The sequence below is a fragment of the Macaca fascicularis genome, chromosome 6 (assembly GCF_037993035.2).
Source record: "Macaca fascicularis isolate 582-1 chromosome 6, T2T-MFA8v1.1".
NCBI classification, from domain to species: domain Eukaryota; kingdom Metazoa; phylum Chordata; class Mammalia; order Primates; family Cercopithecidae; genus Macaca; species Macaca fascicularis.
Genome location: NC_088380.1, coordinates 156,519,164 through 156,739,119, shown reverse-complemented (window position 1 = coordinate 156,739,119; position 219,956 = coordinate 156,519,164). Strand labels below are relative to the sequence as shown.

General features: G+C 47.5%; 1 protein-coding gene and 1 non-coding gene across 16 annotated transcripts; one reads left to right on the top strand and one right to left on the bottom strand.

The window, feature by feature from the left end:
• Positions 1-4,865: 4,865 nt before the first annotated feature.
• Positions 4,866-129,307, bottom strand: PPARGC1B (PPARG coactivator 1 beta). 15 transcript variants are annotated; one of them, XM_005558229.4, is made up of 12 exons: positions 129,197-129,307; positions 39,160-39,333; positions 32,913-33,125; positions 28,951-29,067; positions 26,088-27,210; positions 25,155-25,191; positions 24,501-24,565; positions 22,719-23,529; positions 19,670-19,745; positions 17,441-17,562; positions 13,956-14,110; positions 4,866-12,483 (listed from the first exon to the last, which is right to left on the bottom strand). In XM_005558229.4, exons 1-12 carry the CDS (start codon positions 129,272-129,274, stop codon positions 12,383-12,385), a joined length of 3,072 nt encoding a protein of 1,023 aa, XP_005558286.3. In that variant the 5' UTR covers positions 129,275-129,307; the 3' UTR covers positions 4,866-12,382. The 15 variants fall into 15 exon arrangements, 9 of the variants coding, with proteins under 9 accessions (XP_005558286.3, XP_005558287.3, XP_015307607.3 ...); XM_015452121.4 differs by having other exon boundaries at positions 8,008-12,483; positions 26,283-27,210; XM_073994570.1 differs by having other exon boundaries at positions 8,008-12,483; positions 27,042-27,210.
• A 35,418-nt stretch (positions 129,308-164,725) lies between these two features.
• LOC123574329 (small nucleolar RNA U3) lies at positions 164,726-164,940 on the top strand. Its single transcript, XR_006699202.1, has one exon. It is a non-coding gene; the product is annotated as a small nucleolar RNA U3 (small nucleolar RNA).
• The last annotated feature ends 55,016 nt before the right edge of the window (positions 164,941-219,956 follow it).

Below are 219,956 nucleotides of genomic sequence, written 5' to 3'. Positions count from 1 at the left end.
CTGCACAGACCCCAAGCTTCAGCAAAGGACTTGGGACCCCACCAGCTTTGAGTGCTGTTGACAGACCACCCTCAGTATCAGCCCCATCAGGGGTTACTGCAGCCTTTGCCAGGGTGGCCTACACCCAATGACTGACCCATGCCAAGTGGAGAGGCCTGGCCATCTTGGCTGAGCACAGGATAATTGTGCAGGGCTGTTCCAGCTCCAGGACTCCTCGTGGGGTCCACTAAGGCTGTCGCTGGGCTCACATCACAACTCGACTTCTTCTTCTGCCCACTCCTATCTCCTTCCCTTCCCCAAGCATCGGCTCCCAGGGCACTGCTTAATAAGCATCCTGCAGACTAAGTCCATTTTAGAGTCTGTTTTCTGGGACACCCAACTTGTGATGCCAGCCCTTAATCAACCTTCCTTCATTCTCATGAATGTTTTTAGTGGCTGGCTTGCCTGAATCTGATCCAAACAATTTCACACATTGAATTTAGTTTTCTTTTTGTTGGTTTTTAGAAAAAAGATGTACTTTTTATTCTTGGATTTTTCATTGATTTCACAGAGTATAAATTAAGACAAATTATTCTCAATTTCAGAACTTCTATTTCTTAAGTTAACAGGCATTCTGTTGGTTTAAAAAGATATATGTGGGCCGGGTGCGGTGGCTCACACCTGTAATTCTAGCACTTTGGGAGGCCAAGGCGGGTGGATCACCTGAAGTCAGGAGTTCAAGACCAGCCTGGCCAACATGGTGAAACCCCATCTCTGCTAAAAATACAAAAATTAGCTAGGTGTGGTGATGCGAGCCTGTAATCCCAGCTACTCAGGAGGCTGAGGCAGGAGAATCGCTTGCACCGGGGAGGCAGAGGCTGCAGTGAGCTGAGATCACGCCATTGCACTCCAGCCTGGGTGACAAGAGCAAGACTCTGTCTCAAACTAAACAAAACAAAACAAAACTAAACTAAACTAAATTTCTCTCTCTCTCTGTCTTTCATGACGAGGTCTCACTCTATCGCCCAGGCTGGAGTGCAGTGGTATGATCATAGCTCACTGGAGCCCCAACCGCCTGGGCTCAAGCAATCCTCCCATCTTAGCTTACCAAGCAGTGGCGACCACAGGCATGTACCACCATGCCCTGCTAATTTTTTTTTTTTTTTTTTTTGAGACAGAGTCTTGCTCTGTCGCCCAGGCTGGAGTGCAGTGGCCGAATCTCAGCTCACTGCAAGCTTCGCCTCCCGGGTTTACGCCACCCTGCTAATTTTTTAAAACCTATTTTTGTCGACATGGGGTCTCATTCTGTTGCCCAGGCTGGCCTCAAACTCCTGACCTCAAGCAATCCTCTTGCCTCAGCCTCCCAAAGTGTTGGGATTATAGGCGTGAGCCACTGCACCTGGTCAGGACTTATTTCTTTTAAACCAAATCTAAGTATGTTCTGGCAAGTCTGCAATACCTAGCAGAATGCCACTGGCCTGATCAGCATTCGCACCATAGTAGCTGATGTTGAAAACAGCACAAATAAACCAGAATTTGAAAATGACAATAACATGCTAAAAATTTGCAAGTCAGTTTCTGTTATGCTTGTCCAAATCCTCATTTTTTAAATTCTCTGTTGTTCTCCCCCATCAGCTTTATGGAGATACAGTTAGCAAATAAAACTTATACATATTTAAGGTACACACTGCGATGTTTTGATATACATTGTGAAATGATTGCCATAATTAAGCTAATTAATAGATCCATCACCTCACATAGCTATGGTTAAGTTTCTGAAGTCTCTTTTAATCTATGAAGTGCTCCTTCCTTTTTTCCATTGCCACCAACTTGCAGAAATTGAGTCAGTTTCCCCACATCCTGTATTTATCTGTTTGTTTCTTTGTGGCCACATGTAACACATTCCTGTCTCATTCTAATAAATGGACATTAGCTCTAGAACTTTTCTTCCTTCCACACTGAATGTTATGCAGAAACTAATATATTAAAACAGTTGCTTTGAGGAGAGGGAGGCACATGGTTTTCCCAAACTGTAAACCACTGATCTACTGTAATCTCTCTTTTTAGACACACAAGGAAATTGAAGGCCAGTGAGAGATGGGGCTGGGCCAAGTTCCTAGTACAGTTCCCTGGCTTCCCTCCAGGAGATGCCCAAGGTCACAGAGAACACAGTGTACAGGGCATCCACATCCTGGTGGCCTCCAGAGCAGATCAATCTGGGCCCCTGACGCATGAGCCCTGCTCCTATTTGCAGGTCATGATGTCAATAGAGAGCTGGGTCTGGAACTTGCATCTTTAAACTCCCAAACTAGATGTTCTGCTCTGCTGCAATGCACACTCTGAGAGCAGTGGTCTTTAAGCAGAGGCCTGTCCTAAGAATGTCACATGTGGTGGTTACATGGCAGAGTAGCAAGGAGAAATAAGTGTCACTCAGGAACACGTAGGCATTGATGTTGCTGGTCCTGACTCTGCTGCCATGTTTCTGAGTCCCTTCGGCAGGTTCCTTCTGCTCCACTTCCAGCCTTCCCAATCTGTCAAAAAAAGGTCAAGATCCTTGCGGTGCCTCTCTCAGAGGACTATGGTTAGCACCAAATGAGACTGAGCGCAATAAGGATCACAGTTGACGTTGATTAAGTACTTACCATGTCCTAGGTACTGTGCACGATCTAATTTCATCCTAATAACAATACTCCAAGGGAGAAACTGTTACTAGCTCCATTTATCACATGGTGAGGAGCAGACAGAGAGATTAGAAAACCTACCCAAGGACACCCAGCTGGTAAATGGTGGAGCCAAGATTCAAAGCTAAGCAGCTTAGGCCAGGCGTGGTGGCTCACGCCTGTAATACCAGCACTTTGGGAGGCCGAGGTGGATGGATCACCTAAGGTCAGGAGTTCAAGACCAGTCTGGCCAATATGGTGAAACCATCTCTACTCAAAATACAAAAATTAGCTGAGTGTGGTGGCAGGTGCCTAATCCCAGCTACTTGGGAGGCTGAGGCAGGAGAATCACTTGAATCCAGGAGGCAGAGGTTCCAGTGAGCCGAGATTTCACCATTGCACTCCAGCTGGGCAACAAGAGCAAGACTCCATCTCAAAAAACAAACAAACAAACAAACAAAAAGTGCCATGCAGATTGACACCAGAACCCCAGCTTATAAGCATTTTCCTTGCACCATACTACTTCTGCAAATCAGGTTTTCTTGTTGTTGTTGTTTTTAAAGAACGTTAAGAAAATAAAGGACCTTTGAGTTCAGCTAAGCAAATTGTTTCATATTTGGGAAAGCCAGGGACCAAAGAGGTGGTTTACCCAATTCACACAATACAGAAGTGGCAGAGATGGGTCCCAAAGGCAGGTCTTGAGGCTCTGCATCTGCCATCCTATTCCTTGTACTATGGGTAGGATCCACTCAGGAATTCCTGATTGATGGGGCCACTGCCCTGCAGTGCATGGAACAGCAGGCCTGTTCTCCTGAAGCTTACCATCTACAACAGATGGGCAACAGGTACTGAGCCCTCAATCACACACATACTCTCATCACACCAGAGAGCTCTGCCCCTAAGTAGAAACATTCCTATTAATTTTAATGGGAAAAAAATCATGATGTGTTCCCTTGCAATCAAAGAAATCCAAACAATTTCCATGGCATGGGAAAATAAATCACCTGAACAAGGAGAATATATGTATGAGTTTGTATGAGTTTATGTAATAAATAGCAACCGGAAAATAGTTTGCACATAACATAAAATGTAATCATGCATTGCACCTGTTCTTGTTTATTGTATTTATTTATTTTGAAACGGAGTCTTGCTCTGTTGCCCAGGCTGGAATGCAGTGGCACAACCTTGGCTTACTGCACCCTCTGCCTCCCAGGTTCAAGCAATTCTCCTGCTTCAGCCTCCTAAGCAACTGGGATTACAGGCGATCGCCACCACGCCCCGCTAATTTTTGTATTTTTAGTAGATACGGGGTTTCACCATGTTGGCCAGGCTGGTCTCGAACTCCTGACCTCAGGTGATCCACCCGCCTTGGCCTCCCAAAGTGCTGGGATTACAGATGGGAGCCACCGCGCCCAGACTGTTCTTATTTATGTATAATTCTCTTGCCAATGTTTCAACCCTTTGGGGCTCATGGGTATCTTGCATTTAAAAATAAGTTAAAGCACAAAAAACAGCTTTAGGGCAAAATACAGGCTAACCCCTTTGAGACGTGAGGAAATAACACACAGGCACGCGACCGAGAGTCTTGGAAGATGCCACTTCCTCATCCTACTTGCTGGAAGTACACAAAGGAAAATGTTCTGAGTTCACTCAATTACCGCACACAATGCAGGCCTGCTCTCTATGAGATCCTCTGACCAGAAACCATTTTGTAATTACAAACTGATGAGTGTTTTGCCTGGAACCATAATGCCAAAATATCTCCTACAGTGCATTTATTCAATGTGCTTATGTGAAAAAGTTGATATACCAAAACAAGGAAGTCTTTGTTCAGAAAGTGGTATAGCTTTATAAAAGTCAGGGCAAAAAGTCATTCATGGAACAGCTGTTATGTGAGATGAGTCTGAATGGTTATTTTATTTATTTATTATATTTTATTTACTTTACTTTTTCAGAGATGGGGGTCTCACTATGTTGCCTGGGCTGGCCTTGAACTCCTGGGCTCAAGTGATCCCCTACCTCAGCCCCTGTGCCCAGCACGAATGGATATTATGAATCGTGAAAAATGCCGTGAAGGAAAAGTGTGGTGAAGTGGGGGACAGACATCATCCGGGGTCTTATCTGAGAAGGTGACGCTGAAAACTGAAATCTCTTCCCCATTTAGTGGTCAGAGTGTCCCTCAATGAGCTCCCAGGACCAATAAGGAAAGACACACATGGGCAAAGCTGTGGGTGGTATTTTGTTTTTAATCTCCATAGTGTATTTGTTAAGTTTATTTATAAGCAGATCACTTCACTATTTACAGTACATGAGCATAGAGATTCTACAGTTTCTGTGATGTAAACAATAACCCCACAGTGGGAGTTTGAGAAAAGAAGCCAGTTCTGAAGTATTTACAGACATTAAAATAGAACTTTATACTCACAGAATAATAATACATAGAGCAATTTGGTTAAATTATCTAGGAAACTATAGAATCTGACAATGTACAAATACAGGAAAACATTTTCTCATTTAGAAGGTAAGACAGAGAAATCACACCAGAAAGAAAGTAGGGACGATGACAACCACAGTAATTAAAAGCCAAGAAGGTTTCCTCCTTGCCTCTCACAGACAAAGGATTTCTATAAATAAGGACACAACCCAACAAAATGGAAAAAATATATAAAAATCCTCTACCAATTAAAAAAAATAGCAAAACTAAAAACTTGATTCTCAATCATTAGCAGTGTCCTTTAAAAAATTAAAATTTAGCTTTCTATTATAAATAACAAAGCAGATGTGTCCCTCTGTGTAGGTGAAATTCTTGCACCTTTCTCAATAAATGCATCAATGTAATTCCACACACACACACACACACACACACACACAAACACACACAGGCACAGACGTGTGTATGTGTGCAGATACACACACATACCCACCACAAACACAGCCTCACACTCACGCACTCAGGCTGTAGTTACCTTGTTAAGCTTCCTAATAAATAATGCCCCCTACAGTAGTACCCCTGGGGATGACAAAACCTCACAGGTTTAGCCATTCCTTGGTTTGACCCTGTCGCAGAGTCAGGGAAAGCCCTGGCTCCTATTGCTTAGAATTCTCTAGGCTGCGTGGTCACACCAAGAGAAAAGAATTTGAGTCCAAGATTTGGAAATGCTGGAAAGGACCATAGGGACCACCTTACCCAGTTGATTAAGGCTGGCTAAAGACACCTTCTTTAGAAACCTGGGGTTGGGGAGAGGGCTCATGTTGGTTTCAACATTAGCAGCTGCCTCTGGAAGAGGCAGATGCTCCAAGCCAATGCTAACAACATGGCACAAGGAGGTGAGGGGGTGGGTGTGAATTCCAGAGCAGACTGCACTAAGCTGGACTTCTGGATGGTCATCTTCCCCAGAAACCATTTGGAAATCCAAGCAGTCTACTCCCCTGCTGCATATACCACCTTGTCCAAGCTCCCCTCGAGATTTCCAACCTGTTTCCGTCAGAATCAGAACATCCCTCAAGAAACAAAGTTGGGAATAGTTTATGACTTTTTATTCCTAACACAAAAAACATTTGACAAGATTTTAAAAATACAAAATACAAAAACAAAAAATTGAACAAAAAAACCTATTTGGCTATTCGGTGGACCATATCAAAGGTCATGGCCAGGCCCCCCAAAGAATCCTTACACCCAACTTCTTATCTTGCCTTGAGGGCATAATTCAGACCACCCAGCAAAGGTTTACTTAACAAGGTCGGCAGCTGGGCTGCCAGTATTGCAGTTACAGTAAACCCCTCCCGGGCACCTGGACCTCTCCTGGTCCACTCCTGTCTCTTCTGCCCACAGGACAGCTAGTGCATTTCTCAGTTCTGCGTGACAGTCTGCTAAGTGGCTGCTTCTGCTTCTGGAGTCTTCTGACCCTAGTGTTGCACTGATCTCTGAACACAAAGGTGGTTCGTTCATGCCATTATATTTCATTCCCAAAGTTCACGATGGACAGCAGGGTGGCTGAAAGGATTTGCCTTCTATCTGGGTAGCTGGTGGAGACAACCTTTGGCCACTAGATGGCGACCACATGTAGATAAGGCAAAGTGCTGAGGTGGAAACTGACCAATCCCCTTCACAAGGAACCAATGAGCAAGGGTGGTCAAGTGAAAAAGGAAGCTTTTATAAGCCGCCTTGGAGACTCCTTTGACCAAAAAAACAGCACAGGGGGGTTCCAGCTATATAAACCCCTCTTTGAGGAGTTGTTGCACAGCCCAGGGACCGACCACCTATAAAACCTATTTTCCAAGCCCCAAATTCGGGCAGTTGGATTTTTGTCCTCCTTTCGGATGTGCAAAGCATACTGATGAAATGCAGTATCTGAAAAGCTGTCCCCACGAATCACGAAGCCTCAGTCACTGCTGCTATACCATTACAGAAACAAAAAACAAAAGCTGTCCTAAACATATGCAGCGTGATCAATGCCTCCTGTTGCCCCATATGTTTTACAATCATTTGAAAGAAATGTGTGAAAAGTGCCTAAGCTGTTTTTCTTTAAAAAAAAAAACAAAAAAAAAAACAAAAAAAACAAGTGTATTGCTAGTATTGTCTGCGAACAAGACAGAAACAGCCGAGTGGTCACAACATTCGGATTAACAGCTGTCCAGTGGGGACAAAGACAAGGTTAATATGAGATTTGACATCATTACCTAGCCAAGTTGGGGGTTTAATTCCTTACTGTCCCCACTAGAAATTATGGCTTAGATCTGTCCTGGGGAGCTGGTCTCCTTGGATAAGGCAACTCAGCCAGGACACAGTGGGACTGAACCTACCGCTGGTTGGTTCTTGTAGAGAACCTCACCCTGAACAGGAGCTGGGTCAAGTCAGAGAATGGAATCAGTTTCAAGGAGGAGTGATGGATTCCCAATGCTCCTGGCTGGGGATCTGAGCCTCTCAGAGGTGAAAGGGACTTTAATGCTCATATTCAACATTCTCGTTTGGTAGATGAGGACACAGGGGCCCAAGGTCACACAGCAAGTAAGAAACACTGGGGTTTCTGATTCTGAGATGGCTTATAGTTAAGTAACTTACTCTAAAACCCATTTCACTCAGCTGCACTGTTTTCATCTTTCTGTAAAGGTAGGTACCAAGATCTAAATCCATGGCTCCCTGTTTCGAGGGCTTCCAACAAAAGGCCAGCAAAGGGTTGGCCCCAGCACTGGCTCTCCTGCTGCTGGCAGCTCCTGCTGCTGACAGCACTGGCTCTCCTGCTGCTCTCTCCTACCTGACAGCAGCCCCATTCCTGAATTCCCTGTCCCAGTCTCTAGAAGAGCACCTCATACAGCCAAAGGAGACTCATATTTTCCAGGTAGAAACACGGAGCCAGGCCGAAGTGTTGGGGTTTTCTCAAAGTGCTTTTATTTGGTTAATGCAAAGTCAGCATTTGCCTACTTCCTGGGCATCCTGTAGCCGGCTCCCAGGGCTTCACCCATCCCATGGTGGTTCTGGGCCAAGGACACATCCATGCATGTGGGTTTCCAATTCTGAAGCTCTTCCTTCATTTACCCTGTACCTCCAAACTTGACAAGCAGACCTGGAGCCCATCTGTATGTAAAAACACCTCAGGGACTGGGGGACTAGCTTTGACATATTGCACATGCACTAGTTTTCTTCTGCCCCACCGGTAAGCGATGACAGGGTCCCTCTTCTTTGGCCAGTGAAGCCATTACATTCACTTTCTTTACTATTGTACATCCAATTTCTTTCCTTAATCATATCTGATGCTGGGATATGGGTAACCCCAAACTGAAGGCAGCTGCTAAATCTCAAATGCTAAAAAAATACTGCAGTTTTGACATCAGTGAGTCAGATCAATACATCCTGTGGGGCTGGTGCTTCACAGTTGGGATGAGCCATCTCTCAAGCTGCAGGCTCAACTGGGATTAACTGAACTCTATACCTAGGATGGGCCATGGACTGAGCTGTCCATGCAGAAGGCCCAGGCTGTCCATGCCTTCCCTGCCCTTCTACTCACCACCGCACAGCAGCCCCAGTGGGCCTACTGCACATGTCTAGGAGAAATCACTCTCAAAAACCAACAGGAACAGGCTTTAGGCAACAAAAGACGTCTCACGGCATCTCTTCCCATGTCAGAACTTGAGTACTGGGTCTTTGCAGCTCAGAGCATTCCTCCCTTCCTTCTCCTGCCCGCAAAGCCCTGCCTCTCTCCTGAGTATATATGACACTCCATGCTGCAAGATTTCAAGGCAGATGCAGATACCTTATGGGTGCTTTTTGAGTCAAAGCAGCTTTTTGGTTGAGGGGGCAAGTTGTGACGGAGCAGGGGGTGAGGGCCTTAGCTGCACTCCATCCACTCATATTCTTTACCTCTTTGATGCATTTTCCTTCGGTAACCAGAGCCCCCGAGAATGGGGATTCTGATTCAGCCTTGTACAGACTGAGGAAGGAGATGGAAGAATTCCACTTAGTGGTTGGATCAGACATTTTTGGAAAACACCAGCACGGCACAGAAACAGACAGTACGATCTGCCCTGTGCGGGCGGCTATCGACACAGTCTACAGCAAGCTTTATGGCGATTACATGTAAACATCATCAAGAGCAAACACTAGGACAGAGCTACAACGAGATGGTTGCCAATGGCAGCTGCTCCCTCTGGGTTACTCCTCAGTTTGGTGGGAAAGAGACCAAGGTTCACTCGTTTTTCTGAATAGACCTTGGAGTTGCCCTAAATAATACACAGCACCGAATGAGTCCTTCGGGATAGAGGTTGTCTGCAGGGTTGGTAAATTTTAGAATTTGTAGCGTTTTATGTACAGGATGGCAAGTAGAGACTACTTGATGCCCTTGGCAGTTGGCGTTCCCTAGCCCTGACTTTACGCATGTCATGTCCCAATGCCACGCTCAGGTCTCTGCTCAAGCGCCAACGTCTAAGCTAACTTCAAGTGTCCTAGATTAACCTGACATGAAAGGACAGCTTCAGCTGACCCCAAAGCAGGGAGGGACACGCTCGTCCTTTGCTAAAACTCTCCATTTCTTTACTCTAAAGTATCACCAGCCCAAGGCCCACCCTTTGACCAAATGCAATCAAGGAAGAAGCAAATAGGAGGGGCTTAGAGATCATCCACAGCCCAACCCCTTTCAGCACACTGGGGTGCCAGGGAGTAGAAGGGACTTATCAAAGTTACAAAGGAAATTCTCGGTAGAATCTGCACTTCCCCAACTCTCCAGATTTGGAATCTAGTGTTCTTTCCTATCTCAGTTCTCTCCTTGATGCAAATCAGGACTTACTTAGTGGAGGCAGCAGAAAGATCTAAATTCTATCCCATTCCATAATCATTTATTGTGTGTCTACTATGTGCTAGGCAGTGAATAGCTAAAAAGGAAATCAGAATGATCAGGTCTGTGCTGTGGGAAGTCCCTTTTTTGGTCCATCTTCCTAAGCCCTGCCTTCCCCAAATATGTTCCTGTCTGTTATTCGTCTACTGCCCCCTGCACCTTCCGCAAGGGGATGTGTGTGTCAAAATAGTATTGGGAGTTTTGTGCCGCGGAATAGCATTAGGGGAGTTTTCTCTCATGGAACGGAACATCACAGACAGGGTAGAAACCCTACAGACAGGCATGAAACCCAGCCAGCATATGGTTCTGTGTGATCGTTGAAAACCTTCCAAAGATTAGCCCAAGATGTCAAATAGACTGAACCCTAATCAATTAGTAATGACTTACCAGAGCACTGATTTCAGGATTCTTACAGCGCATCCAGGCTCAAGGAACCTGAGTGGTGCAATTGATTAGTTATGTCTGTATCAGTCAAGGAGGTGGGAGTAGAGGCACATGAGCTATGTATTTGCCATCTTGGGCTAGACACTGCCTCAGCAGAAGCTAATAATGTTGAAACGTGTCTAATCAGTTCATTTCACAGGAAAGGAAATTGGAGTCCAGAGGGGTCAACTGCTGCGACACGCAACAGTTCAAATTCCCTATCCCTACTAAAGCCTGTCTCTTCCAGCCTTATCCATGGGCTGGGAGTATGCTCACCACCCAGTGGAAGATCATGGGCTCATTTTACCTACTGAGGTATTTGATAATCTTTAAAAAAGTAAATTCTCAACAGACTAGGCTTTGCATAAGCAACAAATTACATTAGCCTGTTTAGTTTAATGAGCCACTTTCAAACTTTTAAAGCAGCAGGACTTTAAAAAAAAATTATAAAGATTTCCCAAGGAACCCTGATGTATGAAAGAAATCAGAAACAATATACTCACACCCTGCCTGGCCATGCTCCCTGCATGAATGGCCCCCAAGGTACCCACAGAACATTAAGCTGGAAATGGCTTTGACATCACTTAAGAACACAAAGTTTAAAGCAAAGCCCAATTGGAGTGTTTTCTCAGTTGGAGGGAAGCTAGGAGATTGTCCTATCTATTTCCAACCTTCACTCCCTCCTCCTGGCTCCCCTGCCCCAGCCACCAAAACAACTTTACAGACAAGGACAAGGTAAAGACGAAGGGCTACCTGAGGGAGTAGGATGGGCTGGTGGCTGGCCCAAAAAAGATGACTGCTCCCAGACCACCTGTCTGTACCGCTGCCAGGGGTGTCACCAAAGTTCTGACACTGTGTCCACAGACGCAGGCAAACCGCAGGACCACTCAGGATCAAAGCTGATGGTGCACCCAAGACACATGCCGGGGCTTGAATTCACCTGATGCTGGTGAATCAACAGTTAACGTAACCCCTAAAATGAGCCCTTAGGCTTCCAGCCTGGTGCCCAATTTAGCCAAACTCACCTCTACCAGTCCCTGAAACTGTGTCTTTACCCCAGCTACTACGGACGCATGGGACCAAGAATCAGAAAGTCTGGTCTGGGTCACCGCTCTGCCTCCTCACTGGCAACCAGAACTCCCACAGTCATTTCGCCTCTTGGGGAGCTGCCAGCCTCCCCTGGAAAACAGGAATGATGCAGCTCACCCTGCCTTCCTTACAAGATACTCAAGGGTCTGAGTACAAATGGATGGACACACACTTGAAGCGTGAGCTGGGCACAAGATGGGGGCTCTTATAATTTGAGCCAAACTTGCTCAGTAAGAGACAAGGCAGGGCTTGGCAGATACGGCCTGGAAACGGCAGGCCGCACTTTCCTGCAGACCAGCCTAGCGGCCACCCAGCACCTCCAGGGCAATCTGGCAAGGGGAGCAGAGCAGCTCAGTGGCAAACACCTCATGACAGTGCATAGTTAAAAAATCAAGGAAGCAATACAATAATCCCAGGCACAGTACATCTGAGCCATAAATACATTATTTTAAGGATATACTTTTTTTTTTCAATTAAAAATGAAGTTTATAATCCTGATTCTATTCACAAGTAACAATTTCATCATCACACACTACAGACAAGAAATGTTATGGTGAACACAGCTGCAAGTCTACGAGAGGAAGTCAGTCGGGAAGGAAGGGGCGATGGGTGACTGACCCGCATTTCGAGGTGCACCCAGGACAACCCGTTGGAAGCGAGGACACTAATGTGGCAGTGGAACGTCAACACCATGGAAACTCACGGACAGAAGCAGCTTTGTTCAATGTAAACATTGATTTTTTTTTTTTTTTTTTAAAGGACAGCAGTTTCAAGTCTCTCTCACGGGTGTTCTCTCACGCTCGCTCGCTCTCTCCTCATATACTTGATTTCTTTGAAAACGTAAACATATTGGAAGGGCCTTGTCTGAGGTATTGAGGTATTCCTCGAGGGTTAAGGCTGTTATCAATGCAGGCTCTGCTGGGCCTCTTTCAGTAAGCTGTCAAAATCCATGGCTTCGTACTTGCTTTTCCCTGACGGAGGAAGGGCCTCTTCTGAATTGGAATCTGGGCATGGGGGTGAGGAGGCAGGGAAGAGGGGAAGGCAGTGAGCAACTTACAAAGACTGGATGGTTGAAAAATCTGCCACTTTGAGTGGGCACCGTGGAGTGGCTGCAGCCCAAGGCCTTGGCTGTCCTATCTAGAGACCTGGAGGTCCAAACTAGAGCACTCCGGAGCCTTTCTAGCTCCAACACCCTACAACTCTACTTCCCCCAACAGCTTCTCGTCCATTAGTAACCTGCTACAGTGCCACATAAGGGAGAGCTGACAACACTATAATACTTTTTTTTTTTTTTTGGAGACGCGGTCTTGCTCTGTTGCTGAGGCTGGAGTGCAGGGGTGTGATCTCAGCTCACTGCAACCTCTGCCTCTCAGGTTCAAGCAATTCTCCTGCCTCGGCCTCCCAAGTCACTGGGACTACAGACGGCGCGTCACCACACCCAGCTACTTTTTGTATTTTTAGTAGAGACGGGGTTTCACCATGTTGGCCATGATGGTCTCCATCTCTTGACCTCATGATCTGCCTGCCTCAGCCTCCCAAAGTGCTGGGATTACAGGCGTGAGCCACCACGCCCGGCCAACACTAGAATTTTTTAATAGATTGGGAAAGTAATTCCCATAAATGGATATGTAGCCAATTGCAGTGCCGCCTGGCCCGGCACCCAGCCAGGCCACTGACACTCAGTCCTGTACCATCAAGGCTGCATTGGGTTCTCTCCAATAAGTGTTTTTTTTTTTTTTTTTTTTTTCTTTCCTTTTGAGATAGGGTCTTGCTCTGTCACCCAGGCTGGAATGCAGTAGTGCCATCATGGCTCACTACAGCCTCGACCTCTTGGGTTCAGGTGATCCTCCCACCTCTGCCTCCTGAGTAGCTGGGACTATAGGCACAAGTCACCATGCCTGGCTAATTTTTGTATTTTTTGTAGAGACGGGATTTCACTATATTGCCCAAGCTGGTCTCGAACTCCTGGGCTCAAGTGATCCTTTTGCCTCAGCCTCCCAAGGTGCTGGGATTACAGGCATGAGCCACTGAGCCTGGCCAAGTAATTCTTTCATACATTGTACTTCCTTGTCCTTCTTCATCATCTTGTCCCCAGGTGGCTGCTGCCTTGTCTGGGGTCACCACGGAATGCCCCTGAAGGGGACAGGGTAGCAGCTGGCCCTGTGAAGTCAAGGAGACCGCAGCCACGGTTCTGCCAGCTGGCTGTGCACACGACTGAATCTTCTTAGAGGCCATGGGAGGTTGGATTCTCTTTGGTAGCAGTCACAGGACAAGACAAGGTGGACCAGAGGCCAGAAGAAAAACAAGATGGTAGCCTTCAGGCAAAGGGGCTGCAGTGTTACACCAAGCAGCACACTGGGGTGTGGGGATGGAAGCTATGTCCACAGGGGGCTTTAGCTCTGGCTTTTGTTCAAGAAAGGCACTTCCTCTCAAGCTTTGAGTCTTACTAGACTATGGCTGGGTCTCGGGGGCTTACCGTAGTCAGTGTATCTGGGCCAGCAGAAGTGCCGGAGCCCACCGTAGCTCAGGTGGAAGGAGGGCTCGTTGCGCTTCCTCAGGGCAGCGCCGTTCCTCAGAGAGAGGGCCGCGTGCTCAGAACACCGGTAGGTAATGAAGCCATACTTCTTGCCTCTGTGGGGAGAGGAGAAGGAGAGTATGTTATTCGGCTGGCTGGGTGGACACTGTGAGACCAGTCATTACTAGATGAGGAACAGACTGCCACAGTGATTCGATACTCGCATCATGGCCCCCCTAGATAGAGACGACGTGACCACCAGGCTGACTTCTGCAATGTGGTAATAATGAAAGTAGCTAATACACTGAATGTCTGCCAGATGTTGGCCACCACACCTTGCCTTGGACGCTCCTCAGATGAGCCTGTGAGGTGGGTACTGTTGTTATCTCCACCTTGCAGATGAGGAAACAGCTTCTGTGGAGTTCAGTAATGTACCCAAAAGCAAGTGGCAGAGCAGGGATTCAAACCCAGGCCTCTGACATTAAAGCTGATGCTCGTAACAGCCCTGTATGTTTCTCCTGTTATTCCCATCTCCCTATACTACTGCACCTCTTTCTGCCTCCTTCAAATCCAGCCTCAGTCACCAATTCCTTGGCTGCCATCTTGGCCTTCACCTCCCCTTCTGCACACATCTTGCCCTTCATGGTAGACATCTATGATGCCTGCCTGTTCAGCTTCCACTCCCCTTCCTCAGACAACAGCATGTGTGGTCAACCAGGCTCAGGGTGCCAGGGCAAACCACATGACAATGGCCCTTCCTGGATACCATGGTTTGTTCAAGGATAAGCCTGTTTACTCAAGGCTGCACCCCAAAGAACCCATCTCAGGTCTTTGCTGGAGTCATGTAGTGACTCCTACCTCCCCAGGGGTCTCTAAGTTGCTGGGGGGTAGCTTAAAGCTACAGGCAGCCACTTTGCAACCAGGAGAAAAGTCTGCCTGAGAAGGACCAAAAGTCAGTTCTATTCCAACTTTTCACTTCCATGAACAACAGAGAGTCCCGACTGACATATCATCTGCTACGTAAACTCTTCAAGGCAGAGGCAAAGTGGCATTCACCAACTATTAGCACAGGCTTACAAATAGTGGGTGCCTAATAAACATTTACGTGAATCATGTTTCCTGACACCTCTCTGAACCAGCGCCAAGTTTGAACCCTTCTGCCTCTTTCTCTATTTATTTTTTGAGACAGTCTCACTCTGTCGCCCAGGCTGGAATGCAGTGGTCGCAATCCCAGCTCACTGTAACCTCTGCCTCCCGGGTTCAAGCGATTCTCATGCCTCAGCCGCCCGAGTAGCTGAGATTACAGGCATGTACCACCAAGCCCGGGTAATTGTTTTGTAGTTTTAGTAGAGACAGGGTTTCACCATGTTGGCCAGGTTGGTCTCAAACTCCTGTCCTCAAGTAATCTGTCTGCCTCGGCCTCCCAAAGTGTTGGGATTACAGGCATGAGCCACCATGCCCGGACCCTTTTTCCTCTTTAAATGTCTAATATTGGTAGTACGTCCAAGACTCTTTTTTAAAGATTCTGTGTGTTTTTAAAATCTTAACAGATTGATCTTTCTCTTTAGAGATTAATGTGCCTGCTTTATTTTTGCATGTTGTCTTCATTTGATAGCCTGAAAACTGCACAGAACTTAAAATGGTTCTATTTGTATAATGGTTCTTTTAAAAAAAATTTGGTAAAAACACTTAACAGGACATTTACCATCTTTGCCATTTTTAAGCATACAGTTTGGCAGTATTAAGTATACTCATACTGCTGTGTAACGAAGCTCCAGAAATTTTCCACCTTGCCAAACTGAAACTCTATGCCCATTAAACAACACCTCCCTTATTCTCCCTCTCTGCAGCCCCTGGCAACCACCACTCTTTCTGTTTCGATGAATTTGACTACTTTAGACATAGCATATAAGTGAAATCATATAGTATTTGTCTTTCTGTGCCTGGCTTATTTCACTCAGCACAATGCGGTCAGGTTCATCCATGTGGCGGCATGAGTCAGAATTTCCTTCCTTTTTAAGGCTTCATAATATTCACTGTATGTATAGAAACCATATTTTGTTTATCTGTTCATCTGTTGGTGGACATTTGGATTGTTTACTCCTCTTGGCTATTGTAAATAATGTCGCTATGAGCTTGGGTGAACAAATATCTCTTGGAGATCCTGTTTTCAATTCTTTTGGATATATACCCGTAAGTGGAATTGCTGGATCAGATGGTGGTTCTAGGTTTAATTTTTTGACGAATTGCCATACTGTTTTCCACATCAGCTGCATCATTTAAAATTCCCACCAACACTATGCAAGAGTTCCATTTTGTCCACATCCTTGCCAGTATTTATTTTCTGGTTTTTTCATCGTAGCCATCCTAATGGGCAAGAAGTATATGATAACTCTTACACCAGAAACTATTTTCTTGCTGAAGCTTTCTATTATTATTATTGTATGAGAATGTAAAAACCCTAATAACTTAGTTTGCCTTAGTGTTTGCCAATATAATAGAAGATAATTTAGAAATATTTCAAAACTGAGTTTTGACATCTAAATTGTGTATTCATATAAAACCTGTTCTTTTTGCAGATCCCCTGACAGGTAAAACACTGCTTCTCCAGGTGAGTGACGAAAACCCAGGGCTGCCTAGTAGAACAGAAGGCCTGGGACCTTGTCTTATTTTTTGCTCTATCACCCAGGCTGGAGTGCAGTGGCGCGATCTCGGCCCACTGCAACCTCTGCCTTCTGGGTTCAAGGGATTCTCCTGCCTCCGTCTCCTGAGTAGCTGGGAATACAGGAGTGCACCACCAGATCCAGCTAATTTTTAAATTTTCAGTAGAGACGGGGTTTCACCATTTTGGCCAGGCTGGTCTCGAACTCTTGACCTCAAGTGATCTGCCCGCCTTGGCCTCCCCAAATGCTGGGATTGCAGGTGTGAGCCGCCATACCCAACCAAGGCCTGGGACTTGCTGCTGCAGAGGAAGGGAGGGGTGAGCAGCACAGGGTTGAGGTAGAGTGGGGTCCCAGTGCCAGTCTTCAAGCTGCCAGGGGCTGCTGCCCCGCACTATCTCCAGGCCAAACGCCCTGAAGCAGACACATGGGCTCCGGCTCTGGCTTTGCCACCAACTAGCTGCCCAGTTAACTTGTCTGAACTCCTGCAGAAAGGAGAGCGATTGAAAGACTAGGAGTGCTTATGTCCCTGGCATGCTGGCAAGTTAAGATAGAAGAATGAACGGAGACTGCCTGGCACTTAGTAAAGCATCAGCACGTGTTTGCTGCTGTTACTGACTGCATTACCATTTCTGGTCCTTCTCCTGGGCCTGGCTTTCTACATCTAGGCTATGGATTTCATCAGATTCATTCCACAAGCCTTGGACATCTTCTTGTACCCAGCTCTGGATCAGGACCGGTGCCCCTCTCTGCTCCCTTCATCTGCCATGGCTTGGCTCAACTCACCTCTTACTTCGCGTCAGCACCTCACACTCCACAATCTCACCAAACACTTCAAAACGCCTCTTCAGCTCTCGGGAGCTCATGTCGCTGGAGAGATTTCGAATGTACACCACACGGCCTTCACCCTGCCCAAGAAGGAGGATACAGACTCGGTCATTGCCTGGCTTCCTGGGGCCCCTCTGGGGGTGTGCTCCCGTGGAGTTCTTGTCCTAGTCCATGATGCCTGGCTGAGTGAGCAATACCAGCTGGAGTCAGAGAGAGGTCAATGCCAATCTCTACCCCAGAGGACCTGCCCTTGTTGGGGGAGGTTGTTGGAAGGGAAGGGGCCTCCAAGGAAGCCACTGCTTACATGAAGGAAATGAGCAGAGACTGGGGCTGTGAAAGGGGAGGGATTTATCACCATTTATATGCCTGCATATTCAGTAGCTTTTGGACTTACCTTTCAAGTCTGAGCAGGGGAGGTGCTGGGGTAGGGCAAGCACAGGAGGCAGGTTGATTGTGAGTGTGACAGTGGGCTGGAAGGAAGGGGAATGAGGTGGGGGCATCAGGGCTATTGGTTTTGCCTGGGCAAAGTGGCTGAAGCCACAGTATAGACACTGTCACCAAGGCGTCACTCAGGAGAGTTCTGTGCTATGCCAGTGGGTGCCTAGAACAGCCTAGCAGAGGGAGCAGGTGGGAGAAAGTCCAGACTGGAACTCCCCTTCCCCTCCTCTCAGATCTGTGACTTGATCTGGCTGAAGCCACTGCTATTGGAAAAGTCACTGTGACCTGCTAGAGAAACTTCAGCCTTGTTCCTGGACACCTGTGTTCCCATAGGAAAAACACAGTTTCTTGTCCTGGACAGGCTTGCTCTGGAAACACGTTACAGCCAGTGATTCTCCAGCCATCCCACCCCCGTACTACACGTGCCAAGGAAGAAAACCCAGGCGGCGGGTCCACAAACAGGACTCCGTCGTCAACAGTCAGGGGAACTGTGCATCCCACAACATACGATGTCCAAGCTCAGCTCAACAGAGAAATCCCCTCCTCCCACTCTCCTTGCAGCTTCTTGAATTCATAAAGCTCTTTCCTGCCACCGCTCCAGACACTTGTCCCCCTGAGTCTTTGCTTGGTCGCTCCTTTTCATCAATCAGGGCCCAGCTCCCTGAAGGTGCCCCTCCCTGGCCACCCCGTAAACACATCCTCCTCAACAGTCCTGTTTATTCCAGATGGTTACTAATGGCACATTACTAATTTCACAGTGCTTATCCCAATCTGCAATTACATTGCTTATTCCTTTGTTACGAGTCTGTTATCTCTCCCTTCTGTTCAGTCAGGAGGGGGGCCTCATCTCTCTTGTTCATTGCTGTCCTCCAACGCCCAGAACTGTGATAGGCCTGTAACTGCTGAATGACCAGACACAGACTCCAAGAAGATTCTCCATGCACAGTCCATGGTTTTAAGGACCTGCATGCAGACAGCTGTGCACCTCTAGGGTATGAACACCTCCTGTGTGCCCCTCCTCCCTGAAGTGCCACATCACATGGGAGACCCAGCGGGAGTCTGCCTTGTGTTTTCATCCTATTTTCCTCCTTCCTTTCTAGTGACATGGCCTAGCTGGCCAGCTCCAGCTCCCCACTCCAGGCCCCTGGTGTGTTTTCTCTGTGGGGAGCTTTGCAATAGGGTCACCAGGCAAACGCAGAAGGCCAGGGCCTGTGGACTAACTCTGGGAGGGGATTAGGGAAGTGGGTGGGGAGGAAGGGGCAGGCTCTCTTGGTCCCTTGGCACTGATCAAGTTGGGGGAACCCTTGGGAAGCACAGGCCCTTACGTACAAATGAGGAAAGTGAGGCTTGGGGAAGCTGGGGGACCTGCCCACAGTCACACAGAAGGTGGTGGCAGGGCTGGCTTGTGACCTGGCCAGCCTGGGTCTGCTCCCCACTACCACAGCTTGCCCACTTGGCTCTCTCAAGGCCCCTGACACTGAGCCCTAAATCACCACCAACAGCACACTCACGGTCAGTCTCTTGGCTGAACTTTGCATGGTGCCACCTTTGATGCCCTTTAGTGACCTGCATGCTCTTCAAATGAGAGAAATATCATTGCCTTCTGCTGCCATAGTCCCTTCTTCCCCAGGCAGAGGCCGAAGACTGAGGGGCTCACCAGCCAGCCTCAAAGGCTTTGGTTCATGAAGCCCCCACACACTTCCTGCTCCTTCCCATTCACTCCAGGCTCTGGGCCCCCAGATCACTTACAATGGCCTTTTCCCGCCGCTTCCTGGCGTGCCGGATGCTTGGCGTTCTGTCTGAACACGGCCCTCTGCTCTCACATCTGTCAGTGAACAAGCAAAGCAGAGGCACTCACTCTCAGGAGAGACCATGGGGGTGGGGGCGGATCTGCTCCAGGAGGCAAAGGATGCTTCCTTAGGACTCGTTCACAAGGGCACACGAGCTGCAACTGCCTCCTGCAGAAACCCAGCTTCCCCTTCCGTAACGACAGCCCAGGGCTGTGTGTGGGCCTGAACATCTGGACACATGCCTACTGCCAGCTTCCGGACTGGATCACTGGGAACCACTGTGTTGCTCATTATAACCCTACCCCCTTCTGAGCCTTGCCTCTCTATGCCATTAGGGGTAGAAAAGTCCTTTTGCTTTATTATCTTGTTTGGTCTGATTTTTTTTTTTTTTTAACCCGATGAGGTTTTATGTTTCTCCATTTTCCAGACGAAAAAGCTGAGGCTCAGGTTTGAGATGGGATTTACTTAAAGTCAGAAAGCAGAGAAGTCAGAAGCAGGTCCTTCTGAGTCCAGAACCACTGCTCCCTATGGGTTCATGCCTCAGCTAAGCAGCAGCCCCTGGCCAGCGCAGCTCCATGCTTCCAGGCTAGCTATCAGGCTCATTAGTCCCATAGCCCGAGCAGGCTCCCGGGTGCCACCCACCTGCAGCCTTCCTTGCCTGCCTGCACACTGCCCTCACTCCTCCAGCCTGAGTCACTGAGAAATACAGCACAGAGGACAAGAACACAGGCTTGTGAGTCAGACAGCTTGAGTTTGAATCTTAGCCCCACCGCCTCCCTGTTGGGTGACCTTGGGCCAGTTACAGAAGCCCTCTCAACTTCAGTTCTTCATCTATAAAATAAGGATAACCAATTGTGTCCATCCCTTGGCCATTTGTGAGGATTAAATTTAAAAATGCATGTCAATGCTTAGCCCAGGAACTGCTCCGTAAATATTTGCTCTATTTTTCTATGTAACTTCTTTGAGCCTCAGCTTCCTCATCTATAAAATGGGATAAGCAGCAGATACCTCCAGGTGCACCTGTGAAGCTCAAATAGGATAATGGGAGGGGAAATGACTTGCAACTTTAAAGGGTTACCTAATTATAGTATTATCGTCCCTTTTGCAACAGAATTGGTAGACTTTCCCCACCTGAGGAGCTGAGCATGCCTGGAAGGTATTGTGAAGTTCAAGATTTGTGTTGTTAACCCAGCTTAACGTGCTTTCTGTTGCTGTGTGTTTGGTACAGGTCTAGAGAAGGCTGATCAGTATCTTACCAGGTTTACCAGGTACTGAGCTCAGCCAGGTAGCTGAGCAGGAGCCAGGTTACCCAATTTAAGTTTCTGCGGTGAGCAGACAAAGTCAGCCCTGAACCTGGCCCAAAAGTGAGAAAAGAAAAAGGAAAATCCATGGGGGTTTCTGAGAAGTTCTCGACTCTTCCCAGGCAATTCTATGAATGCAGGCCCAGTCCAAACACCTCTGAGCCGGGCAGGAGAGAAAGGAGGCCAGGGAAGCTCCAGCTTGGGGGATGTATTTCAACATGAAGAGAACCTGGGACACTGCCTAATGTGGAGATGGAGTGCTTTAGCTCACAGCAAAGCAAGGTTGAAGCCAAACCTTTGACATTGGAACACTGTAGGGCAGAAGCTACCCCCTGGGGAAAGAACGGAGCCAGAAAGAGAGGCTCAGCACAGTCGGCAGAAGGCAGCTGTGACTGACTAATCTTGGCTTCTACAGTAAGGGCTCACTGGAGAAATTGCTGCAGACCTCCCTTTGAGGAACAAAAAATTTAGGGCTTCTTAATAATAGTTTGTGGAGAGCCCACAAACCCCCTAAAATTGAATGCCCAGTTAGATGTGTATGCACATTTTAATGGGAAGATGGGCCTTTGCTTTAATCAGGTTTTCAAACAGTTAAAAGCCCTTGTTGTCGATGTGTATAAAGCTGTAGTCTTTTTACATTTTTATTTAACAAAAAAAATTTTTTTTTTTTTTTGCTAGTCCCTTTAGAAGGGAAGAAGTATCTTCACAAGACCTAAATTCTGGTCTCAGAGTATGATATTCTAGCAATGTCATCAGCATCACCTGGGGACTTGTTGGAAACGCCAATCCCTGCCCCTGCCCCACCCCAGACCTACAGATCAGATACCCGGGTGTGGGCCGTGTGGGCCGGCCAGTGGAGGCCCAACAAATCCTGCAGCGGGTTCTGCAGCTGGGCTCTAGCCCAAGAGCAGCATCTAGTGGCCACTTGGCCTCACCTCAACACAGGGCTGGGGATGACGACACTGACCCTCCTCAAGCCTTCCCCAGGGAGAATCAGGACCCACTGTGATCATAGAGAAGCGACCAGTACCCTCCGACTCTGCCAAACCTCCATTTTTTTTCTGGCCAGCTCCCCAGCTGACTTTTGGACTGGCTTCTTCTCCAGTCTGGTTGAGCGAGCGAGGATGATACGAGCAAGCGGGCTCATGAGGCATCATCCCTCCACTGAGGTCAAAGCCCTTCAAGGGGCAGCCGACTGGTGAAAGCCACGGCGCACCTCAGCAGGACCCAGAAACCTTATCAATGCTTTATTGTCCAGGCATTTTCCGGAGCACAGATTAGAATTACACTCATCTTTCTTTTACATGTAAACATCTCCAGAATTCAAATGTTGGGGCATGTATGTTTGCACAAAAACCTATCCATTTTACAAATATAAAAGCAAAAAACACAGATGGGTAAGGGACAAGTTCCTTTAGACATAAGCCCACAAACAGCCAGGAAGTGGGTTTTCTTTCTTTCTAGAGGCCAGGATATTTGGGACACTCCCGATTTCACACACCAGGCTTTGCCTGCCTCCAGGACTCACCCACAACTGCCCCAGAAGACCACCTTCAAGGCCTCTGACCAGGACATGGGCCACACAGGGAAATGCAGCCTCAGTTTCAGAGCAAGTTTCCCGGGGATCCTCCCGCCTGGGGCTCCTGGTTCCCTGGGAACTGGGGTCCTCCACTGCCCGCTGCCTCTCCTGCGGCCCCCTGTTCATACCTGAAGTTCCTCCGAGTGGCTGGTGACCAGGAGTGGCAGGATGAGGAGCCAGAGCTTGAGCGGCTGCGGGAACAGAGCTGCCGGCTGGCCTTGCTTGGTGGGCTCTGGTAGGGGCAGTGGTCAGAGCAAGTGGGGCTAACCCCTGAGTCCTCTTCTTCATTGTCCTCCTCCTCCTCCTCCCCTTCTTCCTCTTCCTCCTCTGGGAGGAAGCTGCTCTCGCCACTGCTGCTGCTGCTGTCTTCAAAGACAGTGTCATACTCTGGGCTCTTGCAGGAGGCCAGTTCTTCCTCCTCCAGGGCGGTCTCCAGCAGCCCAAAGTGTTTGGTGAGGCTGGCTCGGATCTCATGGTCTCTCAGCAGCATGCTGTCCTTGGGTGGGGCGCCAGCACCACAGCTTCTGTCTTCCTCCCTGCCAGGGGACTGCGCCTCAGCCCGAGGGGCACCCTGCTGGGGCCAGTCCTCAAGGTGAACCCCAGACGGCTCCCAGGACCTCAGCACCTTCCTTTGCAGGATGCCCTCTGGTCGGAGCACCTGGCAGTAGTCATGGTCTCCAAAGGAACAGGAGAAGGGACGCTTCTGGCCAGCCTGGGAGGCTGGCTGGGCCGTGGCATGTCGCAGGTGGGACAGGAGCTCACTCCGCTCCGGGTGCTTCTTTGGCAGCTTATGGGCAGCCCCTGGGGTGGCCTTGAGTGACAGGCCCTCAGGGGAGGGGAGGTTGAGAGCTATTTCTTTGCCCAGGCTGTGCTTGATGTCCGGCTTGAAGGGATCCTCCTCTGTGGGCTTGTACGGTGGTGTGGTGGGTGGGGTGAGTCCTGCCCAAGCAAGAGGAGAAAGGTAAGATAAAGACAGATCACTTCTCCAAGGGACACTGAGACCCTAAGTTTGGGGCCAAGCATGGTAGCTCACACCTATAATCCCAACATTTTGGGAGGGCGAGGTGAGTGGATCACTTGAATCCAGGAGCTCAAGACCAGCCTGGCCAACATGGCGAAATCATGTCTCTACTAAAAATACAAAAAAATTAACCAGGCTTGTTGGTACATGCCTATAATCCCAGCTACTTTGGAGGCTGAGACATGAGAATTGCTTGAACCCAGGAGCAGGAAGTTGCAGTGAGTCAAGACTGTGCCACTGCACTCCAGCCTGGGCAACATAGTGAGACTATGTCTCGAAAAAATAAAATAAAATAAAATTTTAAAAAGACCCTAGTTTGGGATGGCAATAAAATGGCCAAGTGCCCTTACTCCCCCAACCCAGTGGATGGCAGGCATCACTAACTGATCACTGCACTGCTGGCTGAGCCTGGAGGTAGCCTGGGAATCCTTCAATTCTTTGGAGTTGGCATGTGATGAAATCCATTTGCCATCCCTTCTGTGACCTACTAATGGCAGCTGGAACCTCCCAATCTTCCAAATACCTCTTCCTGATCTACATCCAATCATTCAACAAACCCTCCCAACTATACCTCTCATATGCCTCTGGTGTTTCCCATGACGGACAGGGGGCAGGCACCGCAGGTAAAACTGCCCACCGGGGCTGGGCGCGGTGGCTCATGCCTGTAATCCTGGTTCATTCCCAGTGAGTCTTCTTTATGGTATCTATTGCAATTTGTAACGATCTTCCTTTTTTGTTTGTTTTTTGACTGCCTATAACATAAGCCCCATGAAGGCAGGCATCTTGTGCATTGTTCATTACGTGGCACCTTGCCCATGCATGATGAAAAACTCAGAGATGTACGGGTGTTTTCCTGAAGGCACCTGCCAGTGGAAGCCCCCTGGCTCACCTGCCGTGCCACAGAGCTCCACTGTCAAGGTCTGCTCAAAGCTCTTCTTGCCAAAAGTTGGGTCGCTGGTGGAGGCAGGGAGGACAGAAAGGAAAGAAGCAAGTCAGCATCAGGCATCCACCTCCCCACCCACGAAAGGGTCACATCGTGCTGTGACAGGCCCTGGCTCTGCTGCCCATGGAAATGGAGCCTGAGGTGCATTTGCTCTGGGGGAACCCCCATCCCGGCTGTTAGAGGAATTCAAGCTGCACAGCTCTTTTAGGAGACACAGGCAAGGTTCACTGGAGGGTAAATAGAGAACAAGTGTTGTCAGCCTCCTTATTTTATAGAGGGAGCAACTGAGGCCCAGAAGGAGGAAGGGACTTGCTGAAAGTCACAGGGCACTGTCAGAAAAGAACTCTTTTCAGGGTCCCCAAGAGGACAGGTTATGAAATGGCCTGAGGACTTTCCTCTGGCCTGCAAAAGTTAGTTTCTAAAAACCAACTCCCTTCTAAAGGAGCCCAGCTCCTGAGGGTCCCAGATGACAATCAGGGCACAGGGTGTGGGACCAGGACCAGGCATGGGGGCTGATGAACGCCCCCATCACCACCAACACAAATATCCAACAAGACAAAATCTCATGGAATAATACACCAATAATTTTTAAAAATCTACCTTTGTGACAAGGTCAGCATGAGGCACCTGGGAGAGTCTGAAAAGAAGACAAAGAAAAATAAGATTCCCCAACATGGTATTGCTAGCAGATGTTCCCCCTCTGGAGGAGACCCCAGGCCTCCACTGGTGCCAAGCAGAGCTGCCCTTTGGGCAGGTGACCAAATACCTCTGTCACTTTTAGAGAAGGGCAGAACAACTCAAATCCACCTTTCATCCCAGGTCTCAGCTGGGGGATCTACTTGGATTTTGCAGAAAGTACAAACAGGTGCAAGGGTGACCCCTTCTGGCTAAACATGTAGCACAGTGAGGAAGAACTTGACTCCAAGCCTCACTGCTGTGGGCTCTGGACAGACAGCCCTGCACAGGGCTCATCATTAAGTAGCTCTGTGCCTGAGTTTCTGTATCATAAAATGGAGACAATGACAGTCCCTATCAGAGAGGCTTCTTGTGAGGACTCAATAGGGACAATCTGTTAGTCCGAGGCCAGTGCCAGCACGGTAAGTACACAGTGGCTAACTGTTGTTATCATTACAGTTATTAGCAGCATTTAAGACTCTAGCTGCATTGTGGAGCTGAATGTATATAGCCTTATGCTTCTGTCACATCATCCCCAGTGAATCTTCTTTACAGTACCTATTGCAATTTGTAATTATCCTCCTTTTCTGTTTACTTTTTGACTGCCTGCTTAATTCGTTAAGTGGCACCTTGCCCATGCAAGATGAAAAACTCAGATGCATGGGTGTTCTTCTGAAGATCTGCTCCAACTAGCCCAAAGAAAAGCTGAAAGCCAGGGACGGGAAGGGACTTGTCCAACCCCACATAACACTTTGTTGGGGGACAGGGACTTGAACACAGGGCTCCTGGCTCCCAGTGCAGAGGGGCATGCTGCACCCCATCCCTGCCCCCTCTTCGCAGACCACCAACTCAGACTACCTCTGGGAGGGAGCTGCGGGCAGCTGGGGTCCTCATCCGTGTCCCCACACCCACTCTCACAGGGGCTCTCCAGGGCAGGGATCTGGGGTCCCCGTAGGAGCTGCTGGTCTTGGCCACTGTCCTCGTCCGTGGGGCTGCCCAGCTCCCGCTCTATGTCATAGGCCTTGGGAGCCAGGCACAGTGAGGGCAGAGCACCTTGGGGCTCCGAGGGGACCAGCGGCTCATCTGCAAATGTCAGCCAGGGGCCCAGCTCAGGGTTCAGTCTCCGAGAACGCCGCACAGGGCACACAGAGCTCTCCAGCTTCCTCCCCAGCTTCGTCCATGGCAGGCCTCGGCCTGGCCTTTTCCTGCCCCACTCCTCCTCCTCCTCTTTTTCTTCTTCCTCTTCCTCCTCCTCTTCTTCCTCGTCTTCCTCCTCCTCCTGCTGCAGCCTGGCAGGCTGGTGGACCTCCCCTTTCACCTCTAGCCGCAGTGGGCGCAGGCTTGGTCTGGGCCCGGTACTCTTGGGTGAAGCTGCGATCCTCACCTCCTCCACCGAGGATGGGTGACCAGGGGAGGCCTGGCTGTCTTTCGGGGGCCTGGGCCTTGACCGAGGTGTGAGGGAGGCATAGACAGGCGTGGCCAGACGGTAGGGTTTGCTGACATCACAGAGCACGTCTTGAGCCAGAAGTTCCCTCAAAATGGAGAACTCAGCCCAGGAGGCTTTGGAGGGGTGCCGGGACCAGGGCCGGGATCTGACCTGCTGGGAGGGGTTGCTGCAGGCCTTGGGGAGTGGCTCAGGGGCCTGTGGGGGCAGCTTCCTCTGGGGGAGGCAGTAGGTGTGCATGTAGCGAATGAGTTGCACCATCGCCTGCATGTCTTCCTGGGAAACCGGGGCACCGGGGTCTGCCCTGCCCAGAGCTAGGGAGTCCTGGGGAGAGGCTGGAGCTGGCTGGGGGCTCGGGCAGTCCTCACCCGGCTCCTCGTCCTCCTTGGCAGGGAGCCGGGGGCTCTGGAGGCGTGGTGACTGCAGACCCCTATCCTGCAGGCAGGACTGTGCTGAGGTGAGGTGCTTATGTAGTTCTGTACAACTCCGGCTCTGAGACTGCGTCATGGGAGCCTTCTTGTCTTGGGTGCTGTCCACCTAGAGAGGGAGAGAGGCCAGAGTGAGGAAGGAGGCCCAAACACTCCTCCAGTGTGTCTCATCCACATGGCCACTGGCCAGCCCACTGTGTCTCACCTGGATCATAGGAACAGCCAGGTTTCCTTCATTCCGTCCCCAGCCTCCCACACAGACTCGGGCACCTGGCCATGCTCAGTGGATGAGGAATGAAGGAATGACCAGCTTCCTAACAGCTCTCCCAGCCATGGAATTTCGCCCCTGCAGACCCTTCCAGATTCACTGGCAAAGCTCCACTCTGACCACTCCACCCCCCTGCTCCGAACCCTTCGGCCAAGAGCCGGGCAGTAGATTCATGGTAGCCTGGGGCTGGGTATAGGAAGCACTCACTGCAAATTAGCACTGGGGGATTCATCTATCTCGGCTCACTGCAACCTCTGCTTCCCAGGTTCAAGCCATTCTCTTGCCTCAGCCTCCCAAGTAGCTGGGATTACAGGCATGAACCACCACACCCGGGTAATTTTTTGTATTTTTTAGTAGAGACAAGGTTTCACCATGTTGGCCAGGCTGGTCTCAAACTCCTGAGCTCAAGTGATCCGCCCGCCTCAGCCTCCCAAAGTGCTGGGATTACAGGAGTGAGCCACCGCGCCCAGCCTGAATGATGGATATGTTCTAAAACTGGATAATGGTCATAACTGCATGGGTGTAAGTTTACTAAAAGTCATAGAATTGTACTTTTACAATAGGTGGCTTTTATGTATGTAAATTACACCTCAATAAAGTTTAAAAAAAAACAAAAAATTCGGTAGCTCCTAGTGCCCACAGGATAAAGGGGAGGCTCCATGGCTGGATGTTTGAGGTCCTCTGCACTCGCACCAGTCAACCTCTCTCCAGTCTTAATTCCCCCCAGTGTGACTCATTGTTGTGCTGGAACTTTCTAGCAATGGCTGTCAGATGCATCTCACTTCTCTGGGGAAGTTCCTAGGCTCCCAGAGAGCAAAGAGCTGGCTCACAGTGGGGTGTGGCTACTGCTCCTTCAACAGAATGAGGCATGAGAGGGTAGACCTTCGTTTCAGGAGGGCCAGCCAGGACAAGTAGGGAGGGAGCAAAGGGACTCATTTCCCAGCGAAGCCCCAGCAAGGGAGAGGCTCCTACACTGAGCTGCTGTCTGAGAGGGACCTGATTCTGCCTCTGAGGATCAAGGATTGTATGCAACAGTTCCCAGAAAGAGGGTCCAGGACCAGGAAGAGGAGGGGTTGTGTGTAGCCTTTGAGGACAGGACCGCTTGAAAGCCACCTGTTACACCTCTCCTTGTTAGGCTTGGAAGATGGGGCTCAAGGAGGAAAAGGGATGTTCTTTGACCCTGGATATCTATGAGAGAGCTTTAAACTCTCCAATGGCTCCCTGAGGGGGGTTAAAAAAATCCAAACTATTTACTGTGGCCTCCACAACCAGCGCAATCTTGTGTTTTGGTCTGTCACTTAGTCCTCTGAAGGCTGGCCACACTTTCCTCATCCTTTCTCTAACCTGAGTTAACATCTACCAGTGTCTGGAACACTGAAGTGTGAGAACGTCCAGGGCTCCTTCTAGAACCCTAACCTAGCTGGATCTCCAGAGGCAGTGCCCAGGACACCAGCTACAAAGGCTGTGGGAGGAGCGGGAAGAGATACTGGAAGTTGATTGAACTCACTATCCTCCACCACAGCTGAAGGCTGCAGCCCCAACAGACGCCTGGGGCAGATTTGGGGGCATGTGAAGAAATACCTTGACACAAGGCCGTTGACTTTTAGATCTGAGGCCTGCCTGGCGCCAGGCGCTCCCTTCCTTCTGGGTGTCAGAGCTTGACGTTGGGTAGGATGTGGCCAGGAGGAGCTTCTGCAGCTGAGGGAAAAGCAGAGAGGACAGGAGCCGGGGCTGAGCCAGAGGACATGGACTGCATGGCCAGCCCCTCAGGACTGACCTTGGGCATCACAGGACCACAGGGAGAACATGGGGTGGGCATTCCATGACCTGAGATGATGATCCCAAGATACTAGGTGCAGATGGCAGATTGTCTAACAATCCCGAACACACATAAGTATCCTAATAACATACAATTCCTTTTCAGAGTTAATAACCCCAGGGAAGAGCTATGACTTTGAAAAACTCAAGCAGGTCTTGGGTAATGTCTGTCTATTCTACTGTTAAAATATTATGATACAGTTTTATTGGGACATTCTAAGTGCACACACGCACACATACAATCTGGAAGGTTAGGTACCAAAATGATTCTCTGGTGTGGGATTCTAGCTGATTTCCCTTTTGTTATTTTTGTTTATTCGTATACCTGTAAAAATTAATTTCTTAAGTAAGGTAATACTTGTAAATGGTAAAAAAAAAAAAAAAAAGACACATTGCAAATACTAAAGGGCAGACAATTAAAAGCAAGTCTCTCTCTTGCCCAAAGTCCCTTTCTCCCTCCTAGAGGCAACTCCACTAACTACTTTCCGGTGAACCTATCATGAGGCGGGCTTTCATTATACAAGAATATATATGTAGTCATTACCTCCAACCCACCCTGTTGTTTTGTTTGTTTTTTTTTGAGATGCAGCCTCTGTCACCCAGGCTGGAGTGCAGTGGCAGGATCTCGGCTCACTGCAACCTCCACCTCCCGGGTTCAAGCGATTCTCCTGCCTCAGCCTCCCAAGTAGCTGGGATTACAGGTGCCTGCCACCACACCCAGCTAATTTTTGTATTTTCAGTAGAGATGGGGTTTTACCATGTTGGCCAGGCTGGTCTCAAACTAGTGACTTTAAGCGATCGCCTCGGCCCCCCAAAGTGCTGGGATTACAGGAGTGAGCCATTGTGCCTGGCCCTACCCTGTTGTTTTTACACAAGTGGAAGACTACACTTAAGCTTGTTCGGCTTTTTTTTTTCTATAAAAATTGTAAAAGCTCTTGTGCTTCTGCACCCTGAGGGCAGGTACACAGTGTACCTGAGCTGAGAGAGCAGAAAGTTGAATACATTTGGATTTTCCACCGGAGATCCTAGCCAAGCTTGAGAGCAAACTGAGAAAGATCATGAGATTTTAGTACCGCACGGAGAGGTTTCCTGAGGGACATTCCACCCCAAGTCACTCCAACAAGGAATGCCAAAGGCCCAGGAGCCAGAGAAAAGGCCACTCCACACTCTTGAGGAGCCACAGGATCCTGGCCACCTCAGCTACACCCCGAACCAGCACCCACACGTTTGTGACTTTTCGATGGGAAAGGATCCTGGGACTGGGGGAAAGAGACCTCATTCTAGCCTGGCTCAGGCCCCGTGCACTGTGAGAGCCTTGATTCCTCCATTGGTATAATGAGCAGGGGCAGGGAGACTACATGGCTGGATTAAAACCTCTTTTTTTGACTCTAAGAATATGACAGAAGTTGCTGACCTCAGAAAATCACACAGACACACAGAGGTCCACGGGTCCTTACAAGTCTATTGGTGGACTCTCTGGGATCCATGGCCCGACCTAAGGTCCAGATGACTTCTCAGGGCCTTTTTGTTTTGTTTGCTTTTTGTCTTTGAAAGAGATGGGGTCTTGCTCTGTCACCCAGGCTCGAATGCAGTATCATGATCCTAGCTCACTGCGGCCTCACACTCCTGGGTTTAGGCAATCCTCCTACCGCAGCCTCCAGAGTAGCTGGGACTACAGGCACATGCCACCATACTGGACTAATTAAATAAAAAAAACCCAAAAATCATAGAGCTGGATCTTCCTATGTTGCCAAGGCTGGTCTCAAACTCCTGGCTTCAAGGGATCCTCCCACTCAGCCTCCCAAAGTGTTGGGATTACAGGTATGAGCCACTGTGCCCGACCCCTCAGGGCCTTTCAGGTCTCTGTCGGTACGCAGGGAGTCTAGACAGCAAGTCTGTTTCCTGTGTGCTTCGCACGATGGCTGAAACAGAGGCACTCAATAAGCGTGTAGGGAATGAAGGTAATCTAAGGCATGGGTGGGAAACAACCTTTGACCAGCAGGGGTCGCACTTTGCCTCTTTAAGGTTTGGTCCCTCTCCAAAGGCCCCATGCAGAAATGGCACTAGAATGCTTGTTAACACTCATGGTTGCACCAGAAGTATTAGTTCATATTTACTGAGCAATTCTATGTGCCAGGTACTGTTCTAAGTGCTTCATGTGTATTATCTGCTGTAATCCTCCTAATAGCCTTTGACATAGGCACTATTATTAACCCCACTTTATAGATCAGGCAGCTGAGGCTTAGAGAGGTTCAGGATAAGTGCCTAAGGAACATACAAGTACTAAATGGCAGGGCTGGGATTCAAACCTAGGCGCTTTGATTCCAGTCTGAGAGGAAGCAGAACCCCCTCTCGGCAGGAGCCATAATGTGGGACTGAACATATTCTGTGCCTGGCATGGTGGGCGCTTCACACTGCTTTGGGGAACTTGAAGGCAGTGGGAAGGAACGGAAAGGGTCCTAGACTAGGAGTGAATACCTGAGTTCTAGTCTTTCCTGGCACACTGACTTGCTGTGTGACCAGTGGAGATACCTTCCCCACTCTGGGCCACAATTTTCCCAGAATTGGGCTTGAGGGTCACCAAGGGCCTTTCTAGCTCAAACTCTCCATAACCTAAGAACTCTCCCGGCTCAAACAGGCTCTGATTTTCTAGCTGAGTCCTGCCAGCCTCCGAGAGCTACAGCACCAAGGGAGGGGACCAAGACAGGCTGAGCAAAGCTGGACTTCACACTCTAGGACAGCTCAGCTTTGGGCGCTCTCAGCCTGGATTAAGAGCAACTGCTTCCAGTAACTTCTGAGTTCCAGACTCCTTTGAAAATCTGATAAAATCTGATCTTCTCCCTAGAAAGCTGCTATTCCATGTGCACCTTTCCACATTCCATACACATAGTCACACAGCATTTAACTTCTGCTAGTGGAAGTGTAAACCAGTCCAACCTCTTTGGAGGGCAATCTGGAAGTATCTGCTTAAACTGGAAAATCACAGATCCATAGACCCAGGAATTTCATTTCTAAGAATCTGTCCACTTACATGTCACAAAGGCCTGTGTAGGAACAGTTACTGCGCCACTGCTTGTAATGAGGAAGAAGTTGAAACAACACAAATACCCAACAGGGGAACCAGCCCATCCCTACCAAGGAACATAACACAGCCAACACAAAGAATGCAACAGAGCTCTACATGCTCATCTGGAAGAGCTTCCAAGACACACAGTTAACCGTGAAAGCAAGGTGCAGAGCCCTGTCTAATGTAGACTCCCTTTTGTAGTAAAATCTTTTAAAAGGTAGAAGAGGAAAGTCACATAACAGATCAGTAACCATGGTTACCTCTGGGACAGGAACAAGCAACAGAGAGAGGCCTAAGGAGGTTTTGCTTTTAACTGTCCACTTCTACTATCTGGATTTTTACCATGTGTGTGCAATCTGCAGGAAAATGTTTTGCAGCAATTTCAAGGATTTAACACATAACTAGGTCAATCCCTAAAGTACCAAAGAGCGTAGAGAATACAGGTGACGCCTCTGTCGTTAGTTCCTCTGTCTAGGTGGGAAAGGTTAAGCCCAGGGGGCCTCACACCTTCAGCCCAGGCTCTCTGCGGTGATCAATATTGCCAGTGATGCATAGAGTCCCCTGCAGGGCTGGAGTGGATTGCTCTGCAACCCATGCCCTGAACCAGAAACCTAATCCCAGGCTGCAACCATCACTTCTGCTATAAGTAGGTTCTCACCAGTGAGAGCTCATCCACCTCAGGGGCTGGGGCCGAGGGCTTCTCTGGGACAGGGCTAGGGGGCGCAGATGAGGGGGCAGGCGAAGCTGAGGTGCATGATAGAGCGTCTCCACCATCCAGGGCTGGGAAGGCAGCCAGACCCACGTCATCTTCAGGGATGTCATCCAGGGTCTTGGTGAGCTCTGCCAGGAGGGCCTCGTTCTCACTGTCAATCTGGAGTGAGGAGGGCGGGAGGACCAGAAAGGCAGATGGGGAGATGGTTAGTCACCACCTTAGACTCATTCTCCATGGTGGACACCAGCTCTGCCCAGCCGGTTGGCCCACCATCACCCTCCTGCCATACCTTCCCCTCAGCCGCCCCCCACCCCCAGCAGAGCTGCTCAGTATTCCTGGCATAGCAGATGCCCAATAAATGTGTTATTGACTCCAAGAATCCCAGAATTTTATGAACAGACAGCAGGTGATAATGGAAAGGGCCCTGCCTGGGAGTCCCACTTTTGGCTCTGCTGCTTATCAGTATGTGAGCTGGGCACAAAGTTGTCCACCTGAGCGACACCTGCCTCCCCGACCAAGGACAGAGGCTGGCCTACCACACTGGTAGCAGCAACCTGTTGCAGCCCCTCAGACCCTGGGGTCCAGGCAGTGTGAAGGCCAGAAGCTTCAGGGTTCAACTATGACAATAATAACCACAGCAGTGACGAGGCAGCTATCATTTCTCTGCAGGTTCCCAGAGCTTACTCTCCTCATTCACTCCTGAGGAAGTAGTAAGTATGGTGATTAGACACTCAGGCTCTGGAGCTGGGACTGGACCCCAGGTCCCATACTTAGCAACTCTGGGCCCTTAGGCAAGTTAGTTTTCTGATCTATCAAGTGGGATAACACACAGCACACATTTCCTAAGGTTACATCTGAGGACTAGATGAGTAAACTTAGGTAAGATGCTTAGAAAATGGTGCCTGGCACAAAATAAGCACTTGCTACTGTGATGACTGTAACTGCTACCACTACCACTGCTAGTGCTGCTACTGTTACACGATTTCTGCCAGGACGATGATGATGATGGTGGTGGTGATGGTAGTAACTGCCCCCTGCACTCTTTTCTCCCTTCCCTCCCTTTCCCGGTGGCTACTCTGTGCCTGGCTTCATGCTGGACGATGGTGATAAACAGCACGCAGAGACTGACATGCCCGGCTCCCATGGAGCTTACCCTACAGTAGAGGACGGGGTGAAACTAACAAACAAGATCATTCCAGAGCGTGAGAAAGGCTAGAAGAAAATAAAAGGAAGCCATGATGGAGAAAAAGAATGTGGCGAGGACTTACAGGCTCTTCAGGGTGGTCCCAGATGCCTTCTCTGAGCAGCTGATACTTAAAAGTAGGCTTGAAAGACACGAGCCAGGTAAAGTGTTAAGGAGGGGAGACCCAGGAAAAGGGAAACCCCAATCAAAGGCCAGGGGCACAGCACTTGGCTGAAGAGAGTAGAAAGGCTCTGTCAAGCTCAGGGAGGCCTCACAGCAACCTCGCCCAGGGGCGCACGATTCTGATCTCCTTTTTGCAGTTGAAGACACAGAGGCTCCTGGAGGCTCAGCAACTTGTCAGGGCTCACGTAGCAAATAACATCCAGAGCCAGGACTTGGACAGCAAGAGTGCCCCACGCACAGATGAACCATAAGGAGGGTCAGCGTGCACACCCCCAGCCCACAGGCCCCCATGCCCAGAGGCCTGGTGCCGAGAGCATGTGGTTTCTAGGTGAGACACCGAGTGCCTCATTTAGTAAGGCCTGGTCCCTGGGCTGTTCTGGCAGCAGGCACATTCTGTCACATGACGCCTCCTCCAGCACTCTTTCCCATCCCAGGTCAGGCTGTTTATCCTTTCTGCAGGAAGTTCATCTGAAATACACATCTCGTGACGGCCTTTTGGCTGCACTAAATCTGTTCCAGGCCTTACAGCCGGAGCAGCAGCTGAGAAGTTCGAAGGGGGAACACGGGGAGAGAACAAACACGTTTGTAATTTTTAGAACAGAGCTAAGAATAAAAGAAAGGTCAAAAGAAGATTTTGGTTGGGCCTGACCCAAGCCCTGGGGACGGAGGCCCGAGGGTAGATCAGGGCCTGAGGACTCTGGCTTTAGAACGCAGGGGGGCTCACTGGCTGCTCCCCACCCTATCCACAAGTCTCCTTCAACCCTCAGGCCAGACTCCCAACCCTGTCCAGCTCAGAACCATCTGTCCAGCTTGATGGGGAGTTAAGATCCTAGAACCTGGAGCTCAGTGACCACTCTTGGGGTTCTGCCATCAAACGGTGATCTTAGGCAAGTCGTTTCCCTCCTCTATGCCTTGCTCCTTTCCCTGTGAAATGGGAAGACATGATCCCTGGCCAGCCTCCCTCCCTGGGCTCCCAGAAGGCCAAGTCTGGAAGCAGTAATGAGAGTGCTTTGTAGAGTGCTTAGGCCCCTAAGCTCAATGCCTGGGACATGGGAGGCACCACGGCAGATTTACTGAATGAAAGAATGAATGAACCAAACAATGAACAATGGTGGGAGGCTAAGTTCAGTGTCTCAAAGACCAGATTCTAGAGGGAAGTCATTCAGAGATGACATCATCAGCACTGCGTGAACTGAGAATTCTCACTCTTTCCCAGGGATAGTACCAACGGCCAGAGATATTGTGAATTATTACAAATGTCAGAGCTGGAAGGGCTCTCAGGCACCATGTAGAGAAGAGAGATTTCAAACGCATGGCACACACGCTACTGCTGCCCTGTATTGCTAACGGCCTCTTCCTTCCATGCCAGCATTTTTCCTGATGCAGGGCTTCAGGTGACAACTGCCAATCAATCACAGTTGGCACTCACAAGGAAACCTATCTGCCATTATTTTTTGGGGGGCGTGGTGGCAGGGGAGGAAGAAAGCCCCAGGAAAGAGATCTTTCAAGGTCACACAGTGAGTCGGGGTAGGACTAAGGACTAGAACCCAGGACTTAGAAAGCCAACACTGACTTAGTGAGTGCCGGTCATGGTGCTGAAATGAGTCCAAAATGGCAAAGACCTCAAGAAGTACCCATCAAGTTGGGTAAAAGCAAAAGTCCTCCCCTTCTCCCCACCTCTCCCCACCCCACTCCACTGAAACAGCCAGGTGGGGCTGGAGGCCCTGAGCCCGACTAGGAGGAGCAGCCAACCCTGCCCACGCTGGTCACTGCTTTCTCCAGCCATCCATCCCAGGGAGCTGCGCCACCCCTCTCCTCTTCCCCAGGCCCATTAGCTCGGCTCTCCCTGCTCAGCATAGAAACAGAGTGCAAATTAATGGAGAGTTAATCAGCTGAGGAAGGGATATTAATAGACTCAGCCCCACCCCCAGTCTTCCTGAGCTGATCTCAAGCAGGAGGAGAAGGAGCCTTCAAGAAATCTGAGGGAAAAGGCTTCATTTTGAGGACCTAGAGTGGCTTGAAGAAACGTCATGGAACAGAATGTAGGCCACCAGGGCAGAAAGAAGACTCAGAGATCGCTACTATCCAGGGGGCTTAAATTGAGGTTCAAGAAACCCAGGAAATTGGCTACCTCCCTCCCATTTTTCTGGGAGTAGGTCCAGACCCAGTGACTCTTTTCCTGTAGCCTCAACAGATTGATTTGTCCGTGTTCCTTCCTCATTCCTCACATGGGGAAACGGAGGCCCAAACAAAGGGAGCTACTCATCCACGGACACACAGCAAATTGTTGCACAACAACCAAACACCTGCCTTACTCTAGAAATATTTACTAAGGGCCTGTCATGTCCCATCCCTAAGGACTCTGGGACATGCAGAGAAATGGAAGCAACGTTCCCATCCCGGAGGAGGTGTCAACCCTTGCAACTGTAGCTTGTTCTCCACTCTCCCAGTTTGTTTCCGTAATAATGGTGCCATTTAATTGTTAACAGAGCTTGGCACGGGCAGCAAGGCTCCATGATTCCCATTGTTCCCATAAAGAAACTGTCCAAGTTAGTGCCAGAAAGGGGACTAGAACCTATGGCTCCTAGATCCCAGCTCAAGGTTTTTGGAATGGGTCAGTTTAATCAGTTCCTTCATTCAACACCTATGAATTGAGTCCTTACAATGTGCAAGGGCCCCAGAGATGAATAAAGTGTTGTTTGTCCCCGAGGATCTTGCAGTCTGAAGGACACACATGCGTGCAAGAGATGGGAGCCCATGAGCGGGACTAAGTGACCAACTGCCTTAGGAAGAGGCATCATGAGAGCTGGGTGTCGAAGGATTCATTCAGTGCATGACTGTTAAGCCCTGACAAAGTGCCCGGCACTGTGCAGAGCCCTGGGAATACAACAAAGAACAATGCAGACACAGCCCACATTCAGAGTTTCCGATGGGCAGGGAGCAGAGGGTGGGGACAGGCCCCAGTCACATGCACAGAGGGTGCATCGGTGAGCAATGGATAGAGCTAGCCTAATCTCAGGAGAGCTGGTGGAGTGTGCAGCCCATGAAAGGGAGAGGGGCTGGAAGGGCAGAGCTCAGCCAGCTGTGAGGACTGTTTTCCTTGCAGGGCTGGGGCCGCACCAAGCTTACTTGTGCCTGAAAGCACTAGTAGGACCTCATCAGAGGCTTGCCGGTGGGTCTGGCCATTATCTGAGTAGGTGGGGGGCCCATATAGTCTTGGTGGGGATGGTCTTCAGGGAGCATCCAAACCCCTTTCACTCATGAGTTCTCTGCAACCTAAAAGCATTTTCTGGAGTTGGCCCCCTAAGAGGAAAGGTGCAATATGGCAAAGGAGCTGTCCCCATTGTTCAAGCAAGAAAATGGAGGTCTCTGGTTGGAGCCAAAACTGCAGTTTGGTTCTGGTAATTCCTCACTGGGTTGGCAAAGGGGTTCAGTGTAGCGGTGAGGGGTGTGGGTTCCTAGATTACAATCTTTGCCTGGATCCTTACTAGCTGTTTGACCTTGGGCGAGTTACTCAACCTTCCTGAGCTTCCCTTTCCTTGTCTGTAAAACCAATTATTAGGAGTACACAACTGATAGCTCCCCTTCCTCAGAGAGGCCTTTCCCGACCAATCAGTCCACAGTCCCTTCTCTATTTCCTTTTTGCCCTTATCACAAGTGACTACTGTTTGTTCACATGTTTACAGACTGTAAAGTCCTCTGATGCACACAGTGCCTGACACATAGGGGGCTCGGTAAACATTTCTAGAAGGATGATAAAATCCATCAGGAGGACGCTTGGAAAGGACGCTTGCAGCACACTACCTTGGTGTTCAGCATGCGCGATGTTATTGTTGTTATTGTTATTATATTGCCAGATAGGCACAGAGAGCTATGGCTTCTGCCCCTGATCTTTACGAGGGAGAAAATTCCAAGAAAAGAATCATGAATCTGAATGTGTCCATCACCCAGCTAAATACGGCCAATCTAATTTCATCTATTACCTTCTAGGCCGCACACTCCCACCCACACATGCAAATCCATGCAGAGCTTGCTTTCTTCTGAAGCAAACCCCAGACATCATATTATTCCGTAAGAGGCCTTCTTACAGGAAATGCTAGCCATTACATGCCCCTGAGGCTCGGCGCTGGAGCACCAGGGCTGGAGAGGCACATGCATAGTGGTTCTTGGCACTGCCTCTTATTAAAGAACCTCTAGGCTTCAGCTGAAAAAGGGAGATAATTGTATTTACAACTGAGAGTTGTTAAGAAATTTAAATGAATTAATATACACAAACAGGGACAGCCCCCCACAGAACAGCTGCTCAATAAATGCCAGTCATCTCATTATGGTATCATCATGGTCATAAAGTCCTGGCTCTGGAGGCAAGAAGACTAGGTTTGAGTCCAGTTCAGCTACTGACTAGGTTAATTGCCCTAGGCACAGGACTTAACTTTTCCAAGCCTCATTTTCCTTATCTGTAAAATGGGAAAATACTGGAGCCTGTCTTGCAGGGTGGGGACGAGGATTGGATGAGATAATGTAGGGAACAGAGGACCTGGACCTCTGTGGCACACAAAGGGGCTTAGTTCTGCTCGGGAGGCCTAGAGAGCAGTTTATCTCACCCTTACTTCCCGGAGGTGATACAGCAAGGGCCAAGTGAGGCGTGTGAGCTGCGCCAGATCAGGGGCCGATCCAGTACAAGAAACCGGGGCCCAACAGCTCTGGTGGGTCAGGGGACTTCCCGGCATGAGCAAGTGCAGGAGAGGGCAGAGCAAGGCAGAGCCGGGATTTTGAGGACAGAGAGGCCTGACAGGGTGGGAGGAGGGGAGACTGGAGAGGGCATACCTGGAAGAGCTCGGAGTCATCGGGGCTGTACTGGTTGGGTTCAGTCTCTGAGTTCTCTGGGCACCACTGCAGCTCCCCAAAGCAGGTGGCCGAGTCAAAGTCGCTGGCATCCAGCTGGGAGAGGTCGAGTTCTGGAAAGTCAGCATAGAGTTGCTCCTCCCCGGACCCTCCACCCTGAGGAGACAGGAAGGAAAGAGGTGGATCAGAGCTGAGGCTGGCTAGACCCAAGCAGGGGCCCTCTCAATAATGATGCAGCCAATCTGGATCCGTGGCCAAGGCCGGATTTTGCCAAATGACCAAGAAATGAGAAGATCAGCTCCACCCCTTGGTAGAATCTTCTGGTAGCTAAGCTAGGCCCCAACAGTATAAACCCCCCTGCTGCTCTCCCCTCTGCACTCCTCTACATCCCTCAAGGCCCTACCCACATACATCTCTGTCCTCTTACCAGAACTGTTTTGTTGAAAACTTTATTAGAGACTGTAAATGAGGAGCTAATCCTTTACACATATGTCCCCACTTATAAGTGGACTTCTTGAAGCTAACAATGCCTCTATATTAATAATGAAACAAAAACAGCAATGATAATGACTGACACTAATGTGTGACTACTAGGTTCTGAAGAAACACTCATCCATGTTCCCAGGGATTTTATAGGAATATATGTAATGTCTAAAATTACATATATGATGGAATATATGATGGAACATATATGATGAACATAAAATTACATATATGATATAATATGATGGAACACCAATCAGTAGACAATATGTAAATAAAGTCATAAAACACCCGTATCATGGGCCGAGCATGGTGGCTCATGCCTGTAATCCCAACACTTTGAGAGACCAAGCTGGGCAGATCATTCGAGGCCAGGGGTTCAAGACCAGCCTGGCCAACATGGCGAAACCCTGTCTTTACTAAAAATACACAAATTAGCCAGGTGTGGTGGTGCATGCCTGTAATCTCAGTTACTTGGGAGACTGAGGCATGAGAATCGCTTAAGTCTGGGAGGCGGAGGTTGCAGTGAGCTGAGATCATGCCACTGCACTCCAGCCTGGGTGACAGATGGAAACTGTCTCAAAAAGCCAAAAACAAACAAAACAAAACAAAACAAAAACAAAAACAAAAACAAACAAACAAAACACCCATATCATGAAATACTACAGTGCTGTTGAAAAGAATGAGGAAGATCTGTGTGTTCTCCAAGACACATTAAATAAAAAACAAAGTTGTAGAATATCAGCATGTAAAATAGAACCCCACATGTGTAAAAAAAAAAATAGAAATCAAGCCGTATATTTCTCTATGTAGCACAGCATGTATGCAAACACACCGGAAAAGATCTAGAAGGTCATAAACCCACCTAACAGCAGTGAGTGGGGGAGAAGGGAGCCACAGGTGACTCGGATAGCAGCATTGCTTGAATCAGTGGTTCTCAAAGTGTAGTCTCAGACGGGCAGCACTAGAATCACCTGGAAACCAGGTATGTGGGAAATAATATAAATTCTCAGGCCTACTCCCAGAGCTACTGAATCAGAAGGCAATCAATTTCTCACCCTGGTCTCCCAAGTTTAACGGTCATCAATAGAAAAGCTGCCCTACAGATTCAGAAAGAGCCTGAGTTGGGGGGCTGACACAGAAACAGAAGGGCCTGGTGATGTTCTGTTGGCCCTGGGGCCTGGCAGAACTGAGTCGAGATCCCCATTCACCAGCTGTGGACTTTGGGCAAGTCCCTTCATCTGTACAACGTGGACAACAACAATATGGGCCTTCTATGTTAAGATTAAAAGAGGCAATGTCGTTATAGCCTGGCCTAGTAACTGCTCAATAAATGTCAGCTAAGAGTAATATAACAAATGATAATAATAATGATGAAACAATGGTGTTTCATGGTAGGCTGAGAGGAGCGGAAACTGTCTCGGAGAACAAAAAGAGGCATATGTGACACTTAAGAGAAACAGGTTTTCCCCAGACCTTTTCCTTAATTGTTCCCACTTACTAGGCCTCATAAATTATGAATAAATGTATATTATTAGCTCAACTTGACACAGGAAAAAGGCTTTTATCCAAATTTGGGTCAAATGTCTTAATTGGCGTTTTGCAAAAATCCTGCCTACACAGGCGGCACCAGGCCCAGGTCCTCTCAAGCGGCCGGCCCCCTGCCCTCAAGCAGGCAGCAAGGTGTCCAGCAAGTCTGTCTCTGAGAGCACGGCTCCACCACCCTGCCCACCCTGCCTATTCTTTCTCCAATCCACATGTATTCCACAATCCTCATTACTGAGAGCCCAGTCACTCTGAGCCAGGCACTGTGGAGGTGGGTGGGGAAGGATGACATTAAACAAATAATCACACAAACAAAACATGTGATTCTAAATCGTGACTCTCCAGAGAAGAGCAGAATGCTTCTGAACCTGACTGGGAATCTGAAGGTGAGAGGGACACAGGTGCTTCCTCAATCTCTGGGTCCCCCAGGTACCCCCCTCCCCGCAAGCCCAACTGTCATGCCCGCCAACTACAAATCACCAGCACTCAATGGCTGCCCCTGCTGCGGGAACTCAGGTGGATTCTCTCCGCTGCCTCTTGAGAGCTTCTTTCTCCTTCGTGCCCAAGCAGACTGTGGGGATGCAGCCGGGGTCCTGTTCTACATAGATAATTGGTTTGTTTCCTGTTTTGGGCCATTTCTAGTAAGTCCGCAATACGTGCGTACAAGTCTTGTTTGGACATATGTCTTTACTTCTCTTGGGTAAATACCTAGGAGTGAAACTGTTGGGCCATATGGTAAGTGTGTGTATAAGTTTATAAAACAGAAAATTGTTTTCCACAGTGAGAGAACACTCACTTTGTACATTCCCATCAGCTGTACGAGTGTTGCACCCTCTCCAACGCTTGGTATTGTCAGTCACTTATTTAGCCATTCTAGTGGGCATGTCCAGTGCTACTATGAGCCAGGCACTGTGTTATATAAGACTCAGCTCCTTCCTCCCTGAGTTGACATCTTAGTGAGGGAAGAAAACACATAAATATTTCATTCTAGACTGAGTTAGTGCTATGAAGGAGAAACAAACAAGGTGCACTGATGGAAGATAACAGGAAGCAAAATCTATCATTTTACCCTTTTTATTTTTAGAGACAGGCTCCTGCTCTGTTGCCCAAGCTGGAATACAACATGGCTTGATCACGAATCACTGTAGCCTCAACCTCCTACGTTCAAGCGATCCTTCCACCTCAGCCTCCTAAGTAGCTGGGACCACAGGTGTGTACCACCACACCCGGCTAATTTTTCTTTTTTAATTTTTTGTAGAGACAGGGGTCTATGTTGCCCAGGCTTGTCTCATCCTGCCTCAGCCCCACAAAGTGCTGGGATTACAAGTGTCAGCCACTGTGCCCAGCCCAGAATCTAAACCAGATGGAATGTCAGGAAAAACTTATTGAAGGAGAAGTCAGGCAGTGGAAGAGGTGGGAAGAGGACTGCAGGCAGAGGGACCGTCAGAGGCAAAGACCCCAGTGGGGACTGAGCCCAAGGCATAAGGCGCTGAGGTCAGTGAGGCTGCAGCTTGGTGACTAGGGGTGGGGGATGAAGAAAATGGGAAAAGATGACACTAGGAAGGCTGGTGGAGGCTGGATCAGGTAGGGATCGGAAAAGGATTTGGGTTTTACCCCAAGTGTGATGGGGGTAGGACTGGCATAGAAGCCGGGAGATGGTTTAATAGCTGTTGTAGCCATCCAGGAGGGGACAGGTGGTGGGTCAGGGAGGTACATCTCAGACACCATCTAGGGACTGTGGGACAGAAGGGAGGGCCAAAAGCAGAAACACAGGTTGCTAGGCAGCTAGGGCCTCCCAGGCCAGCAAAGCCCGCAGCAATAAGTTCTTGGGTGAGCTCTATGTTCCAGATCTCCCTCTCTCCAGTAACTCAGAGCAGACAGCTTTGTAGGGCTTGCTTCTTAGAAACAGCTTTAGAACCAGAGTCCCAGAATACCAGACTAGCCAGGAACCCGCAGCTCTGAGGTTGTCCAGGTAAGTCATGGTGAACAATCTGGGAGGCAGAGGTCCCTCCAAAAACCAGACAAAAGCTATGGACATTTTTCCCCACAAGATGCAGGTATGCGCACGAAATGTACCTTAACTTTTAGAACTTCATAGAACTAGCTTAAGAACTCCTGACCTAGCTGGTCTATCTCCTTCACTTTGCAAATATGGAAACTGAGACCCAAAGAGGATAATGGATTTGCTCGGGGTCATCCGGTGAGTGTCCTTCCCTCGAAACCATACCACCTCCTTTACAAAATGTCCACAAAATGGCTGTGATGGCTGCACTTATTGATTGCCCATAGCAGCTCAACATACTCAAAGTGTACCCAGCACATAAAAACAAAGAAACCTCAGCTTCGCGGCCTTGTCAATTAGGCTAAGACCACTCTCTAGCTAAAAACCATTAAGCAACGCATTAAGAGTGATTTCTCTGGCCATCTCCATATTTAGAGAGGCTTTTGAAGGAGTGCTTCCAGTGGCCCAGTTCTTTTTGAAAGGTCTGAATTAAGGCCTTCTTGTCCTGTCCCGGGAGCCTTCTACAGGCCTTGCCAGTGGAGCTGGGAGGTCGAAGCACATCCTTACTAGATGCCAAGGCCCATGCTAGTGCCTTCTATACATGCTCTCACCAGTCTTAAATCAACCTAGCAGGGTGGGGGTGCTACCGTCCCCATGTCAGCAAGTCATTTAAATTAGGTTACTAGGGCCAGGCACAGTGGTTCACGCCTGTAATCCCAGCACTTTGGGAGGCCGAAGTGGGCAGATCACTTGAGGTCAGGAGTTTGAGATCAGCCTGGCCAACATGGTGAAAACCGATTTCTACTAAAAATACAAAAATTAACTAGGAGTGGCGGCAGCTGCCTATAATTCCAGCTACTCAGGAGGCTGAGGCATGGATGGCAATGGATGCAGTGAGCCGAGATCATGCCACTGCACTCCAGCCTGGGTGACAGAGCAAGACTCAGTCTCAAATAAATAAATAAATTGTAAGTAAGTAAGTAAATAAATAAATAAATAAATTAGGTTGCTAGGGCTTCCATAACAAAGGACCACAACGGGGTGGTAGCTTAAACAACAGATGTCTGAGATTCAGGTGTCTGCGGGAATGGTTCCTTCTGAGAGTCTGTTCCAGGCCTTTCTCCTTGGCTTGTAGATGACCATTTTCTCCTTGTTTTTCCATGTTTTCTTCCCTCTATGCGTGTCTGTCTCTGTGCCTAAATTCCCCCTTTTGATAAGGACACTAGCCATACTGGATGGGGGCCCACCCTAATGACCTCATTTTAACTTATCTCTGTGAAGACCCTAGCTCCAAGGAGGTCACATTCTGAGGCACTGCGGGTTTAGGGCTTCAGCACACCTTTTTTGGGAGGATACAATTCAACCGTAACTCCCAGGGTCCCAAAGGGGTGAAGCTGGGATTCAAACCCAAGTCTCTTCTCTCCCTATGAAGCCAGGACCCTCATCCATCACCCTGCTTCTGAAAGTGAGAAGGAATATTCAAGACCATTCATTCCCATCTACAGATGGGGAAATGGAGCTTGAGGCAAGGGTTGGGGATGGCCCAAGTCATACGGCAAGTTTGTGGCTGAGCCAGGACAGACCTGGGACCGAACACACTGAACAGGAGGCTCGTGTGTGCGGCCTCTCTGGCCCCTCTCTGTGCCTGCTCACCCCCTGCCGTGGGCCCCCCTTCTCCAGCAACACCACACCGCTTATCTGAAAGGACTGTGGCTGCCCCGAGCCAGGGAGATAAATGGCCCTGGCCATGGATTAATGGGTTTTCATCCAGACTCACAGAAGTGGCTTCATTGGAAGCTTGTGAATCTTGCCGGAAATTGATTCCCTGCTTAAGAAAGAATGCATCTTCAGGAAAAATTGGTGGTTCTACGTTCCTGGCTATAATCAGCAAATCGCCTAGCACAGTGCCTGGTCCAGAGCAGATTTTCAGAACTACTGAGTGGGAAGGAAGCTCGAGGAGGTGGGGCGGAGGGGTGGCTGCAGTGACAGCCTGGGTTCTGGGTCTGTGAGGACTCACTCTGCATCCTTCTTTGGGTCACCTCCCCCTCTCTGGTCCTCACTGCCCTCTCTGGAAAAGAGAACATAAAACCAGATAGGCCTTCTGGACACCCCCTGCTCAAGCATTTGATATAATTCTGTACTTATCAAATTTCTGAGATCCATATAGGCTTTGGGGAAACAGGCAGAACTCAGCATTTAATGAACAAATAAAGGAATGTATGTGTGAATGACTTTCCAGAGGGGAGACAAAATGCAGAAGAAGGACTGTCTTGAAATGGAAGGTAGCCTAGATGAGGAGGGCAAAAAGGCCCTGGCTTTGTGGTTAACACTGACCCTTTCAGATCAGGACATTTATGTTTTTTGCGACCTCGGTTTCTATTGACAAAATGCGGATAATAAAAACAATCCTGCCTCCCAAGTTCTTATAAAGATAAAGTACCACAGGTTGGGAACATGGCATGGATCAGACACCCATGAGTGGTGATTATGGATTACTATGGTCTGAATGTTTGTGATCCCCCAAATTTATGTCGAAATCCTTACCCCCATGGTGAGGCCATGAGGAGGCGAGGCCTCTGGGAGGTGATGAGGTCACGAATGGGAGGCATACCCTTATAAAATAGACCCAAGTAAGCTCGGTTGCTCCTTCCACCCTGTAAGAATACGAGAAGCTGCAATCTATAAACCAGGAAATGGGTCCTCACCAGATACGAAATCCGCCGGCGCCTCGATCTTAGGCTTCCCAGCCTCCAGAACTGTGAGAAATAAAGTTCTGTTGTTTATAAGCCACGCAGTTTATGGTATGTTGTTACAGAAGCAGAAACAGACTGAGACACAGATATGGCACTTTCTAGTTCCCAAGTGACATTCACAGCTGTGCTCTCATCAGTACCTTCCAAAGATGCAGGGGATGGCCAGTGGTTAGCGTTTGCATCTGACTGATGGGAACACTGGGGCTCCAGGAGGGTCAATGCTTCGTGAACTCATCCCCTGACCCACATCCTCAGTTCTAAACCTGCCGGCTCACCCAATTCTTTTCTGTCAACTTTGACCAGCCGCCTAATCCCAGTGTCATCATGGCTCGTGGTTTCTGTTGGGGGAATGATCTTGACCTGCCAGCCAGACCATGCTGGCTCCATTCAGGCTGGCCTGCAATGGTGGGGAGTCGGCCCCTACCCAGCTGCACTGACCTCCTGTGACTGCCATCTTGGATACCCTAAGTCCTGCCCGACTGCCAGCCTGGTGCCTCCTTCACTGACAAGAAGTTGTATTTGCCGGGCGCGGTGGCTCACGCCTGTAATCCCAGCACTTTGGGAGGCCGAGACGGGCGGATCACGAGGTCAGGAGATCGAGACCATCCTGGCTAACACGGTGAAACCCTGTCGCTACTAAAAAATACAAAAAACTAGCCGGGCAAGGTGGCGGGCGCCTGTAGTCCCAGCTACTCGGGAGGCTGAGGCAGGAGAATGGCGTAAACCCGGGAGGCGGAGCTTGCAGTGAGCTGAGATCCGGCCACTGCACTCCAGCCTGGGCGACAGAGCAAGACTCCGTCTCAAAAAAAAAAAAAAAAAAAAGAAGTTGTATTTGATGATCTGAGATAAGTTATTCTTCTTAAACTGCTGTCAGGAATGAAGACCTGCAATGAGATCTGCTAGGGTGGCAAGCACACGGCACTGGGCTCACCATTCCCTCTTTCCATGGCGATACCACTAACTGATCCCAGTCTGACATCCTGCTGAGCCTCAAGCCTTCTTAACACGGAGCCTCAGCAGCTGTTACTAATTGATTAGAAGGGGCCTAGTCTACATTATGACCCTGTGCCTCTACTTACCTTCTAGGAAGGAAGTGTGGGAAATACCTATGAAGTCCCACATAGCCATTTCACTTTATAAATGTTTTGTTCCTTCTCTCACCTCTGTTATTTGGCCTGCCTCTCACCCATTCCCTTCCCAATGGGTGGAAGCCCACTGAGTTTCCTCTGGGAAGCTGCCCTTCCCTTACCCCCAAGAAAGCAATCCAGGGAAGCACATCCAGGCCAATTAAAATATCCTATGGCCACAACAACTGGTTGCATTGGGTGGGTCAGAGCAAATACCAGGAAACTGCAACAGCATTTGGACAAGGGGGCTGCGCTGGTTGGATTCTGTTCCGAATAGGCTGGCAGCCCTCTTTGCCACTACCTGCAAAGGGCCTGCCTGGGAAAGAAGCCAGAGCAGAGAGGGCAGAGTCAAGAAACAGACAGAGATAGATTCCCAATAAAATAACTGAAGCACTTGGATTCAGCTGTGCCTGAAGGCAGGCATTCCCTGTGCTCCACAGTTCCGTGAGTGAATACATTCCCTCTCTAGATTATATGCCAGTTGGAGTTTCTACTACCCATCAATGAAAAAGTGATAAGTTATTCATTTCTCTTACATTATGGAAAAAGAAACCCAATCTTCCCATGTCTTCCAAATTAATGCAAATCACCTAAAGAAGCTTCCAGGAGAACAGTGGGGAGAGTAGTTTATCTTAGTCCCCACAGAAATACCTATAGCATCATCTGAAATAAGACTCAAAGTCACAAACACAAAGTTAAACTCCAGACAAAATAAGTGGACAGAAGAGAGGGGCTCTGAGCCCAGCCTAGAAGAACAGAACATCTTAAACTCAGAGATAAACCAGACCATTGGAAGGGCCTCCCACCAAAACATTTAAGGCAAAAGATCTCAACCCGGCATCCAAGGCCCTTTCTGTGCGGAAGCATCCAGGTTCAGGCTGGCAGAGCTCAACCTTGGTGATTCTCAGCCTTTTACAGCCGGTCTTCAAACCTTAGCCAAGTAGGTGGTGCCTGGTCAGGGCTTGGCGTAAGGCGACCCGACAGGAGGTCACCAGGTCTGGCGAGAGTGGATCTTCCAGCCCAGAGAAGAAGATGGGGTCCAGTGCTCAGAAGTGAGCTCCAAGGCTGGGCCAGACCCAGCCAACCAGGAAGAAGCCCAGTTTCCAGGGACCTTGGAAGGCAGCTCTGCCTGGTAGGCAGGGCAACAGGATGGAGAAAGCTGGGATCCCTGACACTGCCCTGGGACACCTATCTCGGGATCTGAGAGAGGACTCAACTCAGAGCTCATCAAACTTCCTGTCATTTGGAGGCAGTTTTCTGCTACTTGCAGCCAAAGCTAATCCCATCCAGGCCATCTCAGGCCTTTGGTATAACAGGGGTTCTCCTAACCAGCCTCTACTCGACCAACCAACCAGGTTAACCAACACTCCCCACCCTCTCCTGTAATAACACCCTTTACTAATGCCCAAGGCGCCCCAGAGCCTCAGCTGGTCTGCTCCCACCAGCTGAGTTGTTTATTTACTAAGATTCAGTTATTTCTTCCCAAACCCACTCGATAGTGTAATCACAAAATGTCATTAACTGGTCCATAAACAGAAAATATGAGTACAAAAGAAGAGATTTCAATGAAAACTAAGTTGAAGGCTGTGGATTCAAGGAAGTTGAGTTGCTAAAAAAGCAAACAAACAACACTGTCATCAAATTTCATGTGAATGAGATCATGGTAAAAGATTAGGAGAAATTTGCAAGAATCAAGAAAGATTCAGCACTCAGACTGCTTGACAAGAGTCAAAGTTCTTGATCCACCTGAATGCGTCCTGAAACTGGAAATTGGAACCCTGGCACCGTGGGTGTGGACTATGGAGGGAATCAGATGACTTAGAGTTTCAGTGCTGGCACCACAAACAGTCCTATAGCAAAAGACTGGCAAAAATGAATGTACATGTCATATGGCTTCGCTAAAAGACAATGTAGGCATGTGTTTCACAATTTTGAGCTTTTCTGACTTTTTCCTAGGAATTGCCCTCTGCAACCTCCGGGCACCTCCCAGGTATAGTTCCCACTCTCATTAGATAAGAAGGTGACTATTGCACACAGGCTCTGGCCCACACAGCACAGGAAATAAAGCCTTATGATGGACTACTGTAATACAGAACCAGGGTTTTGTACACCGGAAGGGTCTGGAGTAACACTTTTTGTGAATGAATCTCTCAATTTGCAAATGAGGGCATTGAGGCTGAGAAAGAGGGAACAGGGAGTCACCCAAGATCCACACAGCCAGCTCCTGACAGGGCCGGAACACAAACCGGGATCTCCCGTGTGACCTGTCCAGACCAGTTCCCAGAATAACAGGCCACTTCCTCAACATCTGTGGCCCATCCACCAAAAGTTCCACATTAGATTCATCTCTCTTTAAATGACAAGGGAAAGAGAGAACAGGCAGTCTCCTGGGCAGGTGCTATCTTACAGTCATCTCCTCACCCACTCCTATTGCCTGCAAGCAGCCCCTTATCCACTGAAGATCTGCAAAGTCTCTAGTTGCTGTGTCAGGGTGAGATGACCTGGGGTGGGGCAGCTCCTGGATGGCCTGGCATGTGGCTATGCAGAGCCCAGACTCCCCTCCTTCAGCACCGAGGTCAGCTAGGCCCCCCTCCCCACCTTTGGCAGGATGGATCCTGGCACCTGTCAGGAAGGTGGCCTATCAGCAGGTACAAGCCTGCCCCAGCCCAGGAAGGCAGTGTTTCATTTTGTTTGTAAACAATAAGGTTGAAGTATATTCTGCACAAGGTGTTTTAGGACAGGGTAATATACACATTGTGTCTGCCTGCACTCACAGCCAATTTTATGCACTTGAACTCAAGGGCCTCTTGAATTCAAAGGAGAGTGGCAGGAAAGCACTTGCTAAACTGTAAAATGATGTACAGGTACATGTTGTTAGGCTTTGCTGAGGCAGGGCTGGCCCTGGCTCATAACTTGCTAGTTATAGGGAGTTGCTTGCCCTCTCCGCATCTTTCGAGACCAGCCTCCCTCCTGGAACAGTTGTGCGGCTTAAGTGTCCACCCCAGGGCCTCTGCGCTGGAGCCTTCCTCAGCCTGGAACACCTTCTCTCTCCTTCATCTCCCATAGCGGCTTCCTTCTTTCTATCCTCATCCCAGGTTGAACGTCGCTCCCGAGATGGGCCTCCCTGACCACTGCACCCTAAATGCCCCCCCCCCATCTCTGGCCTACCCAGCACCCTGCTGGAATTCTCTCAATTAGCAGTTATCATTCTCTGCTATCCCCTGCCCCCTTTTATCAGTATGTTTTTATATTATAGTAAAACATAAATAACACGAAATGTATCAGTGTAACTTTTTTTTTTTTTTTTTTTTTTCTAGACAGGATCTCATGCTGTCGCCCAAGCTGGAATGCAGTAACATGATCATGGCTCATTGCAGCTTTGTCTTCCCCGGGCTCAAGCAATCCTCCTGCCTCAGCCTCCTTAGTAGCTAGGACTGCAGGCGCACACAACCACTCCCAGCTTGCTCCAGGTTGGTCTCAAACTCCTGGGCTTAAGCAGTCCTCCTGCCTTGGTCTCCCAAAGTGCTAGGATTATGGGTATAAGCTGCCATGCCTGGCCCATTTTAAACATTTTTAAGTGTGCAGTTCAGTGGCATTAAGTACACCCACATTGCTATGCAGCCATCACCACCATCCATCTCCAGAACTAACCCCATTACTAATTTGTCTACTTGTTTACTGCTGCCTCCCACAACTGGCAGCTCCATGTGAGCAGGGGCTGTGTCTGGGTCTGTCTTCCTGCCCACTGTATCTCAAATGCCCAGCATAATGCCTGGCACATAGTAGGTACTCAACAAACATGTGTTCAAAAAACAACATGAGTGTCTTGTAGAGGGTATAGGGCTCTGCACAAAAACAAGAGAGCGCAACATGTGCATTTTTTTCCATACAGCCCCGAGACAAGACCAAGCTTCCTGGCAGCCTCAGTCACCAGACAACAACTTCAGGTTTTGTCAAAGTCTGTGGGGGCAAAACCGCTGAGAGCTCCATTTCTTTCCTGGTTCCAGGCCCCTCTATGAGGTCAAGAATGAAGATATATGATCACACAAACCACCTGACATCAACACTCACCATTTCAACACATCAGCTCTACCGAGAGCAACATTTTATCAGTTGCTGAAGGGCAGGCACAAAAATAGACTGCAGGGATCAAATGCCATCCTCAGCTGCTCTCTTGACTCTCAGGAGTGAAAGGCCCTGGCATCCGAGGACCCCAGGGCCTGGGGACCTGAAGGCAGGGGTCAGCTGTTCCAGCAGTTCACAGAAATTAGAAGGTGGAGCCAGGGCTGGAATTAGGGTGCCTTAGACATCAAAATACTCAGTCATCAAGGTAGATCATATTTTAATGCAATTTTAAAATTAATGCAAAATATCCACCCAAGATTAACAAAATACCAAAATTCCAAGTAAAGGTGAGGTCAGTGGTGCCGAGTTTTTCCCTCTTGCCTCAGGTTCCTGTAGGGCTACGCACGGCCACGTCACTGTTTCTGCCTTTGTTTTAAAATTGGATATTTTGTTCAGCATAGATATTTTCACATCAATTATTTTTTAAACACTGATATAAATAGGATTGATCTTGATGACTGAGTTTTTTGGCATCTCCTTAAATTTTGTGCCAGAGCCAAGTGCCTCCTTTGCCTTACCTTAGCCGTCATCTTGGTGGGATTAGATGGGGAAAGTTACTGTTCGTGCAGGTGACTAAAATGGGACCATGTCTCAGGTCACACCATTTAATGGGGCCTCAGTTTCAACATCTTTGCAATGGGGCCCATAACCTCGTAGCTGCTGTGGAATTGTTGAGCCCTCATGAGGTATTTTGGAAGGGGATTTAGGAAAACTGTCAAGTGCTTATAAGAAACTCTCCAGTTTCTTAAATTTGTTATTATTTATTTGTTATTAAATTCTTCTCAAAGATGGTGAATGGCCTGCCAGGATGGGGGGTGGCATTCAGCTTTGAGGTGAGTTACAAAACACGTGCCTTATTTCTAATGACAGGAGTGAAGTTCATGAAATGCATCGATTTTGCTTAAGAAAAGAAAGATACTGGAGTAGATTCCTGGTTCTTCCTGCAATCAGGATGTCCTCTGGCGGTCCACTTGCTGGAATTCTGACCCTGGTCCTGAGTCGGAAGGAAAGCAAAGGGTGACTGCTAGCTCACATCACACAGCTGAAGGGATGACCACTGACACCCTGCTCAGGAAGCTGGCAGGTGCTTCCTTTCCTTGCCATGTTGTGTGGCATTTCCTCAAAATTCGGGTGTGCCTAGGGACATGACAGCCATCCTCCTGTGTCAGGAGGATGACAAAGTACCTGACTTTGGGGAGGACAGAAATTGCTGGACTGATGATAGTTTTATGGCATAGTGAATGTACTTAATGCCACTGTTCTGTACATTTATAAATGGCAAATTTTAGCCTGAGCAACATGGCAAAACCCTGTCTCTACAAAAAAAAAAATACAAAAATATTGGCCAGGCACGGTAGCGTGTGTCTGTCATCCCAACTACTCTGCAGTCTGAGGTGGAAGGATCACCTGATCCCAGGAAGTTGAGGCTGCAGTGAGCTGTGATGGTGCCACTGCACTACTCTAGCCCAGATGACAGAGTCAGACCCTCTCTCAAAAAGAAAAAAAAAAAAAGGTAAATTTTATGTTAGGTACACTTTACCACAATTTTTTTTAGAAAGTCTGCCAGGCACAGTGGCTCACGCCTATAATTCCAGCACTTTGGGAGGTTGAGGTGGGTAGACGGCCTGAGGACAGAAGTTCAAGAGCAGCCTGACCAATATGGTGAAACCCCGTCTCTACTAAAAATACAAAAATTAGTTGGGCGTGGTGGCAGGCACCTGTAATCCCAGCTACTTGGGAGGCTGAGGCAGGAGAATCGCTGGAACCCAGGAGGCAGAGGCTGCAGTGAGCCGAGATCACACCATTGCACTCCAGCCTGGGCAACAAGAGCGAAACTCTGTCTCAAAAAAAAAAAAAAGTCCCAGAGACCTAAAAAAACAAAGGGTCCCATATACTCCATCTGGAGATGTTCTCTGGGGTCCTACAGTATTCACGTTCTCTGGTTCTATTTCTGCATCTCCTGCCCTGGCTGGCAGAAGATACCGAGGGAGCAGGGCCAGGGCTCGGCTGAGAAGCCCTTTTTCCTGTAAACACTGTTATAAATAACCCAGAAAGAAGCAGAAAGGGGGTCCTGGCAAGAGAGTGAAGGTCAGGCAGCCCCTTCATGGCATTTAAGGAAATGTCACGCTCAACAGGGCAGCAAGATGCCAGCGCACACCTTCAGCCCAGTGCTGCCTGGGGCTGACTGCCGCTTTGCTGTCATGCCAGAGCCCCCGGGCAGCACTCACACCCAGGATATGCAGCCCTCTTAGGTGTCCAGCTCCTGTGGTTTATGAACAGACAGGGGACCCTCAGGTGCGTGGACAGGCAGTAGGTAGCTGGCGATTCCCACTTCCCAGTAGGCTGGGGGCCTTGGAAGGCCAGAGCTGAAGTCTGTTCCCCAATAACCCAGGCCAGGACTCCACACCAGCCTGGGTTGTCAGCCAACACATGACCAGGCCGAGGGAGCAATGACTCAGCAGTGCTCGGCCCACAGCTGCCCCTGCTGCTGCACAGCGTGGGAGGTGGAGGGGCCTCACAGCCCATCTGGTCCTGTGGTTCCCACACCAGGCTCCCTGGGGAACCCCCACAGCTCTACCATGGCCCTGGACTTTGAAATGGGAGGGATTATGAAAGAGTTAATTAGGTTTTCCATGGTTATTAACCAAAAGTCATACAGTGACAACCCATCATATTCCTATTTAACCAGAGTGAATTGAACATTATGTGATTGGCAAAAAAAAAATAGGCCAGGCGCGGTGGCTCACACCTGTAATCCCAGCACCAAGTGGGGGTCAGATCACCTGAGGTCAGGAGTTTAAGACCAGCCTGGCCAAGATGGCAAAACCCCATCTCTACTAAAAGGCGTGGTGGTGCACACCTGTAATCCCAGCTATTCGGGAGGCAGAGTCAGGTGAATTTCTTGAACCCAGGAAGCAGAGGTTGCAGTGAGCCGAGATTGTGCCACTGCACTCCAGCCTGGGAGACAGAGCGAGGCTCCATCTCAAAATAAATAAATAAATAAATAAATAAAAAGCCACATTTCTGTTTCTTTCTTACACATTAGAAGTAGGGTGATGTATCTTGCATATGATTCTATATTTGCATACACTCATACACACGTACCTATTTTCCATATACACTACTTCGTAGTCTATTTAAGGACTCTATGATGGTTTATATGACCCAAACCCCAAACTAAGAAACCACTCCCCAAGTCCATGGTATTTACCACTCAGGGTGTCTGAGCAGCCTGTAAGAATCCAGCAAAGTGGGTATTCCCCATTTTCTCTATTTGACTTTGAAAGAATGGGGAGGGGAAAGTTCTCCACGCCTGTTAGTACCTTTGACAGTCTTCCTGGGTTCCAGAAGCCCAGGCAACATCATGAAGGAGGAAGCTCCCATCAAGAGGGGCAGGGCTTGCCCACCATGCCCAGCGAGCTGCAGGCAGAGCGGACACCAGGGCTCGTCACTCACTCTCCTGCTGAAAACCCTCTCCTGACTTCTCACTGCCCTTGACTAAAACCCAGAGTCCTCAGGGGCCGAGTGCCGCTGCAGCCTGCCTACTTTCTCACCACCTCCTGGACTCTCCCACCCTCCCCATACAGTAGGCATGGTGGCCTTCTTCCTTCCCCTGGAACACAACGCTCTGTCTGGGGCTGTCCACCTGGGACACCTCCCCCAGGTCCTGAGGCCACCTTCCCACTGTTCAGTCTCAGTGACAGAGGCCTTCCCCAACACTGCAATCCATCCACTTACGGGGATTACATCACTGTGGGTTTTTGGTTTTTTGAGACAGAATCTCACTCTGTCGGCCCGGCTGGAGTGCAGTGGTATGAGATCAGCTCACTGCAATCTCTGTCTCCTGGGTTCAAGCGATTCTCCCGCTTCAGCCTCCTGAGTAGCTGGGACTACAGGCATGCTCCACCACCTGGCTAATTTTTGTATTTTTGGTAGAGATGAGGTTTTGCCATGTTGGCCAGGCTGGTTTCAAGCTCCTGACCTCAAGCGATCTACCCACCTCAGCCTCCCAAAGTGCTGGGATTATAGGCGTGAGCCACTGCACTCGGCCACATCACTGTGTTTTAAGCACAGCATGGACCCAGGGACCATCCATCTTCTCTCCAGAATATAAACTGTCCAAGCACCTGGCCTTGTCCTTTGCTGAGTCCCAGCACCTGGAAAGGTGCCAAGCAGTGAGTAGGTTCTTACTCAACCTTTGCAGGATGGGAGGGTGTGGGGTGGAGGGGCAGGGGCACCATTTCCCAGGTCAGTTTTGGCATCTCTGCCTCACACTATTGTGAAGCCTACAGTCTCTCTCACACTCACCCCCCTTTACTGGGGGTTGGGGGGTGGTTTCCTTCCGCATCCATTTATTCCCTTAGGGAAACTCCTGCCTTTCCTTTTCCAGTGGGTCAGATGATGAGAAACGCAGACCCACAGGCTCCCAGATAAAGCCGGTGGGAAAGAGGTTCTCTTTGGCCCCAGCAGGCTCTCCTCGGTCATGTGGCCAGTGAGGGCCAGAGGCCAAGGGAAGCCAAGGAGGCCTGCTGAGCAGACCCCCACTCGCTCAGGTCCTGCAGACGCGAGGCCCTGGCTGGCCTTCTAAGCCACAGCTGAGCCTGCCTTATGTAGAAGTGTGTTCCAGAGCGAAGAATTGGGCGGTACAGTGAATCTGTGTCAACTGAATCACACGTTTCCACACTCCCTTCTTCTCAAGTAATAGGGATGTGTCCGGGGTGGGGGTGGCAATGCAGCAGGCTCCCCACTCCTGGGCCTCCTTACTGTGTGCTCATGACAGAACAGACACCTGAACTAGGAAAGGGGGAAAATCAGATGCTCGATTGCCACCCAGGACTAAGAGAAATAGGCAGGAGGAGAGGAGCTCTCTCTATGACAGAGCAACGAGGTCTCCTGTCAAATGAAGCCCCTGCCACACACACATGTAAGTACCATGAGAACCCAGTTTCCTGCCCTACTAAGTTTCTCCCATTCTACTAGGACTGCAGGGTCTTGGGGCTCATAAAAATCCTTTATGCTGTAAATTAGATATTCTCCCATCTGATAGTCACAACAGGGCAGAGGTTAAGCCATTTTTCCAACAGGAAAGCTGAGGTTCAGAGGGGGAAAGTGAGCTGCCTAAAGTCACAGAGCAAGTCAAAGAGAGGACCAGGACTAGAATCTCAAGATCTCTGAGTCCTAGTGGACGCAACAGTACAGAACACTGGATGGGGAGTCACAAGCTGAATCCTCTCTGCTAATAGTATGAGATTTGGGACGAGTCCCTCTACTTCTCTGAGCCTCAGTCCCCCGTATTCCAGCACTGGTCAGCCTCAGATAGCAGTCAACCAGGGCCCTGAGACAGGCAGGGTCAGCACATGGGCAGGGTGGGAAAGCGTGAGGTGCCCCATTAGCAATTCCTAAAAAGGAGGAGAGACAGCGGGGGTGGAGGTGGTGTGTACTGAGGGCTGGTGAATCCTCAACTCGGAGAATCCCTGAAGTGGCAAGCGGGAGCTCTGCTGGCTCCTCCCTATGCTACTCACGGTGTGGTCCATGAACTAGCAGCATCAGCCTCTCCTGGAGCTTATTAAATACCGCAGCCCTTCACACTCATCCCAGACCTCCTGAATCAGAATCTGCGTTTTAACAAAATACTCAGGTGATTCATAGGCACATTTAAGTTTGGGAAGCAAACATTTTAAAATCAAGAGTCAGATCCTTATCATGTGACCATGGATGCAACACCTGAGTCCTCCTAGCCCCAGTTGCCCCATCTGTAGAGATAAAGCTGTGTATGCCTCACGGAAGCGTTATGAGGGCTCTGTGTGATCACATATGCCAAGAGCCTAGCCCAAAGCCCGGCAGGTAACAGCTGTCCAAACTGCTAGCTTCCTTCCTTCTCGAGAGGTCAGAAGGCAGGAGGCTTCTGCCTCCATCCCAAGTCCTGCCTGCACATCCGGGAGGCGAGGGAAAGACCCCCATGGGGCCACAACACATGGAGACAGGGTGGGAGCAGAGGGAAAGGAGGAGAGGAGAGGAAGTCAAGAAGAAAAATAAAAACAAGCAGCAGAGACCATCTGAATCCCGGGAGGCAGGCAACATGCAAAGCCCAGAGACACAGCCGGTTCAGCTCACGTCGCAAACTGAGTGCTGCCAGAAGCCAGCAAGCCAGGAGGGACGGAGCAGCAAGGGCCACATGGCTGTGTCCTTTCAGACCGTGTTTGACAATGCTTTTCCAGACCAGCTCTGAACTGGTTCCTGAGGTCAGGGCAGACACTACACTGAGGGTCACTGGAGCAGCCAGACAGAAGCTGGGGCCTTGGGCCAAGCCCTGAGAAGGATCCGAGTGAACTAGAGAACACTTATCCAGAGGACCGTCAACCAAACAAGCTTGGGGATCGGGGGTGGGGCGGGGCTGAGCTGTGTAATCTTGGCCAAATGATTTAACTTCTCCGGGCCTCAGTAAAATAGGGGACACCCACCTGCTTAGGGTTCTTACGAGGATTAACGAGAAGGGCTTCACATAGTGTCTAGTGCAAAGTAGATACTCAAAAGACGATGGCCATCAGTGAGATTACTACACAAGAGTCCTTAAGCAACTACAGCTGCAGCCCAGACCTCCCTGCAGCTTCCTCACACCCAGTCACTGAGTTAACCCTGCATGCTCTGAGATGGACCCAGTTCACACCACCAACTCACACTTCAATGGCAGCCACAGCCTCCTGCCTCTACTCCAGCCCCCACCAGGCTATTGGACACAGAGCAGCCACAGCTATCTTCTTAAGACACAGACCTGACCCACTGACTCCCTCTGATTCCTCCCAGGTAAAGACTGAAACCCTTTCTGTGGCCTGCAAGGTCCTGCACGGTGCGTCTCCTGCCTCCCTGTCCCACGTCATTTCATACTGGCACTTACTCCCTACTGCCACTCTGAGCCCTGCTGGCTTCTTTCCACCCCTGGCACTATACAGGATCTGTCCCCCAACAGAGCCTCTGCACATGCTGTTCCCTCTCCCTGGAACACACTTCCCACCTATAAAGGCTTTGCCTACTTATCTCCTATTCACCCTTCACTCCACTTCCTTGAGGAAGCTTTTTCTGAGCTTGCAGATCATATAAGGAGCCTTACTGCACCTTCTCACAGCCTTCTGGATTCCAGAGGCTTCTGGAGCTGAGCACACTGGGAAATTAAGCATTTATTATTCAACATATATTTGCATGAGTATTTTATTAATGCTCACTACTCTATCCCTGGCACCTGGCATATAGTAAGTGTTCAATAAACACTTGGAAAGGGGATTAGGAGCCTGGCCATTCCCTTGCACCCATATCACCCACTCGTCCTACAAGGTCTTGCTCTCTCTCTCCTCATCCCCTATGTCTTCATTCTCCATACACACGGGACAAACCCCGACACTACCTGATCCACGCCATATGTCCATGACCCATAGGCCCGGCGCCAGAGATCCAAGCGTTTCTAGATCTGATTTTCTTGAAAGCAGCTTTGGGTCATGGCCAAGGGAGGCGTGTGCCGCCGCCTCAGCAGTAAATGCTGATGAAGCTGTCTGGACCAGCTGAGCTGAGATCAGGAAATGCCAAGATTTAAAAGCATCCGGAACCCATTTATTTATTGTTGTTCTTGCACTTCCAGGCTATTTTGAGCTTCAGATCAATCGGTTGGCCCTCTTCCCTCCAAATATCACTCCTGAAACACCCAACATTCACCTGGCCCCATCTGTTGGGACTCAGCTCCCCCTGCCCCATCTGTCACATGACAACAGCAGCAAAAACAGCAGAGGCTGTTTACCAGGTGCCTCTGTGAGTTGTAAGTGCTCTCACCAAAAGTCCCTAATGGTCCCAAAGGGAGGTATTGTTAGCTCCATTTAAGACATGGGGAAATTGAAACTCAAATAAGTGAAGAAATTTGCCCAGGGTCACACAGCTAGAGAGTGCTGAAACGGATTCAACCCCAGATCTTCCGAATCCAAAGACCAGGCTCGAAATCGCTTGGCAGGCCGGGCATGGTGGCTCACGCCTGTAATCCCAGTACTTTGGGAGGCCGAGACGGGCGGATCACAAGGTCAGGAGATCGAGACCATCCTGGCTAACACGGTGAAACCCCATCTCTACTAAAAGTACAAAAAACTAGCCGGGCAAGGTGGCGGGCACCTGTAGTCCCAGCTACTCGGGAGGCTGAGGCAGGAGAATGGCGTAAACCCAGGAGGCGGAGCTTGTAGTGAGCCGAGTTCGCGCCACTGCACTCCAGCCTGGGCGACAGAGCAAAGACTCCGTCTCAAAAAAAAAAAAAAAAAAAGAAATCGCTTGGCAATACTGCCTGCCTCACTCCTGTCAAAGCTCCCCATACACACTGCGGGTTTTCTCATCTCTGAGTTCTCGGTGATATCTTTCCGGTCACCTGCAAGGACCACCAATGTTTTCGCACCACTGGCCAAAAGCCACCCCTCCCCACATGAACTGCTATGGAAGACTGTCAAGATGGGCTGTTAGGTGGAAGGGGATGTTAACGTTATATGATCCTGTTTACACTTTTTTTATGATACATAGATAGGTACTTCATATATCCATAGATTAGTGCTAGAAGGACACACAAGAATAGTAGGAGTTGGAGGGAATAGGAATAAGCAGTTGGTTGGGCATGGGGGAGGTCAGAGAATATTTACTTTCTATTTTACATCCTTCTTTACTCTTTGAAGGTTTTTATTTTCATCATACACATGCTGCAACTCATTCCTCAAAACCCAATTCGGGCCAAGAGCAGTGGCTCAAACCTGTAATCCCAGCACTTTGGGAGGCTGAGATGGGTGAATTACCTAAGGTCAGGAGTTCGAGACCAACCTGGCCAACATGGTGAAACCATCTCTACTTTAAAAAATGCAAAAATTAGCCAGGTGTGGTGGTGTACACCTGTAGTCCCAGCTACTCAGGAGACTGAGGCAGGAGAATCACTTGAACCCGGGAGGCGGAGGCTGCAGTGAGCCGAGATCGTGCTACTGCACTCCAGCCTGGACCAAAAGAGCAAGACTTTGTCTCAAAAAAAAAAAAAAAAAAAAAAAGCAAACAAACAAACAATAAAACATTCATATGCCACCTCCCTGATGGAGCCTGCCCTGATTGCCTCAGCTTCTCCTTCCTCCAGTCTCTCTCTGGGCATTTAGGTCACTGAGACTGTGTCCCCAGTGCACGTACGTATCAGCAGAAGCCTCAAGGCCTAGGTCAGAGTCTCGGGCCTCCAGGGTCTCCCTTCAATCTGAGCCTGAGCCTTTGCTCAGGGAGGGGCATGAGAGCCCTTGTGAATGAATAACTATTTTACTTTCTATCTTGGTCCATGCCTCCTGAAGCCAAAGAAGCTGGAAACTCTAAAATGGAGCTTGGGGGTGGGGAGGAGAAGAGGAGAGCAGAGAATCAGAGGGTAAATTCAGCTCCTGGAAGCCTGCCCAGTGCTCATCCCTGGGAAATGACTCAAGCACCACTTATGCCAGCAGACAGTCCATTTGGGCCCTGAGGTCACCAAACCTCGTCATGGTCCTGCTTATTAAATATAGAGGTGTGTGAAATAAAGCCACCACTTCTCGTTCTGGGATTCTGAGGAAGGAACAGACAGACAGGGATGAGAGGTGAGGAATCTGTCCCCCATTCTCCACCCTTCACAGTCCATCTAGTGAGGTCTCCACTGTGGCTGAGGTTGGACCACCAGGTCACACTTGGCTCTTGGTGGGAGCTTAGCAAATGTCCTATCTCACCTCTCAAGCAGCAAGGAGGCCTCTGCCCTCCTCCCCTGCGTGGGGGCTGGGGACCTCTGAGAGCTTGGTAATATTTGGCCGTAATAATCACTGCCCTTTGCTGAGCCTCTCGTTTGTGCCAAGCACATTATGGACATCTCGTTTATACTGTCCAACAACCACATAAAGGCAGGAAGACAGACTGTCCAGTCCACTCTACAGATGAGGAAACTGAGTCCCAGGGATGGTAAGCAATGTGCTCAGAATCACTCGGCTAAGTTAGGGGTTGTCAGAATTGGACCAAAGTCTGCTGGGCATCCGAGCCATACCAAGGTTGCAACAGGGGAAGAACATGACCTAGAACTCCATTGGCTGCGGCTATGTGATTACAGTCAGGCCACCCCACGGCCCTAGGCCTCAGCCTTCTCGTTTGCTCAGTGGACTGGCTGTGCACAGGCAGCATCGGAATCAACTAAGCTGAGGCCATGCTTCTCTATCTCTGATCACACACCTGGAGTGGCAAGACATACTCAGAGGCACACACAGGAGGTATGGTGCCTCTTTTCAGAACTCCATTTTACCCCCAAGATTTGCCATAATAAAGTCAAGTCATTTAACTGGAAAGGGGAACATTCTTCTATTATAAAAACAAAACTAAACAAAACAAAAAAACAAAGGCATGTTAGGGACTAGAATGCAAATGCTGGATTAATTTTTCCAGATAAAATACGATTTTTTTGTGGTGTGGACTATTCAAATCAGTTGTAGGTTTAGCTGATGGGGCTACTTTGGAGGCAATGGTGGACTGTTCTGAACACTGACTTTGGAATGAGAAAGAGTTGCATTAATTTGGGCTTGGTCCCTTAACCAGCTGTGTGGCCCTGGCCAAGATACTCAACCTCTCTGAGCCTTAGCTCTTTTATCTGTAAAATGGGAATAACAAGATCATACTTGTAAAGTAAGGATCCTTAACCTCTTTTGAACCATGGGTCCCTCTGAGATCTGGTGAATCCTATAAACTTCTCACAACGTTTATGAATGCATAAAATAAAAAATAAATGAATTTTTTTTGGTGGGGGGCAGGGATGGAGTTTTGCTCTGTCGCCCAGGCTAGGTGTAATGGTGCAATCTCGGCTCACTGTAACCTCTACCTCCCGGGTTCAAGCGATTCTCCTGCCTCAGCCTTCCTAATAGCTGGGATTACAGGCACACGCCACCACGCCCAGCTAATTTTTATTTTAGTAGAGACAGGGTTTCACCATGTTGGCCAGGCTGGTCTCAAACTCCTCACCTCAAGTGATTCACCCACCTTGGCTTCCCAAAGTGCTGGGATTACAGGTGTGAGCCACCGCGCCCAGCCAAAATATTTTTTTTTTTTTTTTTTTTTTGAGACGGAGTCTCGCTCTGCCGCCCAGGCTGGAGTGCAGTGGCCAGATCTCAGCTCACTGCAAGCTCCGCCTCCCGGGTTTATGCCATTCTCCTGCCTCAGCCTCCTGTGTAGCTGGGACTACAGGCGCCCGCCACCTCGCCCGGCTAGTTTTTTTTTTTGTATTTTTTAGTAGAGACAGGGTTTCACCGTGTTAGCCAGGATGGTCTCGATCTCCTGACCTCGTGATCCGCCCGTCTCGGCCTCCCAAAGTGCTGGGATTACAGGCTTGAGCCACCGCGCCCGGCCAAGCCAAAATATTTTTAAATGCACCAAATGAAACATAGAATTATAAAGAAAATCAATACTATCAAAATATATTTATAAAATAATTAAAAAGTCAATCTGTTATAGTAGTGTTTCCTTATTAACAAATAACAAGAGCTAGTGGCGAGCCTAATAATTACTTATAATTTGGAAATAGCAATGAGCCTAAATATTTGTAGATATCTCGAACAAGTGATATACAAATATCTGTGATTTCCGTTGACAACAAAGTCACCGTTACCACTAAAACTTTTTTCGTCCCCTACATTCATAAAGGAAATGCTAAATTTCAGCTAGAGATTCATGAAAACAAAGATGTAATATTTTTCCATCCAAGTTCACAGACCCCTTAAACGTGAGGTTTAAAGCATTGTAACACAGTGCCTGGCACACTGTGAATGTTCTTTAAGGCTGGCTGGTCTAGGTTATGCCAGGCTCTGATCTCAGACACACCAGGGCTGGAGGCTCCACCTATGCGCCAATAGGAGTCCTGTAGAGGAGCATTTTGAGCAGCCCTGAGCCCGTCCAGGGCTCAAGGAGGGATGTGGGTCACTCGAAGCTGTTGGGCGAGGGAGGGAGGCCCTTCAAGCTAATCCAGAAGCTTAGGGCTGGAAGAGGGATAAGCTGCAGTTAGAAATGCACACAGGCTGTCTCAGAGCAAAACAAACCGTGTCCTTCCATGCATTAACTCTGTCCTCGGCTATGTCTGCAAAGGAGCCCTTTCAAATCCTTCCTCCCTGATGTCTCCACCTGAGTGGTTTATCAGCATCTCCTCCTTAGATCCAAATGGAATTCTATTTCCACCCAAACTAGTTTCTCCTTCAGTCTTCCCCAGGTCAGTAAATGGCAAACCCTTTACCCAGCTGCTGAGGAGCAAAACTTAAGTATTCCTCTCTTCCCTCACCCTCACATGCCAACCATCAGCCAGTCCTGTCTGCACTCTCTCCAAAATACCATTCTCATCTCTCCCTCTCTGCTGCCACCACACTGGTGCATACAATCATCTTACTAGACTTTCAGCAGACGCTCAGCTGGCCTCCCACTCCCACACTTCTTCACCCCACCCCAAGTTGGTCTCTCCCACAGTAGCCAAAATTATCTTTAAAATATGTAAATTAGGGTTATGTTACCCACCCACTGCTCAAAATTCTCCAAAGATGTTCCTATTGCACTCACAATGAAATCCAAACACCTGTGGCTTATAAGGCCCTTGCCTACCTTGCCAGCATCCTCTTCTGCCACTTTCTGCCTCACTGACCATGCCATAGCCATCTTGGCATCCTTTACATTGGAGCTCAATAGCTGGTCACTGCCCCAGTGTCTATCCACAAGCCATTGTTGCATGGCTGGTTACTTTCTGATGTTTAAATCAAATGTCACTTCCTCCAAGAGCCCGCCCCACCGCCCCGACTGCTCACTCTGAAGTGGCCACCACCCTCCCGACTCCATCACACTCTCCATCGCATGGCTGTGTTTTATTTTCTTCAAGATCTACATCACTGTCTGAAATGGCCTTGTTGGTTCTGTCCAGATGTGTGTTACTGGTCCACCCCCACCAGAATGGAAGCTTCTCAATGCTTCCTGCTGCACCTCGGCACACAGTAGGCACTCTTCAGATTTTAGTGAGACTTCTCTTATGTGGGAAAATGGGCTGAGCTCTTGACATGCACCATATCATTCAATCCTCATGACTGGTATTATTCCCAATTTACAGAGGAGGAAACTGAGGAGGCCTAATGAGGTTCCCCAGCTGGGTTAAGGGAAGTCTGACTCCAAAACAGGGTTCTTAATCACTGTTATACTGTGGGGGGGGGGGGGAATCATCCCCCCTGCCTCCACAATCATCTCCAAACAGGAGACATGGGAAGGATGGTTCTATAGAAAACTGCAGATGAATGGGGCTGAGGTGATGGTATTCCAGGTCTCAAGACGCTGTGACTTCATCCCGCTCAGAAGCTGCCGCCTTCCTGCGTCCTCCGCCCCGAGGAGCTGGCTGGCAGAGACGTGGCATCCACACCTGTACTCAGATTTGCATGTAGTGCTCTGGAAACTCCTCACTGCTTCTTTCTCCTCAGTCGCCTTTTCCAGGCCTCTAATCTCCAGATCAGGTTTCCAGAGCTGTGAAATGTCCTCTCTTAGGTCATTCTCCAGCTTGAGGCTAGACATCTGGGATTTAGAACAACACAGCCCCAGGTGGAAAAAGACCTTGACAGCCACTTAGTCCAATGCCCCACCTTATGCTTTAACTACAGTAGGTGCAGGTACCTCATGAGATACTTCCCCTTTTTATCTCTATTTTACAGGTGAGGAAACTTGACGCCCTTGGAGACACCCAGCTAAGTAGGTAGTTGTCCAGAGACTGGAACTCAGGAAATCTCACACCCTAAGCTATGACATCTAATTTCTATGCTAGAATCAGAACAAAAACCTTTCCGTTTCAGAGCTGCTGCAAGGAAGGCATAGGTGCCAGAATTACAGAACAGCAGAGTGAAAGGGAGCCTTAGCCATAGCTGGCTCTAATTCTATTGTACAGGAAAGGAAACTGAGGCCCAGAGTGGGAAGTCTCTTACGGAGAATCTAGCTGACGCTTTGACGTCATGATGTCTCATGTGTCCCCATGGCCTTGGACCCAAGGCAGGGTGGCACTAAAGGGCACACATCAGTGGGGCAATGGCCCCCACACAGGACCCACCCCAGGATCGCAGGCCCCAGTGGAGAGCTAGGAAGACCCTGGTGCCTGCATTCCAATCTGGTTACAGCAGGAAGGGCAGGTGTTGGGCAGACAACGCTTCATCAGCAGCGGGCTGAGAGGCAGCTGCTGTGCAGAGCTGGCCTTAAACAGAACTCCCTGTTACCATTTTAGTCCTGTTGCCAGGGGATGGGCCTGGCTGGGACAACAGCCTCCTTATATAGGGCAAAGCAGGAATCCTTGCCCACCCTTCTCCTGCCTCAAAGGCAACGGGCACAGAAAAGACAAAATAAGCAACTGCCCTTTAGAGGCAAACACATCTTTGCCATTTTACTGCTTAGAGAATTTTGCTTGAATGTATGTGTGTGTGTGCATGTGTGCATGTGCACGCTCACATACATGAACGTATGCACATGTGTGTGTGCAATAAACAGCAAATCAGAACAAAGTGCTCTGGCCTGGGTTCTCTGAGAGTGTGTTGTGCCGCCATAGGCTCCCAAGCCAGCCCCCCTGCCTACATGGGCCTCAGTTTCCTCTCATGTGGATATTCAAGAGTTAAACTAGACACTATCTAACATTTGTCTTGGCCTTAACACTTGCTAATTTTATGAAATCCAGACAATCTGAAACCTTACCATTCATTAAAAGCACCAACACATGGGGTGACAACATCATCAGCTGGTCTGCTTGGAAGGCCTTCCCCAAGAGGTTCACACCTCCCAGTTTTTCTCTAACAGAAGCTGAATTTTAACCCTTCCTTGATAGCTCAAATCATTGGGAGTTGGCAACTTTTTCTGTAAAGAGCCAACTGGTAAATATTTTAGACTTTTGAGCCATAAGATAGATTTCTGCTATAACTTCTCAACTCCGTAGTGCAAAAGCAGCCACAGACAACACATAAATAAATGGGCGTGGCTGGGTTCCAATAAAACTTTACAAAAACCGGCAGCTGACTGGATTTGGCACACAGGACCATACGTAGTTTGCTGACCCTGGAATCATCGTAACACACACATCCCTGGGATCCTTTGCCCTGACACAGTGCTGCACCCAGAGAACTGGGATCCTCAGAGCTGCTTGTCTCTGCCAGTCTGGTCTGTCTGAGTGTCTTTCCCTCTGTTTTCTCCTCCTTGGTTTTTAGGGTCTCAGCTTACACATCTTCCTCCTACAAGTCTGCTGTCTTCAAGAAGTTCCATTCCCCTCTGCTTGGGTCCTGTTTCTGATCTGCAGTGGACTGGTCACACAGCTCTCCAAGCGTAAGGCTGTATCTGAGACAAGTGGCACTGGGGTCTGAAGGAGAATGGTTTGTGGAACCACAGTGCCTGGTTTTTGTGATGACGGTTTTGGCTACCGCGGGGTTCTGCATTGGATTCCAGAAGGCAGGGGCTGCTGGAGGAGATGTGTCTGAAGGCATGAGGAAACTGGGGTGTGATATGCCCTCCCCAAAAACATTTGCTGCACGAGTGCCAAGGGAGGCAGTGTAAGGGCCTTCTTTTAAACAGCACACTGGGATTTTCCAGAAGACAGAGGATGCCCTGGGGAACCAACTTCTTTCTGTTTTTCTCCTGGGACTTGATGACAGAATCACCTCTCCCTTCCTGCAGGAGAACATCTCCTATGAGTCAGGGGCTCCTCCCAGTAAGCAGAAATCACTCCTTTGACCAAGAAGAGCTGCCCCACGGCCTCCACCCACTTCTCAGGAAGGCAAAAAGGAAGGAGCAAGCAAGAGCAGCTGCCCCCGCAGACTGTGTGAGGGAAAGTCTACCAGACCAGCCACCCGAGGGTGAGGAAGGCAGGGAACCACAGGGAGGCCCAGACGATGGAGAACACACTCTCTACCTCACCCAGAGACCGCGCCCACCTCTCCTCCACCTGGATGAAGCAGCTGAGGGTATGTGGCCACAAGGCTTTGGCTGCCATCGTTTTATCCACACATCTCTGAAGGTCTTCAGGCAGAAGTGGCAGAAACTTCTTTTGTGGGACCCCCAGGGCAGATACAAGACACCAGTGGGTAGAAGTTGCATTTTTTCCATACAAGGAAGAATATGTCAAAATGAAGTCAGTGATTTCTTCTTTGTGGGGATTTATACCAAGGCCAGCAGTGCAAACTGCAAGGGGGTCTTAAGCATCCAAGCATGAACACTGACTGAATGAATGAATGCAACTACGGAACAAGGCTGCATCCTGTTCAGGCTCTTATCCTTCATCAGCACATTCTTTAAGTGTCACAATAATCCTCAAGGTAGAAATGAATATGATACCACTTTGCAGATGGGAAAACTCGGGCACAAAAAGATTTAAAAGAGAAGCAAAAGTGTGCAGCCAGCCAGAATTAGAATCCCAGTGTCCTAGTGCCGACGTCTCTAAAATTGCATTCCTTAAATGAAATCAAGAATTCCATTCCAATTCCATTCCAATCCTCTCATCCCCAACCCTGTCCCACTACTCCCAAAAGTGGAGATGATTCACTCTGGGAGAAGGTCTTGGCCTTTCTATGACCCTTCTTGCCTCTGGGGAGCTGCTGTGAAGAATGAGGGAGTGGCACCCCACATCTCAGAGGCTCCAAGGAGGAAAATTTCTGCCATGCTCCATGCTGACTAGAAAATTCCGAAGTCTCCCCTGGGACACTGGAGGAGCCCTGCTGGCTCCCGAGGGACTATCAATGCAAGCTCTGTTTGCCAATTCCCATTTTACAGCCTCATGTCCTGCTTCTCCCACCCTTGATTTCAAACATCCTGACCAGTCCCATCTCAGCACCTCTGAACACCATGTTCCCCTTTCTACCACTCCAACCACTCCCCACCTTCCCTCCCAGGCCACTCTGTTCTCTTCAACACCCTGCCCTTTCAAGCCTTGCCTAGGGGATACTTTCTGTCCCACTGACACCCCTCCCATGACTCAGCATCACTTACCCATAGGGAAGCCAAGGCCAAGGACTTAGAATGTGTGTCCTGGGGTCCCCCGGGCCCAGCAGGTGCGCATTCATCCAATGTTTGTTGAATAAATGAAACTTTTATAGACGACTCCTTTTATATTTAAACGGAAAACTGCAAGGCACTGAGATACCGCCCTCATTATCTTAATCTGTCAAAAGTTGTTAAAGGTGGCTGGGTGCGGTGGCTCACGCCTGTAATCCCAGCACTTTGGGAGGCCGAGGCAGGTGGATCATGAGGTCAGGAGATCGAGACCATCCTGGCTAACACAGTGAAACCCTGTCTCTACTAAAAATACAAAAAATCAGCCGGGCGTGGTGGCAGGTGCCTGTAGTCCCAGCTACTTGGGAGGCTGAGGCAGGAAAATGGCGTGAACCCAGGAGGTGGAGCTTGCAGTGAGCTGAGATCATGCTACTGCACTCCAGCCTGGGCGACAGAGCAAGACTCTGTCTCAAAAAAAAAAAAAAAAAAAAAAAAAGTTGTTAAAGTGAGAGAAGGGTACTGCTGGACACCAGGCCAATCAGAGCAGCTCGACTGTCTCCTTTATTCAAGGAGCTTTTGTGCAAGATTATTTGCAGAGGGAAGACAAGGAGTCCTACAGCAAAAAAAAAAAAAAAAAAAAAAAAAAAAAAAAAAAAAAAAAAAAAAAATCCCTCCCAGCACCAATATCCTCTACTACCCATTCTGCAGAAATTGACATTTGCTGTGAAAGACCGGCCTCTCCAGACCATAAGATCACATCACACACACTTTTCCCATAGGTCAGCTCTCCCAGTCCCAATCTGGACTGGGTATGCTCTGGAGCTCCTTGCACACCTGCAGGGATGGGGAGCTCATGAAGAGGCAGGAACTCATCTCTAGAAACTCAAGCAGGAGCTCTGGGTGCTCATTCGTCCAATGAGCACTCAGCCTGTACAGTCTTTTGGCTGCCGCAAGAGTTGGGAGTGAGGTTTTTTACAGAGGGAAGACAAGGAGAAACCTAATAGAATCAGTTTTTTTTTTTTTTTAATAGAATTTTTTTTTTTGAAATGTTGAAATGGAGTCTCTGTCACCCAGGCTGGAGTGTAGTAATGGGATCTTGGCTCACTAACGTCAGCCCCCACCCCACCCCCTGCCCCAAGCAATTCTCGTGTCTCAGTCTCCTAAGTAGCTGGAATTACAGGCAGGCACCACCACGCCCAGCTAATTTTCATATTTTTAGTAGAGAAAGGGTTTCATGATGTTGGCCAGGCTGGTCTTGAACTCCTGACCTCAAGTAATCTGTCTGCCTTGGCCTCCCAAAGTGCTGGGATTACAGGAGTGAGCCACCACACCTGGCCCATAGAATACTCATAAGAAGACACCCAGTTTGGTTCTCTTACCAACTGCTGCAGAATCTCCCAGGGAAGCTTGTAAAAATGCAGTGTCCTGGGCCCTACCCCAGAGAGCCTGAAACCATCTCTGGCAGGGACCCAGGAACCTACATTTTAACCAAGTTCCCAAGTAACAAAGTAACCATTATTATCCATGTCCAGATTCCTGAGGCCCAGGAATCTGCATGTTTCACACACTCCCGAATGGATTTCCTGGTCTCATCTCACAGGTGGAGTCACTGGGACCCACCCAACAGAAGGAAAAGCACTGAATGACAGGAAAGCAAATAATCAATGAGTGTTGTCATTCATTTATTTGCTAATTTCATCAGGTCCCAAAACAAGGGCACTTGTACACTACCAGATGCCTCACCCTAGAATCAGAATCTCTCTCAATTGTGCTCCTAGTATTACATTTTAAGCCTCAAAGGCCTCCAGGAAGTGCAGGCTACTGACCAGCTCACTCTGGATTGGACTGGTTTGGGGCTACAGCAGCCTGGACAGGGAAAGCAGCTCTAGCCAATGACTGCAGAGCTGTCTGCACAGGGAGGGTGTGCAGGGGTGAGAGCGGAGGCACACCCCAGAGAGATTAAGTGAGCCTGATGTTCCGTAGAGGAAGCCACTAGGCTTCCACACAGCTAGGAGCGGGTAATGTGCTCAGAACTAACCAGGGCATCATTATAAATGATGCTGCCAAAAGGCTCTGGTCCTGGGAAGGGCAGACTGTGCCTATCATTCTGGTCCTTTTGACCTCTGTACTATCATCACCACCAGCACTCCCCCATACTGAGTATTTAGTATATTACCAAGCATATCCCTTAGGTTATCCCACTTATTCCCTGCAACAATCCTACACAGTAGGCATGATTATCATCCCTATTTATAGACAAGGAAACTAAGGTTCAGAGAGGTTAGGCAACTTGCCCAAGGTCACCCAGCTAGAAGTGGTAGAGGCAGGAAACAAACCCAGGCAGTTTGACTGGAGATCAAGGGCAGATCCTTAGGTCTACACACTGCTTCTCCTTCCTTCCTTCCCACAAATTCTTGGAAATGTGTCATCAAGCCCTGAAAGACTGACAGACCACAGCAGGCCAATTTCACCTCCATGTTCATGAGGGACTGGGATAATAAGGCAGTTCCTGAACAAGAATGGATCTAGAAGTGCAGCTTCGGGGAATCCCTTTCAGGTGCATGATACTTTACAGTCTACAGTGAGAAGCACCATCAAGAAGGGATTCAGAACAGTGAGCCCAGAGCCCGGCCGCCTGCTCTACTGCAGCTGTGTGATCTTGGGTATGTGACTTGACATTTGTGTTCAAGTGTCGTTTTCTATAAGATGAGGATAACAATAGTAACAACTTCATAGAATTGTTTTGAGGATTAAATGAGGATATAAACAAAGCACTCAGAACAGTGCCTAACACACAAAAAGTGTCATTTAATGGCTTCTGCTATTATAAGTATGCCAAAGTGATTTCACATTTATTACTTCTTTTGATCCTCCTAGCAACTCCGCTTGGTTCACAGTACTGGATCATTTGTCCTACTTTGCAGATGAGGAAAGTGAGCTTCAGCAAGGAAAATGACTTCCACAAGGACACAACCTGTGTACATAAGTCTGCATTCTCAGATCACTTCCCAGGCAAGCCCCCACCTTGCATTTGTCTTTCTTTTGAGCCCTGATATTGCCCCCATTTGTTCAGTTGATTCACGTCTAAAGAGAGCTGAAAAAAGTACAGGAATGGCTACTACACTGACAAACACACTCCTGCTTTCAATGTCCTAATATCTGCCTATGGCAGACATTACTAGGCGATCACAGGCCTCTTTCCTGCTGAGCCAGAGCACAACTTTGGACTCTTCAACCCAGAACAATTTTTTTTTTGTATACTTTAAGTTCTAGGGTACATGTGCACAATGTGGTTTGTTACATATGTATACATGTTCCGTGTTGGTGTGCTGCACCCATCAACTTGTCATTTACATTAAGTATATCTCCTGATGCTATCCCTCCCCCATCCCCCCACCCCACAACAGGCCCCAGTGTGTGATGTTCCCCACCCTGTGTCCAAGTGTTCTTATTGTTCAATTCCCACCTATGAGTGAGAACATGCGGTGTTTGGTTTTCTGTCCTTGAGACAGTTTGCTCAGAATGATGGTTTCCAGCTTCATCCATGTCCCTACAAAGGACATGAACTCATCCTTTTTTATGGATGCATAGTATTCCATGGTGCATATGTGCCACATTTTCTTTTCTTTTTTTTTCTTTTGTAAAACGAAGGGCTTTATTCAGCTGGGAGCATCGGCAAGCTACTGCCTTAAAATCCAAGCTCCCTGAGTGCACAATTTCCGTCCCTTTTAAGGGCTCACAACACTAAAGATTTTACATGAAAGGGTCGTGATTGATTTGAGCAAGCAGGTGGAACGTGACAGGGGCTGCATGCACCAGTGGTCAGAGAGAAACAGAATAGGGCAGGGAGTTTCACAATGTTCTTCTATACAATGTCTGGAATCTATGAATAACATCGGTTTCTAAGTTATGAGTTGATTTTTAACTACTGGGTTTAGTCCAGGCAGGCCCAGGCCTGGTTTCAGGCCTGGCACCAGGCTGCCTGTCTTTAGTTTTGCTTCCTTGTTTTTTCTTAAAACAGGTACTGAGTATAAAACAATATGAAAGGGTCTCTCTCTTTCCTCATTTCCCCCCTTTGAGACTCTCACTTTTTATTAGTGGGAGTTCTCTTATTTTTGCTACTTATGTCTTTTTGTGCAATAGATTGATAGTGATTCATATTGTACACTTGTGCTGAAGCATTTTGGTAAACTAAGGTAGCAATGAAGCTTTTTTATCATTTGAAGAAGTACAGGTAGCAAACAAGGGAGCAGTAAGCAGGTTCTTTTTACTATTATAACTTTTATTATAAGAGTTTTAAATCCTCCTAGTGCTGGGAACTAATTTTTAAACATGGCTTCAGGGTTGAATTTGTGCTACACTTGTAAAGGCACATGTGTCAGTTTTGTCATATTTTTAACTATGTCTTTAACTACTTGCCTTTGATTATCTATGTGTAGACAATAATGAGTAAGGTTAAATTTCTTATAGACCTCTCAGCTGCTAGCAAGTAGTCAAGAACCAATCTATTTTGATAGACAGCATTTCTTATCTGAGTTTCTTGCCGGGCCACAATAGTCAAGGCTTGACCAGTTTAATTAGTGATGATTTATTATGATGATGATTATTATTATTATTATTATACTTTAAGTTCTAGGGTACATGTGCATAATGTGCAGGTTTGTTACATATGTATATATGTGCCATGTTGGTGTGCTGCACCCATTAACTCGTCATTTACATTAGGTATATCTCCTAATGCTATCCCTCCCCCCTCCCCATGCCACATTTTCTTAATCCAGTCTATCATTGATGGACATTTGGGTTGGTTCCAAGTCTTTGCTATTGTGAATAGTGCCGCAATAAACATACGTGTGCATGTGTTTTTACAGGAGCATAATTTATAATCCTTTGGGTATATACCCAGTAATGGGATGGCTGGGTCAAATGGTATTTCTAGTTCTAGATCCTTGAGGAATCGCCACACTGTCTTTCACAATGGTTGAACTAGTTTACAGTTCCACCAACAGTGTAAAAGTGTTCCTATTTCTCCACATCCTCTCCAGCACCTGTTGTTGCCTGACTTTTTAATGATCGCCATTCTAACTGGTGTGAGATGGTATCTCATTGTGGTTTTGATTTGCATTTTTCTGATGGCCAGTGATGATGAGCATTTTTTCATGTGTCTGTTGGCTGTATAAATGTCTTCTTTTGAGAAGTGTCTGTTCATATCCTTCGCCCACTTTTTGATGGGGTTGATTTTTTTCTTGTAAATTTGTTTAAGTTCTTTGTAGATTCTGGATATTAGCCCTTTGTCAGATGAGTAGATTGCAAACATTTTCTCCCATTCTGTAGGTTGCCTGTTCACTCTGATGGTAGTTTCTTTTGCTGTGCAGAAGTTCTTTAGTTTAATTAGATCCCATTTCTCAATTTTGGCTTTTGTTGCCATTGCTTTTGGTGTTTTAGTCATGAAGTGCTTGCCCATGTCTATGTCCTGAATGGTATTGCCTAGGTTTTCTTCTAGGGTTTTTATGGTTTTAGGTCTAACATTTAAGTCTTTAAGCCATCTTTTTATATAAGGTGTAAAGAAAGGATCCAGTTTTGACAGTCATTACCAATTGACTGCAGATGGTAGGTGACCAAACCTAACCCTTCCATTGTATAGACAAAATCTTCTATCCAAACTTGAGTTATTTCTAAATTTAGTTATGATTGGTCGACAGGGTGCTCATAGCCCAGTCCATGTCCCTACATGTGTCAACCTCCCTGCAGATGTCACTGGTAGATTATAGTGTCCCTGCAGATAGAATGTGATCACAGCGGCACCCATCTTTCCCTACATCCAAGAAACTGCTCAACAGACACACTGCTTAGAGCCGGCCCACAAGCTCACTTTTATGACTACCAAATTTTATCAGCAGATGTTCTCAGCTAATTCTACATCAGCAGGTCACCTCTGTGTGACAACAGACACCAGCAAAAGGTATGGTAGGTAATTTGTTACTAATCACACTTTAAAATGCCAACCTGGGGCCAATTTGGTGTTTAATGTAAAAGTGGAGTGGTTCAGTGGGCACAAGGGGCTTTTATCCTTTCCATCATCTCTCTGGACAGCAATGCCTCCTGGCCCAGCTGTCGTGGGTCAGTGAAGCTAAGCTCACATACACACTCTTGCCCGGGGTGGGCCCGTGACCTAGTCCTGGGCAACCAGAGGGCCATCTTTTCCAGCCATCATGACTGGCTCAGGACTGAACATGTGCCCCCACTCCAGACAATGAGAGTCTGCCTTAGGACACTGGCTGGTGCTACTGGAAAAGAAATGCTCTCTTGCTGTGGTTGCTAAGCTGATCCATGGGAAACCCTAAGGCCGTTTCTCCCATTGGCTGGAAAGAGCCTATGTGGAAATGGAGCTCTCACAGAGGAAAGCAGAGCTGAGAGATGGAACTCCTGGATCTAACTAAACCTGAATCCCACATTTTCAGTTAAGGGAACCAATCAACTTCTTTTTGCGGGGGTGACTTTGAATCAGCCTTCTGTAACACTGCCAAAACAGCCCTAAGAGTCAAACACTCACATTCTGATGCTGGAGGAAAGAAATGCAGCAGGCACCTGATACCTGCAGCTTCTCTTATCCGTGCCACAGCTGGTGGTAATCTGGGCATGCACAGGAGAGTGAGCCTGTGTGCTCTAACATGCATGTTGTGGCAGTTAAAAAAGTTTCGAGACTCATTAAGCTTGACCCTGTGGTTTTCTTTTGATGACTTTTTTTTTTTAAACTATGGACTCTGGGCACCTAATAAAATTGATAAGGCCTGAGCCAAGTGCATTAATATTCTACTTCTGAGGCCTAGGACAGGATTCTACTTCTATTGGAAGGAGAAGACTATTATTCATTCACTTACTCATTTTACCCACATTTCCTGCTGTTTGCTGATCTCCACTAGGACCCTCTGAAGTCTCTGTCTTTTCTACTACCAAAGATATTCCTCCCCTTGATCTTCTCAACTTTCAGTTTCTCCATCTGCAGCACATGTGCAGTGGGGGTTAGACAGCCCACCCTGGGACAAGAGTTTCTGGGAAGGCATCTACACACACGCCTGTCTCTGGATCTTGGCTCCTGCTCCTGGGGCATCTTCCCATCAAAAATAAGTGCCACAGGGCTGGGCACAGTGGCTCATGCCCATAATCCCAGCATTTTGGGAGGCTGAGATGGGAGGCTCACTTGAGCTTAGAAGTTTGAGACCAGCCTGGGCAACATGGCAAAACAAAACTCTGTCTCTATAAAAAATACAAAAATCTGGCTGGACGCAGTAGCTCACATCTGTAATCCCAGCACTTTGGGAGGCCATGGGAGGCAGAGGTTCAGAGTTCAAGACCTCACCTGAGGTTCAGAGTTCAAGACCAGTCTGGCCAACAGGGCGAAACACTGTCTCTACTTAAAAAAATACAAAAATTAGCCGGGGGTGGTGATGCACACTTGTAATCCCAGCTACTCAGGAGGCTGAGGCAGGAGAATCGCTTGAACCCAGGAGAAGAAGGCTGCAGTGAGCAAAGATCGAGCTACTGCACTCCAGCCTGGGCAACAGAGCAAGACTCCGTCTCAAAAACAAAACAAAACAAAAATCCGCCTGGCATGGTAGCAAATGCCTGTAATCTCAGCTACTGGGGATGCAGGCAGAGGCAGGAATATCCCTTGAGCCCGGGAGGTCAAGGCTACAGTGCGCAATCACACCACTGTACTCTACCCTGGGCAACAGAGGGAGACCCTGTCTCAAAAAAAAAAAAAAAAAAAAAAGAAGAATGAGTGTCAGGGGTTCAGCCCTCAACTTGCCTTCACTCTGAGCCAAGCCTTGTCCTGGACCCTTGGGCAGCTTACCTCACAGGTGTCGGGGAGGCTCAGCAAACCATTCTGTTCTCTGGCCTCATTTAGTGCCAACCTAGGTTAGAGTGCCACCAGCCTCTGACAGTCACAACGCTAACCCACAGCAGGCTCCAGGCACACCTGAACAACTCGTGTGGCACCGTCAGGAACCAAAACAGAGGGTCTTTGTCTTTGTTCATGAAGAGCCGGGACTGGGCTCTCAGGAGAGGCACAGTAGAGGCCAAGGCCAAGTGCGCAGCAGGCTCTCTATAATTACCTGGCACCAAAAGGTAAAGGGGAAAAAAAAATCTTTCTGAATGATAAAGATTTATGAGACATTCGAGCTGCCAAGTTCCACCAAAAGATCATAAACTGGAAAGGAGGGTGGTGTCTTTTACTGTGTGCTTGCTAAGTGTCAGGCACTAGGCTCTTTCATTTGATTCTCCCAGCCCTGCAAGAAGCATCCCTCTTTACAGATGACAAAAACCAAGGTTCACAGAGGCCCAAAATCACCCGGCCAAAGGGGGAATGAAAGCAAGATTCTAACCTGGGTCTGCCTGGCTGCAAAGGCCATGCTGCTAGCCTCTTTCCTATCCTACCTTTACAACCAGAAGGGCCCTTAAACGAGGGCATCTGGTCCAATCTCTTGCTGTGCGGACTGGAGACTGAGGCCCAGGAGGGGCTGGCCACATGGGAAGAGGCCTGCCTGGGATCGCGCGTTACTGTTACCCTGGGTGAGGGTTCTCTCCAGATCTCCTGAACTCTATTAGTATAGAGAACCCCTTGTAATTAAGGGTCAAGGTCACCCTGAGAGAGTATATAAACAGATTCCTCCTTCCTGAACTGCTAACCTGCACCAGGCACCTATCTTGTGCTGGAGAGACAGCAGTGATAAAGAGAGTCCCCACCATCCAGTCAGAGGGAGACCTCAGGCCAGTGCCCAGGAGATTAGGACTCAAGAAGGAACGGAGAGAAACTCAGTTGCCTGGAGTGAGGCTCAGGACACCCGGGAAGGACAAGGGTGAGGTATGCAGGGCCAGATCTTGAAAGGACTTCTAGGCCACAGTAGGGGTGGCCTCTGCCCCAAGACGAGGAGGCCACTAGGGGGCTTTCTACAAGACAGTGACATGATAGATTTGCACTCTGGCTGACATGGAGATGCAGCCAAAAATGGCAGCAGGAAGCCCAATGAGGTGGCTGCTTCACAGGCCGATGTGAGAGGGTGGCCTCTGAGTGGGAGGAAGTAAAAAGAAGGAAAGGAGGGATTGGACCTATTTGTGATCTATATTCACAGGTAGGACTGACAAGACTCAGTGACTCCTGGCTATATGCAGCAAGGTAGAAGGAGAAATTAAGGTAGCCTCCCTGACTGAGGACTACAGCAACCCACGTGGAAGAAAGAAGGGAAACAGGGCTGGGGTCTGGGGTGATGCAACAAAGACCTCCGCTTTGAATAAGCTGAGTGTGAGGTGCCTACAAGCAAGGGAACAGTGCGGTCAGCCCCAGGCAGGCAAGTCAGGAGGTCTCCCACGCCCACCTTGCCCAGGCTGGGGCAGGCATGTATATACACCCATGCCTGCACACATGTGCATGCGGAGACGGGTGAAGGGTGGCATGGGTATAAACATGGCTATTGCCATGCTCCTGTTTATATAATGCCTCACACACAACTACCCCTCTTCTGCCCAGGATCTGCAAAACGAGAACAACAGGAATAACAGACCATCAAATCAACAAGGGCCTTAGCGATACTCGTCTTGAACCTCTCAATGTACAGAGGGGGAATTTGAGACCTGGAGAGGGAGAGGGACCCTGTCTCAAGTTCGGTGATGAGACAGTGGAGAGCTGAACCAGAATCTGGGTATCTTCCTCCCAGCCTGGGGCTCTCCTACCACACTGAGTTTCTCTCCATTCCTTCTCCTTGGGTTACAATCTCCTGGGCACTGGCCTGGGGTCTCCCCCACCTGACTGGATGGTGCAAACTCTGTCTTTCACACACTCTCTTATCTGGTACTCAAAACATCCCGGTGAGGCTGGTGTTTCCCCCATTTCACAGATGAGGAACTAAGGACCCAAAAAGGTCAAAAGAATCCCCCAAGGTCACAACTTCAGTCCATGATTTGTCTCTCAGGTCCTATGCAGTCATCGTTAAGGTCACTTGATCCCCTTTACTCTGACATGCTACTCTCTTTATGAAAAACTGTGCAGCCCATTCTGAGCTCCCAACAGGGCAAAATGGGCAAATGGAGTTCTGTAATTCCACTGATGGCTGCACATCTTAGAGGAAATTAACTAATTGGCCTCTGGGGTGTTGAGTATGGCAGGAGGGGAACAAATGTGCCCCAGGAGTGAGGAAGGCCTGAGTGGGCCAACAGTCTCTCTCTCTCTCTCTCTCTCTCTCTCTCTCTCTCTCTATCTCTATCTCTGTCTCTATCTCTCATTCCAGTGTGACATCAATACCAGGACCCAGGAGTTCCACTGCCCACTTCAGGAACCTCTACCTTAAGCACCCTGCATTTCTATCTAATCTGCAAGCTTGGACCCACAGGCTGTATTCACATAAGCCCTTTTTTCCCTTCTTCCTTCCTGCTCCCTACCTCTGTCCCAGCAGACACTTGGCAGCCCCTCAGAGGCCCACTGGGGGTCAGGAGTGAATGTCAAGCATCTGACCAGAGCCCAGGCCAGCCCTGTGGGTTCACAATAGGGAACCTGCTAATGTGCAGGACCCTAGGGCAGCAGCCCTGTGATTGGCTGGCAAGGCCAGGCATCAGGCCATCCCAGCACCCGGGGCCTCGTGACCCCAAATCCCAGCTATTAATAGATGAGAACCCTTCAGCCCCCCTGCCCCTACCCAGCCTCCCTTCCCTCTTGGCTGAAAATAAAAGGGCGCCTTGAAATGGTACAGGGGCCCAGATATCCAGCTCAGCTGCTCTGGGCCCAAACCTTCTGCTGACCTCAGGGAAAATACTCCATTCTCTAGAAATCCAGGGATCTGTCAGCTGTCCAGGCCCACTCAGCCCACGTCCTTGCTTCTTCCCCGATAACAATCCTGGTGTAGCTACTGCTTCCAGCCCCCAGATTTCTGAGTCATTTGGATCTCACTTTAATATGCTGCCACCAACAAGGCATTCATTAGGAACCCACTGCTTGGGGAGAAGGAAGGTTGTACATGTGTATGCTGCAGATATTCGTCTTTGAAGAAAAAAATTTTTTAAGAGCTTCTTTATACCTTATATAAGAGGAATGGCCACACCCAAGGTCACACAGTAAATGAATGACAGGAATCAGACTGCCAAGCCACGCCCACCCAACCCCAAGCTGATCAGGAGCCTTCTCCCAGCCCACCACTTGGGCCTTTGCTTATGCCAGGCTAACAGCCCAGTGTGCCCTTCTTACTTCTCTTTTCTTCTCTTAATCTCCCCTCTCTTCTTCTTGGCTTAGCCCATTACCACCTCCACCAAGAAGCCATCCCCATCTAAATTAATTTAGCTCACAGCTGTCCCAACCCCCACTTCCCACCAACACACAAATTCCCCTTAATGCATTTACTGAGTCACTTGCTTGGCACTGACCAGGAATGGCATTAATGATTGTTTTTCTTTACTGAGGAATGGCAAATAGAGTTTACCTCACAGGCCAAGTCCCATCAGGGTTATTAGTAGCTGTCATTGTATGGGTATAGGTTATGAGACCATATATCCAAGATCAGCAGGAAAGAGTATGGTGATTGATTAGCGATGTCTGCCTTGGCCAGGGCATCCCTCAGCACTAGTGCCAGATTTTGTTTTCCTGCTTTAGAATTTACCCCCATCATTCTGTTGCTCCCAAGACTAAACTCCGTGAAGCAGAAATTTAGCTCAGCAGATCAGTCAGCTTGAGCTGTAAGGGTTCCCCCACCTTGCCGACCACTCAAACGGCAGCATGATGGCAAGCAGACAACTTAGAGGGAAAAACAAGAAACATCCCTTACGCACTTCAGTGGTGTTCACACAAAGAACTCCATAGCCAGCACCTCAACTAATCTGGACAAGAAGACTGAGAGGCAGACAGGTAGTCTCTCTCCTTTTCACAGGAGGAAACTGAGGCATGGGGAGGCTAAGTGACTAAACCAAGGTCATTTGGCAAGCCTGGGCCTGATCCCAGGTCACAGAATGGCAGCTATGCAGAACCATAGGACTAAGGACAGCCAACCTGTGAGGTGACCATGCACCTGCCCTCTCATATCTCCCATGACAGGAAGCTCCCTACTGCCCAAGGCAGGCCAGCTCATGCCATTTTTCATTCAGAAAGCCGCTTCCTTTTTTTTTTTTTTTTTTTTTTTTTGAGATGAAGTCTCACTGTGTCACTCAGGCTGTAGTGCAATGGCACAATCTCGGCTCACTGCAACCTCCGCCTCCTGGGTTCAAGCAATTCTCCTGCCTCAGTCTCCCAAGTAGCTGGGATGACAGGTGCCCGCCACCATGCCTGGCTAATTTTTGTATTTTTAGTAGAGATGGGGTTTAACCATGTTGGCGAGGCTGGTCTCAAACTCCTGACCACAGGCAATCCCCCGCCTCAGCCTCCCAAAGTGCTAGGATTACAGGCATGAGCCACTGCACCCTGCCGGAAAGCCCTTTCTTAGTTCAAGCCAGCACTTGCCCTTCTGACCTCCACTTACCAGTGCCACGCCTCTCCCATGCCGATGTTTGCAGGTGGCCTGTTTCTTCTGAGCTGCACACCTCTACTGCCTCCGCCCATGTGGAAGAACACCTGCTTTACAGTCATCCTGCTTTTGATTCTGTTTTCTCTGAGAGCCGATCTGTTTGCCTACTTTGGTGACAGAACCATCTCCTCCCTAGTTCTAGGCCCCAGCTTTCTATTAATGCACTTAATGTTTAAAATTATCAATAACTTTTTGAGATTAACTATGCTTCACATTATCTAACCGCTGATACACGACTACCCCTCCGCTGCCAAGGATCTGCAAAACTAGAACAACAGGAATAACAGATCATCAAATCAACAAGGGCCTTACAGACCCTTAGTTCAAGTCTCTCACTGTACACATGGGGAATCGGAGGCCTGGAGAGGGAGAGGGACCTTGTCTCAGGTTCAATGCTGAGACAGTGGAGGGCTGGACATCTTCCTCCCAGCCTGGGACTGTGCCCACTAAACATCAGTTAAGACTTGACTTGAAATCCTGCACCCAATTCAAGGTCAGGAGAGCCAACGTGGGTCACACACTGAGAGCTGGTGACCAGTAAGGATGAGAATCTGAACCGGCCAGGCCTGGGGCCAGGCAGCCACACTGGGCTCTGGCTGCTCATTCCGAGCTGGAACCTGTGCTCTGGGTGTGTGGGTTTTCGATGCTCCAATCGCACACGGCTCTGCTCCCCTCTGTCACTCAGCTCCCAGACCGCGCGGCAGAAACAGGCTTTGCACCTGTGGGCCTAGGCATTCATCCCAGCTTTCTCTCCTCCCACTCCCCTAGGATGGAAAGCCCTCTCACTCAGACCTCCTCTCAGCTTCTTGGGCTGAGGAGAGTCAATCACTTGCTGCCAGCCAAGAGGGTGTTAGGAAATGAAAATGACACCAGGAAACAGGAGAGATCTCGTGCAGACCAAGGCCATGGGAAGGGGCTGGGAAGGGGTTCCATCCACTCCTTTATCAATCATGGAGCACCGAGCCCCTCCCTGCATCCCAGATACACCCTGGGCCAAGCCCAGCACACAGCACCGTGGGAAGGCACAGGCATGCCCTAACCTTGCCACCTCCAGAAGCCTCTCACATCTTCCCCCCCAGCACACCTGTGGCCTCCTCTTGGAACCCCTCCAGACCTTTTCAAATTCTCTTTTTTGCCAGGTAGTCTCAAAAGTCACTCCTGGCCCCCTGCAACTGAACCCCATTATTTCCTCCCTCCCTGGACTTCCTAGAGCATGTTGATTTTTATCTGATTTGTCTCCTTGTTTCTGACTCTCTAGAGAGCTCCGGGGATGCAGTGGCCTGTTGTTCTTTTCACTGTTGTATCCTCAGTGTGTGGCATACAGTAGATGCTCAATAAAATCCTGAAGGTATGGATGCTGCAGTGGTGCCTGAAGTGGTCCGGCAACGCTTTGTGAAGATGGGGGTTTCAAAACTTGGCCTTGAGGGCAGAAGAGACGGCCCCTCCCCCAGATGCAGGAGTGCCCGTTGTTTTTGTTACTGAGCAGCACTGAGATCGTGCCAGGCATGGTGTATGCACTCACCCCACTGAACTCTAGCAAGCCTCATCCCCATCTTATCATTGGGGAGACAGAGCCAGAGAGGCCTGGCCATCTGAGACAGTGCAGCCAGCCTGTAGCAGAGACCAGACTCCAAATTCAGGACTCCTTTCCGTGGGCTGCACTCAGATTCGGAGCCTGGCTGGGGTCAGATCACAATGGGTCTTTGGGTGTCCCAAGAAGTCTGGACTTTGTCTCAAGGAATCTCCTCCTTCTGAGGAGTCTAGTTTTTGTGACATTCAAAAACTAGGCCTTACTGGGAGTAACAGCTTTCTAGGGCTTCCTCCACACTGGTCTGTGATGAAACTGCCTCTCAAACACAGATGCTGGGCACGGGTCATCTCCCCTGTGAGATGGTTCTAAAAGTTTCTGGATAATCTCTTTTCCTGGAATCCTGGAAAAAAGAGGATGGTTTTATGACCACACACTCCATCAAACTTCCCTTTTTTCAAACAATGAAATTGAGGCCATGAGTGCCAGGTTTTATCTGTGGTCACCCAGCCACAGCCAAGCAGTGATAGATCCTGTGGCCTGGGGTGCTGGTGGGGGAGCTTGGGCAGGAGGGGGCGTGAAGGGCTGTGACTTGCAGGAGGGGTGAACCTTGCTCTATGAGGGCCCACGACACCAAGCCCAGGCCATGGTGGGAGCTGAGACTGCAGCTCATTTATTCTAAGGATGCCCTTGTGACCAGAGCTGCCCAGTGACGGCTGCCAGCAGCTGTGGGAGGTCATGAGAACTGTATGGCCACTAGCTGGTGGGATGGCAGGGATGCTGGTACTCTCCATGAGGCGGTCTTGAAGGTCCTCGACCCAGGGAGCTCAAGAGCCCCGCTTCTGCTTGGAGCCTCCTCTCCCTGCCTCTGGAGTCTCCCTGGCCACTGGAATACTAAGCTAAGTCAGGGAAGCTCACAGACCTCTTCTCCCATCACGGAGTTGCAGACTGATGGGTAAGAGACAGACTAAAGCCTTTCCAGGGATCCAGGCCTCCTCACCACTCCTGGGTCAGGGGCTGCTTCCCTTCTGCCATCCCCTCTAAGACAAAGTACCTGCTGAGACACGGCTGATGCTGCTCCACGGATGTGAGCAGCCAGGTGCTCTGTGTGTGTTTGTGTCTCTGTGTGTGTGTGATGCTGCTCCATGGAATGTGAGCAGCTGGGTACTGTGTGTGTCTGTGTGTGTGTTTGTGTGTATGTGGCGCTGCTACCTGGATACGAGCAGCCGGGTACTCTGTGTGTGTGTGTGTGATGCTGCTACATGGATACGAGCAGCCGGGTACTCTGTGTGTGTGTGTGTGTGTGTGTGTGTGTGTGTGTGTGTGTGTTGCTGCTACATGGATATGAGCAGCCGGGCACTGTGTGTGTGTGTGTGTGTGTGTGTGCGCGCGCGTGTGTTGCTGCTACATGGATATGAGCAGCTGGGTACCGTGTGTGTGTGCGCGTGTGTGTGTATGTTACAAAGACAGTTTTTAAATCCCTACTTCTAAGCGTCCCCATCTTGGGAAGCTAGAGGCTCTGGGTGGTGTGGTTCTCATGGGGAGAGAGGACCAAAGAAGGCAAGAAGTGAGGATGCTGGGGGAGGGGGCCAGCTGCCCGGCAGTTTCCTTAGGAGACCCAGTCTGTAAAAGGAGTGAAGAGGCCTCTGGGACCCATGAGGGACAAGGCAGCCACTTAACTCTTCCCTCCCTGCGTAGGAGGGTGGCGGAATTTCCCAACACATTCTCCTGAGCTCAGAGCCAGGCGGGCCCCCTCCCACTCCTGACTGTCAGCACCGCTCAGGCTGGGCAGGGGCTGCCAATGGCCCAGGGGGTGGTGGCTTTTGGAAGGAGGCAGGAGAGTCTGGGTGGCGGGGGGAGGAAGGGAACAGGTTCTGCAGACAGAGAGCTCAGCAACCGTGGCATGTGTTTCTGGACTTCCCTCTAAAGTTTCCACATCTGTAAAGTGGGCAGAGCATGTGTGGGCAGCAGGGGTCTGTGTGGGTCTATGTGTGTTTGGGAAAATTGAGAAAATGACTCTAAAGCCAGGGCATATACTAAGTGCTTTCTATGAATTGTAGATGAAAAAAAACCACAAAACTGCCTCAGCAAAAACAAGAAGAAGAACAGATTCAGACTGAATTCTAGCCCTGGCCTTGCTGCTTAAGGGAAGCCATACCATCCTTCGGAGGCTCAGGCCCAGCACCTGCACATTGGGAATAACCTCCTTGCAAACTGAAAGGGCTCCCCACAGGCCCATGATCGCCAACCATCATGGAAGAGCTAGGCTGAGGGTGGGGAAGGACTCGGGACCAGGAACTGGGCAAGAGCAAGGGTGTGTACACACATGTGCGTGCGGAGTGCAGGAAGCCAGGAGAGCCTCTCCCTGTCCGCTGCCAACGGGAAAAGGTTACAGGGCCATTTCCATTGTCAACTGAGAACACACACAATCCTGCTCAAACTTGTCTGAAGCTCCAGAGATAGCAAGTGGCAGAGAGGGGATCTGAATGTGGGGCTAACTGCTGAGGCCACAGTGCCTCCATTACACTACAATGGTGGCCTCTGGGTGGGTCATTCCCAGGGCCCCAGATGTCTTCATTGCATCCTAGCTGCAGCTGACACCAACGACCCACCCAACTCTCATCAAACCAGCACCCACCTACACATGCTCTCAAGATCCCCGGTTCAATGAATGCCAACCACAGCAGCATCACTGCCTGGGAGCATTTGGGTGTTCCACCTTAACACAATGATTTGACTTGGAGATCTGGGATGCAAACTGAACTGAGTGCCTGGGGCAGTCCTACACAATGCAAAACTGTCCAGCCCAAAAAGCTCTGGGGTGCTCAGCCGGGCGTGGTGGCTCACCCCTGTAATCCCAGCACTGTGGGAGGCGAGCAGATCACCAGGTCAGGAGATAGAGACCATCCTGGCTAACACGGTGAAACCCCGTCTCTGCTAAAAATACAAAAAATTAGCCGGGCGTGGTGGTGGGCGCCTGTAGTCCCAGCTACTTGGGAGGCTGAGGCAGGAGAATGGCATGAACCCGGGAGGTGGAGCTTGCAGTGAGCAGAGATTGCACCCCTGCACTCCAGCCTGGGTGACAGAGTGAGACTCCGTCTCAAAAAAAAAAAAAAAAAAAAAAGCATTGGGGTGCTGCTGGAAGTTGAAAAAAATAAACATAAATTAAACTTTAAAAATCTTTTGGGACCCCTTTTGGGAAACGCTGCACAAGGCAAAATTTTTGCAGTGCAGACAGGAAAACCAAGGTCCAGAGAGGGAAAGGAATTTGCCCATGGTCTCACTGCAAGCCAGCAACAGAAGTAAGGCTATGGTTCAGCCCCTACTACTCCCAGTCCAATGTTCTTTCATCACCTACACTCTGCTGCCTTTTCTATGATACCTATTAGAGTTAGAATAGAATGTAGAAGGGTTCAAAAAGAAACATACTTGTATGAGGAGAAAATTAGTAACAAAGACAGAGGAAAAGAGGTAGTATCTTGGTATGGCAGAGAAGGAGGTGGAGGTGAAGACGGTTGGGTAGTCTATGTATTCTTGATGCTAACCACTAGGGGGCAATGCTGGCTTTGGACAGCTTGGCTGTGTCCTAAGAATTTGTTAAGTGGTCAGGGAGAGGAAAATGGAACGACTTATTTCTATCCAATCTGATTTACTTTCTGTATAGACAGTCCAGTGCACCTAATACCACAACTCCCTTCATTGTTGCCTGTGGAGAAAGAGAAGGGGGTAGGGGGTGAATTGGAGAAGGAGATCCAAAGACAGAACCTGATCAGAAAATCCAGAGCTCAGATCCAAGTGCTTCCTGGCTCCCATCCTAGGACAGGGAAGAGGTGTGGGCATCACTTGCGGAAGACCTTACCACTAGGCATGCCTAGCTGCAGACTCAGCATGCCTCTCTAGGTCTTTCAGGAAATGTTTATCTCAAGTGTCAGCTTCAATTAATTGGGAGGACTACCTGAAGCCTTGTTTTGCAGTGGATTCTGAGGCCTGTTGGAGTTCAGGAGTAAGAGTGTGGACACTGAATTTGTTCTGTCTGCCATGGGTGCTGAAAGGCACATTTCAGCTCCTGCGCCATCTCAGTCATGACCTTTATCCCTGTGGCCACATGCCTCACCCTACTGTACCCTCCAAGCAACCTGGGCAGCAGGTAGGGCAAGAATCACTGAGCCTCTGTGAAAGGAAAGAAGTTGAAGACCTGCAGGGCCATGAAAACTGTCCAGAGTTACACAGGGCCATGATGATAGTGGGGACAAGAACCTAGGACTCCATCTCACCTCTTATTACCACTACGCCCTGCCCCCTCCAGATCTACAGAAAAAAAGTGCATTCTCAACTGCCTCTGCCCCCAACAGGCTGTAGTTATGGCTTATACAGTAACACCCAGAGTAGGGGGTGATAGTTCAGCCATGTGGGGCTGGCAGGAGGCCTCCACAGTAGGGAGCGGCCGTACTCCACCCCTATACAACCCTCAGCTGCCAGTGAACACAGCCCACCAAAGGGAGAAGGGGGGAGCAATTCTAGGTGGAACTGTGGAACCAGTTTCCCCGCCTGCTCTGGCAGCAGCTCGCCCTGCTCTCTGGCTGTGGGGACATGCTTCTCCACTGAGTCCCAGATGAGCGCATCTAGACCCTGGGAAGTGTGAGTAGGGACAGAACCCAACCACTGGACAAAAATGCTCTCAACTCCCAAAGCAGCAGCCTGGTCTCCATGACTCCCATGAGTGGGTCCTGGAGAATCTGTCATCTTCTGAGAAGGCCTACAGGATCTAGCTACAAACGGAGTTCTACAAGTCAGTACAGGGCCAGAGGCGGGAGGGAGAGGGGGTGAGGTTCGGGTCTGCCCAGCTGCCAGGTCACACATGGGGCAGGGACCTAGTCATTACAGGTCCCTAAAGTCCTGGCACCATAAATAGAGACAAACTCCTAAGGGGTGTGGCCTGCATGCTAAATGAATGAATGAACAAATGAATGAATGTCAAAGCTGGCAGTCTTAGAGATCATCCCAATCCCCGCCAATGTTCGGATGTGATTACTGTGGTCAGGTCATCATGGGACCAGAAGCCAGAAGGATTACCGGCGCGGCAGACCTCTACTGATCTGCCACTATGTGCCCGGCTCACTGCTAAGTGCCTTACCTGCACCATCTCATGGCAACCTCACAGCACCCAGGGCTATGCCAGATTTTTAGCCCTGCTGTGCAGGTGAGGAAACCGGAGCCCAGTGCACACAGTCAGTAGCAGCAACACTAACTTTAACTCAGGCCCCTACACCCATTCTGTGAACTTCTCTATGACGGTGTCCCCTTACTAGGGGGGAACAGGGGACTCCACAAGCTCTCTGCCTCATGGCTGCTGCAAGGTGCCACCCCTGAACTTCCCGCTGGGGCTCCGATGCCCTTGTCACCACGGCCTCTCCCCAAACGGAATTCAGATCAGAGCTGAAAGGGGAACCCAGGACAAGCACCTTCTTTGCTCTCTTAACCGGTGCTACAGTGGCCAAAGCAGGAGGGCTCAGGCTGGAGCCCTGAGGCTCACTGCTGGACACCTACTTTCTGACTGGCAGGTATACAATCTGCCATGCACCTGGGGACAGAGCACCAACATTCCAGAGAAACGGCAGTGGGGTGCCTGGCAGCAGAGGTGGGGCAGGCTGAGCCCCGCCCACAGTCCCCAGTCCTCATGAGAGTCACCATCACGCTGGGCAGCCAGGTCCCTCCTGAAGCTCAGGCTCAGTTCCCATTTGAGAGGGATGGGAGCTGAGCCTACACCACGCCTCCAAGTGCTTCCCCTCACGCATCCATTTCCAGCACGTGGCTACCCTGCCGGCCCCATCTCAGTCCCTCCCGCGGCCGCTCTGCCTCCCATCACCATGTCTATTAGCCTCCTCACATTCTCAGTGCGTAACTACACATTGATTTGGATATGTGACTTCCATCTGCCTGTCCTCCTCCTGACCCCTGTCTATGAAGGTGGAGCTGCCTTTTGTGAGGAGGGACCAGGCCAGAACAGAGCAGCCAGCCAGGCAGGGGCCAGGCTGAGACACACCTAAGAGTAGAGGCTGCCTTGCCCCACTCCTGCCCACGGGGCGGAGCACTGGCTGAGGAGGGTCAGCTGCCAGGATCACCCATGCACCAGCTGCACAAAACATGGCAGACAGACCAGCAGGAGGCCGGGGACGTGCGGCAGCTTCCATCAAGCTTCGGGAGGCACAGCTGGGTTCCCTCTGGAGGCTGGATTAATAAGAGATATGCAGCTCTCATCTGGCTGCACAAGCCACCACCACAACAGTCCTTGCCTCACAACCCGAATCACAGCCTGTGGGGTTGCCCCACACACCAAGAAAGTACAGACTGAAAGCACCAGCCCAGCCAACACTGCTAACCAAAAACACTAAGTATGGGCAAAGCTGGTACATGGGAGAACAATGTCTCACAAACACCAACCATCATACCCCACTAGAAAACATCTGCAACACAGACCATTTCCCCAAACACCCTCCTGCAACGCCACCATAGCCAACGCCTTTACCTTAAGCACCAGGTATGTTCACAGTACAACCACCATCATACTAAACACACACACAAATATCTTCACAAGGTCACAAACACTGTTACACCAAACCCCCTCCACGGATTCACCACCACCACCACCCAGTCAGCAGTTACAGAAAACACAATTGTTAGAGGCTGAGTTGCATTGCCCTACAATTCATATGGTGAAGCCCTAAACCCCACTACCTCAAAATGTGACTGTATTTGGAGACAGACTCTTTGAAGAGGTAACTAAGTTAAAATTAGGTCACTATAATGGGCCCTAATTCAATATGACTGGTGTCCTTATAAGAGGAGATCAGGACACAGGCACACACAGACCAAAGACCACGTGAACTCACAGGGGAAAGATGCCCATCCACAAGCCAAGGAGAGAGGCCTCGGAAGAAGCTGACTCTGCCCACCCCTTGCTTTTGGACTTCTGGCCTTCAGAATTGTGAGAAAACCCATTTCCCTGGTGTAAGTCACCCAGTCTATGGTACTTTATTACAGCAGCCCTAGCAAAGCAATACAACAGCAAACACCACAGCAACACCGTGCAGCCTCCTCAGCCAAATAAATCCATAGTGCCACACACCATGACTGGAGACTGGCTGCATCACCAGCACAAACACCGCGTCCTGAGACAGCCAGCACATCACACACACTACTGTACCCTAACCCACCATCACCACATCACAACCATGTGTCTGCCCAACACCCTTCCAGCAGCACGTCACAACCGTCAACCCAACACGCTCACAGCAAAAGCCTTCACCACCAAAGCTACCAAAATAACCTCTGGCCCAACACCTAGCTCTGGTGGCAGCTCCTCCAAGGGTCCTGGGGCAGCCCCAACCCAGATAAGAGCAGGCCCCTGAGAGGTCCCCACCTTTGCCCAGCCTGGCATGTCTGAGTTGGAAACCTTCACTTCTCTGAGCCTGTTTCCTGCCTGTAAGTCTGGGATAACAGCAACTAATTCAGAGTTGCTTAAGGATTAAAATGAGAATGTAAAGCAGAATGCTAAAGCTTGGGGACAATGTTCAGTGACATCACTTAAACAGGATGAAATTGGCCATGGTGGGAATATTTACTTCCTGGACACTTGAAAATGCTACAAATCAGAGCCTCCCACCTCAGAGGCTCCTGCCCCCAGAATCAGTTGTTATGCATTTACCAGCACACCACTGAATGTAAGGCAGAGCAAGTGGAGTGCTGCTTGATAGGCAAACAGAAACAACAAGGAAAACGGAATACGGCTTGCTCTGTCTTTCTATGAAAACTGGCAGAGGAAAAGAAAATGCTCCTCTTGCTATAATTTATGTAGGACACAGTAATAGATGGCTGCTGTTACTCTATGCCTTAAATCTGGCCTCACAGGTCCAAGACGACACCCAGCTAGTTCCCCATCCTCTGCCCACCTCTGCTGTCACACCTGACTAGAATATCTCCATAGCCCTTCAGACCTGGGCAATCAGGGCCCTGCCCTCGGCTTTGCACTTTAGGGGCAACGCTCTGGCCCTCCTCCAGCTGTTCCCTCCCCACAGAGCAGGGAGTCCACTCTGGGCTGCAGATGCATTTGGGACCCCAATTTCCCCACCTGATTGGCCCTAAGCCCGCTTCCAGGGGCCTCTGCGGGTCTCTTCGTGGGCCCATCATCCTCAGGATGACTGTGCAGTGGGGGTTACACATTCCTAGACCCAAGGCATGACCAGGCAGTGGCTGCCTGCAGAGAAAATGGTGGCTGGTGCTTAGAAAGGCAGGTGCAGCATCCGCATGCATGTGCACAAGGACCCCCACGTGCAGGCGGGGAGCCTCCACTTGTACTCTCACCCTGCTCTCAACAAACCAGCCATCCAATTCCTTCAAAGTTCTAGAAATGAAGTTTGGAGACAGTAATGATGAGGGGCCTTCAAAGCCTGAGGTCCTCACTGCAGAGTAGCCGCATCCACACAAACGACAGAAAGCCTTGACCCTGTAATAATTTTGTGTCACATTTAATCAAGTCCTATGATGGCTTTGGTGTTACTCAAGGTGTCTCATGCTATTCCAGACAACCCTTGTGTTTCAATTATATTCTCGAATTTTTATTCCTTTTTTTTTTTTTTTTTAAGAGTCTTGCTCTGTTGCCTAGGCTGGAGTGCAATGATCATAGTTCACTGAAGCCTCGAACTCCTAGGCTCAAGAGATCTCCCATCTCAGCCTCCTTAAGTCTTAAGTAGCTAAGACTACACTACAGGCCATGTGCCACCACACTCAGCTAATTTTTTTTTTTTTTTGGTAGAGACAGGGTCTCACTCTGCAGCCCAGGCTGGCCTTAAGCAATCCTCATGCCTTGGCTTCCTGATTTTTATTCTTAACACAACTCTTGAGAGAAAAGGAAGGTCCTACTATCTCCACTTAACAGGTAAAGAAATTGAGCCTGAGAGGTTAAGTTACTTGCCCAGGATGACACAGCTGATAACTGCCTTGACGTAAACAGTCTTGACTTTGTGTGGGCACCCACATCTTCCCCTATCTGGATCTTCAACTTTTTGGAGGAAGCGATGATATCCTGTATGTCTTTATACTTTGAGGAGCTACGAGGCAAAAGACACATGACTCTAGGAAGGAAACAATTAGGGTGTTCTCTTATTTTTTTAAACGTGAATCCTAAGAAGTTAAATAGAATTTGACAGCCAGAGAGGAAGGCTTCCAGACTGAAGTGGTCATCTCCTGCACTTCTGCCCCTGAGAAGGCCAGATCTGGCAGGAAGGCAGGGGCTCCCACAACCCTGAGGGAGGACAGAGGCTGAGGGGCAGCTGAGTGGGGAGTGCCGGGCTGCTGCAGAGGTGAGGGGGCTCTGAAGATGATGAATGCACCACTACAGCAGGCAGAATAAGGTCTCCCACAGATGTCCACGTCCTGATCCCCCAAACCTGAGAAGATACTACCTTACAGGGCAAAAAAGGACTCTGCCAATGTGATTCAGAATCTGGAGATGGGACATAACCCCGGATGTCCTGGGCGGGCCTGGTGTGATCAGAGGGTCTTTATAAGAGGGAGGCAGAAGGGTCAGGGTCAGGGCCAGAGAAGGAGGTATGAGCACAAAGTGAAGGGGCCACAAGCCAAGGAATGCAGGCAGTCTCCAGAAACTAGAAAGGGCCAGAAAATGGCTTCTCTCCTGGAGCACCTGGGAAGGAATGCAGCCCAGTCACACCCTCACTTCAGCCCTGTGAGGCTCATGTTTGGCTGCTGACCTCTGAAACGGCAAGATCTGTGTTAAGGCACTACGTGTATGGTAGTTGGTTACAGCAGCAACAGGAAATCACTGCAGCCCCCGTTCGAAGTATAAGTGAGAAACCTGAAGCCCAGAGAGGAGGAGGGCATGGTGGGGTGGAGAGGGAGGCAGGGTGGCGGTCTCTCAACCTTGGGGAAAGACCAAAGGAGAAGCACTTCCCCACCTGGATGAGCTTCCCAAATCAGTGGGAATGTGCCCCCTGAGGCCTGGCTCCGGCAGCTTATCACTTCGCCATTGTCATTTGTAAGGGGGAAAAGTATAAGACGTTATGCAGTGTAGACTGGGGTCCCCAGCCTTACAGCAGGAGGTGAGTGGTGGGCAAGCAAGCAAAGCTTCATCGGTATTTACAGCTGCTCCCCATTGCTCGCATTACTGCTTGAGCTCCACCTCCTGTAAGATCAGCAGTGGCATCAGATTCTCATAGGAGTGCAACCCCTATCGTGAACTGCACATGCAAGAGATCTAGATTGTTTACTCCTTATGAGAATCTAATGCCTGATGATCTGAGGTAGAGCTGAGGCAGTGATGCTAGTGCTGGGGAGTGGCTGCAAATATAGATTAACATTAGCAGAGAGGTCTGACTGCACAGAGACTGTAATAAATCAATTGCTTGCAGACTCATCAAAACTCTATCAGCGGCCAGGAGCGGTGGCTCACGCCTGTAATCCCAGCACTTTGGGAGGTTGAAGTGGGCAGATTGCTTGAGCTCAGGAGTTCAAGACCAGTCTGGGCAACAAAGTGAAATCCCATCTCTATAAAAAATTATGAAAATTATGTCAGGCGTGGTGGTTCACGCCTGTAATCCTAGCAAGCACTTTGGGAGGCCAAGGTGGGTGGATAACCTGAGGTCAGGAGTTTGAGACCAGCCTGGCCAACGTGGTGAAACCCCATCTCTACTGAAAATACAAAAATTAGCCAGGCATGGTGGTGGGCGCCTGTAGTCTCAGCTACTCAGGAGGGTGAGGTGGCAGAATCACCTGAACCTGAGAGGCGGAGGTTACAGGGATCCGAGATGGCACCACTGCACTCCAGTCTGGGCGAAAGAGCAAGACTCCATCTCATAAAAAAAAAAAAAAAAAAAATTAGCCAGGCCTGGTGGCACGTGCCTGCAGTTCCAGCTACTCAGGAGGCTGAAATGGGATGATTGCTTGAGCCTGGGAGGTGGAAGCTGCAGTGAGCCAGGATCACACCACGACACTCCAGCCTGGGTGACAGAGCCAGACCTTGTCTAAAGAAAAACCCTATTGCTGAGTGGCAAGTGCCAATTAAGCTGCATCTGGTGGCCTTAAAAATATGTTTGGGACAACTTCAAATCTCCATACGTTCTGGATTAAAGTCAAGGCAGAATATCCAGAGACCTTCACAAAACACTGAAAAGCCTGCTTCCATTTCCAACATCCTATCCTTGTGCAGCAGGGTTTTCTGCAGCGACAGCAACCAAAACAAGATTACGGAGGAGACTGGAAATAAGCAACCCACTTTGGGGGTCACTATCTCCCATCAACCCCAGATGGGACCATCTAGTTGCAGGAAAACAAGCTCAGGGCTCCCACTGATTCTACATCATGGTGAGTTGTTTAATTATTTCACTACACATCACAATGTAATAATAACAGAAATAAAGTGCACAATAATGTAATGCACTTGAATCATCCTGAAACCATCTTCCCTGCACCCGCCGCCCCCACCCCCAACCCCATCTGTGGAAAAACTGTCTTCCATGAAACCGGTCCCTGGTGCCAAAAAGGTTGGAGACCACTGGTGTAGACAAATGCAGGAGAGTTCCAGAGGAGCAGAGTTCAGCTCAGTGATCCTGCCAGATGTCCAAAGGGAATGGGATACCCCAGTGAGAATGTTCAGTCCCTGGAGTTGAATAGATACTATATTTTCCAGGCATGTTAAGACAGGCTTTCTAACTTGGGAAGGAACTGAGAGGGTTCTAGATTTCTAGAGTTGTTACCTACATTGGGAATGATGCTCCAGCCTCATCTTCTAAGATCTGCCTCTGCTTACTCTGAGACCCCATGTCTGTGAGCACATCCTAATGCCATCTCTCCACGCAGCCTTTCAAAGCTTCCTGATGTCTCCAAGAACTCAAAGAAAAAATCAGGAAGAAGGCTCTTTCCCTGGGAGCCCTGAATTAGCCATCAGTTCTAAACAATTATTTATTATCAAGGAATCTTTCTAGTCTGCCTCTCCCAGACCATATCCCGTAGAGTGGGGAAAAAGGCTGGAGGCACAAGCATGTATGTGTGGGTTCTAGGACTTCCCTGCATGAACACCCACATAGGTCCCAAGGCTTACCACTGTGAATCTGACACCCCAACCCGCACCTTCCTCTCCCAGCAAAGCCAGCAAGGGAAATGGGCTGAGATGCCCAACTTTACAGAAAGAGGACTGTTGTTTTCTAGTGCAGGGAAGACTTCCTCCCCTGGCATGAGGGATATCTTTACTATGGGCCAATGAGTTTCCTGGACAGCTCTGTACCCACTCAATGCAGGGGCCTGGTCCTCATCTCTGACAGCCTCGTCAGCTGAACCAACTTGGAAAGGAACATACTGGTTCTGTTTCCTCCTCACAGCCCTGCTACCACCCCTCTGGGCTGATTCCAGATGCAGGTTTTCAAAGTGCAAGCAGGAAACCTGCTTCTCTCAGAGCCATTCAGAGAAAACCTACTTTCCCCAAAGAGGCCACCTAACTGCCTTTGTAGGGGGACAGGGAGCAGTGAGGATGAGGGGACAGATAATTTAATAATCACCCCATATTTGCCTTTAGTAGAATCCAATGATGGGTGCTACTGTGTTCTGTAAAGGACATGGGCAGGACTGCAGAGTATAATCTCAGGCCCCATGGCAGAAACCAAGAACACAGCCCGTGACACCCTCTAGAATCCAGGAATAGGACAGATTTTTTGGTTGAGAGGTTACTTATTAGGAGGTTTAATCATCATCTTGCCTGGTTCACATTCCAACTCTGCCACATGTAAGCTCTGTTGTCAGGCAAGTTACTCAGTCACTTTTGAGCCTCAGTTTCCCTTTTTGAAATATATGACACCAGTAATATTGATCTTGCTAAGTAGGATGGACTACAACAGATGGATGCAAAGCGCTAGTCAAACTGTCTGCCCTAGAAAAAGACCTTAATAAACAATGCCTTTAAATATATAGATTAATTATTAAGGCTCTGCTGGGTCTGGTACTGTTTTTAACCCAGTGAAGATATTTTATTTTAGCCTGCTCTTCCTGGTTACCTTGTAACCACATAACTTTAGATTTTTTTATTGTTACCCTTCTTTCAGACCACCCCAATCTAGCAAAAAAAAGTCATAATCATAATCATAAATTTAAAAACAAGACTTAAAATAAAAACACTAAACCTGCAATTTGAGTAGGCTGCCACAAGGTGGCAGATTTTTTTATGGCAACATCATTTGTAAGGTCCAAGCTTTGCCTGAGGGTTCAGAGGTGATAGCTCCGCTACTGTTTCACAGATAGTAATCACAACATTTCTATAGGCATTCATTTAAAAAAAAAAAAAAAAACTCCTTATTAAAATAACAGCCTTAAAAAAACTGAGCAATTACTATGTGCCAGGTATTGTCGAGTACTTTAAATACACTATCTAATCCTAAAAAACAATCCCACAGATTGGGGCTTTATTATCTTCATTTTTAGAATAAGGAACTGAAGTCTCAGATGGGTGGAGTGACATAATGTGCAACAGATGAGACCTAACTGAGTTCACTACTTGATAGGCCCTGGGCAACTTTTACAGCCATCGACCTCACAGACCAGAGGAGATATGACATTGTCCTTCCCATTTTCTCAACTAGGAGTAAACCTAGATTTGACCCGTCTCACATCTTTGGACTTCAGGTCAGGGATGGTTCTGATCCAGAGATGGTTCTGCTCCAGAAGTGGCTGGGCCGGGTGGCTCACACCTGTAATCCCCGCACTTTGGAAGTGCTGCGACTGTAATTCCAGCTACCTGGGAGGCTGAAGTGGGAGGATCGCTTGAGCCCAGGAGGCAGAAGTGGCGGTCAGCCGAGATTGCAGCCCTGCACTCCAGCCCGGGACAGAGACTCCGTCTCAAAAAAAAAAAAAAAAAAAAAAAAGACAGAAAAATGGCTTGAGCCCAAGAGTTTGAGACCAGCCTAAGCAACATAGTGAGACCTTATCTCAATGACAAATTTAAAAGTCAGTCAAGTGCAGTGGCACGCACCTATAGCCCCAGCTACTCAGGAGGCTGAGATGGGAGAATTGCTTGAGCCCGGAAGGCAGAGGTTGCAGTGAGCTGTGATCACACCACTGCACTCTAGCCTGGGTGACAGAGTGAGAACTTCTCTGAAAAAAAAAAAAAAAAAAGCCCCAGGAGTCAATGGCCTCTGAAGGTCCTTCTGGCTCTCATGCTCTGAACCCTCAGGACCTACACATTCCACTCATCCACAGCCAGGACAGAGCTCACAGGGGCCTCAACGAGAGAGACTCCAAACACCTCCCCCTGCCCCTGAACTCCACCATGACCAACAGCCCCTGACGACAAGAAAAGAAAAACACACCAAGCATTTAACGTCTTTCATTCCACTTCATATCCAAGGTTGGCTGTAACTTTAATAGGAAGAATAAAGAAAGCCTTAAGAGACACCCAAGAACAAGTCACCCAAGGGCCACGGTGAAGCTCCCCTGAGGAATCCAGAATGGGACCTGCAGGACCAGGGCCAAAGGCCAGAGGGAGCAAGCAAGGCTGCAGCGCTAGAGTGGGGAGGGAAGTTGCAGGGGATGGCAGGTCACCTCTCTCAAGGCACCTGAAGGTGCTCAAGGGGCCCTGGTGAGCCAGGCACAGTGGCTCATGCCTGTAATGCTAATACTTTGGGAAGCTGAGGCAGGAGGATTGCTGGAGCCCAGGAGTTAGAGAACAGTCTGGGCAACATGGTGAGACCCCCATCTCTACAAAAAAATTTAAAATGTGCCAGGTGTAGTGGTGCACATCTGTAGTTCCAGCTACTTGGGAGGCTCAGGTGGGAAAATCACTTGAGCCCAGGAAGTTGAGGCTGCAGTGAGCCCTGATCGCACCATTGCACTACAGACTGGGCAACAGAGCAAGACCCCATCTCTTTAAAAAAAGGGGTGAGGGAGAACCTTGGCGCCATGAGGGAGATCTAGAGGATGGAAGTGAGATTCAGCTCAATACCCAAATTGTCAAGACTGTCCCCAAATGAAATAGGCTGCCTCTAGAACAGTGAACACCTTGTCCTTCCACACATGCAAGCGTTAGGCAGAAACGGTCCAAGCCCTACCCGGGGCGGGGGGGGCGCTATTTAGATAACTTGCCCTCTAAAATCCCTTCCATTCTTGAGAGCCTTGGAATTCTCCCTCAGGACAAGATAGATTCACTGAGAGGCCCCATGGGTGGGTCAGGCTGCCAGAATCAGCAGAGAGGTACCTGAGGGCTCTGCAGGCAGACAGGAAAAGATCTGCGGGCCTGGCACAGTGGTTCATGCCTGTAATCCCAGCACTTTGGGAGACCAAGGTCAGGAGGATCACTTGAGGTCAGGAGTTCAAGACCAGCCTAGCCTACATGGTAAAACCTCATTTCTACTAAAAATACAAAAAACTTAGCCGGGCATGGTGGCGCCTGTAATCCCAGCCACTTGGGAGGCTGAGGGAGGAGGATCGCTTGAGCCCAGGAGGCGGAGGTTGTGGTGAGCCGAGATTGCACCCCTGCACTCCAGCACGGGTGACAGAGACTCTGTCTCAAAAAAAAAAAAAAATTCTGTGGGATTCCTGACCCAAGTCACCCACCTGCCTCCCTGCTTGTCACTGCCCTTGCATTTATCCCATCATCTCACATAGGTCCCCAGGAGAACCCAAGAAGAACCAGGATCTGGCCAGAGAAGAGGATGACAGTTTCCCTGAGGAGGGAACAGCAAAGGATAGGCAGATATCCAAATCCCAAGAGCAAAAACTTGAGCGCTCATGGTGACAGGCACTGTGTCAGCTCTTTAAACACATATTATCTTATTTTACCCTCACAATACCACAATCAGGTTGGCAATACTGTTATCCACATATCCACAGGATAACACGGCACTCCCCTGCTATGGATGAGGAGGCTGATGAGAGCAGAACCTATCGCCTGTCAAGTTAATAAGTCCCGGTCTTCTCTACATTCTACAGGAGTAACATCATGCAGCATTTGTCTTTCTGCATCTGGCTCATTTCACTTGGCATAATGTCCTCCAGGTTCATCCATGCTATACAAATGACAGAATTCCCTTCCTTTTTTAAGGTTGCATAATATTCTATTATATGTACATACCACATTTTCTTTATCCATTCATCTGTCAACAAACACTTAGGTTGTTTCCATATCTTGGCTGTTGTAAATAATGCTGCAATGAACGTGAGAGTGTAGATCTCTCTGAGATCCTGATTTCATTTCCTTTGAATACATACCCAGAAGTGGGAAAAGCAGAAGGTAGAATGCTGGTGACCAGGGGCTGAGGGACAGAGGAAATGGGGAGGTGTTTGTCAGAGAATACAAAGTTTCAGTCATGCAGGATGAATAAACTCTGGAGATCTACGTGACAGCAATGTGACTAAACACTATATCGTATACTTGAAATTGACTAAGAGAGTAGATCCTAAACGTTCTCACCACACACACATATGCATAGGCACACACACACACAAAGATAACTGTGTGAGGTGTTGGATATGTTAATTACCTTGATTGTGGTCATCTTTTCACAATATATACATACATCAAATCATCACATTATGTACGTTAAATAACACACAGTTTTTATTCGTCAAGTATACCTCAATAAAGCTAGAAAAAGAAAAGAAAAAAGCCACAGCAGCAGGATTAGACCCCAAGCAGCCTGCACTGTGGAGTGTGGGAAGGGGACGGACGCCTGCCAGCATCACTGAACAAATCCGCCCAGATGCCCTGCGCTGCTTTAATAACTAGAGCAGCAGGAAATATGCCTAGGTTCCAGAAATCTCCCCGTTAATCCCCATCCCCCAGTTCAGGGCATCAGGAGCCTTTTTTCAAGATGAGCAAGCTCGGCCGGGCGCGGTGGCTCAAGCCTGTAATCCCAGCACTTTGGGAGGCCGAGATGGGCGGATCATGAGGTCAGGAGATCGAGACCATCCTGGCTAATACGGTGAAACCCCGTCTCTACTAAAAAATACAAAAAACTAGCCGGGCGAAGTGGCGAGTGCCTGTAGTCCCAGCTACTCGGGAGGCTGAGGCAGGAGAATGGCGTGAACCCGAGAGGAGGAGCTTGCAGTGAGCTGAGATCCGGCCACTGCACTCCAGCCTGGGTGACAGAGCGAGACTCCGTCTCAAAAAAAAAAAAAAAAAAAAAAAAAAAGATGAGCAAGCTCTCCTTAAATGCCCAACAGGACTGGGTGTACACTGTGGGACTAAGTCAAAAGGGACCTGCTACACCTTGGGGCAAATTCCAGAAATAACTCCTCTCCTCCTCTCTCAAGGGGCAGCCACGCACAGCAGGCTACAATTCCTTTCTTATTTGTGCAGCAGGCACATGAGATCATTACTAGGACAATGTGTGTCACATAAGCATAGCATTTGGGCTTCACTTATGTTTCATTCTATAACGTACAATGTCAACCCCAAGCGTGTCCCTGGCTTCTCTACACTTGCTGCCACCCCCTCATGACAATAATCACATGGCTGCTGGAAATACATTCAAGTCCCTTTATTCTCATTTAATTCTCATACTCATTCTGTGAGGCAGATAAATAGTATCCCCTTTAAACAAGGAAAAGGCTCAGAAAAACCAAGCAATGTGCCCAAGGTCACACAGCATGTTACGTAGCAGAATCCTCAGATCCAGTCGAGTTGGTCAAAAGCCCTTCCCATAGCTACCATTCAATGCCAAGACTGTGCCCCTGGTTTCAGGAGCACTGCAGCTAGGGTAGCCCAACCTTAAGTCCCACCGCCAACAATTCTTCCCAGGAACTGCTGCCCAGAGCCCTCTGCTGCCCGCAGTGCTCTCTGCCTGCCTCGATCTGCTGGCAGTTTGCTGTCTGCTGGCCCTCTGTGGTCTGCTTGTTCACAGCTGTGTCCACGGTGTTGAGCACACAGCCTAGCACAGTGTATGCATAAGGAATGAACCAGGTAAGTGTCCCTAGGGCATCCTTGGCTCTTGCAGCATCTCCTGTATTATGTGTGTGCCATTTCAGCAGGGACTACACCTTCTTCATGTCTGGAGCACCCTGTGGGCGCTCTGGAGTTCCTTGCACATAATGGGTGTTCCAACTCACAGGTGAATGAGTCTAGCACAGAAAATGCAGTGGAAAAGTCTTGGGTTCAAATCCCAGCTCTGCCACTTACAGGCTACCTGACTTAGGCAAACAGCACTGCCTCTCTGAGCCTCAATATCTAGGGCAGGTGTGGGTGGCCCCTGGCCCAGGGGGCTCTTGGCAGCCAGGCCCCTCACCAACTCCCAAGCAGCAGTCTTGCAGCTGCCCCATGCTGCTGCTGGCAGCACGCCCAATGAAGGAGGTAGGTCATTCTCAACCAAATGCATTTCCTCTGGTTTGTGAGGATGAGGGAAGGAGCCGGAGGAGCTCCATCTTTGCAATGAACCAACCCACCCCAGCCCAGGGCTCAGGTTAACTCTCATTTGTATGCTGTCCAAGTCCAACTTGAGTCAACAGCTGCTGAAGACAGGTGACTTAACCCTCAGTCTCTGGCTTCTGGACACCAAATGGGAAACGGTAGTACCCCTCCTGCCCCTCCTGCTCCATGGTGGCCACTACTGCTACAGCTTTCACCAGTGCTAGGCCCCTCTGCTTGTTCACCCCTCACATGCACTCTAAGAGAAGTGCAGTTATTTTCCTCCTGTACAAATAAATAAAGAGGCAAACAAGTCAATTACTTGCCTGAGGTCATGAGTAAAACATAACTGGCTCTCAAGAAGACAGAGAAGTGCAAACCACAAAACAGAATCTCAAGCTACATCCATGAGGAGTCCTACTGTCAACAAATGAGGAGGTAAACAAATTTAAGGCCACAGAAAAGACCTCTTTAAACCTTAATGAGGACCTAGAAGGCCTTAATAAAGATAGATTCTTCAATATAATGCTAAATGAAAAAGTCATAAAGACAATATGATCTGACTTTTTTAAAGGAAAAATAAATATGTGAAAAAAGAAATAATAGTCACTTTTAAATAATTATGGGTGGTTTTTATTTCCTTTGAAAGGGTATATCTGCATCTTTAATTTTCTTCAACAAAGACTGAATTCTTTTATAATAAACTTCTAAAACTAGCCTTTCATTTTATAGTTAAAAAACAAAGCAGGAAAAGATATGATTATATGAACCACAGTTATTGGGAATGTATGAAACTAATGGCCAAGTCTTTAATTACATCTTCTTTACAACTAGAAGCAAAATATTAAAATTTTACAATTATTAAATGTTTGTTGAATTAAAAACAAAAAACAAACAAAAAGTATACAACCCCCAGTAGAGATACAAGACACCATGGAGCCTGGAAGGAAGGCTGAAGACCACAGGCGGGGCTGGCCTCCGCCCTCTTGGAATCCCCGTGGTGATGAGTTCCTGGGGGCATGTGTTGTAACTGTCCACACCCTGCTCCCAAAAGATGGCACCTGCTGGGGCACGTGACCACATAGGAGATTCCATGTGGATTCTGATCCCCCAGCGAGGTCCCATACTTGTTCACTAAGGTATGTCTCAAACAGGAACTGCTATGTACAGCGCCAGTGAAACACACAATCACAGTAACAAGTGTACAATGCACAGGTCTGCCTCTTCTCTTCCCCGTCGACTCTAAGAGAATGGAGATGATCTGCTCCTAGCATCCAACAGAGCCTAGCATGATGACGACTCAGTAAGCATTTGTTAAATAAATGAACAGACAAGAGGATGTATGATTGATTAGGTGAATAAAAAACAAGTGAGTGAATGAATAAATGAATGACTTCTTGTCTAGAACAAGGGGAGTGGTGGGACTTGCCCAAAGGGCAGGGTTACCCAGCAGACAGAGTACACCGACGAGTTGGCCAAATGACCTTTAATTTAGCCTTACCACCATGAGCTGTGCCCTCACATGGCCAGACCCAGCCCCAGTTCCAGCTGGTGCTAACCACAGACGGTGCTTTGTGTGGGTTTGGAGGGGGGCAGGGGTTATGGAATAAGGGCGAGAGGGAGAAAAGTAGCCATTACTCACACTGTTACTAGGAGAGATTAATCCAAGCCAAAGAATGCCCTAAGCTGCCCACCTGGCCTTTTTCTAGAACTCAAACTCCTAGAGCTACAAGAACTGCCTCCCAGGGGAATGGGGTCCACAGGAGTCCAAGGCCTCCACATGGGTCTGCGTGGCTCCAGCCCTGTGATAGTGGCCCCCTTCCTCCTCCCAGCTGAGCCCCGTGAGCTAGCCATCCTAGTTTATCTGCACCATGACCCTGCCGGGGGCCCAGCCTTTCCAATTCTGGAAACCTCCCTCTTTTATTAAGCAAACCAGTTAGCCCCACTGACCTCCACTCTCTGCAGCTCTCTGAGCAGCTGGGTGTTAAATCGCAGATCCAAGAGTGGAAATTGACTTGTGTCGATGGTGGCTGCAGACGCTGACACTATTAGTTGGAGAGCCAATGAGGAAGCCCTCATCCGTCAGTACAGCCTGGCAGGGCTGAATTCAGGAAGGCCTTGGTTCTGCCACTTATCGAGGCCTTGTGGATTTTACTCATTTCAAATAAATACTGTAGCTCAAGCGATGGCCTCAAATGCACTTATCCACCCACCTCACCCAGGCTGACTTGGCCATCCCCTCAGGCAGGGTGCACACTGATTTATAACTAGCATATCACCTGCTCTGAAAAAAAAAAAAATGCTCAAACACACCAGGTTTCTTTATGTAGTTCCTGTTGGATCCCATTTTCACAAGTCGTTTGTGTATTTTATGACGAATGACAAGCTCAGCCGCTCAAGGCCTCTGCTCTTGGCTTTTCTCACTGCCTGGAATACTTTTTCCCCAGAAGGTTGCTTCCTTTTTGATTCTCCAGCTTCAGCATGAATACCATCTCAGAGAGGCGTCTGGACCACACTTTCTAGTGTAACCCGCCTACCCCCATCACATGTCCTTGTTTTATCGTCTTCAAAGGGCTTATCACTAGCTGAAATCCTCTTGTGTATTTTCTGCCTCTCTGTGTGAGCTCCTGGAGGACCATGCTGGGTTGGGGCTCACTGCTGTATCCCCAGGACCAAGCACAGTGGTTATTGAACAGGGTTTGGATGAGAAGGAAACTTCCCTTAGCAAAAACAATTAATGAGCCAAGGAGATTCAGTCCTAGGGGTCCAGGACCAGATTCCATCTCAGGGGGACAGTGAACAAGACACATACCACACTCCTAGTCAAGGAACGTCAGATCATCTGTGCTCGAGGGCCAGTCAGGTAAGGCCCTACCCCTTGTTGGGGGAGGAGAGACACGCGGAGTCCAGTGTCCTAGGGTTACTCAAAAAGAGAATCTCACTTTGAAAGTGATCTGCAGAGTCTACAGGGGCAGGACAAACCCTCACATTTCCTAAGGGAAGCTCTATGTCCCATAGTTTCTAGAAGAGGACAACAGAATTGACATTTGGACCTGATGCTGGTCCCCAAGGCCAAGGATGTTGCTTCCTTTCTGCTAAAGCCCCAACATCTGGACCAGTGCTGGGACATAACAGGCACGTCAGTAAGAATTTTGTTTGTTTGCTGCTTGTTTTTTTTGTTTTGTTTTTTGTTTTTCTTTTTGAGATAGAGTCTTGCCCTATTGCCCAGGCTAGAGTGCATTACCTCAGAGGGGTGAAGTCATATGCCCAAGGTCACACAACCAGCAAACGAGGGCAGAGCAAGGTCTTGAACCCTGAGTGCTGCTGCTGTGCCTCCTGCAAAGCCAAGCAGCAACAATGACGCCAGCGGCCGGGCGCGGAGGCTCACGCCTGTAATCCCAGCACTTCGGGAGGCCAAGGCAGGTGGATCACCTGAGGTCAGGAGTTCAAAACCAGCCTGCCCAACATGGTGAAACCCTGTCTCTACTAAAAATACAAAAATTAGCCGGGCATGGTGGTGGGCACCGATAATCCCAGCAACTTGGGAGGCTGAGGCAGGAGAATCGCTTGAACCCGGGAGGCAGAGGTTGCAGTGAGCCGAGATCACGCCATTGCACTCCAGTCTGGGCAAGAAGAGCGAAACTCCATCTCAAATAATAATAATAATAACACCACCACCACCACCAGACAAGCAGGACTCCAGCACTGTTTCAGCCATCTTCTGCAACCATGGCCCAAAAAGGCTAAGACCCCAGTCTAGGGTCTACATCTAACAGCTAGTAAAACTGAGATTCCAACATAGACATCTTTCAGCTCTGAAGTATTGGCTCTTACGGGTTCACCCATGAAAGAGCTGGCACTTAAAAAATCAAAGACAGGTGTGATGGTGCATGCCTGTAATCCCAGCTACACCAGAGGTGAAGGTGAGAGAAATGATTGAGCCCAGGGGTTCAAGGCTGCAGTGAGCTGTTTGCACCACTGCACTCCATCCTGGGCAACAAAGTAAAGCTCTGTCTCTTAAAAAAAAACTTTTTGAAAAAAATCAGAATGCTCTAGGCCAGGCACAGTGGGTCACGCCTATAATCCCAGCGCTTTGGGAGGCCAAGGTGGACGGACCACTTCAGGTTAGGAGCTTGAGACCAGCCTGCCCAACATAATGAAACCGTTTCTCTACTAAAAGAAAATATATATATATATATATATGTAGTGTATATGTATATATATAGTAGTATATATGCATATATATGTAGTGTATATGTGCATATATAGTGTGTGTGTGTGTGTATATACACAAAAATTAGTCAGGTGTGGTGGCGTGTGCCTATAGTCCCAGTTACTTTGGAGGCTGAGACAGGAGAGTTGCTTGAACCCAGGAGACAGAGGTTTCAGTGAGCTGAGATCGCACCACTGCACTCCAGCCTGGGTGACAGAGCAAGACTCTGTCTAAAAAAAAAAAAAAAAAAAATCAGGATGCTCTGGAAGAAACTGCACGTTGCCCATGGCTCCTACTATATATAACAAGACAAATCAGGACCTGGTTACCTGTCAGACCCAGCCTCTGACACCTGACTCTGACAGGCCCATTCTTCTCAGAGCCTCCCTCTGCCTACGTGTTTAACCAGATGACTTGACTGTAAAGTTTTAGGTAAGTAAAATTTTATCACTCATTTGAAACCAAGTAAATATTAATGTGATATTATATTTTGACAGCTTTCTACAGTTTTTAAAACACTTTTCTACTTATTATCTGATCTATCCAACAGCCCTGCTGTTGAACTAATATCCTCACTTCACAGAGCAGAAAACAGTGACTCAGAGAGTTTAGGTGACTTAGTCAAGCTCACCCAGAGGCTCAGAGAGTTTAAGTGACTTAGTCAAGCTCACCCAGAGGGGAGGCAGTCTGATCTGGACCCCGACCCGAGCCCAGGAGGGATCCTCCTCCAAACCGAGCTGCCAGGGGAGGGGGGCAAGCAAAAAGGACCCGGGGCCATGTGAGGGAATGGGGATAAAACAAGCTCAATGCACAAATCAGGAAGAAGAAAACTGACAACTGATAGGAGTTCACAGGAAAGGAAACACAGGTGAGTCTTACCATCCAAAAAGGACTATGAATTAAAACTTCAGAGACTCCAGATTGGCAAAGATCAATGAAGTCTAATAACATGCTGTGTGGGTGAAGGTGTGAAGAAACAAACACTTCTTATTCATTTCTACAGAAACATAAACACATAGAGAGGAATGTGACAATATACATCAAAATGTTAAATACACACACCGGCCGAGTGTGGTGGCTCATGCCTGTAATCCCAGCACTTTGGGAGGCCAAGGTGGGTGGATCACCTGAGGTCAGGAGTTCAAGACCAGCCTGGCCAACATGGCGAAATCCCGTCTCTACCAAAAATACAAAAATTACCTGGGCATGGTGGCAGGCACCTGTAATCCCAGCTACTCAGGAGGCTGAGGCAGAAGAATTGCTTGTTTTTGGGAGGCAAAGGTTGGAGTGAGCCAAGATCACACCACTGCACTCCAGCCTGGGCAACAGAGCAAGACTCCGTCTCAAAAAAAAAGAAACAAAAAAAGTAAATAAATACACACACCTTTTAACTAAGCAATTCCCCTCTGAGGCATTTATCCTATGCATATGGTCACATGTGTGCAAAATGACACTTACTGCAGACTAGCAGTAGCAGTCAATTAGAAATAACTTATTTCTGTATAAGAGGTAGGTTAAAAAAATATTTTTTTCATTAAAAATAAATACATAGGCCAGGTACAGTGGCTTACGCCTCTAATTCCAGCATTTTGGGAGGCCGACGTGGGAGGATCACTTGAGGTCAGGAGTTTGAGACCAACCTGGCCAAAGTGGTGAAACCCTGTCTCTACCAAAAACATAAAAAATTAGCTGGGTGTGGTGGCACATGCCTGTAATCACAGCTACTCAGGAGGCTGAGGCAGGAGAATCGCTTGAACCCGGGAGGCAGAGGTTGCTGTGAGCCACTGCACTCACGCCACTGCACTCCAGCCTGGGCAACAGAGCGAGACTCTGTCTCAATGAAATAAAATAAAATAGCAATCACCTAAATGCCCAACTAGTTAAACAAACTATGATCAATCCAAACAGTGAAGCAGATCTCTGCATATTGATATGAAATGATCTTTAAGAAATACTAAGTGGAAAAAAAAAAAGTTGCACAACAATGTCCTTAGTTTGCTACTATTTGTGCAAAAATAAAAAATAAATAAAATAAAAAATAAAAACACAGGAGGCAGCAAGTTAGACCCCATAGATGCAATGTTTGTATGGTTTACCTCTGGAAGAATACATTAGAAATTAGTAGAGCATTGCTCTGGGGATGGAAACACACGAATGTGAGTGCAGGGAATGACTGCCATTTGTAACATGCATAATGTTTTTGTTTGTTTGTTTATGTTTCATCTTGACTCCTGACTTCAAGTGATCAAGATGGAGTCTCACTCTGTCACCCAGGCTGGAGTCCAATGGTACAACCTCAGCTCACTGTAACCTCCGCCTCCCGGGTTCAAGTGATTCTCCTGCCTCAGCCACCCGAGTGGCTGGGATTACAGGCACCTGCCACCACGCCCGGCTAATTTTTGTATTTTTAGTGGAGACAGGGTTTCACCATGTTAGCCAGGCTAGTCTCGAACTCCTGACTTCAGGTGACCCACCTGCCTCGGCCTCCCAAAGTGCTGGGATTACAGGAGTGAGCTGCCACGCCCGGCCTGTAACATAATTTTTTAAACCAGGGTCTGTGTTACATTTGCAAAATAAATACTAAAGCAAGTTCATTGTCTCTTTCACATTGAACCACGGTGTATGCTGAAACTAGTAGGAAAATGAGCTTGCCAGGCAGCTGGGTCTTCCTGGGGCCTGCTCTGCGTGAGCCCCACCAATCTCTTCCCCTTGGTTCTGCTCCAATTGCAGTCTGAATCACAAGGTGGATCAGTTAACACTTCAAACAGCCCGACTGAGTAATAGATTCTAAATCAGGAAGCCTGAGTTTAAATGCCTTCCCCACCAGCAAGGGCATTTATCTTGTTCTATACGTATTAACGGACATATAGAGGGATGCGGTACATAGTATGTAGACTAAAAGCCAAACCTCGGGAGTGATTAAAGCCTGAGAAGTACTTGGAGGTGATCAGATATTGTCCAAACCTGGTATTATCTGAGTTTTAAAACAGGCAGCAATATCAGTAGCTGTGGTAGGCACAGGCACAGGGAAGTAGCAACACAGCCTTACATCTGTTTATGACTCTACAACTTGCAATTTGCTTTCACATTCATTATACATGCATTCTCACAGCAATGCAGGGATTGCTGTTCCCATTTTATAAAGGAGGAGATAGTTAAACTATGACTACCGTCTAGGTTCTTCCCCTCTCAAGGTCATGGGTAGGAATCTGCCCATAAAAGATGGCTGAGAGGTGAGAAAAGTGTGGCCAAGGAGAGAAGCTTGGGGAGAAGTGAAACCTACCTTTATTTTCTCAATAAATGTTACCTTTATTTTCTTAAGCACTGCCTATGACTAGTTATTTCTGGGTGCTGGGATTAGTTTTATTTTCTTTACTTTTTTTTTTGGACAGAGTCTTGCTCTGTTGCCCAGGCAGGAGTGCAGTGGCGCAATCTTGGCTCACTGCAACCTCCACCTCCCAGGTTCAGGCAATTCTCCTGCCTCAGCCTCCCAAGTAGCTGGGATTACAGGCATGTGCCACCACGCCCAGCTAATTTTTGTATTTTTGGTAGAGACGGGGTTTCACCATATCGGCCAGGCTGGTCTTGAACTCCTGACCTCAGGTGATCCACCTGCCTCAGCCTCCCAAAGTGCTAGGATTACAGGTGTGAGCCACCGCGCCCGGCCGGGATTAGTTTTCTTTACTTTCTTTTACCTATTTGTACTCTCTTGTTTCAATAAATTAACGCATATCATTTTTGTAACAAGAAAAAATATAATTTATATAAACATAAAAGATCAGCACCATAGAAAAGGTAAAAAAAAAAAAAAAGAAATAAAAGAAAAGAGATAATACCATATTCAGTTGAAAGGCATTTAAACCTGCTAAACTGCTAAGAGTGTCAGGGTGGGGATAACCTTACTTTCTCTGACAAATTAGTCCCTAATACTGAAAATTTTTAAATATTAATTTCCAAAAATTCCATATTACATTTGTTAAACAAAACAACCAAAATATAAAAGTAAAAGGAATCTAAGGTTATTTCTTCAAAACACTTTGGTATTAACGATAAATTACAGTGCAATTAAACAAATGTCTGTGTTACAGCAATATAAAACATTTAAGTTTTAAATTTCATACTTATTAGCTTCTTTTTTACTCTGCAAAATTGCTTTTACATTAACTTGTTCTGTAAAGCTCAGAGCACAGCTTTCCCTGGATGTACACAGATCCTGTCTTCCAGGCTGAAGCCTGGCCAGGCTGCCTGCACGGGCACCCATCGTGCGTACTTGGACCTGCTGGTCAGTCCCATGGTTACCTAATGCACCCGGCTGCAAAATCCAGCAGCTGGTGTGGGCCAGAGGTAATCGGACGGCTTTGGTATTGAATTGTCCATTGGCCACATGGTACATTAAGTGTGGTTCACTCTTTTTCCACTTGATGTGAGCTTTCTTTAAATAATTCCAGACCTCATGGTTGAACCAGCAGCGGCTCTGTAAGCAGCTCTGTGTGAAAGACACCAGGGGCTGGGGCCCAAGAATGGCCATTCTGAGCCTCAAAGAGCATCCACAGCCAAGTCTGCAGACCCCTGGGGTATCTGATATTCACTGACACCTTCCTTCCCCTATTAACATATATATTTTTTTCACTAAAACAGAGAACAGAGCTAAAAGGAAGTTTGTTTTGCAGATTTTAAAAAATGATTTAAGGTGGATAAAATAATGCTGTAGGAAAGGGGAAGAAATTATTGTAGATATCATCTGTCAGTAGAGGATTTTGAATGACTTGCTCCTTTAAAAAAAAAAAAAAAATCTGGTCTGAAGTTCCCAATTCTCGCCCAATCTTTCCACCCCCATGAATGACTTATCCAATGTTCCGTGATTCACTGGGGAGGTTGGAAATCAGGGATTCTCTTGCCTGGAGTTCCTCCTCCGCCTTCTCCTCCTTCCAAACCCACTCGTTTAAGGCACATGATCCCATGACAAATTTCTTCCAACTTACAGTTCAAAGAGAAGTCAGCATTGCACCTGTCACCAGGAAAGGGGCCACATAACCTGGGGAGTTAAGAACCTACACTGACATTACCCACTGGGTGCAGGGAAAGTACATTATCCATCTGCGATGAGACTGTTTCCTAGCTCCATCTGTCCATCTGTCTCCAGGAACTAGTCTCCCTCTCTATCCAGTACCTGGTGGTTCAGCTCCAAGCAGAATTTACCAAAGCAAAACAGCCCCCACGATTCACAATCCCAGACTTGTGACACTTTAAAACAGCTCACGTTTAGAAAGATAATGAGTCACAGGATGGCAGAGATTAGGAAACTCAGGGCCAGAGTGGGGGCAAGACCTGTGCAAGGTCACACAGCAAAGAGGAACAACCCAGGCCTCCCTCCAGACTCCAGGTACAATATTCTCATCGTGACACTCTTCTTTCCAGCACAGATGCAAAATTCTAGAAACAATATTTTTTTCTTCCCTAACTAAATTACATAGAGATCAATGGAGATTACAGTTTTCTGGGGGCGTTTCACAGTTGCAACTGTTGCAAAATCATACAATGGCGGGATGTGGCAACTCCGAAAAGACTGGGGATCATTGCTCCAAAAAGAATTCAAGATAAGGCAGGGAACTCAGACAGGAGTAGCTGAGGGGCTCCTTTCAAAAAACATCTCTCTTCTCAACCAGACGGATCTGAAGGGCCACAAGTCTCACATTCCCATCCAGTTCCTACAACAGTGACCTCAGTGGGTAAGTCACTTCACATCCCTGGGCTTTGGGTTCTTCGTCGGCAAAACGAAAATGAAAATCCTTACAAGGATGTGAACTGTGGATGTGAAAATGCTGTGTTGAATTTCGCAGTGACATGCTAACAGGTATAACGGTAAATAGGAGTAATAATCATTATGATGGCACTAAGTATCATCTGCATCATTACATTTATTGAGGGCTGTACCTGGTGGTTCTACGGTGCCTGGCCCCACCGATTCCTGCTGTATTGGGCCAGGGACTTGAGTCAGGACTACAGTTGAGAAGTTGTGCTCCAGCCTTTGTGTCAATCCTTGCACAAATCCCTGCATGTCCCCCACTCACTCCTAGGGCCTGGGGATGAGTGGTGCAGGCCACAGGGTGACACCACTCATTCCATGCTGCCTGTGAAGCCCGGGGAAGAATTCGTCACTCTCAAAGTCACTCTCCTTCTGAAACCTTCCCAAGGCCTTTCCCCTTCTCCGGAGCAGCCTCCAGCTAGTTTCTCGGACAGGAATCTTGGTGTCCCTTCTTTTGATTCTTCCAGACATTTCGTTCATGCTGTCTGTTCCTTGCCCCCACCGGGTGTCCTCCAGTTAGCTCAGAGCCTCCCCACAAGCCTCCCACCTAGCCACGCATTGCTCAGTCATCAGCCACATGATATGCTAGCCTTCATGACAGCCTGGCCCCTGGCTAGGAGGCCCCTCCCATCAATTGGCCAGCTCCTGCTCATCCTTCAATACCCCTTCTGCTACAAAAGTTGTCTTGACACTCTGCCCTGGGCACCCTCCATGGCCATCTGCAGATCTGTTCATCCAGGGCAGGGAGCAAGGCTTGTTCAAATCTGCAACCGGTTCCCCATGCACAGGGAGTGACTGCTGCATGCCTTCCTCCACTAAGCTGTCACCAAACCATCTGGTCACTGGTAATTGTCATTATTATTGATCATAACACCCAGACCCTGCACGAAGCTCTTCAGACATTGTACCTTCTCATCTTTTCAACTCAACTACCCACTGAGATTATATATATATATATAATTTTATATATATATATCTTCACCCCATTTCACAGGTGAGGAAACTAAGGCCCAGGCACAATAAGTAGCATGCCCTAAGTCAGCAGCCAACTGACAGACTCTGGACTCAGGCCCTGACGCAGAACTCTGTTCTTCACTGTTCTCGGGTGCCTCCCGCTGGCCCTCAGACCCTGGGCTATGCTCATCACCTGGAACTGGCTGGTACTGCCCCTCCTCTGGTTGTTTTGCAACCAGATCATTGAAAATCTTCTGGCAGGCCAGCTGAGCAAAGGAGGGCTCTCTTCTCCTTCTAGGGTGGATTCTAAACCTCCACCTCCCTCTCCCACTTGGCTCCTCACCCACTCCTCAACCCCACCCTGCTCTCCCTGGGACCTGATCCACCAACCTGGGCCTGCTCTAGCCTCTCAGGAGATGGGCCTCTGGCAAAGCAGCTTCCACCCAAGACACCATCACTGTCCTCTGGTTTTGCCGGCTATGGTGCCTGCCCATGGTCCACCCCCACCCCATCAGGGAGGTGTGGATGCAGGCACAGAGGAAGGAGGTTGCCACATTCCTGTTGGGGCTGGACCAAAAACTACAAGCCAGGCTGCCACTCCTTCAGCCACTGGGACAAAGAGCAGTGCTACAGTAGGCTGGAGGCCCCAGGCGCTGCTGGGCAGGCACCTGGTGTCCACACCCACAGGGCAGGGAGGAGCTGTTGCCCAACCCCAAGGAGAAAGTGGCATGAGGTCACTGGGGCACTGGGGCATGATATTTTGGGGTGGGGCCCTAGTCATGCCTGCCTGCTGGGCCCTGGGGACCTCTGTGTGGCTTGGTCAGCAAAGGAGCTATGTCCCCAGGCCCCACACTCACCCTCTGAGCATCAGGCTCACGTGAAGAATGGCACTAAAAGTATTTTTCTTCTGACACTGTTGGGAGGGTTAGGTGAGCTCAGCAGCCTGTACCGCTTAAGGACTTAGCCAATTACTCACTCATTCAAGACACATTCAGTGATGCAAAGGAATAAAGTTGGACTCTTACCTTACACCATATATAAACACTAACTCCAAATGGATCAAAGATATAAATGAAAAAGCTCAAACTCTAAAACTCTTAGAAGAAAACAAAGCAGGCAAAGGCTTCCTGACATTGGATTTGGCAATGATTTCTTAGGTATGACACCAAAGGCAGAGGCAACAAAAAAATAGATAAATTAGACTACATGAAAATTATTTAATTTTGTGAAATAAAAGACACTATCAATAGAATAAAAAGGCAACTCATAGAATGGGAGAAAATATTTGCAAATCATATCTGATGAGACTAGTATCTCAAATATAAAAAGAACTAAATGTCAACAACAACAACAACAAAAAATAAACAACCCAATTTTAAAATACAGGCAAATGACCTGAAAAGACATTTATCTAAAGAAGATATGCAAATGGCCAATAAACACATTAAAAAATACTCAACCATTAGGGAAATGCAAATCTAAACTAACCACCTCACACCCATTAGGATGGCTACTATTTAAAAAAACAGAAAACAGGAAGTGTTAGAGAGAATATGGAGAAACTGGGACCCTTGTGGTCTATTGGCAGGAATGTTAGATGGCACAGCCACCATGGAAAACAGCATGGTGGTTCCTCAAAAAAATTCACAGTAGAACTACCACATAATCCAGCAATTCCACCTCTGGGCACATACCCAAACGGGTTGAAACCAGGGTCTCCAAGAGATATTTGTGCACCCATGTTCATAGCACCATCACTCACAATAGCTAAAATGGGAAAGCAATCCAGGTGTTCATTAACAAATGAATGGATAAGCAAAATGTGGCATATTCAGTGAAATATTATTCTACCTGAAAAAGGAAATTCTGACATTCGCCCCAATAGGGATGAGCCTTGATGATACTATGCTTATGCTAAGTGAAATAAGCCAGCCATAAAAAGACAAATACTGTGATTCCACTTGTATAAGAAACCATGTCACAACCAAAATCATAGAGACAGAAAGTAGAATGGTGGTCATTTGAGGAGATGACACCTGACAGGACTGGAAGGAGGTGAGGAAGCAGCAAGCCATGGCAATACCTGGGAAGAACATTCCTGGCAGAGGGAACAGCAAGTGCAAAGGCCTCACTACACTAGCTAGAAGACTAATTCTACTATCAGTGGAGCCACACCCTGACCACACTGTGGAAGCCGCACATAGAGCTGGGATGGCAGTGAATCAGGCATCAGAAATAGATTCTAGTCCTGCTGCTACCCCTAAGCGACTACATGGTCTGGGACCAAGACCAGCACCCCTCTGATCTATAAGGGGCCTGATAAATCAAACTGTCACTGGTCTGGGGGTGTGCAGGTGACTTGTGTTCTCTCAGGCTGCCTTCTTCCTCCCCTCTTCCAACCCACTCACCTCATAAAGTAATCCTAATCCCCCCACCTCCTATGAGCTGTCCCATACGTGGGTGTGGGATTGAGGATCAAGGAGGACAAACACAAGGACCAAGACAAATATTTGAAAACTGATTACCGTCAAGATCCTACCAAGTCACTCTCTGGACCTCTATTTCCCCATCTGTAAAACGGGAATACTCCTTTTGCCTATAAGATTGATGTGAAGAGCAAATGGAAATGCCTGATAAAGAAGTTGCCCTGATCTACACAGGCATTATTATAAAGCGGCTTTCGATCTGTTCCCTGGTCATTCACATCCTAAATGCTAGCCTGTGCCCCACACTGAGGCAGGAAAGAGGGAGGGGAGGGAACTGGCAGAGTTCATGACGCTCTATGAATAGTACCTGATTTTTAGTACCAAAGCAGGGGTGTCATCAGAGGGAGCTTTTTAAAGACAGAGAAGCTTAAGGGTCTGCTCTCAAAGATTCTCACTCAATAGTTCTAGGACAGCCCCAGATGTGTAATTATGATTTTTTTTAACTACAGAGTTGATTCTGATGTGCACTCATGGCTGAGAACCACTGATTAGTTCTACCAAGCCTGGCAGGTAAGTCCTATTATCATTCCCATTTGGGAGCTGGCTAACTAGAGCACAGAGCAGCTATCTAACTCCTTAGATCACACAACTAAAAAATCACAAAGCTGGCCAGGCACAGTGGCTCCCGCCTGTAATCCTAGCACTTTGGGAGGCTGAGGCAATAGAATCGCTTGAGCCTAGGAGTTCGAGACCAGCCTGGGCAATATAGCAAGACTCTATCTCTACAAAAAGTAAAAAATTACCCAGGTGTGGAGGCACATGCCTTTACTCCTAGCTACTGGGGAGGCTGAGGTAGGAGGATCCCTTGAGCCCAAGAGGTCGAGATGCAGTGAGCCTTGATCACACCAGCTTGGGCAACAGAGCAAGACTCTGTCTCAAAAAAAAAAAAAAAAAAAAAAAAAAAGTCACAAAGCTAAAATTTGAACCAGACTCTAAAGCCCAAGCTCTGACGAATCACTAAGCACAGTGCCACTGTTTCTTGAGGCCAATCAGCATTTATCTAATGCCGAGCTACATACTCTTTGTACTACCCTAAGCAGCCTTGGAAACATAAAAGACAATACCTTATTTTCAGAGATTGCATTAACTTTCAAAGAAAGCTTTCTTTAAGGCTAGACTAACTCATTCATCTGGCATCATCAAGGAATTATGTATGCTCACAATATGCAAAGTTTATAAATAACTTGGAATGCCAAAACTTTTGCCTGCTTTTGATAGACTTCCTATTTTTGATGGTAATACCAAAATGTACTTCACACTTTCTTGCTTTCTCAGAGAACACTGAACAGAATGTACCTTTTCTCAGAGACGATACACTGTCTTCATCACCAATGAGCTTTGCGCTTTCACACAGTAATGTATTCAGGAACAAGACAGGTGTGCAGGAGCCCTCAGCCCCCTCACTAATTGGCCCCAGGTTGGCTTTGGTGCTGCAGTCCACGTGTCTGCCTCTGGTAGATCCTCACCTCTCACCCCATGCCTACATAGGCACACGCTAACAGAACCAATGTGCTGCTTCTCATGTCATGAGGCCTTGCCCGACATGACTGCCAAGCTTGTAAGAACTGTGTGCAAACTAAGAGCAAATTGGCCCTAAGTAGGAAAGGTGCCAGGTGCAACATATGAGGAGATTCTAAGCAAGGGAAGATCCACGCAGCATGGAGTTCATCTTCTTGGGCTGGGCACTATGGTCACTGGTCCCCAAGTCCTCTCTTGCCCCTTCACCTCCCTGGATTTCTCTTCTTTCCTCATGAGTGCAGGCAGCCTGCCTAGTCACTCTGGAGTAAGTAGGTGGGTCATGGGCATGAGGCCTAGTGTAAAGTGCTGGTTTCAATACCCTGGGAAGATGTGGGAACATTTGACCAGACACCTCCCTGCAGATACCAAGACTCTTGAAACTCTGAGCCCCTCCCCAGTGGAGGCAGAGCCATGCCCTGGAACAGACTGGATTCCTAGCAGTGGTTTATCATTCCACAAAGATCTGTGCGCTGTAGGTGTATTCTGATAGTGGATTCCGGAGGCTCCACGAAGTGTTTGCCTTTGATCTTTTGTGTGCAAGGCTTATCTTGGTGACAAGGGCAGGTGACTCCTTGTGGGGACTGGTACAATGCTGCCACATTTACCTCACCTACATATCCTAGCACGTCTCCAGGCACAAAGAAGGACCTCTGGGGTCAGGCAAACGTCAGGCAAATGTTGTGAAAGATCGAACAGCATTTGTTCATCATTCAGTCATCCAACAACTATTTATTGGGGGCCTACAGTGTGCCAGGGACTGTTAAGTCACTGGGGGATTTGATGGAAAACCTGCTCGATGAGCTCCAGTCCCAACTGAGTAGAGAAGAGGGAACAGTAAAGAATAAATATGGCCGGGCACGGTGGCTCAGCCCTGGAATCTCAGCACTTTGGGAGGCCAAAGCAGGCAGATCACCTGAGGTCGCAAGTTCGAGACCAGTCTGGCCAACATGAGCAATCCCATCTCTACTAAAAATACAAAAATTAGCCCGGCGTGGTAGTGGGCACCTGTAATCCCAGCTACTCAGAAGGCTGAGGCAGGAGAACCATTTGAACCCGGGAGGCAGAGGTTGCAGTGAGCCGAGATTGTACCACCACACATTCCAGCCTGGGCGACACAGCGAGAATCTGCCTCCAAAAAAAAAAAAAGAAGAAGAAGAAGAAATACATAAACAAAGGTTATAAAGGGCTGAGGCTACAGTTTACATTTAACCAGGCTCCAGGGAAGGCCAGAGTAGGGAACAGACCTGGCACACAGTGGGCCTTGAATAGATGGATGTTCTCCCCATATAAATCCTCTTCTGTAGCCCCATCTTGGCTATGAGGGTACCACTCTGAGCCCTCTGCCCTCTTACCTATATCTAGTGATTTCCACTGAGCCCCACAGCTGAGCAGGGTACAGGCCCTACCACCCACCCCAGCCATACCACAGATGCCTCCTGTTACCCCATTCCAGTCCTTTCTATGTGCTCAGCCAAATTAGCCACACTGCAATGGTTAGGACCATGTGCTCTGAAGTCAGACAAACCTAGATTCAAATCCCAGCCTTGCTACTTGCTAGCTAGGCGATTTGGGGAAAGTCACTGACCTTCTCCAAGTCTCAGTTTTCTCATGTGCCATACTGCCAACCTCAACGGTAGTTGATTAAACAAGATAAAGCACCTAACAGCCCTAGCTTAGTACCTGGCACATATCAACAAGTCTCTAAGTGTTGGCTCTTTTATATTATTACTGTTATGAATAATAATAATAATAAAACTCTTTGCCAACTCCCCACTGCCTGCCAAGTCCAAACTCCTCAGCACAGTCAAAGCTCTCCTCCTTAGGCAGTTTGCCCTTCTGTTTTGTTTTGGGATGGCTGGAGGGCAGAAATAAACTCACCAGAGTGGCAGAGTATTAAGGGAAGGCAGGGAACACAAAGTGTCTGTAGCAGACTGTGGGGATCACAGAGCAAAAACGGCCAGTTCTGACAGGGGGAATTACAGGAGGCATCTCTTGAGCTGAGCCTTGCAGTGTGCAGGTGCAGGTGGGAGAGGGGCACAGAGAGGGGACAGACACTTCATGGTGGGGCCCCCATGGTTGCCTGGTATAGGGGAGGAGCTGCAGAGCAGCACCAGCACCACAAACTCTGGGTTGACCTAGGTCTACCCAGCTGTAAAATGGGGATAGCAGTGGGACTGCTTCATGGGGTTCCTCTGAGATTAAATGTGATTACACGTGTGAAGGATGTGGCACAGGGCCTGATCTCTTGAAGGGGATATAGCTGTTAACTGTTATCACCACCACCACCATCATCATCATCATCCTTGAAGGACATGGTTGAAGATGATGTCTACCTAGGAACTCTTAACACCAGGGTTCATGTTAAGAATATTATGTGGCTATGCCAGGCATGGTGGCTCACGCTTATAATCCCAGCACTTTGGCAGGCCGAGAGGGTTGAATTACCTGAGGTCAGGAGTTCAAGACCAGCCTGGCCAACATGGTGAAATCCCATCTCTACGAAAAATACAAAAAATTTAGCCAGGCATGGTGGCAGACGCCTGTAATCCCAGCTACCCGTGAGGGTGAGGCAGGAGAATCACTTGAACCCAGGAGGAGGGTGTTGCAGTGAGCCGAGATCATACCACTGTACTCCAGCCTGGGCAACAGGGCAAGACTCCGTCTCACCAAAAAAAAAAAAAAAAAGAATATTATGTGGCTGTGCTCTTGCAGTGGTGGGAACAGTATGGCATTGCCAAACACAGTATTTGACAAATAGATGGATAGTCAGATAAATGGGCATTTGAGGCTTCAAATCCCATACCCAGTAGTCTGCTTCTGCAAATGCAGGGTAGGTCTGCAGGTGTTTTGAGCAGGGGCTGCTATGGCCTGGGACTGCCAGCAGCATAAAGGCCAGGTTGCCCTCAGTGCCAAGGATCCAGGGCAGGGCCCTCCCCAGTGTTCTGGGTACCACACTTCCTTGCAAAGAGCCTGAGACCAGAAATAAAGGCGTGAGCAGCCACGTTGCCAAGGCTGTTTGCCATGGCAACATCAGGGAGCGATTCGTGGGCCGGCTGCTGCAACTGCTCAGGGCCTGGTTGGTTTCTAACATCTCCTCACTTTCCCTCTGCTAAATGACTATGTTCTGCCAGGCAATCACAGGGAAAAAATACGGCTGCAGAGCTGTCGGGGAGCATCCATCTCTCAGCCAAGCAGGGCTCGCCCGGCTGAGTTCCCAGACAGTGGGTCCCAGACAGTTGAGTCCCAGCCACTCAGAGCCAGCCCTGACCAAGCAGACAGCAGCCGAGGGCCCTGTCTTGCCTCTGCTGAGTGACCTGAAGGCATCCTCTGATCTGTTTCTAGTCTGTTTCCTTCCTTCAAGGTAAGGGCATTAAGCAAGATCATCTCTAAGGCACTCCCAACTCCCAGAAAGCTCAAATTGACATTTGGGTGTTTCATATTTTTACATCATTATCGTTGTCATCATCCTAGCGACTACCATTTATTGAGCGCTTACTATATGTCAGGTGAAGCTGCAAGCCTTAATTATCTGCAGCTATCTTAAGTTATCCTACAAAGAGCACACTATTATTATCCCCAATTTGGGGGATCATATATAAAGAAACTGAGGTCAGAGAAGTTAAGATACTTGCCCAAGGTCACATAGCTAGTAAGTGGTAGAGCACTGATTTAAACCACAGGCAGTTAAAACTCCAAAGCCTAGAGCTCTTAACCACTACTGGATATTTCTTCTCCCTTCAAGTGGCATCTCACTAGATGGGTTTCCTAAGTCAGTACTGCAACACTTGCTAGGACTGGATGTGATCCCTCGTCACCTGCCCCAGAAGTAGACAGGAAAAAACACTACAAGAGGAACCTCAGGGCCTTGACTAGATCAAGGACCTGGAGCTCAGGGGGAAGACAAATGGCAGAGTCTGCATTATATGTGTCTCTTTTTCATAATAACAAGGGTTACTACTCATTGAGCATTTCTGAACACTTTATAGACATTGCCTCAACTATTCTTCACTAAAAGCCTTCAGAGTATATGCTACTATCAGTCCCATTTCCTAGAGAGAAAAAGAAGGCCCAAAGAAATTCTCTGCCAAGCTCCCAGGGCTTTGCCCCAAGCAGAACCCAATCCTAGCATTCACAGCCACTAAAACAAACAATTAGGGCAAATGTTTCTTACCTAAAACACCAAACAGTCATCACAGGCCTTTGGGGACAGTTAATCAATGACTTTATCCCACCATTTGTGAAAGTCTCTCAGGTCTTGTCTCTGGTCGCCTACTCTAGACCTGGGTGGCAATTCGGTCTCTGTCCTGAGGAAAGAACAGGGTGGGAGCCCACGGATCCAGATGCCACCAAGAGCCTGTCAACCCTGTGCCCAGCTGGGTGACCTCAGGCCAGGCCCCTCCTCTCTGAGCTCTGTGAACCCCGCTGCTGACCCCTTGGCTCCCGCTCCCTCACTGGGTAGTCCTAAGCATCTCATGAGAGAACTCGTGGTCAACTGCAAGGGGGACCTTTGGGATTTAGGAATGACAAGAGTAGGAAGAAAATGCAGTCTGACCAGGGGTGGTGGTAGACCTTGCCCCACAGTACCACAGCCACCCAAAGTCCAGCCACTCAGGGCAATGGTGTCTCTCAGAGGACTACCCACCCTGGCCCTCCCCAAGAGCTAAGGCCCACCGCACCTCGCAAAACCTGACACTGGAAATGAACTTGCCAGGCAGTCAGGGGCCTGGGCCTCCTCCAGCCAAGCAGCTGGGCCTCAGTGTCCTCTCTTCTGGAAACGGCAAGGTGTACCTGATATCTCCAAGGGCCCCCTGCCCCAAGCCTGGAAGGAGAGGGAGCTGCTCATGGTGAAGGTTCAAATCCCAGGTAAGCCACTCACTAGCTTCAAGACCCTGAGCAACTGACGTAACCTCCCTGCACCTCAGTTTCATCACCTACAAAATAGGGAAAGCCAGTCTCAGTTATTGGGAGAAATCCATGCAATAGCACTCAGAAGTCTCTTCACAGAGACACAGTGAAACAGTCACAGATGAAGTGACGGCTTGTACAGAGACGGCATAAGAGTGGCTGCAAGTCTTCAACAGTGGACGCTGGGTGATGGAGGAATGGGGAGTCACCATACTGTTCTCTCTACTGTCTACTTCTGTATGAGTTGACATTTTCCATAGTCAAGTATTTAAAATACAAAGTTCTTTTCAGAGAACCTGACATTGAAACATATAAAACACTCTTCTAGGCAACCACAGTGCTAGTCCAGGATAAAAATAATTTCTTGTCCTCCCAGAGCTTTCAATCCAGTTGTAGGAATAAAAGCAAACACAGATACCATGGGATAGTAAGTGGCACAAGCCACGTGGGTGGTGGAAGCAGAAGAAGTTAGCTTCAAAGGCTTTCCAGAGGCTGGACGCGGTGGTTCACGCCTGCAATCCCAGCATTTTGGGAGGCCAAGGCAAGCGGATCACGAAGTCAGGAGTTCAAGACCAGCCTGGCCAATATGGTGAAACCCCGTCTCTACTAAAAATATAAAAATTAGCCGGGCGTGGTGGCACATGCCTGTAGTCCCAGCTACTCGGGAGGCTGAGGCAGAAGAACTGCTTGAACCTGGGAGACGGAGGTTGCAGTGAGCCAAGATCACGCCACTGCACTCCAACCTGGGCGACAAAGTGAGATGCCATCTCAAAAAAAAAAGCTTTCCAGAGAGTGCAGGCTTTCGAGAGGGGGCTTAAAGTTCAGGTAGGCTATGAATACATTAAAATGGCAGAGATGGTGGTGGGGAGAGGACATTCCAGTTCATTCCACCAGACTTGGATTAGTCCATCCCTTCTCAGGAACACTCGGACTGAAGATATAAAACAAGAAGCAGCGTCTGCCCTGAAGAGGCTCATAGTCTAGCATATTCATTCACTCAATGAGGACTGATTAAGTATCTGTTATGTTCCAGGCACTGATCTATTCACTGTGGCGGAAAAAAAAGGTGGATGAAATGAACGAAAATCCCTGCCTTTGTGGAGCTTAACGTCCAGGAGTGATTTCCTAATCTTCACCTCCCCGGTTCAAGTGATTCTCCTGCCCCAGCCTCCCAAGTAGATGAGAATACGGGCATGCGCCACCACGCCCAGTTAACTTTTGTATTTTTAGTAGAGACGGGGTTTCATCATGTTGGCCACGCTGGTCTCGAACTTCTGACCTCAGGCGATCCACCCACCTCAGCCTCCCAAAGCGCTGGGATTACAGGTGTAAGCCACCATGCCTGGCCTCTTCACAACAATCATAATCATCATATCTTCCCACTTGAGGAAACAGAAGCTCAGAGAGGTTATGTGACCTGCCAAAGGCCTCAAAGCTGGCAAATCGCAGAACCAAGACTCAAACCCAATAAGGGGATTCCAAGATCAGTGCTCTGCTGGCCCTGCATACTGCCACACAGAAGATGGAACAGCTGGCTTGGAGGTGAGGGAGAAGGCATTGCCAAAACAATGGCTGGTGAGCGGCGGCTCGCAGGATGAATCATGGAAATGGAGACGGAGGACACAGAAAAGGGCAGCCCGAGTCTAAGCCTCCAGGAGGAAAATTCAGGGTTTTCCTGGGGAAGTACAGGATCCCAAAGTAAAAGCAGACAGCTCAAGACAAAGTCAAGGGCCTAACTGTCCAACTTAAGTACCTGAAGGCCCTTGGAAATCAGGTTTAAGTTTAGACTTTAATTTTAAAATACTGGAGAGCTGAGTTATCAAGCTATGAAAGTCATGGAGGAACCTTAAATTCCCATCAGCAAGTGACAAAAAAGCCAATCTGAAAACACTGCATACTGCATGATTCCAACTATATGACATTCTGGAAAAGGCAAAACTGTAGAAACAGTAAAAAGATCAGTGGTTGTCAGGAGTTGGGGGACAGAAGAAATGAAAAGGTAGAGCAGATTTCTAGGGCAGTGAAACTATTCTGTGTGATGTTATGTAACCATGGTGGATACCTGTCACTATACATTTGTCCAAACCCACAGAGTGAACCCTAATGTAAACTACAGACTCTGGGGTGACAACGATGTGTCAATGTAGGTTCATCATTTAGAACAAATCTATAACTCTGGTGGGGAATGTTAATAATGGAGGAGGCTATGCATGTTGGGGGCAAGGGTATATGGCAAATCTCCGTACCTTCTTTTCAATGTTGCTGTGAACCTGAAATTGCTCTAAAAAAATAAAGTCTTAAAAGAAAAAAATGTACTGGGGAGCCATGGGAGATGTGTGAGCAAGACAGTGATGTCAGATATGCACTCTAAGAGGACTGATCTGCCATCAGGGCTAAGGACAAATGGAAGAAGACAAAGTCTGGTACGGCAAAGATCTGTTTGGTAGTAACTGCAGGAATCTAGTTACAAACAGACAAAAACCTAGATCAGAAGGGGAGAAGAACAGAAAGATCAATCCAATCAATTCTGCATCAGCTGAGTATCAATGGGATGGATATGAGGCACTCTGACTACCTTGTAGGAGGACAGATAGAAATTGACCCTGATCATTTTCTTCCAAATGACTTTATTTGGGTACCCTTGACTCTCTAATAAGAATTACGCTTCTCTTTTTTATGCAAAATAAGATTACATGTATGAAAATTAGCTCCATACTTGATCCTGTCCTTCTAAAGTGTTTCAAAGAGAGAATTATTCTAAGTTTTATGAGCAGCAGATGAATGCTCATTTTAGATACACTGTATTATTTCACTCCCAACCCTGAGAGTTAGGGCCTATTATCCCCATTTCAAGGATTGAGAAACAGGCCTAGAGAAGCAGAGGGACTTGTTCTGCATTCTTTCTCTTTTTTTTTTTTTTTTTTGAGAAAGAGTCTCACTTTGTCGCCTAAGCTGGAGTGCAGTGGCGTAATCTCAGCTCACTGCAACCTCTGCCTCCCAGGTTCAAGCGATTCTCCTGCCTCAGCCTCCTGAGTAGCTGGGATTACAGGCGCACACCACCATGCCCGGCTAATTTTTGTATTTTTAGTAGAGACGGGGTTTCACCACATTGGTGAGGCTGGTCTCAAACTCCTGACCTCATGATCAGCCCGCCTCAGCCTCTCAAAGTGCTGGGATTACAGGCATGAGCCACCGCTCCCGGCCTCTGCATTCTCTCTATACAATCAATGTGGCTTCATTAGCTCAAGGTGCTAGAAAAACAACGATGAACAAAAACCAAGAGTAGTCCCTGTCTTCAAGGAGCTTGAAGTCAAGTAGTCTGGGAACACTGCCCACTAATGCTGGCTCTTCTACTTACTCAAAGGTAATTAGTCTTCCACAAGTCAGTGAGTTCTCTGAAACTGTAAGATCTGTACAACTGTGCAACAGCACCTACATTTTGCACAATCTCTATGAGCATGAAATGTAGTAGTGCAAACAGAAGGCTCAGTAAACTGCATGGGGTCTAGGGGATACTGAGTAAACATCACTGATGATGACAATGATGAAGGAGAAGGCAAGGATCAACACTGCAATGTTCTTGTAATGCATTTCAAGCCTGAGCCCCCTTTGCAAGGCTGCTTCTCACTCGAGCCAGTCTTTCTTCTATTTCAAAGGAAGAAGGAAGAGGGTGACTCACGTGGCATAGTGGAACTTCTGCCTGGCCTGCACTAGCTGCTAAGAGCAGGGCCCCAAAGTAAAGAGGAAATATGAGCCCCTATGGCCCAGCTGCTGGGCCGTTGCCGTTCCTGGGTTTCACAGGCATCCTGATCATTAGCACCAGCCAGGGAATCCCAACGAAAGTGGAGCCCAGGTCTCTGGTGAACATGACCCCTTTTGGCTCAGGTGAAGAAGTTACTCTCCCTAAGTCTTATACAGATGAAGAATGGGCAAATGCACCCAGTGAAGGCTACACTTCAACCTTCTCCCACACACTATACACTTGTCCAAACCCACAAACTGATTTGAAAAAGAAGTTGGCCTTGGCTTCAAGGGGTGTGTGGGGCCATTTTCCCAGTTCTCCATGTGGCAGGGGCCCCTTCTGGGTGCTCAGTCCCAGCTTTAGAACAACAAGGAGACAAGATACCAATTACAAAATGGGCCAAGTTCAGAAACTCAGAACCACAAATCACCCATGATCATATGGGGAAGAAGTTCAGCATCACAAGTAATCAAATAAATGCACATTCAAACAATAAGGGTAACAGAATTTATTGATGAACAGACCGGTAAAAATGAAAAACAATGAAAATATCAACAGTTATCTGGGTATAGGAAACAAGGTGTTCCCAGACTATGCTGGTACGCAAATAAGTACAATCTTTCTAGAAGAGAATCCAGGAATGGGTTTGATGGAGTAATTTCACTTCTAGGAATGTAAAGGAAGGAACAAAGACATACACAAAAAGATATTCGTTTTAGCATTGCTTACAATAGCAAAATAAAATTAAACAACTTAAATGAGTAACGATAAAGGATTAATTAAATACATTTCGGTTCAATCTTCAATGAAACATTATATAATCATTAAGATACTAAGTAGAATATTTACTGATGTGGAAAGATGTTCACAGCATATTGTTTGGAGGAGAAAAAAAACAAGTTACAAAACAGTGCGACTCCAAGTTACAAATCAGTATATTCAGGATAACTCCTTTTTTTTTTTCAGACTGAGTTTCGCTCTTTTGCCCAGGCTGGAGTGAAGTGGCATGATCTCGGCTCACTGCAACCTCTGCCTCCCGGGTTCAAGCGATTCTCCTGCCTCAGCCTCCCAAGTAGCTGGGATTACAGGCGTGTGCCACCATGCCCAGCTAATTTTTGTATTTTTACTAGAGACGGGATTTCACCATGTTGGCCAGACTGGACCCGAACTCCTGACCTCAGGTGATTCACCCGCCTTGGCCTCCCAAACTGCTAGGATTACAGGCGTGAGCCACTGTGCGCGGCGACTCCATTATTTAAAAATAAGATGCGATCTATATGAACAGGAAAGAAACAGTCTGGAAATATACATGACAATTAACAGTGGTTATCTTTGGGTCATGTTATATATTTCTCATTTTTTTCTTTATGCTTGGCAGTATTTTCTAACAATTCTATAATTAAATATTTTTAAATAAGATGTTAGAACAGATGATTTCTAAAATTCCCGCCGCCAACTCTGACATTTTGTGCATCTATGACTGATGCCCTAAGCAACTCCAAATAGTCCATATTTAGTGTGGGCTTGCTGTGTGGCCTTTGGGGCCAAAGCCTTTGCCCACAGCTGTAGCCCTCTGCATTCCTCTCTCCCACACTCACTGCCCAGCTGTCTCCCCTGCCAGCCTGGCAGCTTCTGCTTGGCAGGACCCAGCTGCGACCCTGTCTGTAATCCATGTGCCTAGCCAAGAGCTAAGCAAAGGAACACGGCTCAGCATATTGACAGGTGCCTTGCGGGCACAATAATAAAAGGCACAGCCCTAGTGCTAGAATCTTACTGGACACCAGACTTACACAAAGCGCTTGGTTGTATAACACAGATGCAGAAAACCAGAGGACAGAAAGCATGACGAGCTGGGCTGGGAGAGCCTACTAGAGGAGAAGGCCATGCAGGACGGGTGGGTGAGGGCACTCTGGGCCAGGGGCACAGCCTGAACAAAGGTGAAGCCACCCACAGTCCTTTGGGATTCATGCCTCAAAGCTTTCCAAGAAACTTTCGCAATCCTTGTTCTGCTAAATTTCCGTACTTTGGCCCCAATGGGTAAAAGTTAAGTCTTCTAAACAGAAGTCCTCCCTCTAATCTAACCCTGGATTAGCCACCAAAGACAACAACAATCTTTTGGGACAAAGACAATGAATTACCATTTAATCCACTTTCCCCAAAGCTCCCAAAGGGAGATGGAGGAGGGGAGGATCAGGGAAAGTTTGGGGGAGGAGAGGGGGTTGCAGGAACAACCAGAACATCTCACATGCAAAACAATGCTCACCCCCACCACTGGGCCATTGGATTCTCTTGCGGCACCACCAGCCCCATTTCACAGATGGAGGAAATGAGGCTCGGAGAGTTCAAATGGCTTGCTCCGGGGTCACCCAGCCAGAGAGTGGGGAAGGTGACTCCACTCAGGCCTTCTGACTCCAAGTCCAGTGCTATTTCGAGGTAACACACAGGACCTGGAGTCAGGAGCCCTGGGTGGCTCTGTCACCCTCTGGCTGCATGGTCCCATACAAGCCGCTCACCCCTCGCAGCCTCTTTCTCCAACTGTAAAATGAGGAGGTGCACACTGGGCCCGCCCAGGTCCTGTTCCGGCTGGGCTCTCCGAGCCTTCTAGGGGCGGCTCAAAGCTCATCCTATCAATTACATTTCCCAAGTTGGGCCGGCAAAGATCACCAGAAGATCCTCCGCCTGTCACGTGGTTAAACAAAAAAAAAAGGCAAACGTCCCAGATTAACTTTCACTGCACTGCTCCTGCTAACACCTGATTATTCAATTTTCTAGTCTCCTTGGGTGGAATATTTCTGCTAGCTAGGCTCGCTGGGCGGCTAAAGGGCAAAATAATTAATTATTGCTGAGCCAAACACTGAAGATCCAGTTAAAATCCGGGGTATGGTCCAAAGCGGACAGTTCTTGACATGGGTCCCTGAACGAGTCTCCGGCTATTTCAGGCCTCCCTCATCCGCATTTCAGCCAAGAGATTTGGAGACGACCCCGGGCAATTTCGAGATCTGGGGACAGAATCTTCCCAAGAGCGACTCTGCCCCTCCTCCCGCACTCAGTGCCCGCTAGCCCCAAGCTGTCGGCTCTGGGGGTACTGAGGCTGGGACCCGCCTTCGGCGCAGACACCGGCGCGGGGCGTGTGACGGAGCCCGGCGACGACGGCGGGAGCTCCACCGCAGTTTCGTCAGAGGTAAAGGTACGCGCCCGGCGCGCGCGGCGTGTGCACACACACACACACACACATGCACACGCGCGCGCAACCTACTCAGCACACATTCCCCCCGACCTCGAGAAGCGCAATCACACGCCACTAGCCCCTCCGGCCTCAGCCGCGAACCCACCCAAGCGCGCCCGCCACCGACCACGCGGCCCAGCGGCTCCCCTACGCAGCGGCGTCTGCAGCGGGCCAGGGCCGGCCTGCCTCCCGCGTGGCGGGCTTCCTCTTGGCGACACCCTGCCACGCCACGCCGTCCCAGCCGCCAGCCCGAAGTCGCCACCCGGAGTCCGCCCGGAGCTGAACGTCTCGGCTGCGGCGTCCCCTCCAAGTCGCGTTTCACCGCAAGGAGTCAGCTTGCAAGCCTCTCCCCGCCCACCCGGTCCCATGACAGCTGCTGCCGCCCAAAGACAGGCAGATTATAACAAGAAGCAAAGTTTCCCTCTCTCTCCTCCCACCTCCCTCCCCCCATCTTCGCCTTCCCCCTCCCTTCCACTGTTATGCAAAACGGGCCGGCACCGGCGCTCCCACTCCAGGTATCAAATCAGCCCCCGCGAGCCGCGCCCGGTTCCGCCCGGCTGCCCCTCTCCGTGCCCAGGCGTGTGCCAGCACCCGGGGACTCCTCCGAGGTTCCGCCGCATCTCCAGCTTCCCAATGACCCGCAGCCGGGCGCCCAGAGAAAAAAGCCCTAACTCTGGAGCCAAACTTTATGCTTGCAACAGGCATTGGGTGGGGAAAATGGGGGAAGAGGTGGGGGGCGCGCACGCCTCGTGCTGACATTTTTGGTGGCTGCTTGTCCCAGCAGCACCCTTCTCCCAGTCTCCAAGCCACCAGCTTCCTTGCTCCCCCGCGCCCTGGCACACCAGAGCACCCTCTCCTGTCACGCGCGTGTCGCCAGTGGGGCTCCCGGGCTCAGCCAGAGCCTGGGACTGCGCCTCGCCTTCCCTTCCCCCAGCATCGTGGAGCGCGCACCGGGGCCGCGCACCGCAGGGGGACCCAGGCGCCCCCAGACAGTCCTTCCGCCCCCATCCAGCCTGGCTTTTCCCCCCAGGGGGCTCCGCCCGATAGCGAAACCAGGAAGACGCTGTCTCCGCCCGCGTGTCCACGTGCCCCGCAGACCCCTATGCCTTTAGCCGGCAACTGGCAGGAAACTCCGCGCTGCGGGCGCGGGTAGAAAACCTAGGGGGGCCAGCAACAGCACTCGGGTGACTAGAGCCTGGAGGACTAGGGTACTCCGGAGACCGGAGCAAGCACCCGTGCCGGGGCCACAAGTCCACGTGAAAGTACGGCAGCAAGTGCCGGGAGCTGACGGCGCGCCTCCAGCACCCAGCGCCAGCCTGAGGGTACCTCACACCGTGGCGCGCCTACACCTCCCAAAGGAAGCGCGGTACCCCCCAGGTCTGCCCGCGGGGGGGCAGACTCCAAGCGGCCAAAGCTAGACCCTCCCCAGCGGCAGTAGCGCCCCCAGCGCTCCAGCACGCTCCGGGAAACCTCCGGCTCCCTGCCCCGGTAACGAAGCGCATCGCAGGGCGCCTGGAAGGGGGGCTCTGCAGCCTGGAACCCCCAGTTACCTCAGGGCGCCCACCGCTGCCTCCCGGCCTCCGCGGCTGCGGCTGCGGCCCCCGCAGCTCAGCACCCCTGGCCCTGGGCCCGCAGCCCCGGCCGGCCGTACCTGCGTGTCAGCGAGATAGTTGAGGAAGAAGGAGGAGAGCTCTTCGTCCAGCAGCGCGCCGCAGTCGTTCCCCGCCATCTTCCAGCCGCGGCTGCAGCGTGCGGCGGAGTCAACGCCGAGCCGGCCCGAGGGGAGGGAGCCAGCGAGCGAGCAAGGGAGGAGGGAGGAGGGAGTGAGGCCGGCGGGAGGCGGAGGGCGGAGCTCGAGCCCCCGGCTGCCGCAGGGCCGCTGGCTGCGGGGGCGGGGCCGCGCGGCGCCCGCGGGAGCCGGGGGTCGCTCACCCACTTTCCCGCGCCGCGTCTGGCGCCGAGACCGGCTCCCGCAGCCCTCAGCAGGGGGTAAAGCACAGGCAGCCGGGTGGCGGTGCCCCAGCCAGCAGCCCGATGCCTGCGCAGCAATGCGGGCAGCCCCCGGCTCCTGCCAGAACGAATCACATTGCGTTAGCGCTGGGCGGACCCTGCGAGACAACCTGCTTCTGCACAGCTGGGGAAACTGAGACTCAAGAAGGCATAGGACCTCGTTTGAAGCTACAGCTCACATCAGTTGCAGGAAGGGAAAGCTCAGGTCTTACTCCCCTGGAGGATTGAGTTTCTCTACCCAGGCTACAAGGCCAGAGAAGGAGGGAGAAATACCATAGATCAAAAGAAAAGAAATCAAGAAAGTCTCCTTGGAGGAGGAGGCATTTTTATCTTTTACTTGAAGGGTGCGTTTGCCTACATTCTGTGCTAAACCTGATCATATATGTCTCTCTCTCATCGTCCCCCAACACCCTTCCCCCAAAAAACTCCAATGAGTTCTCTTACCAATGCCCACAATGCATGAAGGGGCTGGGCTCCTGCCAGCCTCCGCAGGCCCACTCACAACGGGCTTGTACACCCAGCAGCCATTCACCTAGTAATCTCTTCAGGGCATCTTTCCCTATTACCCCTCGGACTGTCAAGCCATTTCCTCTCCTTCCACCCCAACCATGATGGGCTCCCTTAGCTCCATCAGCAGGCCTTTTTTCTCTAAAAGCTGGTCACAGTTGCCATTTTACATTTGTTGCAGTGAAGACTTAATCTTTGTATCTGTCTTACAAGACGCTAACATCATGAAAGCAGGGCCTAAATCTGCTTTTGCACTTGCTGTATCCGCAGTTCCTGGCACACAGTAGGCACTTAATAGATGATGTGTTAACTGAAAAGGCTGGAGAATTTTGATTCTCTGCCACCACCACCACGCATTATACAGATAAGGAAACTGACTGTCAGTGTGTACATGGAGTGACTGCCTGAGCCAGAACCAGAACTCAAACCTCCTGACTCCAAACTTGAACTCTCATCATCATGCCCTGTTGTTTGCCAGACAGGAGATGAGGGCACTGCCTGGATGAAGGCAAGAAGGCGGGAAGCTTTAGGTCTGTTTTATTGGGCACACCTGCCTCCTGCCCTCCCACCCTACACTCATAAGGGCTGCCCCACCCTGCCCACCTAGCAAGGGCTCCCTTCCAGCAGGAGAAGGAAACAGAGGGAGAGTCCCCAGCACACCTGCTGAGACTTGAACACCAGGGCAAAAGCTTCCTTCTCCAGTCTGAGGTTCCCAGAACCGCAGGGCGTGATTTCACTCTTTGGGCTTAAGGCCAGTGTGCTTTTAAGGAACAATGCATTCCAACAGAGAGCCTGCCTCTAGCCTCAGAGCCCTAGACTAGGAGTCAGGAGTCCTGGGTTCTGTTTAAGCCCTGCATCTGGATACTGGAACATCTGGTTTGTTCAGGGGGTGAAGAGCATGGGCCCTGGAGTCACACTGCTTGATTTGGAACCATAGCAAGTCATTTAGTCTCAGGCCTCAGTTTCCTCATCTACACAAATGGGGACCAAAAAACCACCTACGTCATAGGGATGTTTTGATGATTGAGGAGATAATATATGTAAAGTGCTTGGCCCAGTGCCTGACCTCATGGAGAATATGCTAAGCGCTCTGTTCTGTTTCCCTTCTGTTAAAATGGGAATAAGAAATATATATCCCTTGAAGGCACTAGCCAATGTTACTTGCCTTTTTTCCAGCACTTACAGGCTGCTGACTGACTTTGGACTCCAATACATTCAGATTTGAATCCTGGTGCAAACTAGCTATGTGCCCTTGGTCATTTACTTAACCTCTTTGAGCCTCAGTTTCCTCATCTGTAAAGTGGGGATAGCAATGGTACTGCTTGCTCCACATAGGGATCTTATGAGGATGGATTGAATGAAACAATGCAATTCATGTAAAGTCAGTTGCCTGGCCCTGAATCTTGCAGGCAGGAAATGCCCATCATCACTATAGTCATCACCAACATCACCAATGTCATCGCCATTAGCGCTAAGGACTTGAACTCTCCCAAGACCCCATTTTTTTGCTACTCTCCTGGGCACCAGAGTCAGAGTCCTGTGGGATGGTTTCCGGAGATGTCCCTTCCAGGCCCAGCCTGGCCCCTGACCGGTGGTGTGTCCTTTACAGCCCAGAGGCCAAACTTTGGATGACCAAACTTTGAAGTATTCCCAAAGCCAGCCATCTCTAGCCTTGGTCCTTGCAGAGTTGCCATTCATTGCCTTGCCAGGGAAGGCCCGACAGCACTTTCTCAGAGGCTTTTTTGTTTTTAAAACTCCCATGTTGGTAGAAAAGCCACACATTGCCCAATGTCAAGGACTTTCTCGCCAATCACTATATCCTCACAACAGTCTTCTGGCTGGCAAGAAACTTAGGCGAGAAAGGGCCTCACCTGAGATATCTAGCCTCCTTTTCAAAAGCATATTGTCCCAGAAATTCCTTCATCACAGGTCGCTCACAGAGTCTCAGCCTCATGGAGGAATTTGAAGTTCCTCTGGCCAGTGGAAAAATGTGAAGTTCTTAACTGAGATTAAAAGTCCTGGCCTGGGTGTGGTGGCTCATGCCTGTAATCCCAACAGTAGAAGGCTGAGGCCAGAGGATCACTTGAGTCTAGGAGTTTGAGAACAGCCTGGGCAACATAGGGAGATCCCATCTTTACAAAAAATACCAAAAAAAAAAAAAAAAATTAGCCAGGGGTTATGGTGCACACTCATGGTCCCAGCTACGTTGGAGGCTAAGATGGGAGCATCACTTGAGCCCAGGAGGTTGAGGCTGTAGTGAGCTGTGATCATCACTGCCCTCCAGCCTGAGACCCCATCTCAAAAAAAAAAAAAAAAAAAAAGCCCTCAAAAAGCCTGAGGTGCTAGATGATCTTGTGCCATTTGCTTCTCTTCTCTGAGGCTATTTTCTTATCTATAAACTGAAGGAGCAGCCTGGCCTGGTGGCTCACGCCTGTAATCCCAGCACTTTGGGAGGCCGAGGCAGGTGGATCACCTGAGGTCAGGAGTTCGAGAGCAGCCTGGCCAACATAGTGAAACCCCATCTCTACTAAAAATACACAAATTAGCTAGGCATGGTGGCAGGCGCCTGTAATCCCAGCTTCTCAGGAGGCTGAGGCAGGAGAATCGCTTGAACCTGGGAGGCAGAGGTTGCAGTGAGCCTGAGGACAAGAGCGAAACTTCGTCTCAAAAAAAAAAAAAAAAAAAAAAAAATGAAGGAGTGGTCGGTTGGGTGCACTCTAGCCTGGGGACAAGAGCGAGCCTTCTTCTCAAAAGAAAAAAAAAAAAAAGAAGGAGCAGACCAAGCGCAGTGGCTCACAGCTGTAACCCCAGCACTTTGGGAGGCTGAGGCAGGCTGATCACGAAGTCAGGAGATCTAGACCATCCTGACTAACAGGGTGAAACCCCATCTCTACTAAAAATTTAAAAATATTAGCTGGGTGTGGTGGTACCTGCCTATAATCCCAGCTACTAGGGAGGCTGAGGCAGGAGAATTGCTTGAACCCAGGAGGCAGAGGTTGCAGTGAGCTAAGACTGTGCCATTGCACTCTAGCCTGGGCAACAGAGCAAGACTCTGTCTCAAAAAAAAGAAAAAAGAAGGAGCTAGCCTAGATGAACCTCTGCAGAGTCCTGCATCCCAAATGTTACGGCAGTTTATAGACATCAACCAAAACTTAGAGCTTTTCTGTTCTGAGCATGTGCCCAGCGCCTGAGTTTATAGCATCTCTCATCCTTCCAGCAACCCTCCATAGGGTAAATCATGATGTCCATTTTATGACTGAAGAAACAAAAGTTTAAAGGGGGTTAAAGTGATTGGCCCCGGACTACATAGAGTCAACAGCTCAGATATGAACCCAGGTGTGTACACAGTCCAAGCTACAGACACTGGAAAGGGAGGGTGAAAAATCTCATAGCATCTAACCTCCCCATGAAAGCTAGAAGGGCAGCACATTTCTTGTTTGGTAACTTCCAAGTGAAGGGCAATAATAATGCCAAGCTTGGACATTGTGTGGCTTGACTCCTATCTTCTCTGCCTTTTTTTATCAGCCTCGTCTCCCTCAAGATTAGTGAAAGTGAGCCTTGTGCATACCTAGTGCAAAGCGCAGAGATCGCCAGGCTCCATGGAAATGGCTACAGCAAAATGAACCTATTTGACTTGAATACTTTAGTCACTACCGACAAATGCTCAAAAGTTGAAACATCAGCATTTTCTCCTTTCCGATAGCAAGATAATGCTTTATTCAGACACTACATACAGCTGTGGTTCTCAAACTCTGGAGGGCGTGACAAAATCTGGGCTCTATCGCCAGAGATTCCAATTCAGGAGGTCTGGGGTGGGCCCAGGAATCTGTGCTTAATAGGCTCCCTTAGGTGACTCTACTGTAGGAGATGAGACACTATTCAGCAGATATGTAGTGAGCAGCTACTATGTGCCACCCACTGCGCTAGATGCCATGGATAAATTGGTGAACACAACAGCCGCCATCTCTGCCCACATTCTGTTCAACACAACTGCTTAGTAAATTTGTGTTGAATGAGGGAGGGAGGTAGGACGTGGGTCTTGATAAACGCAGAGGCTTCCTGCCAGCCACCCACGATTCTGTGATTCTGTGACCCAGGCCAGGGAGCCAGATGCTCATCTATTTCCCAGCTTCTGTCCAGGAGGCAGGGACTCAGGCCAAGAGGAACTAAAAAGCTGCCTGCTTTGTATTGTTGATGCTGAAAACCATCTCCACCTCCCATTGAATGATAGAACTTTAGAACTGTGGAGGGGCAGTGGAAAGGTGTTTTCCACCAGCTTCACTGTATAGGTAGAGGAATGTGGCTAAGGTCACACGGCCCTTTAGTGGCAGAGCCAGAACTGGAAGCCAGGGCTTCAGATGGTGTGTGGAGTGCTCAGATGGCTTCCATAGGATGAACTTCTCCTCAGGGCTGATCCTTTAGAACAACATCAGCTAGATGGTAGCATTTGAGGGTCTCAGAGTCAATGATTGGGGCCTTTGACTCTTGAAAGCCCATGAAGCAAGGCTCTTTGTGTTTAGCAATGCTCTCTTCTTCCTGTAGGGTTAACCTATGAACTCACCAATGCATTTGGGGGAAATAGCTAGCAGATCACTTTCTGTTTCATAGGCTACAAGTGATTAAAGCGCTTTCAAATCAGCAGGTAAGGGGCATTAGCAGCTATAATGTCAGTTATTACTGTTTCCCAGTTTTGCAAGAGCCTCATAAATCCTCCTCCTTCATCCTCCTCAGCCCCATACATGACTGCACAGAGCATGGGAGCAACAAAATTAGATAGGGATAGAAAAGTGTGCTTTTTCCTTATCTACTCACGGAGCAAAAGATCCTAGACAGGACCCTCCTTATGCCCATTTAATAGACGGATAAACAAAGGCCCAGAGATGAGAGTTCTTTCTTTTCTAGAGAGATACAAATTCTATCAGGTTATTATTTAAATATATATACACATTTTACATATATATATATACACACACACATTAGAATGATGTATATTTGTGTCAGAACCGCAACATTTAAAGAGACAGTCACCTAACATTAAAGGGCAACATAGTTTATATTAAGTTATTTCTAAACTCAATGTAGGGCACCTATGAAATAAGACAAGCAGATGGAAAGAATACCTGAGTACCTGTTATTCTTTATACTTTGTCTCTTATCGGCTTTGGGATCTTGGGAAAACCACTTCTTGGTAAGGGTCATCCTATCTGTTGTACCTGACCTAGAGTTTTTTCAATTATATATTTTTATTATATATATTTTATATTTTAATTATATATTTTTATTTAGAGACAAGGTTTCGTTCTGTCACACAGACTGAAGCGTGCTGATGTGAGCATAGCTCACCGCAGCTTCAACTTCCTGTGCTTAAGTGATCCTCCCTACTTAGCCTCCCAAGTAGTAAGGACAGTAGACATACCACCTTGTCCAGCTAACTTATTTATGTTTTTGTAGAGACAGGGTCTCCTTCTGTTGCCCAGGCTGGTCTCAACTGACCTAAAGTTTTGTGTGGATCAAATTCAGTTTACACAGGACTGTGAACTTTACATTCATTATCCTAAGTCATCAATAATGCTCCTTTGGCGAATTTATCCTGAGTGATCCAAAAGATAGGAAAATGACAGCATGACGTTTATTCATCCTTTGATCAACAGATATTTTTAGATTCTATTGGGTACCAGGTACCATGCTACAGGTCCACAAATGGTGACTACGATGCAATCTGACTGTCATGTAACTCACAGCTCTGATCTCTACAATGTGCATGGGAGCACTGCATGTCACCATGCAACTTGGTAGTGTGTAATGAGTCCTTCAGTGAAGAAAGTTGGGGACTGGAGACTGGAGGGGTTGAGGGACAAGTTAGGAGTTGGAAAAGGAGTCTAGGGGAGCGGGGGTTCCTGAACCAAGATAACAGAAGTAGCAGGAAGGAAATGGAGGAAGGATGGGTTAAAGCCTTATTTTAGAGTGGGAATCCATTGGCTTTGGCAATAGGTTAGAAGTGGTGAGGGAATAAAAGGAAAGGGTCAGGACACACAGTTTCTGACTGTGTGGATGGTGATCTTAGAAGAAAGGTAGCTCAGAGGAAAGTCTCCCAAGGGAAGCTTTTCAGGTGACTTAGGAACATCCAAAGGAAAACACCCCGGGGGAGCACATTGGTGCCAAGCAAAAACTTGGAAATAACTTCAACATCCAGCAAAGCAGAACAGTTCAATTCCACACCTAGCGACAGACAGACAGAAACTCACATACATGCACGGAGAACCGTTCACCTCAGTACTGTTAATTATGATAAAAATATAGGGTACCAGAAAAATGAACTGCGTTGAGATCTCACAATGGAATATTAGATGATAGTGAAAATAAATAACATCTCCATGATTCCACACAGATACCTCTCAAAAAGAGTGAGTAAGACAAACAAGCAGCCTAGGGATACATACAGTATGATGTCATTTATGCAATATTTTAAAACATGTAACAATACTCCATAATATTGATCAATGCATGTATACAAAGTAAAAGCATAAACATGGGACAATGAAGACAAAGATCAATGTTAGGAAAGTGAGAGGAGATGGGGAACTAGGGCTGGCTGCCCGGGTGTGTCACCTGTACAGTAGCATTGAGATCTGTACTCAGAAGGGCTCTATGCTTGGTTTAATGCTCCGCTGTTGCTGTCTTTAAATTCATAATGATTTTTGAATAATGCATTTTCATTTTGCACTGGGCCCTGAAAATTATATAGTCCATCCTGGGGTGGACTTGAGTACATCATGCAGAAGAAAGCTCCAACTGTACCTGTAAATATATCTTTATTTTTTTAAGAGACAGGGTCTCACTATGTTGCCCAGAATGGAAAGTCATAGCTATTCACAGATGCCATTCCTCAACTAATCAGCACGGGAATTTTGACCTGCTCCATTTCCAGCCTGGGCTGGTTCACCCCACATTAGGCAACATGGTGGTCCCCTGCTCCCAGGAGGTCATCATATTGATCCCAAACTTAGTGCAGATACCTAACCAGCATAGCACACCACAGCCTAAAATTCCTGGGCTCAAGCGATCCTCCTGCCTCAGCCTCCCAAGTGAAGAGCTGGAACTATAGGCACACACCACTATGCCAAGCTTAGAAATATCAATATTTGTTAAATATGTGTGGTATATTGTTCCTTGAGATTTTCTGTATGATTAAAATATTTCATGATACAAAAACTATGAAGGTGTAGTGGTTTACTTACTTGATGAAATACTCTGCAGAAGGTAGAAAGCTATATAAAAGAAATGTGTAACATTGTCTTCTGAATTCAGCTCCTTAAAAATAGAAAAAATAACACTGAGTGAAAAAAGATGATAAAATGTATATAAAAAGGTTACAACTGTATGCATAAATGTACACATAAAGTGTGTATGTTAGAATGACATTAAGCAATGTGAACAAATGAGACATGATCAGGGTGGCAGAAAGAATTTCTTTTATTAATAATATTTTCATTTGTGCTGTTACAATTTTGTCTTTATAATAAATAAAATATAACTTACTAGCTTCTTTCTAAATAAAAACCAACCCCTCTGATAGCTATGTTGCAAACGTGTTATTTAAGTAACAGATATATATTGGAACAGGGACATTTTGGAGACCAAGCAAGGGGTAACCACGATGGTGGAACTTCAGGACTCCACACCAAAATGAGCTCTGAACTGGGAGTCAGGGTGGAGTTCCACTCTGGCTGGCACTGAACCCACAGTTGGATGAATCTTCTGTCCACTGTGAGGCTCACAATCCCACTCTGCACAGTGATGGACTTGAACTGGATCATTTGTCCCAAATCTGTTGCAGATGGGCATCTCCCCAGGGCCTCTGCTCTGACTATGAAATGCTCTGATTCCCTCTCCCATTTGTGGGAGAAGTCACCTGGGCCATGTGTAGTTTGGCAGCAGAGGTGGTTGGGGTCAGGATGTTGAGAGGAGAATCCAGGTCAGTAGGCCACCCCGGGAGCATTTTACATGGGGTAGAATCTCCTTGGCTTCTAGAGCAGCCAGGAGAACTACAGAATCCCAGGGAGCGGGCATGGCGTCACAGGCATGGAAAGGTACAGAGAGCATGATATGGCATCATGGGCACAGACCTTAGGTATAGCAGAATATCACAGTCACAGCCCTGGTTTCCTCAGCTTCCCCAAGAATCCTGACAGACACTTGAGGGGGAAAAACATGAAAGGAATATTCTCCCTTCTGTCAGAGTTGTTTTATTATTTCATTTTAAAATTAGAAATTATTTTAAATTACACAAGTAACACAACTATTTTATCCTTGTATAAAAATTGGAAACAACAGAGAAAGGACAAGGCTCTGTGACCATTCCCTTGCTAGAGGTACCCACTATGAGCGTTTCATGAGTGGACTTCTAGAACTTTTTATTGATTTACACTCATTTAGGTTCATAGAGAAACTCAAGGTTTTGTTTGGGAGATTTTGTTTTTATGAGAAGAGCATCTTTTTTTTTTTTTTTTTTTTTGAGACAGAGTTTCACTCTTGTTGCCCAGGCTGGAGTGCAATGGCACAATCTGGGCTCACTGCAACCTCTGCCTCCTGGCTTCAAGCGATTCTCCTGCCTCAGCCTCCCTAGTAGCTGGGATTACAGGCACCCGCCACCACGCCCAACTAACTTTTTATATTTTTATAGAGATGGAGTTTCACTATGTTGGCCAGGCTGGTCTCAAACTCCTGACCTCAGGCGATCCATCCGCCTCGGCTTCCCAAAGTGCTGGGATTACAGGCATGAGCCACCACGCTCAGCTGAGAACGGCTTCTTAATGTGATTACTATTTTGTAATTTCCTTCTTAGAGTGTCTTGGAAGTCTTCCCATATCAGTACACATAGATCTACCTTCTTCCTTTACATTGCTGCATGGTTTTCCCCGTGTGAGTGTGCCACAAACTTCATTTGTAACTATTAGTCCATCATGATTCTAGACTTGCATTCTCCATTTGGTTGTGTGGTCCTGATTGGATCACTAAAGAATATGCAAAGCTGGGGATAATTTGTTAATAAAATGATGACAATGGATGAGTTCTTTCATTCATTTAAACAATAAAAGCCTATGGAATGCTTACTTTGAGTCTTCATCTTTTAATACACAATTGAGCCAGATCTACCTACATGAGTTCAGTGAATAACATTAATCATGTTGCTACATTGTTTGAAATTCATTCCTCATTCCTTCATGGGCAACCTACTTTGGGGCAGGCATTCTGCCAAGCTTCCTGGGACTATACTAGTTGTGACTCCTTTGGTTGCAATGAACAGAAAACCCTACGCAAACCGGCTTTAACAGATAATATATGGGCTTACATAATTAACACACTAAAGGGAGGGATGTTGTCAGAAAGATGTGGATGTTCATTTCTCAGCTCTGCTTTCTTCTGTGTTGGCTTGATTCTGAGTCAGGTTCTTTCCTGGTGACAGCGAGGTGACATGTTGCAGGCTAAACCCAAACCTTTTAGCAAGCCCCGCAGAAGAAATTCTCCCAGTTGTCCAGCAAAAGTCCTGGATTAATTATGTTTTCTTTTTCTTTCTTTCTTTCTTGCTTTCTTTTTTTTTTTTTTTTGAGATGGAGTCTTGCTCTGTCGCCAGGCTGGAGTGCAGTGGCACGATCTTGGCTCACTGCAACCTCTGCCTCCTGTGTTCAAGCGATTCTCCTGCCTCAGCCTACAAAGTAGCTGGGACTACAGGCGCATGTTACTACGCCCAGCTAATTTATGTGTTTTTAGTAGAGACAGGGTTTTACCATGTTGGCCAGGATGGTCTCGATCTCTTGACCTCATGATTCGCCTGCCTGGGCCTCCCAAAGTGCTGGGATTACAGGCATGAGCTACCATGCCAGGCCCAATTCTGATTTCATCCGTTTGATTCAAAACTCTTATCCAATTCCTGCTCTGATTGACCAGTATTGGGTTATATGGCTACCTCGGAATCCGGGAGTCAAGCAGTTTGATATCAACCCCCCAAACCAGGGCTTCTTAGTAAGGAACCATTAATTTGGGTGAGAGAAAAAAAAAAAATCTCTCTTTTCACTAATCTCTAACTGAAATTTAGCTTTTTTTTTTTCCCCCCTGTTATAAATGTAGCCAACGAATCATGGTAGTATTAAAATTACCAGCCTGGCAACATAGTAAGACTTCATCTCTAAAGAAAAAATAAATTAGCCAGGCATAGAAGTCCCAGCTACTCAGGAGGCTGTGGTGGGAGAATGGCTTGAGCCCAGGAGGTCGAGGCTCCAGTGAGCCACAATCACACCTGCACTCCAGCCTGGGCAATAGAGCAATAGTTTGTGTAAAAATAATTACCTATAACTTTGTCACCAATAGAGATCACAGATATTTCATATCACATCACAATTGTCACAGGTATCTTAAAATATCACTTATGTTAGCACTAGTTAGAAATTATTCTAGTTATTAGGCCAAGTAGTGCTTGTTTTTTATTGTGCTAATCAAGAAGTACAAGTATCTCTATGTGAAAAATCTGTTTTCCTAATAATTTCATAACTATTTCAATATAATTGGCTTCCTTTAGACCATATGTAGTATATGTCATACCATTTAAAAAAATCAATGAAGCCGGGCATGGTGGCTCACACCTGTAATCCCAGCACTTTGGGAGGCCGAGGCAGGCAGATCACCTGAGGTCAGTAACTCAAGACCAGTCTGAGCAACATAGTGAAACCCTGTCTCTACTAAAAATACAAAACTTACCTGGGCATGGTAGCGCACGCCTGTAGTCCCAGCTAGTTGGGAGGCTGAGGCAGGAGAATCACTTGAACCTGGGAGATGGAGACTGCAGTGAGCCAAGATCACACCACTGCACTCCAGCCTAGGCAACAGAGTGAGACCCTGTCTCAAAAAAAACAAAATAAAATAAAATAAAAATAAGATATCAATCTGAGGAGGGATCCATGGTCTTCTCTGGGCTGTCAGAGGGGTCCCTGGCACAAAAAAAGTTTGAATAGAAGGTGAGGAATGGATGTCTCCCCAAAGGGAAAGCAGGTGCCTTACCAAAGGGAAAGGAGAGTGCTGAGCAGGCAGAAACAACAGATGTCCAATCCAAAGGCACACAGAGATGAGTCTGACATGAGCCTGTCCCCCAAGCTAGTTTGACTAGGAGACCCCTGGAGATGCTGTGGTCAGCCTCTTCATTTTACAGACAGACAACAACTAAGACTCAGGAGCAGCAGGGACTCACCAGAGGTCACTTACTGAGTGGCGGTGTCAGGACCAGGCCAAGGCTCTCTGACTCTAGGCCTGATTATTTTACTCCAGCCTCTTCAGGGTGAGTGGGGAGGGTACAATGAGACCCTATAGTCCAAAAGTTAAACATTGGTATACATGACAGAGGGAAATTTAGAATGTTAAATGCCTATATTAAAAAAGAAGAAAGATCTAGAATCAGTAATCTAACCCTCTACCCAGACACTGGAAAAAAGCAAGCAGAAAAGAAGAAATAATAAAAATTTGAACAGAAACCAACAAAATAGAGACTAGAAAAACAATAGAGAAAAATCAACAAAACCAATAATCGGTCCTTTGAAAGATCAACAAAATAAATTAAGAGAACTTTAGTTAGATTGACCAAGAAAAAAAGAGAGACGATTCATATTACTAAAATAAGAAATAACGCCGGGCGTGGTGGCTCATGCCTGTAATCCTAACACTTTGGGAGGCTGATGCAGGCCGATCACCTGAGGTCAGGAGTTTGAGACCAGCCTGACCAACATGATGAAACCCCGTCTCTACCAAAAATACAAAAATTAGCTAGGTGTGGTGGTGGACGCCTGTAGTCCCAGCTACTCAGGAGGCTGGGGCAGGAGAATTGCTTGAACCCAGGAGGCAGAAGTTGCAGTGAACTGAGATTGTGCCACTGCACTCCAGCCTGGGTGACAGAGCAAGACTACACCTCCAAAAAAAAAAAAAAAGAAAAAAGAAAAAAAAAGAAAAGAGGGGTCACTTACAGAAATAAAAGGGATTGGCCGGGCGCGGTGGCTCAAGCCTATAATCCCAGCACTTTGGGAGGCCGAGACCGGCGGATCACGAGGTCAGGAGATCGAGATCATCCTGGCTAACCCAGTGAAACCCCGTCTCTACTAAAAAATACAAAAAACTAGCCGGGCGAGGCGGCGGGCGCCTGTAGTCCCAGCTACTCGGGAGGCTGAGGCAGGAGAATGGCGTGAACCCGGGAGGCGGAGCTTGCAGTGAGCTGAGATCCGGCCACTGCACTCCAGCCTGGGCGACAGACCGAGACTCCGTCTCAAAAAAAAAAAAAAAAAAAAAAAAAAAAAAAAGAAATAAAAGGGATTGTGAGAGAAACTATGAACAACTGAACGGCAATAAATTAGAAAACGCAAATAAAACGAACAAACTCCTAGAAAGGTGCAAACTATTAAAACTGATTCAAGAAGAAATAGAAGTAAAGAGATCGAATTAGAAATAAAAAATTATCCACAAAGAAAAGACCAGACTCAGATGTCTCCACTGGCAAATTCTATCAAATATTTGAAGAAGGACTAACACAATTCTTACAACATCTTCCAAAAAAACAGAAGAGGAGGGAACACTTCCCACCTCGGTCTGTGAGGCCAGCACTACTTTGATACTAAAACCAGACAAAGTCATCACAAGAAAACTACAGATCAGTATCTTTTATGAATATAGATGCAAAAGCAGTACACATGATTACTTAACTACCGAATTAAATATCACAATGGGAAGATGTGCCTAAAGAGGTCTCTGATTTCTGAAAGATTCCTAACATCAAAAGCAATAAAAAATCATGGAGATACATCAGATTAAATTTAAGCATAGAAATATAGTGGGTCCATTTTGGAAAAATATGCAAAGATAACTCATAAGGATTTTTTGTTCTGTAAAGCAGGATTAATAATACATCTTTGGCCAGGCACAGTGGCTCACACCTGTAATCCCAGCACTTTGGGAGGCTGAGGCAGGCAGATCACTAGGTCAGGAGTTCGAGACCAGCCTAACCCACATGGTGAATCCTTGTCTCTACTAAAAATATGAAAATTAGCTGGGCATGGTGGCATGCACCTGTAACCCCAGCTACTCAGGAGGCTGAGGCAGGAGAATCGCTTGAACCCGGGAGGTGGAGGTTGCAGCGTGAGATCTCGCCACTGCACTCCAGCCTGGGAGACAGAGTGAGACTCATTCTCAAAAAACAATAATAACAATACTAATAATAATACATCTTTGGGTCAGGCACTGTGGCTCATGCATGTAATTCCAGCACTTAGGGAGGCTGAGGAAAGACGATAGCTTGGGATAGCTTGGGAATTCAAGACTAGCCTGGGCAACACAGCAAAACCTCGTCTCTAATTAGAGTTTTAAAATTAAAATTAGGCTGGGTGCAGTGGCTCACACCTGTAATCCCAACACTTTGGGAGGCCGAGGCAGGTGGATCACCTGAGGTCAGGAGTTCTAGACCAGTCTGGCCAACATGGTGAAACCCCGTCTCTACTAAGAATACAAAAATTAGCCAGGCGTGGCCAGGTGTCCTGGCTCAAGCCTGTAATCTCAGCACTTAGGGAGGCTGAGGTGGGTGGATCACCTGAGGTCAGGAGTTCAAGACCAGCCTGGCCAACATAGGGAAATCCCATCTCCACTAAAAATACAAAAAATTAGCTGGGCATGGTGGCAGGTGCCTGTAATCCCAGCTACTAGGGAGGCTGAGGCAGGAGAATCGCTTGAACTCAGGAGGCAGAGGTTGCAGTGAGCTGAGATTGCGCCACTGCACTCCAGCCTGGTGACAGAGTGAGGCTCCATCTCAAACAACAACAAAAAAATTAGTCGGGTGTGGTGGCGCACACCTGTGATGCCAGCAACTCAGGAGGCTGAGGTTCAAGAATTGCTTGAACCTGGGAGGCGGAGGTTGCAGTGAGCAGAGATTGTGCCACTGCACTCCAGCCTGGGCGACAAAGCAAGACTCTGTCTAAAAAAAAAAAAAAAAAAAATTAAAATTAAAAGAAAAAAAAAAAACTCTGCCCTGCCTTTTTGGAGTTATTTTGAGGATCATTTCAGATAAAGGATGGGAGAGTATTTTAAAACCCTCTAGGAGGAAAATAACTGCTGGGGCTCTTCGCAGTTTATAGAACACGACCTGCACCTGAGCTCCATTCCGTTCCCTTTGCCAGTTATCTCTTTCCCCATGGCCTTTGCACTGCTGTTCCCTTAACCTGGCATGTTCTTCCCTCAGCTCCCTTTGTGGCCCGCTCTCATTCCTCATCCCTTGTCTCAAATTCCACCTCCTCAGAGAGGCCCTTCCTGACTTCCTGATATAAATCAAATTTCTAAAATTATCTTGCTTATTTACTAGGAGAGCAGGAACCTCATTTTGTTATCCCCTGGATCCTCCAGGGTCCAAGACAGTTTCTGCCACATGGAAGGATGCTATTAAGTGAAAAGTGATCCACATTTCTATGAAATAGGTAGCCAGGCCCACTGTACAGATGAGGAAACTGAGACTCCGGGAGGAGCAATGTCTTGCCCCAGCTCCTGCGGCAGCTAGGGTGATCGTATAATCTATTGTCCAAATTGGAAAACTTTTGCCCTGAACAAATACTGAAATGGACAGGACACGTGACAACAGGCATAAACTGAGACAGTAAACAAAGATGCACACGGTTACTCTTCAGAAGGAGAGCTAAACTCGGGCAAGTCTAAGCCATGTTCTTTTCATGACATCCCAAGTTCTGTGAAAAGTCAAGGTCAGCCACTGAGTTTTCCGCATGCCCCGATCCACAGGGAACACCATCCTGCATGGCTCAGCAGCAGGTGAATGTCATGGCTCTTTGCTGACTGTGTTGTTGCCTGGAAGTCCTGAGGAGCTTCTCCATAGCAGGAAACAAGATTTCCTCCGTCAAAGTAGGTGAAACAATAGAATGAACAAAATTAAACCTGGATCTCCTTTGTGAAGAAAAAGGAGGTGGGGGAACAAAACTTTTTAGTCACATACTTAATGAGAAGCTCATGAGATGACTTTGTTATGCAAAAGTTGATTTATCTCAGCATAGAGCTCAACATTGTCTGCCCTTTGACCAAATCTCCCTGTCCTTGGGAATTTACCCTAAAAATGAGTGAAAGGAAGAGAAAAAGCTAGCCGGATAAAAACATTCAGTGAAGGGGTATGGGGGCGGGAGCTGAGTTTGGAGCCTGGAGGAAGACAGGCCTGTGTTTGAAGCCCTGCTCTGTCACTGTAAAGATGATGGCTAACAGTCCAGCCCATCCCCATGCACACTATTCCTCCAAGCATGAAGGGTAGGGTCTGTTTCCCTCTCCTTGACTTTGGGCTGGCCTTGTGACTTATTTTGACTAAGAGAATGTAACAGAAATGACACTGTGCCATTTCTGGGGCTAGTTCTTAAGACACCTGGGAGCTTCTGTTTTTGCCCTCTAGGAAGCCAGCTATCATAGAAAGAAGCCCAGCTAATCTGCTGGACAGACCACGTGGAGAGAAAGAAAGAGCCCCTGGAAGATGAGAGACCACAAAGGGAGAGAAACCCAACCAGCCTCCAGCCATTTCAGCCTCCTTAGCTGAGACACCAGGCACCTGAATGAACTCATCTTGGATCCTCCAGTTCCATTGAAACCACTCTCGTCAGTACCACGTGGACCAAAGATGAACCAGCCCCACCAAGCCCTGCCCAAATTGCAGAATTAAGAACAAATAAATGGATGTTGTTGCTTTAAGCCACTACATCTTGAGGCAATTTGTTATAGGAACACTAGACATTAGCTGCATGAATTTTGGCAACTTATTAAAATAACCTGAGCCTCAGTTTCCTAATCTGTAAAATGGAATTGGTTAGTGCTTACAGGATTGTGACGATGCTCAAAGGCTACATAGTAAACACTTAGTGATTTTGTGGAATATATAAGATGACATGATAATATAACATAATTTCCTGCAGGAGTTGAGTTTCCATGTTACTGGCTAGATTCTACTGAGTAGAATTCTAAGGAACCATAAGAAATCATAAGCATAAGGTTTACATATGAACTTAATTCATTAAATAATCTGAAATAAAATTAAATAAAGAAAAAAAATTTTTTAAAGAATGACACAAAGAGAACCATTCTGATTCCAACAATATAAAAAAATCTCTGGATAAATGTTGGAAAGAAATGTGGACAATTAAAACTGTTAGTACATTTGAGTGGTGGACTTAATATAAAAATTTGCTCTTGGGCTATCCTTAATGTTGGTGTCAGATTCTTAATAATAAATCATTTTAGTTCAATTCCCAAATGGGGATAAAGTTTTGAAAAAATCTGGAGAGATAAAAACAGTGTCTTTGAATTTAGATTTGAGTAAAAATGTTCTCTATTCAAATTTCCTTTAATTTGATCTTCATAAAAAATAATTTTAGTGCAATTATTAAATAGAAAAGCTGGTCATTGTGTAATTTATCGAGTGCTATTATAGGCCCAGCAGGGAGCTAAGTGTTTGCATTCCTTTACCTGTTCAAAATCCAGAGCTCAAGGGGAGGGCTTCCTACACATTTCTTCTTTGATACCTTCCAGCAGCTTTAAGATGTCAGTGCTGTTATTAGCCCCATTTCACAGGCCAGGAAGCTGAGACTCAGAAAAGTTAAGCTGAGGCTGGATGTGGTGGCTCATGCCTGTAATCCTAGCACTTTGTGAGGCTGAAGCGGACAGATACTTGAACCCAGGAGTTCGAGACCACCATCCTGGGCAATATGGCAAAACCCCATCTCTACAAAAAAATACAAAAATTAGCCCAGTGTGGTGGCATGTGCCTGTGGTACCAGCTATTTGGGAGGCTGAGATGGGAGGATTGCTTCAGCCTCAAAGGTGGAGGTTGCAGTGAGCTGAGATTGCACCACTGCACTCCAGCCTGGGCAACACAGAGAGACCTGGTGAAAAAAAAAAAGAAAGAGAGGAAGGAAGGAAGGAAGGAAGGAAGGAAGGAAGGAAGGAAGGAAGGAAGGAAGGAAGGAAGGAAAAGAGAGAAAGAGAGAAAGAAAGAAAAGAAAAAAAAGGTAAAGCTATTTGCCCAATAACTCAGCTTGAGACCAGCAGAGCTGAGATTTGAACCCGGGTCTATGTAGTCTCTCTTCCCACCGTTCCTCACTTTTTTGCCTACAGCAGCACATCTGCTCCAAATGCCTGTGGACTAAATAAACAGGAGTGATCATGCAAGTTAGCACTGAGAGGTAGCACTCTCACAAGGCAACAGCATGGAGTCAGGAGGCCTGGACTTGGATTGTGACTCTGTATGTGGCTATTCCCACTGGACCCCCCATATCCTCATAGGCTAAATGGGGGATTTGGATAGATATTTGGAAAATAACACAAACCATAATCCCTTGGAACTTAATTTTAATTAGTAATTTTACAGTTAGTACTTGAGTCCTCAAATTGTACTAAAAATATGCCAACGGTACAGATATTATTCAAAGTAGCATTTGAACTTAAAGTCCCAAGATTTCACTTCAAAGACGGGTTCTACTTTTGAGTGACTTTGGGCCAGTATTTTTAGCTCTCTGACTCTCAGTTTCAGACAGTAGCAATCCTAACCTCTCTCATTGATCATGTAGACCCAGTGAGATAACCCACGTGAAGGAGCTGAGCACTGAATAAATACCTATGTCTTAAATAAAAGACATTATAATGAATCATCCCTGTAAAATTATACAACATACAATTACCATAAATCTGTTTTTGTGTTTTCTAATCACTTGGCAATTCTTTGATAGGTAGTATATATATATATAGAGAGAGAGAGAGAGAGAAAGAGAGAGAGAGAAAGAGAGAGTTAGATAAGTAGTTTTTTAAAATATAAGTTTCCACATGGAAAGGAAATGAACTTTTGTTCTCACTTTGTAAGATCCTTGAGACAGGGACAATGTCTGTCTGGTTTATAGCCATCCTCCCCAGGCCAGCACAGCATCTGGTCCATGTTAGGTGCTCACTGAGTATGTGATGAATGAATGACAACATGTCCGTACCTCTGTGATGCCACAGTTCAGAGCCAGGGTGGACGTTCCCATAAACATTCCTCACACCCTACCACCTGCCAGCACCGTTGACTAGGTAGAGTACTCTTCCTCATTTTTTCCCTGTATCCTGGGCTTACCTCTATGAATACACTAAAACCTTTAAAGAGAAATGTTTCTCTTTTAAGTATGTTTCCCCCCATGAGACTCTAAACAAATCAAGATCAAGGATGGATCTTAATCGTCTTGGGCTCATCAGACCTCATAGTAAATGACATAGAGTAAGTCATCTGTAAATATTTGTTAAACTGAATTGAATCAATAGACAGAGTTTGGAGATTTCTAACAGCAGAAAGTACGGCCTTGAAGTTACACCTATTTTATAGGAATAGCAAATAAGCACATGGAAAATTCTCTATATCATTAGTCGTTGAGGGAATATAGGAGAAAATCACAATATGAAAGCACTACACATTCCCTATGGTGACTAAAATGTTAAAACTGACAATACCAAGTGTTTGCGATGTAGTGGAACAACTGGAACTCTCATACCATATTGCCAGGAATGCAAACTGGTATAACCACTTTGGAAAATAGTTTGACAGTTTTTTCCTAATAAAATTAAACATATATCTTCCGTATTACCCAGAAATCCCATCCTAGGTATTTATATAAGATAAATGAAAAAAAATATGTCCACTCAAGGATGTATATGTGAATTTTCACAGTAGTTCAGTTAACAATAGCCAAAACTGGAAACCACACAAATGTCCTTCAACTGGTGAATGAATAAGCAAATTGTGATATGTCCATTTATTGGAATACTGCTCAGCAATAAAAAGGAACAAACTACTGACACAACAGTGTAGATGAATCTCAAATACATTATACTAAGTAAACTATTCTCAATTCAAGACCACGTAGTACATGATTCCATTCAAATGAAGTTTTAGAAAACGCAAAATTACAAGGACGGAAAGTAGAGACCAGGAGTGGGGAGAAGAGACAAACTGCAAGGGAATACAAACAAACTTTGTGGCACAATGGAAATGTTAGACAGGGTCTTGCTCTGTTGCCCAGGCTGGAGTGCAGTGACACAATCACAGCTCACTGCAGCCTCTGACTCCTGGGTCCAAGCAGTCCTCAGCCTCCTGAGTAGCTGAGATTACAGGTGCAAACTATCATGCTCAGCTCTATGATGGAAATACGCTAAAATGGCATAGTGGTGGTAGTTATAGGACTGTATATGTTTGTCAAACTCATTGAACTTTATAGTTAAATGGGTGTATGTAAGTTATACTTCAATAAAGCTGATTTTAAAAATATATGTTTACTCTTTTGTTTCAATGACTTTTTGAGGTAGTGAATATTCTGTCCCTGGAGAATTCCGAAGACAAGCTGAACGGGTTTCTGTCAAGCATGTTGTAGAGGGCATTCGTGAGTTGGGCACAAGCCCAGAATAGATGGCCTTTAGAGGTTATGGAATTTAGAGTTTTGGAATTTAGGCTTAAAATCAGTATTATGCACAGTAGAAAGAACAATGGTCCTGGAGTCAACAGTTATTCATTCATTTACTTGTTCATTGTTTACTAAACACCTATCATGTGCCTGACATGGCTCAATGATGTTGAGTTAAGTTGGTTTGAGATGGGTTTCTTTTTTCTTTTCTCTTTTTTTTTTTTTTGAGACGGAGTCTTGCTCTGTCACCCAGGCTGGAGTGCAGTGGCGCGATCTCGGCTCACTGCAAGCTCTGCCTTCTGGGTTCACGCCATTCTCCTGCCTCAGCCTCCCGAGTAGCTGGGACTACAGGCGCCCGCCACCTCGCCTGGCTGGTTTTTTTGTTTGTTTGTTTGTTTGTTTTGTATTTTTTAGTAGAGACGGGGTTTCACTGTGTTAGCCAGGATGGTCTCGATCTCCTGACCTCGTGATCCGCCCGTCTCGGCCTCCCAAAGTGCTGAGATTACAGGCTTGAGCCACCGCGCCCAGCCGAGATGGGTTTCTGTGCAATCACATCTAAAAAATCCTAACCAATACAAGCCCAGAACTAGGTATTAAATTGGGAGATACTGACTATAAGCACCAAAAGAGGAGGTCAATGAGAGGCTTGAGGAGTCAGGGAGACCACTCACTTACTTCCACTGCCACAGTCTTGGTCCAGGCTGTCGCCTCCTCTCACCTGGACAGTTACAGCAGCCTTCTCACTGCTCTCCCTGAGTCTACTTAACTGCCTTGGGTGCATTCTATACACAGAAACCAGAGGGTTTCAGTGGCCACCTGAAATCCAGATATGACCCCATTGCCTTCCTGCCTAAAAATTCTTCCATGGTGTCTCACTGCCCCAGATTTAAGTCCAGATTCCTCAACATAGCTGAAAGAACCTTTAGTGACATAGCTCTGGATTGAAAGGAGACCAGCTAGGGAAGTGCTGTGGCATCCCTGCAGGCCAGAGTGGGGAGAAGGAGTGGGAAAGGATGAAATGGAGAGATGTTTAGGAAGTAAAACCATCTCATTCTGGCCCTGGCTGTACATCCCAAGCCTGCTTCCCAGATCATCCAGTCACAAGTTAGGTGATGTCAAAGGTCTCTTTCAGTTCCACGTTATACATTTATGCTTTTCGGTATGTTACTTGGGCTGCCCCTCTGTCTCTTGTCTCTCTGTGTGTTCCCATCACTCAACAAACACCTTTAAGAAAATTACTATCTGCAGATATGAGTCACAGATTATAACTGGTTTAATTTGCAGGAGGCTTCACAGCCCATCCTGCTAACATGATCCTCTGCCCAGAGGATCCCAGGGGTCATGTTACTGACCTGACGTACAAAAGAAAACCTAGTGAGTGTCCTTTGAAATGGAGAAGAGGAAATATACTTATAACCATTGATAGTCTCCTGGACAATGATCATCCTCTGGAATCTAGCAAAAGGGAGGCAGAGGAAGAAGGAATGGCCCAGTTTTTCAGATCTTTGAGATGCTGGGGGTCCAAGGCACTGAAAACACTACTTGTTTCCTTCTAATCAAGTAGAAAGCTCACTGAACTGGCCATACATTGATGGGCCACTCAGTCTTGGCTTGACCTTGACAATGCCACTTGACCTCTAGCTCAATTTATTTACCAACCAGTCAAATGCAATAAGGACAGCTCAAGCTCATTCAACAGTTCACATTATTTTCAAGTTCACAAGTGGTACATATTGATTAAAGAAAAGTATAAAGCGCGAATACACAAAAAGGAAAAAATATTTCTTCATCTCACCATCCAGACATGAGCAGATGTTTTTCTATTTTAACCAAAATGGGATGCAATTACACATCCCCTTCTGTACCCAATTATTTTCTTTAACAATATATTGTGAGCATCTTTCCACGTCATTAAACCTTCTTCTACATTATCATACTCAGATGTGACTGGATGCCCATGGTATTCTCCAATTGAGGCCAGTCTTCTGTATTTCATTTCACCCCCTAAAACACACATGCAATTCCAAAAGCACTGCCAGCCACTGTATATTTGACTGAAGACTTTGTGGGCCATGAAGGAGAGAGTCATACAGCCCAGCATCCAACAAACACCCTCAAACGTCCTACTTGACAGCTCTTGATAGTTTAACTTTCTTGCTCTCTCGTTAGTCTCTCAACCCTAGCTCTTCTAGTCCACTTTTCTACCCCATGCACCAAAACAACAGCCAGGTGGATGCCTCTTGGTGGTTGATTTTTCTTGGCTTATTCATTTGTTTCTTTGATAAATACTGAGCACCTACCATATGATGAGCATTGTTTTGGGTGCTGAGGGGTTCATCATCCAACAAAAGGAGAAAACCTTGGCTTTCATGGACCTAATTCTTCACTGCTTGTGATTCCATTGAAGGAAGTTTCATAATTTATTTAATAGTCTCCTGTTTTGGGATGTCTATCTATACTTTTTCCATTTCCCTACATGTCCATGATAAACAATACTGAGGTGAACATTTTTGTGGCTTAGGCTTGCAAGTCACAATTTTCAAATATATTTTCCCTTGACAGATCTTGCTTTTTATTGTTTTTGAGACTGAGTCTCACTCTGTCGCCCAGGCTGGAATGCAGTGGTGCAATCTCGACTCACTGTAACCTCTGCCTCCTGGGTTCAAGCAATCCTCGTGCCTCAGACTCCCAAGTAACTGGGACTACAGGTGTGGGACATCACGCCCAGCTAATTTTTGTATTTTTAGTAGAGATGGGGTTTCACCATGTTGGCCAGGCTGGTCTAGACCTCCTGACCTTAGGTGATCCACCTGCCTTGGCCTCCCAAAGTGCTGGGATTACAGGCATGAGCCACAGTGCCCAGCCAGAGCTTGCTTTTCTCATGATGATCTTGAGAGATTTTACTTGAAAAAAAAAAAAGGCAAGGGCTGAGAAAAAACAAGTAATTTCCCCAAGATTACATATTTGGTAGCAGATAAAAAGCACCTTTTCAGGAGGAAAACATGAATCCATACCACCTGGAGCCAGATGACCTTTGAGCTCCTTTCTCATGAACAGTGGCAGCTGGCATTGACAGAGCATCCACTGTGTGCCACCAACCCCAACCTGTACCATCCCATTTAATCCTCTTATACTGTCATCCCCATTCCACAGATGAGCACATGGACAGCAAGTGACAGCAGAGCTTGGAGCCAGGTGGGTCTGATACCAAAACCCACACTCTGAAGTACTCCTCTACCCTGCCTCACTACTCTCTGAATGTCTAATTCCACCCACAGCACATTTGTCTTACAGTCTTAAAAACTGCATAGGAATTTGTTAATGCTTCTAACAAATACCTTTTCTATGCAGGCCAGTTGTTATTACTTTAAGTGGTTTTTACCATAAGTCTCAACAATAAATGTCACTCCCTCTCTGTGACATTTTTACTTTTTATAATCTCATGTGCTATTACATTTGATTCTCACATAAATGCTCATACTTCAAGGCTCAACCAAACACTTATTTCTCCAAGAAAACCTCTCCAACTGCCCCCTGGAGGGTCCTATTCCTCAGCCTTAGAGGCCGTCATACTGCAGTTTTTCCAGGCTGTACTGTTATTCTCTGTCCCTGGGAGTAGCAAGTAGACCTTACTCATTCCCGTTGCGAGGAATTCTGTCTGGCTCACAACAGGTATTTTATAAAAGTTTGCCAGTGAAGCAGCACCATTAGGCACTTTGTAGATTTCTGGAAGGAAAATGAGAACTAGAAATCAGGGGCCTTCACCCCAGCACCACCACCACATCTACTTTGAGCTCAGCTATTTCAGGTAGCTTGAGTCCTGTCTGGTGCTTTATTGCTAAAAATGGGTGGATGACTGGATAGACGGGAGGAAGGGAGGGGGAGTGGAAAGAAATGAAGGAAGGCAGTGAGAGAAGAGAGGAGGTAAGGGAAGGTGAACAGATAGACGGAAGTAAAGAAGGACAGATAGATGGATGAAAGGATGGAGAATAGGATGAATAATTGAATAAAAAAAGGAAGGAGGAAAAGAAGGAAGGAAGAAGGGAAGAAAGGAAAGAAGGAAAGAAGAAGGAAAGGACAAGTAAATGGATATGAAGGAAGAAAAGTATAAATAAATGATTGGATGGAAAAAAGATAGTAAAAATATGGGAAGGAGGGAAGAAGAGAGAAGAAAGAAGGAGGAAACAAGGAGAAAAGGAGAGAAGGAAGAAAACATCAGCTTGGTTGAACAGGAGATTCAGGGCTGATTTATCTAGAACCACACTTCGAGAATCACGTGCTCCTAAGAGGATCAGGTAAGAAAGTCCTTCTTCACCAAGATTTTACATTCCAAGCCTTAACCAATATTTCTTATGTTAGATTCACCCAGAGCTCAGAAAAGTACAGAGTTTGTTCTTATAAGAAGGATTAAATTTGTCTAGATAGTCAAACTTGATAGTTAGGACTCCAAAACTAAACCTCTAAGGAACAAGAAAATTAATCTGTAAAGATACATTGGCGGCCGGGCGCGGTGGCTCAAGCCTGTAATCCCAGCACTTTGGGAGGCCGAGACGGGCGGATCACGAGGTCAGGAGATCGAGACCATCCTGGCTAACACAGTGAAACCCCGTCTCTACTAAAAAATACAAAAAACTAGCCGGGCGAGGTGGCGGGCGCCTGTAGTCCCAGCTACTCGGGAGGCTGAGGCAGGAGAATGGCGTAAACCCGGGAGGCGGAGCTTGCAGTGAGCTGAGATCTGGCCACTGCACTCCAGCCTGGGCGGCAGAGCGAGACTCTGTCTCAAAAAAAAAAAAAAAAAAAAAGATACATTGGCTGGTCACAGTGGCTCACACTTGTAATCCCAGCATTTGGGGAGGCCAAGAGAGGTGGATCACTTTGAGCCCAGGCATTTGAGACCAGCCTGGGCAACATAGTGATACCCCCCAATCTTTATAAAAATAAATAAACAAACAAGAAAGGAGCATTTATTTTCTAATGCATTGAAGAGACAAAATTATGAGGCACAGAAGATCAACAAGGAAACAGAAGTTCTGAACACCACTATAAACCTGCTAGACCTCAAAAACATCTACAGACCACTTCAATCAACAAAAGTATAGTATACATTCTCATCTAATGTACATGAAACATTCTCTAGGATAGACCATATACCAGGTCATAAAACAAATTTGAATAAATTTAAAAGGATTGAAATCATATATAGTATGTTCTCTGATAACAATGGTGTGAAATTAGAAATCAATGACAGAATTAAATTTGAGAAATTCACAAATATATGGAAATTTAAAAACACACTCCTAAAAAACCATTGCATTAAGAAAATTCCAAGGCAAATTAGGAAAATCTTTTCAATGAATAAAAATGAAGACAAAATATATCAAAACACTTGGGATATAGCCAAATCAGTTCTTAGAGGGAAATTTACACCTACACTACAAAAAAAAGAAGAAAGATATCTAATCAATAATCTTAAGACTTGAAAAAAAGCAGAGTAACCTAAACCTAGAGCAAGCAGAAGAAATGAAATAATAAAATTTAGAGCCAAAATTAATGAAATAGATGATAGAAAAATATCAAGGAAATCAAGGAAATTAAAAGTTGGTTCTTCAACAAGATTAACAAAATTGACAAACCTTAATCTAGATGGATCAAGAAAAAAAGAGAGAAGATTCAAATTGTTAAAATCAGGAATGAAAAAGGGGGCATTATTACAGATCATATATAAATAAAATGGATTGTAAAGGATTACTATGAACAACTGTATGCCAACAAGTTAGATAATTTACATGAAATGGACAAATTCCTGGAAAGCCTTAAAATAGCAAAACTGTTTCAGGAAGAAATAGAACATCTGCACAGACTTGAAACAAGTAAAAAGATAGAATTACTGCCGGGCGCAGTGGCTCAAGCCTGTAATCCCAGCACTTTGGGAGGCCGAGACGGGCGGATCACGAGGTCAGAAGATCGAGACCATCCTGGCTAACACGGTGAAACCCCGTCTCTACTACAAAATACAAAAAAAACCTAGCCGGGTGAGGTGGCTGGCGCCTGTAGTCCCAGCTACTCGGGAGACTGAGGCAGGAAAATGGCGTAAGCCCAGGAGGCGGAGCTTGCAGTGAGCTGAGATCCGGCCACTGCACTCCAGCCTGGGCAACAGAGCGAGACTCCGTCTCAAAAAAAAAAAAAAAAAGATGGAATTACTAATCAAAAAACTACCCACAGAGAAAAACCCAGGACCAGAATTCACTAGTACATTCTACCAAATTTTGGAAGAATTCTTCACAAACTTCCAAAAAATAGAAGAGGAAGAAACACTTCCCACCTCATCCTACAAAAGCCGGTATTACTATGATACAAAAATCAGACCAAAACATCACACAAAAACCACAGACCAATATCGTTTATCAATGTAGACAGAAAAATCTCAACAAAATACTAGTAAGCAGAACACAGCAATTTATCAGAAGAATTAGACACCATGACCAACTGGTAAATGTCCCAGGAATGCAAGATTAACATCTGAAATGTCAATTAATGTAATACCCTTGTCAATACAATAAAGGACAAAAACCACATGGTCATTTCAATAGATGCAGAAAAAGCATTTGACAAAATTCAACACTTCTTCATAATAATAATAATAAAAAACTCAACAAAATAGGCATAGAAGGGAATATCCTTAACCTAATAGAGGGCATCTATAAAAAACCCACAGCTAAATCACACTCAGTGGTGAAAGACCAACTGCTTCCCCCAAGACCAGGAACAAGATGAGGATATCTATTCCCCCTATTTATATTCAACATTGTACTTGAGGTTCCTGCCAGGGCAATTAGGCAAGAAAACAAAATAAAAGGCACCCAGAATGGAAAGGAAGAGATAAAGCTACCTCTACTTAATTCACGTTTCTGACCAATATCTCCTTGTCATGGTGGACACAAATTAATTCATTACAGCACACTTACTAATTGCCTTAAGAGATGCCAAGTTTTGCACTGCGGACATAGAGATGAACCAACCAGTTGTGTGGCCTGCCCTTAAGCAGCTTCTAGACAGCTTGGGGAGATGAGACCAGCCAACATCTGTAAAATAAGGTGGAAAGTGACCAGAGTTATGTGCGAGCACAGATGAAGAGAGTCTATTGGAGCTCAGAGGAAAGTTGAGGGGGTCACATCTAGCTGGGGCTAGATCAAGGGAGCCTTCTAGAGTTGGAGCATCAGGGCTGGGCTTTAAATGTTGGAGAAGATTTCATTAAGTTAACAGCATAACAAGAGCAAGGTTGCTCTTCCTAAAGGCCCACAGCCTATTCAAGCACCAGGAACCCCAGAGTAGCTGCAGTGGGTAGTGAGTGAGGGAGAGCTGGGAGATGGTCTGCACAGGTGAACTGAAACCTAGAATATCACACTAAGAGCTGAGGCTTCAGGCTGGACTGAGGAAGCCTTGGACGGTGTTTGAGCACAGAGGAGACCTGGGCAGACACCATTAGGATAGGCAGAGTCCTATGCTTCCTTCAAAAACTTGCTAGATGATAACATCTTCTAGAAAGCTTGATAAAATGGAGATCCCAGGCTCGGGTACAGGAAATGTCGATTGAGTCATTCTGGGAAGTGGTGTTGAGTGGCTGGGTGATGATAGCAGAGGCACAAGTCTGGTTTTGATCTGTGTTTCTCATATCAGGGCTGACCAAGCCTCACCTCATTCAGTCTAAGTCCTCTGTCAACTATGCGTGAAAACTTACGTCCTTCTGCTGTGTCGGGGGAGGAGTGGGAGATAAACAGAGCACAGGGATATTTCTGTGGTGTGATGCATGGGAGAGTCAATGGAGAAATGGCTCCTACCCTTGGTGACCCTCACCCCAGTGAACCCAGCCCAACACTCATGAGACTGTGGCCATTCCCCCTCTCCCTCGAGCCTTGTGGGTGCTGGAAAGAGGTGGCCTGGCCAACTGGGATGAACTTTGGCTTAGTGTTATCACTTTTCCTGAGAAACCCAAAGTGGCCAAGCAATTCAAAGGTCTTTTATGACCAGGAGAACAAAAGTCAGTCCCAGCCATTAGCTATTGATTACTCTTTGCCACACCTTGAGCAAGATCTTTGACCAGATTTTACAGAGAGTGAAACTGAGGTCTCAGGGTTATTCCAACAGGCAGCTGTATGATGCCAAGATGTCTTATCAAACTTTTAGGTGGGTGTGTTCTGAGAGAGAAGCCATCAGAATTCACATCCACTAAAGTTGTGTGTGCTGGAGTCAGGGAGAGAGACTCAGTGTCCTGTACTCAGAAGACAGAGTTACAGAAGACAGAGACACTTCCTCTCCTGGCAGAAGTGTCGATGACAATCTATATCAAGAACTTTAGAAAGGCCTGGGACCAGTAGCCATGGCTCTCACCTGTAATCCCAGCACTTTGGGAGGGCAAGGTGTGGGGACCACTAGAGACCACCCTGGAGACCTTAGTGAGACCATCTGTCTACAAAAAAATAACATAAAAATAAAAAAGGCTGGGTGTGGTGGCTCATGCCTATAATCCCAGCACTTTGGGGGGCTGAGGTAGGCAGACCACTTGAGGTCAGGAGTTCGAGACCAGCCTGGCCAACATGGTGAAACCCCACCTCTACTAAAAACACAAAATCAGCTGGGTGCGGTGGCAGGTGCCTGTAGTCCCAGCTACTCAGGAGGCTGAGGCAGGAGAATCACTTGAACCCAGGAGGCGGAGGCTGTAGTGAGCTGAGATCGCACCATTGCACTCCAGCCTAGGTGACAGAGGAAGACTGTCTTAAACAAAAAAAAAAAAAGAAAGAAAGAAAGAAAAGAAAAAAAGATCTATACCCTTTGGTTCGGCAACTCCATGTCCAGGAATCTCTGAAAAGAAATTAATCCTCCCTGTGGATGAGGCTCTAGATACAGAGGTGTTCAACGTAGGATTATTCACACTAGCTGAAAAGCAAAATTCAACTTCGTCCATGCTAGCAATAGATGAATTGCTAATATTTGTTGAATCTGGCTGTTGGCAAAGCATTTTCCCTGCACTATCTCATTAAATCCTTACAGGAGCTCAGTAGGATAGATACTGATATTGTCCTCATTTTGCAGATAAGAAAACTGGGGCACAGAGAGGTTAACATACCCCAAATTACAGAGCTAGTAGCACATCAGAGCCAGCACTTAATAGCAGCATAAAAAAAAAAAAAAAAAAAAAGCTTATAGTTGGGCATGGTGGCTCACACCTGTAATCCCAGCACTTTGGGACGCTGAAGTGGGCAGATCACTTGAGGTCAGGAGTTCGGGACCAGCCTGAGAAACAGGTCAGGAGTTCGGGACCAGCCTGAGCAACATGGCAAAACCCTGTCTCTACAAAAAAGTACAAAAATTCACTGGGTGTGGTGGCATGCACCTGTGGTTCCAGCTACTCAGGAGGCTGAGGTGGGAGGATCACCTGAGCCTGGGAGGAAGAGGTTGCAGTGAGCAGAAATCATGCAATCCAGCCTGGGCAATGGAAGTGAATCCTGTCTCAGAAAAGAAAAAAAAAAAAAGCTTCTGTTGATGATATTAAGCAATAATATCAAAAATGACTCTGATATTTATTTTTAAAGACTTCAAAGAAATACTCCAAACTACTAGAGATCCTCTCAAGGTACTGGGTGTATGAGTGTTTTGTGACATTTTTGGTAGCAGAGAAGGAGGGTGTGTTTCTACTTTTTGCTACTTTTCACAGTGATAAATTTTCATAATTTAGGGGAGAAAATGAACTTATGATGTTTATAAAAGCACAAATTAAAAATAAGATGGTTCTTAAACGGTTATATTTCAGGTAATAGGGTAGCTATTGGGGACAGTAAGAACCTTGGTAGAACTGTCCCCGCAGACCTTGGAAATGTTTCTGACTGGCCCACTTTAATCGGACTTAGTGTCACCTCAGACGTGTGCGGGGAGAGCAGAGCAGAGAAGCCAGGACAGGGAAAGGCTCAGTAAACGAGCCTCAGGAGAAAAGCTCCAAACCCTTAGTCCTACATCATGTGAGTGGCCCCGGGGGGAGGGGGGTTTCCAATGGCATGTCTGGGCCCAAGGCAGATGGGAGAGCGTGTGTCTCCCTCTTTCCTCTGCAGAGCGGAGATGGGCAGATGAACATCAACGTCCCTCCAATGGTGGCCACACCAGTGGGGACAGGGAGGGTAGTCCAGGGGCTGGCCCACTTCTCAATTTCCATCAGGTTCCCCGAGCACCTGCTGCCCACTTCTTGAAAATGGACAAGTAATGTTTGTTCCAACTAACGTAAAAGCATGAAGAAAAAATTCTTTTAAAACTTTATTTGTCTACCATAGGCTATCAAAGTTTGCTTACAGGGCAAACATAGCTTCAAAACAGCCCCCATGCCCCTCCTGGAAAAATATCCAGAAGCACCCTGCCCCCCATCCCGTCCTAGTTCTCCACAGGGAGTCCTGAGGGTTGGTGGCTTGGCAGGCTGTGCAGGCCATGTGAGGACAGCAGGACTGGCAGAGCCTAGGGTCTGGGCCAAGGAGGCTGCAGAGATCAGGGCCAGAGGCGAAGGGTCCAGGGCTCTACAGAGGTCAAGGTCAGGCCAACGCTGCTTTACCAGCTGCCTAAAACCCATGGCTTTGTGTTTAAAGACTCAGCTAATTACAGACCTTTTCCAACATGAAATAATAGATAGCACTGTAGAAAATTTAGGGGGAAGGAAACCAACGGAGAAGTTTTTCTAAAAAAAGACCATTTTTTCTGATACCTTTATTTCATTTAAAAATACATTTAATTATAAATGTATTTTCCTTTCGAAAGCAAACTGTAAGGGGAATGTTCTGTTTTTGCTTTAAACATTTCTGTCTTACTTAAATGTGTTAAGTAATATCTGCCTTTTATACCATGTTAAATAATGTCTGTTGTTGTAAAAATTTGGTAAATACAAAAATAGGGCAGAAACCAAAAAAAGGATTATATTTTACCTAAATATCTTTATGTTTTGGAAATTTTGTTTTTGTGACATAAAGCAAGTGCTCAGGGGGAGAAAATGTCTGTCTTTGAAAATATATACATACAACTGGGCACAGCGGCTCACGCCTGTAATACCAGCACTTTGGGAGGCTGAGGTGGGCAGACTGCTTGAGCTCAGGAGTCAGAGACCAGCCTGGGCAACATGGCGAAACCCCATCGTCACTAAAAATACAAAAATTAGCCTGGTGCGGTGGCATGCACCTGTAATCCCATCTACTCTGGAGGCTGAGGCAGGAGATTTGCTTGAACCTGGGAGGTGGAGGTTGCAGTGAGCCAAGATTGTGCCACTGCGCTCCAGCCTGGGCAACAGAGGGGACTCCATCTTAAAAAAAAAAAAAAAAAGTATATACGTACCACCAAATACAAAAGATACAGAGATGGGTCGATGGGTATTTACAGTGAAATGTCTGTTTCCTTCCCTTTCTCTCCTGTCTAATCACCCAGTTGCCCTCCCTGGGGAAAACCATTCTTGTTATTTTTCAGCCATTTTGGTAGAGGGTATCTTTACATTTGCAAATGTATATGCATACACACTTTTTGGGAGGTAGAGACAGGATCCTGTTCTATCACCCAGGCTGGAGTGCAGTGGCATGATCATGGCTTACTGCAGCCTAGACCTCCTGGGTTCAAATGATCCTCCTGCCTCTTCCCCGCAAGTAGCTAGGACTACAGGTATGCACCACCACACTCGGCTAGTTTTTTATTTTTATTTTTTGTAGAGGCAGAGTCTTGCTGTGTAGCCCAGGCTAGTGTAGAACTCCTAGCCTCAAGCAATCCTCTTTCCTTGACCTCTCAAAGTGTTAAGATTACAGGCGTGAGCCACCAAGCCTGGCCAGCATGCACTCTTTAGTAATTATGACTGTATGTGCAGGAGCATGTGTGTGTGTATGTGTTTGAGTGTATCATTACACTAATTGTCACACTCTGTCCTAAATCTTGCTCTTTATACAATATATCTTAGGGATCTTCCCATAGGATATGTAAAGAGTTCTGTTGGTTGCTGACCTCGATCCTATTAACCTAAAACGTCCTTCTTGGTGTCTAACCAGAAACCCATGCAACCCCCAGCCTGACATTAGCAAGGCCTGCACCTCCAAAGTAATGAGAGACATGAGGGAGTTGCGGGGGTGGGTTCAAGGACTCCCTGTTTTTCTTCTTTCTGCTCCCTCCTTCCCTCCCCTTCCTTCCCTCCCGTTCCTTCCTTCCCCTCCCTCCCTCCCTCTTTCCTTCCTTTCTTCCTTCTTTCCTTCCTTCCTTCCTTCCGTCTTTTCTTCCTCCCCTCCCTCTTGCTTCTTGCCTTCTAGAATGAAAACAGTTCACTATGGTTTTTATTCACTCTGATTATTAATGCAAAACATGCTTCTCATAAAGTATTCAAATAGTATAAAAAGAAAAATAGGAGAGTGAAAGTTACTCCTACTGTTACCCAGAAATAATCACTGTTGACATTTTATTGTTCATCCTTCCAATTGTTTTTCTGGAATACCCACACCAATTTTTCACCATTTTAACCATTTTGAAGTATACAGTTCAGTGGCATTTAGTGCATTCTCAATGCTGAATAACCATTAGCACTATATATTTTCAGAATAATTTCATCACCCCAGAAGGAAATCCCATATCCACGGAAGAGTCACTCTCCATTCCCCTCTCCTGACAGCCCCTGGCAACCATGAATCTGCTTCCTAGCTCCATGGATCTGCATATGCTGGATATTTCACATCAGTGGAACCATACAATATGTGATCTTTTGTGTCTCACTTCTTTCACTCAGCATATTTTTTTTGTTGTTTTTTTGTTTTTTTATGGAGACAGAGTCTCGCTCTGTTGCCCAGGCTGGAGTGCAGTGGCATGATCTAGGCTCACTGCAACCCCCGCCTCCCGGGTTCAAATGAATTATCCTGCCTCAGCCTCCTGAGTAGCTGGGACTACAGGCATGTGCCACCAAATCCGGCTAATTTTCGTATTTTTAGTAGAGGTGGGGTTTCACCATGTCAGCAAGGCTGGTCTCCAACTCCTGGCCTCAAGCAATCCTCTCACCTTGGCCTCCCAAAGTGCTGAGATTATAGGCATGAGCCAATGTGCTCAGCCAGGCATAATGTTTTCAAGGTTTTTAAAAATGTTTTTTCTTTTTCTCTTTTTTATTTTAGAGACAGGGTCTCTCTTTGTCACTCAAGCTGGAGTACAGTGAAATGATCATACATCACTGCAGCCTTAACCTCTTTGGCTTAGGTGATCCTCCCACCTCAGCCTCCAAAATATCTGGGACTACAGGTGTAAACCCAACTAATTAAAAAAAATTGTAAAGACAAAGTCTCACTATGTTGCCCAGGTTGGTCTTGAGCTCTTGGCCTCAAGTGATTCACCCCCCTCAGCCTCCCAAAGTGTTGGGATTATAGGTGTGAGCCACCAGGTCCAGTCTGTTTTCAAGGTTCATCCATGCTGTAGCATGCATCAGTACTTCATTCCTTTTCATAGCCAAGTAACACTCCATTGCATGGATATGCTATATATTGTTTATCTCTTCACCAGTTGAGGGACATTTGGGCTATTTCCACCTTTGTCTGTTGTGAATAGTGCTGCTATGAACATATAAGTTTTTATTTGAATACCTGTTTTCAGTTCTTTTGACTACATACTTAAGAGTGGGACTACTACATCAAAGGGTCATTCTATCTTTAACTTATCGAAGAAATACCAAAGCGATTTCCACAGTGGCTACATTTCCACCAGCAATGTGTGAGGTTTCCAATTTCTCTACATTCATACCCAAACCTGTCATTTTCCTTCTGTTTGTTTTGTTTTGTTTTATTATAACCAACCTAGTGGGTATGAAATGCTATCTCACAACTACATTTTTGTGGTTTCGAATTGCATTTCCCTAATGACTAATGATGTTAAACATCTTTTCACGTGCTTGTTGACCATTTGTATATCTTCCTTGGAGAGATATCTTTTCAAGGCCTTTGGCTTTTTTTTTTTTTTTTTTTTTTTTTTTTTTTACACTTAGGGGGTACATGTGCAGGTTTGTTACATGGGTATATTGTGTGATGCTGAAGTTTGGGTTTCTATTGATCCCATCATCCAAATAGTGAACACAGTACCCAATAGGTAGTTTTTTAACCCTTGCCCTCCCACCCCTCCTCCCTGCTTTTGGAGCCCCCAGTGTCTATTGTTCCCATCTTTGTGTCCGTGCGTACCCCATGTTTAGCTCCCACTTACAAGTGAGAACATGAAGCATTTGGTTTTCTGTTTCTGTGTTAATTTACTTAGGATAATGGCCTTCAGCTGCATCCATGTTGCTGCAAAGGACATGATTTTGTTCTTTTTCATGCCTTTGTCCATTTTAAAAATTGAGTAGTTTGTGTTTTTCTTGTTGAGTTGTACAAGTTCCTTCTATATTCTGGATACAAGATTCTTATCAGATATATGATTTGCAAATATATTCTTCCATTCCGTGGGTTTCCTTTTGCATTCTTGGTAACGTTCTTTCATGCACAAAAGTTTTTTATTTTGATGAAGTCCAACTTATCTATTTTTCATTTGTTCCTTTTGTTTTTGGTCTAAGAAACTGTTGCCAAACCCAAGGTTATAAAGCTGTTCTTTTCTTAGACTTTTATAGCTTTAGCTCTTATATTTAGGATTTTATTCATTTTGAGTTAATTTTTGTACATAGTGTGTGGTAAGGTGCAACTTCATTCTTTTGCATGTGGATATTCAGTTGGCCTGGCACCATTTGTTGAAGAAACCCTTCTTTTCCCTCATTGAATGGTCTTGGCACTCTCGTTGAAAATCAATTGACCATAGTTACATAGGTTTATTTATTAACTATGTGACCACAGTTACATAGTTACATAGTTACATAGGATTGTCAATTCTATTCCATTGATCTATATGCATGACTATCCTTATGCCGGTAGCATACGATTTTGATTACTGTAGCTTTGTAGTAAGTTTTGAAATTGGAAAATGTGAGTCTTAACACCTTGTTCTTCTTTTTGCAAGATTGTTTTGACTATTTGGGATCCCTTGCAATTCTATATACATTTCAGAGTCAGTTTTTCTACTTCAGCAAAATGGAATTTGTGGGATTTGGGGACTTTGATAGGGATTGCATTGAATCTGCATATTGCTTTGGGGAATATTGTTGTCTTAACAAAATCAAGTCTTCTAAGACTCTACTTTCAGGGCTCATTTCTATCATGCAATACTAGAGAAGTTTCTCTGAATGTTCAGAGCACTGGAAACCAAACGGAGGAGGCAGGCATTCTTTCCGGAGCATGTAGCCAGCTCATAGTGTTGTTTCATTGCAGCTGCCGCTTGCCATTGATGATCCTTCTTCTCTTCCTTAAGGGGAGTAAGAAGGAGAGGACACAGTCTTAGTGGTTCCCATAAAAATAAACACATTAATCACAGAAATTAAAATTGAATTTAAAAAGTGAGTCTTCTAACCCATAAGCAAAGAATGTCTGTATATTTAGGTCTTCTTTCATCTCTTTTAGCAGTGTTTTAAAGTTTCCGTAAACAAGTCTTGCTCCTTCTTGGGTAAATTTATTCTTACGTACTCTGCTCTTTTTGGTGCTGTCCCACACAATTTTTTGAACCAATTTTTTAAAACTTATCATATCATGAACGTCTTTCCAGGTTAATGGTATAAAAGGCAAAAATTATTTTATGGCACTTTATAGATATACTGCAATTTTTTATTTTTTATTTGAGATAGGGTCTTACTATGTTGCCCAGGCTGAACTCCAATTCCTGGGCTCAAGGGATCTTTCTGCCATATCCGGGACTATAGACATGTGCTACCAGTCCAGCTATACTACAATTTGCTTCAACAATCCCTTATTATTGACTATCTTGGTTATTTCAAATTTTTAATTGTTATAAATAAGGATTCAGTGAGTTTCTTTACAATGTACGTCTTTGTACACTTATCCAATTATTTCCTTTGGATAAGCTCCCAGAAATGAACGTATTAGGTCAAAGGAGAGGAATACTTGCAAAGCTTTGATGAATGTTGCCAAATTTTCCTCCAAAAATATCAGACCAACACCCACTCTGAGTAGCAGTGGATGGGGCTCTCTTCCTCGCGCAGGATCCAAGTTGCTTTTACCCAATGTCACTTCCAGAAGGAGAAAACAGGAGCCCTGACATGCTCCTTCACTGGGCAGAAACTTTGAACAAGACGGTGACCGTCCCAATCAATAGAGATATCTTCCTCTTAGGCCTAAAAGGGCCCTTTATTGGAATTTTTATTGCAAAGACAAATTGTCTGGATTTTTTTTTTTTTTGGTCTTTATTTGTCTTTTTCTCCCTCTAGTCTGCAAGCTGCATGTGGCCAAAGACTATATCTGGCTTGTTCACTGTGTATGTCGAATGTCTTGTAAAGTGCCTGGCATAAGAAAGTTCTCAGAGGATGTAAGTTATCTTTAAGCTGAGGGACAAGACAGCTTACAAGCTAAAATTCCATGAGGGAAGAAATAGCATCTATCCTTCCCTTTTGTGTCTCCAGTGCTAGTACAGTCTCTGGCACACAGTAGGCTCAGTAAGTATTTGTTGAATGAATAAATGAAAGTGACTGACTCCAGAAAGTCAATGGTGGTAGCAGGTCTGAAGACTCCTAGTTCAGTGCTCTTTCTGCCTACTGCACACTCTTTCTCACTTTTATTCTAACGTTTGCACTGCATTTCTGTGCTTATGGTCCCTTGGTTTCTCTGCTTCAGCAAAACAGCCATATATATGCGGCCAAACAGAGACGCACAGGAGATTACCTGGCAGCAGCTCCAAGACCCGGCTAACACCCTCAAGCGATTTTCCAATGGCGAGGACCAGGAGGGGAATTTCCCCATGCATGCCCAGCTCTGGCGCATCTGTGCCCCCTTGACTTGGATGCTATTTTGTGGGCTGGAGTCAGCATGAAAGCTATTTTTGACTAAGTGGCTACCTAATCTTACATAACCCTGAGCGATTCAGGCCAAGGTCATTCAGCTTAGTGCATGAAAGACACTTCGCAGACCAGTGATTCCCCTTCCCCAGAGTCCCTCCAGAGAAGCAGAGCTGGGAAAGTTGTTTCCATGATCATGGCTCTGGGCCTCCACAGCAAAGCCCAGCTAGGACTTTGTGAGCACAGCCCTGCCTCTGCAACTTCTAAAAGAATTCCCCAAGTGTCTCATTCCCCAATATCCCTGAAACAAGGGTGGAATATGAACCCAGGAAGCAGGGAGTGTGGACACCTACCTCTGCCACACACACACACCCAGTCCTGCTTCCTTCTTTAATGTGGAGACGCAGGAGCTGAAGATACTTGAGAGGGCCCGTACATGAAGAAGACATGTGTCTCTCCTATGAAAGAAGTGATAAGCCCACATTTTCATCTCAATTTTGTTTTATTGGAAAGGAGATAGAATAGCATTCAAGGCCCTCTGGACTCTAATCTCAAATGCCCTTCCTATTTCATCAGCAAGCCCTTAGTCAAAAGCCTGACATATGCTAGATGTTCACTACCTGCTCAGCAAAAGAAATACATTGCCTGCTCCCTCATAACTCCTACTACACCTGACCACCAACTCCAGGTCCTACTGGTGAGCTCTCTGCACTTTTGCATGTGCTGTCTTCCCCATCTGATAAGCCTTCACAGCATGCTGTACATTTGCAGCCCAACTCAAAGTCCAATGCCCCAAGACCACCTTTACAGATCCGTCTAAACAGAACCAGTTGTCCTCTGGTCTATATTTCTCTAGCACATTGCTCACACTTCTGTTTTGAGCTTCTTGTAATGTAACTGGTTATGTACTCATCACAATCTACGTTCCACCAGACTGTGAGCTCCTTGGAGGCAGGGTATAGCCCTTAGTGGTCATTGTATCTCCAGCACATTTTGCTGCCTGGCACTTACTGGGGCCCCTGTCAACTTCCATTTGTTGGATGGATGGATGCCTGGAGACACTAATGAGATCTGCAGTTCACAAAATCACTTGCATTTCAAATCCAGCGTGGGCTGGCTGAAGGAGAGAGACGTGAGGAGAACCACTTGAGTGGTTATTCCACATACTCATGGAGTCAATATAGCTTTTCTCTCTTAACAGATTTTTGGGCCAGGCATGGTGGCTGATGCCTGCAATCCTAGCACTTTGGGAGGCCAAGGTGGCTGAATCATCTGAGGTCAGGACCAGCCTGACCAATGTGGCGAAACCCCATCTCTACTAAAAATACAAAAATTAGCTGGGTGTGGTAGCGGGCACCTGTAATCCCAGCTACTAGGGAGGATGAGGCAGGAGAATCACTTGAACTGGAGGCAGAGGTTGCAGTGAGCCGCAATCGCACCATTGCACTCCAGCCTGGGCAACAAGAGCTAAAATCCGTCTCAAAAAAAAAAAATTGTTTTGATCTCACAAATAGTTGGTGTTCATTGTAGAAACACAGCACAGCTGCAAGAAAACAACTCTGAACATTTTAGAATATCTTTTCAGACTTTATTTCGTCTATGCACTGCCCTTCCTCCATTTCTTTACAGAAATGAGAGCTCACCTTGGATGAGTAGGGTGGGGCTCAGCCTGTTCAGGGAATGCAGAAGCCCTCCTGAGCTGAGGCTTGAAGGATGCATAATGGTAAGTACAATGAAGAGTGAACAATATTTCAGTAACAAAACTGGTATGTCATTTTGTTAACCATCTCACTCAAAAATAGGTGGAGGATAACCCAGATTATCAGCCCTGTACCCTTTCCCAGAATTGCTCTTCCCTCCTTCTCTGTTTAGTTCAAGAACTCCCACGTTAGGTCAAACAGACCCCGCCCCCTGGTCTTAGTTGTTTGGTCCAGAGGCAGGTCTTGACTCAAGCTGGGCCAATCACAGTGCGTGGCTACCCTGTCCACAGTTGACTGGTTCAGATTTGGGTAATTGAACTAAAGTGGCCAATCTATTCCTTGCTTGGGAGTCCTGGATTGAGGGCTAAAGACAGCTTCAGGTATATGCTTTCCTATGTCTCAAAACTTATTCCCCACTATCTGGTCTGCAATGAGAAAATGAGGCTGACACACAGGGAAAGGCAAACACAGCAGATGGAGAGAAGGTCCTGGAGCTGCCTGAGCCCCAGACCTCAGGTGTTCTTTGGGCCTGGCCACACTGTGGTCCTTCCGAACTGTGTTGTCCAACTCTCCTCTAGATTACATGAGCTAACAACAAATCCTCCCTTGTGCTTTTCCCATTTCGAGGTGGATTTCTGTCACTTGCCACTGAACAGCTTCTGACCCACACACACCGTGTGTCGTGGGGGTGACTCCATGTCGATAAAATACACACACAACATCACGTTTAATGGCGGCAGGGTGTTGTCTGTGTCTCCCCTTTTAAACAGTCTCCTATTGTTGCATATCTCGGTTTTTCCAATGTTTTGCTGTGATGAGCAATGCTGTGGGAAACAGCCCCATAATTTCATCCTTGCTCCCATGCATTATTTTATCAGAGTGAATTCCTAGAGGTGAAATTGCTGCAGCAAAGGATGTTCATATTTTTAAGGTTTGTGACATGGTTTTTAACGATGCCCTGTGGCTGTTCTTTTTTCGGTGTCACTGCCCACACAGTCACTGGACACCTTCATGGGATTAGGTTATTTCAGACTGAATTGGTCTTAGTGAGTTGACCCTCATTGGTCCTTTGTTGGGAGGAGGGGTGTCCAGGTTTTTTTTTTTTTTTTTTTTTTTTTTGAGACAGAGTCTCACTCTCTTGCCCAGGCTGGAGCACAGTGGTGCGATCTTGGCTCACTGCAACTTCCACCTCCCAGATTCAAGCAACTCTCATTCCTTAGCCTCCTGAGTAACTGGGATTACAGGCGCCTGCCACCACATCTGGCTGGCTAATTTTTGTGTTTTTTAGGAGAGACAGAGGTTTCACCATGTTGGCTAAGCTGGTCTTGAACTCCTGACCTCAGGTGATTCGCCCTCCTTGGCCTCCCAAAGTGCTGGGATTACATGGGTGGGCCACAGCACCCAGCCCCAGGTTTTGGTTCTAATCTGCCTAAAAATTGTGCCCAAGTATTCTGTTGAAAAAGTAGGTGTGGAGTCAGTTATGGTCATGAGCATTTTCAGGGGATTTTGCAAATCCACACACAAGCCCCTGAGTGCACAGTGAACGCTGAGTCTCACTGGGGCCTGGGGATGTGGACAAAGGGATGCCCAGATTCAAGGTTATCAGTTTAGCCCAGAGGGCAAGAAAAGCACATGGCTGTGAGGACATGTTTAGTACCCAATGCTAGGGAGTAGGAGACAGGCTGACTGTGACACAGCAGACACAGTACCCACTGCCCTGGAGCTCGCAGTCTGGTGGGGAAGACAGATGCTGAAAGAGGAGTAGGGCTCAGATCAAGGGCAGTGCTGGGTGACCTGAGTGAGTAGGGCAGGGCTCAGGCTGTTCAGGGAATGCAGAAGCCTTCCTGAAGAAAATGGTTTTGACCTGAGACTGGAAGGATGCATACAGGTAAGTACAAAGACGAGTGACCAAGTATCCCAGGCACAGAAAAAAGCCTACAAAAAGACCTGGAGATTAGGAAGAATGCAGCACATTCAACAGACAGAAAGAAAGCCCTGCATGGCTTGAACAGAAAGAACCCATAAAATGAGTAAAAGATGAGGCTGCAGAGATGCAAATCCTCCTCGTGGCCAGGACTGAGGATTCTTTCCTGGGAACAATGGGAAGCCTTGGAAGAGGAAAGCAGGGGAGAAGTGTGATCCGTGTTCTTCAGCGGAAGGCAGCGATAGGGACTGAATCTGCAGCAATTGTGGCTTGTCCCCAGGGTCCCAAGGCTGTCTAAAAGCATCTCTGCCCACTACATTTGGGTCTTAGACCACTTGGCTCAACCCCACTGCAGTGAAAGCCAAACTCCCAGAACCCCAATCAGCCTTCTCATCACGGCTGATGCCCTCCACGGGTTAGCTCAGGCTCCCATCCCAGGCCTGCTCTCTTTTAATGGATAAATATAGCATGTTCCAGTAACAGCACACACATGAATATCTCTCTAATTTCTACATAAAGACATCACATTCCCCTCACCCCACCCACACCTCAAAGACAAGAATCCTTGTCATGAAATTAAATAGAATGAGATAATGGAACTGAAAGTGCTTTGTAAAAGAAAAAATTGCCAGAATGGTGGCAACTTTTTTCAAACTTTATTTTTCTCTTAAGCAGCAGAATCTTTTATTGTTTTTTAAAATGAAATCTCACCAGACACCTATCTGCTCCCGCGATGTCATCTTTTGGAGACATTTCAAATTTTACATGTCCAAAACGAAGGTCTTGGGTTCTGTCATCCTCTTCAAAACTGCTCCTCCCCCACCTTCTCCATCTTAGTTCTGACACCTCCCAGGTGCTCATGCCAGAAGTGGAGAGGCAGTGCTGATACCCTCACCAGCTTTTCTCCAACATGTGTCCCTGCTCTGTCCTCAGGTCTCCCTGGCCCCCACCATCCCTCTAGCCAGCCATCATTCACCTGAATTCTTCAACAGCCCCCACCTCATCTCCCCAAGGCTGCACGCGCCCCCTTTCTAGTTCAACACTCACATACTGGCCAGAAAGGAACATACGGAGAGACTCGTGCACAGATCATAAATGTTCAACTTGATGGGTTTGTCTAAAACACACCCACGTAACCAGCACCCAAATGAAGAACAGAGTATTATTACTAGAAGCCCACCCCATGCCCCTTCCTTGTCACTTCCATATCTCCCCCCGGGCTGCCATTATCCTGACTTCTAACACTATAGATTAGTTTCACCTCTATTTTTGAGCTTTATATACGTGGATTCATATCATGTATACTGTTTTATGTCTGCCTTAACTCATTTACCTTTGCGAGATCCATCTATACCATTATGTGGGTATAATTTATTCATTTTCATTGCTGTGTAGTGTTCCATTGTGTGACTGTATAATCTTTTATTCAGTCAAGCACTGAGAGGCATTTGAGTGGCTTGTGGTTTGGGGCTATTACAAAGAGGGCAGTTGTTAAAATTCTGGTCTTTGGTGCACATAGTGTGCATTTTTGTTGGGTACCTACCTGCCTGGGAGTAGAATTGCCGTAACGTATGAACATGTTCACAAAGTGATATTTTTAAAGTACAGCCAGATTCCAGCATTCTCTTTCTAAAACCCTCCATGGCTTCCTGCTGCATTTATAATAAAGTTCAAACTTTCACCTACACCCACAAAGGGCTTGTATGCCCTGGCATCTACTGCCCTCACACATACTGCTTGCCCGCCATATTGACCTTCTTTCCATTCTTGGAGACTGCCAAGCTCTTTCTCCGCCAGAGAGCCACCCATTTGATATGCTGCGGTTTCGAACTGGCCTTCCCTACTCATCCTTTATGTCTCAGCTCAAACAATTCTGTTAGAAAGGCCTCTCCTGATTCCCCAGCTTGAAATCACAATTGGTATGATTATCTCTCATTACACAGTGCACAATGACACCCACAATTTGCAATTGTCTGATTGTCGATCACTGCCTCACCCACTAGACTGTAAGCATCAAGAAAAGGAGACTGTCAGATTCTCTGCTGTCTCCTCAGCACCTAGCCCTGGACTGGAGCATAGTAGGTGCTCAATGAATATCAATGTGGTAAGGAGAGAGGACGAAATAACAACCAAGGTCTTAAAGGCATGCAGAAACCAGGGTGTAAATCTTGGCTTCATCACTTACTACCTTTGTCCCCTTAGGTAAGTTACCTAGGCTTACTGGGCCTACGTTTCCTCCTCTGTAAAATAAGAATAATCCTGCTGGCCTCTCAGGCAGATAGGTAGCTGTGAGGACTGACTGAGAATATATGTATGAATATTGCCTAGCACAGTGTTGGACACATGGTAAGTGAAGAGGTGGCTTTCCATGGATCAACTCACTGGAGCCTCACCACAATTCTAGGGGCAGGCACTATTCTAAACCCCCAATTTATAGACTGAGAAACTAAGAAACTAAGCCCAGAAAGGTTAGGTGCCTTGCCCAAGAATTCTGGCTCCGGAGCCCGGGCTCTCCTCCACTATAGCATTAGCGGTAGCATGTAAAGGATCAATAAAAAACAGAGGAAGGGGAAATGGTGAGTTCCTGACAGCCAGCAGCTCCATTCACCCCCACCCTCTTGACATCCATTCATCCCCATGAAACCCTAAGGTTAGGAAACGCAGTATGAAAACCACTGGGTTACACAAACATCCGTGGTTATTAATAGCCATAAAGGAAAAAATAGAGAGATCTGATTGCATTAAAATGTTAAACCTCTGTATAACAGAAGACACCACAAACAAGGTCAAAAGATAAATGAGAGTCCAGGATAAAACATTTAAACTTCATATGACAAAGGCTTACTGTCCGCGGCATGAACGCACTCCTACAAGTTAACTGGGGGGAAAAATGAACAACCCGATGGAAAACTTGGCAAAGAATGTGAACAGTATACAGAAGAGGAAATGAAAATGGCCAATAAGCATATGTATAAGTAGGGAAATAAAAATTAAATAGTGAGTTCCCATATGTCTCCTAACATTGGCAGAAACAAAAAGATTGGTAACGTTTATAGCTGATGGCAGAGTAAGAAAACCAACTCTATGATACCCATTGTTGGTTGTAAAAAATTACAGTCTTGTAGGAAAATAATTTTTCCAAAATATTATGACAAAAAATACGTGACAACTTTCAGAAATGAAAGTAATAGCACATAAACGCCCTAGCTAGCTAGATACAAGAATATTCATTGCAACATCTTTGTAACAACAAGAAACTAGAAATATCCTACTCCTGCTCCCATCAATACAATTGCATATTATGTAACTCCCTTTTTTTTTTTTTTTTTTTTTGAGATGGAGTCTCGCTCTGTCGCCCAGGCTGGAATGCAGTGGCACTATCTCAGCTCACTGCAAGCTCCACCTCCCAGGTTCACACCATTCTCCTGCCTCAGTCACCCGAGTAGCTGGGACTACAGGCGCCCCCACCACACCTGGCTAATTTTTTGTATTTTTAATAGAGATGGGGTTTCACCGTGTTAGCCAGGATGGTCTTGATCTCCTGACCTTGTGATCCACCCACCTCAGCCTCCCAAAGTGCTGGGATTACAGGCATGAGCCACTGCGCCCGGCCATTATGTAACTCTTAAAACAAATGAAGTAGCTCCATGTGTATCAACTTAAAATTATCTCCAAAATGTATGGAGTGAAAAAAAGATGTTAAAAAATAGTGTTGGCCAGGTGCGGTGGCTCACACCTGTAATCCCAGCATTTTGGGAGGCCAGCCAAGGAGGATCCCTTGAGTCCAGGAGTTCGAGACAAGCCTGGGCAACAAAGTGAGACCTTGCCTCTGGAAAAAAAAAAAAAAAAATCAATCGTTTAAATTAGAAAAAAATTGGCTGGTCATGGTGGTGGCGTGTGTTTGTAGTATCAGCCACCTGGGAGGCTGAAGTGAGGCTCACTTGAGCCCAGGAGATAGAGGCTGCAGGGAGTTACGATTGTGCCATTGCCCTCCAGCCTGGACAACAGAGAGAGGTCTTGTCTCAAAAAACAGAAAACAAAAAAGAATAATGTCTATGGTTTGATACCATTTTTATAGAAAACAAACAATAAATATACCCAAATGACACAGAATACTTTATCAAATAAAAGTAGGAAAATCAAATTTCTAATTACAGTATGTCAAAGGAGTTGGATTGGAAGGTGTTAGTTTTGCTTCAGATACATCTTTAAGTTTGAATTGTTGCAGTGAGCATGTATTATATTCCAAATATTAATAAGCATTGCTCATTAGTAATGACTTAATAAATGTTGCCTGTCCATTTAGCCTTGCAAAACCTTTTCTGCATCAAGATTGACCTTGCCTCAGTTCCTACAAAGAAGCTGCTGGTTGGAGAGGTGTTAATTGTCTTCTAAACAACTTCCTCTGATTAACCTCTTGGCTTGTTCTGATGCCAGCCTCCCAGGGAGAGAAATCTTGTATCATTATTATTGTTAAAAGAAATATAAGCTCTGAATATGCAATACATGCCCAGGGTAGCAAGATGAATAGAAGGTTATATAGTGAAAAGTGAGTCTCATTCTCATCCTAATATTGTAGCCAATATCTTAGTCCAGCTCTACCCCAAGAAGGCAGTCAGCACACCAGCTTCTTTTGTATCCTTCCAGAGATAGACTATGCATATATTAGAATAGACATGTATTACAATATTCTATTTTTTAAACACAAATGTCGTACATAATGTTTATATACACAAACAAATATGTTCATACAGAAGATGCCTTTCCATTCTTTCCAGCTGGGACTTGATTAGTTCCAAGGTGGCAGCTTCTTCCTGCTCAAGCATCCAGGTTTCCCCAACTGAGGCAACTTATCCATCCATTCATCTATTCGTTTATCCGTCCACTAACAGTGCTAGCAAACATTTGCTGAGCACTCACTCTGTGCCAGGCACAGAAGCTGGAGATAAAGAGGTGAAAGATAAGGTCCTTGCTCTCACTCAGCTGACCTTACGTGGGGAAGGAAGAAATTATGTAGAAGAAAACAAGTTGTAGAATAAAACTAACAAATTGTAGGTAATGAAAAGTGCCATGGAGAGACTCATGCTCAATTAAGAAGGGAAAGAAAGGGGGGAAGAGAGGGAGAGGTGAAAACGGAGGGGAGGGGAATAGAAGGCCTATTTTAGATGGGGTAGCTAGGGACGATCTCCCTATGGAGGTGACGTTTAAGCTAAGACCCAAATGACAAGATGCAGCAAATGTTCCTTGCCCTGCTGGCTTTCCAGTAGGGTTTCTATGGGCAGCGTGTCAACCTGATCCTAGTGGTGACAAGGCTGGGCCCTGACGTCTTGGAGCATGCGATTGAATCCCAGCTCTGCCAGTGAATGCTGTGTGAGTCCTAGGAAAATTATTAAGCTCTCTGTGCCCCAGTTTCCTCATCTGTATTATGAGGTTATATAAGAATAGTACTAATAATATAGGATTGTAGTGAAGATTAAATGATTGTGCAATGTGGGCTGGCACAAAGAAAGTGATCAAAAATGATAATATGAGGCAAAGAGTTCTTACATGTAACACCAAAAGTATGGTCTATGAAATTTAAAAATTGATTAAAATTTTCTTCATCAAAACTAGAAATGTTTGCTCTATGACAAAGACCACTGAGAATAGGAACAGACAAGTTATAGTCTGGGGGAAAATATTTGCAAATCGCATATGTCACAAAAGACTAGTATCCAGAATATAAAAAGAACCCTCAAAACTCAATGTAAGAAAAGAAACAATCCGACTGAGCAATGGCCCAAAGACTTGATCAGAGAGCTCACCAGAGAGGATACAAATAAGTACATGATAAGATATTCCACAGCATTAGCCATTAGGGAAATGTAAAACAAAACCCTGATGAGATACCACTGCATACCTATCAGAATGGCTTAAAAAAGAAACAAAAAACCCCCCAAAACTCTGACAACAAATGCTGGCAGGATGAAGATTGACCGCAACCCTCATACATTGCTAGTAGGATTGCAGAATGCTGCAGCCTCCCTGAAAACAGTTTGGCAATTTCTTATAAAGTGAAACTTTTATTTAACATATAATTCAGCCATCCCATTCCTAGGCAATTTCCCTAGAGGAATGAAAACTTACACGCACACAAAAACCTGGACACAAATGTTGATAGCAGCTCTATTCACAATCACCAAAAACTAGACGCAGCTCAAATGTTGCTCAATGGGTAAATAAACGGTGGTTTGCCTACTAGTCCATCACTAGAAACCTACTCAGCAGTAAAATGGTACGCACCACTGATGCATGCAACAAATGAGTGAAAGAAGCCAGTCTCAAAAGGTTATGTGTTATATGATTCCATTTACACAGCATTCTTGAAAGACAAAGCTAGGGTGATGGAGAGCAGATCAGTGGTTGCCAGGAGTCAGGGCTGGGAGAAGGGTGTGACTACCAAGGGCAACTCAAGGTAGTTTTTTGGACTGATGGAACTGATTTATATCCTAATTGCAATGGTGGTTACACAAATCTACGTATATGTTAACATTTGTAGAACTGTCTGGGCACAGCAGCTCATACCTCTAATACCAGCACTTTGTGAGGCCAAGGTAGGTGGATCACTTGAGCCCAGGAGTTTGAAACCAGCCTGGGCAACATAGTGAGACCCTATCTCTATAAAATGTACAAAAATTACCTGGGCATGGCGGTGATCACCTGGAATCTCAGCTACTCAGGAGGCTGAGGTGGGAGGATCGCTTGAGCCCAGGAGGCAAAGCTTGCACTGAGCTAAGATGGCACCACTGCAGCAAGGCTCTTCAAAAAAAAAAAAAATTGTAGCACACACACAAGACAATTTTACTGCATGTTAATTGTCAAAATAAGAAAAACAAGTCATCAGTGGTATTGTCATTCTGACTAGCCACTCACTCCCAGCCTCTCTTTCCTCCCTTTTCCTCATTTTCTACAACCAGAAACTCCTTAAAGAATAGGCACTTCTACCCTCCAAATATTTGAAGACATCCTTAATCACTTGACTTTGTTACTTTTTTTTTTTTTTTTTTTGAGACGGAGTCTCACTCTGTCACCCAGGCTGGAGCGCAGTGGCACAATGCACGATCTCAGCTCACTGCAAGCTCCACCTCCCAGGTTCAAGTGATTCTCCTGACTCAGCCTCCTGCGTAGCTGCGATTACAGGCATGCACCACTATGCCCGGTTAATTTTTGTATTTTTAGTAGGGACAGGGTTTCACCATGGTCAGGCTGGTCTTGAGCTCCTGACCTCGTGATCTTCCCACCCCGGCCTCTCAAAAGTGCTTGGATTACAGGCGTGAGCCACCGCGTCTGGCCGGCTTTGTTACTCTTAATACAAAGGTAATATATGTTTGTTGGGAAGAAAAAAAGGGAGCGAGAAATCATTGCAGAAATATGTGATGTAGAAAGTGAACGCCCTCGGAATCCCACCCCCAGAATGAGCTGCTTTGGAGCAGCTTTCACCATGACCATTTCAAAGCGATTTTATGCAGCTCTTTCCTCACAAGGTTTAGCACTCATAGGGTGGGATTTACTCCAATAGATTCTTCAGGTAAACGAGGAGGGCCTGTGGGACCATGACCTTAAAGGGTTGACATCTGGGGCGCCAGCCCATCCTCACATCAAGGCACAGTGTTTCAAGGTTGGATGGAGTCTTAGGGTAATCTGGTTAATCACAGGCCACCCAGTTCCTTCCTCTATCTCTCCGTCACCGCCCCAGGGGAGGCACTGTCTCTCATGGTAGCGTCTTCCCCACAGCCTCCCTCCTGCTCTGCACAACGGCTGCTACATCCCATCAGCCAAATGCATTTGAGATTACTGGTTCAATCATTTAGTCAATGTTTGACAAATCATTCATTCATTCATTTGTTCCTTCCTTCCTTCGTTCAAAAGTACTTACTGAACACTTACTATGTGCCAGGCACTGGGCTAAATTGCAGGAATACCTCCGTGAACAAGATAGACACGGTTCCTGCTTACATTCCATTCAGAGACAAATACCACAAATTCTAACACGCATTTCCATAACAACTGTGCTAGAGCCTGTAAGACAGAATGGCATGGTGGGACTGGATCTGGCCAAGTCAGGCTTCTCTGAGGAAAGAGCTGTTAAGCTGGGCAGGAGTTGGCCAAGTTCAGAGCAGAGGGAAGGGCATTTGAGGCAGATGGAACTGCATATGCAAGGGCCTGAGAGGTCAGGGTGGCTCAACCTCTGACCGAGACATTGCTAGTGGGATTGCAGAATGCAAGTGTGGGGACACAGCAGTGGACAGGGCACAGTGAAAGCTCTCCAGGGAAATGTTCTGGGAACTCTTGCCACTGGCCTTGTAGCCTTTCTTTCCCGTTCCCTGGTGGGTCCTTCATCTGAAACAGAACATTTTCTGTAGAGGCTCAGAGTACAGGATCTGGAGTCAGGCTGATGTAAACCATCTCACCTGGGCTCCATCACTATGTGTGTGCAAATGGCAGCAACTTAATCTCCCTGGGTCTCATTTTTCCCACCTATAAAATGGGTACGAAATGATAACATGGGTTGTTGTGAGGATTAAGGGAGATAATCCACATAAAGTCATGACCACAATGCCTGGTACATCAGCCGTGCCCCGTGCACGGTAGCTAATGTTGTTATTATTGTTCTTATTAATGTTTTCAGAGGCACCAGGGTCCCTGTCCCTGGAGGTGCAGTCTCTTTATGGCTAAATATGGAGTTAACACAGAGCCAGGGAGGGTCTCCCAGTCCCTGGATTCCTAGAGACAAAAGTCTGGGCAATGACTCAGTTGGAATAATCCATGAATCCATCAAGTAAGTTTTGGAAGTGGACTTGTGTTTGTCAGTGACACAGACAGAAGAGTGGGACAGCTAAGACCCAAGAAGGTTTCTTTTTTTTTTTTTTTTTTTTTTTTTTGAGACGGAGTCTCGCTCTGTCGCCCAGGCTGGAGTGCAGTGGCGCGATCTCGGCTCACTGCAAGCTCCGCCTCCCGGGTTCACGCCATTCTCCTGCCTCAGCCTCCCGAGTAGCTGGGACTACAGGCGCCCACAACCGCGCCCGGCTAATTTTTTGTATTTTTAGTAGAGACGGGGTTTCACCGAGGTCTCGATCTCCTGACCTTGTGATCCGCCCGCCTCGGCCTCCCAAAGTGCTGGGATTACAGGCGTGAGCCACCGCGCCCGGCCAAGAAGGTTTCTTAGATGACAGATGTATGCTGCTAGTTGACATCGGCCCCCACTCCCCACCCTGCCTTCCACTCCAAAAATTGGACTCTCTTCCAAAGGATTCCAGTGATGCTTTCGGTAAGGAGAACCCCACTAAGTCCTCTCTGGGCTGAGGAGTCACGGGTTCTGCCTTCCCAGAAAGGCACCTTTGCTCCACTGGGAGAATGCCTTTGGACTGATAAAGACTCTCTGAGTCCAGTTATGGGTAGGAATACTGCAAGGAGGTGAAGCTATTTTTTGCCACATGCTCTATCTCTCCAGCAGGCACAGTGACATTGCCCAGGATCCAAATAGCCCCAGCTGTAGAAGGTCATGGAGCTGAAGGCTAGAAGGCTTGGCTCTTCCAGACCCAGGGTGGGGAGCAGGGGGACTATTTGCATCACCACTTGAGGGGGTCCTAAGACCTTTAGCTGTCCCCCTACCTTCCATCCCCTCGCCCCAGCCCCAACCCACAGTCCGCAATACTCCTGTGGAACCCATTCCCCTCTGGGCCCAGAGTCTGGTGGCAACTGTTTATTTTTAGCCTTTGATTCCCCGAGAATGCAAGAGTGGGTGCTTGTGGAATAGGGGAGGGAGGAGGGAGGAGGAAGAGGAACTTCAGGGCTTGGAGGGCCAAGGAGGACACACCCCAGCCCAAGCCCAATTTCAGCCCTGTGACAGCCTGTGGTGGGGTCAGGGCCAAGTCCTCTCCCTTCTTGGCCCACCCAGCTCAGGACCAGGTTGGGCTCATGCCCCCCTGTTCCCCTTTTCTTCTTCCCTGAAAGCCCTAGAGACTCATGGGCTTTCCGTTCCTCTTTCGAGCCACCGCCACGCTCTCAGTCCTTTGGTGTTCTCATTCTCAGACACAATGGGTGCATCACAGGACGCCTCAACACCTCTCTTCCTCCTGCCTCTGAAAAGACATCCCCCCAGCCCATCTCCTTGTGCCTGCCTGGCACTGTAATAGGCACTTAATACATACAGGTAGACAGAGGCTGTGTTTCACTGCTTCTCCCTATAGGCAGAAGGCCTGAATAATGGAAGAACCAATAAGAGGAAGTCACAAAGGTTTAGAAACTCTTACCAAACCCTTAAGTCTTTGTCCCTGATTGCCTGTTTCCTGAGAAGTTCCCTGGCACCCCCAGCTCTCATCTTTGCCTGGGTGATCCTGAGGGAGATGCATTTATTCTTCCTTCCTCTTCCATTCTACCTTCAACCTTTCCTTGACCCTTCTCTCCAGGATATCTAGGCCCTCCCCACAGCCTGCATGAGAGTCTGCCAAAAGGGAAATGTGCAGGTTGTGCTGGCTGAAATCCTGGCTCCAAGACACACGAGCTGCGTGACCTAGGGCAGGCTGCCCTGGCCCCTGCAAGAGATCATACAGCTCTCTTGGGGGTTGCTGTGAGATCTTGCAAGAATGTGTGCTGGCAAACAGTAGGTGCACAATAAGTGGTTGTTGTTATTATCGTTTAATAAACAGTGCAGAAAAACAAGACTTCTTTTTATTTTATTTTTTATTTTTTATTTTTATTTATTTATTTTTTGAGACGGAGTCTTGCTCTGTCGCCCAGGCTGGAGTGCAGTGGCCGGATCTCAGCTCACTGCAAGCTCCGCCTCCCGGGTTTACGCCATTCTCCTGCCTCAGCCTCCCAAGTAGCTGGGACTACAGGCGCCCACCACCTCACCCGGCTAGTTTTTTTGTATTTTTTAGTAGAGACGGGGTTTCACCGGGTTAGCTGGGATGGTCTCGATCTCCTGACCTCGTGATCCACCCGTCTCAGCCTCCCAAAGTGCTGGGATCACAGGCTTGAGCCACCGCGCCTGGCCAAGCCTTCTTTTTAAACATCTACTTTCACTCTATATCTGATCATTCTTCATATTGGTATCGTGCCTTAATATTTTACAAAGCACTTTCTCCTCCATTAGCTCAGCTGATCTCCACACAACCCCTTGAGAAGGGCCAAGTCATTATTGTGGGATTTTTGTCCCCACTATACAGATAAAGATACTCAGGCTCCAGGGAGATGTAGAACTGTCTTGCTCATCATCGTGTCGACAGCACTTAATGCAGCGCCTGGCCCACAGAAGGTGCTCAAAACAGAACCAAGCAAAATCCTGTTGAAGAAATGGCCTATATGATGTCACCCTACAGCCACCCACCCTTTCCTCATCAGTAAAATGGGAATTAACACTGCAGGACATACAAAGCAAGTTACGATTCTAGAATTCAACTACATGTTAACAGGTGGCAAGGAGTGAGGCATGCGTATCCATACCCTTTCCCCTTCTTCCCAGAGGGGAGACTGCCTGGGTCTTTCAGGAGAGTAATTGGGAAATGCCTTTGACAGGAAGATGGGTGTAGCTTATTCCCTGAAGATCCCCAGAACAGACCATCCCTGTCCTTGCATATTGGGACTTTGGTTTCTCGAGCTGGGGGCTGAACTTCAGGGAGAGGAGAGGGACCTAAGTGTGTGCAGTCATGGGAAGCAAATTCCAAGGAAGAGGGAAGGGTTCCAGAGTAGAAATTATGATTCTCTCTAATATTGATACCTTGGGGAAAAAGATTATGTTGCACTTGGAAGAGATGGGGTGGGGTGTATGAAAATTTAAGAGAAAGTTAAACTATGTGCAATCCCTTTTTAGGTCAAAAATAATGTCAGTAATTTAGGGACATAAAAATCCATTATGTATAAGTTGATTTTCTCTGCAAATTATCACAATCAGCATATTACATTTCAAAGTATAATATTTCAGGCATTAATTATAAATCTGTGGTTTACTTTTAATTTGGTGATAAAAAAAAAACAAATGGAGCTATAGCTATTAAATTTTAGGGAGTCTTTTCAGTTTGCCTGTTGATTAAAAACAGAGGTCACCCACACTTGACTTCAGTAAAACCTCTAACATTTTGAGCACTTGGGGTTTATAAACAGAGATCACACATCTTTAGGAAAGTTGCTGAAACTGTAGGAGGGAAAACCCCCAACTCACCGATAACATTTGTCTCTTGGAATTTACATCATCCTTCTAAATGTACACTTTATTTGTTAGAGACCATAAATCATATTTTCCCTTAAACTAATTTGCAATGCTTTTATATTCTTGGAATTGGTCTCATTATATTAGAGAAAGAGAAAATGGAAGAAATAATGATTAAAGCTGATATTTTTTGAGCACCTACTATGGATAGGATACTGTTTTAAGGACTTTACATGCACGTGTTTATTTAGTTCTTAAAATAGTTCCCCAGCTCCTCATAACATAGGAACCATGATTATCCCCATTAGAGGAAGTGATGTGACTTGACTAATGTCCCATGGCTACTAAGGGAAGAATCAGGATTTGAGTCTCCATTGAAAGCAAAGTGGTGGTGAGCTGGGGTGAGCATTAGGCACTGGTCAGCCCTACTCATCTAGTCACGTTACCTCTCCAGAGTGAACTGGGGCAAACCACCCTCCTGCAGTCTCGCTGTCCCAAGAAACCACCTGGAACCCTCTTGTTCCCTAGATCCAGCCCCAAAGGGAACATTTTTGTGACTTAGGCAACTAATGAAAGCATACCAATGCTCCTTAAATATTGCTTCAGATTTTTCAACTCAGAGCAATTTTAAATGCCTTAAACTCTCATTTTAAAAGGATTCATTCCTTAATACTTTTTTTAGATTGAGAGGTCACAGGGGCAAGAAAAAGCCAATTTCCAATTCACTCCCAATTCTGTATTTCGTAGTCATGCTCTAAGGAGTCTGTCCGGAGCCTTGTGAGGAAGCTGAACATTAAGATTACATTCTGGCCCTTCTCATTGATTTGTTTCTTCAACCATCCTTATTAAGTGCAAGACACTGCAAAAGGTGTTGGGAACACCAGTGAGAACAAGGCTCTGTCCTCATTCGGCTTACCTTCCAGGAGCAGGTGACGACTGACAGTAAGAAGTAAACTAACAGAGGGATTCAGCTGTGGTGACTGCAGAAATGCGCTGAAGGAAATCCCCTGTTTCACAGTCTGCCAGTGCCCATGCTGGTCAAGCTCCCCGCCACTGGGGCCTGGGGAGTGAAGTGGGCAGGAACACACCCACCAACATCAAGATGGAAAGTTTGTAAGAGGAAGCCCCAGGATCGGGAGCACCGAGTTCTCGGTCTTGCAACAATAGCAACTCCCCGGGCCACAGAGAGGTCGCTTCCCCTTGGTGACCAATGCCAGACTGCCCTGCTCCTGGTGCTCAGGAACTGTACTGAGTACCAAACTGACACCAACAACAGCCTCATGTTCTAAATCTTCCTGTGGCTTGAGTTTTAGACACCACTTCAGGAGAGCAAAGTATACCTAACAGTGTTTGGACAACTTATGTTTTTTTGTTTGTTTGTTTTTTGTTTTGTTTTGTTTTGTTTTGTTTTTTGAGACAGAGTCTCGCTGTGTCACCCAGGCTGGAGTACAGTGGCACAATTTCAGCTCACTGCAACCTCCGCCTCCTGGGTTCAAGTGATTCTCCTGCCTCAGCCTCCCAAGTAGCTGGGACTACAGGTGCCTGCCACCACACCCAGCTAATTTTTGTATTTTTAATAGAAACGGGGTTTCACTATGTTGGTCAGGCTGGTCTCGAACTATTGACCTCAGGCAATCCACCCACCTCGGCCTCTCAAAGTGCTGGGATTATAGCCATGAGCCACCGTGCCCAGCCTTGAATATTTTATCTTTGGGGAGATTTGCTTTTCAGGCTTAATTTCTTTGATGAACCAAAAAAGTTACTAGAATGAAGTGGACACTAACCTTACCCCACACTGCTAACTCCCACCTTCACGCCCAGGACCCAGTGGGAGGATCAGGGTGGAGACTGCCTCCTGTTGTCATCCTGACAATAAGGAATGTCCCAAGAGGCCTCAGGGTGCCTGGAGCCCTTTCCCATCCATGATGTCAACGAGTCCCCACGACGACTGGGAGGAGGAGGACAGTGCTTACACATAGTTTCAGGACTCCAAACCCAGTGCCCTTTTTATTATCCAAGTTTTTCCCAACCTTCTGTCATCTGAGTCCTCCCCTCCTGTTTTTTGCCATAGCTCTAGACCACCTGTAGCATTATTTACTTAATATATCTTTAAAGGTGGCCTATTTTCCCCCTTAGCTTAAATGCCTTTATGAAAAATGAAACTCGATATCACTGCCATAATTGGAAACTTGATATGACTGACCATAAATGGAAGGCAGCCACACAAATACATGCAATGAAATGTTATCAAATCCCAGTTAGACACTGTTGCCTGCTGAAGGCTCTGAGACTGAGGCTTGCTCTCTCTTTATAGAAAAGAGAGGTTAGTAAATGTCAGAGAGGTGTAGAAGAGTCTAGCACCCATTCAAGGCTTTCTCCTTGAAGAACTGAAGAGGAATTGAGAAATAAATGAACTTTTCTGCCAGGTGAGTCAACGCTGTCATGCCCATCTTGGACACTGCCCACCAGTAGCACTTGTCTCGCCCTTGGGACAACCTATAGTGCTGCACTCCTTCTTGGAGAACAGAGGATTCATCCTTGGTGACCCAGGTTTCATCCAGTTGGTTCCCCCAAGCAGGAGCCCTGTCACCACCCTGACCTGTCTCAGAGGCTGCCCTTTTGCAAGTCCTCTCGTCTCTGCCTTCTCCTCTGTGAGGTCCCAGGTTCCATCCCTGCCTACTCTTGTTTTAGCACAGGTCTCTCCTCTAACCCACAGCCTGTAAGGCGTCAGAGTTCTGCTGCACCACTGCAATCCCCTCCCAAAATGGGCCCACTGCTTTCCATTTCTCCCCATTCAGCATATTCTCCAGGCCCAGCCCAGGTGCCTTTTGAAAGCCCAGCTCTGATTATGTAGCTTCGCTGCTAAAGAAACCCCTCAGCCTCTCCTGTCCTCAGGATTACATGGCTTCCTCCTTCTGGGGCCTCCGAGGCCCCACCTGCCCTACACACACCTGCCCTGCACATACCTGCCCTGCACACACCTGCCCTGCACCTGCCCCTCCCAGCCTCATTCCTCACTTTGCTCCTCCAGCTCTTGCGTCTCGCAAGGTCGGACTTCCTCCATTTCCTCATCAAGCTCCCTCGACTTGGGAATTTCATAAACAATGCTGCCTCTGCTTGAAGCACAGCTTCTCACCATCACCCACACATTCTTCCTGTCTCGGCTGAAATGTCACTCTCTCCTGGCAGCCTCTCTCAGTCTCCTTGAGGCAGCACCTCTCTCCCCATGAACTGTGTTTCTCCCATGCCTCCCCTCTATTGGAACTGCCTGTGTCCATTTGCCAGTCTCTAGCACAGTGCCTAGCCCGTGGCCAAGACTGCGTGGAGCCGCAGCAATTCTTGTTGATTGAATGGAAGGCTATTCATTCCCTGCACCTACCAGTCTATACTCCTACTTTCTACCTGCCTGCTCTTTTTCTTGACTGAACTAAATTCTTTTTTTTTTTTTTTTTTTTTTTTTTTTTTTTTTTTGAGACGGAGTCTCGCTCTGTCGCCCAGCCCAGGCTGGAGTGCAGTGGCGCGATCTCGGCTCACTGCAAGCTCCGCCTCCCGGGTTCACGCCATTCTCCTGCCTCAGCCTCCCGAGTAGCTGGGACTACAGGCGCCCACAACCGCGCCCGGCTAATTTTTTGTATTTTTAGTAGAGACGGGGTTTCACCGTGGTCTCGATCTCCTGACCTTGTGATCCGCCCGCCTCGGCCTCCCAAAGTGCTGGGATTACAGGCGTGAGCCACCGCGCCCGGCGACTGAACTAAATTCTACCCCTTCCCTCCCATGATTTTCCAAGTCAATTCCCACCCCTCCCATGAAGCCACCTCGGATCACTCCCGCCCATAGACTCTACCTTCCACTGACTTCTATAGCATCTGTTTGTTTATTGAATGAATGAATGGGATGGTGCACATAACAAATGGGGCAAAGTCAGAAAATAATGTCATTTCAAACTCAAAATCACTGCAACAGCTTCTGCTTTCTAAGAGGGAAGGCATAATTCCAATAGGTGGAAAAACAAATCTCCCTACTATCTCCTTCCTTGAAGAGGCTGATAGGAGAAGGAGATAAAAACGGATTAAAATTACAAAGGATTTTTGTTTTTTCTTTCCAGTAAAAGGTGAGATCCTAAGAAGAAAGTCTCTTTCAAAAAAGTATTTGGCTCTTTGAGAATAAATAATAGTTGCACATGGTACAAAATTCAAAAGGCAGATGGCCCTTCCTTAGCACATCACGTTAACGAGTCTTGGAATGTGCAAGGAGTTCTTTGGAAATGGGAATGGAAAATCCATTGCTCCAAATGATACCTTGAGGGAAACTGCATTCCTGGGGGTGGACCTCGAACATGGACTCTAAGGGCCAGGAGACCAGGCTGGATCCAAATGGAGAGGTAGGGGCCAGGTATGGTGGCCCACACCTGTAATCCCGGCACTTTGGGAGGTTGAGGCGGGAGGATCTTTTGAGCCCAGGAGGTCGAGGCTTCAGTGAGCTATGATCGTATGATCACTCCACTGCACTCCTTCACGGGCGACTGAGTGAAATCCTGTCTCTATAAACGAAACCAAAACCAAACAAAAACAAACGGAGAGCTGAGGTCTGTAAAGAGAGGTGGCCAGAGGACTTGGTGGCATAAGGGCCTCCAGGCCCAGGGCTGCGCAGGATTCAGGTTATCAGTGCTTGCGTTATTGACCACACCAGACTACTGGCAGAGCTGGCTACACACAAAACCTCTGGAGGGAGAGTTTTAGAGGAAAACAAGGAAAGACAGTTCCTATTACCCTGGAATTGAAACAGCCTCATGGAAGGAAGGAACGCAAGGTCTGGGGACATGGGAAAGAGAGAGGCCCCTGGGAACATGCAGAAGCCTTTGGAGGGCATTAGACCACCCACATGAGGAGGGATAGGGCACTAGCCAATTTCTTTTAATCTCTGAGGACATGTGACCTGAGCTAACACTGGAGTTACAAGGAGCCTTGCTTCCTACCAGTGTCCTCTTGGTTGATTTTCACTCTGCGTTCCTAACAAGACCAGAGGCTAAGGCCAGGGACTGGGTCTCATTTCTTCTTGTTCCATCCTGTCAACACCACCTACCCACCCACCCACCCAATAACAGTGGGCTCAACACTGAATCCGTTTGTTAGAACATTTTTTATTTTGTAAAATATACGTAACATAAAAATTATAGTCATAACCATTTTTAACTGTACAGTCCAATGGTGATAAACACGTTCATAATATTATACAATCATCACCACCATCTCCATGGACTCTTTCCATCCTATAAAACCGAAAGTCGGGGCCCAATGAACAATATCCTCCCTAATTCTCCCTTACTCCTAGCCCTTGGCAACCGCCTTTCTACCTTTTTTTTTTTTTTTTTTTTTTTTTTTTTGTGACAGGATCTTTCTCTGTCACCCAGGCTGGAGTGCAGTGGCGTAATCACTGCTCACTGCAGCATCAACCTCCTGGGCTCAAGCAAGCCTCCCATCTCAACCCCGAGAAGCTGGGATTACAAGCATGTGCCACCATGCCCGGCTAATGTTTTAAATTTTTTGTAGAGCTGGGGTCTCACTATGTTGCCCTGGCTGGTCTCCAACTCCTGGACTCAAGTGACCCATTCTCCTCGGCCTCCCAAAGTGCTGGGGTTACAGACGTGAGCCACCTCGCCTAGCCCATTCTACTTTCTGACTCAAAGATTTTGGCTACTCTGAGTACCTCACATAAGTGGAATCATACAGTGTTTGTCTTTTTTTTTTTTTAATTTTTTTCCCCTGAGATGGAATCTTGCTTTGTCACCCAGGCTGGAGTGCAGTGGTGCGATCCAGGCTTACTGCAAATTCTGCCTCCTTGGTTCAAGCGATTCTCCTGCCTCAACCTACCGAGTAGCTGGGACTACAAGTGCACCACCACGCCCAGTTAATTTTTGTATTAGCTACTAAAAAAGTAGAGACGGGGTTTCACCATGTTGGCCAGGCTGGTCTTGAACTCCTGACCTCGTAATCTGCCCTCCTTGGCCTCCCAAAGTGCTGGGATTACAGGCATAAGCCACCGTGCCCGGCCCAGTGTTTGTCTTTTTGTGACTGGCTCAGCATGATGTCCTCAAGGTTCATCTATATTACAGCATGTGTTAGAACATCCTTCCTTTTTAAGGCTGAAAAATATTCCATTGTATGTACATGCCACATTTTGCTTATCCATTCATCCATCAGTGGGTACTTGGGTTCTTTCCACATTTTCGCTATTGTGAATACTGCTACTAGAAACCTGGGTGTACAAGTGTCTCTTTGAGACTGCTTTTTACTCTTTTGAGTATACACCCAGAAGTGGAACTGCTGGATCCTATGGCAATTTTATTTTTAACTTTTTGAGGAACTTCCACATTGTTCCACAGGAGCTACACCATTATGTTTTCCTATCAACAGTGTACAAGGGGTTCCAATTTCTCCATATCCTTGACAACGCTATTTTATGGAGGTTTTGTTTCTCTGTTTTATAGTAGCCATACTAATGGGTGTGAGGTGTATCTTACTGTGGTTTTGATTTGCATTTCCCTAATGATTAGTGATGTTGAGCTTCTTCTCATGTGTTTATTGGCAATAGGTGTATCTTTTTTGGAGAAATGTCTATTTAGACCCCTTGCACGCTTTTTTTTTTTTTTTTTTTTTTTGAGACTGAGTCTCACTCTCTTGCCCAGGCTGGAGTGCACTTGCATGATCTCCGCTCACTACAGCCTCCGCCTCCCAGGTTCAAGTGATTCTCCTGCCTCAGTCTCCCAAGCAGCTGGGACTACAGGTACACACCACCATGCCCAGCTAATTTTGTGTATTTTTAGTAGAGATGGGATTTCTTCATGTTGGCCAGACTGGTCTCAAACTCCTGGCCTCAAGTGATCCACCCGCCTCGGTCTCCCAATGTTCTAGGATTACAGGTGTGAGTCACTGCGCCTGGCTCCTTTGCTCATTTTTAAATTGGGCTGTTTTTTTTCTTCCTTGTTGAGTTTTAGGAGTTCTCTATATACCCTAGATATTAATCCCTTATCAAATATGTGACTTACAAATATTTTCTCCTAATCTGTGGGCTGCCTTCTTATCTGCTGATAGTGTCTTTTGGTGTACAAAATTTAAAGATTTTCATGTAGTCCAATTTGTATATATATATTTTTTGTTACAGAGCCTTTAGTGTCATATCCAAGAAATCACTGCCAAATCTAATGTCATGAAGCTTAGTACTGAACCCATTTTGGTGGCCATCCACAACATCCTTGTTGAGAGAAGGACTTTGGCTGAATGACTAGTAACTACTCCCTCTATCCAACACACATACACACACACACAGCTCTTGGAAATAGCCCACAGGAGGGAGAGTGTACTATCTGGGTTGCCAAGAGCCCTGGGTGCTAGCCTGTCCCCCACGACCAGTGTACCACTTTGGGCAACCTTCGGGCAAAGCCCTTGACTAATCTAGTTTCTGTTTCCCTCCACACCCTTCAATCAACAGCTCAAGGAACGGCAAAGCAATCTTTATGGCTGTCATATTGGCTGGATTGTAGGACTACAAATAAGGCCGTTTCTAAATAATTCCCAAACTGTTCAGATATGAAGGGTGTAATGGGCAGAGACTGGCATCGGCTGGGGAGCCGGACAAAGCAAGATTGCCAGAGGCCTTTGTAACTGCTTATGGTGGCTACACGGGCCTGGAACCAGTGCCAAGTCAAATATATGTACAAAGAGGAGGCTCAAATTCCCCTTCTCAGGCCAGCCCTGGCAGGCTTGCTGCCTCCACTGGAGAGATAGAAGGCAAAGGCACAGAGAGGTTAATGTAGCCACGTGAGCATCTATAGGGTAATTAAGAATTAACCCCATTAGGGCAACACCTAATTCCTAACTTCTTACAGGCTGCAAGTTACTGAATTTCTGCCAAATTGAGGTTTTTATTACTTTCCACAGAAAAATAATTCTCCAAATGATATCATTATTATAATAAAAGTGTGGGACTATTGGGGCTTCTAGGAAACTAGCTAGCCATCAGCTTGCTACCTTAGATTCTTGGCATTGTTCAATTGAAGTGTTTGGTTTTAATTATTTGTGAGCAAACCAGAATGTTCATGGCATATATTAGTCATTTCACTGGGTCCAGATTTAAATCATGGCACTGGGAAGCTGGTATGCTGGGAAGAATAACACCGGTCTGTAAGTCTAGCCTGCTGCCCAGCAGGTACAGGTCAACACTTGTCACCTATCCTGACATTCTCCAGGGATAACTAAAAAAAAAAAAAATGGCTTTGTATAAGATGAGCTCGTTGAAAAATAAGCCAACTTGTGTTGGTGATAAAAGGGAAGAGGAAGACAAGTCTAAGTGTGTGTTAGTTCTTAAGCCAAAAAACAGAAGTTTCAGATCAACTGAAGAGTGGAAGATTGGACTCACTGGTGGCTCAGATCCTAAAAGTGACAGACTCCACCTAATTCCTAAAGGGTAATAAGAAAAAGCAGTCTATAAAACCATTTCAAGCAGTCAACAGCAACGCCCATCACAGAAAGCACCTCTTTGGTAGGCAAGAGAAGAAACTTCTGAGACATCAAAAAGCGTTTAATGTGTAGCATGAAGACGTAACCCTTAATGGAAATGGGGTTCTGGAGTAAGGCAAGTACCTGAACAAAGATTTCCACACATACAAATTTAAGGATCACAAAGGTCTCCAGCTGTCAGTCTGGAGAAGATCAGAGGCCCACCGGCCTCCTTCCATCAACCTGCTAATCAATTTCACGCCCCTCTCCCAGCCCATCTCAATTGGGACGTCATAGTCGTGTGCCATCTAGTGGTCAATGTGATTACTGCATGTAACAGCCTGGGGCTTTCTGTTTTGGTTTCACTAAGCTTTCATTCACTCATTGTTGTAATGTATCTGGTGCTGAGAATATAATAGAGAACACGATAGACATGGTCCTTCCTTCAGGAACCTCACTGTATAGCAGGGTGAATTAAACACATAAAATACAATATAAGAGGTACAATCAAGACATATTAAGGGAGGTAAGGGAGCCCTGAGGAAGGATGTCTAATCTAGATTTGGTGATTGGAGGAGGCTTCCCAGAGGGAGTGCCATCAATGCTGGGACCTTAAGGATAAGCGGAAGTTTGTTAAGCAAAGGAGGGAAAGGAAAGAGACAGCATTTCAGGCAGAGAGGTGAGGTATGCCTAAAAGCCAGGTGTCAAGAGAGCACAACCAGCTCATGTTGGGTGGAAAGCTTTGTTAAGAACTTTGAACTTGGCAGGGTGCGGTGGCTTATGCCTGTAATCCCAGCACGTTGGGAGCCTGAGGCAGGTGGATCACCCGAGGTCAGGAGTTTTAGACCAGCCTGGCCAACATGGTGAAACCCTGTCTCTACTAAAAATACAAAAAAAAAAAAAAAAGCTAGATGTGGTGGCAGGTGCCTGTAGTCCCAGCTACTTGGGAGGATGAGGCAGGAGAATTGATTGAACCTGGGAGGCAGAGGTTGCAGTGAGCTGAGATTGCACCATTGCACTCCAGCCTGAGCGACAGAGTGAGACTCTGTCTAAAAAAATAATAATAATAACTTTGAACTTCATTCTTGGGGCCGTGAGAGCCATTTCTTTTCAGGGACAAATGAAGAAAGCCTGTAGAATTTGAATTTCTCCTGGGCCCTGGCTTACACCTCTTACCTCTTAGAGTCCAGACCCTCACAACCCACCCCCTGAAGAGTGGAATGATGTTATTCTTTAATTTTTTTGTTTTCTTCCCAGGCATGAGTTGCTTATCCACATGCCCTTGATCTCTCCTTTCCCTGTGTCAGCAAAGAAGTTTGTCTAGCGTTGTCATCATTTCTAACCTAGGGCAGAGCTTCAGCTTCTGCAATAATAGATCTGGAAATGCCAAGCTCCTTTCTAAGGCCAAGGTCCTTAATGGGGGAGATAGTGGCTGCTGTCCGTGTAAGGTCCTGGGGACCCATGCTTCAGTATCCCCTGGGGCATTTAATGAAGCAGCTTCCCAGACCTTCCTGTCCTCACTCAGAGGAGGTGGGTCCCTGGAATGGGCTCCTGTACCCCGGTGATCCTGGGGCTCGCTCGGGTTAGAAGCGCTGGTGCGGTGGTTGGAGCACAGGCCCTGGGGTCAGTTCCCTCCTACAACTCTGTCTAGCCCTGCCTCCCGCTGTGTGTGACTCAGCTGTTTGGTCTCAGGCCAGTTACTTAATCTCCCTAAGCCACTGGTTTCTATTCTTGAAAATGGAAGTAATAATCATAAAACCTACCCAACAGTATTATTGAGAAGATTCGATGAGATTGTGCATGTAATGAGGCTGGCACAGAGTCTGGCAAATTGGACGTACTCATCAAAGCTCAAAGAACATCAACAGTTGTGTCTGGGACACATTTCAGTCATAAAGAGAATGGGGGTTAACACCAGGCCATGGGCCTGGATCCTCAGGGGCTGGAATTCAGAGGAGTAGGTTGCCAAGGGGAGGAGAGAAGACCTAGGGGATCGGACATCTCACTCAGAGAGGAGTTGAGAGCCAGCAAGCCAGAGAGGCAGACTGCCCCTGGACAGCTGGGAGCAGAGGGTTGTAAGTGCACAGCAGAGTGGGTGGAAATGAAATCTTCATGAAATGCTCAGAGAATCTGACAGGAAGCTTCCCTCTGCTAACATTGCTTTTCAGTGACTCTTATCGACACAAACCAGCCAAAGCAAAAGAGGGAATTTTGAGTTTGTTTAACTGAAAAGGCCAAGGGTAGATATGAATCTGGTGTAAACATTGCCATCAGGAACCAGTCTCCAATTCTCAGCTCTACTTCTGCCCATCTTAGCTTTGTTCTCAGGCTGGCCTTGCTCTATGTATTGACAAAAGTCAACCATCAGCTCTAAGTGTAGTTCTGCAGGTAACAAGCCCAGCCCAGAGACAGCACCTCTCTCCTGATAGCATCAGCAAAAATCTTGAGGCTGACGTTCATTGGCTTAACTTTGGACCACATACTCATCTCTGAACCAATCACTGTGACCAGAAAAATAGAATTTTCTGATTGACCAGGTCTGTTTCTTGTGTTCAATCTTGTATCCAGGGTTGGTTCAGCCCCACCCAAATTACATGGAGTGAGCATAAAGAGTTCCCCAAATAAAAATAAGGGCCCTGTTTCTGGGAGAAGAGATGGAGGACAAACCAAACAAAACTGAGGCGTCCTCAATTTTCTCATGTGTGAGACACCCTCTTGCCATTGGTCCCTGGAGTCAAGCTGTTCTTGGGCGCCTGAACATCCACGTTCAGTTTTGCTGCAGCCCCCACAGGCTTGGTCCTTGGGAAGGGGATTCTTCCAGCACTGGGTAGCAGGCAGGAGTCGTCTCCTCCACAGACAGCAGTGACACCACAGATGGTGCTTTTGCTGAAAAGGCGGTTCTAGGGAGTAGCAGGCACGGGTGGTGCTGCATAAGGCCCTAGCTAGACTCCCCTAATGCCCTTCAAGAGAGGCTGTAAAAGGAGAAAAAATCAGAGACTTTATGAGGGTAGGGGAATGAGGACAGGCTAAAAGACTCAGGGGAGCTGATGGCCCTGGGCTAGGAGGCATTGGGGACTATGTCCCTGCTTTGCCACTCTGGCCCTCCCTTTACCCCAGGCCATCCCATTGCACTCCAGCCCACTCTGAACTGTGCACTCCTGTGAGGGCACTCCCTCACTCCCTCACTCTTGACACACACATCTCCTGGCCCTCACACTCATTCAACCAGCTTAGGGTCTACAGAGGGCCATGCTCCATGCCAGGAGCTACCGTGGGTCCCCAGGAAGATCCTACCTCATGGAACCTCATAGAACACACAACTCAAGAAAGTGCCACGAGGGCCATGTTTTATGAATGTACTCTTTATTTTTATTGCATTTTTATTGCATTAAGTCATACATTAAGTGATTCTCCTTGTAAACTATTCCAATCATACGTTTACTACTGAAGCTACTTAACTCCTCTCTCCCCAGCCAGGCCCCTCCCTCAAAGTAAGTAACCTGTTATGCATTTGATGGATAGCTGTTGAAATATTTTTCTACATATTTACATCATAATATGTTCACATGCAGGAATATATAGCTTTAGTTTTGTTGACATCTTTTGAATAGGTCTGAAAGGGTACCCAGTGAAAAGTCTCCCTCTTACCTCATCCCTCAGCTGTCCCTTCCTCTCCCAGAGCAGCTGGCCAGGTCACCAGTTTCCAGTGTTTCCTTCCAACTACGCTAGGCCAGGAGTCAGCAAACTTTGTCTGTAAAGGGCCAGATCGTAAATACTTTAGGCTTTGTAGGCTTATGGTCTCTGCCCCAACTGCTTAACTCTGCCATTGCATTGCAAAGGCAGCCACAGACAATATATAAATGAATGAATGAGGCTGTGTGCCAATAAAACTTTATTCATAGACACAGAAATTTGAACATCATATCATTTTCAAGTGTCAGGAAATCTTCTTCTTTAGTTTTTCAACTACTTAAAAATCTAAGCACCTGCCGGGCGCGGTGGCTCAAGCCTGTAATCCCAGCACTTTGGGAGGCCGAGACGGGTGGATCACGAGGTCAGGAGATCGAGACCATCCTGGCTAACACGGTGAAACCCCGTCTCTACTAAAAAAAAAAAAAAAATACAAAAAACTAGGCTGGGCGAGGTGGCGGGCACCTGCAGTCCCAGCTACTCGGGAGGCTGAGGCAGGAGAATGGCGTGAACCTGGGAGGCGGAGCTTGCAGTGAGCCGAGATCCGGCCACTGCACCCCAGCCTGGGCGACAGAGCGAGACTCTGTCTCAAAAAAAAAAAAAATCTAAGCACCATTCTTACCTCCCTGCTGTACAAAGACAGGTGGCAGACTGGATTTGACGTGTGAACTGGAGCTTGCCCACCCCGGGTCTGTGTGGATGAGAACTATGGATGTTCTTCCCCCTCTTTTTGACATGAGGGGAACATGCTATGCTAAAGTACAATATATCTCAGTTTGCAATATATCTCAGAGATCATGCCACATGAGTTCGTACAAAAGGTCATCGTTTTTGCCTTTGGCATAACATTACATTATATTCCACAGTAGTGTATTTTACCATAATTTCCTTAGCCAATCACTTATTTATGGGTGTTAGGCTATTTCCTTCTGCTACTTAAAAACAATGTTTCATTGAAAACATTGTACATATTTGTACTTGTTTTATTGAGACATAGTTAATATACCACATAATTCACGCCTTTTGAGTGTACATGTCAATGGATTTTAGTATATTTAAAGAGTTGTACAACCAATTTTACAATAAATTTTAAAACGTTTTAATTACTTCAGAAAGAAATTCCACACCCCTTAGCTCTCATCTTTCAGTCTCATCTACACTTCCAGCTCAAGACAACCACTATTTTCTGTCTGTATGGATTTGCTTATTTTGGACATTCATATAAATGGAATCATACAATACATGGTATTTTGTGAATGGCTTTGTTGCTTTTGCATAAACTCGTTCAGACTTATCCATGTTGTAGCATGTGTCAGTACTTCATTCCTTTTGATTGCAGAATAATGTTCCATTGGATGGCTATACAGTATTTTATTTATCCGTTCACCAGTTCTTGGGTTGTCATTATAGTAATGCTGCTATGAACATTCATGTATGAATTTTTGTGTGAAAACGTGTTTTTATTTCTGTTGGTTACATACCTAGGAGTGGAATTGCTGGATCACATGACCATTCTATGTGAGGAACTGTCAGATTATTTTCCAAGTGGTTGCACCATCTTACATGCCCGTTTGCAGTATATGAGGGTTCCAATTTCTCCACATCCTCACCAATATTTGTCTTTACATTTGGTTTTGGTTTTTTTAGACAGAGTCTTGCTCTGTCGCGCAGGCTGGAATGCAGAGATGCGATCACGGCTCACTACAGCTTTGATCGCCCAGGCTCAAGAGATCCTCCTGCTTCAGCCTCCCTAGTAGCTGGGACTACAGGTGTGTGCCACCATACCTGGCTAATTTTTAAAACTTATTTGTTGAGACAGGGCTTCCTTATGTTGCCCAGGCTGGTCTCAACCTCCTGAGCTCAAGGGATCCTCCCACCTTGGCCTCCCAAAGTGTTGGGATTACAGGTGTGAGCCACTGAGCCTGGCCTCTTTTTTTAAAAAAAATTATTATTATACGTATTCCAATGGGTATGAAGCAGTATTTCATAGTGGTATGGGGGAGGATGTGGCGGGGGTGGGTGGGTAGGGGTGTGTGTGTGTGTGTTTAACCAAATATATTCTTTTTTGTTTTCTTTTTTTGAGGTGGAGTTTCATTCGTGTTGCCCCGGCTGTAGTGCAATGGCATGATCTTGGCTCACTGCAACCTCTACCTCCCGGGTTCAAGCAATTCTCCTGCCTCAGCCTCGCAAGTAGCTGGGATCACAGGCATGCACCACACGCCCAGGTAATTTTGTATTTTTAGTAGACACAGAGTTTCTCCATGTTGGTCAGGCTGGTCTTGAACTCCTGACCTCAGGGGATCTGCCTGCCTCGGCCTCCCAAAATTCTGGGATTACAGGCATGAGTCACCATGCCAGGTCTTTTTTTTTTTTTGACAGAGTCTCACTCTGTCACCCAGTTTGGAGTGCAGTGGTGTGATCCTCGGCTCACTGCAACCTCCGCTTCCCAGGTTCAAGTGATTCTCATGCCTCAGCCTCCTGAGTAGCTGGGATTACAGGCACACACCACCACGCCCGGCTAATTTTTTTGTATTTTTTTTAGTAGAGATGGGGTTTCACCATGTTGCCCAGGCTGGTCTCAAACTCCTGAGCTCAAACAATCTGCCTGCCTTGGCCTCCCAAAGTGCTAGGATTACAAGTGTGAGTCACCGTGCCTGACCTAACCAAATATATTCTGAGAGTAGCTTTTTAAAATGTATATATCTTGGAAATATGTTTGTGTCGTTATCTGGGGATCTTCTTTGTGCTTGTTAAATGCTGCAAAGTGCCAGAGCATGAATATAGCCCAGTTTAGCCATTCCCTAATGAATGCTATCTTGGCTATCTCCAAAAAAATACATACAACACACAACACAGCAATGGACATTCTTATTTTGCCTTCTTGTGCATAGAGCAAGCATTTCTTGAAGATAGTCTTAGAAGTGGAATTGCTGGATTAAAGGGTTATGTACTTAAAATTTTTGGAGATATTATAATCTATCCTCTGAAAAAGCTGTGCCAGTTTACACTCTACCAGTCGTATATGAAAATGCTCACTTCACTACATCTTCGCCAGCCCTGGATATTAACCCTTTCATTGGTGGCAAAAAGCATTTTGTCTTAATTTGCATTTCCCTGATTAATGTGAGGCTGAGTACAGGGCCATGCCCCGACCCATGGCACTCCTCCTTGGCGCTAGGGTGCTGCCCCTTCACCTTCCCCTTCACTTCTGTGTCTTCCATGGTCCCCAGCACAAAGCTGAATGTAGTAGGCACTGATCAATATTGATGGAGTCGGGGCACTGTGATTTTTGCATCCTATCTGATGAAAATACGGTCTGAGACTCTACAAAATTCTGCAGTGTCTTGTTAGTCCTCCAAGATTTAATTGCAACTGTTAGACCTTCTGTCTGAGCTGTATTGTCTTCTAAGCCTTGAAAAAAAAATTAGGAACCCTTGACTGGTCTAGGGAGTAATTCTTTAGTAATCAGCAGACTGACTATGACACCTGGTCAGGACGGACCATGGGAGCATTTCTTTTTTTTTTTTTTTTTTGAGACGGAGTCTCGCTTTGTCGCCCAGGCTGGAGTGCAGTGGCCGGATCTCAGCTCACTGCAAGCTCCGCCTCCCGAGTTTACGCCATTCTCCTGCCTCAGCCTCCCGAGTAGCTGGGACTACAGGCGCCCACCACCTCGCCCGGCTAGTTTTTTGTATTTTTAGTAGAGACGGGGTTTCACCATATTAGCCAGGATGGTCTCGATCTCCTGACCTCGTGATCCGCCCGTCTCGGCCTCCCAAAGTGCTGGGATTACAGGCTTGAGCCACCGTGCCCGGCCGGGAGCATTTCAAAATAGGTCCTAGGATCCCAGAAAGCAGAACTGCTGGAAACTTCCTGATAACATTATTCAGACGGATGATCCCGAAATGAAAAAGACCTTAGGGGTCAATTAAAGCCATCCCATTGTACAGAAAGGAAGACTGAGGCCCCAGCTAGAGAAATGACTTGCTCCAGGTCATGTAGCTAAGCAGGAGTAGGGCTGGGAGTGCAGCCCAGGTTCTGATCTCAGGCTGGTGCTCTTTCTTTAAAATGTGTGGAATCAGAGGAGTCACCTCTAAACTCCTCCTCAAGCCCCTCGACTCCTTACTAGAGAGTGTGACTTTTCCCAGAAGGCAACGCAGAGCAGGAATAAAGGTTTTCAAAACAGCCCAGGATTCAAATCCTAGCTCAGCCACCGGGCTCTAGTTCCTGTACCCTCTGATCCTCGGTGTCTTCCTCTTTCATATTTAATATTACCTACTTCACAGGATTATATTCCTATTTAGGATTACCTACCTTCCAGGGTCATGTTGGTGTAAATAAGATAAATACATTGTCTCACACACACTTGTAGTAAGCACTCAGTTGTGGCTATTATTTTTTTCCTCTAGTTCTCTTCTTGGCTGAATCAGCTGTGTGGGTATGAAGATTAATTTGTCATAGGGTAGGAAATTCCAGGTTCAAATTCCACAAAGTTCAGTGGATTACATGTCCCTGGCTTTGTCTCTTCATTTGACTTGGCTTAAGTTGCTATCTTCCAAGTTGTTCCTTTAGTAAACCGTCATTCTCAGCAGAAGGACCATCCACTTCCTTGTTTATCGCCACTTCATAAGTTAGAAATAGTTGAGAACAAGACTTTGGTTGAGCTCAGTTGTTCTTTCAAGCTGGGCTTCCATCAGAATCACTTGGGGCAACATTTTTAAAAGCATAAGGGCCGGGCGCAGTGGCTCAAGCCTGTAATCCCAGCACTTTGGGAAGCCGAGACGGGCGGATCACGAGGTCAGGAGATTGAGACCATCCTGGCTAACACGGTGAAACTCCGTCTCTACTAAAAAATACAAAAAACCTGCCTGGCAAGGTGTCGGGCGCCTGTAGTCCCAGCTACTCGGGAGGCTGAGGCAGGAGAATGGTGTGAACCCAGGAGGCGGAGCTTGCAGTGAGCCGAGATCCGGCCACTGCACTCCAGCCTGGGCAACAGAGCGAGACTCCATCTCAAAAAAATTTAAAAAAATAAAATAAAAAAGAAAGAAATAAATAAAAGCATCAGGTCAGCGTAATGGCTCACGCCTGTTATCCCGGTGCCTTAGGAGGCCAGGGCAGGAGGATTGCTTGAAGCAGGAGTTTGAGACTAGCCCAGGTGGTCTACAAAAATAAAAAATAAAAAAAAAATTAGCCTGGCTTGGTGGCATGTACCTGTGGTCCCAGCTACTCAGGAGGCTGAGGTGGGAGGATCACTTGAGCCCAGAAGGTTGAGCTATCATTGCACCACTGCACTCCAGCCTAGGCGATAGACTGAGACTTTGTCTCAAAACAAAACAAAACAAAACAAAACAAAAAAATACGAATGACTGGACCTGGTCCCCTCCCTTTTCCTGATAAAATTCGTTGAGTGGGGCCCACTCTCAACGCAGGTGATTCTGATGGAAGCAGGGGCAAGATGCACTGGTTTCTCCCAGTGTTTTTCAAACTTTAGCATGATCAGAATTGCCTGTTGGGCTGGACCTGTGAATTTGCATTTCTAACAAGCTCCCACATGATGATAGTGATGAGGCTGCTGCCAATCTGAGGAGCACACTTCGCTGACACAGATGGACATGAACCTGAGTGGACTTCTATGGGCTCTTTCCTTCCCAACATCCTGTCCCCAGCTGCTAGCAGCTCCTGACATGCCTTTGGAGAACTGCCCCTCCTTAACCCTTAGACCAAAACATGTAAGTGACACTCACCCACCTCCCAACTTCAGAGGCAGGCACAGGGGCTAGGTCTGGCCAATCAATAGAATCTACACCCCAGCTCCACCGAGTGATCAGGTCAGCGATGCGCATGTCACTTAATACAGTCCAGTGAGAGTCAATGCTGGGACTTCCGCTGGAGCCCTGGGGAAGAGGTGTTAATTTGGCAAGGTGTGAACCTGCCACTGCTGGTGGCCACATTGCCTTTGTCCAGGAAGAGCCTGCCTGAAGAGGAAACAGTCAAAGGAAAACAGAAGAGACTAAGAGAGACCGAGTCTGGATGACAGCCTTTTATTCCCAGGATCCAGCCAAGCCTGAGTCTAGATCTAAATTTTTCAGGTACATGAGCCAACAGATTCCTTTTTTACTTAAGCCAGTTTGAGGTGAGTTTTTGTCATATGCAGCTCAGAAAGCTCTAACAATGTGGACATCTCCAGCGCCTTTTCACCCAGAGAGTATGATTCCAGCTTCTCCCCTGGATGCTGCTTCCATCGGGCAGTGACCTTCAACAAGGCCCCAGAACTGAGCAGCAGAACTCAAAGGTCACTTAATCCCATCCCCTCCTTGTTTATATGGGAAGACCCAGGGCCCAAGAGAGGCAAGGACTTGCCTGGAGTCATACATGCAACAAAGCCAACTGTGATATCAGCCCTGGCTCTGTCAATAAATACACCCATACCAGAGCGGTGATAACAGCAGAGGCCGTGCCAGAATGCCAGTCAAGTCTCCTTCTCAAGGACAGTCCCTGCAGGGACAGGGCCTCACTTCTTTAGCATGAAAAAGGGTCTTATTGACCTTTTCTCAATATCTCAGTTTCTCTAATTACAATTAAAGAAACACGCTCATAAATGTTGTTACTCTTAATCATAAACGGAGTGTATAGACATGGCAAAAAAAATGTTCAGGGGACACAGATGAGCAAAAAGGGAAAATAAAACCTCCAATAATCTCAGTATCCTAGCTAACACTGCTAACATTTTGGAATTTTGCATATTCTCTCTCTCTCTCTCTGTATGTGTCTGTGTGTGTGTGTAGATTTGCCCTGGGGAAGGGACCCAAATTATCCTCCTGAAGAATGAATTGGGGCACATCATTTTTTGTTTTCTGAGACAGAGTCTCTCTGTCACCCAGGCTGGAGTGCAGTGGCACAATCTCCACTCACTGCAACCTCCCCCTCCTGGGTTCAAGCCATTCTCCTGTCTCAGCCTCCTGAGTAGCTAGGATTACAGGCATGCACCACCACGCCTAGCTAATTTTTATATTTTTAGTAGAGATGGGTTTCACCATGTTGGCCAGGCTGCTCTTGAACTCCTGACCTCAAGTAATTCACCTGCCTCAGCCTCTCAAAGTGCTGGGATTACAGGCATGAGCCACCAAAGCCAGCCCAAAAGGTACATGTTGAAGGTGAGAAAGGGAGAGCCCTCTTTGATTCTCTGGGGTTTGTCAGACAGGTTCTGCAAGCACCAGAAACTAAAGAGAAGGGGTGTTGTTTTTGTTTGAAGACCAATGGAAATTTACAAAATCGATGAAAGACTAGAAGAGCAGATGTAGGTTAGCAGAAATTAAGGAAACTCTGAAGGGCCAAGAAGCAGGAAGCAGGAAAAGCAGTCACTGCCTTGAACAGGGACATAGGTCAGGATGCTGTAAATGGCCCCTCCACGACTGCTATTGCTACAAAGACAATGGCCAGAAACCATTCCCTTCTCCTTGCAGAGTCAGAGTCCTGGGAAATAGGATTTTAAATAATGCATTTCCCACTGATTTGCCCAGGAGGTGAGGAGAGGAAGGATCTGACTCCTTTGCCTTCAATTGGAGGAGGCTAGCGGTGGGAGGCAGGAGCCAAGAATGACCGCTTTCCCAAGGCAGTGGAGAGAGGAGACACTTCCCCTTAATGGAACGGGGGTGTTTACTGGAGAAGGAATGGGTGCTGTACAGCCCCAAACCAAGAACTGCCCACTAGTGCAGCCTAGAAAGAACAAGAGCTTGGGAGGCCGCTGCTTCTAGGAAGAGTTTGTACCTGAGCCTGGAAACTGGTCCCAACCTAGCTACCCTAGCACACTGTTGGTAAATGCACAAACAATTGTATTTGAGTGTATATATACATAAATAAAGAACTGTAAAACTAGATGTTCAGTGTGTAACGGAGTGACCATAGCTATGTGGGACATGTCTTTTCCCTTTCTCAAAGCCCCCGGAGTAACAAATGCAGAGCCAGCCAAATGGAACATGCCTGGATCAATAAAGTGGTTTCTATAGCAGGTACAGGCTGCACCTGGGCCTGGGCCTGCAGATGTTAGCTTCCAGGCTCCTGCAGATGTGGTCGCAGAGGACTGCCTCTAGGCAACAGAGTGGCTTCTTTTCAACAGTGCCTTCATGTGGCAGTGCCAGAAACTGCAGGGCGCCTAATGATGAGGCTTCCTAGGTTTTTGTCCTTCAGGATGAGGGAACTAGCAGTACCCCTTTGGACTAAGTAAGTATCCTAGACTTATCCTAAGAGGGAGTGTGCCAACTAGGGAAGAGAGTCGTTTTCAGAAAAGGTGGGCCGGATGTGGCGGGTCAGGCCTGTAATCCCACCAACTCAGGAGGCTGTGCTGGGAGGCTGTGGTGGGAGGACCACTTGAGACCAGGAGTTCAAGACCAGCCTGGGCAACATAGTAAGTCTCTCATCTCTAATAAATAAATAATAATAATTAAAGTAAAGAAGAGGTGGGAGAGAAGCCAAGTCATTAAATTTTAGTAATAAAAAATCATGGGGCAAAGCAACCTTCCATGTGAAAACCGATTCACCAAAATCATTTGGGTGCCAATCTTCTACTGACAGCCCTTGAATCCATCTCACAGTTTTCCATCACGCTTGACCATGGGTATATCATGCACCTGCTTGTCCACTGCCTTGCTCAAGTTCAAATATACTAGGTCACTGTTACTTGCTTGTTAAAGAGGGAGTTTAGGGACTCAGTAACTGAAAGGAAGAGGGTGAACAAAACCCCTGCCCTTCAGCGTCCGCTTTGATCCTGGACATGGTTTGTAGGAGACTCCCACTGCACTGGAAGTCCGGAGTCTCGATCCTTGGTCCCAACTTGGCCATTAACCTGCTGTGCAATCTTGAGCAAGTTGCTGCAGCTCTCTGAGCTTCTCGTCCCTCCTCATGCAAAAAACCTCTGCATTGCCTGCACCAGGGGCCTGCTTTGAATGAAGTTAAGCTGTAAAAACCTAGAAAAGACAAAATAGATAAGTATTAACAATAAATAATGTGGGGAGATTTTTTTACTGCAATAATGGCTTTTCTGTGTCTGCAGAGTTGGAGAATGAAATACAGTTCCGGGTCAGGAATAAAACAGCTCTTAAAGGATCTCTTTCTGTGTGTGTGGTGTGCATGGTGTGTGTGTGGTGTGTGGTATGTGTGTGGTGTGTGTGTGTGGTGTAGTGTGTGTGTGGTGTGTGTGGTGTGTGTGTGTGGTGTAGTGTGTGTGTGGTGTGTGTGGTGTGTGTGGTGTGTGTGTGTGTTGTGTGTGTATTATGTGTGTGGTGTGTGTGTGGTGTGTGTGTGGGGTGTGTGCGGTGTGTAGTGTGGTGTGTGTGTGTGGCATGTGTGTGTGGTGTGTGCAGTGTGTGTGGTTTGTGTGTGTGGGGGGTGTGTGTGGTGTGTGTGCGGTGTGTGGTGTGGTGTGTGTGGCATGTGTGTGTGGTGTGTGTAGTGTGTGTGGTTTGTGTGTGTGTGGTTTGTGTGTGTGTCCATGGCGTGTGGTGTGTCTGTGGTGTGTGTGTGTGGTGTGTGTGGTGTGTGGTGTGGTGTGTGTGGTGCAGTGTGTGTGTGTCCATGGTGTGTGGTGTGTGTGTGGTATGTGTGGTGTGTGGTGTGGTGTGTGTGGTGTGTGGTGTGGTGTGTGTGTGGTGTGTGGTGTGTGTGGTGTGTGTGTGGTGTGTGGTGTGTGTGTGGTGTGTGTGTGGTGGGTGGTGTGTGTGGTGTGTTTGTGTGGTGTGTTTGTGTAGTGGGTGGTGTGTGGTGTGTGTGTGGTGGGTGGTGTGTGTGGTGTGTTTGTGTGGTGGGTGGTGTGTGGTGTGTTGTGTGTGTTGTGTGTTGTGTGTGTGGTGTGTGGTGTGTGTGTGGTGTGTGTGTGGTGGGTGGTGTGTGTGGTGTGTTTGTGTGGTGGGTGGTGTGTGGTGTGTGTGTGTGTGGTGTGTGTGGGGGGTGTGTGTGTGGTGTGTGTGGGGTGTGTGTGGTGTGTGTGGTGTGTGTGTGGTGTATGGTGTGGTGTGTGTGTGGTGTGTGGTGTGTGTGGTGTGGTGTGGTGTGTGTGGTGTGTGTGTAGTGTGTGGTGTGAGTGGTGGGTGTGGTGTGTGGGGTGTGTGTGTGGTGTGCGGTGTGTGTGGTGTGGTGTGGTGTGTGGTGTGTGTGTGGTGTGTGTGTGGTGGGTGGTTGTGTGGTGTGTTTGTGTGGTGGGTGGTGTGTGTGTGGTGTGTGTTGTGTGTGTGATGTGTATGGTGTGTGTGTTGTGTGTGGTGGGTGGTGTGTGTGGTGTGTTTGTGTGGTGGGTGGTGTGTGGTGTGTGTGGCGTGTGTGTGTGGTGTGTGTGTGTTGTGTGTGGTGTGTGTGTGGTGGGTGGTGTGTGGTTTGTGTGGTGTGTGTGGCGTGTGTGTGTGGTGTGTGTGGTGTGTGGTGTGTGTGTGGTGTGTGGTGTGTGGGGTGTGTGTGTGGGGTGTGTGTGGTATGTGTGGTGTGTGGTATGTGTGTGATGTGTGTGTGGTGGGTGGTGTGTGGTGTGTGATGTGTGTGTGTGGTGTGTGTGTGTGGTGTGTGTGGTGTGTGGTGTATGGTGTGGTGTGTGTGTGGTGTGTGGTGTGTGGTGTGGTGTGTGTGTAGTGTGTGGTGTGAGTGGTGGGTGTGGTGTGTGTGGTGTGTGTGTGGTGTATGGTGTGGTGTGTGTGTGGTGTGTGGTGTGTGTGGTGTGGTGTGGTGTGTGTGGTGTGTGTGTAGTGTGTGGTGTGAGTGGTGGGTGTGGTGTGTGTGGGGTGTGTGTGTGGTGTGCGGTGTGTGTGGTGTGGTGTGGTGTGTGGTGTGTGTGTGGTGTGTGTGTGGTGGGTGGTTGTGTGGTGTGTTTGTGTGGTGGGTGGTGTGTGTGTGGTGTGTGTTGTGTGTGTGATGTGTATGGTGTGTGTGTTGTGTGTGGTGGGTGGTGTGTGTGGTGTGTTTGTGTGGTGGGTGGTGTGTGGTGTGTGTGGCGTGTGTGTGTGGTGTGTGTGTGTTGTGTGTGGTGTGTGTGTGGTGGGTGGTGTGTGGTTTGTGTGGCGTGTGTGGCGTGTGTGTGTGGTGTGTGTGGTGTGTGGGGTGTGTGTGTGGGGTGTGTGTGGTATGTGTGGTGTGTGGTATGTGTGTGATGTGTGTGTGGTGGGTGGTGTGTGGTGTGTGATGTGTGTGTGTGGTGTGTGTGTGTGATGTGTGTGGTGTGTGGTGTATGGTGTGGTGTGTGTGTGGTGTGTGGTGTGTGGTGTGGTGTGTGTGTAGTGTGTGGTGTGAGTGGTGGGTGTGGTGTGTGTGGTGTGTGTGTGGTGTGTGTGTGGTGTGTGTGTGGTGTGTGGTGTGTGTGTGGTGTGTGTGTGGTGGGTGGTATGTGTGGTGTGTTTGTGTGGTGGGTGGTGTGCGGTGTGTGTGTGGGGTGTGTGGGGTGTGTGTGTGTGGTGTGTGGTGTGTGTGTGATGTGTGTGGTGTGTGTGTGGTGTGTGGTGCGGTGTGTGTGTGTAGTCTGTGTGTGGTGTGTGTGTGGTTTGTGTGTGTGGTGTGGTGTGTGTGTGGTGTGTGGTGTGTGTGGTGTGTGTGTATGGTGTGTGGTGTGTGTGTGTGCGCTCAAGTGTGTCTACATCTCTCTCCCTCCATGCTTCCTTCTGTCTCTCTGTCACTGTCTCTTCTGCTTGTTCTCTCTCTTTTCTCTCTCCCCTTCTGTTTCTCTGTGTCTTCCCCGCCCTCACTTTTCCCAACCTTTTCCCAGTCTTGGCCTAACCAGAGTTGAAGTGTTTTCACCGGTGGCAGCTCAGAGCCCTTTTAAACCAGGTCTTCCCTTCCTTAATGACTGTGGCTGGCAAGAATGGACCAAGTCAAGATGGCCTCTGGGTTTTTCTGGGGCTCTGGTTCCTTGCTTGGAAAGCAGAGCGTTTCAGGGGCTTACAAATCCCAGGAGGATGTGAAAATGGGACCACGGTGGCGGAACAGAGCAGAGAGGCCCTGGGTTACTGCACTCAGTTCTCCGGGTTGCAGGGGGCAGGGGGAGGAGAGTGGAAGGGAGGGGAGGTTCTTTCCCATGCTGTTCTTGTGATAGTGAGTAAGTCTCACGAGATCTGACTTTTAAAAACGGGAGTTTTTCTGCTCTCTTTTGCCTGCCGCCATCCACGTAAGATGTGGCTTGCTCCTCCTTGCCTTCTGCCATGATTGTGAGGCCTCCCCAGCCATGTGGAACTGTAAGTCCAATTAAACCTCTTTCTTTTGTAAATTGCCCAGTCTCAGGTATATCTTTATCAGCAGCGTGAAAATGGACTAATACAGTGCCCTTGAACACATTCATTCTTCTTGCTAAGCCTCAGTTTCTCCATCTGTAAAATGGAAAGAATAACCTGCACTTCATCAGGCTGCTGTGAGGATTGAGTCTATGTGTATTAGTCTGTTCTGGTATTGCCATAAAGAAATACTTGAGTCTGGGTTATTTATTTATTTATTTATTTTATTTAGTTTTTGAGACGGAGTCTCACTCTGTCGCGGCTGGAGTCCAGTGGCATGATCTCGGCTCACTGCAACCTCCGCCTCCCGGGTTCACACCGTTCTCCCGCCTCAGCCTCCCGAGTAGCTGGGACTACAGGCACCCGCCACCACGCCCAGCTGATTTTTGTATTTTTAGTGGAGACGGGATTTCACCATGTTAGCCAGAATGGTCTGGATCTCCTGACCTCGTGATCCGCCCACCTCAGCCTCCAAAGGTGCTGGAATTACAGATGTGAGCCACCGCGCTGGCTGAGACTGGGTAATTTATAAAGAAATGAGGTTTAATTGGCTCATGGTTCTGCAGACTGTACAAGAAGCATAGCGACTTCTGCTTCTGGGGAGGCCTCAGGAAACTTGCAATTATGGCAGAAGGCAAAGGAGAAGCAGGCACATTTTACAGGGTTGGAGCCGGAGGAAGAGAGCAAGGAGGGAGGTACTATGCACTTTTTTTTTTTTTTTTTTTGAAACGGAGTCTCGCTCTGTCGCCCGGGCTGGAGTGCAGTGGCCGGATCTCGGCTCACTGCAAGCTCCGCCTCCCGGGTTCCTGCCATTCTCCTGCCTCAGCCTCCTGAGTAGCTGGGACTACAGGCGCCCGCCACCTCGCCCGGCTAGTTTTTTGTATTTTTTAGTAGACACGGGGTTTCACCGTGTTAGCCAGGATCTCCTGACCTCATGATCCGCCCGTCTCGGCCTCCCAAAGTGCTGGGATTACAGGCTTGAGCCACCGCGCCCGGCCGGTACTATGCACTTTTAACAAACAGATCTCAAAAGAACTCACTCACTGTCATAAAGACAGCATCAGGGGATGGTGCTAAGCCATTCATGAGAAACCACCCCAATGAGCCAGTCGCCTCCCAGCAAGTCCCACCTCCAGCACTGGGGATTACAATTCAACATGAGATTTGGGCAGAGACGCAGATTCAAACCATATCACTGTGTGTAGGGTATCTGACCTGCAATTACAGTATCATAATGGCCATTTACAGAAGGATCACTTTTATCATAATGACCATTTACAGAAGGATCACTTTTATCTGTGCTTCGTTAGACCAGGATCTCAGCGATGCCCAAACAATGCTGATGAAGGGGTGAAACTTCACAGCATTTCCTGAGAAACTTTTTGAGAAATACAGATTCTCAGATCCATCCATGGAGATCACAATTAAATAGATCCGAGAAAGGTTCTGTGTATTAGCCAGGACTCTTACAGTGGCAAGTAGCAGAAACACGTCAGGTAAAACTGGGTGAAGCAAAAAACAAAACAAAAATAAATTTATTGGCTCATGTACCTGAATAAACTAGGGGTATAAACTTCAGGCATGGCTGAATCCAGGTGCTCATAACATGACACCAGATGTGTCTGCCTGCCTCTGTTTTTTCCAGCCTCTCTCTCTCTCTCTCTCCCCCTCCCCCTCTCATCTTTTGTCATGGTTTGCCTCTTTGTTGGCTTCATTCTTAGCCACCAGTTCCAAGATGACAGCCACCAGCCAAAAGCCTAAAGTCTCTGAGAAAAGAGAACGTTTATAGCGTTGACAAAATTCTGGGGGCTGCCACTCCAGCCTCTGGACTGATCACTCTGTCTGTGACTGGTCAGGCCTAGGGAAACGCTTGTGCCTGGAGTTTCAAGGGACCAAGCAGGGTCTTCACTCACACCACATGGTTGATGTGTGGGGTAGGTATGGCTCTCAAGAGAACATGGAAGCTATCCTTGGGGGAAGAGGAAATAGGTTCTGAGCAGACAAAAATGCTACGGGGCTCAGCATCGGCATTTCTCACCAAGTCATGCAGTTAATCCTGATTCCCAGGCAAGGTTGGGAATGACCGCTGGATAGAGCGCTAGTTTTAGGCCTCACTGGGGCTGTAGACTCTCCTTCCTCCTAGGAAATCTTAAACTAGGGAATAAACAAAATAGATTTAAAAAGGCCCTGTCCTGGTAGAAACAGGGCCTTGGGGGCCTCCTATCACCTCCCAAGTAGCCCTTAAGACACCTCAGGGTCTCCCTGAGCTACCTTTGCAAAGCTCCAACTCTCTGATTGCATTGCTTTCTCAAACCCCTTTGGCTCTGATTCTTCAACCCTGCTTTTGGTACAACGGGCCAGGGTGAGGCTCAAAGAGCTCACCCAATGCTGTCACCCACTGCAGCCCCCACCCACATCTTAGAAGTCAGTGAGCCAGTGCCAGAGGAGTAAATAGGGACAAAAAGAGCCAGTGGCTGGCTTAGAAGGTGCGTCAGACATGCCACATTGGATGCTTCTAGCTTTGAAAGCCTATATTGGCCTGAGGCCAAATGACTTCCTGGGCTCTGCAGAGTCACTAGGCCCTGGGGCTGCGTGGGTGGTAATGACCTGTCTGGCTGCCAGTGACGGAGGAGATGGCGACAGTGCTGCATCGGTTGTAGCAGAGGGAGATGCTACAGGGATACGCTGGCTGGGGAGATGTGGCGGAGGATAAAGTCAATTTCACACTTTATTAGTCAGTTCAGGGCCAATTGAGGCCATCCAGAAACTGGGCTGAGGCCCCAACTCTCCCTCCTCCCTTCACCAGCAAGAAAAGCCTCTTTCGCCTGAAATTCTTCTTGTCAAAGGAGTAGTATTTCTTTCTACTCAAAACCCCACAGCATTCAAACAAGGAGTTGCAATTCTTTTTATTCTGCAGGAGATGCTGCAGTTGAGAGAGGCCTGCAAGCTAAGAAGTGGGCAAATGGTGGTGGGGTGTGGAGGTTGAACCATGTTTTTAATTCATTTCTTCATTCCTCCATCATCCATTCAGCATATGTGTCTGGGAGCCTACTACATGCCAGCAAACTGAGCTTGATGCTGAATGTGAATAATTAATAATAATAATAATAATAATGGAGTCCTCATTTCTGTACTTGTTCATTTATTCAACAGCTTTTCACTGAGTGCCAACCACGCAGTAGACGTGGTGCCAGGCTCTGGGGATGAAGTGTGAACAAGACAGACATGGACCCTACCCTCATGAAGCTGACTCAGTGGGAGAGACCCTCAAGTGAAACAGTAAAACAGCAACCTCAACAGAGAGGGAGAAGGACCTGAGTAGAAGGCTATACAGAAAGAGCACCTAAACCAAGCAAGGAGGACTTCCTGGAGGAAGTGACATGTCACTGAGATTTGAAGGATAGTTTAGCAGGGGTGAAGGAGAGTGGGGAAGATGAAAGAGCACGGGCCAGAGAGAGCAATAGAGAAACTTCAGCTCAGCCAGGGCAGAGAGTTCAAGTGGGGGTTGGAGGGGACTAATAGAGGTTGGACCATAAAGCCTTGGAAGGAGTGACAGAGTGAAATCTGTGCTTCTGAAAGCTGGCCCTGGTGGTGACCTTTCGAAGAGGGAAGGCAGGAGGAACTGGGCTGGAGATGCATTGAGAGGCTATTGTAGGATAGGAGATGCACACTCATGGACCCCAATGTGGGGCATTCGTTGGCAGTGGGGATGATGAAAAGTGGGTGCTTTGGGGAGGTCTGAGGGACGTCATGCTCTGCTGTGGCTCCCTGTAGTTCAGACAGTTGGGTACAGTGGACAGAGACTAGACTTCCAGTCAGATGAAGCTGAGTTCAGAACCTGCTCTGTTCTTAATTCCCGTGTAGCCCTCGGCAAGTCCCTGGGCCTTTGGGCCTCCGTCATAGGATGGGACTCGTTATAGCCATCTAGTGAGATGACAGTGCATTAAAAAGTGTGCACACAAGGCATCTGGAAGGGACATGAAGAGAATGATAAGCAGTCAAAACTCAGCCCAGACCGGCAGTAGTGGCTCATGCCTATAATCCCAGCAGAGGTGGGGGCATCTTTTGAGTCCAGAAGTTTGAGACCAGCCTGGTCAGCAAAGTGAGGCCCCTTCTCTACAAAAAATAAAAAATTAGCTGGGTGTGGTGGCGCACCCATTGTCCTAGCTACTTGGGAGGCTGAAGCAGGAGGATCCCTGAGCCCAGGAGTTCCAGGTTGCAGTGTGCTAAGATCATGCCACTGTACTCCAGCCTGGGCAACAGAGTAAAACTCTATCTCACACACACACACACACACACACACACACGAAGAAAGAAAAAAAAGAGAAAACCTCAGCCCATGGGAAAACATCTCAGTGCAATCCATCCACTTCTCCGCTGCATTAAGCAAACATAGTCACTGAGCTGGTGTCCTTTCCTTATGCACTGGGGTTGAGATATTAGCTCTGGATTTCTCTCTGTGCCCTTTCTGGTCAATTGATTTCACAGGACCTCAGTTTTCTCATATGTAGAATGGGGATAACAATACTTACATTGACAGGGCTGTTGCAGAGATTGACTGAAAGATGCCTGTAAGGTGCTTAGCACAATGCCTGGTATGTAGTAGCTGTTGAATAAATGATCATTAGGATTCTCATTAATATTCTTCAGTCTCATCATCACCCATCAAGGTAACCTAAGCACTGGCTTTATGCCAGATCCTGTGCTGGGTGTCAGAGATGAACAGAAGATCATGAAAATGTCTGTGAGTATTTTTAAATGTTTACTTGATGTAACTGCTGTGGTGTGTGTGTGTGTGTCTCAGTCAGTCTTAGCCTACATATCAATCAACCCTAGGGCATAGCTACTGTTAGTATCAGCTCCATTTTACAGAATAGGAAGTTGAGGCTCCGAGAAGGTAAAGAACTTTCCCAACATCATGCCAATCTGCCTCTCGAGGGTCTGGGGTCAGCATCCCAAAGGGAGCCAGCCTCTCTGCTGAATCGGCTCTACCCAACTGCCACTCAGGACCTCCTTAGTTGCAACTGACAATGACCCCATGTGGCGGTCAAATGCTCTGGCAACTAACTGCGTGGGTTTGAATCCAAGCTCTGCTGCCTAGCATCTCTGTAACCTTGGGCATGTTATTTAAAGAACTGTTCCTCAGTTCTTTCCCTGCAGAGGGAATCACACGGGATCGTTGTGAGGGGACGGCATAAAGGAGGCAGTCATCCGAAGCACCTGGCCCCAGCCTGGCATGCACAAAAGTTCAAGAGATGTTAGCTATTATTCTTAAGCAAAAGGGGAGTATATCGGTGCCTGTAAACAAACTACAGAAAAAGCAGCGGGGAGTTGAGCTTGGGTCACTGAACTATGGGACTTGCACGCTATCAGAAGGGTCTGTTGGTGTCTCTGTGCCTCTCTCTCTTGGTCTTTCTCTGCCTCTCACAATCTGTCTCTCTGACCCTGTCTTATTCTATTACTCTTTCTTGTTTTTCTCTGTTTCTGTCCCTCATTCTCTCTCAGCGTCGCTTTTACTCAATCCCGCTCATTCTCTATGGTGTCTCCTCCTCTCTCTCTCTGACACTGTCTTCCTTGTGTCCTCTCTGTCTCTCTCCACTAAGGTATTTTTTCTCTTCTCTTCTCTCCTCTTCACATGCCAGCTTCATTCTCTTGGGCCCATGTCCCCAAGATGTGAGACCGCGGGCCTCAAGTAGGGTTGCCAGATAAAATGCCGGGCAACTAGTAAAATGTGAATTCCAGACAAACAGTGAATAATTTTTTAGTATAAGTATGGTCCCAAAATGTTGCATTGAATAAGAAGGATACAGACCCTGCCTTTGAGAAGCTTATTTTCTGGTGAGTGAGTCAGACAATAAACAAATACACAAACAAGAAAACAAGGAGTGATCTGTAACGAAAATAAGACAGGACCGTGCACGGTGGCTCACACCTATAATCCCAGCACTTTGGGAGGCCAAGGTGGGCAGATTGCTTGAGCCTGGGAGCTTGAGACCAGCTTGGCCGATATGATGAAACCCCATCTCTACAAAAAATACAAAAATTAGCTGGGCATGGTGGTACAGCTCTTCGGGAGGCTGAGGTGGGAGAATCACTTAAGCCCAGAAGGCAGAGGTTGCAGTGAACTGAAATTGTACCACTGCACCCCAGCCTGGGTGAGAGAGCAAAACCCTGTCTCAAAAAAAAAAAAAAGATTTTATTTTAATGAAAAAAGAAAGTAAGACAGTGTGATGCAATAGTCAGCGGTGAGGAGTGAAATGGGGAGGGCTGGAGGCCACTAGATTGAGTGGTCAGCAAAGGCGTCACTCAGGAGCCGACATTTACGCTGAGACCTTCATGGCAAGGAAAACTGGCCACGGGCAGATCTGGGGGAAGAGCATTCCAGGGAAGGGAACAGGCAGTGCAGTGCAAAGGCCCTGAGTCAGGGATAAGCTTAGTTAAGAATCACTGAGAAATAGAGAGAGAGCAAGTGTGGCCCTCATATGGTGACCAAGGGGAGGGTTGTGCAAGGTGACTGGGACAGTTAGGGCCTCTTAGTTCAGAGTAAGGAGTTAGGGTTTTGTTACAGTTTTCAGCAGAGGACTGACATTCTCCAATTTCCTGTTTTGAAGAATCACTTTGCTACTCTATGGAGAGTGCGTTGTGGGTAAAGGCCGAGGTGGGAGCAGAGACCGTCAGGAGTCCAGACAAGAGATGATGGGTGAAGTGGTGGAGAGGGTGGAGGTGGAGCAGAAGTGGACCAATTTCAGATAGGGTTAGGAGGGAAAATGAAAGGATTGAATGTGAAGGGCTGAGAGGAAGAGAGGAATCAGGGATGAGGCCCATGTTTCTGGCGGAAACAATTGTATGTGACCCCAAAGCCTCTCTTCCCATAGTCTTTCCCTCTTAGTAAATTGCAGGTTAGGTGTTTGCAAGCTGCAAGTTGCAGGGTAGCTGTTTGTTGTTGAGGTCGTACCTTACAGGGGGCTAAAGAAATGTTACCGAATTCTGGGGGAGGAATTTTTGTTTTTGTTTTTGTTTTTTGAGACGGAGTCTCGCTCTGTCGCCCAGGCTGGAGTGCAGTGGCTGGATCTCAGCTCACTGCAAGCTCCGCCTCCCGGGTTCACGCCATTCTCTTGCCTTAGCCTCCGGAATAGCTGGGACTACAGGTGCCCGCCACCTCGCCCGGCTATTTTTTGTATTTTTAGTAGAGACGGGGTTTCACCGTGTTAGCCAGGATGGTCTCGATCTCCTGACCTCGTGATCCGCCTGTCTCGGCCTCCCAAAGTGCTGGGATTACAGGCGTGAGCCACTGCGCCCGGCTGGGGTAGGATTATATAATTTAAATTTCATATCCAATTTTATTAAAAATAATGTATTACATGCATATTGTTATCCATTAAGAAAAACAAAACAAAATTATACCCACAGCATAAACGACAGAAAGTAAGTCTGGACAAAGTGCTTTTGGCTGGTAGCTGTGATTTTCAAAGTGGAGATGGGGGCACATTGCTCCTAAGGGGAATGCCACACCCTGGAATCTCTGGTGTGGGAGGTGGGATGGGGGGGTGTAAAAAGAAGGGATGGATGTTGAGATTTTTCCAATTGTGTGTGTGTGTGTGTGTGTGTGCATGAATATGTTTGTATTTTTTTTCTCACTCTGTTGCCCACACTGGAGTGCAGTGATGAGATCTGAGCTCACTGCAGCCTCAGCAGGCTCAAGTGATCCTCCCGCCTCAGCCTCCCAAGTAACTGCTACCACAGGCATGCACCACCATGCCCAGCTAATTTTTGTATTTTTTTGTGGAGACGGGGTTTCACCATGTTGCCCAGGCTGGTCTCGAACTCCTGGACTCAAGCGATCCTCCCCCCTCGGCCTCTCAAAGTGCTGAGACTTTAGATCTGAACCACCGCACCTGGTCTGTGTTTGTATTTTTATTTTATGGTTGCTCTTCTGACTCATGACATTTTTTGGGAGCAGGGAGGACAAAAAATGGAAATAAAAGCATTTAGAAAGTTGATTTAAAAATTACAAAACAAAAAAGTAGGGGGAAGTCACACTCTCACACGCGGGCCAATCAACTAGGTCGGCTGCAACCGCACCATGGCAGACCAGGGAGGCGCCAGGAGACTGCAGTAACTCAAGATGGCCGACCGATCACCAGAGAGTATCTGAGGACATGGTCACAGTTACGTTCCCAGGGGAACAACCTTTGGCCTCTTAAGACATCTACTTGCTTTCAGTTTTGAAAGAACTCACGCAGCCATGGGGTATTTTTCAGAATTCCCGACGGTGAAGGGTCAGAGCCACGGGCATTAGGGAGAAAGCTGAAGGCACAGCGGGTGTGAGCGTGGGGCCGCTGCCTGCAACACTTGGAAGAAATACCGGGAAGGGGGTGGGAGGGATCAAAACTGGCTTGTGTGGCCAAGGATCAATTTGTTATTAAGCACTTTTATGTGCAGATAGAGTGCCAAAGTCTCCCATGATGTATCCTGTGTCGACATCCCTACAACTCTGTAGCAGGACTCTGTCCTGATTTGCCCACACGGAGGAAAGTGAGGTTTCAGAGAGATTAAGCAACTTGTTTGAAGGAGGCCACACAGCTGGTAATGTGCGGACAGGATTTGAAGGAGAGCATTTTGCATGGGAAGTCTGGCCCTCTGTCTACCACCACCACCTCTTCATCCCGAGACCCAAGTCTGGCCCCACATGGCTCCCTAAGACCATCCTGTCTTTAAATGAGAGGGTTTTAAGCAGCTCTAGGGCAGCCACCAGAGCCCAGTACGAAGTCCCCTGCACTGACAGTCATCCTCTAACCCTGTGCCCAGTTCTCAATGCTGCCTCCTGCTGTGATCTCTGTATCTTTCATCGGCCTGATCTCTCCTTCCCCAGAGCTTAGTGCTTGAACCCCAACCAAAGATTGAAACCCTACTGCCCGCAGTCTGACCTGGCTCTGACCTCTGACCTGCCTGGACACTAGGAGATGCCCATTCCCAAGTGTCCCACAACGGCTCCAACTGCCTGCTGGACACCTGCTGCCTCCCCCGCATCCCTGGGGAGTGTGTCCCAGGATCACTATGCCCTCCCAACTCCTGGGATCCCTCACCTGACGCGACCCTCTTCTAGCTGGATCTGTGTCCCCAGCTCCAGCCCTGCCCCAGGGGAGAGGCCTGGGACTCCATCCGGACCACGAGTCTCATGACAGCCCAACAGCGTGAGGCCCATGGCAGCTGGCTGCTGTTGAGATTGGTGTTTGGTCTTTTAGCTTGGAGCTCTTGAGAGCTTCCCATGTGCCAGGCATTGAATTAGTCCTGTCAAGTGGATTCCCTCATTTAACCTCAAACAGCACTGTAAGTAGTGAAAAGAGGCGGCAGTTATTGCTATTAATGTGCTGCTCTATTCCCACGCCAGAGGCTCTACTGATGTGCCCAGGAGCCCTGAGACCCCAAGACCAGCGGTGTCTGCCCTGGCCAGAAGCCCCTCCCACTTCCCATCTCCGAAACCTGGGGCTCACTGCCCCTTCTGAGTTGAGGCCAGACACATGCTGCTGAGGCATCATGACTGGAAAACTGTGTTTCCTCCTCCCCTCCCCCAGGGCTGTAGGGCCTGGCCCTTCCCCAAAGCCTGGCTCTGCACTGACACAGTGGCCTTGGATTTCCTCTGTGTTTGTCTGCTCTGGGCTTGGCAGTAATGGTCTCAGCCGGCCAAGACTGGGGAAGCTCAGCAGACTACCACAGCCACTGATCCTGGAGCATGACCAGCTCAGCTCTTCTGGGACCGAAGACATTCCAAGAGCTCCGTGTAGGAAGGTCTGACAGCCCCCTGAACCAGGGAAGGTGCAGACAGACCTAGAGATGGCTGCCATTGTTCCCCAAGGGCTGGGCTGCCTGAGGGACCAGGTACCAGGGAGGTGCCAGGGATCCCATAGCCCCAAGACGCAGCCCTTCCCTGCAGCCCTGGCTCCTGAGTGGTGTTTTGCTGTGCAGTCAGAAAGCAGAAACCACTCTATGCATTGGAACAGAAGGAATTTGGGCTGAGTGCGGTGGCTAACACCTGTAATCCCAGCACTTTGGGAGGCCTAGGTGGTTGGATCACCTGAGGTCAGGAATTCGAGACCAACCTGGCCAACATGGCGAAACTGTGTCTCTACTGAAAATACAAAAATTAGCCAGGCGTGGCAGTGGGCGCCTGTCATCCCAGCTACTCAGGAGGCCGAGGCAGGAGAATTGCTCAAACCTAGGAGCTGGAGGTTGCAGTAAGCCAAGATCAAGCCACTGCACTCCAGCCTGGGTGACAGAGCGAGACTCCATCTAAAAAAAATTTAAAAAAAGAACAGAAGGAATTCATTATAGGGAGTAGGTTACACTGGTGAAAGATCTGAGAAGCACTCCAGAGATGAACAGTAGCAAAAAGACATTACAGCCCCTCCACTGGAGGGATGCAGGAAAGATCCTAGTGTCTAGGATCTGGCGTCACCAGACAGAAACTGGAAGCACAGCCAGGCCTGTGTGATGGGACCTGGGACTACGAGGGAGGGGCTCTCCAGTGGGAGCTGGGACCACGGAGGAGACCAGCCACTGGCAGAGATGCTACCTGAAGCAGAGGGGGGAAACTGCGGCATTTCTCCCACCTGCCAGTGCCTCCCATGGGCCAAACCTATCAGGCAGCCAGAGGGCAGGGGAGCCGGGGAAATGGAGTTCCCCGCAGCACAGAGCAGAGCAAGGCAGGGAACAAACATGATGGTAAGCAAGCGAACAACCCGCCTCTGGAGACAGGAGCTGCTCAGGATGGGAGGGAACCACTCCTGGGTTTCCCCCGGCCCAGCCTGCCTGAGGGTCAGCGCTGTCCCAAACTGGCAGCCACTGCTTACAACTCAGTTTCCACTCACAGGCCCTGAGGATATCCAGACCCTGGAGGACCAATGACAGGCAGACAGGCCCAAGATGGGGAACCCAGAAGCACCCTGAGATGTCCTAGACCCTGAGATGTCCTGCCTGAGACCTCCAGGATTAGCGGAACACCGGCAGCTAGTGCTCCTAAGCCCAGCCGTAAGTGACAGTCTATGAGGACAAACCAGGGACAAACCTGGTCCCCACCTCATTTCACTCCCTCAGCTTCTACTGAAGCCTCCAGCAGACTCTTGCTGGAGTCTGCCTCAAAGCTGCCGCATCCCCTGGAAACACCTGAAAGGATGCTCCTGGCTGCAAAGCGCCCTGAGCCTATGACCAGAGGAAGTGCTCCATCAGTATCCCGTGTGCCTGCTTAATGCCTGATTACCTGCCCGGCTTATCCCTGTGCAGACGCAGTGGATGCCAGAACACCCTATGGCTGGAGAGAGGCAGGGAGACCCTGGGGTGCTTGTGCCCATGAGCACTGCCCCAGCCTGGCAGCACCAGGGACGGCAGAGGAAGGAAAGCCCCAGGAATGCCTGTGGGGTGTGACGGCAGCCTCTGAGTGAAGAGCTGTGCCCAATCCCAGCTAAGCCCTCAGGACCCAGGACAAGGGGCCTTCTTCTACATAGGAGAGTGGGCTCATCAGCATCCCACATAGAGGGAGGCAGACAAGCCCTAGAAATCTTCCTCTAAACTTCATGCATCTCCTCGGAAGTCCCTATAATAACGACAAGTAAGTTTATTGAGCACTAATGAGCTGGGTGCTTGGCTAAGGGGTTTATGTCAGCATCTCATTTAATTCTCCAAAGAACCTTGTATGCTAAGTATTATGGGGAGCCTGTCTAGTGGGTCAGAAACTATGACCAACAACAAAACTTTGAAGACAATAACAACAATAATAACATTAACAAAGGAAACGATGTTTCCCGGAGATCTAAGGAAGGGAAATTAATGTCTGATGAAGGGGTGATTAAAGTGAGGACACAGAAAGGGATTTCACAGGAAATACAAAGATGTGAGTCATTCTTCAGAGAAGATCACCAAGAACACTCAACCCACATTCAGGCAGAATATGCAAGGAGGCAAACTGTTGTGGACCCCGCGATCTCCACATGGAAGATATCACATGAAAAAATAAAAACAGGCCGAACGCAGTGGCTCACGCCTGTATTCCCAGCACTTTGTGAGGCCGAAGCGAGTGGATCACCTGAGGTCAGGAGTTTGAGACCAGCCTGGCTAACATGGTGAAACCCCATCTCTGCTAAAAATACAAAATTAGCCAGGTGTGGTGGCACACGTCTGCAATCCCAGCTACTCGGGAGGCTGAGACAGGAGAATTGCTTGAACCGGGAGGCGGAGGCTGCAGTGAGCCAAGATCGTGCCACTGCACTGCAGCCTGGATAAGACAGAGTGAGACTCTGTCTCAAATAATAATAATAAATAAACAAACAAACAAACAAACAAAAACTCTGGTTCCTGGCAGCTTCTCTTGAAATATCAGAATGGGCCGGGCGCGGTGGCTCAAGCCTGTAATCCTAGCACTTTGGGAGGCCGAGACGGGCGGATCACGAGGTCAGGAGATCGAGACCATCCTGGCTAACACGGTGAAACCCCGTCTCTACTAAAAATACAAGAAAATTAGCCGGGCGAGGTGGCAGGCGCCTGTAGTCCCAGCTACTCGGGAGGCTGAGGCAGGAGAATGGCGTGAACCCGGGGGGGCGGAGCTTGCAGTGAGCCGAGATCGCGCCACTGCACTCCAGCCTGGGGCACAGAGCAAGACTCCGTCTCAAAAAAAAAAAAAAAAAAAAAAGAAATATCAGAATGGTACCATGGTGCCCTCCTTCTGATGTGGGAACAGTTGGTTGGAGCCAAGAAGCTACAGCTCTTTAGACTGAGTGTGGATGCTCTGGTCAACACAGCCCCTATCATCCCCTAATACCTTTTACTTGGCCCTTCCTCTCATCTCCACTAACTGCCTGGCACCATGGGCATTTCAGATTGGTCCCAAAGGCGCTTCCCAGCCGTCCCTTAGCCGATCAGAAAAGCCCTGCTGCCACCTGGTGGTCCTAGTTTTCTCCTGTGCCATCGATGCATGTCAGTGATATTCCTCATACATCTACCACCAGGCACACTGATTGTCTCTCATTTAATCCTTTTACCAACCCTGAGAGAACAGGAATTATTGTATCCATTTTACAGATGAGAAAACAGAAAAGGTAAGTTGGGAAATTATAGATAAGAAAAAAACAAATGAGCAAGGTTAAGTGAATAAATCGTTCAGGATCCCAGCTTCCATGATATTGCCAGGAGAGGAATCCGGCTCTTTCCTTTGCCCCAGCCCAGGGTATTTTAGGCTCTTTCCTGCCACAAGAGGCCTTAAAATGACTCTTTCATGTTAGAAGTTAAGTCCTG

Coding starts and splice junctions, on each gene's coding strand:
- PPARGC1B (XM_005558229.4), bottom strand. CDS start 129,274: ATGGCGGGGAACGACTGCGGCGCGCTGCTGGACGAAGAGCTCTCCTCC. Junction 25,192..26,087: donor CCCGCAGCTCCCTCCCAGAG/GTAGTCTGAGTT, acceptor TCTTCTTTTCAG/ACTCTCCCAGGTGCCTCATG. Junction 24,566..25,154: donor ATGCTGACCTTGTCACAAAG/GTAGATTTTTAA, acceptor TGCCTCCACCAG/CGACCCAACTTTTGGCAAGA.